The sequence below is a fragment of the Perognathus longimembris genome, chromosome 20 (assembly GCF_023159225.1).
Source record: "Perognathus longimembris pacificus isolate PPM17 chromosome 20, ASM2315922v1, whole genome shotgun sequence".
NCBI lineage: Eukaryota > Metazoa > Chordata > Mammalia > Rodentia > Heteromyidae > Perognathus > Perognathus longimembris.
This window is the reverse complement of record NC_063180.1, coordinates 42,373,571-42,656,406: the sequence shown is the minus strand read 5'-3', so window position 1 is coordinate 42,656,406 and position 282,836 is coordinate 42,373,571. Positions and strand designations below refer to the sequence as shown.

Genomic DNA, 282,836 nt, shown 5'->3' with positions numbered 1-282,836 from the left:
GGCGTGGGGGCCGGATCAGGTAACTGATTTCTAAAGCACCTCTTTAATAGAAGAGACACTATTGCTCTGTGTGTGTGTGTGTGTGTACACGCACACGCGCGCATGCATGTATTAGTGCTGGGGCTTGAACTCAGGACCGTATGCTCTTGCTTAGCTTTTAAAAAATTATTATTATTATATCCCTCGAGCCACACCTCCACTTTTAGCTTTTTGCTATTTAACTGGAGATGAAAGTTTCTTGGATGTCTCTGTCCTGGCTGACTTTGGGCCACGGTCCTCAGATTGCAGCCTTCCCAGTAGCTGGGATTACAGGCATAAGCTACCAGTACCTGGTCATTGTTGCTTTCAGATGGCAGTCACATGGAACTGGTTGTACCTGGAACCGTGACTCCAGAAGGAGCCCAGGGGTGGGGAGAGGTGGCCTGGGGGTCAGTGCTGACCCAGTGGCCTCAGCCAATCCCCTTGCCACTGGATGAGCTCCAGGACCCTCCCCAGAACAGCGGTCTGCAACGCTGTCGTGATCTCTTCTCTCTGAAAGGTGTGTAGAGGAGATGGAATAACCACAGAGCATAGCATTTAGGCAGTGCACAAATTCCGGTCATGATGGCCCGATGGAATCTGAGCGATGACAGGAAGGCGCCCACCTTGCTGGAAATATTGCTGCCGAGGCCCTTGAAGACATTTCATCACCGGACGTGCCTCCCCTGGTATGCCGCAGGCTTTTAGAGCTTTACGACGACGTTCCTCTGGAAACTCCGGGGAGGGCAGGGCGGAGGAGGTGGGGCAGTGTCCTCGTGGGTGGGGCAGACTAGCGTCTCACCTTGACCGCGCCTGCTTTGGACGGGTCCTGGGTAGGACCTGAGGATCTGCATTTTCGACAGTCGGGAGGCGGCAGCATGATTCCAATGATTCCAAGTGGAGGAACCAGGTTTGGAAGAGCAAAGCCCAGCTCTCCCGGGGAAGGCGGCCTTGGCGCAAGCCTCATCCCTCAGCAGCTCACAGTTTGGGAGGAGTTCCAGCAAAAGGTCGTCCTGGGCGGAGAGGATGCCTTGAATTTGGATCTGTAGTTTACCACAGCCCTCCTGACAGCCCTCACAGGCTGGAAGAGAGGACCTGGTGACACCATGGGCTCCCTGCCCCCACCAAACCCTAAGGCCTAAGTCCCCTCCCTTCAGACACCCTACCCTGCCCCATTTCCCCATTTCCCTTCCCCTGCCTATTCACCCCAACTGGGTTCTCCTTGAGTCTCCAGCTCACCAAATGACCCTCTATTTCAAGGTTGATTGTTTATCCATCTATCCATCTATCCATCTATCCATCATTCCTGCATCTATCCACCCATGTATCCATTTATTCATCCATCGATGGCCCATCCATCCACTCATCTATCCATCTATCCATCCATGTTTCCATCCATCCATCCATCCATCCACTCATCTATCCATCCACCCATCCATCCATCCATCCATCCATCCATCTATCCACTCACTCATCTAACTACCCACCCATCCATCCATCCACCCATCCACTCATCTATCCATCCATCTGCCCATCCATCCATTCACTCATCCATCCATCCATCCATCCATCCACTCATCTATCCATCCATCCATCCACTCATCTATCCATCTATCCATCCATCCACCCACCCACCCATCCATCCATCCATCCCATCCATCCAATTCCAGAGGGGTGCTCCAGAGCCCCCGCAAGCTGTCGAGGCTGGGCTGAGAGAGGATGATTGAGGGCCTGGTGCGGCAAGGGTGGAGACAGTGAGGTAGCTGTTCCCCATGGCGCTCATTAAGCTTCCATGGTTGCGTTTCCTGCCTCCCTCGCTAGCCCTCCAAAGTGCCTGTTATTAATTCATAAAAACACTGCAAGCGTGATTGAGTCCGCTGATTACTGGAGCGGGCAGACACAAGAGACGGTAAAATATTCCGTGTCTCTCTATCAGACTCTCAGGGGCTCAGGAGGAGGAGGGGGAAAAATGAAAGGAGAAAGGCAACAATGTAAAGAAAGGAGGAAAAAAAAAAAACACAACACCAAACCCTGTGTTGTGAAATATTAATCAGAATTGTTTGCCCCCGGGGCTCAAAAATAGGAGGTAGCATAATCCAGGCCGGCAGTGCGGCCGGGCGATGTGTCTTTGAGAGGCTGATTATGGCGGTAAACACAGCTAAATATTCTGGATCTTTGGACCGTGTCTCTGCTGCGGCTGGAGGATCCGTTATCGTCTTCCTGCAGGGGTGGCCCTGGGGAGCGTGGGGGGGGCTCTGGCTGCAGGTGGCAGCCTGGGCAGAGCGCCGCTGCTGTCCAAATGCTAGTTCCGGGGTGTGCGAGGAGAGTTGGGGAGGTGCTGGAGTCCCCTCAACAGGGAATGCACATCCCAGGGCCGGCTCTGCGAAGGGGGTATTGGGCCCAGGGGTCTTCTCAAGGGCCTGCTGGGAATCAGGAACCTTCCTAGGTCTTGGAGGAACTGGGGGGGGACCGTAGCCGGGGGTGGGGGTGGGGGGAAGGTGTGCAGTCAGGAGATTCTAGAAGATTCTAGAAGATTCCAGTCTTCCCAAAGAAGCTCTGTGTTCAAGAAGGCGTGGTGACTGGACTGTACAGCGTAAGCCCCCGGCACGCGTGGGTACATCAAGGGACACTCGAGTCTGCCCTGCCTCCCTCAAGTTCAGACTGGGCCGGGAAGCCGGCCTCCCTGAGCCAGTCCAGGGTGGGCCCCGCCTTGCGGGCGGAGAGAGACAGGCTGACTCTTGACAGCACTGAGGGGGGGGCCACAGGGCCTCCTGCCTGGCACTGTCCACCTCCTGCCCCGCCTCCTGGACCTGCCCACCCCTCAGGACCCCATCGGCCCCCATCGACATCCCTTCACCCCCTTCGGTATACCAAAGCCGGTGCTTGTCCTTGACGCTTCCAGAGCCTTGGACGGAGGTCTTCTCTCCCTGAGGGGTGGCTGGGGGGTGGGGCGCTCGGAGGACTAATGGAGAATGGGGATAGGATGGCAGACTGGGGCGGAGCTGGGGAGGGGCTGGCTGCTGGCCCGGGCTCAGGGGGGTCTGCAGATGTGGATGGGGTCACGCTGAGGGCTTTGACCTTCGACTCCAGGAGGAGGACAACCTTGACCAGGCTGCCTCCAACCTTGGGCTCCTCGGGCAAATGGCTGTTCCTGGACTGGTCTTCAAGTAGCCCAGGTCCCTGGCCCTGGAGCACCTAAAGTCCAGCCAGAGACTCAGGACAGCGATCCTCTTGCTCCCACAGGTGGCCTATCTGCGTGGACTCAGCTCTGCAAAAGGACTGGGCAGGAGAAGGGGCTGGGTGGGTGCTAACAAGGCCCTCAGGGGAAGGACGAACCCGTGCCCTTGAACTCGGGATCTCCCCTTCGTGAAGTCTGTTGTAGTAAGGGATCACATGACACCACGTTCCCTCCGTGTTGATCCTGGGAGTCTCAATGCTTGGGGCAGAGTTGCCAAGGATAAAGGATGGTGCTATGGCTCTTTGAACAGGCCCTGGGCCGGCTGCCTGGCGGTGGTGACGCAGGGGTCGCCGCCTGTGAGGAGAGGCTCTGTCCCCACACGTCTGGCTCCCTCCTGGCTTCGTCCTGGCTCTGTCCTGGCATTCAGAACTGCCGCCGGCCCTCACTCTGAGTGCCAAGCACGTTACCTGGTGGAGAGGACACCGCGCCTCGCTTGCGGCCTGACCTGGCACACACACGCACACGCACACGCACACGCACACGTACACGCCCAGCTCATCAGCACCATGTGTATGATGGCGCCTGTTTCTTTGCTGGCTGTGGGTTTTATTTCCCTAGGATGGGCTATCAGGGCAAGAGGAGAAGGGAGGTCTTCTGACCTTCATGTCAGATAGATCCAGCCTAGGATATATATATATATATATATTTTTTTAAATGTAATATCTTATAGATGTACTACACATTTTGTATATTTTATAATTTGTATTCTATTATTCCTGAATGATGACGTATGTCTTATTTATAACCTATCAAGATTTTATAATTCTGCGTATAGATCTAATTACCCTCACAGCTGCTTTGTTGGGGACCCTTCGCATGCCCTGCCCCCCTGCCGCCCCCCCCCCCCAGCATCCACTATCAAAAGGTCCCTTGGGGAGAGGAGGAGGGGGAGGGGGAGGAACAGCAGGTGGAGGCGCCAGGAAAGGGAGGCCAGGAGGAGAAGGAGGCTGGGCAGTCATGGTGGAAGTTCCTCTAGTTTCCGGAGGACCATGGTCCGTTCTAGCGAGGATGTTTCCACTCGCCACGCCACGTCTGGGGTTGGCTCCGCGACCCCCCCCCCCCGCTGTGGAGCAAGTAGTTCAGCAGGCCCCCAAGATACTTGCTTGTCAATGGGAGTGTGTGTGTGCGGGGGGGGGAGGAGGAGACTTGGTGCACTTGCGGTTGGCTTGCGTACGTTATCCACTTCTTGTACATATCGAAGGCGGTCTGTAACATCGAAATGGGCACCCAGCAGCCCCAGCCCCAGAGAGGTTTCTCAAGCCCTTTAGAGAATTAGGGGACAGAACTCTGGGAGCTGGGAATGCCATTTACGAGCTTTCTGGCGGCCAAAACAAAACGAGACAACCCAAAGACAGGACGGTCGGCCGTACAGAGACCTTCGCGAAGCAACACCTGGCGCTTGTTTGGAGGAGGGGCCAGGCCTGATGGCCTCTGGGAAGCCCCTCACTTGGGGGGGGGGAACGGCTCCTCTGACCCCCCCCCCCTCCTCCTTCACCACCGTCACTCCCAGGCTGACTTCAACACCCCGCCCACCCCCCACCACCAGAAGTTACCACAGTGTTCGCTCTCGTTCCAAACCAGCTTCATAAATAAACATAGGGCGTCTAGGAGGAATTCCCCAATGCCGGTTAGGAAATCAGAGTCATGTTTATATTAGGAAGCAGAGCCTGAGAGGGAGCCCGACAGCTGGTTCCGCCGTCGACAGGCGCGGAGAGGGATTTGCGGGTTGTTTATAACGATCGAGGGCGCCCCAGACAGCACGGTCAAGTGCGTTTGGCTTGAGGATGAGGGAGACTTGGGGTGGCCCCCTGAGGACAGGGGCCCGGACTGGACTGGCGTGGATACAGGAATCTCACCAAGGGGAAAGCTCTTCCTGCCTGCAGTCGTGTTCCCACGAAGGACGAGGCTCAGCCGGCACCCACAGGCCTCCTCTCCCTTTGCAGCACCCTTGGGGGCTTTCAAGAGGGCCTGCAGCGGTCACAGATCCAGCTGAGGGGCCCACTCGCCTGCCAAGAGGTAGGGGACGGAGTGGGGGCTCCAACTTCCCCCAGCCTCCACCACCACCTGGCCCGGTTGCCTCCTTTCCCCGCATCCGTCCTCGACCCCAGGTGATCGGCTCTGTGGTTTATAACTGAAAGGCAATCCCAGACCAAGTGTTCCCTCCCGGGCTGCTGGCTGTCCTGGCTGCCTTCTCTGCTTGTGTTCGGTGGTCTCTCCTCAGAGAACACAGCCTCTAGAGCTGCACTTCTTCTGAAAAAACAAAAGTATGAATAATATAATTTCTGAGATATATATATGGAGGCCACGGAGCTTAAGCTCAGGGCCTGGAAGCCGTCCCCGAGTTCTTTCACGCTCAAGGCTAGCACAGTGCCACTTCCGGTTTCCTGGTGGTTCATTGAAGATAAGCGTCTCATGGACTTTGGGGCCCAGGCTGGCTTTGAACCACCATGTTCAGATCTCAGCCTCCTGAGTAGCCAGGATGACAGGCCTGAGTCACGGGCGCCCCGCGGCCCAGATCTGCACCTCTCAGGGGTCACCCGCGCGAGGTCAGGGAAAAAGCCCACCAGCATCCAACGGGTTCCTGGGAAGTTCCTTCTCAGGGGCCCACGAGCCACGCGAGGTCCACAAAATCAGCCGGCACGTGACGGGACAGACGTGTCCGTTTTCCGTACGCTTCTTGTTGTCCGCCCCCGGCCATCTGCCTGGACTGGTCATTTTCTATGACCCGAGAATGATGTTATGCCGTGATGAATTTCCAGCCCACCATCGGGCATTCACGGAACCCCTGCTGAGCGCGAAGGCTGCGGGCCGGGTGGGAAACAGAGGCCCCCAGGCGCTGTGTCCGGCGGAGCAACGGGGCTGAGTCGATACTCGCTTCCCGATCTGGTTTCCGTGTCCGTATGGCTGTGATCGCAAACCGTCTCCCAGATCACACCCATCCTTAGGTTTTGGCCAGGCGTGAGTGCATACACACACACACACGCACACACGCGCACACACACGCACATACACACACACCCGCTTCCAGTCTGAGTTTGACGATCCTGGGTGACAAGAGACCGAGTTCTGCCTTCAAGATCCACCACGTCCTGGGCAAGCTTTGAAATCTGATGCTGGGCCCTGCCTGCCCCCCTCCCCAACTTGTGGGGAACCCTCCCCCACCCCCCCCCCCCAGAGCCACCCTTCCCCCCAGAGAAGCCAGCCAGCTCTGACACACTGGGGCTGGGTTTGATCAAAACCACCCCAAACCCAAGCGGCGGCCACAGCTCTGCGCGTTATTAAAGCGTCAGTCACGGCGGCTTGGCCGCTCCCTCTCGAGGCCCCCCCCCCCCCCCGTTCCTCCTCCACCCACCCCATCTCTGCCTCCTCACGGGGGAGGTGGGGGGGCGATGAGGGGGGCGGATTTGATTTCCCTCCCTGGGTTCTCAGTCATGATAGCCAGGCTGGTAATTTCGATGTTCTGGAAAGTTCCTCAGGGTGTATCTTTTGCCCTCGTCACCCCGTGTGCCGTCCTCGCTGTGGTTGGAAACGCGCGGCTCCGCTGCAGTCACGCTGAAACGTGGCAAACAGTGGCACTTCCTGTGTCCGTGCCAGGTCTCTGTTTGCTTTGTTGTTTTTTTTTGCCAGTCCTGGGCCTTGAACTCAGGGCCTGAGCACTGTCCCTGGCTTCTTTGTGCTCAAGGCTAGCACTCGGCCACTTGAGCTACAGCGCCACTTCTGGCCGTTTTCTATATATGTGGTGCTGGGGAATCGAACCCAGGGCTTCATGCATGAGAGGCGACCACCGTACCACTCAGCCACATTCCCAGCCCATGCCAGGTCTCTGGATGGCCTGAATCCAGAGCTTTCCATCTTCTCTGGCCGGCAGGGTCAGTGAAAACTGCATCATCCTTCTTTCAAGTGACAATATTTGATCATTACTTCTTACTTCTTGGAAGTACGAACCCCAAATTCCATCTCTTCCAAAATGTGGAGGCAGAGCCCCAGACTGGGGCCACGTAGGCCTCCTTGAGCCTCTGCCTGCGGGCGGGTTGCCGGCAGAAGCTCTGCCTGTCCGCAGGTGCGAGGCCGGGGCGGGGGCCGTCCCCGCAGAGCTAGGCCCGGGACCCGTGCTGGGGAGATCGCCTCTCCCAGCCTCGCTTGTACTCCGGGTTCTGCAGGGCAGAACTCTTGTCTCAACGTGTCCGTGTCCTCTGTCTAGACTAGCCGGCAGGCCTCGAGGAAGACACCTGGCCCCAGGTCCCCCAGCAGGCTGCGAAGATGCCCCACCTTCCGTGTGAAATCGAGAGAAGAACGTAGAATGTAAATGCTTGGGATAAAACCGCGTCCTGCCGGTGGGTGGTGGGGGAGAAGCAAGGTTTGGTCGGACGGAGCCCAAGCTGTCTGAGGAAGATTCTTCGTCCCCAGCTGTGTGTGCTGCTTCTAAGGGGGGGGGGGGGGGACCTGGCTTTCAGCCAGGTCTGTCCTCAACAGGAGATGCTGATAGCCCTGTGAATACAATGACACACACACACACACACACACACACACACACACACACACACTGACAGCTCAGATAGGCAGGAAATGGATGGAGGCTGTCTGGAATCCAGGACCAGTCATCGCGGACATGATTGAGCAGCGCTGAGTTCTCAAGCAGAAAGAAACGGCCCGACGTGGTGATGACTAGGCCAATCCAGCTGCCTTCCTGTTTGCCCTCCACAGATTGCACCCACCACAGGACTGTTGACGGAGGGCCAAGAAATCGTGTGTGTGTGTGTGTGTGCGTGCAGGGGCTCGTGCGCATGAGGGCACGTGTCAGTACTGGGGCTTGAACTCAGGGCCTTGCACTTGCTCTGCTTGCTTGCTGGGCTGGCTCTCTCCCACGTGAGCTACGCCACACCTACAGCCAGGCTTTCTGCTGGTTCGGGAATGGAGTCTCAAATCCTTTTCTGCCCGGTGGGCTTCCAACCCCGATCCTCCTTATCTCAGCCTCCTGAAGAACCAGGATGGTAGGCGCGAGCCACGGGCGTGCTCCCCCCCACCCAGCGGGGCCCTGGTGGCTCGGCTTCAGCTCGGGTCTCTCTCCATGGAGGTCTGTCCTCCCCGGCTCCCGGCATTGGATGGATGGACACGCACGGACACCGGGGTGCGGGCGAATTCACAGCGAGAGGCTTGGCCCGACGGGAGAGAAGTGTCCCAGATGGCCCCGGAGGGCAAACAGGAGGCGGACCGGGCGCCAGATCCCGAGTGACGATGGCAGCTTCGGACTGAAAGAAGAAGGGAAGAATGAAGAGTTGAAGAGTGCCCCCCCTCGGGGCACCACAGGAAGGAGAGGGGGCTCCATCTACCATCCAGACCTTCTGCTGCCCCAGCTGCCTCACCCCGGGGGGACTCTGCCAGGGCCCTCGGGTTCCCGAGGTTGCCCTCCTTCCCCGGGGCCTTGGAGAATCTTCGAAGGCGGATCTATGGGGCGGCCAGACCACCCTGGGGCTGGAAGGACGCTCCAGGAGTGCGCTACGGCTCCGGCCATAACCACGGGCCACAGGCCTAGAGGCTTCCGCAGCAGAAAGAAGACACGTTGCTGGCAGTTCCGGAAGCTGGAAGTCCACCATGAAGGCGTGGGTAAGGGGGCGCTGTCTCCCGAGGCCTCTCCTGGCCGTGGAGATGGATGTCTTCCCTGGGTCCCACGCACCGTCATCCGTCAGTTTATCTCGGTGTCCGCTGTCTCTTCTTGTAAGCACGCACTGAAGCCAGGCGCCAGCGGCTCGGGCCTATAGCTCTATCTAGCTCTTCTTCAGGAAGGCTGAGATCTGAGGATCGTGGTTCCATAGCAGCTCTGGGCGGAGAAATCTGTATTTCCAATTGAGCAGCAAAAGGTGGAAGTGGAGCTGTGGCTCAGGTGCTAGAGGGAGAGCCAGCCTTCAACAATAACCAAAGCTCAGGGACAGCCTCTCAGCCCTGAGTTCAAGCCCCGGGACCCCATCATCACCCCCACCCCCACACATCAGTCTTAGTAGAATAGGGCCCGCTTAGTGACTTTGGCTTTCACTGGTTCTAGGAAGACTGCGTCGGAATGCAGTCGCCGTTTGCGGTGGGGGAGGGGAGGGGTCGTGGGTCGTGGGGGGCGTTGGTTAGGGTTTTGACATTGGCGTTTGTTAGTGACACACTTCAACCTGGCCCAGAGGCTCACGGGCTCCGGCGACCCCCCCTACCCCCCCCCCCCCCCCCGCCCACCTCCTGGCTAATTGCTTCTCAGGGAAATCACAGAAGGCCAAGGAAGGCCTGGAACAGGCTTTGAGCCTACCCTGGGCTTATCAGTGCTTTGCCCGTCTCGGGTCAGGATCCGATAATTACAGTGCTAACAGTCCCGGAGTCATTCTGCACGGAGGATCTGTGCTTCTATCCAGGCAACCCAGACGGGAACTCTGCTTTGCTGCTTCTGAAAAAACAAGAAATTCCAGTAAAGGGATTAATGACTTAATTATAAATGCGGCTTGGAAATGTAAAGGTTATTAAGAAGGGGGAAAGATACTCGCTAATAAGAGACACGCTATTAACAACAGAATAAAGAGTCGTTGTTGGCGCCTCTGTAAAGTTTTCCAAGTTCAGTCATAAAAGCCACCCGGCCCGGGGAGGCTGGCAGCCGTGGAGACAGAGCGCGCTCACCGAGCTGCCGTCTGACCGAGCCGTCTGCGCCTCTCATCAGGCTTCTGGTTAAATGGGCCGAGGAGGGGCCCACACCGCCCCAGGGAGCCTTTCATCGTGGCCCACGGTGCCCTCCGTGCCCTCGGAGCTGCCAGGGCCAGCCCGATCCTGTTCCCACAGGAAACTGCCAGCCACATCCTAACCATGTAATTGGGCCCTGGTTTCCCAACCTCTCTCTCTCTCTCTCTCTCTCTGTCTCTGAGCCTTGGCTCCTTCATCGATCAAAAGCAGAGATGATGCACCTGGCTCCAGGCGTAGACACTGGAACTCCCTGGCACCGGGCCCTTCAAAGGCGAGGCTGCCCTCCCCCGTCCTCGGGCAATCCAGCGCTCATCTGTGTCCCCAGCCTCACCAGTGAAAGAACCACAACAAAGAACAAGAAAACTGAGCCTGGTACGGGTAGCTCACACCTGTAAATCCTAGCTACTCAGAAAGCTGAGGTAGGAGGATCGCGGTTCAAAGCCAGCCCGGACAGGAAAGCCCATGAGACTCCGATGAACCAGCAAAAAGCCCAAAGTGGAGCTGTGGCTTAAGTGGTTGATCCCTAGTCTTGAACCAAAACAACCTCAGGGGTAGCACCTAGGCCCTGAGTTCAAGCCCCAGAACCAGCGTGTGTGTGTGTGTGTGTGTGTGTGTGTGTGTGAAGGTTTGGTAGATTCTAATTCTAAGGTAATTCTAATTCTAATCTCAAAATGAGAATAGAACGCCCCACCTCCCTCCAGACCCGATTGAGAACTACAGTTTCCAGCCTACAGACCTGTGACCGTTCAGTGGGTTCAGGTCTTCTCTGATTGGTCAGTTGTGCTACACTTCATTTGCATAGGGGATGACCAATCAGAACACAACCCGGGGTATAAAACCCCCCCTAGACTCCAGAGCCAGAAACACAACGAGATCACAGAGGAACTGGGGGAGAAGACACACAGAAAGGGCAGGAAATGCCTTGAACAGAACGATTTCCCGAACAAAGTTCTTCACCCTCCTCCTCCTCCAGGGTCCCGGATTTCGCTTGCTGAATGCTTGAGACAAAAACCAGAGAAGGCGACAGGGCACCAACACTGGCAGTGGAACCACACACTAGCAGGTGTTGTCTGCTGCTGGGCCACACGAACAAAGCTACTGGTGCAACTCTATAGCCATCTTCACTTGCAGAGCCCGAAGGGCGGTGTGGGCTCTGCCGGAGCCACAGCAGAAGAGAATTCTGTCCCCCTCCTCCTTGCCTCAGTCATCGCTGTGTGTCAGCAGTTCCTCCATCTCTGTTCCTCTCATCCAGACACAGGTCCGGAGGGGAGCGAAAGGAGCTGCTGAAGCAGTCAGGATCTCCGGGCTCCAGCAGCGGGCCCCCCCCCCAACCCCAAATCTCTGAGGCACAGGTCTGGTTTCGCCCTTGCCGTGGTCACGCGCCTGTACTTCCTGCTTCCCGGACGGCTGTCGTTGGGGGACAAGGGTCAGGGAGAGAAGGAGGGAAAGGTGAGAGGCTTCAAACGACATCGGAAGGGGGCCCGTGTGGGGGCTGGAACGGGCTCAGTGGGAGGGGGCGGGGTGGGTCTCGGCTCGGCTCCTGGCTCCTCTGAGCCTCTGCGTTCTCATCTGCAAAGTGGTGATAACTTCCTTTTGTAGGTTGCTATGGTGATCACGTGATCGATGCGTGGCAATGCTACCCAAGCGCTTCTTGTTGCTAGGAAACGTGCACTTTGCTGCCTTTGGTGTCTGAATGAGAGGACCAGGGTTCTGTGTTGCTTTGCTTGCTGCTTAACAAGGATTGTTTTTTTTTTTTTTCTGTGTTTCTTTTTTTTTTTGAAGACATCTTTAGAAACTCAGAAGCCCCACCTTCACCAGACCTCAGATAGGAGCATCGGTCTCCAGAAAGTTCTTTTCCTAGTGAGCTCCTGTGACCACCCCTCCTGGCAGGTCAGCCCTGCCGTCAGGGCCTTTCAGGAAAGAGGGTGGGAGAGAGCTCAGGGGAGGGAGCCACACATCTAAAATGGGAAAACTAATGAAGAAATCTCCATCTAATTAAACAGCCTGCAGTTTTAATCAGAGTTTCCTTGGCAAGACCTGTTGGCATGTTTTCTGTCATTCAGCCAACGTGCTAATTAGGCAAATAATATTAATAATGATATTCATTTCAGGAACGTTAGAGGCGGTGTTGTGGGGGGGGAGGTAGATGTGACAGTTTGGGGTTCGGTAGGTGGGAGGGGGACGGGGAAGGAAAGAGAGCAAGGGGCGAGGAGAGGGGGTGTTCAAGGCCGCCCAGGCCGTGGGAAGGAGAGGAGATAGGGGGTCAGGCCCAGCTCTGGGGGGGGGTTCCCTTCCACCCGCCCTTTTTAGGGACGGGCATCCATCGGGTACAGAGGAGAGGTGGAAGAGGAAGGGAGGGTCCCCAACCTCCTCTTCCCAAGACCCCCACGCGGGGAGCAAGCGGCAGCCGTAGCCGGAGGTCCCCAGCCTCGGGCCGCCCGCCTCTCTGGCCGCCTGAGCTCCAGGGCTCGGTCGGCTTCAGCTTTCTGGCCGGCAGCCCAGGCGACCGGAAGGTTCCCCCCCCCCCAGGCCCCTCGTCCACTCTGGGTTCCCCGGGGGAACCCAGGACCCCTCGAGGTGGACTGTGAGAAGTCCCCTCCCGGAGCCGGGGTGCAGCTCCCCGGGCCGACGCCAGGCAGGGGGAACCGGACTCTTCTGACCCTCGCGGGCCACCGTCCCCCAGGCCCCACACGGGGGAGGGGGGGGGGCGGGGAGCAGAGGGCTGGCTGAACCCATTGGCAGTGGCGCCGCGGGGGTGCTGGCAGCACATCAGTGGATGTTTCCCGCGGCCCCGGGACACCCCCTCGCTCGTGGTGGGGTGGTTTATCCACAGGGAGAGGGCTGCCCAGCCTTTGAACGGCAGCCAGAAGCTGCAGGCCGGGGGGGGGGGGGAGGCGGGGGGGGGTCCTCCTGTGGGGGGGTAAGGTGCTGATGAGCTAACAACCCCGAGTTGCAGAACCCCAAGTGAGGACTAAGCAGGGGTCACCCGTGCCCACTCTTGGCGGGGCGTGGGAGCGGGGACCGGGCTCTGCTTCGCAGTCTCTCTTGCCCCCCCCCCGCCCCAGGGCCTTGCCCCAAGCCCTAGAAGAGCCGAGGGACGGGGTGGAGGGCACCCACCTGCACATGCCGGGTCACACACCTCGCGGCTGGTGGCTTCCTCCTGCCATCCTAGCCACTCGGGAGGCTGAGATCTGAGAGTCACAGTTCAGAGCCAGCCCGGGAAGGAAAGAAAATCGGTGGGACTCTCGTCTCTAGCCAGCAAAAAAGCTGGACGTGGAGATGGGTCTCAAGCCGTAGGGCGCCAGCCTTGAAGGAAAAAGCTCAGGGACAGCCCCCGGGCCCTGAGTTCAAGCCTCAGCACTAGCTCTGAAACAAAACAACCAAGCCAGCATTCTCCATCTCCCTTTCTGAGGTTTACGTGTTCGTTTGTGGGGGGGGGGGGTGCCCTAATGTCTGAGGGGTGCAAAGTCACAATGTTTCCACCTCCTTGGCCTAGGAGGCCAGGAAAAGGGGGGGGGGGCAGTGGGGGAGGGGCTTAGACCGAGCCCCACCCCCGCCCCCGCGGGCGGCAGCATTAACTTGTTATGTAAATACCTTATTCAATTATTCCTCCATGCCAACAGGAGTCAACTAATCACTCATGCCTGGCTGATTCATGAATATTAAACCCGGTTCCCAAGCCATAGCATCTCCATGGTGGGAAACTCTGCAAGAGAGAAGAAAAATTAAGTTTCCAGAAGGCCTGCTTCAGGGAGCCTGGGCCCTCAAGGGGAGGCCCCGGAGGCTGCATTGCCAGCGAGGATGGAGGCGGAGCCTGAGGCTCGGTGCAGACCGCAGCCTCTGGGCCTCAGTTTCCCTGTCTGTCAAGTGGGATCCCGGCATTCGCCTTACATGCGGCCGTACCTCATGAATCCATAAGTAGGAAATGGCTACGTCTGAGGAGGGATACAGTCAGGAGTTCCTGATTGTTTTGCGCCTCTGTGTGTTTGGTGAGTGTGTCTGTGTGTGTGTGCGTGTTCACGGGTGTGTCAACTCCTGAGGCTTGGTCTGGGCGCCTCCGTGCTGTCCGAGAGTTTTTTGCTCAAAGCTGGCGCGCTACCCCTTAAGCCCCACTTCCAGCTTTGAAAGATTGACTAATCAGAATGGAGAGGAGTCTCACCGACTTTCCTCACCGGGCTGGCTTTGAACTGTGATCCTCAGGTGTCGGCCTCCTGAGCAGCTGGGGTGACAGGCGTGAGCCCTGGCGCCTGCGCCGTTCACTCTTCTTGCGTGACACGGAGCCTCGAGGGAGCTCCGGGGCTGGCGGGGCTCGGGGGGGGGGGTGTGGTGACCCCGAAGCCAGGGCAGGAGCCAGGCAGGTAGGCAGGGGGGAACCCGGGGCCTGGGAGGCGTGTGGAGGGCTTCCAGGCAGAGGTGACACTGGTGACGGATGTGTTGGGGTGTGGGGGGGTCCTCTCAGCGTGTGTGCCGCACACAGTCTGCCTGGGGACTGGCGGGGGCGTCCGTCCGCTCCCCCTCCGAGGGAGACCACAGCCCAGGCCGTCCAGACAGCTCTTCGTGGCTCTGAGTCAGCTGTACCGGGGAGGATGGATGCCGTGCAAGTCGGACCCTCAGCCTCGCCCTTCAACCTGTGTCTCTGCCTGGGGCTGGCCCACCGCTGGCTTCCCCCCCCCGCCCTCCCCCCACAGAGCTGGAGGGAGGTGCTGCTTCTGAGGGTCCTCATGACTGGGAATTGATATCACCAGCCCACCCCCTGGTACCCCCCCCCCTCTCTCTGATTCTCCATCCCCGTCTCGGTCCCCCACCCCTTTCTCTGCATTCGGGGCCTGCCTCTCCCCGCCCCACATTTCCAGAAACCCCTTCCACCATCTCTGTGCCCAGCACACACCTTCTTGTTGGCCCGGTGCCCAGCCAAGGCTTTCATTGTTGGCAGGAGTTTAATGACAGCACCAGCTGAGATATCAAACCCAATCGGACTCCTGCGCTGTTCTGGGGGGGGGGGGAGCGGGGGAGGGTGGGGGGGCTAACCCCCTGGCTGGCCTCACCCCCTGGCTGGCCTCAGTTTCCTCGTTTGTAAAATGAGGAGGGTAGTCTTGTGTTCTTCAAGAGCCCTGCCGTGCACATAACTTATCTGCGCAGAACAGCAGGGCTGTGACTGATTCGAAATCCCTGCCTCTCCCTCCCCCCCCCCCCCCGCCCCCAGCCACCGCCCCCCCCCCACCGGGCTCTGCGCTGGCAATCGAGAATTCAATAAATATTTAGCTGATTGATGTAAGCAAAGCATAAAAGTCACTGAAAGAGACGCTAAGCTTCTAAGAAACACTGGAACGGTCCGCGGCATCTCTCTGGTGAGTTCCTTCAGAGGGCAGTGAGCATAAATAAAGCAGGCAGCCGATTTTTTTCCCCCTTTAAAGTCAAAGGCCCATAAATCATGCATGCGCAAATTCATTTCATAATTAACATCACTGGGTTTTCTGCCTGCGAACATTGTGCTTCAGCTGGGTGAGATATTCTGCTAATTAAAGGCTTATTTTGTGATGGGAATCATTTTGCGGAAGAGACCTCGCTCACACTAGTTTGGATTTTTTTTTTTTAATGACCCACAGGCTCACGGCTTATTAGACAGTAACACCAGATGTACGCCAGAATCCCCATTTTTCCAATGCAGCCAGCAGCAAGTGTGCTCAAGTTGCAAAGAGCACCCACCGGCCTAGAGTTGGGAGCAACCAGCAGGTGTGAGGAGAGGTGGAGGGGGTGGCCTGGAGGGGGGGGGGATGAGCCCAGGGACTCTCCTCCCTGCCCCCCCACCACAGGGCCCAGGCTCCCGGGTGGCCCTGGCTGTCGAGGGAGGGGGCTGTGGATTCAAAGCCTGGCTTCTCCTGGAGAGGAAGGGTTACTTAGCGGGTTAGCCCGTTCCCCGTGTAGCTAAGAAGCCCCTGGAAGCAAGAAAATTAGAAGGAGACGGCTAGAATGGAGTCTTCACTATTTTAATAATGCTGGGGACCATGGCTGTTACCAGGAGATTAGCAGGGAAGTGTAACGGGGTGTAATTTTTCCTAAGAATTCCATTAACAAAATCAAACGCGCAGGCAGAGGTATGGGATTGCGGGGTGGGAGGGGGGGGAGTGGAGAGCTTTCTGGAGACTTCTGAGGGAGGAAGTTTGAGGTTTCTAAGCCCCAACCTCATCTAAAGCTCTTGGCTGTGAATTCCAGGCCCCCAGGAAGAACACAGGGGAGACCCGAGTTCAAGTCTCCAGGCTGTGTCTTTCTCACCGTGTGCCGTTCCACAGTGTCGCAGTGTCCCCTTCCCTGGCTTACCCGCGGCTGGCCTGAAAAACAGGCATGACTTACAGGGGGCCAGGGGACCCAGAAGTGGCTCCCATTTGTCCCCGGAGGCTCCCGCACCCAGAAGGAGGCAGAGGCTGGGCTTGCAGAGGCCGGCAGAGCACCATTTGCTTTAGGCCACACACCAAGTGTGAAATTCCAAACCCGTCCTCCCCAGAGGCCTCTGCCCTCCCTCTCTGGTTTCACACATGATTTCCTAATTAATTTTCTGTATTCGATGGTAAACTCCTTGAGGACAGACATAAGTGCATGGGTGTTTTTGTTTTTGTTCCCTCTCTTTACCTTCCATGAACATAGTATACACCATTCCCATAGGAGATGCTCCAAAAAGATGGGTGGAGCCAACTGGCTTTCCAACCACTCTTTCCTTAACACGCTAGGACTGCCCCAAAGCCCCTCACCTGCGAGACTACACACTCATGCATGCACACCCATGCATGCCTGCACACTCTCACACACACACACACAGAGACACATGCATACAGCCTGCAAGCTCCGATAACCATCAGCTTAAAAACATACTAAAAACAGAAAATTTATGTAGCATGACCCAAATTGAATTATCCATTACAGCACTATAATTGATTTTTTAGAAGAGAGATTAAATTTATTTTATGCCTCACTAACTAACAGCTAGATCTACCTAATTGCTCGGAGTTGAGGCGTTCGTATGATTCATTAAACTCCATACATGCTTGGCTACACTGAGCCGTGGGTAAAGCTCTCTGCCCGCGGCAATTAAGGCAGGAGAAATCTGAGGCCACGCCAGTGACGGAGTAGAACAATGCGGCCTCAAGTTTGCTGTGGGTTTGTTTTTTTTGTGTGTGTGTGTTTTTTTTTTTTATTGGAGTGCAGATACCGCCCCTTCGGGTACAACCGAGTCCACAAATCAGGCCACGACTTCCCCTTCTCCCTTGTCTGTCGTAGCTCTGCGGAGATGGGAGAAGCAAAGGAAATAAAAAGTGGGCCGGGGAAGCTTCCACCGGGTGCGATGACATTCGTCGTCACAGCTCCTTCGCAGAGCTCAACAGCATCCGACAGCGGGCAGGCGAAGGCAGGCTGCCTGACAAAGAACCGAGTTTGGGTAGAGTCGGGGAGTGTTCTGTAATTATATACACATTATCCAAAAGGTAGCAATTTGGGAGCATGGAAAAGAAGTATGCTAATTTTTGATAGCAAGGGAAAATTAGAACTCTCTGAACCATTTATTTATTAATTATTATTAATAATAAAGAACATTTCCGAAGCGGCATCCATGCAAATCATGGCTGCGGTTTCCTCGGGGGGGGGGAGGGGGTCCAGATGTGTTTAGGGGTCTGGGCTGCTGTACGCACGTTCTTTCCTGTTCTCCCAGAGTTCCCATCCGCGATGCCACAGTCTCCCGCAGGGCTGGTCACGCAAAGGCTCTGATTCGTCTCCCTTTCAAAGCGGATGGACCTTTCTCCGTCCCTGCTGGCTTCAGGACGGAGCCCAGAGCTCATGAGCTCTCCCTTCTTCTTTTTTTTTTTTTTTTGCCAGTCCTGGGCCTTGGACTCAGGGCCTGAGCACTGTCCCTGGCTTCTTCCCGCTCAAGGCTAGCACTCCGCCACTTGAGCCACAGCGCCGCTTCTGGCCGTTTTCTGTATATGTGGTGCTGGGGAATCGAACCTAGGGCCTCGTGTATCCGAGGCAGGCACTCTTGCCACTAGGCTATATCCCCAGCCCTCTCCCTTCTTTTTATTTGGTGCCAGTCCTGGGGCTTGAACTCAAGGCCTGGGCACTGTTTTTGAGCTTATTTTGCTCAAAACTAGCACTCTACCATTTGAGCCACAATACCACTTCTGGCCTTTTCTGAGTAGTTTATTGGAGATAAGAGTCTCATGGGCTTTCCTGCCCAGGCTGGCTTTGAACTACGAGATCCTCAGATCTCAGCCTCCTTGAGCAGCTGTGATTATAGGCACGAGCCACCAGCACCGGGCTCATGGGTCTCTTCTTCAACACCCTCAGAGTGCTGTGTTCTGATGTAGAATTGACCCGGTGCTTGGTTAGGAGAGTCTCCTTCCAGTGACCGGGGGCAGTTTTCACCTTCCTTGAAAGATGGGGAGGTGGGGGACCCTTCTCCTGGACACGCCCATGTCCTCCAGGCTTGGACTTAGGTCAGGACTTCATCAGTGCTAAGAGGCTCAGTCCCTAGGATACCACAGCCCAGGAGAAGCACCTGAGTCCCCACTCCCAGGGCCCCCCACCCTGCGAGCCAGGGACCCAGCGGAACCTCCATGGAGGTTCTGGAGGCTGCTCGGAGGCGGAAGAGACTTCACCAGCTGTGTGATTGACACCCGCCCCCCCCCCACCCAGTTTCAATGGGAAATCACCGGGACATCAAGGCCTTTGTTCCTGGCACACCTGGAGAGGCGCCCTGATCGGGGAGCTTTTCTATGTGAAATCAAACCTGTTCCCTGTCGCCCGCACAAAGCCCGAATCACTGCTGAATGGGGCGAATGGAAGGCATAAATCTCCGTTTCCTGTGAGCCTTGGGGGGGGGGGTGGGGGGGCCTCGCCGAGGCCCATTTGCTCGCAGACAGAAGAGCGGAGAGGGGAAGGAACAGTTTCAAAGAAGAGTCTGTCAGAAACCCCTCGTTTGGTGCTCGGTATCTCGGCGGAGCTGTGGCAAAAGACAAGTAAATAAATAGAAGTCGAAATTGGCCCTATTTATGTCTTCCCAAAGGCAGGATGGGGAGAGCTTGGGGAGGGTTTTTGTGTGTGTGTGTGCGTGTGTCACATGCCTGGAAATTTGGGGGCGTCTTTTGATGGGGGGGGGATAAGCAGCCGTGTGGGGGAGAAATGAGCAGCCATCAGAAAGGCTTTCCTGAGCTTTGGCTAGCTAACGGAGGAGCATGGGTGTTCACGCCGTTTTGCGATTGTTGAATCAAGGCTGCTGGCTTCTGTGCCTTTTTTTTCTTTGCCAGTCCTGGGCCTTGAACTCAGGGCCTGAGCACCGTCCCTGGCTTCCTTTTGCTCAAGGCTAGCACTGTGCCACTTGAGCCACAGCGCCACTTCTGGCTTTTTCTATGTATGTGTGCTGCTGGGGAATCGAACCCAGGGCTTCATGTGTACGAGGCGAGCGCTCTACCACTAGGCCACATTCCCATTCCCGTTTGTGACTTTTGAGGGGAGGAAAGAGAAGGATCTGGGCGAGCATCAGTTATGCTAACTCTCCCGTTCTGGTTTCCCCACCGTATTCTTTGAGAAAGGCCTGCAATGGGGGTAGAGCTCTTCCACTTTGGTCCCCAATTCTTCCGTCTGCTCTCCCTATAAAAATCCTAAAAATGGAGATTTATTTTTTTTTCGCTTGGCCCCTAAGTGTCTGTCAGCTTCCTGGCCCTGTCCATTCCGCTCCCAGCCCTGGTCCTTACTTGGAGACCTCCCGGGACCCCAGTCACTGACCCCCCCCCCCCCCCCGCCTGGCCCTGCCCGCCCCCTCCGGGTCTGCTGGGTGGAACCCCTCCTGAATCTAGGGTCTGAGGCAGCCGTGCTCCAAGCCAGCTGCCACATCGGCAGGTACGTATCCTGATGCCAAGGTTAGGGCCCCCCCCAATTCCAACAACCAAGTAGCCATCCTGATCACGAGTTCAAGTCTCGCGCACACCACCCGGGACCTGTCTGTCGTGCAGAGGAGGGAGCAGGGGCTTGGAGCATGGAGACTTGGGAGCGGGCCTGGGGCAGATCGGGGTTCTGAGGCCAGGCCTCTTCCACCACGCCCTCCCCCCCCCACCCCCGACTGAGTTCAGACAGAGTTCGCTGCGTCCCGCACTCCTCCCCAGGATTGCTCCAGAGCAACGGGCGCCGTCCGAGGCGGGGCAGCCACGGGCAGGTGCCAGGACCGCGGGCCTGGGCCCCAGCAAGTGTCCAGTCTGCCGTCTGAGTGGAGCAGCTCACCACGGACCCCACGCCTGCGTCTCTCCCGGCCCGCCCCCCACCCAGAGCTGGACCCTCCTGGGGTCTTGCTCTTCACGCAGCAGTAAGCCCTGGGACACGCTTCTCCACGCGTGAGGGGTAGAACCAGCAGCTCCCGGCCGGCCGGCCGACCTCACGGGTGGCCCGGGGCCGTCCATCCGCCCGGGAGGCCATGCTTGTGCGTGCGGACTGAGCGTCGCAGGGCTGCTGGGGTCCCGATGAACCCACAGCATCAGAGCAAAAACCAAAACAACACGCAGCGCAGGAGAACGGGAAGGGTAAACTGAGGCGGCAGCCTCGCTCACAGCTGAAGTTGCTGTTGCGGTGAGCCAGCTGTCATCTACCCAGCCACTCAGTGAACGGTTCCTGGCAGCACCCAGATGTCAGGGCCGGAGGGTCTGGAGACAGACCTGGAGGGGTTCCCTGCCCCCCAGGGAGGAGGGGGGCAAGGAGGAAGTGGGGGTTGGGAAAGGAGAGCCCCCGGAGCAACAAGGGCAGGGCGGTGGAGCCGCGGCTTCTCTTCTACCCGGGCTGGGCCCCGCCACACTCAGTGAATGAGAACCACAGGCCGAGCTGCCCCCTCCCCCCCTCCCCCCCCCCCCCCCCCCCCCCCCCGGGGCCAGACTTGCCCTGAGAAAAGATAACGCCCTCCATTGCTTCTCTGAGACCAAGCAGGAAAGCGGGGCTGCCCCTGGGGCCCCAGGCAGGCCTGGTCCCTGGAGACGGGGACAGGGCCCTGAGGGACAGACAGCGGGAGGGGGCAGAGGAGGCCAGAGCTGAGGGGGAGGGCTGCCTCCCTCCCCCTTGGCTGCCTTGCCCTCCCCCAGCAGGACACAAACTCCACCACAAGATGTACATCGGGACATCTATCAATTAGAGGAGAGGGGTGTGTGTGTGTAAGTGTGTGTGTGTGTGTAAGAGAGAGGGAACAGCCTGGTGCACGTGTGTGTTCTGGCCCAGGTTGTATGTGTGTGTTACATCCTACTTTCGTGTGTGTGACAGCCCGGATCCTGTATCTGTGTGCGTACATGTGGGTGTGGAAATCTGGGTTGTTGTAGCCTGGGTTGCGCGTATTCTTGGGTGTGTTGTGTGAGAAGTCCTGGGCTGTGAATACCTATTTCATTCCCAAATTTAAAAAAAAATGAGACATAAAAGGGGAGGAGAGGGAGAGGCAGAGGAGTCACAAACGAAGAGCGTAGTATTGGACTCAAGAAACCACTTTGGAAGTGGGTAACAAAAAAATAGACGAAATGACCCAGAAAAACAAATCAGCAGCAAGACAGAGGGAAAACTTGGCCAGCTCTCCCGGGGTGCCGTGGAAAAGGCAGAGGGGAGGCATGGAGAGAGGGGGGGGGGGTGAGGTACCCGCCGCAGGTTAACCGGGTCAGGATGGGGCAGGGGACAGCGGGGGAGGGGGAGGAGAGCTGACCAGAGACCCTGCCGCCGAGGGAGAGCTGGGAGCCCCGAAACCCCACCCGGACAGGCTTCATCCTCCCCCCCCTATCTCCCCCTCCTCTCTCCTCCTTCTTCTTCCTCCTCTTCCCTCTCCTCCTCCTCCTCGTCCCTCTTTCCCCTCCCTCCTTCCTCTGTCCCCATCTCCCTCGGATTTCACACTCTGAAATGAATTTTGCAAGGAGCCCAGGGCAAGCCAAATTCCACGACATTTAAATCACGGTTCCGTTTAACTCTGTCAAGAGTCTGCGCAGCGAGAGAGCGCGGAGGCTGGACACCGAGGGTTTCCCCGGGCTCTCTCCTCGTCGAGAAGGAGGATTAATAGGGGAGCGAATGGAGGCCAAGCGGGGGAGCCAGCTGGCTTGGGTTAGGCTGGAATCTGGGCCTCTCCGACTCCTGACCCCAGAAGGCCGGGGTCCTGAGGCGTGTGTGGCCGAGGCCAGGCGTGGGGACCGGGCTTCTCCAAGCCAGGGCCTCGCAGCCAAGGGGAAGACAGCCCGGCTTGATGGGGGGAGGGGGTGAGGGGTGGGGGTACCCCATGCCAGCCACTCAGCACACTTGCAGTTTTATTTTTAAAGAACAGCTAGAAAATATAATGTGTCTAACGAAACGTTGCCATCACCGAATACGGGGATCACGATTCGCTTTCAAAAAAAGAAAACACCTCATTAGGCGGCAGGTGGCTCAGGAGGCTGAGGTCTGAAGATCACGGTTCAAAGCCAGCCTGGGCGGGAAAGTCTGTGAGATGCTTATCTTCAATTAACCGTTAAAAAGCCGGAAGTAGAGCTGTGGCTTGAATGGTAGAGCAACAGCCGTGGGCAAAATTGCTGAAAAGAAACAAAACAAAACAAAACAGTGCCCAGGCCCTGAGTTCAAGTCTCAGTACTAGCACAGAAAAAAAGAAAAGGAAGGAAAGAAGGAAGGGAGGAAGGAAGGAAGGAAGGAAGGAAGGAAGGAAGGAAGGAAGGAAGGAAGAAAGAAAGGAAGGAAGGAAGGAAGGAAGGGAAAGAGGGAGGGAAGGAGGGAGGGAGGAAGGGAGGGAGGAAGGAGGGAAGGAAGGAAGGGAGGGAGGGAAAGGGGAAACCATAGCTGAGACTTGACTGGCCCCTGTGATGGAATCTAAGTCTCCCTTTCACATATAGGGAAACTGAGGTACGGATCCTCAGTGTAGTCCCGGGGAGGAAGGCCACCTTTGGGCCCTCTCAGCCTGTGCCCCCGCATGCCTATCCAGCCCCTCCCTTCCTGGGTTTGTAAAAGTCTCCCATGGTCTCCCCGCAAACCACATTTACAAAATCTCTGAGTTTCCTGCCCGGCATCTCCCTCTAAGACTTCACAGTGGGCCAGAACATTCCAGACCTCTGCTGGGGTCTGGGAAAGGGCTTGCCGGGTGCCAAGCCCTTCCCATGCGCCACTCCCCATGGGCTCGGCCCTCCTCCCCCTGCATCCCTGCTCCAAATAGCACCGCTGACACCCGAGCAAACCCCCACAAGGCCAAATCAGCAGCATGGCAGCAAAAGCTGAGGTCACAGCCACCCTGCCGCCTTCCCTGGCCGGCTATGTCTGTCTGTCAGCTGGACGGCCACCCCCCAGGCCCTCCCTGACCCCTCGGCATGTGCAGCTCAGGGCACGGGATGGGAGTGGATTGTCGTAAACATTGGAGACAGTCAGGGTCTAAGCTGAGCCTGGATAAAAGGGCTTGGGGTGGCCAGCATACTTAATGCGGCCATTATGTCCAGGAATCGGACGGGAGCCCGCCTCCAAGAACTAACAGGAGTGGTATGGATGGAGAGAGGTGGAGGGGACAGTCAGGGTGGCTAGAGGGGTACAAAATGCCCCATCTCTTGGGGGGGCCTTGATGGTTGTGAGCACCGCTTCCTCATGGAGAGACAGGGGCTGCAACTTCATAAGATCAGCGTTATCTTTCTCCCAGCACAGTTTATGCCTAAAAATAGCTGTGGTCAGACGGATGGATGGATGGGTGGATGGGTGGGTGGGTGGATGGATGGATGGATGGATGGATGGGTGGGTGGGTGGGTGGATGGATGGATGGATGGATGGGTGGATGGATGGATGGATAGATGGATGGGTGGGTGGATGGATGGATGGATGGATGGGTGGATGGATGGGTGGGTGGATAGATGGGTGGGTGGAGGGATGGATGGATGGATGGATGGGTGGATGGATAGATGGATGGGTGGATGGATGGATGGATGGATGGGTGGGTGGATGAACAGATGAGTGGATTGATGGATGGATGGATGGATGGATGGGTGGGTGGATGGATGGGTGGGTAGATGAACAGATGAGTGGATTGATGGATGGATGGATGGATGGATGGGTGGATGGATGTGGGGATGCTGGCTGTAGCTTCGAGGGGGGCGGTCCTGACTGACCCTCCCCTCCTCCTGCCCTGGGGCCTCATGGCTGGAAGCCACTCCTACCTCCTTCCGGGTCTGGAACCGGAAGGAGTAGTTCTGGACCAGCCCCGCCTCCCGACTCTGTCTTGGGTCCATGTGTCTGCTTTCAAGATGGTGCCGCTGGGGCCTAGGGGCGGTTCTATTGGGGTATGACGTCAGCCTGTGGGGGAGGTCCTAGGGTGCCACTCTTGTCGAACAGCCCAGTTCAGCCAATCGCTAACTTCCAGCTAGCCGCCCCAAGTCCCTCTCCTTCCTGCTGTCATCACTGTAATAAATTCTACTGCCCTCCCTCTGAATAAACTGAAGCCAGTAGTCCATCAGACGGCTCCCTGAAATCTCCGTGTCCAGTGTCTGCTCTTAAATGTAAGGCGGGCTGGGACCAGTGGTTTTGGCAGCCCTATTCCATCTCAGCTTAGTCTCAACTGGGATACGCCCTGCCCTCCCGCCGGCGGGAGTAGCGCGCAGAGCCGAGTGTCCCCCACAATTAAAGGCTTGGCGTCTCCACTAAGGAGAGATATAAATTTAGCCCGACAGATGGATGGGTGGATGGATGAGTGGGTGGATGACTGGATGGATGGGTGAATGAATGGGTGGTGGGTGGATGGGTGGATGGATGGATGGGTGGATGGATGGATGGGTGGGTGGGTGGGTGGGTGGGTGGATGGATGGATGGATGGGTGGATGGATGGATGGGTGGGTGGATGGATGGGTAGGTGGGTGGGTGGGTGGGTGGGTGGATGGATGGATGGATGGGTGGGTGGGTGGATGGGTGGGTGGGTGGGTGGATGGGTGGGTGGGTGGGTGGATGGATGGGTGGGTAGGTGGGTGGGTGGGTGGATGGATGGGTGGGTGGGTGGGTGGGTGGATGGATGGATGGGTGGGTGGGTGGATGGATGGGTGGATGGACGGATGGATGGTGGATGGATAGGTGGGGGGATGGATGGGTGGATGGATGGTTGAATTAGCAAATGAATTGGCACAGGAAATGAGTGTGTGAAGGACTAAATTGATGCAAGGATGAATTGATAGATGGATAGATGGATGCATGGTTGAATGGATGGATAGATGGAAGAATTAATGAATATAAACATCAACCTAATGAGCTATGTGTGAGAATTGACACCTGATAAAGCATTCAAGGTTCTTCCCTTTGCGAGCCATCTCCTGTAGAGTGGGGGGGGGGGGGCGGTGACAGGTAAGGAAACTGAAGCTTGGGGAGAGGAACAATAGCTTACCTGAATGGTGGGTGTGGTGAAGGCCACTGGTTGCACCACCTGCCTTGGTCCAACCGCCAAGGGTGAGACCAGGGACTCCCCTGGGTTTCTGGGGCTGGGGTGGTGTTGGCTGACTTACCAGGGCAAGTCCCTCCCCCTACCTGGAGCAGCACCTATCAGAGCAGAGTTGACATTTTCACCTCCATCTGAGTGGGCCCTGCAGCTGTCATTCATTTGGTTCTCAGTTAAAGCAGGGGAAGAGCCAGAGTCCTGCTCATTGACTCCCGCCATCCCCAAACAGAGAGGCTGAGCCCCTTGTGTGGGTAATCCAAGCCCACACCCAACGGGGCCTCCAAATCCGCCTCCTCCCTCCCCGGAAGGAGCAATGGCCTTTCAACAGCGGAGGTTTAAAGCCTGTGGGACTTATCAGAACCATCGGCGCTGAAGAGACGAGGCGGGGGAGGGCTTGAGGAGGAGGTGGAAGATGCCCCCCCGTGCCCCCCCCCCCGGCATTTCGGGTCATCCCCGCATCTTCTTCCTCATAGCCCGGCATGGGGCTCCAGTATCACACGGTCCGTGCTTTGGCCACAGCCACGGCTAAGCCCACGTGGGGGCCACCTCCTCCTGAAAGCGGCCCGGGAATACACCCACGATGTCCTCGCGGAGCACTTCACCATCCAGAACGTTCTGCAGATTCCCGATCTCCCTGTGGGAACCCTACTTGGTGTAATGTCGGGGCCCCTGTACTGTGGCAGAGCAGAGAAGATAGGAGCCGGGCTCTGATCGCCTTCCCTTGCCACGATGAGTCTCTTCCTGGCATCACCCGGCCGCCAGGGCCGTGTGCGGGGTCCGGTGGGGCCCGCCACAGTCTGTGGTTGCTGCCATCCACGGCCCGTGACGCTCCCTGCAGGCCTGGGGGCGGCGCCCACACGTGGGGCGTGGGGAAGGACAGCCCCGGCGCCAGGGTCTTGAGCTGCCGCCTGATGTCAGCGATCCTGGTGACATGAAACCCAAGTCAGGGCCTGCTATCGTGGGGAGACAAGGCCAGCCACCGGCCGCCACCGAGGAGGTGACAGGTGTCGAGGGCGAGATGGCTGTCAGCCAGGCACGCACACCTGCTCCAGTTGGAGCCCCCGAGTCTGAGCTGCGCCCTCAGACGCACCAGCTGGGGTCCCGCCAGGGGACCAGCCCGTAGTTGTCACATGACGCCATGAGCAGCTGCTTGAGGTGGAACCCCCAGGCCCTGTCAAGTAGGGAGCTTCCTGCATGGTGGAGCCAAGCCGGATGAACACCGGGTGGGTAGATGGGAAGGGATCTCAGCCTCAGGTTCCACTGGACGGCTTGAGGACTTGTGACAGCTGTGAGCTTTCATTCTGCAGGGTGGGCTTCTCCTCACCAATCTCTGCTCTCCAGGAGCCTAGCACACCTGACCTCCAGCCACTAGAAGTGACCTCTAACCATCAGACCTGACCCCCAACCATCAGAAGCATAGCGAGGAGCCTTTGAGTGTCTGGGGTGGTCGCGGAAGAGCTTGCTATGGGCCAGCACCTGAGCCTACCTTTGGACAGAACACCCCCCCCCCCCGCCAGACTTGGGTGGCCTTGGGGTCAGGACTTGGCCTCATGGCCTTGCTCAGGAGCCTGCCTTCTCCCTGCATCTCTGCAAACACCAGCCTGGGCCCCGGGCGGGACCATGCGGCTGCTTGATCGGCACGGGTGACCCTGAGCACAGGGACCTACCTGCCCCCAGTCCCTAGAGCCATGCCTTTCAGTGAAGGCCACAGAGGCCTTGGTGAAGATGACACCTAGCAGTGGGGAGGAGAGAGGGAGGGAAGGAAGGAAAGAAGATTTGTGAACAGGGAATTGGCCCAGTGAATTTTAGAAGGTTTTTGTGAAAGATCTTGGGGACCAATAAAAACATTCTCGGAACCCAGATGACATGGTATGAGGGGGACAAGACAGACCAAAGCCCAAGCCACAGGTCAGCGTGGTCCCGGGGTATAATAGCCACATGCGTCCCGGGGCAGTGTCGGAGGACGAATCCCAAACACCCGAACCTTCCCAGCACGGCGACACGAGTCTCTACGCTCCCCCAGGAGGGTGTGCTACTGAGAAGAGCTACTTCCCAAACTGAAGGATGGTGCAAACAGAGAACAGAGACATGCTTGCCTCACACACACACACACACACACACACACACACACACATGCATGCACGCACGCACGTGTCTGTACCTGCTGATTCCAGGTAGCCAAGAGTGTGTGACGTGAGCTGGGTCAGGGGGAGGGGAAGAGGTGGACCACGGCCGGTGAGGGGGACCAGGGGTGACTTGGGGGCTAGCAGGGCCCTCCCCGGCTCTGATCCAGCAAACGCTCACACAGTGACAAACGTTTGTTCAGTCTCCTCACAGAGGAGCGGCCAGGGGGCTTGAAAGCTGCCGTTCTGCAGAGAGAGGAACACAGATGCCCGTTCAGGAGAGGAAGAGTCGCCGAGCCTCAGTCAGAATCAAACAAAGGCAAAATAGAACAAGACTCGTTTTATGGGGGGGGGGCACATGGCAGCTGGGCAAAGGCCACAGTGTCCGATCAGATAAGGGGGTGTCAAATTGGGGACTGGCAGGCTCTGTCTTGCCTGCAGGGGTTGTTATGCTATGCTACGTGATGTTATGATATGTTATGTTGTGTTGCTATGCTCTGCTACCTATCAGCCAGACGGCGCCTGCGCGTCGTCCTTCTATGTAGTCACTTGGCATCCAGACATTCGTTCTCCAGCTCTAACTCCGCGTTGCTCCTAGGCAAAAAGCAGGCACGGCACAAGGGTGTTGTGACGATGTTGCTTCGTTTGGCAAAAGATTAGATGCCAAGTTTTCAGTGTGAGTCACATGAACTCAATCACGGCGCTCCTGTCCAAAGCGGGGGGGTAATCTCAGAAATGTATCTATAAGGGACAAAATTCAAGTGAAGAGCAATGTACACCACATGTTCTTTGTGTAAGGAAAAAAGTCTTCACCCCTATCATTTAGGAGTCCCTGGGGAGTGAGACTTGGAGATCTGAGGGGTGGAGTGAGACCCGGTGTTCCTTGTTTAGACATTTTGCATCGTTGAATTATTTGTTTGTGCTCAAGCTCGTGTATCATATTTTTTGTTTCGACGTATGATTACAAACAACAAAATGCTTATTGAATTCCTGGTTGACCCAGAATGCTACAAGAAAGTGGTTTGAAGGTGATCAGGAGAGCTATGGCAGGGACTGGGGTTTGGGGGTCATACCTATCATCCCAGCTTTGGTGGAAGCTCAGTTTGGGAGGATCATGGTTCCAGGCCAGCCTGAGCAAAAAGATTCACAAGATCCTACATCGACAAGAAAAAACTGGGGTGATGGTGGCACATACTGGGAATCCCAGCTACAGAGGAAAGGCTAAATAGGAGGATGGCAGTCCAAGATGGCGGATTCTCAAAACCCATGAGATGTTTCTGGGACGGGGCCTATGTTGGGCCACACATTTTCAGTAGATTCTAAAGGATGGTTAAAATACTGAGCATCTTTGCTGGTCCTGATGAGATGAAGTCAGAAACCAACAGCAGTAGAAAGCAAGAAAACTCATCACTCTGTGGAAGTTAAACAACGTTCTCTTAAAAACCAGTAGATCCCGGGAGGACTCAGAAGCTACAGAGGGATGTGTGTGAAGGCAAAATGCAACATAGTGGGAAATGTTTAGAATGGCAAAAGAAGTGATAAGGAAAAATTGTTGTTATGCTTATATTAAAATTTTTTTCAAGGCTAGTGGTTCATGTTTATAAATCTGCTATACAGGAGGCGAGAACTGAGGATTCAGATCAAAGCCAGCCCTGGTAGACAAATCAGAAAGATTCTTATCTCTAATTAACCAACAAAAGACCAGAAGTAGAGGTGTGGCTCAAATGGCAGAGCTCCTCCTGCCTTGAGGGGAAAAGCTAGGCAAGAGTACAAGGCCCTGAGTTTACACACACACACACACACACACACACACACACACAGCATGAAAGATCACAAACCAACACCCTAGTTTTACACTTAAATCACTAGGAAAGAACAACAGACAAAATCCAAAGTAAGCAAAAGGAAGGAAATCATAGAGATTAGAACAGAGATAAATGAGAGAGAATAGAAAAACTTCAGAGAAAATAAGCAAAACCAACAGCTGATTCTTCAAAAAGATCAACAAAATTGACAAGCTTTTAGACAGATTGAGAAAAAGAGAGTTACTAAAGCCAGAAATGAAAAGGAGGTTTCATTCTACAGAAATAAAAAGGCCATGCCAGAGGGCCATGAAAAATTGTACACAAACAAGTCAGAAAACCCAGACAAAATAGACAAATTCATAGAAACACAAATCTACCCACAGACTGTTGCATTCGGAAATACAAAAGCTGAATCAACTTATAACAAGTAAAGATATTGAATTGGGAATAAAAATTAGTGTACCAAATATTTTCAAAAGAACTACCCATAATCCTTCACAAAGCTTTCCAAAATATTGAAGAGGAGGAAACACTGATTAATTTAGTTTACGAGGCCAAAATCATCTGGTTGTCATAGCTAGACAGAGACACTTAAAAAACAAACAAATATTTAAAAAAGAAAAAAAAACTTAGTCATTGATGCAAAAATCCTCAACAAAATACTAGCAAATCAAATTAAGAAGGGTGTGTGTGTGTGCGTGTGTGTGTGTCTGTGTGTCTGTGTGTGTCTGTGAGTCTGTGTGTGTCTGTGTTGGGCCTACGCGCTGTCCCTGGGCTCTTTGGCTCAAGGTTAGCACTCTACCACTTTGAGTCGTTCTTTAGAGATGAGAGTCTCATGGACTTTCCTGCCAAGGCTGGCTTCGAACCATGATCCTCAGATCTCAGCCTTCTGAGTAGCTAGGATGATAGGCACGAGCCACCGGCGCCCAGCCCAACAATTGCACTCTTCAATGCACCAATTAGAATAACATGCTTACAAATCCATTTAACCTAGAAAGTGAAAGACTTGCATAGTAAAGACGACATAAAACATTACCGAGAAAAATGAGAGAAGACGACATTAAACCGAAGACATCCCATGTTCATGGATGGGGGAAGTTTCAGGGTGATGATACTACCCAAGGAAACTACACAGTCAGTACAATCCCGCCTGCTAGCGTCTTAGTCTCTTACTTGCATCTCTCCCCGGCACCCAATCCGTGTGCCGAAACCTAATTGCCCTCTTGATAGTTGCAGGTGATGAGGTTCTTTAGTTCCCAATGTAATAGCTGTGCGTGGTGGGTTTCTTGCAGACCACGAAAGCGAGTGGAATTGGCGATTGCCTCATCCACCGTGGAGGCGAAGGAGGGCGCGCGTCTCACTGACCCGGTGATATTCATTCACTAGGAAGTAGATCAGCACCGGGAAAGATGGATGGATGGATGGATCTTGGTTTACTGACGATCTGAGCTAGGACAGACCCGGGGGGCTCAGGCCTGGGGGGGGGGTCAGGACTCTCGTCTCCACTGCCAACGCTGCCCCATGCATCACTCAACCTCGTGCTTCTTTCCGCAGAGAGGCTGTGGGGCGGGGCGGCGGCCCCCGGCGTGTGGCTGCCCCTCATCTTCGTGAGTCACGGCCGCTGCCGTCTCTTCCGGGCTCTTCCCGTTTCTGGCCGCGGTCTGACATTTTGCAGAGAACAAGTCAGCAGCCAGCGACTGCCTTTGGGCGAGGAGCGCAGACCGCGCTTTGATTTGGCCACGGACGGATCTGCGGTTGGAGGGGAGAAGGGAGGAAGTCCCGCGCGGAGGGGAGAGCCGAACCCCCAGTTCTCAGCGCCTCTTCTGCTGCTCAGACTCGGCCTGGACTCCGGGAGGAGGAGTGCGTTTGCAATGTGCTGCTTACAATGTCAAGGGAGAAAGTCGGAGGGGGGGGGGTGTCTCTGGGGACCCAAGAACCAAGCCAGGGTGCAACCCAGCCACTGCTCACCCTCCATTTGCCCGTCGGCAAAACGGAGCCTTTTCTTTTCTTTTTGGTTCATTCTGAATATTGAATAAAATCACGAACACACACACACACACACACACACACACACACGCTCATTGAACCACACAATGGCACGCATCCTGGGAGATGAATCATTTTCATTCTCTCTGTGGTCGCCACACACACACACACACACACACACACACACACGCACACCGCCGCTTCCCTCCCACGCATGCGCGGCCTCTTCTGCCCTGACCATGAACCTCCAGCCCCCCCTTCGTGTGCAGTCTGAGCACACAGCCCGTAACCTAGTGACGTTTCCCAGTGGATCAACGGACTCAGAGAAAAACACACCCGGGCAGGGAAAGTGTCACGAGACGGCGGCACACGGAAAGGGAAGAGTCGGTATGAAAATGAGCGGCCTCCTCACGAGGGACCGTAACACCTGGCCCTTCTGGAAGGCTTGGGAAATCTGACCCCACGGAGCTACTGTCACGAAAGCCCCCCAACTTTTTTGCCAGGGGTGTGGGGCCGCCCCACCCCCTGACCTAAGAAGCCTCACCCATCTTCGGGGCCCGCTGGGCCTGTGGTATTCCTTTTGGGAACCCCTGCCCAATTCCATCGTGGTCGAGAGAGGAAGAAGCTGAAAGCCACTTTAAAAGCGATCCAAACGGAAGCCTGAAGGACAGCCCACCTCCCAAACATCCGCGTACCCCCTCCAAAAAGCTGGGCCCGTGGAAACCCTGAGATGTTGAGGCACACCCCCCACCCCGCCCCTAGGAAGAACGCCCCCCTCGCCCCCCCAACCCTGCCAGCCCCCAGCTGGGAGCTCCCGGGCAGGCCAGGGGCCATGTTTTCCCCTTGGAGCTGCCCACCCCCAGAGCTCAGGTGCTCCGGGAGCTTTCTTCAGCCATCTGCACACACACACACACACACACACACACACACACACACACACACACGCCCGCCACCTTCGCCGTGGCCCTGGGTGCAGCGTGCCCACATTGGAGAACCGCCTCTCGCCAGTCTTCAGATCCCGGGAGCCGGGCCTGCAGCTCTTGCCTGTGCATAGCTTGCATTTTCACACGACAGGCTGCCTGGCAGATGGGGTTTAACGGACGGAGTGCCTAAGCCACGGGGAACTAGGTGGCTTTGAGCAGCCCCTGCGACTGCCAACCTTAGAGAACCGTCACGGGGCCGGGGGAGGGCGCGGGGAGCGGAGCTGAGGGGGGGAAAAAAAATAAATCAGCAACAACAACCACCACCGCCACGCACACACGCACACACAAAACCAACACAACCACCATTTTTTCCTTCTCTCCCCAAACCAGATGGCAGATGGTATGGAACCAATAAAACACAGATTCGAACGTTTGTTTATTTAACATGGAGTGTAATATGGCTTTGTGGTCCCTTAGAAGGAAAACACCAACCAAAGAAGCGGCGGCTTGCAGTCCAACCTCAGATGAGTGGGGGCGGAGGCACGCGGACCTGGGCGAAGCCTTTACCTCTCTGGCTGGAACCCCAGCAGGTCTCTCCCCTCGAATGCCGACGGAGGCTCCCCTTCTGACTCTGGACTTTGGTTTGGGTTCCATCCCGGACGCATCTGTGCCGTCTGTGAATCGGCCCCAGAAGCTGTGGCTCTGGAAGGAGGCCCAGGAAGACCACAGGGAAGAGGCCCGAGCGCCTGAGAAAAGGCACTCTGCTTTGGAGCCCGTGGGGGCTCTGCCACGGGAAGTGGTTCTCTTTTTGCTTTGGCTCCCAGGAGGCTCAGAATAAAGTCATACGCCGAGATTTTTTTTTTTAAGCAACTCTCGGGACCGGTTAAGACTCTTCTTGGAGACAATGGCAGACACCCAACCCCAAATTAAGTAAAAAGATCACTTGTCAGATGAAGCAAGATGGCTTCATCTTGGCTTTCCCAGATGACTGGATTCACTGTTGACAGGATACCTCGGTCTAGATCTTTCTTCATAGCATCATCCCCCACGCTGACCCCAGCTCATAACAGTTGAGCAAACTCAGCCCAAAAGGGACTTTTCCATCCTCGCTGTTTGCCAAACCTTTTAGAGCAATCTGATTGGTCCTGCTTGACATATAGGCGCAGACTCCAACCAATCACGGTGACCAGAGGCTTGGGGTCCTCTGATTGGCCATCCCTGGGCCACATGACCCCAGTGGAAAGAAGCAAAGTTAGGAAGTGTTTTCTGTACAGAAGGTGGGAGGGGGAGAGAGGCTACCCCAATGCCTGCCTCAGCCCGAAATTCCCGTATCACTTTCCGTCCTCTCCCGCAAAACCCATGTTTGCCTTGTTTGGAAAAGACATCATATTATTAAATAAATGTGGCTTTCATAGTGAGCGGCCCTCACTGGTTATTAAAAACCAGAGTTGCGTCTCCTCAAAGAATGGATAAAGGAGCGAAGACTGAGTAGAGACTAGAACGTTCTGTTTAGAGCCAGCTGTTCCATAGCAAAACTCCACCACCGCTGACTCTGTCCACCAGTGCCACAGGGAGCCACCAAGGGAGCTCACCTGTTCCCAGCTCCTGGGCCACAGCCGAAGGCAGGGAGCAAGCTCACCTTGGCCAAAGCCTGGCGTCAGACATACTGCCCAAACCGGAACCCAGATCCCAGTGCCAGACCTGGGCTCTTCCACCCATCTCTGCCTGTGGCCTCTTCCTCCCTCCGTCTAGCTCGTCTGCCTGTGGCCTCGCTTTCCCTCCGCCTTCCCAGGCTGGCTGCCATTCCCATTCACCAAGCCCTCCCTCTGGACTTGGCTATGAGTTTCTTGCCAATGGAAGGATGCCTAAGAACCGAACTGGACTTCCCAGAAATAGTTGGGCCTTCTACATCCAAAAGAAGACATCTTTAAGGATGATCCCTCTATTGGGTTGCTCATGGCTGAGTTGACAAGTCACCTTCCAGGGAGTCGCTTGGAACAACATAGGCCTTGGTGATCTTCCAGTGGCCACTGGTCAGAGATCAGACGCCATCCCCCTGGTCCTCTCCAGTCAGGCCCCATGAGCTACCGTCCGGCCCGGCCATTCCTCTGTGGCCGGATGACTGACTGACTGTGCTGGGCAATTTCTGGCGGTGGGCTCAAGGCTATGGCTCAGGTTCTCTTGGCCACAGCTGTGGGCCCCATAGGGTGGCTTACTTTCTTGAAGTCAGCAAAGCAAAATCTTTCTTCGAGACTCCCCCTGGTGTTTTCTATAGAGCAAGTCTAATCGTGAGATGACCCCCCTCCTGCTCCTACCACGTAATGCAGGACAGTCAGAAGGAAGTCAGTTAGAAGTGAGCGCCCACAGTGGGAATTACTAGAGCAACGGCAACCAGCGGGTGTGATTGATCGTAAGGGGTCTTCCGCTACTGTCTCTTATCCCCGTTGGTTCACCGCGAGGGAGCCCTGTTGGCGTAACAGGAAGCCAGGTGGCAAAAGGCTCTTGCGGCGGTGAGCTAAGTACAGGCGATGACCGGCAGGAAGCTAAGTGTTATAGGGGAATCTGATCTCCACGTTTTGAAAGGTGGAATAGGGCGTCTTTATTGCAGAGCCGGCGGCCGCAGGTGGACTCCTATCTCAAAGACCTGCTGGCCCAGAATGCCACTTGCACAAGACTCTGCAAGACCAAAACCACATGTGTGGGGTAGAGACCCAACCCAACAAAAGCAGACCCTATAGGGAACTTTCAAAGGCAAGCTAAGCAAGCTGAATACTCAAGAGGTGAGCAAATCAGGCCCCGTAGGGGAAATCCAGGGCTAGCATCCTCAGTCGCAGAGCTTTCCTGGGGCTAAACAGCATGCCCTCTGCAGTCCCAAGAAAGACCCATCTCGCCTCTAGGCTTTTCAGAGGTGGGTGAAAAGCCCCACCACCCGACAAGGCTGTGAGAACAAGGCGATGTTACTTAGACCCAGAATCCTTCTTTCACAAGGATGGCAGCAAACCTGGGGCTCTTTCGTTTCCTGTCATTTATGGGGCTTGAACTGTGGGCCTGGGCACTGTCGCTGAGCTCAAAGCTAGCGCTCTACCCCTTGAGCCACGGTGCCACTTTCTGGGGCTCTTCTTGATGTCAGAAGGGAAGGGAAGGGAAGGGACGAAGCTGGGAGTGGGTTCCCAGGGGCACCGATGGTGTTGATGGATGGATGGAGGAGTTGATGGGACCAGAAGCCAGCTTTGAAAGGTGACGTCCCTCAGGATCTGCTGGATCCGTATGGAGACCCGGGGGTCCAGGGAGAGAGGGGACTCCAGGGGTCCTGAGCCAGACGGGGATCGTGGGGGGGGGGTTGAGGATGCGTGGCCTGTGGCCTGTGTGCACTGGGAAAGCCGTCAGAGCTTCTACTCACGGTTTCAGACAGCTGGCCCGAGGGCACCGCCCTCCCTCCCTCCCCCCCGCGTCCCCCCCAACTCCCGCCCTGGTCCCCCTCCTCCTAGCAGAAAAGCGCCAAGTGCAAAGTCTGTCATCTATTAATCCAGCAGAACTTGACAAAAGGGACTTTGATGGGGGTTGTTTTTCCCCGTTCTTAAGTTTCCTGGTGACACATAATAGCCCTTTTCAGCCGCAGGCCCGGAAGCACAGACATCATTCTTCCCTCATCTCAACCCCAGCCCCTTCCCGCCTCCCCCCTTCCCTCGCACCCCGATATTAATTGGCCAGTAAGTGGTTACATGTGCTCCTTTTCATGTGCCAGCCGGGGTCTGTTATTTGAACTTCACAGCTATTTGGTAATTCAGAAGGGATGTTGGGGGGGGCGGGGCTGGAGAAGGAGCCGTCCAGGACATCGTGAACAGGCCACAGTTCACCCAGATCTGCCTTCCCGGCCTCCAGGTCTTGGGGGAGGCCCCTCCTGCCCCCCCCCCCGCGGCACCCCACGCCTCCACCGCTGCTCAGCTCCTAGAACTGAGATCACGGGTGTGTGCGTTTGTCTGAGGGCAGCAGAGGACGCAAAGACCCAAACCAAAGCAAACGACTGTGAAATTTCGGAATACCGCAGATAAGGACAAGACATTAAAGACCAGGAAGGAATAAAATAAAGCATCAAATCAAATCAAATCAAATAAACATAAACAAAACCCTATGTAAAAGATCGAGGTGATATCAAATGCTTCCCTCCCTCCCTCCCTCCCTCCCTCCCTTCCTTCTGTGTGTGTGTGTGTCTGTGTGTGTGTATGTCTCTGAGTGTGTATGTCTGTGTGTGTATGTCTGTGTGTGTGTGTCTGTCTGTCTGTCTTACTCTGGCAGTTCTGGAGTTTGAACGGAGAGCTTTATGCTTCTCAGGCAGTGTTCTACCACTTGAACCTTGCCTCTAGCCCTCCCCCTTATTTTCTGCTTCCCCCTCCCCCTTGGGTGGACCTGGACCTCTATCCCCTATTAATGCCCCCTGTGTCGCTGGGACAACAGGTGTATACCACCGCACCAAGCTTCCTCGTGGTAGAGATGAGGGGGTGGGGGAGGGTATCTCGTGAGTTTTCTGCCAGGACGAGCCTTGGATTTTACTCCTCCCGATCTTAGCCTCCTTAGTAGTTGGGATTATCGGTGTGGGCCCCCGTGCCTGGCTAACATTGAATTTCTTAACAGCAGCCCCTCCAGCTGGCTTTAGAATTCTCTACCCAGCCCAACTGCCCACCCGTGAGGGGCCCCTCCCAAGGAGGAGCGAGCCAATCCGTGGGGTCGGGTTTACAGCCTGGTAAGTTAACAACCCGGCAGGGGCCAAGCGAGTTCGGCACCCGTGTGGGAAGAGGGAGGGCACCGGGCTGGTCGCTCCTCTGAAGAGCTTGGGTGTTAAACGTCATGCACCCCATCAATTATTTCTTCCCAGGCCCTTTGTAGAAGAACCTGAAGGATGCGAAGGAGAGGAAGGATTCAGCTCCTCCACAGAGGGGGCCGGGGGGCACACAGCCCCCCAAAGAATCGAGAAATGACGGCATCCTCCCTGGGGCTTGACACACTTCGTCACGATGGATGCTGCCGGCTTGGTCCCGCACTCCGGTAGTAGAGATGGCGACGTCGTATTTCGCCTCTGTCCTTGAGAAAGACACACCCGGTCCTGGCTCTTTCCTCTCGTGGAAATCTCTGCTCACCTCGAAGGGTCACGTGGACCAGGTCTTGGTACGTGGTCTGAGAGAAGGGCGCGCTGGCTCTGATTCCTCGTGAAGCCCTTCCAAGCCCGTGGAGCTAGCGGCTTCCGTCAGTCAGACCTGTCCTCCCGTGTCCCCGGTGTCTCTGTGTGCCTACACAGTGAACTCGTTCTCACCCCACACCTGTGACCCTGACCAAGTACTACGCTCCATCAGCGCCTCCTCCGATCCAACCCGGGAGCTCCCACCCCAGGGAGGCTTCCCTGCCCGCGGAGCCGGCGCTTCCAGGAACGCGGTCGCTGAGCGGCTTTCAGAGATGACACAAAAGCTGGGTGACAACAGTTGTTGACCTTCGGGGTGTGACTGGGAAGCGAACCATCGGAAGTCACAAACGATCACACGTGTCTTCGGGTCTAGATGGGGAAGGGCTTCGTTCGCCCGTCGGAGAGTTTCACGAGAGCGTCCAAGGGCGGGCATAGGTGGTGGGTAGGTCGCGATTGCACGCGCGTGGCTGTGTGTCTATAAAAAAACACCACCCACGTGGGCAGTGGGCTGCGTGGGGCGTGCGAGTAGTGTGCCTGCCCTCTGGGATCAAGGTGAACGTGTGGGGGCCGGGCTCCCGTGGCGGGAAGATGGTTTCCCAGGATTCTGGGAAGATGGCTTCTGACTTTTGGACACGTGGGTCTCCGCCTTGGGGCCCCGGGATTCTTCCCGAGCTTTCCAAACGCTTCCCGGCCCTCGCTGAGCACCCTTCCAGTGCGTTTAGCGTCCTGCCTGCAGAATGGGTGGCACCCCCCCCCCCCCCCCCCCCGCCACCCCAGGTACCAGGCAGGGCCATTCTTCCACTCGGCGCCTCTACTACTTTTGAACCAGGAGGACGGACGGGTTCGCATGGGCTCCCAAGCTCGAACACTCCCGGAATCATTCGGGCGCCCGTTATCAACACAGACCCCTGGCTCCTCCTCCAGCAGCCTAGCCCAAATGTCCCAGTGGCAGAGTCTGGGGTGGCTCTAAGGGAGGAGGCTCAGAACTGGGGCTTTCTGACGGGGACAGTGGGAGGTTGTCAGAGCGTGAGGGCCACTGCTGATCGCCGGGGCAGGGGCCGGGCCGTGGCGCACAGAGCCGGTGGTGGCAATTGTCATGCGGCTGCAGGATGTGGTTGACCTGAACTTCCTGTGGATGGGGCGGCCAGGAAGCTGGCGGAGACACGCTAGCAGCGCCAGCAGCAGCAGCAGGCTCAGCCCACGCGCATGCTCAGTTCTTGCGGCCCTGCCTCAGTGCCCGCCTTTCCTCCGTACCCCTGAGCGCCAGCCAGTGAAACTCCATGCCAGCCACGGGACACACGCGGCCTTGCAGTTGGTTGCTGGGAGGAAAATGAGCTCCGTGGCTGACTGGGTGGATATAACAGTGCCCACGTGACCATCCACCTCTGCATGCGCATGATGGCTGGCCTGCACAAAGTCCAGCTGACCCCCTCCCCCACCCCCACCCCCACCCCCCGGTCAGGTGCCCCCACTCTCCACATCACAGTGATCCATCGAGGAAGAAGGGGCCCCAGGCAGCCCTGGGAAACAGGCCCAGCAAAGCGGCACTGCTGTTCCAGGCCAGGGTCCCCCCTCCTGGAGAACCGCGGTCCTCCCGTCCATCCAGGCGCTGTCAGGGATTCGCTGGTCACGGCTGGGAGGGGCGGGGCTGGCCCAGAACCCAGACCTGCTGGCAGAGCCCTGCGAGGCCGCACGGTGTTGAGGTCCTCAGTCCTCGATCCTGGGGGGGCTGTTCAGGCTGCCACCCAGAACTGGGCCATCATTCGCCACTTCCCGGGGTCCTCGTGGAAAGACTCACCTGTTCGTCCCCCCAGCTCTTCAGCCTCCCCCGGGGGGCGTCCGGCTCCCTCCTTGATCTTGGGCTCCCAGGACATGTAGATCAGGCACTGGAGTCATGGAGCCTCCCTCTGTGGGGTTCCCCCTCCCCCTGCCCCGTCCACACCGCTTTGGGGTCTCCTACCCCCTCAAGGCCATCCTCCTCCTGTGAGCTGTGCCCAGGGCACCCACATTCCTGTTTCTTCTACTCCCAGACACCCACAAAAAAGGCCCCTAGGCCCTCCAGGCTCCAGCAGCACAGACGCCCATTTCCAGCCCCAGGGGCGACCTCTGGGCTTAGCGTGTCTCCTCCTTGTCGGGTCAGGGGTCTGAGCCCCAAGGAGTCAGCTTCGTGGAAGTCCTGAGCGAATCGGATTCCTGGTCCTGTGTCCCACGGGACGAGGGGACCTCCCGAGGACACGAGCCCAGCCTCGCCGGGCTGGCTCCCACCTGGCACCGCTGGCTGATGGGGTGAGGCAGGGGGTCTCCCTGCAGCCTGAGGATGCCCGGGAGAAGGGAGGGACCTCTAATTTTCCTCACCAGGACTCGAACCCAGCTCAGTTACTACCAGACAGCCAATCCTTCGGGCGGGATGCTTGACCTCTCTGGGCCCTGTGTCTTCTACTGCCGGATGCAAGACGTTGCAGCTGCCTCGACACGTCAGAGAATACGTAGAACATTCTAGAGCAGGCCAGGAAGATAGCTCGGAGTTTGGTTACACTGCTCACAGGCTGAAGTTGCTGGTGGGTGCCTTTCAGATCCGCCCCTGCCCCTGTCCCTGCCCCTGCCCGAGGCCCTCCAGGGCTCTGGCTTCACCTTCCAGTTCGGTGTCCTTGCATCTTGTGTCCTCGTGGTCTGAAGATCCGCTGGCCAGCCCCCCTCCCTTCCCAGCGTCCTCCCCTCTCAAGGGAGGGGGCCGCCCCTTCCCTAAGCCCTCTGGATCCTTCCGAGACCAATGTCTCCAGCAGCCTCTCCCTCTCCCTTTTATTGATCCAGGGGATTTATGGCAGTATTGTTTCCTTTTATGAGGCTGTAATGGCTCCGGGTTAAAATGTGTTACATGGAAATAGGGTAATTATGTGTGTCAAATAAGTCACATTCCTCCAGAGTGGCCAGCCCTCCCCGCTGCAGTGTGGGGGGGAGGAAGTGCCCATGCGCAGAGCCTTCCTCCCAGCTTCTTCCCCGGGCTGGGCCCCCGCGTGGTGCCTGGACTGAGCACCTAGGCTGAGTGGCTTCCAACTTCCCAGGCCTCAGGGAGACAGGGGGAGCTCCCGCCTTCATTCCAGGAGAACGGGGGGGGGGGGGGGGGGAGACCATCTTCATGCCCCGGGAAGCCCCCGGAGCTGGACGGGTTCAGGTTCAGGCTTGGCTGGAAAATCCACGTCACCCCTTCTTGCTGCTTCTCACAGAGCAGCGCCTTCCCCTCCCAGCCCTGTGAAGGTGAAAGCCAGCAGGCAGTGTGCGGCTTGGGATTCGGGGTGAGCCGCTGCTCCCGGTGACCTCCGGGGGCCTCCAAACAGACCCTTGGCCAGGGCAGAGTGGTTAGGGGCTCTGGGCTCCGGGCTCCGGGCTCCGGGCTCCAGGTTCTGAGCCCTGGGCTCTGGACTTGGGGATCTGAGATCTGAACTCTGGGCTCCGTGCTCTTCACTCTGGGCTCCCGGCTCTGCCCTCTGCCCTCTGCCCTCTGGCACAGCTGTGCCCTCTCTTCCACACACAATTCACTCTAGTCGGTCTCCTTTCCACGCAGGAGTGTACATTCAGAGGATCTCTGAGAAATCCCCACAGCAAACACAGGAACAGTGCAATCCTTCCCCTCTTCTTCCCCTGGTGACTTGAAGTCGGCCTCAGCGCAAGAGTCCCAGTGGCTGTCAACGCCAATGAATCGCCACAACGCTGGCGGTGGAGCCGTGGCTCGCGTGGAACAGTACCAGCCGGGGCTGCCTTTGAGCCGCGAAACTCACATCTCAGGGTTATAGGCGTGAGCAACGGTGCCCCGCTAGTTGACATCTCCATCGCTGGCTTTGGGTGGTCCGAGGTGCCGCTGGTCACGGCTGGTTCACGGCCAGGCCCTTGCTGTGCGTGGGCATCTCCCATCGACCATCCACCCTGGAAAGGAGCACCGGGCCGGGCTGACATTAACCTACACGATGACACTGGTGACTCAGTTTACTTCCCAGCAAGTGGTGCTTGCCTTCGTGGCCCCGCCAGCTTCTGGCAGGATGGAGAGCACACAGGCTAGATGGTGGATGGCAAGGGAGGGAGGGCTCGTGGGGGTGAGCCCCCACCCCCCGTGCTTCCTTCCACAGCATTCTATGCGTGCCGGGAGCCCCGAGGCCCAGCCCTGATAGACCCAGAACCTTCCGGCCTGCCTCTGTGACTCTGTTTCCTTTTTGTTCCAGTGCCCAGGCTCTGGGGTTCATGGGGTGGAACACACATTCCAGGTGGGGTACATGGACATCCGTGTGTGTGTGTGTGCGTGTGCGTGTGCGTGTGTGTGCACGTGTGCGCGTGCGCATGCGCGCAGCAATTCCCATGGTGCCTTTTAATCAGCTCTCTTCAAACCAAAGTACCCTTCAAAAACCAAAAGGAGAAAAAGAAAGAAATTACCTAGACGCCAGGACAAACGCATGACCTTTCCGGGGACCCCCGATTTCCCCCAGACAAAGTGGGTGCTCTAGGGTCAACAGAGGCCAAATGCGAGTCCTACGTCCTGGGGGAGATCCGCCCTGCAATCCCATGAGCACTCTTGGAGGTTTCTAGGGGGTGAAAAGCAGACAGGTGGACAGATGGGCGGGCAGAGGGACAGACGTTCCGACAGACAGACAGACAGACAGACAGCCATGTTTTGCCGAGAGAAGGGCGATGGGCAGAAGGGTTAAGCCCTGGGGCTGGTTTTCTCTACTCTGCCTGCTCTGGAATCTGGAATCATTCCTGCCATTAATATTTTAAGCAACTAATTTGACATTTTTCCATTTAATTAACTCGCACACATAGGAGAACAGGGTTTTGAGAGCACTCTGACATTTAAACAAAGTCATTTAAGTTTTCCCATTCCTGGTGGCACACTGCTTTTTCCCCTCCCTCTCGCTGCCTTTCCCCGTTCCTTTCTTATGCTCATTTCTGCTTTGCATCCTTGATTCTGAAGCTGGCTTATTAGCGCAAGAGAAATGGCTGCTTTCCCCAAAGCCAACGTCCACCGGTCTGGGACGGTTGGGTTCTTTTCAACTCAGCCTGCTCTGGCCTGTGCCTTCCCGCAAATGCCCTGGCCATCGGCACGTCCCTCAGCCCACGTCACGTCTAATGCTTTCCTGTCTTCCCCCAGCCCCTGCTGGGGGGCGGGGGGGGGGGGGTTGGGGGCGAGCCCCACCATCGCCAGGGAAGAAGAGCGAGCCAGGGATTTCTAGGAGCGGAAACAATAGCTCCGTGACAATTCTCAATTCCAAGCGACAAATAATTGCTGTCGTTGGCGTCGAATGATTAAGAAATAAAAGGAACATAGACCAGTGGAATGTTATCCACGGCGAGATGGGCTGAGGGCCTGGGGAGCAGCTCGCTCGATGCTCCGTAATTGAAAAAAAAAAATCGCACCCTAATTAGCTCACGCCCCAGAGAATTCTCCGGTTCTTAGGGCCACCCGACCCCCGCCTGCCAATCGCGGAACGTGGAGCTGTTTCAGAGCACTCTGTGCGTGCGTGTGTGTGTGTGTGTGTGTGTGCGCGCGCGCACGCGCGTGCATGGCCCCAGATGGGCTTCAGTGAGAACCCGCTCCCCCCCCCCCCGCCCCCCACCAGGCCTCCGACAGGGCTCTGCCTCCCTGGTTCTTCTGCCCTAATGAACCGCAGCATTTCTCTGCGAGTCAACAGCCCCGGGGGGCTCCTCACCCCGGAAGAACAGGGCCCTCGCCGAGTGTCCCGCCCAGCCAGGCTCACCTCTGTAACTGGGGGCAAAATGGAACCCTTGTCTCTACCCCGGAGGACAGAGGAGAGGGTGGGTTCCGCACTGAAAGAAAAGCCGCTCCCCCCCCCCCCCAGGAAAGAGCGCACGTGGGTGCCCCTGGCCCTGTGGAATCGAATCCGGGACCGGTTTGGGGAGATGTCTGCCCTAGCCGTGAGGCAGGTCAGGCAGAGGAGAAGACGAGGAAAGTAAACCTGACTGGCCTTCAGGATAACCTGGCCATCTTGAGCCATACGCCATCCATCCGGAGCTGCCCTAGGCCCCCCCCACCCCCCCACCCCCAGATCCCGCGTGGGGGTGGGGACTCAGCCCCAGTGCCTTGAACTCTCCTGGTGCCCAGAGCCCTGCATCATCCACCGACGCCGGGATCCTAAAATGCCACGGGTGGCAGAACTGCTGTTAGATAATGAAGTAGCCAGGGACCCCGGGAGGGGAGATGCGGTTCCTGTCTCCCCAACTCCCGCCTCTCCCGTACCCCACAGGATCGGCGAGGGCGCCATATGAGAGGCAAATGAAAACACCTGGCCAGTAACCTGGGCGGGAGCTCCCAGGAACCTTGCAGCCCCCCGGGCCAGCTGGGTCAGCTCTGGGGCTACCCACTGAACCCCCCAACACCCTCCACCCCATACCCTCTGCAGGAGCATGGAGGAGAGGGGCTGTAATGACAGAGGAGGCTGAGATCTGTGGGTCCAGGTTCCAAGCTAGCCAGGGTAGGAAAGTCCAGAGACCCTTATCTCCAATGAACCACCAAAAAGCCAGAAGTGGAGCTGTGGTTCAGGTGGTAGAGCGCCAGCCTTGAGTGGAAAAAGCTCAGGGACGGCACCCAGATCCTGAGTCCAAGCCGCAGCACTCTCTCTCTCTCTCTCTCTCTCTCTCTCTCTCTCTCTCTCTCTCTCTCTCTCTCACACACACACACACACACACACACACACGATGGCGGAACTACATTTCCACACGCATTCTGATACGTCTTGTTTGGACCTCCCTCGTGCTCCCTCTCCAAGTTAAGAGTTAGCGAAATGACGCAGAGACCCAGAGTCCATGCGCCTGAGATTGCTCATCCAGAAGCCAGGCTTCCCCGCGGAGCCCTCTCCAGTAGCCAGCCCAGCCAGGGATGGAGGCCGGCCGGGGAGGGTGTGGTCAACCCACGGAAGAGGGCCCATGGCGTGGAAAGGGCAGCCTCGGCTTCGGAGACGTCTCATGAGCTGATCGCAGCCCGGGTTCCGGCCCTGGTTATGGATGTCTCTTCTCCCTTCTCTTCCTGGTGCTGCCCAGGCAGATCCTAATGTGATCAGTTACTCACAGAGATCAATTATGCACGGGGCCTGCCGTCTATTAGGTAATCCGCGAAATGCGGGCTGGAGGAGAAGCCGGCGGAGGAGCCCCGGGGGACCAGTGGTAGAGACATCCCCGTGTGGGCAGAGCCGTGGTTGAACCTGCCCCCCACCGCCCCCGGCCCAGGGACTGGACTTTCAAGCCACCTCTAGATAGCCCTGAGCTATCCAGCCGGGACTACAGCCCGCCTTACCAGACCCTGACGCACCAACTTCCAATGAATGCCCAACTCCAGCTGCAAGGAAGACTCCGACTCCAGGGGTCTGGGGTCTGAGGTCCTGTGTCTCTGAGTAGTTCTCAGAGTGGACCTAGAGGTCAGCTTGGGCCGAGTGGAATGGCTAGCCAGACATGTTTTCTGGTGTTTTGGTGTTTCCCCCTGCCACCCCTTGTGCAGGCCCTTTGCATGTCTTTCACTGTGGAATCTGCTGGCCCAAAGCGCAGTGTTAGGATGTGGCTCATGTTCTGGCTTGGGCAGTGGCTGCCCCCTCCATCTTCGTGGAACCCCTCCCTCTCCCCAGAAGTAGACTAAGGGAAGACGGAACCTGACTGTGTCCTGATTCCAGTACGATGGTACTTCAACCCCCCTGCGAAGGAAGGCATCCGTCTGCCCCGCCATGGCTCAGAAGCCGTGTGTGGCCTTGAAGCGCAGACTTGGCCAACCCCCAGGCCCTCGAGGGACCTGAGAGGCTTCCCAGAGACCTCTGAAAAAAGTTACGAGATCCCCAAAGCAAAGAGCGTCGGCTGTGACGCACGAAAGGAAAACTTCATAATACAACGCGATCCAACGCGATCAAAAACGCGATCAAATGCTAACTGATCCACCCGCGGGGGCAAAACATCACGTCCACCTCCTCGGTGGTTTCACTTGGTCGCCATTAAACGTTTTTCACTGTGTTTGGGAAGCGGTGTGCGGGTTAGGTCTTTCTAGCCCGGCAGGAATTGCTGGGTGCCCCTACGGTCGTGGCTGAGCAGGCCAAGCCGACCACGCTTGGAAGGAAGGACTCGTCGCCTAAGGATTTCCAAAGCAACGATATACAAAGGAAAGTCCCATCGCTGTCCCGGAGACGGGAGGCATAAAAGAAGAAGGCCTTTATATTCCATCTGTGTGGTGTGTGCGAGGTGTGTGAGGTTTGAGCCCCGGCACAGGTGTGTCCGGATGGGAGGAGACTCAGAGCCATCTTGACGTTGGACCCGAGAGAAGCCTACGCTAGCTAGCTAGCATCCTTCCTGTGCAGCGCCTCTGTCCCCAGGATGAGAAGCATCAAAGGTGGGAGGAAAAAGGGAAGGAGAAGGGGCGGGGGGTGGGGAGAGGTGTGTGTGCATCAAATGTGAGCCACAGTTTTCAGGCGGGGCGGCAGCCAAGTCCAGAATGACCCAAACGTCCAAGGCCTCCACCATTCACAGAAACAGGCGACACCGCCCCCTACTGGCTGGAGGAGTCGTCCCATCCCCCATGGGCCCAGCCTCTCCAGCCTCCTTTAATTGATCTGTCATGGAAATTTCTCCAACGCAGGAACATCAAAGCCGGTTGGAACTGCCTCAAAGAGAGAGACGCCCATGGGTTCCCAGACGATCCCGACCCTGCCTCTCCTCCCCGAGGAAAGAGGCCGGGGCGGGGTTTGCACCCCCCCCCCCCCCCCCGCCGGCTCTGTGTCAGACGGCCAGACGCATCCAACCCCATCTTGAACCCATTTCTACCTCGCTCCCGAGCTGCTCCTTGGCTAACGCGTCCCATGTGTTGTTTTCTCTGATGGAAAATGGGCTGTGATTTCATTTCAAAGGGGGCCTCTTTCGAAAGTCTGGGGGACAGGACTTTGTGCTAAGACGAACAATATGGGGGGGAGCTCTTCTAAGGAAGCAATCAGAGACATATATAACGATTTCTATACACGATGTCAACTGCAGCGTTATTTAGAAGAGTGGAAAATTGGAAACAGCCGGAGGGTCGGACAATGAGGGGTTGGGTAAAGAAATAATGATCAGCTACACAATAGAAGTCCCTGCAGCCATCGACATTCAGGTTTGCAGAGATGATTTTTACAGAAACAAGCAACCCCAGGGACCCCCTTTCTTCGCCCAGTGCTGTCAGTTGGTGCTGGGCGGGAGGAAACGCGCTTCCCATTCTCACTAAGATCTCCCAAAGGAAAGGGCTGCTCGCAGTCTCCCCTGATACAGAAGGAAACCGAGGCAGAGGGAAGCCGAGGACTCGCAGCTAGCGGCTTGCATGCGCCTGGCTTCAGGTGGCTGCACAGGAACTGCCCTGTTGGGGGGGCCCTCTCCCCACCTCACTGGAGGGCGGGGCCTTGGGACCCTTCCTGGCCCCTGCGTCCCTGCCAGGCTGCGATGGAGGCGATGGATGTCAGCTGCACAGTGAGGTGTTGGCCATGGCGGTGTTAGAGGAGGGAAGAGGTCAGGTGAGATCCCACAGGGAGCAGCTCGGAGCCCAGACGGCGAGCAGCTCGGATGCCTGGCCTCTGTCCGCCCAAATCCCACCAAGAGCCACCGGACACGGGGCCGGGGCCTTGCCCAGTGGAGCCAAGGCAGAGGAGGCATTCGTGAGAACTCGGGCGTCATAAGCCGGCCCTGCGCTGGACGGATGGCTTTGCGGGGGGGGGGGGGGGCGGCGCTCATTAAACCCCAGCACTGTTACGCCCCGCCCTTGTCTGGAGTCCCGTTACACAGAAGGGAAACTGAGGTGTGGCAACATCTGTCATGGGTGGGAGACGCTGAGGTGTTTGGAGGCCAGAGGTCCTGGGCCTGATCACTGGGCCACCCACGAGTGTGGGGGCCCATATTTACCCTCCCCCTCTGCTCCTTAGGGACCACGGCTGGCCCCCCTCTGCTCCTTAGGGACCACGGCTGGCCCCCCTCTGCTCCTTAGGGACCACGGCTGCCCCCCCCCCCCCCCGCTCCTTAGGGACCCTGTTCAGCATGGGTTCGGCCACAGGGCCTTCTGGGTTTGTGAGGAAGGGAAAGGGCTCCCCACATTTGGAGAAATCGCCAAGCCGCGTTTCCTTCTGCACAAGCCTGGCCAGCGGGCCCTCTTCCCCACAGAACAGTTCGCAAGGTTGAAGACCGCCGTGGACACCAAGGAAGGCGTTTTCTACGTTTAAAAGTCAAGAGGCTAAAAAAACGCATAGCCTACCGTCTCTCACAATAAGCGAAACATTTTTAATGGAGGGGGAAAGGAAAGCAGTCATGGGTTGAAGAATATTAGAAATGAGTAAACACGGTTCCAGATAACCCATGAGCCTCAGAAAATATCAAAAGTGAAACTAGAGACAGACGGCAAGGGGAAGATGTTACATTAATACCCATCCCTTCCCCCCCACCCCCAAATAAAAGGACCCTGATGACAGCGAAAGTCGGGGGACGGGTGTGCGGGAAGGGGGTCTTTACTCTAGAAGGCATAAAAATAAGCAGAGCACCGGTGGCTCACGCCTGTAATCCTAGCTCCTCGGGAGGCTGAGATCTGAGGATCCACACAGTTGGAGCAGAAAAAGAAAGGAAGACGTGGGAATTCATCAACAGCCACTCAAGTTAATAATACCAACAATCAGGAGCAAGGCAAAGGAGGGGCACAGAGGGACCCCGAGAAACTAGAACCGCAGGAGGGGCCTGGAGACCCGGCAGGTGGGGACAGAGATAGGGCCGGGCCTGGGTCCCCACCAGGGCTGTTTCTCCTTGCCAAGCGCAAGGCCTGGGGCTCCGCTGTTCCACCAAGAAAGACTCGTGGGGCTGGAAGCCAGCTCCTCCGTCTGGGCTGATTAAGCACACGAACGGGCTTTTGTCTTTTTCTGGCAATGAAAAGTGCTGTGGTTTTGTTTTCTCCCCCGGGTGCCCGGAGTCACACGGAAGTCCGCGGTTAGACATCACGGGGTAGGGGCCGGCCGAGACGCCGTGACTCACAAGGGTGACAAACGGGAGCGTGGAGAGAGGCCGCCCAGCCTCTCCAGCCTCTCCCCACCCCACCCCCCGGGAATGCGTTCTAGAACGTTCCTCCTCAAGCAGACACCACTGGGCACGCTCGGGGGATGTGTTCTCCGCACACCTCCACAGCTGGGCACGGCTACTTGGAAGGCTGGGATCTGAGGGTCACGCCTGCCGTGCCGGCTACACGGAAGGCTGGGACCTGAGGATCTCGGTGCCAATTCAGCCCGGGCAGGAGAGTCCACCAGTCTCTTACCTCCAATGAACTAGCAAAATGCTGGAAGTGGAGCAATGGCTCAAGGGCTAGAGAGCCAGACTGGAGTGAAAAAGCCCAGGGACCGCACCCAGGCCCCGAGTCCAAGCCCCAGGACTGGCACAAAACAGACGGGCAAACTCCAGAGTCCAGCGTGGGTCCAGGACGCCGGGCGGCGTTCTTGGGGCCTCCGTGGGAGGAGGCCCCCTCCCCCTTCTGATGCTGTTGGAACACAAGGCCCCCCCGCCGAAAGCACAGAGAGGGAGGAGAGAGGGCTACTTGCCCCGATCGGCCCCCCCAGTCTCCTCCCGTGGGTCAGAAAGAGCCTCGCGGTTCTGATGCGGCTGCAAAGGATTCTGGGACACGTCCCAGACATGGAAACCAGAGCCTGCTTTGCCTAGCAGAGGGCCCAGGAAGGAGAAGGAAATGAGCCATGCAGGCCTTGGCTTGCCGGGGTGCGGCCAGGTTTCTCCACCCAGGCCCACCGCCTCTCTCCCCACCCTGCCCCCTTCCCCTTTCCCCCTTCCCCCCCCCCCCCCCCCCCCCGTCTTGAAGAAAGGTCCTGTCGTTTGGGTCATTCTGGTTGCTGGGGGAGGAGGGGGGCGGGCACAGCGCTGGCGTCTGAGGGGAAGGAGAAATCCGTTCCCAAACCCGTCCCCTAGTCCCGAAGCATGCAAGGGAAGAATCTGGGTCCACAGGAACCCGGAAAGAGAACACAAAGAATGAAGTAGAGGAGGAGATGGGGAGACAAGAAGAAGATATGGACGCAACACCTGTCGATCCAATAGAGGTGGGAAGAGAGAGCCGGGGGAAACTGCATACCACACAGGAGGAGAGGGGACGGGAAGGGGATTCCCCCCCCCCCATGGGAGGAGCCGGGAGAGGCCTCCTAGTCGAGGGTCTGAGGCTTGGAAGGAATCTTTGTGACAGGGGGAACCCCCCCCCCCACCCCATGCTCGGGTTCCTGTGATAAAAATTCAGAACTCAATGCGGCTACCCCTCCGTGACGCGCCTTCAGAACAGCAACGAGTGAGGCAGACGTTCCAGAAGGTCTCTTGCTGCCCCGGCAGTGACCAAGGAGGGGACAGCGGATCGCAGCCCGACAGGGAGACCCTTCCAGGGCCTTCCAGAACTTACTTCCAGGACCCAAGCGGAGAGGGAGGTTGCCTCCTCTCTCTGCACCCCCGCCACGCCCCTGGATCGGCACCCCAGCATTGCATCTGCACCCCATTCCCCTAGATCTGTGCGTGCGTGCGTGCACAAACACACACCGGTGACAGTGGCCCTGTGGGCCACCCTCCCCCTGGTGATTCATCTACAACTTCCTGTCCCCTCAAACGCGGCAGCTTTTCACTTGTGCTGTGCCCACCGCCACCCCACATCCTGTCTGCATCTGGTTGGGCCCCCCGAGGTCTCCACGCCCGCACGTCTCGGTTAGTTCTGCAGTGGATTGGGCCCCGTGTTAGTTTCAGGCCCCTTGGGAGGCTGCCTCCCACCCACCCACCTCGCCTCCCACCCCCAGGGACATCAGGGACATCAGCCCACCCGCCATCCCATGACCCTGAGACCTGGGCTGAGTCCCCCTCCCCACATCCCATCAGCCCCTAGAATCCCAGGGGAGGGGGGGGGGAGGTGCAGAGGACCCCTCCCTCCCCCCATGGTCTCCGCACTGAAGGATGGAACAAGTCCCCCCATCCCACTCCACCCAAGCCCTCAGTTCTGGGCTGAGAGAACTCGGCGGGCCCAGAGATGGGAAAGGACTTCTCAAGGTCACCTGGGGGAGGGGTGCACCAGGGCCAAGGCTAGCCTGGGAATCCCAGCCTCGACCAGGAAGGTAGGCGGCCACCTCCCTCGCCTTCCCGGAGACTCCGACACCCCCCAAGCCTAGGCTGGCGTTTCCTTTCCTCAGGGCCTCGTGGAGGTGGGTTCTGGAGCGAGTCCCCATGGGACTCTGAGCTCCACGGACACTCCTGGGTACCAAGAACGAGGCGGGGGCGGGGGGGGGGCCGGAGGCAGGGGAGAGAGGTTCAGATCCCGGTCGCCAGGGAGGAATTGCTATTCTCCAGGTCAACACCAGCCCATTAAGAAGCCTCTGATTAATAAAGCATCCATGCTGAATTATTGACGAGGAAGGAAAGTGCTGCGGCGCTTCAGACGGGAGGAGGGAGATGAGACCCGGGCGGAGGAGACGGGGGAAGGACGTTCACGAACATCCAGGAGAAGGATCTCCCCCGGGGTGGAACGGCGTGGCCGCGTTTTACAGCAACCACGCCGTGGCCCGCGGACCCCCGTGTTACAGAGCAGGAATCTGAGGCACAGAGGGGTTTGCCGAACGCCCAGAAGGAAGCAGCCAGGGCATAGATCCTAACTAGGTCCTCGGCTTGTCCCCTGGTACCCTGCCCCCAGGGGATGGATGGAGAGGCAGACCAGACCAGGAGGGGCCCTGGGCTGGTAGTGGGGGGGGGGGGTGGGGCAGAGCCAGAGCTGCCCCAGGATAGAGATCCAGGAGGCTGAGTGCAGACATGGGGCGGGGAGGGGGGCAGGGCAGCCTTGGCAGCTTGATTCTAGGCACCTGGACACACGTGGGAATTTCTCCCTCTGGAATAGAACCAGCGCCCTTACTATAGAGGCCAGAGAGCTGCCCCAGCCAGCCACCTACCACCAGAAGACCAAGAAGGAGGCCCTGCCGGTCCTTTGAGCTCCCACTTCACAGACTCCAGGACTGTACAGAAAATTACACCATGCAGAAGCTGCCTAGACAACAGTACCCAGACAGTGGTACCCGGTCAGCGGTACCCAGATGGTAGTACTCAGACAATGGTACCCCGATGGTGATACCCAGACAATGGTACCCCAATGGTGATACCCAGATGGTAGTTCCACAGACAATGGAACCCAGAAAATGGTGTCCAGATGGTGATACCCAAACAATAGTGCCCAGACAGTGATACTCGCTCAGACAGTGGTACCCAGTCAGTGGTACCAGATGGTGGCATTTTGTTAAAGCAGCCTGCACAGACTAAGAAGCTCTTCTTGGTTCAGTCTGGTTGTGCCCCTCACTTTGGCTAACGGGATGTTAACGAATGTGCCAGGCAGAACTTGGCAAGTGCCTACCCCAGTGCAGCGGCTTCCATCACTGTCTGCCCTCCCTGTGCAAGCCAGTGAGGATGAGAGACAGGAGGAGAGGGCCCCGGTGGCCTCCGTCAAGGCCAACCAAGGTCAAACCACAGCCAGCCAACCCCCAGGCAGGGGAAGTGCTCAAGGCCTTTTCAATGAAATATGCTGAGATGTGTTAGGTGGTATGACTTTTGGCAGGTGCCCACTGACGCTATCAGAGAACGGCACATAGTCAGAGCTGAAGAGGACTTGGTTTCCCCAGCCTGCTACCTACCACGCCTGTGCCTTTGGGTGCACGCTTCTCCCTCGCAGGCAAAAGCCAAGGTGCCAGTGTGCTTTCTGTTTCCGTTTCATTGTGAACCCCGGATTCAGATTGATCTCAGACGCTGACTGCTCAATTTTGATTAAATACAGAATCATAACTTGCTTACAAAATGCATGCCGGGGGGAGGAGGAAAAAAAAAAAAGCTGACATTTCTGAAGTCCAATAAACTCCTGGTAAGAACAGGAGTGCTAGCTCGGGAGTAGGGGGAAAAAAAATAAAATAAAATCTTCATCCAAACAAACATCGGTTGACAGCAGACAGATGGTCAGAATCCCTTACTTGTAAACTAGGGGGAAAAAAAAAATTAAGATTTGGCAAGGGTTGTCTGGAAATAACAAGCAAGCATGGAAGTTTCCCCCTTTCTGTGCTGGTGTTTTTCTGGGCCTGGCTTCAATGTTTTCACAGGCTACTGCACGGAAAAGGTGTTGTAGGCCTCCGCGTCGCTGGCAAGGGAAGGCTGAGACATAACCAGCAACAATTTAGAGGCGCCCGGTTGCCAACAGCGCCCTGCGATGAGCCAGTGTTGAGCAGCCCGCGACCGCACATTCCCACAAATCCCTGCAAGTGGCGGCCTCCAGCCTCCTCCCTCCCGGGCGGGGGTGTGAGCAGAGGGGAGGTGCCGTTCTCTAGCTCGATTTGCCGCTGCTCCGATCGATCGGCGTTCACAGGAGGCTCTGCGTTCATCTTCTGAGGCCGGTGGGGACCGCGATGGAGTCCAGCCTGACAAATCTCAGGGCCCCGTCTCCCCTCACCTTTGTCAGAGGAAGGAACGGAGCGTGAAGCGGAGAGAGGAGGCCTGTGCGGTCACTCCACTCCGCCATGCCCGGGGTTCATCAAGACCAGACGAGTGACCGTCCTCCAGCATGGCCCCCGTGCGCCCCTCCCCCGGTGGAGGCCTCGCCCCGCTGATTCCTTGCCTGCCGTGTCGGTCACCAGGGAGGGGCTGGGTGGCAAGGGGGGTGGGTGGTAAGAGGGCTTCTGGGGTCCCAGTGGAAGGTCCTGGTCCTCAGAAAGGATTGGCGGGGGAGAGGGGAGCAGGTTTTGCTTTCCCTTCTCTCTCACTCTCTTCCCCTTCACTGAGGTTAAGCAGACGCCCTGCGCGCTGACATCAGCTCTGACTCCCCATGGCTGACATCAGCTCTGACTTCCTGCGTGCTGACATCAGCTCTGACTTCCTGCGTGCTGACATCAGCTCTGACTTCCTGCGTGCTGACATCAGCTCTGACTCCCCATGGCTGACATCAGCTCTGACTTCCTGCGTGCTGACATCAGCTCTGACTCCCTGCGTGCTGACATCAGCTCTGACTTCCTGCGTGCTGACATCAGCTCTGACTTCCTGCGTGCTGACATCAGCTCTGACTTCCTGCGTGCTGACATCAGCTCTGACTTCCTGCGTGCTGACATCAGCTCTGACTTCCTGCGTGCTGACATCAGCTCTGACTCCCCATGGCTGACATCAGCTCTGACTTCCTGCGTGCTGACATCAGCTCTGACTCCCCATGGCTGACATCAGCTCTGACTTCCTGCGTGCTGACATCAGCTCTGACTCCCCATGGCTGACATCAGCTCTGACTTCCCATGGCTGACATCAGCTCTGACTTCCTGCATGCTGACATCAGCTCTGACTTCCTGCGTGCTGACATCAGCTCTGACTTCCTGCGTGCTGACATCAGCTCTGACTCCCCATGGCTGACATCAGCTCTGACTCCCTGCGTGCTGACATCAGCTCTGACTTCCTGCATGCTGACATCAGCTCTGACTCCCTGCGTGCTGACATCAGCTCTGACTTCCTGCGTGCTGACATCAGCTCTGACTCCCCATGGCTGACATCAGCTCTGACTTCCTGCGTGCTGACATCAGCTCTGACTCCCCATGGCTGACATCAGCTCTGACTTCCTGCGTGCTGACATCAGCTCTGACTTCCTGCGTGCTGACATCAGCTCTGACTCCCCACGGCTGACATCAGTTCTGACTTCCTGCGTGCTGACGTCAGCTATGATTTCCCGTGGCTGACACCAGCCCTTCCGCATGCTCAATTGCACTGTGAGTGCTGCTCTCTGCTCCCTCACGGGAGGCCGAGCCAGTGGGGCCACCCACTCTTGGCCTTCGGTTCCCCCCCCCCCCACCTTCTCTCTGTGTGTTTGCTCCTTGGTGTTCGCTGTAGTGACACAAAGCCGACGGACACAGTGTCACATCTCACACGAGCCGGCCGCCCTCACTGACAGAACTTGGGCTGGGTGCTGTCCGGCCATCATTGCCTTCGCTCAGTGGCCTGAGTGAGGTTCTTACCTGCGATGGGCCTGGGTCCCCCTCACCTGTCCTATGGGTGACAGCGAGGGCGTGGCAAGGAAGATGAGAGGTACAGTCCACTTCATGACCTCGGGGAACACAGCCTGCCACCTGGGCCCGCCTGAGCGCGGGGCTGACGCTGTCAGGGAAGACTTCCCCTGATCTCAGAATTAACAGGCAGAAAAGAGCATTCCAGAAAGAGAAGAGCAAGCAAGCCAACCACTGTCACCCTGCGATGGGAACCAGACAGTTGAAGACCCTGGGTCGGCTGTAAGTACTATCTACTGACTTCCACAGGACATATTTTCAACACCGTTTCTCCTTCTCCAGGCCCCATCCATACCAGCTCTTCTCCATACCTGCCATGAGTGACCCCACTCCCAGAGAACAGGGCTAGACACCTTGAAAGACAAGATGTGTCCAAACTTCCCATGCTCCATACCTGTCTTCCAGCTTGCCAGCCTTGGAGTCAATGGCCGCCACTTCTCTGCCTGTCCTGCGCCTTGCCAGGTATAGCGCCGGGCCTGAGACCTGGGGCCGGGGGGCCTGGGTTTGGGTCCCCGTCCTCACTCCGCTTCCCTGAGCTCTGCCCCTCCTGGGGCCTCCCCTATAAAAAGTGCCAACTGGCCACAATCATAGTTAAACACTGACACACTTCAGCTCACCTTCCGAGTTCTTAATTAATCACCTTGTGTACTGCATTCTAAATTAATTGAATTAAAAGTAATTAAATCCAGGAAATTGAAATTAGTCTAATGAGATGAGAGCACATCCAGAGACAGGTGGGGGGGGCGTGTAAATTGGCCAATTTTCGTGTCGGGAGATGGACTTCGATTGTTGACAGGCTGTTCAGGAGGAGAGGGAGGCCCGAGTGGAGGTGGGCACAGCTGGGTCACCCGGGAGAGCACTCGCAGGGTGACAGTGACAAGTGCCACTTCCATCACGGCTTGCCTGAGCCAAGCCCAGCTCCGGGTCCCCATAAAAACCACTGGGCAGGAAGAGCCGCGATGGCTCTGTTGTTGGCTGGGCGAGCGGGGCTGTCGCGCGTGGAGAATTGTGGTAGAAACTCACAGAGTGGGACCCCAGAGGGCCAGCCTCCCCCCCCGTCTCATGCAGGGGTGGGTGACTGCCAGTGCTGGGCAGAGAGCTCTGCTGGGGGCAGCATTTTCACCAGCTCAGTGGAAGTTTTCTCTGTGTCCATCCCTTGATCCACACAGCGCACATTTAGGGGTGACCCAGGCCGGACACACCGTGGAGATTTCATCCCACAGGATTTCAGGGTCCGTCACCCACCGACAGGGCCAGGCCAGCACAGCAGCACTGCCTCCCATCTGTCCCGTAAGGCCTCAGAGCTCACTGGGCAACCAAAGGGTCCGGGTGACCTGCACGCACAGTGGGGAAGGGCATTACAGAAGGAGCCTAGGGGAGGCCAATCCCTTCCCGGAAACACGAGGCCTTGCTCGCCCGTGGCGTGAGGCAGAGGCTTCCCACACAGCATCCTTGAAAAGATCGCCTGGAGCCCTGGCACTTGGCAGCCTCCGCTCACACAGGGGGCCGTGCTGAGGTGACCCCGGGAGAACGGAAGGCCTACCATACCCATCTTTAACCTCCCAGGGTTAAACACAGCCAGGAAGGTAGCCACCAGCAGGTCACTGCTCTCTGTCCTTTAGCTGTGGTCTAGACCCCTGAAGCCACTGGGCATGGATGCTAAAACATGGGGTGACATGCCACTCCTCCCCCCAGCTTCTGCTCATGTTCGCCTTCAGATAGCAGCAACAACAACAACAACAAAAAAAAAGGAAGGTGGCTTTGACCTTCTTTCTGCTTCCAAATCTTAATGAGAAGTGAATTCATTCTCTGCATTCTAGCTGCAAGAGAGTCCGGTAATGGCTGCTGTTTCTGCTGCTGTTTTTAATCTTTTGCAGTTTGTGGAAATGGAAGCCAAGTGAGGCAAAAGGTACAAACTCAAGTCCCAGTTTGGAGGGTTCTGGAAAGCCAGTGAAGAGCTACTCTGGAAACTTGCCCTAATTGCGATGGTAAGGACCTGGTGCCCCTGCTCAGCCTCCTGCTGGGGGCTTGCTGGCCAGCAGGCTCACGGGGGGAGCCTTGGCCATCCCGGATGGGATATAACAGCCAAGCGTCCTCCCTTCCCACTTCTCTCCACGCTCCCTTCCTCCACACCAAGAGTGGCCTGAGGCTACGCCGACACACACCCTGCACACAGAAATGTACACGCGCACGCAAACAATTCAATATTTAGATGTCCTTATTTTAGGTTGGCATCTGGTATAAACTTCCCATTCGATCAGCATATGCACAAAACAGAAACGTGATGTTTTCTCTTTCTTGTTGTTGTTGTTTCCTCTTAAAAATTAATGTCATCTGGGATAGTAGTGACACTTGTGGTGACTCAAAAATGCAACTATTTTATCTTTCCATATGGTTTAGAATTCACGTTCACCAGCAAGAAGGGCCTTTTGGGAGGCAAGTCTCCTTGCCTCCTGTGGTCCCTCCCAGTCGGGCTCTTGACCCCTCCCACCCTGAGAGCACATTAGAGGAGTCCAGTGCCCCCCAGTCCCTCCCGCCAGCATCCAGGGACACCATGTGAGCTGATTTGAAAGAGAAGAGAAGGCCACAGCTGGTGTCCAGTCACCTAAGAGCACCGGCAGGGGCGAAGCTCTGCCAGTAGACGGAATATGCGTGCAGGCTGTCTGAAGAACCAAGCTGCCATGCTGTGGAGATGGATACAAACAGTGGAGAGGACGGTGGGGGGGGACGGGGGGAGGGGGTAGCTGCAAGTGTGACCAGAGTCCCGCTGGGACAGGACCCCTACCCCCACCCTCACGACGGGTCGGCAACATGTCCAAAAGACCCAGAGATCCATTCTGGTTGGCCCAGCCATGTCATGGGACAAAGGCCCCTGAACCAATCAGTGTTCTGATGGGGAAGGCTCGGGTCCCAGGGTGCATTGTGGGAGTTGTGGCTTGAGTCGCAACCAGGAAATGAAAGCAGAGCGTTGCAAGTTTTGGTTTTTTTGGAGGTGGTTGGGGGCGGGGCTGGGATGATAGACACGTCTCTCTGGAAGAAGGGTAGAGATTTTGATTCTGTAATTTTTCTTTCTCTCTCTCTCTCTCTCTCTCTCTTTTTTTTTTTTTTTTTTTTTTTTGCCAGTCTTGGGGCTTGAACTGTGGGCCTGGGCGCTGTCCCTGAGCTTCTTTTTTTTTGCTCAAAGCTAGTGCTGTACCCCTTGAGCCACAGCGCCACTTCCAGCTTTTCCTGAGTAGTTAATTGGAGATAAGAGTCTCGTGGACTTTCCTGCCCATGCTGGCTTAGAACCGCAAACCTCAGATCTCAGCCTCCCGAGTAGCTAAGATTACAGGTACCCGGCTATTTTTGTAATTTCTGAAAAAATAGAATTTCCATTGAAATACCAGCTTTATTAAAAAAATGCATGAATCACAGGCGCATGACAGATTGTTATGAAGCGAGTGAATCCATGAAACTACCACCTAGATGGAGAGAGAAAATGTGACTCTACCGGAGAAGCCTCCAGTGGCTCTTGGTGAGTCCCTGCCACCATTTCCCAAGCAGAACCACGTCCGTCCCGCCATTAGGTAGGGCGTGAACGAATGACTCTTCGTACAAATCCCTACGCAAGACGCCCCTGTGTGCCTGCTTCTTGCCCGTGTGTCAAGTCCTCAAGCTGCACCTCTGTCCTTGCCTGTGTCTGTCATTCGTTCTTCTTGCTGCAAATTAGTATTCCAGGCGAATGTGTGACAGTTCATCGCTTCTGCTGCGGGACGTCTGGACTGTTTCCAATTTGGAGCAACGGCATGTTGGACGGTTGGTCCTGGTTGTCAACTTGGCTGGATTGAGGGAGACAGCTGGGAAATAGGCACCGCGCACTTCCGGTGCATGGGGGGGGGGGGAATGTTTCCAAAAGTGACTGACAGACAGAGGAGCCTGCGAACCGAGGAGACAGAGGCCAGGACGAGCCTGAAGGGCAGTTGGCCCTGTCCGGTAGGTTAGGGATGGACGGAAGAACAAGCAGGAAGAGGCGCTTGCCCGTGTGCATTTGCCGAGATGCCAGGCTCTTCCGCCTTTGCGTGTGGATTTGACCCCAGGCAGAGCACCCAACGGCCCAGCTTCCACCCCCAGTAAGATCCGCGGCACGGGTCCCCTTCCTCCGCAGCTTCCAGGAACAAAGCAGATCTCTGAGCGAGTCCCTGAGGGAGTGTGGAAATGTGGTCCCTCCCTGGTGGCTTCTTTCCGCTGTAACCCAGGAGGCAACATGGAAAAAAGAAACGTGCGTCTCTGATTTATCCAGATGTGACGCTGTGCCCCTTCCCGGACCGGCTTTACCTGTTCTGATGATCCGGGTGAAGGCCGACTCGGCCTGGGCCACTGCGACCTTGGAGCTGACCTTCAACTCCCCCCAGCTGCCTCAGCCCTATGCAAAAGGCCTGGCTGGAGCCAGTCCCGGGGATGCCGCTGTCTGATCTTCTGGAAACCAGCTCTGCACCCGTGAGAGGAGAGGTGGACCCCACGTTTGTCCACAGACGGCTCTGAGCCCACGAATGCCAGTCATCCAGCCAGAGTCCTGGGCGCCGAGGCCACACCGCAGCTACTGTGTTCGCCTTTCTTCGCAGCTGTGTGTCACTGGGGTGCCAGCCCATCCATGTGGGGGTACTGCAGATACCCCTCACTCCCGGAAAGGCCCTGTGGAGGGTAAGGAGGTCTCCCGGCGGAGCAGGCAGCCGGAGGGGCCTCTTCTTGCGACTCCGCTTCCTGTGTTCGTCCCTGGCATCTGGATGGGCCAGCCCCGGGCATCTAGGACATGATCTAGAAGCCCCGCCCAGGAGGCTGAGCTCATCTTCCAGAAAGGATGTCCCTGGCCTTCCCCTTGGTGGGCGGCAGTAGCCACCCTGGAAGTCAGCACCCCTGGAACTCCTTCCACCATGGCCTCTCTGTTTCAACATGCCCCCCCCCCCCCCCAGGAGACTCCTGGATACAACTGAACTGGATCTGGAAAAGGCCGGTCCACTCCTGAGTAGGCAGCCCGGCTGCCCCTCGCTGTCCTGAGGGGTTTGTACTTAGAACCTCCCACAATGCACCTGTGTGGGGAGTGGGAGCCCTGTAACTCCAGCACCCAGCGTCTGGGAGGTGAGTCCCCCCCCCCCACCGCCAGGCAGCCCACAGGGACCCGTGTATCCATAGATCCGTGCCTGTCGCCCCCGCAATGGCGGAGGCACACGCCGGAGAATGAAACCCCGGGCTGGACCGGGCATAATGCAAGACCCTACCTCGGAGTTCACGGCCACGAGGAGGCCCGAGAGGCCTGGCTCGGGCTGTGGAGGCCTCGCCGCCCCGCAACCCAAGGCCTGGAGCACAGCCGTCTCCAGCGCTGCCGATAAATAAACAGGGGGGATAGGGATGTGGCCTAGTGGCAAGAGTGTTTGCCTCGTACCCATGAAGCCCTGGGTTCGATTCCCCAGTACCACATATACAGAAAACGGCCAGAAGTGGCGCTGTGGCTCAAGTGGCAGAGTGCTAGCCTTGAGCAGAAAGAAGCTCGGGGCTTGGGTGCGAGAACCTGTCATCCTAACCGCAGGTGTGCAGCACTCCAGCCTGCAGAGCCTGCCCTTGGTCACACACACACACGCACACGCACGCACACGCACGGAATCATTGCCCATTCGACAGAGGAGAAGACCCTTCAAGAGCGGAGCAAAAGCAACAGGCAGGACCGCAGAGCTCTGCGGCCGCCGCTTCCAAACCTCACGCGCGGGATTCCCCCGTGTGCACATGCGTTCGTCGTATACACGCGCAGAATGAGTGACACCGGCCCGAGCGCGCGTGGGGGCTGCCAGTGAGCCGCGGTCTGTGCGGCGGCGGCGGGCTATTCTGAAACGTGTGCGCCGCAGGCTCTCTGCTCTTCCCGGACGGGGCTCCCCGATCTCCGCAGGGGCCCCGGCGCCTCCCAGACCCCGCTGCACCTGTCAGCTCCATCGTCAGCCAGCGACGCGAGAAGAAGGGCGGGGAGCTAAGGAGGAACAGACGTGCCACGCGGGGTTCACGAGGCCCGGGGCGCCCCTGCCCTGTCACCCGCAGAGGCCTCTGGGTGCTTCCTGGGCCCGAAGGCAAAGCCGCTCAGACCCCCCTAGAGGCCTCTGCCAGGCACGCAAACAGGGCAGAGAGAGCTCTGCAGGGCAGATTGCAGGGGCTCGAGCCAGCGAGGGGGATACCCGCCCCCCCCCGGCGCCCACAGCCCCCCCCCCCAGTGTCCTCCTCTGGATGGCACTAGCTGTCCTCTCCCCTTCTCCACCTCTGCCTCGGCGGGAGGGGAGAACTGAGCAAACGGGAGATGAATTGGGGGCGGCGCGGGGCAGGGGCTGTTGTGTGTGATGTACGACTCACTCGGTGTCACACCGCGTGCCGCGCGTGTCTGCGGGGTGGCAGGAAACCCAAGATCTATGACTTTCGCGTCTCGTCTGTGCTCCGCACGGGGGGGGGGGGGGGAGGAAGGGAGGGAAGGAGGGCAAGGCGGAGGCCGCGTTCATCACCAGCCCAACTGGAGGTGTCACGCCGCCCCGGGGTGCGTTAGGAAAATGATGTCGCGTGCCGGGCTTCCCACACCGTCAATTAGCACACCGACTTCACGCTCTTCAGGTAAAACCAGTCATTTAGCTGAAAAACACACACACACACAGGCGCACAGAGCATGGGGGGGAGGAGGGGGGGCTGGAGGGGAAACAGGGGGGCCGCCTCTCCCCACCCCCTCCCACCCATGAGCAATGAATAGAGAAAATGAGCAAAGCAGGATGAAAATGACACCTCCGGGGCCCACCTCCCCCTCCTCCCCTCCCTCCCTGCGCCCCCCCCCCGCCGCCCGCCCCCCGCCACCCCCCGCCGCCCTGAACCGTAAATTACACGCTGACACCTTTAATTTGCGCAAAGTATGCCTGGCTACGCCTGGCACCGGCAGCCGCCTGTTCTCGTAAGGTCGATCTATATTCATTGTCCTGGAGCTTGATGAGCTGGGGAAGGCGGGGAGGCTGCTCAGGGATGGAGGGGGGCGCGGGGGGGGGGGCCGGTCACTCGCCGTAGCCTGGCATCGAGTATGCGCGGCAGGAGCGGCGCTAGGATTCAGCTGATCACCCTCGGTGCTCATCCCGGCGTGGCCCGGAGACCTGGAGACGGCGGCGGACATCCCGCCGTGGAGGAAGAGAAGCTGTAGGGAGCACCTGGGTCCCGGGCAGAGGGGGGGGGGGCCGAGCGGAGCAGGTGCGGCGTCTCTGAGCTCTGGGTTCGAATCCCGCCTCCGCCTTGCTCCCGGCGGTGAGTGCTTAGGCAAGTCCCCTCCCTCCGTCTGGGCCGCCGTGTCTTCCGTGGCTGGGTAGCCAGCGCCATCCTCGGCAGGGCTGGGGTAAGGATGCAAAAAGGTCATAGACGGGGCGGCCCCCGGCGCGCCTGCGCACGGTAGGTCTGGACGGCGGCGCCGTCACCGAGGCCCCGTGGGGAACGCGGGCCCCGGGCCCTGCAATGCGCCTGAGCTTCTGGAACCTGGAACCCAGAGGCCCGGAGGCAAGGGGGGCAGACATGGCTGGCGGGGGGGGGGCAGGGAGGGGAGGACACCCCTCCAGGGGGCTCGCCCCCCCCAACCCCAGCCCTGCTCCCCGATGTCTGCCCACAGGGGCCCAGCCCGGGGGGGGGGGGGTGGGGAGCCATGGGCGTGGGGCCGAGGGGCCCCACCCGAGAACGGGCAGCACGGGGCGGGGGGGGGGGGCCCGGCCCTCCGGGGAGAGCGTCCACGGCAGCCTGGGTTCTGGAGCTGCCTCCCCCCCCCCCCCACGCCAGGCGGTCCGGCGGGTGGGCATCGCCGTGGACACCGGGATCCAGGCTTGGAAAGGAGCAGTCAGCGTCCTCACCGCTGGCGCCGCTGCCCTGGGACTGGGGGGAGGGGGCCGGCCCGCCCCGCCCACAGCCGGCCTCAGGTGGGGGGGGGGAGGGGGCGGCTCTGCGACCTCCCCCCCACCTCTCCTCCCCAGTGTCACGCGACCCACAGGCCACAGCCACCCGCGCCTGCCACGCGCAGCCGGGGTTCCAGACTCGGCCGCCCGCCCAGCGCACTCATCTCAAGCCCGCAAGACTAGGCCAGACGGCGGGGCAGCGGCCCGCAGGGCCCTCGACGGCCCTCACCTGCCCTCGACGGCCCTCACCAGCCCTCACCAGCCATCAGCGGCCCTCACCAGCCCTCACCAGCCCTCACCAGCCCTCACCAGCCATCAGCGGCCCTCACCAGCCCTCACCAGCCCTCACCAGCCCTCACCAGCCCTCACCAGCCCTCACCAGCCCTTGACGGCCCTCAACGGCCCTCACCAGCCCTCACCAGCCCTCACCAGCCCTCGACGGCCCTCAACGGCCCTCACCAGCCCTCACCAGCCCTCACCAGCCCTCACCAGCCCTCGACAGCCCTCACCAGCCCTCACCAGCCCTCACCAGCCCTCGACAGCCCTCACCAGCCCTCACCAGCCCTCACCAGCCCTCGACAGCCCTCACCAGCCCTCACCAGCCCTCACCAGCCCTCACCAGCCCTTGACGGCCCTCGACAGCCCTCACCAGCCCTCACCAGCCTTCAACGGCCCTCACCAGCCCTCACCCGCCCTCAGCAGCCCTCGACGGCCCTCAGCGGCCCTCACCAGCCCTCACCAGCCCTCACCAGCCCTCACCAGCCCTCACCAGCCCTTGACGGCCCTCAACGGCCCTCACCAGCCCTCACCAGCCCTCACCAGCCCTCACCGGCCCTCACCAGCCCTCACCAGCCCTCACCAGCCCTTGACGGCCCTCAACGGCCCTCACCAGCCCTCACCAGCCCTCACCAGCCCTCACCAGCCCTCGACAGCCCTCACCAGCCCTCACCAGCCCTCACCAGCCCTCACCAGCCCTCACCAGCCCTCACCGGCCCTCACCGGCCCTCACCAGCCCTCACCAGCCCTCACCAGCCCTTGACGGCCCTCAACGGCCCTCACCAGCCCTCACCAGCCCTCACCAGCCCTCACCAGCCCTCGACAGCACTCACCAGCCCTCACCAGCCCTCACCAGCCCTCGACAGCCCTCACCAGCCCTCACTAGCCCTCACCAGCCCTCGACAGCCCTCACCAGCCCTCACCAGCCCTCACCAGCCCTTGACGGCCCTCGACAGCCCTCACCAGCCCTCACCAGCCTTCAACGGCCCTCACCAGCCCTCACCCGCCCTCAGCAGCCCTCGACGGCCCTCAGCGGCCCTCACCAGCCCTCACCAGCCCTCACCAGCCCTCGACGGCCCTCACCAGCCCTCGACGGCCCTCACCAGCCCTCGACGGCCCTCACCAGCCCTCACCGGCCCTCACCAGCCCTCCATAGCCCTCACCAGCCCTCACCAGCCCTCGACAGCCCTCACCAGCCCTCGACGGCCCTCACCAGCCCTCACTAGCCCTCAACGGCCCTCGACGGCCCTCACCAGCCCTCACCAGCCCTCACCAGCCCTCACCAGCCCTCACCAGCCCTTGACGGCCCTCACCAGCCCTCACTAGCCCTTGACGGCCCTCGACGGCCCTCATCAGCCCTCGACGGCCCTCGACGGCCCTCACCAGCCCTCGACGGCCCTCGACGGCCCTCACCAGCCCTCACCGGCCCTCACCAGCCCTCACCAGCCCTCACCAGCCCTCGAAGGCCCTCACCAGCCCTCACCAGCCCTCACCAGCCCTTGACGGCCCTCACCAGCCCTCACTAGCCCTCAACGGCCGAGTGGGTGACTGCGCATGGAGGAGCGTGTGAGGGACGAGCCCTCTTCTAAAGGGCAGCGTCCTCACCCCGGTTCCAGCACACCCCCCCACACACACACCAGGCCGGGCGCACCCGCCCCACTTCACAGAGGGCAGAGAGCTCCCCGCCTTATCCCAGCGGCCGGCGCGCGGCCAATAACGCTGCTCAGACGTCGTCATGGAGACCGGGGAGGCTGGAAGCGGGGATCCAAGCAGGGTGAGTCACCGAGGCCAAGGGGCGGAAGCGAGCCGAGGGGCCCCCGATGGATGGATGGATGACAAACTGGGGCACGGACACGGTGGAATATTACTCAGCCTTCAAAAGGAGAGCAAGGTTGACATCCACCACGGCACTGACAGACCTGAAGGACACTCGGGGGGTGGGGGGGGGGAGATAGAGCCAGTCACAAAAGGCCCTGGCTCCTCAGTCCACTCACGCAGCCCAGCCGGTAGAGACAGGAAGTAGAACCCGACTCTCAGATCTTTCGGGTGACCCTGGAGCCAGTCACGTGGTGAACCCAGGACCCCGGGTTTGCCTGGAAGGGGGAAAAAAAAGACAATTAAGCATCATGGAGGTGGAGGAGACGTGGGAGCCAGTGGAACCTTCCCTAGGAAAAGCCTGGACCTGAACACGGGGACCGCTTTCAAAGTCATCTAGAAGGGGCTGGAGTCTGGGTAGTGGGCACACCTGTCATCCCAGCTACTCAGGAGGCTGAGATGTGAGGATCAGGGTTCAAAGCCAGCCCGGGCAAGAAAAATCGGTGAGCCTCTTACCTCAATAAACTACTCAGAAAAAACCAAAAACCCAGAAGTAGCGCTGTGGCTCAAGTGGCAGAGTGCTAGCCATGAGCAAAAGCAGCTCAGGGACAGCGCCCAGGCCCAGAGTTCAAGTCCCAAGCCTGACCGCCCCCCCCCCCCCAAAAAAAAAGAAGGGGCTGGAGGAAACGCAAGGTTGTGCAGGTTCCTATGCACGAAGGCTGGAACTGGCACCAGGCCCAGCTGCCCGGCCCGGCCCGGCCCCTCGTGGCCCAGACCCCTCCGGCAGGCCGCGGGGAGCCCTAGCAGACCCTCCCCAGTCCTCATCCCTGCAAACCGCAGCCGGACCGGCTGAGCCCAGCCATCATGTGTTTAAAAGGCAATAAGACTAAATGCCTTTCCGTTTCCCCTTCGAGAGCCCGCGCGTGATAAATGATAGGCAATTTCATGGTTGGAGTTTCAATTTCCGAAAATATTAGTGCTATTCCCCGAGCTCCACTTCCAGGATAAATTCTTTTTGGCAGTCTCCCCGTTGTCTCTAATTCCCTGATTCTGAGTACGTGGTGAGGCCTGGTGAGATTCTCACCGGCTTAGCCGTGGGCACGTCCCGTCGGGCCAGCGTTGGAGAGGGCCTTTGAGCCCTTTCGCACTCTTGGTTTCCAGTCCGAGGGCGTTTGTTGGGCTCTTCTGTGTGCCCAGATCTGCGCTCGGGGTGGTTAGGGCTTCCCTACGATCAATCACTCGATCGATACACGTCGATGCAGCATCTCTAACCTTCTCCAGTTTCAAAATAACAATTCCACGGGGCCTCTCAGGTTTGTTACACACGCACACACACGCACGCACGCACACACGCACCCCATTTCATGGTTGGGAAACTGAGGCCCAGAGCGTAAGCCGGTCAGGTCAGGATGGCCCAGAGCAGAGCCCGCCGGCCGTCACGGGCTGGGCGCGGGGCTGCGTGCTTGCCCGTTCTCTGCGTTGGACCTGGACGGTCCCCGTCTTACTGACAGGGAAACTGAGGCTCCGGAACACAAGCGGGTGGCGGGGGAACCCCCTCCTCCCGGGTGGCACACGGTCTCCCCCGCCCGCCTGCCGCCACCGCCGGGAAATCCTGTGTGGAGAGGGCGGGACTTGGGGGGTAGAGGAGCAGCCGGAAGTCTAGAACACGGGGTGCAGCTATCACCCCTAGGGCTGGGGGAAAACGAGCGCTGGCGTTTCCTGGGCGACTTCGCCCAGTGTGCAGTCATTCCCGGGGTCCTCTGGCCAAGGACGGGCTGGTGGCTAGAGTACACAGAATGACGGCTTCCCTCTCTGCATTCCCACACAGCCCACCTCCCCAAGATGGGGGTGGGGGCGGGGCGCCCCTCTGCGCCCCGGCCTTGTTCTCTGGGCCCCCAGGCCTCCTCTCCAACACCTGCACTGTTACAGGTGCAGCCCGAGCCTGGGCGGGGCCTGGGGGAGGGCTCAGAGCACCCCGCCGCCCCCCCCCCGCAACCTCCACCAGGACCCCCGTTCTCAGTGGGGGCGAGATTCCATGTCCCGGGAGACTCCGCGGTCACCGGCCAGCCAGAGACCAGCCGCCCTCCCCCCAGCGGCCGTGGACACACGCGTGTGACTGGAGATCGCCCGGCAGTCTGCGGCCGTAGCCACCCCCGGGCCAAGCCGGGCCCCCCACCCCCCCCGCCCGGGGCCAGCACGAGCCGTCCACGCGTCCCGCAGCCCCTCGGACCGCGGGCCCGTGCTGGTGCACGCTTCCCGGGGGCCGGCCAGTCTGCGGCTCCCACGCAAATCCCCCCGGGGCCGCTCAGGCTCCGGGTCTCGGGCCCCCCCCTCCCCCCTCCCCCCCCCCCCCCCCGCCCAGGCAGCCTCTGCAGCCATGGAGGTAGAAGGGGACTGTCTTGCTGGCACGCAGCCCTTTTGCTCTCTAGGGAAGGAGAACGTTCCACGCCTGCTCCACGCCCTTCCTGCCCCCCCCCCACTCCCTCCACACCCCAGAAACGGTGAAAACGTCTCGAGTGACCTGTGTCCTAGTCCGGAGCTGATGTCCGGGTCCCCTTGCTGGCTGCTCCCTGGGGCCCTCAGCGTGTTTATGTCTTCCCTTGGCCTCTGTTCCTCCTTGTTCTTCTGTGTGTGTGTGTGTGTGTGTGTGTGTGTGTGTGTGTGTGTGTGTGCTGGCCCTCGGGTTCAAACTCAGTAGTTTATTGGAGATGAGAGTCTCACAGACTTTCTTGCCTGGGTGACTTCGAACTGCAATCCTCTTTGGCATGTCCTTCCTTCTTCCCTTCCTTCCTTCCTTCCTTCCTTCCTTCCTTCCTTCCTTCCTTCCTTCTTTCCTTCCTTCCTTCCTTCTTCCCTTCCTTCCTTCCTTCCTTCTTCCCTTTCTTCCTTCCTTCCTTCCTTCTTCCCTTCCTTCCTTCCTTCCTTCTTCCCTTCCTTCTTCCCTCCCTCCCTTCCTTCCTTCCTTCCTTCCTTCCTTCCTCCCTTCCTTCCTTCCTTCTTCCCTTCCTTCCTTCCTTCCTTCTTCCCTTCCTTCCTTCTTTCCTTCCTTCCTTCCTTCCTTCCTTCTTCCCTCCCTTCCTCCCTTCCTTCCTTCTTCCCTTCCTTCTTCCCTCTCTTCCTTCCTTCCTTCCTCCCTTCCTCCTCTTTCTCCTTCTTCTCCTCTTCCTCCATCTTTCCTTCTTCCTTCCTCTCCATCTCTTCCCTCTCCTCTGCTCCCCATCTCTGTCTGCCGTTTCTCTTCCCCTCTCCTCTTCTTCTCTTCGCCTCTCTCCCGACCTCTCTCTTCCAGCCCCCCTCTGTTGCCCCCCTCTCTCTATTTCTCCCCCCCCCCACCTGCTCTCTCTAAGGCACGCACCAAGTCCCGCGCATGAATTTTTAAGAGACCAGGAACTCAGGGCGACTGGCGGAAAGGGCTCTGGCAGGCGGGCGTCGGCCCGCTGGGCCACCGGGCGGGGGTGATGGATTACAGAAATACATTAAGGGGCCGCCCCGCTGATAGCGAGCTGAGGTAATACGTCAAGGTGCCAGGCAGGAGATGATGAACACGGCTCGTAGATCAGAACACCACTGCTCTGATTGCACCCCAGCGCCGGGCGTCGGGGGGGCCGCAGGGCGTGATGGACGGCGGGCCCCGTCACCGGGCTGATGGCTCGCTCCCAAAACAACACTCAGATCCAGGCCGTGATTTAGGGGCAGAGCCAGGCTCTCTCCCCCCCCACCCCCCCCCCCCCCCGCCCCCCAGCCCTCTGCCCCCAACCTGCACACACAGCAAAAGTGGGAAAAGTTTAGGCAGAGAAACTTCCAGAGTTCAGCTCCAAGAAAAGGGTTTGGCCCGGGCTTCTGGGACGCCATGGGGCCCACGCAGCACGAGCGCCGCAGGGCTCCCCTCCTCTGGCGGCCGGAGGAGGTCTCCCTGCCCTGTCCCTCCCCTCCCCAGGACCAGGGCGGGGCCACCCAGCCGCAGCACCTGTTACACAGTCTGGCCACGAACCCGCCACACATGCCACTCCGGAGAGGCCAGGCCCCGCGGGGGCGCTGGGGTTCAGAAGTGAACAGAAAGGATACCCGCCCCCGCTGGGGTCTCCCTTCTTCTATCCATCCATCAGCCCTGCCCGATCCAGGGGGAAAGCTGTGATGTGGGGATTCATGACAGCATCAGCCTTTAAAGGGACCGCCGACTCCGTCACCATCTTCTGTTCCCCCCCCCCCCGCCCCCGTCTTCCTCTTCCTCCTCCTCCTTCTATCTATGGACTGAGATACTATGATTGAGTCGTTCTGCATCTCCTTGACTCCTGGTACCATTGAAGGTTTTTCTCCTAGGCTCTCCTCCCTCTTCTCTTGTGAACGACCGTCGCCAACATTTCTGCGGAGATCACAGTCTTTATCTTTACACGCTCACACGTGCTAGGGAGGTGCTCTACAGCTAAGCCACACCTCCCCCCTTTTTATGCACTGATTATTCTGATAGGATCTTCTTTTGGGGGGGGGCAGTCCTGGGCCTTGGACTCAGAGCCTGAGCACTGTCCCTGGCTTCTTTTTGCTCAAGGCTAGCACTCTGCCACTGGAGCCACAGCGCCCCTTCTGGCCGTTTTCTGTATATGCGGTGCTGAGGAATCGAACCCAGGGCTTCAAGCTTGCTAGGCGAGCGCTCTACCGCTAAGCCACACTCCCAGCCCCAAACCAAGTACCGTAAAGTTTCAGGTGCTAAGTTCGAGCCCCTTTATCAGACTAAAAAGAAAAAGAGTAACCAAGCAGTCAGCCGGGGCCGCTGGCACCCGCCAAGCCCTGCGGTACGAACGCCGTCTTTAAAACACACGCTGTACGATTCGCTAAGGGGAATCCTGTCGTCTTCTTTCAGAAATGTCTTAGCTATTTTTAACTTGTTGTTCTTCCAGTTACATTACGGAGTTGTTTCGTCAAATAACCATTTGTTTCCACTGAGATGTTAATTCGAATTGGTTTTTTTTTTGTTTGTTTGTTTCCCCTCTAGGTGTGTGCATGGAGTCAGGAAAACCTAGCACAGCCCGCCGCCCCTTGTCCCGGGAGAGGGCGTGCCCTCTTCTCCGCATGGGTTCAAATCTTTCCTTTAAGTGTTGTGGGTTTCTGCACACAAGCCCCGCGAAGTTCTCAAGACTCGTGGCGAGCCGTGGTTCACGGTGGCCCCTCACCCCGCTCCTGTGCGAATGGGAGAAAGGTCCATCGTGGTCAGCAAGCCCGTGGCAGACTGGGCAGCCTGCCCAGACCCGCCTGGTGCCCTTGAACTTGCCCTGTGGCCTCGGGAAGCCCAGGGTGGGCTAGCTTGTGTCTATCTGTGAGCACAGGGGCGGAGCAGGACACGGACCAATCAGAGGGCAGTGGGTGGGGCTATGCCTCCCAGGGTGGAAAGAGTGGGTGCCCGTGTAACGCCCCCCCCAGCCCAGCCCTGGGGCTGTCCCACACCCCTGTGGCCCTGTGGGACTTTAGCACCTGCTGAAACACCTTCCTAGAGGCCAGGAGAAACCGGGGGAAACTCCCACCTAATTCACACATGGCAGGACTCAGAGAGTCCCCAAACAGCCTCTGGGGGGAGGGGGGCGAAGGGGAGGGGGGAGGGGGAAGGGGGCTGTCTCCCAGCAGACTTCTTGGTAAACCAAGGCCCAGAAAGAGAAGTTGTGGCCCAAACAGCCTCCCCTCCTAGCCCGGTGAGCGTAAGAGCCGGCCGGGGTCTCCATCCTGCCTTCCACTCTGTCCCCCACCTGCAGTGACCTTCAGCCAGTGACCTTGACAACAGTCCTGGAAGGAAGTGTGGTGTCTCCACCGCGAGAGACTCAAGGTGGCGAGGTCTGGAGGAATCGGGGGGGTGGGGGGGCCGTGGACAAGGCTGAGGGCCCGGGGCCAGTCTGCTCCGCAGGGAAACGAGCGGGAAACCGTTCAAAAGGAAGAGGGAGGAGAGAGAGTCTGGAAGGCGGGAAGGAAGACGCAGCGGGACGGTCCCGCGCGGCCGGTGCCTGGAGGGAAAGGCAAGAGAGACGTGTTCGGTGGTGGCGTAGCCGGAGGATGCCCGAAGAATGGGAACCCCCCGAGAGCCGGTGGCTCACCCCGATAATCCCGGCTACTCAGGAGGCTGAGATCTGAGGGTGGACGTCCGAAGTCTGAAGCTAGACCCCGGGAGGAAGGCCCGATCTCCTAGGAGCCGTCAAGAAGTCAGAAATGGCACTGTGGCTCACGTGGCCAAAAGCATAAAAGCTCAGGGACAGCACCCGGGCCCTGAGTTCAAGCCCCAGGACCGCATACACACACACACACACGTGTGCCCCGCTCACACACGCGTACCCACACATGTACACACACACACCCCTCCCTCCTGATGCCTTCTTGACGGAGTGACATGACAATCTGTTACACAGCACACGCGCGGAGACTCGCCACGGCGTACGTGTACTTGTCAGTTTTCTCCCTGCATAATTCGCGTTTTCTCTATTTTGGGGGGTGGGGGGGAAACTACGTTTCTCATGCAGATTTCGCAGCAGATGCCGCTTGCACAGGGCGTGGAGAGCCGGGCGGCCGGGGTCCTTCCCCTCCCGGAGGCCTGGGTCGCCGTGGGAACGCGGGCCCCGCCCCTCGGGCATGTGGAAAGGCCACGTTTGGGGGCGGGCAGATCAGGAGGACGGAGAGCTCCGCCCGGGCCTCTCCCCCGCCGGGTCTCAGCGCGGGGCCGGCGCCCGTCGCTCGTAGCCGGTTACGCAGGGGGAGGGGGCCGCCAGGACCATCTCGAGTGGGTGGAATATAAATATTTGTCTATCTTTTGTGCCCGTGTCCTGGATGCTGGCAGATCGGCGCTCTGCAAACACGTTAGCCGCCGAGGGGGGGGGGGATGAGAAACCTGACCCCCGTTGGGTTAAACTATTTGTCAACATTTCCATTTCCTCAGTCAGAAGATAAACAGTCAGCAGATGGCAGAACCAACGGGTTGGAGGAAAGACGGCTCGGGGTTCCGTGGCGACGTCTCTGTCTGCGAGCAGCTGGCTCCTCGGGGCTGGACGCACAGGCTGGGCCACCGCTCCGTGGAGAGCGATCGCTCGCTCGCCATGTCCCTTAGGAGAGCCGAGTGCTGGAGTGCACGCCTGTAATCCCAGCTTCCGGGAGGCCGGGGCGTGAAGATCTCAAGCGTGAGCCGAGCTGGGGCTCGTCTCAAAACAAGACAAGAAGCCAAACCCAAACAGAAGTAAGAAGGAGTCTCCTGGAACCGCGTTTCCACAAACGCCTTAACCAAACAGAAGCTGCTGCTTCTCCAGAGCGGCGGGGGGGGGGGGGGGGGGGGGGGGGCGGGGAAGCAGGGTGGGGAAAGGAGATAAAGACGGGTGTGATGGAGACGGGGGGGGGGGTGGGGGGGGGGGGGGAGAGGGAAGGGGGGCAGATGGGGGGAGGGGAGGCCAGGCACAGGCCTGGGGGAGGGAGGCTTGCAGGGAGAACCCAGGAGCGGGGGGAGGTTACGCGTGCACACGCGCACAGATACAGGAGCACACGCACACGTGTGTGCACGCAGGCGAGCACAGACACGTGCATGCGCACACATGCGCGTACACATGCGTGCACACATGCGCGAATGCACGTGCGCGCACGCATGTGCATATACATGCATACACATGCACGTATACATTCATGCATACACATGTGCGTATATACGTGTGCACACACATGCGCGTATACATGCGTGCACACACATGCACGTATATACGTGTGCAGACATGCGCACACACATGCATACACATGCGCGTATACATGCGTGCACACACATGTGCCCAGCAGCCCGCATGGGCACCGCCATGAAGCCCCACGCCATGCAGGGGGGCGGGGAGCCGGGGCCAGGGGGCCAGCAGGGCGGCTGGGAACCGCGAGGGCCGCGTTGAAGGGGCCTTGAGCGCGAGACCGGAGCCCGGGACTCGATCCTCCAGCCTTGGCTGGTTCTTGAGGCAGAGCAGGGCCGACCCACCGCCGGGCGGGGCTGGGAATGCCGCCCGGACACAGGGAGCAGGCTGCGGTTTGACCCTTGGCGAGGGGAGGAAGGGCACCCAGGCCCGCGCCAAACACAACTCACCCGCCCCCCCCCCTCCGCCCCCCACCCCCCCCCCCCCCCCCCGCTTGGCCTGAGCAGCGAGGCAGAGGCAAAGCAACTCTCACACTTCTTCCTGCCAGCCCCAAAAGAGCAGAGAGGCGAGCGCCTGGGCTCCCGCGGAGGCGCGGAAGGGAAAACACATTCTTGGAAGAGCTCCGCTCCCCCCCCACCCTCCCCCCCCCCCCCGCCACCCATCCACCCACCACCCCAGAATAAGGGCTGGCAATCTGCTTCCCCTGGCACCCGATCCAGAACACTCGACACGGATTCTTCTCGCTCCTGTGCGAGAACAGCCCCGCGGGGACCATCTGTCTCAGAACGGGCCCCCGGGGTGGGGGCAGGAGCACCAACCCCCAAAGGAGCACCGTTTCAGAGTCCCAGAAAGAAAAAGAAAAGAAAAGCATCCCCCGGAAGGCCCCCGCCACGCGCGACGAGGCTTCTGTCTCCGGCGTTCCGCTTCGCTCTGTGCTGAAAAGGAATCCAGCGGCGGGGGGTCTCTGCCCACCCCCCCCACCCCACCCACCCCCGCCCCCCCCCCCCCCGGCCGCCCCATAGCTCTTCCCCATGTTCCGCCGGGGACTGCGGGTGAAAGGGCAGGAGCCCCGTCCGCTCCTTGTTTGCTGCGCGGGGTCCACCTGCTGGGAAAACACAGGTAAATCAAATAAGCCTGTTTGTTCTCCTAGCATAGCAAATAAGGAACAGAACTCATCTTCCTCCAAGACCTCCCCACCGACCCGAGAGGCATGATTAAAGTAATGGGAAGACAAATATTTTTCTGGAGAAAATGATAAAAAATAATCTTTTTTTTTTTTTAAACTTGAGGCTGGAAAGTCAAACCGTGCCTGTCAGCAAACAGCTGGCATAGAGATGCCCTAGGAACAGTCGGGGAAGATTCCAGAAGGGAGGAAGCAGGGAGCCTCCGAGCTCCTGGCTTGGAGGGCTGCCGGAGGCCGGGCCAAGGCTCCTGTAGCCAGTCACCGTGCAGGTTGAAGGGCTGAGGGGAGGAAGGGGCCCGTGGGCGCCCCATCCGGGGGTGGGGGGGAGGGGGGAGGGCATTTGAAGGAGAAATGCCTTGGTGGAGAGGCCTAAGGGCACCGGGCTGGGAGTTGACGGGGCGCAAGGACCCGGCATATCAGGCCCAAGGTGGAGGGGAGGGTGTCCATCCTGCTTACCACTGGGAGACGGATCACCTCTGGTGGAGAGAATTCCAGCCAGGGTGGTACAAGACAGGCAGAGTGGGAGCCGAAAGCCAGATGCTGGGGGGCTGGCATTCTGTCATCTGTCCATCCATCCATCCATCCATCCGTCCCTCTATCCATCCATTCATCCATCTATTCCTTCATCCATCCATCCATTCACTGATCTATCCACTCATCCATTGGACCATCTGTCCGTCCATCCATCCGTCCATCCATCCATCCATCCATCCATCTGTCCCATCCATCCATCCATCCATCCCTCTATCCATCCATTCATCCATCCATCCATTCACTGATCTATCCACTCATCCACTGACCCATCTGTCTGTCCATCCATCCTTCTGTCCATCCATTCATCCATCTATTCCTTCATCCATCCGTCCATTCACTGATCTATCCACTCATCCATTGGCCCATCTGTCCATCTATCCATCCATCCGTCCATCCATCCATCCATCCATCTGTCCATCCATCCATCCCTCTATTCATCCATTCATCCATCCATCCATTCACTGATCTATCCACTCATCCATTGACGCATCTGTCCGTCCATCCATCCTTCTGTCCATCCATCATCTATCCACCCATCATCTGCCATTCCTCCATCATCTATCCATTCGCCCGTCTGTCCATCCATCTATTCCTCCACCCACCTACTCATCCATCCATCCATCCACTCATCCACCATTCATAACACAGCCACGTGCTGGAGCCGAGATTCAGACCAAATCTTGTGGCTCCAGAGCAAGTGCTCTTTCTTGGGCTCCACCCTGCTGCCCACCATTGCCACCAGAAGAGGCCACGTGTCAGTTGTGGCCCAAATAGGGTGCTTGGTGCCCAGAGTCAGCTCGCTGCTGGGGGTGCCCAAAAAGGTGGTGCCCAGGCAGGTCTGGGGGGACTCCGGGTAGAACCTTTGTTTCACAGTCAGGCCATCGAAGTCCCCGCAGAACACCTACAGTTTGCCAACCTTTGCGCCGGGCCCTCCGGACACGGCGGGAGAGAAACGGCACGTCCCCGTCCTTCCCCGCCCCCACCCCGGGAATGGGCCGCCCATCTGGACGTGTGAGATGCACACGCGCACGAAGCCATCGGGAGGAGTCCGCACCGCGGTGTCGGCCACAGAAGGCGCACGCTGTGGCGATCACTCGTCGCCCCGGGAGCCTCCATGTGAAAAGGACCCGGCGGTTTTAGGTGACCCCCCCCCCCCAGAACTCCACAGGGCCCCCCTCCCCCCGCCACGGACCACAGCTGCGTCCGGGGCGAACGCGATGCCGGGGCCGGAGCCGCAGGTGTCCTGTTCGGGGCACCGGAGGCGACGGGCTCGGGGCTCAGGCTTCCTTTGGAAAGGCGCCAGGCCTGGGTGCTACATTTCGCCGGGGAGGCAGATGGAGCCTGTCACCCGGAGCTGGGAAGGGGGGGCTCGGGGAGCCGCGGCCCTCAGGAGGCCAAACCCACGTGAGCCCGGCTTGTGTTCAAATGCCTGTCCTGTGTCTGTGGGCTACACCCCCACATCTAAGCGCTGGCTCCCCACCCCACCCCAGCCCAGTGGGGTGACCCCAGCATATGAGGCCCCCAAGCCCGTGTCCCCGAGCCCCAGTGTCCCCCTACTGAAGATGGCAGCCATCACCCACACAAAACCCCCCGCAGGGAGGCGGGGAGTCCAGGAGATGGGTGAGGAAGGGTGGGGGGCCCCAGGAGGATTTCATCTGCTTTCTTCTGAAGGACACCGAGGACCCACACCAAATGTGGGCACATCACTTGCGGGGGGGGGCGGGAGGGGGGCACAGGACTCATGAGCCGACGGCAGAGCCCCAGTGAGCAGCCATGAGGATTCAGGGTCCCCCGACGGAGGCTGGGGAGCCCGGGGTCGGGAGGAAAGATCTAGAACACGGTAACAACGGGGCGGACCCATGGCCTGCACTTCACGCCGTGGCAGACAGAAGCCTCCGGAGGAAGGCCGGTGCGGGGGGTGGGGGGGAGCGAAGAGGCCACGATGAGAACCACAGTGGACTTCCCTGGCGCCGTCAGAGCTGCCTGCCTTTCCGGGTGAGTGGACGGGCGTCGGTCCCACCGGGAGTCTACCCCCCCAGTCCCGAAGACATGTACCCACGCACACGAACGATACGCACACGCCTCCGGCCCCGCATGCACAGCGAAAGACACGCGTACACGGTGCACACGTATGCACAGACAAACCTACGCACACGCACGCGTGCACGCACGCACAGCACAAAGAGGCACCCGATCACTGGAGGCGTGAGCGGGTCTGGGGCGCCTCTCCCGGACCCTCAGACCCCCACCTCCCGTCGGCCCTTCCAGGGCCCCGCTGAGCCTCCTGCACACGAGCACTCATCGCTACACAAATAGCAACTCCTTCTTCCCCGTGTTTGCTCAGCCAATATTGACGCTGCCCAGCCGAGCAGGGCGCTGGAGCCCGGGGTGATGCTCGGTGTTGTTTGAGCAGCATTACGACAGCCCGCGGTAACGCAGCGGGGCAGGAAGCTGCTTGCCCCCCCCCTCCCCGGCCCCTGCGGCCCTCGCCCTCCCCCGGCCCCCCCCCCTCCGCCAGCGCCCCGGTACCCCGGCTGTGGGACGCTCCTGCTAGCACAGACCAACCCGGTGGAAATGAGAGGTCACCCGCGGCCCGGAGCGCTCAGGCCGGGCCTTGCGCCCAGGATCCTCGGGGACCCGAATCCACTTGGGAGGCCTGGTGGTGGGATGGGGGGGGGGGTGGCGGGGGGGCTGGCAGTGCTGTCATTCCCCTGAGGAGCTCCATCCCTGAACCCCCCCAGAACGAAGACCCTAGACACGCACCCTTCCCTCCGGCGAGGGCCTGCTGGGTGAAGGCACACCCCACTCTCCGCCCGCCCGCCCGCCCGCTAGCTGGGCCAGGGTCTCTTCTCACGCACCGCGTGCCGCCACGGGAGGCCCCCCATGACCCCACCGGCTCCCAGGTGCTAAGGATGGAAGTCGGGGGCTCCACATCCCAGAGCTCACAAGCACGCGTGAGAGCCCAGGAGGCCCCAGCCAAGACCCTCCAGCCTCCCCCGCCACCCGCCCCAGCCATGGTGCAGCAAGGCTGGGCAGGCCACAGCGTCTGGGCCGGGCGTCCACCCGCGGTAGCCACTTTGGCTGCCCACAGGAAAGCCTGGCAGGCCTGGCTGTCCAACCGGACCCAGGCCCGCGGTGTCTCTAGGTCAACATTAAAAGGAGTTGCCAGAATCATCAAAGGAGCATTCGGGAAATTAGCCGGAGCCAGCCCTACCGGCCTGGGAGTGCCCAAACGGTCGTTTGCTAAAATTGGGCATTCACATTTCCTAACGGCTCTCTCGCTCAAGACCCCGGGAGTGAAGGGGATCGGCGTGACGCGCCCACCTGGACCCTGGGCCTCACGAGCACGTGGGCCTTAAGAACTGGAGGGAGAGCCGGGCGCCCGGGGCTCGCGCCCGTCATCCTAGCTGCTCAGGAGGCTGAGATCCGAGGGTCCCCGCTCCACGCCAACCGGGGCAGGAGAGACTGCGCGATGCTTCTCTCCAACTAGCCACCAGAAAACCGGAAGTGGGGCTGGGGCTCAACGCGGTAGAGCGCCAGCCTTGAATGGAAAAGCTCAGGGACAGCGCCCAGGCCCTGAGTTCAAGCCCAGGACCGACACACACACACACACACACACACACACACACACACACACACACACAACATGGGAGGCATTATTTTGTTACATGTGGTTAAGCATCTCATCCAACCATGAAGCTGTCCATTTTCCCCGGGGAAAACTCCTCTGAGGACCCCCCCCCTTCTCACCCATGGGAATCAGGTGCTGCTGTCGTTTGGGGTTCAAGTGTCCCCTAAAGGCCCGACACAAAGGCCTGCCCCCCCTAGCAGGGGGTGGGAGGTGGCGGAAGAAGGGGTGTGGGTTTCGCCAACAGTGCGTGGAATCTGACTTCCGTGACAGACACAGGTGAAGATGATCAGCCCCGAATGGCTAGAGAGAGGGTGACCCCCCCCACAGCCCCGAGGGGCCCCCCTGAACACACAGGCCCCAAATCGGGGCTGGTGCTCCGATCACATCTGTACCTTGGGCCAGAGAAGTGAGGGGTGCAAAGAACAAAATTCAAACATTTATATATATATATATATCGGCTCCTTTTCCATCTTGCAGTCCCCTGGCTGCCCGGGAGGGGTGCTGTGCTGGGTGGTCTTTCAGGGTCATCGTCCCCCAGGGAGGAGGAGGAGGATCAGAGACTGCAGGAAGGACCGGCAACCTCCGCCCAGGAGAGGTGTGAATTCAGGTCATGGCAGGCGGTATCTCGGGAGCGGGGGGGGGGGGGGGGGGCGGCCTTGAAGGCCGGGGGGGCTGTGTGGGGTGCGGACCAGAGGGGCAGGGGGCGGGAATCCGGGTGGGAGCAGGCCTGCGGGAGGCTGACCGGGCCGGGAGCTCAGCCCGGCCTCACCTGACCCTGCCGGGGCATCTCGTCTTTCAGGCCTCGCTCTGAGGCCCCATGAAATATTGACAAGACCCCCCGCCGCCGCCCCGTGAGAGAGGGCCACCCCTCCACCGCAGCCCCCCACTGCGGGGCTCGCGGCTGCCACTCGCTGTAAGGGGAGCCCGGGTCGGGCTCAGAAACCCAGCCCTGCCGAAGGGGCTCGGGGTCCCAGCCGCCCACCGCCGGGGCACGGGGACCCGGGCCAGGCCCCTGGAACCCCCCCTTCCCCCCCCCCCGCACCCCGGGCTCTCCCTGCGGGCAGAGGCTCAGGCCGTCCATGACCTCTCCTGCTCGACTCGGGCCCATGGGGGGCTGCAGGCCCCACCTAGGGTTAGGCTCAGCCCGCCCTTCACCGGTGACAGGAGAGGCACCAACTCCGAGCCACACACCAACCTCCAGGAGAAGGGGCGCCCCCGCCCCCCTCAGCCCAGGGGGGCCGCCCCTGCATCCCGCACCCCTTCCACCCTGCCCGCTCCCCCCCCCACACACAGCCCCCCCCAGGAGAGCAGAAATGGGCGGGCAGGAGGGTCCTGATGGAATTGGAGGTGAGCCGCATGGGGAGCCCCCAAAGCCCACGGGGTGCTGGTGCACAGTACTCACCGTGCTCTCTGCCCACTCGGGCTGGGTGCTGGTGCACAGTACCCCCACCTCGCCCTGCCCACTCGGGCTGGGTGCTGGCACGCGGTGTCCCACCATGCCCTAGTCCTGGCTCCTGCCCGCCCCTGCCGACTCACCCCGACGTCAGACCAAGAGAGAGGGACACGCTCCCGTGACACCTGCTCCTCGGAAGCTGTCCCGGGGTCCCCCACGTTCTCCCAGCTATGGGGCGACTCCTCCTCGTGCAACGGCTTGCCGGCACGCGTGGGGACAGGAGGGGACACCCCCTCAGCTCCTTGCTCAGGACCGGGGTCCCCCTCCCCCCTCCGTGGTGCTCCTAGCACCTCCCAGATGCCACCAAGGCCGGGGACCGGGCCGGCCCTGTGGTGCCCTCTGCTGTTTGGCACTCCGGTGGGTGCCATGGCCTGTGGTGGAGGGAGAGGCCCCTCGGAGCCCCTGCCCCACCCCATGCCGGGGTGCTCGGCTTCCAGTGCGCTCCCGTCCCTGCTCCAAACCATCTGGAGGGGCGGAGGGGATGCGAACCTCGGCCTCCCGCTCAGACCCGCCACCCCCAGGGGCCACAGCGCCCATCACAGGCCGCCTGCCAGGGTAAGGAAGCAGCCCGCCCTCCCCTCCCCCCCCCCCGGCCTTGGAAGCCGATTCCCCTGCTGCTCACGGACCTGGGCATCAGGAGTGGCTGGATCCAGCCGGGGGCCAGGCTGTCCTCTGGCGGCGATGAAGCCAGGCAGGGCCGCCACGTCGCGGCCCCGGGGTGACCCGCCAGGCTGAGCCAGCCAGACGCCCCGTCTTTCCAGTCCTGGTGATTTTATCGCCCCTCACGCGCAGCTGAAACTCACTAACTCAGACGTATCCGAGAGGGCGGTCAGGGGCTACCCAAGTCCACATGGAACAAAAATAATTTTGAAATAATGTCCTTTCATTGCTTTAAAATATAGGAGTCCATGATGCGCCCTCGTCAAGCGTGGCTCCGCGGGCCCGTGGGGAGCGGCAGGGCCAGCCCGGGACGCGACGGGGTGCTCTTTCCCCTCTAGACGCCCGTGGGAGGCCGTAGGTTCCCCGAGAGCCCGGGCCTCGAGCTGGGGCCCGGGCAGACCTGGCTGGGCCCCTCTGTGGGCACGCGCACTGGAACTGGGGCTGGAACTCGGGGGGGGGGGGGTGCCCCTCGGAGCTCTACCCCTGCAGTCACACCTCCACGTGCGGCTGTAGGGTGGCCCGTTGACGACAACAGTCTTCAGGCCTTTCCTGCCCGGGGTTGGCTTCACCCCTCAGCCCTTGGATCTCAGCCCCCCCCACCCCTCCCCGAGCAGCTTGGGGTGGTGGGTGGGTGCGAGCCCTGGGCCCATCACGTCTTACGAGTGGCATGAGCGTGGCCGTGCCACCCGCCTTCTCCCGGGGTCCGGGGAGACAGGGTGAGCCCTTCGCGGGCGTGCCAAGGGGTCACACTGGGTGACCCCTGGGATACCAGCGGACGGGGTCAGCCAGGAGTTCGCCAGCGCTGTGCTAGGGACAGGGGAGGGGGGGGGCGGGGGGGGGGGAGTCCTGCTTTCAAATAGTTCCTGTCCCGGGCAGCCTGGCTTCCCCCCTTCTTGGGGTGAGGAAGCTGGGGCTCACTCGGACCCCTGACCGCCGCAGAGAGTCCTGTAAGGATCACACGAGGCCACGCGTGACAAAGGGCTTCGTGGACTGCGCAAACGTCAGCTCGAGCTTTCGATAAACAGCTATTAAGCGTGGACTCGGGGCGAGCCCTGACTCTCAGGCACGACGCCCCCCTTGGCCGAGCTCCCCTCGCTCTTCCTTGGCGATGCCCGCGCCCGGCTTCGGTCACCAGTGTGTAAAGCGACAATCACGCGGTGTAAAGTGAACCATGCTAAAGCGAGCAGCTCCGCGTGGGACCGACGCCTCACCCCGGATAGCCGCGCCCCGTCGCCCTCCGGCTCTCCGTCCCCCTCGCCCGGCTGGGGGCGGTCAGGTGCAGGGCGAGGGGGCGGGGGGGGAGGGGGAGGGGGAGGGGGGAGGAGACGGAGTTTAGGCAAATATTAGATTGGCCACACTTGCCGTCCCTATCAGGAACCCAATTGGCGTTATTGATTGACAGACTCGGGGACCAACTGTTTAGAAAGCTGAGCCCCCTCGGTTCGGGCGAGGTGTTTGGGCAAACAGGCCTAATGCTGGGCAAACAGGCCTGTTGGAAGAAGTGGCCAGGCTGTTAGCAGAGCAAACCCAGCGCTGAGCAAACAGCTTAGAAGAATGTGGCCACCTCCCCGTAACCTCAGCCGAGGGATCGATCCCACGGAGGCCGGCCCGGGCCCGGCTGGGAAACAGAGACGCAGACCCCGGCAGAATGTAAATGTTATTTTTAAGCTGCTGCTGTCAGGGCGCTAATGGGCATCTGTTTGGAATTTGTCTTCTTGCAAATCTTTAAATCCAGGTCAGGACCAGGCGCAGAATTTTAATAACATCTTTTCAGAGAGATGGGGTGGCGGGGGGAGTGGGGGGGGCTGGGGGACTGATTTCATTCTTCATAAATCCAACTGGGGCCTTCGGTTGGGGGGTTGACTTATCTTTTCTCCGAGGCAGCTGCGGTTACACAGGTAGTTTGTGGGTGCAGGTCCCACGCTGGGAAGAGAGAGGCTGCCCCACGGTACAGGGCAAGGCGTCTTGTCTGATCCCCAGCTATCCACGGACAAAGGCTGGCAGAGTAAAAGAATCCCAGAGTCAGAGCCAAGAGCCCCGGGCTTCATTCAGCCGGAAGCTCTGCTTTACCTGCTTTACCTCCTGGGCCTCCTCTCTTGGGGGCTCCCCTCCTTGGGCCCTCCTCTCTTGGGGCCTCCCCTCCTTGGGCCTCATCTCTGTTAGGAACATGGAGGAGAACGGAACAGGAATAGGTTGGATTCGATCGTCAACAGGCGAGGGACTGTTCTTTGGGAGCAGGCTGATACGGGGTCTGAGCAAGGAGGCAGAGGTGAGGGAAGGCGCCACTAGGTCTAGGCTGACCTCACGCATTCGCTCTGGCCGGTTGCAAGGAGGGAGGGTTTTCCGACTTCGTTTTTGGGTGCTGGTGGTTTCCACGTCTCAGGCATTGCCCAGGACCCTGGCAATCGCCGCGTGGGCCAGAGGCAGCTCCACAGAGCCCCGCGGGTGACCAGCAGTCGCTTCCCATTCGGCAGAGACACGTCCGTTTAAAGTCTGATGCAGGCTGAAGAGAGGTTAGAGCAGTGGAGTCAAGTGCGGATTGCAGAACGCGAACCTTTACTGTTTTCAAACACAGAGCCAGGCGCCAGGGGCTCATGCCTGTAATCCTATCTACACTGGAGGCCCAAATCTGAGGATTTGGGTTCAAAACCAGCCCCAGGAAAGGAAGTCCAAGAGACTCTCCGTTCCAATTAACCACCAAAAAAAGAAAAAGAAAACGGAAGTGGAGCTGTGGCTCTAGTGGTAAAGTGCTAGCCTTGAGCACAATAGTTCAGAGACCGCAACCAGGCCCTGCATTCAAGCCTCAGGATTGGCACAAAACAAAAATAAACAAACAAAAAAACCCCAGCAGGTTTCCAAGAACTGGGTTAACAAGGTGTTATCTAACAAGGCCTTAGGGGTCTGCTCTCTAGGTTAGGACAAGATTGTTGTGTAATTAGCTTCTCAACTCTGCATATGTAAATGACTGCTTTTAAAGTCCTTGAAACCAGCTCTAGCTCTTAGCTAATTTAACTGTTTTCCCCTGGATACCTCTCATTCTCTTAGGCCTGGGCAGTTCCTTCTCTAATTAAGCCTTTATATAGAAGTCCATCTTCCATACAAGACTGTGCCCCAGGGACTGGAGTACAAATAAGAACCAATCAGATCGACGTATGAAGAAGAGTCCATCAAACGGAAGGGTGAAAACCAATCAAAGTGAAGCACGAAGAGCCAATCAAACCCAAGTGTGACTGGGAGCCAATCCAGTTGCAATGTGGAGTAGAGCCAATCAGACTGAAGTCGGAAGAGGGGGGGGCCAATCAGATCGAAGTGTGAAGAAGAGCCAGTCGTGTGGAGGAATGAACACCAGCCAATCCCAGCCCTCGACACCAGCATCTTCTCATGGGGAGTCCACAAGCTTTTCCCGCGTGGGGCCAGGGCGTAAATACCTTCCGCAACAAACCGTGTCTGTCGCAATAACCCAACTCTGACCTTGTAAGCGCGAGAGCAGCCAGACACAATGGATAGAACACAAGTGTAGCAAGGGTCAATTATGTGTCACTGCCTTGTGACCGCTGCAGAGGCACCAGTGCCTGCTTCCTGGGCCCCCCGCCCCCCCAGTTCCCCATTCCACGGTCTCCTCCTGACAGTGCTCGGCCCCCAAGCTGAGGCCAGGGGAGGGAGGGGCTGGCCACAGATAGAGGAGTAACACCAAAGAAGAAAAGCAGGAAGGGGTTTGAACTCAGGGCCTCCGACGGGCTAGGCAGGTGGCTCTGCCGCTTGAGCCCCGACTCTCCAGCCTTTTTCCCGTTTCAGCTATTTTCCTAATGGGGTCTCACGCCGAGGCCCGGGTCGGTCCGGACCCCGGTCCTCCTCCTGATGTCGCTCGCTCGGGGCGCTGGGATTACAGGTGCATGCCGCCGCGCCCAGCACTTTATTGTCCAGGCTGACTTTGGACAAGGATCAGCTGGGATTCCGGGTGTGCACCCCCGTCCCAGTCCTGCACTCCTGGAGTGTGTCTTCCAAGAGCGCGTTTGGGAGAAGAAAGACCTTCCCCACGTGGGGCGTGAGCCGCACCTGCGTCTGGGAATGTGGCTCAGCACCGGGGTAGAGCGCTTGCCTAGCATCCACGAAGCCCTGGGTTCGATTCCTCGGCCCCACAAGCTGGAGGGGGTGGCGCTGTGGCTCAGGTGAAAGAGTGTCATCCGTGAGCAAAGAGGGTAAGGGACAGAGCCCAAGCCCTGAGTTCGAGTCTGCGGACTGGCACGCACACGCACGCACCGCTGTCACCCCAGGGAGCCACGCAGACACTGGACACGCGATGCCGCAGCGTGGAACCCACGGCCCGCCGCGTCACGGAGACGCTGGGCTTCAGAACGGCGGCCAATCCGATCTCCCGGCGCGCTGGCTCGTCCCGTTCCGAAATAGCCAGAGCGACCTCAAAAAAAAGAACTCCGGGCGCTGCCTTCCGTTTCCTCCCGAGCCTGTAAATGTCAAGTTCCAGACCACTGGCTGGCGGGCGCGGACGCCCAGCGCGGAGCCGGCGGCGTGAGCGGCAGTGAGCGGCGTGTCTGGCGTGGCCGGAGGAGGCTCCGACTGCGTGCATTGCTAATGCGCGTCTATTTTTACAGCCACGGGACGCGGCGCCTCTCCCCGCCGCTCAATCAACATCACACGGGACGTGACACGGGGCCATCTGTCCTCAGACGTGGGGAGGGGGGGTGGAGGGAGGGATAGAGAGAGGGGGGAGCTCTGTGCTCTGTGCTAAGTCTGGGGTGGGATGTGGGAGAAGATGGCTGGCGGGCTTGATCGGGTGGCAGAGGCCTCCGGACGGCCCCCCCACCCCCCCCACCCCCCCCCTCACCGTGGTCACTGTCGCGCGCTGGGGTCCACCCAGCTCCCAGTCACTCACGCCAGCCCGAACCACAGCTGTGTCACCGTGCCCGACTCCTGCCAACGGCCAGGCCGCCACGAGAGGGGCCACACCGGAAACAGGGAGACCGGGCCTTTCTGGGCTACTCCAAGACAACCAGGGTTGGGTGACCCAACCTACCGGGGTTCGGGTCTTGCGGAAGCTCCCATTGGGTAGCTGACTTTGTTGTTTTTCTTCTTGCTGGCTTGGGTGGGTGGGTGGGTGGGTGGTGGGGTTGGCTGACTGGGTTGGTTAATGGAACGGTTGATGGGTGGGTGGGGGGGGGTTGGGGGTTTGGTTTGTCAGTGCTCAGGGCCTGAGCACTGTCTGTGAGCTTTCTTTTCCCCTCAAGGCTAGCTCTCTAGCCCTTGGAGCCACAGCCCCACTTCTGGTTTTCTAGTGGGTGGTAGGAGATAAGAGTCTCATGGACTTTCCTGCCTGGGCTGGCTTTGAACTGTGGTCCTCAGGTCTCAGCCTCCGAGTAGCCAGCATTCCAGGTGGGAGCCATCCGTGCCTGCTCTTTTTCTCAGTATTCATCACATTCTTATGAACAAAAGATAAAAATACAAAACAGACACCAGTGTCCGACTCTCTGTGGAACCATCATCAGACGGGAACGGGAACACATCCCTTTCTTCTTTCCTGAGAAGTTAGATTTGTTATCTCCCACAAAACGGACGTCCGCCGGAGGCTTCGCCGCGTCTGGGGCCCCGCAGCCGCTGTGATGGCTCCGTGGTTGGGTTTTGATGGGTTCATTGGGTTGGGGGGCAGATTTTTTTTTTTTTTTTTTGGCCAGTCCTGGGCCTTGAACTCAGGGCCTGAGCACTGTCCCTGCTTCTTCCCGCTCAAGGCTAGCACTCTGCCACTTGAGCCACAGCGCCGCTTCTGGCCGTTTTCTGTATATGTGGTGCTGGGGAATCGGACCCAGGGCCTCGTGTATCCGAGGCAGGCACTCTTGCCACTAGGCTATATCCCCAGCCCCGAGGGGGGCAGATTTTGATTGGCTGACTTGGTTGAAGGTTTGGCTGGCTGATTGGGTTGATGGGTAGGTGGGTGGGTTCTGATTGGTTGATTGGGTTGGTCAATCGGGTGGGTGGGTGTTGATTGATTTTTATGCTGCACCCACGGAATTCATTACCTTGCTTCCAAATCTGCCCTTCTCCGGTGGGCTGTCCCCCGAGGAGGCTCTCGTGCATCTGACCAGAAACCACACTGGCGTCCATCCCGTGGCCTCTCCTCGCTCTGCCTCCGGCCCTCCAGGCCCTGAAGACACCTGCTCAGGTTGCCTTCACACGCGCCTTGCAGAGGGAGCCTTCTCGTCTGCCCAGTGGAAACCTGACCGAGACACTCAGTTGCAAACAAGGAACACCCAAAACAACTCACACTCGTTAAAGAAAACAGAACACCTGTCCCACCCCCCACCCCCATCCCCCCTGACCTCTTACCTCCAGGCTCAGCTCTGCCCCAACTCTTTTTTTTTTTTTTTTTTTTGGCCAGTCCTGGGGCTTGAACTCAGGGCCTGAGCACTGTCCCTGGCTTCTTCCTGCTCAAGGCTAGCACTCTGCCACCTGAGCCACAGCACCGCTTCTGGCCGTTTTCTGTATATGTGGTGCTGGGGAATCGAACCTAGGGCCTCGTGTATCCGAGGCAGGCACTCTTGCCACTAGGCCATATCCCCAGCCCTCTGCCCCAACTCTTAACACAGGCCATCCTCCGGCCGGAAGCAGGGGCTCCTGGCGTTCGGCCCCTCAGGTGCCTCGGGAGGAGCCAGATCTCATTCCCAGGCATCACTGGCTGGCCCGAGGTCACGTGACCCTCCCTGAATCTGCCACCAGGCCAGGGAAAATCTCTGATTGGCTAAGCCTGAGTCCCTCCCGCCCCACAGCCCCACACGGGGCATGATTGAGTCACCTGCTAGAACAAGGAATGAGAGAGGGGTGCAATGGGGTCCCCCTCACCAGGGCAGTGGGAACACGGTGACCAGAAGGGCACGTGGAACCTAGACAGCTCCGTGGTGGACCCTATAGTGTGTGGCAATTCACATTCCCACTCCATGTCGCTTTCCTCAGCACCCCCAGAGAGCAGCAGCACCCCCACCCTCCCAGCAACACTGAGAGCTCCTTCCTTCCTCACGTCCCCCCTCCTTCCTTCCCGGTGACCTCAGGACTTCCGCCCTGCTGGGCCAGCTCCCTCAATGACACCCTCCCAGCTCTCTTTTTCCTCTATTTCTTCAAGTAGGAGCTCCAACGTTTGCCTGGGCCAGCATCAAACTTCAGTCCCCCTATTTCGACTTCCCTTGCAGCTGAGATCATGGCCACCTCACCTGGCTTCTTTGTCGGGGTGGAGGGAGACTCTCCATAACTTCCTTCCCAAGCTAGCCTTGAACCACAAACCTCCCCATCTCTGCCTCCCAAGTAGCTGGGATTACAGGCACGAACCCCCAAACCCCGCCATGCGCAAGGCTGTTTCGTCTGTCTTTGTGACAGCTCTACATTGGTCTGGATGGATGCAGCCCCCAACTTGCAAAGATTTCTGCCCCCCCCACTTCCCCTGTTGGCAGCCTTTTTGACCTAACAAACTACCCCCCAAGCCAGCAGGGGGACCCCCAGACAGAGGGAGGAACCCACGATGTGCCTTTTTCCTCCATTTCCTTTTGTTTCTCATTTTCCGCCTTTGGAATTCTCCCCACGCGTTTCCCCCCCCCCCCGCCCCCCCACTTCTCCTTTCACAGCCCACGTTGCTAAACTGCCGTCGCCGGCAGCTCCAGCGATTTAGCCCCAAGTGTTACATCCCCGCAAGTAACAGACTTAGGAGGGCCTGGCGAGGCACACGAAAATTACACTTCCATTTCGGGTCCCATGTTTTTAAGCTGTTATTTTAGCATCTCCGACTAGTTCACAGTTGACACCTACTGACGGAAAATGCAGTGAAACTTGGCCAAGAACAGCCTTTGCTCTCCTCCCGAGCTGGGAGACGCCGGTCCAGAGCGCAGGCCCAGCCAGAGGCCCCGGCCCAGGGTGAGTGACCTGGGCACCGAACCTGCGTCCTCCCCGTGGGCCCCAGGGGAGGCTGGCCCGCCGGACAGGGCCACTGGCCAGAGGGCCACGTGAGGACCCTGGCCACGTGTGACCACAAGGGGACACGCGTGCGTTGTTCTAGGTCTTCCTTGGTTTAGCCAGGGCTGTCTTTGATCAGATGGCCCAGCATGGAGTCTTCTTCCATCTTGCTTCCCTCGCCAGCGCCTGGACAGAGGAAGGACTGAAGGTTGGCATTTTCCCAGTGCTCCTGCCTCCCCTGGGGCTAAAACCACCCAGGGGCCGAGGATCCATCTTATCTATGGTTGGGAGAAGGCTGGGACAGGCTGGGGGGGAGGGAAGGAGGACCAAAGAAGCCCTGGAGGAACGGGCGCTGGTGCTCATACCTGTGATCCCAGCTAGTCAGGAGGCTGAGATGTGAGGACTGAGGTTGGAAGCCAGCCAGGACAGACAGACAAATCTATGAGACTTTTCATCTCTAATTAACCACCCCAAAAAGCCGGAAGTGGAGCCCAAGTGGTAGAGTGCTTGCTGTGAGCAAGAAAGCTCAAAACAGTGCCCGGGGCCCTGAGTTCAAGCCCCAGCACTTTCACCAAACCTAAAGAAGCCAATTTGGGCAGGGCTGGCAGGGAGGGAGAGACGCCCGCTCTTCCTCCCTCCCGACCCCCTTCACACCCCATGCTTTGCTGGGGGTCTGGAAATCACGGGGAGCATCCCTCAGCCATGGGTTCACCCCCTGATCACCCGCGTGACCCCTGCCTCAGCGGTAAACTGAGCTCCACCTCTTCACCCCACTCCTGAGCAGGGCCACACCGTCTCCCCCCACGCCCCAGCTGGGGGTCGCAGGGCGCCCGGGGGCTCGGGCTCTGCCAGCCTGCAGAGCTGGGCCCTCGTCGGAATATTAACAGCCGGGATGCATTTGTGTAGCTCCCGTGATTGCGACCAGGGTTCCAAAAAAGATTATGCGGCATCCATATTTATGAGCGCAGCCCAGACAAAGACCGCCACGTTTTTTAAAAGATGCAATTATCTCTAAAAAGTTCGGCTTTATTTTCATGCTAATGAATACAATATTTTTAAGCAAACTTAATTGGTTTGCCTGGGCTCCCGTAAAAGCTCTCAGCTCATTAGAGCACCGAGGGTCCCCCTTCCGAGGGGGCTCAGAGGGGTGGGGGGGGGCGCCAGGGGGCGGGGCCCGCGAGGGGCGGGGCCCTGCCAGGGGTGGGGCCCTCAGTGGGGCGGGGCCTGTGAGGGGCAGGGACCTGCCAGGGGTGGGGCCGGCAACGGTGGGGCCCGGCGGGGGGGGGGGGGGGAGGGGGTGGGCCCGCAGTGGGGCAGGGCCTGTGAGGGGCGGGGACCTGCCAGGGCTGGGGTCCTAAGTGGGCGTGACCTGTGAGGGGCGTGGCCCGCCAGGGGTGGGGTCCGCAGTGGGACGGGGCCTGTGAGGGGTGGGGCCCTCCAGGGGTGTGGCCCGCAGTGGGGCGTGGCCTGTGAGGGGCGTGGCCCGCCAGGGATGGGGTCCGCAGTTAGTGGGGCGGGGCCTTGAGGGGCGGGGCCCACCAGGGGTAGGGCCCGCAGTGGGGCGGGGCCTGCGAGGAGGCAGGGCCCGCCAGGAGTGTGGCCCGCAGTGGGGCGGGGCCTGAGGGGTGGGGACCTGCCAGGGCTGGGGGTGCGCAGTGGGGTGGGGCTTGCGAGGGGGCGTGGCCCGCGAAGGGCAGGGACCTGCCAGGGCTGGGGTCCTCATTGGGCGTGGCCTGTGAGGGGCGGGGCCCTCCGGGGGTGGGGCCCGCGGTGGGGCGGGGCCTGCGAGGATGCGGGGGCGGCCCAGCGGAGCCTGGCCGGACGCAGCCAGTGCTCTCCAGCCTGAGGACAGCAGGCCTCTGGGAGTCGGGGGAAACTGAGGCGAGAGGCAGTAGTCTTCTCCACGGAGGAAGCAGGAGCCCAGTCGAGGCCCTGGCTCCCCAGTGGGTGCTAACCATCCCACCCAGAAACGCGGACGGGGCCACCCAGCCAGGCAGAGCAGAGGGGCAGGGCCGGGAGCCCCCAGCCCTCCCCCTCCCCCCCAGCCTGTGCTCTGACGTCCGCTCCCGTGCTGGGGCGTGGGGACCCCAGGCCACAGAGCCGGCGCCCCCGCCAGGCGGATGAGAGGCGCCAGGCCAGGGCAGCCAGGAGGGGCCCCCGGCAGCCCTGTGCCTCAGTTTCCCTCCCTGCGGAGGACGTGGGGAGCCCTGGCCAGGCCTCAGTGGGGCTTGTGGCTCCTCAGGGAGGGAGCACACTGCTTCCTGGTTCCCAGGGGAGGAACTGGAAGTCTAGAGAGGTAATAGGTGTCTGGATGCCCAGCATGCACTGGGGCTGGCCCCTCAACCTCCTGATCCCCCCCGCCCCCCACAATATGGTTCTCATCTTCGCCCAGTTACCATAGGCCAGACGCACAGGATCTTGGAACAGTAAGATGAAGCTTTGAGCCGGGGCACAGGTGGGATACGCCTGTCATCCAGTGACTCGGGTGGCAGAGGTCAGGAGGATCGGGGTTCAAGGGCAACCGGGCAAAAAGTTAGTGAGACCCCCAACTCAACAAACAAGCTGGGCCTGGCTGTCACCCCGGCTATGCGAGAGGGTGTCAGTAGGAAGATGATGGTCCAAGGCTGGATGGCCCTGGGGCAGAAAGCATGGAGACCACAGCGGAACAGGAACTAGAAGAATAAAGAAGGCTGCGGGCGGAGAAGGAGGAAGTGGGGGGAAGAGGAGGAAGAGGAGGAGGAGGAGGGGGGATGAGGAGTGGGAGGAGGAGGGGGAGGAGGAGGAGGAGGGGGGGAGGAGGAGGGGGGAGGAGGAGGAGGAGGAGGAGGAGGGGGGAGGAGGAGGGGGAGGAGGAGGGGGGAAGAGGAGGAGGAGGAGGAGGGGGAGGAGGAGGGGGGGAGGAGGAGGGGGAGGAGGAGGAGGAGGAGGAGGGGGGGAGGGGAGGGGAGGAGGAGGGGGAGGAGGGGGAGGAGGAGGAGGAGGAGGAGGAGGAGGAGGCGGGCTAGACAATGGTGAGGCCCTGGGCCGCTTGGTGACCCGGTGGCTTTGGGAACACTGAACTCCCGACCCGGGCCCCGCGGCAGAGGCGCCCACAGAACTCCACGCCAAACCCCTCACCCGCCTTTAATTGGTTTGGATTTATCAAAGTCATTTTTTTTTAAAGGGGAATTTTACATGAAGGTAATTATTCTCAGCCGAACTAATTTTATTAAAGAATGCTGCTTCGCGACAAACAAATCTGTGATTAATTTGTCACCGGGGCAGCTACTTCATTCCGTTTGCAGAGGGGGTAATGAGCCTGGGGCCGCGGCCCCCAGGGCGCCTCGGGGGAGGGCGGCGGTCCGGAGGGTGGGCGGGCAGGCCCGGGCTGGGCCCCGGCTGGACACTGCCCACCTGCCTGCCCTCCTCCCTCGAGCCCACCCTCCCTGCAAGATGAAGGCTGGGTCTCCGAGCACCAGGCGGGGGCGGGGGGGGTCAACCTGTCGGTGGTTCTCCATGCTACTAGAAACCTCATGTTGTCCATGCAGAAACTGCCCAGAGGAAGCATCACCATGGGTTCAGCTACTCCTGAGATTCTGCTCCTTCTGTCTGTGATTGGTCTAGAGGAAAGCATGTGATTCCGTGCTGGCCAATGGTACGTAAGGGAAAGATCGCTGGGGCCTTCTGGGAGAATCTTCCTTCTGGGATGGAGGGCGGGCAGGAGGGCGCTTTCCTCTCCTGGGTGCTACCTGTGGCATTATTAGTGTTATTTGAGGTGGGATTCTCTCATCGCCCAGGCTGGCCTGGAACTTGGAATCCTCCCACCCTCAACCTCCTGAGGGTTGTGGTGGTTAAAAAACATGATGCCTGCCATGCTGGGTGCTGGTGGGTTGAGCCTGCCATGCTGGGTGCTGGTGGTTGACGAGATCTGAAGATCGCAGTGCAAAGCCAGCCGGGGCAGACAAATCTGAGAATCTCTTGACTCCAGCTAGTGGGTCAAATTAAAGTACAAACCGGTCATCTAATCCCAGCTCCTCAGGAAGCCGAGGCAAGAGGATCCGGGGTTCAAGGCCAGCCAGGGGAAAGATAGAAAAATAAAATAAATGTAGTTTTGTAAAGACTAGATGTGGCTCGATTGTTAGAGCTCTTGCCTAGCTAGTTTTAGTCCTTAGGTTCAATCCCCACTACTGAAGGAAACAAAAGTTTTCTGCTAATGGAATGACTGGGAGAGCGAGCCCCTGGGAGACACAGGAAGCCCATTGCTTTATTAACTGCTTTCCACGCTGCCAGTCACCAATGAGTCCTCCCCAGATCAGCTGCTCTGGGCCGGAGGCTCCTCCCCCAGCAGGGTTTCAGCCTCACAGGACCCGCTTGGGGTCTCTGCTCCACCAAATACGCCTGAGCAGCCCCCACCGAGGCCGTCCCCTCTCTGGGCCTCAGTTTCCAGAGCTACTCCAGCAGAGTGGTGACACTCTCTCCCCAGTGCTCCCAGGATCACCAACCCCATTAGGACCAGGAGAGGAGGGGTGCTTGTCCACTTGCATGCTGGGAATAGGGGGGAAGGGGCAGGTGCTTGTCCACTTGCATGCTGGGAACTGAGAAGGGGCAGGTGGTTGTCCAATTGCATACTGGGAACGGGGGGAGGGGCAGGTGCTTGTCCACTTGCATGCTGGGAACTGAGGGGGGGCAGGTGCTTGTCCACTTGCATGCTGGGAACTGAGGGGGGGCAGGTGCTTGTCCACTTGCATGCTGGGAACTGAGGGGGGGGCAGGTGCTTGTCCACTTGCATGCTGGGAACTGAGAAGGGGCAGGTGGTTGTCCAATTGCATACTGGGAACAGGGGGGGAGGGGCAGGTGCTTGTCCACTTGCATGCTGGGAACTGAGAAGGGGCAGGTGCTTGTCCACTTGCATGCTGGGAACTGAGGGGGGGGGCAGGTGCTTGCCCACTTGCATGCTGGGAAGGAGGGCGCAGACGCCAGCACTTCACACTTTCCCTTTCTTCCACACATGGTATCGCAAAGAGCTGAGCTCTGCGGCCAAATCCCCAGCCTGGAACCAGCTCCCTGTGGTCAGCATGTAGGCGGGACACCCCAGCACCCACTGCCAGCATGGGGGGCACCCCAGCCCCATTGTCGATTCAGGGGGACGCCCCAGTCCCCGTTGGTCAGAATGGAGGGCACCGCAGCGCCCACTGTCAGCACAGGGGACCCCCCCCAGCCCCCCTGTCAGCATGGTGGGAGGGAACAGCTCAGCCCCCCACTGTCAGCACCCCACGCGATGACACCCCAGCCCCCGTCGGCACCCCAGGAGGTGGCGCCCAGCCCTGCTTAGCACGGCCCACGCCTGACTTCCTGCGCGCAGTGATCTCATTGCCGCCACGGCCAGCTTGAGGCAGTGGAGTTCTAATAATGGCGAGCTGCAAATAATGCCGTGAGGAGAGGAGGAGGAGGGGGAGGGAGGGAGAGGAGAGGGAGGGGAGAGGGAGAGGAGAGGAGAGGAGGAGAGGAGAGGAGAGAGAGAGGAGAGCTCCCATCACAGTAACTCCCAATTACACCACGAAGAGGAGAGACGCGGAGGGAGGTGGGGGGGGGGGGAGCTGGGGCCCAGGGGAGGAGGGGAGCAGGGGAGCAAGGGAGGCAGGGGGGAGGGGAGCAGGGGAGCAGGGGGGGAGGGGAGGAGGGGAAGGGGAGGGGGGGAGCGGGGGAGGAGGGGGAGGGGAGGAGGGGGAGGGGAGCAGGGGAGGAGGGGGAGGGGAGCAGGGGAGCAAGGGAGGAGGGGAGCAGGGGAGGAGGGGAGCAGGGGAGCAGGGAGTAGGGGAGCAGGGGAGGAGGGGGAAGGGGAGGAGGGGGAGGGGAGGAGGGGGAGGGGAGGAGGGGAACAGGGGGAGGGGGAAGGGGGACGGGGGAGGGGGAGCGGAGGAGGGGGAGGGGGATCAGGGGGGAGGTTCCTCTTCATCCCCCTGTTGTGTGGCCCTCCCCCGCCCCCCCCCCCCGCTCCCAGGGCTGGGCAGGCACTGGCTCCTTGCAAAGCCCTCAGGGCAGTGAGCCAGCCCCATGGCGGTGGTCAGGGCTGAAATGTGGGCCCCCCCGCACCCCCACAGGCTCCCCGCGCCCACAGAACCGGCAGGCCTGCAGTGCTCCGCTCCCTTCTTGCCCTCGCTGGCCCACAGCACCCCCCAGTCCACCCCACCAGCACCCGGAGAAAAGCACTGTGGGCGCCTCTGGTTTGGAGATGGGCTCCTTCTCAGCCCCTGCTCCCGCGGGCCGCCATGGAGGGCGCCAAGGAAGACGGAGGCCGCGCAGGAAGCCAGAGCCGGGTGATGGCGGCGCCCCGTGGCGGGGTTAGGGTTCCGCGGCCTCCAGTGCCGGCTGCGGAATCGTGAGGTCGTTAGCCAAGTGTGGGTGCCAGCGGCTCCCGCCCTGTCATCTGAGATCTGAGGACCAAGGTTCGAAGCCAGCCTGGGCAGGAACGTCTGTGAGACTCTTCTCTGCAATTACCCAGCCCAAACCTGCAAGTGGAGCCGCGGATCAAGGGGTAGAGCGCCAGCCTGGAGCACAAAGAGCTCAGGGTCAGCGCTCGGGCCCTGAGTTCAAACCCCAGGACCAGCGTACCCCACATCACACACACACACACACACACACACACACACACACACACACACACACACGGGTGAAAGAAGCCAGACGCTTCTAGAAATGCAGAAATCACAAATCCCCAGAGGCAGAGCGCTGGCTGGCCAGGGCGGGGAGGTTTTCACACTGGAGAGCGATGCCGGCTTCGCAGAGTGTGAACGCCCTGCACACCGCAGTGTGAACGCCTTGCACACCGCGGATCGGCGTGTTGATGATGGCTGACCCCGCGGGCGTCCGCTCAACCTCCCAACAGCGAGACGCGAGCGCGAAATCGCCGGCGCCGTGGACAGGAACGGGAGCGAGGGGCCCACGGGCCGGAGAAACCGCAGCTCGTCACAAGAGATGGATCTATGCTGCTCGCTCAGCGGGTTGCCAGGCAAATTGAACACGGATCTGTGTGGGGAGAAAGCGGCTCCTTCTACACGGTGAAGATGTAATCATGCCGGGGCCCAGCAATTGCACACAAGTAATTACAAGCAGTCTTTTGTTTATGACTTAAAAAATGATAGCGACCCGGCTGACCGGAGCGGCGATGAAAACGTCACCTTCTGACATGTGGGGTTAAGGATGCTCCCCCCCTCCCCCCCTCCCTCCCCTCCTCCTCCCCCCTCCCTGGCGTCCTGCACCAGTTCTTTTTTTTTTTTTTTTTTTTTTTTATTTTTATTTTTTTTTTATTATCAATTGAACATAAATTTTTTTTTTTTTACAAGGTGCTGTGCAAAGAGGGTGCAGTTACATAGTAGGGCATTGTGTACATTTCTTGTGATATCTTACAACCTGTTTTCCCATCCCTTGTCTAGGTCAGGTAGACCCATATGCAGTATACAATGTATCAAGCACATATACAGTGTTCACAGACTTGGTCTCTACTGTCTCTCCATCTCCCTTTGTTAACAGTCATATATCAGGGAGATCATGCCCCTTTGTTTTCTGTGTTCTAGGCTTGTCTCACTCAACATTATTTGTTCGAGTTCTGACCATTTCCCTGCAAATAACAATATTTCACCATTCCTAATCGCTATGTAGTATTCCATTGTGTATAAGTACCATATTTTTTGGATCCATTCATCTGTGGAGGGGCATCTGGGTTGTTTCCAAATTTTGGCTATTGTGAATTGTGCTGCGATAAACATGGAAGTACAAATGTCCTTTTGATATCTTGGGTTTTGCTGTTTAGGATAGATGCCTAGGAGTGGTATGGCTGGGTCATAGGGTAGGTCTATATTGAGCTTTTTGAGAAACCTCCATACTGTTCTCCAAAGTGGCTGTACTAATTTGCACTCCCACCAACAATGGAGAAGGGTTCCTCTTTCCCCACAGCCCCTCCAGCATTTGTTGTTTCCTGAGTTCAGAGTATAGGCCATTCTAACTGGGGTGAGGTGGTATCTCAGGGTTGTTTTTATTTGCATTTCCTTTACTAGCAGGGATGTTGAGCATTTCCTCATGTGTTTCTTTGCCATTTTTATATCTTCTCTTGTGAAGTCTCTCTTTAGCTCTTTTGCCCATTTCCTAATAGGTTTATTGGGCTTGGAGGGGCTTAGTTTTTTGAGTTCTCTGTAGATGACAGATATCAGGCCTTTGTCTGTTGCTGTGCTGGTAAATATCCTTTCCCATATCGTTGGCTGTCTTTCTATTTTGGTGGCTATGACCTTAGCTGTGCAGAAACTTTTTAATTTGTAGTAGTCCCATTTGTTGAGTCTTTCCCCTATTTGTTGTGCGCCTGGACTCTATTCAGGAAGTTCCTTCCTGTGCCTATAAGTTCTAGTGTCTTTCCTACTCTGTCCTTCAGTAGTTTCAAGGATTCAGGTCTGATGTTGAGGTCCTTGATCCATTTTGAGTTGATCTTGGTGCATGGTGATAGGCTTGGGTCTACTTTGAGTTTTCTGCATATGGCTGCCCAGTTCTCCCAGCACCAGTAGTTGAAGAGGCTATGTTTATTCCATTGTATGTCTTTAGCTCCTTTGTCGAATATCAGTTGGCTGTAAGAGTGCGGTTTTATTTCTGGGTCTTCAATTCTAATCCACTGGTCTTCCGATCTGTTTTTATACCAATACCATGCTGTTTTTGTTATGATGGCCTTGTAGTCTGCACCAGTTCTTGGTCACTGATAAGAGGAAGTGACTCTGGCTGTTGGTCAGCCTGGGAAAACCGCTTGGTTTTCGGGCGTGTTCCTCTCTCCAGCTGACTTTTGGCAGAACGCTGCTCCCGCTCCGACTCCCTGCCAGTGCTCCCTCCCTTCCTTTAAACCAGCATGGGAGCCAGCCCCCTGCCTGTCATCCCATGCTGTGAGCTTCGGGCATGGCTCCATGGTAGGGTGTCCGCCTAGCGTGTGTGGAGCCTGGCTGCTACCCCAAAGCCCACGAGTGCCACCCCCAAAAGGGAAACACGTCCATTCGCGCAGGTGAAAATCTTCTCTGATTAACACAGAGGTTGGGGTGGGAATTGCTCTGGGCTGAGGGGCTGAGGTGAGAGGTCAGAAGTCAGAGGTGAGCTTGGGGCTTCCCACGTCCTGGCTCTGAAGGTTCTAAACCCAGCTGTGGGTGGAGACTCGGCGGCTTACTATTATGATGATTCCTGATGCATTTGTGCTGAGTGCACTCGCGCGCGTGCGTGTGTGATTTATTTCACAATTAGAAGTAATAGGGCATAAATTAATTACACAGAAGACAAGGAAACCAAAGGGAGAATTCTTAGTGTTCTCTAAAAACACCAATAACCAGTGCTCTGACAAGTGTGACCAGGAAAGAACGGGAGTAGGCAACACATAGGTTTAAATAGAGAGAGGTTGTGAGCCGCCGGCGACTCCCGCCTGTCATCCTAGCTACTCAAGAGGCGGAGATCTGAGGCTCGTGGTTCAAAGCCAGCCCAGGCAGGAAAGGCTGTGAGACACTTATCGCCAATGAACCACCAGAAAACCGGAAGTGGCGCTGTGGCTCCAAGTGGTGGAGCGCTAGCCTTGAGCAGAAAAGCTCAGGGACAGCGCCCAGGCCCCGAGTTCAAGTCCCATGGTTGACAAAAAAAAAAAGAGCTTGTGGGTGAGAATGTTCTGTAGCGTGTGTGTGTGTGTGTGCGCGTGCGTGTGTGTACATGAGAGAGAGAGAACACTCAGGACCTACAATGGAACCTTAGCTTTTTCACTCAAGACAGGTGCTCTGCCACTTGAACCACAGCTCCATTTCTGGTTTTTTTGCTGGTTATTTAGGGGAAACGTGTCATGGACTTTCCTGCCCAGGCTGGCTTTGAACCGTGGTCCTCAGATCTCCGCCTCCTGAGTAGCCAGGATGGCAGGCGTGAGCCCCCAGCACCCGGCTGCTTTTGTTTATAATGAAGCCTCTCTTTTCCCCCCGGGGTAGCTGGGACAGACATCTCCCCCGGCTATTGGGTGCCATGGAGCCTGAAACGTGGGTCCCCGGCCTCTCAGCCTCCTGAGTAGCTGGGATTACAGGTGGGAGGCACTGGGCCCGGCCCTGAGGCAGATCTCAAGTGTGGTCACTAATGTAAATCTAGTAACACAGAGGAAGCCATGAACCTTGAAGCCCTCTGGAGGGCCAGAAGCAGGGGAGTGCTCATGGCTAAGTCACACGGAAGTGCCCTCGCCTCAGACCCAGGAGAGCCCCGCACGCAGGCGGCCATGCGGGGGGCGCGGGGCAGGGAAGCAACCGTCTCACGATGCCCTCGGCTTCGCCAGCACCCAGCACAGATCCACATTCTTGACCCTGCGTCCTGGCGGGGTTCCCGGAGCACCGCAGCTGCTGGGAGCCAGGCCCCCCCACCCCCGCAGCCCCCCCCCCCACCCCCAGCCCCAGGTTCCTGGGAGTCGCAAGAGGAGACAGCGAGGCCTTGTTCTGCAGGCGACCAGCCCCAAGCAAACACATTCCTGAACCTCTGCCACCCACATTCGCGGCCAGACTAGCCAAGTGATCAATGGCTTTTCTTCTCCCTGCAGATAAGAGAACCACAGAATGTCAGGCCTGCTAGAGACCCCCTCCTGGGGTGTCTCTCTGACCAGACACCCCGCCAAAGCCCATCCCGACTCCCTGACAAGGCAGCTTTCAAGCTCGGCGGGCAGATGACAAGTGTGTGTGTCTGCACTGGCCGGGTCCACACACGGGGACCTTTGGAAGTCTTTTTTTTTTCCCACTTCCCTCATCAGACAAAAGCATTCATCATTAAGTGAATTGCATTGGGTGTTTTGCACAACATCAAGTCTATCCAACCCATCAAGAATCTATTTCTCCGCCAGGTGCTGGGGGCTCATGTCCGTCATGCGTTACACGGGCCCTCGGGAGGACTGCAGTTCAAGGCTGACCCAGGCCATCAAGAGCCTTTTCTCTTTCATGGCAATGAATCCTGCAACCTGTCCAAAGCTCACCCTGTGGGGTCTAGCACCCCACTTCTGTTGAACCACAAACATGGCCATGTTGAACGGACCATCCATGGGCGAACGTGGGCCTTTCTCTCTCTCTCTCTCTCTCTCTCTCCAGTCTCACGAGACCTGATCTCCTGAGACAGAGCTCCGAGGGTCCTGGCCCTCATTCACCCCAGAGACCCCCCTCTCAAACTGTGGGCTTTTCCCAGGGCAAAAATCAAGACCTTATCTCAGTGGTAACTACAGAAAACAAAGGGCTGGAGGCACCGGCCAGCAGTAGAGCACTTGCCTAAGAAGTTCAAGGTCCTGAGTTCAAATGCAGCACTGTCCTCTCCCCGACCCCCTTGGGCTGGCGGGGGGGGGGGGTCCCTCCCTGAGCCTGGCACACCCCACGGCAGCAGGAGGGAGCGGATGGGGACAGCCCCAGCTTTGCCCAGAATGATCCCGTTTCCCCCCCGGACACTCTTTCCAGCGTGGCCTGCCAGGGGAGATTAGGACTGCAAATAGCAACCCGATGCCTCTGGAGGAGGAGATTAGTGGGTTCCGGGGTGCCTGTCTCCCCGAGCAGAGCGGTTTGTTTCAGATCTGTCTCCAAACGCCCAGAAGGGCACCGTGCCAGGCCCCCTGGCGCTGACGGAGGAGACAGAGGCCCCGGCAGGCGGGGGAGGCAGAGGCCTCTGGGAAAGTGCCGCCGGGTCAGAGCGTCCCGAATGCCAGGGCCCCCCTCTGCTTCTGCCCGAGGTCCTGCCCCGTGCCAGTGGCGGTGTCAGGCCTGGTCCCCTCCCTGGGGGGAGAATCCGGGGGACACATTCTCCAAGGTTCGTCAGGCTCCGATCAGACCACAGGATCGTGCTGCCTCCCACGCCCAGAGAACCGCCCCGCCCATGGGGAGCCCAGAGCAGCACCCGGTGACCCCGGGGCCCCCTTCACCTAACAGCCGCACGCCTCCCCAGCCCCGGTGCCAGGGGCCTCCCCACAGCCCGGGCACGGGGCTCCGAGCCACGAAGCAACTGACCCAGGGGACACAAGGCAAGGACAGCTGAGCAGGTGCTCCTGACGACCTAGCAGGCGCAAGCACGTGCCTTGGGGGATTTGATCTCCTCCTCTGCGGATGGTTGTGAGATGCTTACTCAGGACAGGCTCTGGCCTCCGCTCCGCTTGCCCCCCTCCATCACCCACAGCGCGATGTGAGGTGCAGCGGGAGCCAGGTGAAGTCACACCACAGTCATGCAGCGGGCACAATGCAGAAGAGGCTCCGGCCTGGGCAGCCTGATGCCTGCAGCAGCCAATGACCTCGACGCCAGGGCCCGTGCTACCCACGTGCGTGCGCGGAGGAGGAGGCCATTTCAGCAGCGAGTGACTTCGCGTCCATTCAAAGCAGTGAGGCCAGGGCGAGAAAGCGCCGAGTGCAGCCTGGCGGGCTTCCTGGAGGAGGTGGGAGCCAGGCACCCCCCCCCCAGCCAGCGGCAGGCGGGGCTCGCGGGCAAGGTGCCTGAGCGGGCCGGGTGGCTGTCCCCAGTGTCACAGCTCTGGTGGGGCCGACCTCAGTCCCGGGGCGGGGCCTAGGCAGATGCCATCAGAGCCGGAGCTGCAGCTGCGGGGACGCCATCTGCACGGAGCCTCCCGGCTCCCTTCCCGGAGAGGCACAGCCTCGAGTCCCCAGCCCCGAGCCGCCAGGTGCGGAAGCCACGCGGCTCCAACGCGCGGTTATCTGCCGCCCCCTGCCGGCCCAGCGGGGAAGTTCCCGGGAGCCCGCGGGCTCGCCCAGCGCCCGCCGCAGAGCTGGGGGTCGCGGGCCGCGGCCCAGGCTGTCCGTCATCGTTAATGGTGTCTGTGGTGGGGGGGTGTGATGCGTGAAAAATGCACGCCGTATGCAGTGAGTCCAGCCAATCACGGGTTCATCACACCAGGGACATGAAGCGTGAACCTGAGCTGTTCCCCCCCCACACCCCAACCTTCCGTCTCCCACCCCGCACCTCCCCGGTGCTGAGAGGCCCTTCCCAGAGCCAGCCGTCTGATCCTCTGGAAAGATCTGCAGTGCCCTGGGTGCGGGAGCCAGGCCTGGGGGGAACCAGAGAAGGCTCTGGGAAGGGTGGGCAGTGAGGATGCTGGGGGAGAGGGTGCTGGAGGGGCCCCTGCAGGGAGGAGTCCCCGGCCCCGCTCCTGTCTGAAGCAGGCTCAGGTCCAGTAGAGAAGGCAAACGCCTGCGGGCCAGCACTTCCTACCCCGGGCCAAGGCAAGGGAGAAGTGACCGGAGGCCGCGGCTGTCAAGTTTCCAGGCAACAAGGACAAGCCAAACACACAAGCCAGCCCTGGCTGAAGCCATGCTTCCTGCCCGGCACCCGGGGCTGGGGAGGGAGGGGCCGGGCCTGGCGGGTACCGCCGCTGGGTCCGCGGTTGTCCAAGTCGGCACAAGATGTCAGAGCGCGGCCGGGAGGTCAGGCTCACCGATACAAATGCCTTCAAAGAGAAAGGCAGTGGTGAGGTGTGAGCTCAGGGCCTTCCTGGCACTCGGCTGGCTGGCTCCACCATGCGGTGCCCATCGCCATTCTGGAGAAAGAGCCTTGCAAAGCCTTCTGTCCAGAACCTTCCAGGCCTCGGCCTCCCGAGTAGCTGGGATGACAGGTGTGAGCCCAACTCCACACATGCTTCCCGGGTTCAGGTCTGAGGCTCAGGCCAGCTGGGGAGAGGAGGACATTAACTACCCCCCCCCCCCCACCTCCCCACCAGCTGTTCGAGACCACACAGACACATCAGGCCCAGCTGTACTAGAACCCAGAGCCCCCAGGCCCTGCGTGTGGAAGGCAGCTTGTGGCGTGGCTGGCACCCACGTGGTCAGGTCTGGAATCAACAGAGACTCTCAAGTCCTGTAGCGGCCTCGAGACGATTGGGATTTCTCCTGGTGCACGTGACCGTTTTTACCAGGGGATGGTAACCCAAGCCCTAAGAATAGCGCCGTCCAGCCGGCCCCGCGCCAGGCCCGCGCTCCGGCTGGCTCCGTGTCTGTGCTAACATCTCTCGGCGAATGTCAACACGGGGCTCCGTCACTGCCACAGCTTGTTAGCAGAGTAAACCATGTGCTTAGCCCGTCTTAGAAGAATCTTTGCTGAGTAAACACAAGGAGGCTTTGCTTGAGAGTAAACAGCTGAGGCTGCTTTGGCAGCGGGGCGGGAAGGTGACTCCACCACCCAGGCTACAGAGGGAGGCCAGGTCTGGGCTGGCGCCATCTTGGGAGCCCCGAATACAAGGGCATTCAGGAAGGTGGGGTGAGAGAGGGCCAGGGCCGTTCTGATGCCGTACAGGGCGTCTAGCAGAGCCAAGATCCTCTCCCCAGATGGAGTTCCCTGTCCACCCACCCCTTCCCGTCAGGGGAGACTCTGCAAGGTACAGAGGACCCAGCGGGAATCTGTTTCTTAAAGGCTACCAGAGCTGGAGATCCCAATTCTAGGCCAGCCAGATCAAAAAAAAAGTTCATCACCCCCATCTCAACCAATAAAAACGATGGCCACACACCTGTCATCCCACCTCTGCAGAAAACCTAAGGAGAATCAGTCCAAGCCAACCTGGGCAGACACAACACCCTTGGATTTATCTAACCCTACGACCACCCGCAACAGGAAACAGGCTGCAAGAAAAACGAAGGCCTAGGATGGCAGGTCGAGTGACAGCAATCTCCGGCTGATCCGATGCCAGCCTAGCAAGCACAGTTCAAACCCCTAGTTCCACAAAAACAATCTGAGCGACCATGTCACAGGGCTTCCGTTAGTAGGAGGGGGCGGCGCTCCTGTCTCAGTGTAGACTTACAACACCTCCAGGAATTGACTCAAGTGGGAAGTACTTTTGTTTCCTTTGGCATCCAGTGTGCAAAGGTCAGGGGGCAACACACAGTAGTGAGTTTAGGGAGGAAGGCCAAGTGGGCGAGGTGTGTCAGAGGAAGACGGGCATGTCATGGAACACTTGACAGTGGGTGCTTCTCTTCCCCAAGGGATGAGGCCAGCTGGGAAGAGGCAACTGTTTCCCTGACTGGCCACAGGCGAGGCACCACTTAAGGTCAGCCCTCTCCCCTGACCACCTGCTCCTCTGAAAACCGCAAGATTTTCCTGCTTGGCCTGGCTTTGAACTGGGATCCTTGTATCTCAGCCTGAGTAACTAGAATTAAAGGCGTGAGCTTGTTTCCTCCTCCAGTCTTGTCTCTGCAAACATCCAGATGAGGCTCCCTACCGCCCCCCAAGCCCCAGCAGGGGCCATCATCCCAAACTGCCCTTTGAGGACTACTGCTACACTCCCTGGGATACTGAGACCATTTTCAGCTATTCTGACCAAGACTGCTCAACTATATGCCTTCTTTCATTTTGGTGCTTTCTAGAGCTTTTTTTCTTTTATCACTTTAATTTGTAACACCACTTCCAACTTTTTTGGTGGTTGTGCAGAGTCTCAGCAACTTTCCAGCCCAGGCTAGCTTTGAGCTGAGAACCCAAATCTCAGCGGCTGACTAGAAGGCTGGGCCCTGGGCTGCTGAGCCCTGTGCCAATTACAGGTTAAGTCTGCGCAGGCCACACTCCCGGGTCACTGGTTTCCGTGCAGGGCGGTGTCTAGCTTTCTCACTGTGGCTGGAGGCCAACGACTTTAGCTATTTGCTTTAAAAGCTAGGCCAGGGGCTGGGAATGTGGCTTAGCGGTAGCATTTGCTTATTAGCATGCATGAAGCCCTGGGTTCAATTCCTCAGCAGCACATAAACAGAAAAAGCCGTAAATGGCGCTGTGGCTCAATTGGTAGAGTGCTAGCCTTGAGCAAAAAGGAAACCAGGGACAGTGCTCAGGCCGAGCTCAAGGCACAGGATTGTCAAAATACTAGGCCAGGATTGGAATTCTGATAAAGTGAACGTTCTAGTTGACCATACTGCCCGATCAACTATTTACAGTAGCCCCAGCTTACCATGAGTTCCCCTAGGAGCTCCTACCCACTCTCAATGTCACCAAACATTATGCTCATGTTTTTTTTTTTTTTTTTGGCCAGTCCTGGGCCTTGGACTCAGGGCCTGAGCACTGTCCCTGGCTTCTTCCCGCTCAAGGCTAGCACTCTGCCACTTGAGCCACAGCGCTGCTTCTGGCCGTTTTCTGTATATGTGGTGCTGGGGAATCGAACCTAGGGCCTCGTGTATCCGAGGCAGGCACTCTTGCCACTAGGCTATATCCCCAGCCCTATGCTCATGTTTTAATAACCTCTCTGGGAGAGACTTCGGCACTCTAAACCTGTTAACTTCCCAAACCCAGGTTTGAGTTTCAGCTGCACCACTCTGTAGCTGGTAGACCCAGCCTGCTACAGCAAGCTTTCTAAAGCTGAGGCCTGGGGCTGGGAATATGGCCTAGTGGCAAGAGTGCTTGCTTTGCATACATGAAGCCCTGAGTTCGATTCCTCAGCACCACATATATAGAAAACGGCCAGAAGTGGTGCTGTGGGTCAAGTGGCAGAGTGCTAGCCTTGAGCAAAAAGAAGCCAGGGACAGTGCTCAGGCCCTGAGTCCAAGGCCCAGGACTGGCAAAAAAAAAAAACAACTAAAGCTGAGGCCTACACTCTATCTGTACAGATAAACTCTAACCATCAAGGCAGACAGCAGACACACACCAAGCATCTTCTCTGACCCCCAACTTGTGATACACACAAGGAACTTACTAAGTCAGACTTGAGGACTTTTACCCTGGTGAGCTTCAGGTAAACACAGCACATGCTCTGACCAACAGTATAAGCACTGGATGACGTCAGCTTTGCAAAACACACTCCCAAACTACGTGCCAGAACAGTAGCAGAGTCCAGCTTTTATTGAGTTAAGTTGCAGAGGTTTAGTCAAAAAGACCAAAGCCCATGTCGTCGTCAGACTCCTCTGATTCTTCCTTCTTTGCCTCCACTTTCTTCTCCTCAGCTGGGGCAGCAGCAGCGGCTGGAGCAGGACCTCCTGCTGGAGCAGCGCCGGCGGCGGGGGCGGGACCCCCAGCCCCTACATTGCAGATGAGGCTTCCGATGTTGACAGTGGCCAGAGCCTGCAACACAGGGTCCATGGGTGAAGACGCAGCCCACCTGGGTGCTGTTCTTGCACAGAACCTCCCCCAAACACACCAAGTGCCTCTTCCTCTCAAACACGGGGACCAAACCTAATTCTTCAGTGCTGGAGGTGCCTCGCAGGACGGCTTTCATTCTGTGCTGATGGCCAGGCTTAACCAATCAGAACAGCTATGCAGCACCTTCCCTTTACAAATGAGAAAAACAGCCCAGGCTAGCTTGTTGGGAGAAAATACAGGGTTCTCGGAAGACACAGAGCAGACCCAACACGAAGTTGGATGTTACTAATTTCACTTGTCAAAGTCAAAATAACTCATCCAAGGCAGGATAGCCAGTGTGAACTCTTGGGCAGAAACTTGCCTTTATTAGCTTTTCACTTGGACAGTAAACACCCAATAAAGGGCCGCTAGATTCAGTCCACAAAGTCCATTACTGCCACAATGAGGAGTTAACACTGACCAAGGTGTATACATAGCGTGGCATGATTCGAATCCTGTTAAATTAAAAGGAGAGCACTCATGCAAAGAACAATCCCCAGAACATACAACACCAAATAAGACAGCAACCAGTGACACTTCTAACCATGACACGAGGAGGCCCGGGGGGACAGTGTCGCCCCCAACACCTTACCTTTGCGAACAGGCCCGGCCAGAAAGGCTCCACATTCACCCCGGCTGCTTTGATGAGGGCGTTGATCTTATCCTCCTGCGGCAAACCCAGCAGAGAGCACGGTTAGCTCAACACAAGGCCTCCCCAAAAGCCTCAGGGTGACGTGAACGCGGGCTGAGTCTGACCTAGGACGCGGACACGGGACGGGGCCCGGCCGGCCAGCTCCGGCACCTGTGTCTATCTTAGATTGGGGGGGGGGAAGGGCGGGGGCCCAGGGCTTGAACTGGGGCCGGCGCGCCGCCTCCCCCACGTCCCAGGCCCGCACGTGCCCTCCTCCCCCCGGCCCAGCCTCCCCGCCTCGGCCCGGCCTCCCCGCCCGCACTCACCGTTACGGTGACCTCGTCGTCGTGCAGGATGAGGGCTGAGTAGATACAGGCGAGTTCGGAGACGGAAGCCATGGCGCGGACTGCCGGGCGCGGTGCTAGTCGCCGGAGGAAGTGAGGGCCTCACCCCAACGCGGCCTTAGCTTCCTCGGAAGAACCGAGCACCTTGGCGGCAGCTGAGGAAAGGGAGCTCCGCGCCTGCGCGCAGCCTCTTATACTAACACGCGGACCAATCAGAGCCCTCATCTGGCGGAAGAGGCGGAACCAGGAGCGAGTGGAGGCGCCTGCGCACTGGCGCGCCTCGCCATGCGCGCGGCTTCCCAGCGGCTAAATGGTTGGAGGGCGGGACGCCCGGATGTTAACGTATTTCCGGGAAGAGGTTTCGCGGTTCGGCGGAGATGCCGGGGGGGAGGGGGGGGCCTTGGGACAGACGCCGGGTGGTCACCGGGTCAGGCCCCGGTGTCGGCCTGACCCCCTAAAGCGAGAGGCCCCCGAGGTCTCCCAGGTAAACGTGGGAGTCTGGAGGCCAGTGACATCAGACCCCGGAACTGCATGCACACGTCCGGCGCCGTCCACCGGAAGGAGTTGCTGGAGGACTCCGACGCCGGAAGGAGTAGTTGGGGGACCCGGAAGCGGTCCTGGAAATGCTGCCCCTGACACCGGGTGCCCTGCGCGCTGACCAACCTACCGTGGGGAAATGGTGACGCGCGGGCGTCGGGGTGGGGGACCAGCCGGGGGGGGGGGCGCGCACTCGCGGGCCGCCGTGTGGAATTGAAACCCCTTCGTCTTAAAAACACCCTAGAGTAAGGTCCACCCCCGGGGGGGGGAGTGCTCCAGGCCGATGCCCCGCCTGTTTAAAAGCTGTCCAGTTACCTAGGTAACCGGCACACCTGGGGGCTGTTACCTGCCCCCCCCTCCCGTCATACCCTAATCCACCTGGACACACCTCCCACCCCCTGCCCTAGGTGAGGGGGAGACTCTGGGGCCTGCAACTCGTGCCTTGAATTTAGCAGCAGGCCAGCACCACACACAGGAAAAGCCAGAAGAGGAGGGGGGCGGGAGAGGTGACTTTCCCCCCAGATGTGCCGGTTACCTAGGTAACTGGAGTGAGATTTAAGCAGGCTTGGGCATCTGCTTGGAGCCCTGGGGGGGGGGGGGGCGGGTTGGACCTTAGACCTAGCTACTCTGGAGTCCTGCTGGAAGCTGGCGCTCTACCGCTTGAGCCACAGCTCCAGTTTTTGGTGGTTCATCGCATTCCGCAGGTCTCAGCCTCCTGAGTAGCTAGGATTACAGGCGTGAACCATGCATGCCAGCAGATTTTTATCTTTCCTTAACCTCCGAATCGACTTTATGCCAGAACTAATACTACAAAAGAAAAAAAAAAGGTTAAACTATCATTTTTGGTTCACACCAAAAGTATTGTCAGGTGTGATGCCCGCCCACAGGTGTAATCACTCTGGAGGCTGGCAGCAGAGAGGTCGTGGTCCCCCTAGGCTGGGCTACATACTTCATTTAAATAAAATAAAAGCATGCATTATCCACTTAATGTGGCACTGCTTCCCATTTCTCTTTTCATTAATACCTTACACAGTGACTGCATATAGGAGTGAGGGACCACCACACAAACTGTCTTAGTGATTTTTATTCTGTTTTGGCATAGCTACGTGTCTGAATATACACATACAAAAGTCTAAACACTTCCTAAAACATTTCATCATTGGTCACTGACCTCTTTATTTCAAAAGTTTGCATTGTGAAAATAATGTCTAAAGTGCATTCTTACAGCTAATCAATAGCTGCATTTAATGTTTTGTTTATAAAACCAGAGCTGGAAAAGTCACGATAAAAAAAATTTTTTTGTGAGCTAGATATATTCTTCCTTAATTACCAAGACAAACACTCGGTCAAGTTAGTTTATAAGTATACAAGAAATATACAAAAAAAGTCAGCTTTATAAAAAAAACAATTCCGACAGCAAGAAAGGAGGAGTGACTTCCTCTGGGATAATATTAAATATGGCAAGGCATATAATACACAAAGGTTGAGTCCTTGATATCTTTGGAGTCGTGGGGGAAGCTTTGTTCTAGGCCAGTGTGTGACTCGGCTGAGGTCTGTCATGTTGCACAGGGTGGGTGCTGTACAAGACGACACTTGGGGCTTTGCAGCAATCTCCAACGCCAACAAAACTGCTCTGTTGCCACAGGGGCAGTCGGGTCATGGCTTCTTGCGCCTAAAATATAAAAGCAGCATGTAAAATTGAGTTTTGCAGCCAGTCAGTGACCCAGCCGTAATGCACGTGTCTTCAGAGAAAGCAAAGAACTGTTACAGAACATAAGGACCTTGTCCTGTCCTAATGCAACCATTTTTCCAAATTGCCTAAGGAATCCAAGCCGGGGGGGGGGTTACTGAAATGTAGGGAGGGAACAGATCAGATTCGAGTATGGGTTTAGTAGAAGAGGAAGAGGTGTGACTCCATTCTGGCATCCACTTTACTTGCATTGAGGTTATGTAGCGTGTTCTAGTCTCCTTCAGCCTGCCATTTATAGTATCAGTTTCGTTTTGGTGCCAGTCCTGGGGCTGTCTTTTAACTATTTCCACCCAAGCCTGATGCTCTACCACTTGAGCCACAGCTGCATTTCCCTCCTTGAGAATGCTTACTTCTATACCACCAAGATCCAAAATAAGAATGAGCCACACAAAGCTGCTGGGGACAGCTAGCACCCTCAGCCTTCCCTGCCAGGGGCCCTCAGCTTGGCCTCAAAGCTCCACAAAGCTGAGGCATGCTGCGGAAGGCGGGCGGGGAGGGCGGGGGGGCAACACATGGGTGCACACAGCCGCTGCGGCAGTACTCACTTGGGCTGTGCGTGGTGCTGGTATCCGGGCCCCAGCTGCGACCCTGCTCTCATCTCCACAGCCACAGAGCACTAGAAGAAAGTGAGAGAGAATGGCCAGCTCTCCAGCAGTCCACAGACCCTTCAGACAGGCTCCACCAAACTAAAAGCCAGCATTGCTCGCTAGTCCAGCAAAAACACCAGTCAGACACTCAGTTTATTTCTGCTCAAGGTCACAGCACTGGGAGCGGAGGGTCGCCCGGGGAACTTCCCTTTTAGGTTAAGGGGAGTTTTTTGAGAAACTCCTGACCTGCACCCCTTCTTCTTTCCCTAGTCTCTCAGGGACAATTAGGTAGGAGACATCAACTGCGGAGAGCTGCCCCGAGATTCCCATCCACTTGCATTCTTGTCATGCCCCAACAGGGAGAATAAGGGCTCTAAACTGAGCACTGTGCTCAGACCAGATGAACACAGGCCTCCAGGCCGCCCTGGCCATAAGAGTCCTGCCTCAGCACCTTCAGCTGCAGCATTTAAAGCATGACACGCCTAATTTCCAGCAAGCAAGTATTTATTTAATTTAACCCATACCCTTGTTTCTACATCGGTCCATTCTGACTCTGTACCATCTGGTTGAGCAGGTGTTACCGTGGCCGATCTTCGTTTTCGACTACTGCAAAAGGGGGAAACACGATGCAAGGATTACTTTTGCATCAAAGAACAGCGAAAATGTTAGAGTAGGGAAACCATGTACACCCTCTGGCAAAGAAGACGGACTTCACGGCACATTCTGTTCCTCAAGCAAGCGGCTGGAAAAAGCAACATTCCTGCAGATGTTTGAGAGGGTTACTCACCCATTCGGCAATTCTTGTTTTAAAGTCTCAATATCAGTAAACTGCACTGATTGTCCACCACCTCTTGTTTTAAAAACATCACCCTAAAGCCAAGAGAAAGAGTCACCGTTACATGCTGACACATCCAAGTAATAAACACATTTTAATTCATCTCAAGATTGGCCTCGTTCATGCAACCTTCCACCCCCAAACCAAACAGTGCTTGGATTGCTAAGTCTGTATGAAGTCAACACACTTCGGAAATATGAGCACATCCCTGCCTCTCACTAAACAAAACAAGCCAAATACAACTGAATGAGTAACTTCGCTAATGGAGATGTGGTCCTTCTTGGGTCTACCTGCAATGTAAATACTAAACTGTTCTGTGGATTGAGAACAGAACAAAAACCACTAGAAATTTTTACATATGCTTTCACAAAGGGAGGGTTTGGCTCTGAAGCTGAGGCTGGCCTTAAATTGGTGATCCTCCTGCCTCGGCCTTCCAAGCACTAGGATGGCAAGCATAAGCCACCATGCCCAGGAGTTTCCTGGTTTCCTTCCTTTTGTAAGGAGGAGGCCAAACAATTAGGAGACAGATGGGTAGAGTTGCCTTTGGTTTTTGAAATGGTCTTAACAACCGGTGTGACTGAAGCTGGCCTTGAACGATCCAGCCTCTTAATCTTGGCCCTCCTACGCCAGCCTCCCCAGTGCTGGGATTACACGCCCTGTGCCAGAAGACCCAAAGTGGAAGCTGAATACACTATCGTTACAGTCCACTATGGATCATGAGCTTTAAAGGAATCTAAGCCTATTAAGATTTAGTCCCAACTCATCAGATTCATAAAGAAGGTACATCAAGGCTAGCCATGGAGGTATACGCCTATAATCACAGCTACTTGGAAAGCAGAGATCTGGATCATGGCTTGAAGGCCAGGCAAACAAAGTGCGTGAGACCCCCATCTCAAAGGAAAATAAAGCTGGACATGATGGTAGGCACCTGTCATCCCAGGTGCTCAAGATGCACAAGGAAGGTGGAGCTTCAGGCAGGCTTAGGCAAAAAAATGCAAGACCTTACATGAAAAAACTGGTTCTTTTGAGGGTTGTTTTTTTTTGCCAGTCCTAGGGCTTGAACTCAGGGCCTAGGTGCTATCCCTGAGCCTCTGTGCTCAAGGATAACACTCTACCACTTGAGCCACAACACCACTTCCTGCTTTTTTCTGAGTAATTTATTAGACGTAAGAGTCTCACAGACTTTTCTGCCCAGGCTGGTTTTGAACCATGATCCTCAGATCTCAGCCTTCTGAGTATCTAAGGATTATAGGCATAAGCCACAGACGCCCAGCATGATTTTTTTTTTTTTAATGTTCTAGGTCAGTGGTTTCTTGTCAGGTTGATTTCTAGCATACTTCTTTGTCCTGTGCAAATGTGCTTTTACCTTAATTAGCTTAGTCTCAATCTCCCCATCGGAGGCTAGTTCCTGGTGGGTGAGCATGTACTTCTCACACTTAGCCAGCGCCTTTTCATTGGCAACAGACACTGTGATGGCGTGAGGGACATGTGGCTGCATGACTGTCTCAGTCTGCACGTTAGAGGCAGGCTTATGATCTACCCATCTGTCCCCTGCGGAGCGGGATCGTCTGTGTCGGACACGGATTGGTGGTGCGGTCTGATCAGGTTGGAGAAGGAATTGAGAAACAAGCCAGAATTAATGCAAGAATGATTAGAAGTGCAGCAGGTTTGGCTAAGGTAGCACTTGACAAATACCAAGACAACGCTAAAGGCTACTGAAGTCACATAAGTGTTCTCTTCTTAATGAGCAGGCACAGACATCTTTGAACACCAGCTCACAGGTCATAAACCCTGCCTGGGAACTTCCTCTCAACAAAGGCAGGAAGCAAAGTTTCTAGCCCTGCTGCCAGTTCTCCCTCTTTAAGGGTAGCAGCTCAGGACCAATCATTCATCTTCTATTCTTAACCAAAAATCAACAATAAATCCTGCTTTTGTGAGGTAATCCATAGATCACAACTCTGCTAGAGAACTAAACATGCCTCGGGCATCCAACACACATCCAAAAAAACACTTCTTATTCAAAGACAGACAATTAATAAATCATAACCACTGTTAAAACAATACAGTACAAAAATACTAAAGAACATCCATGTATAGCATGATTAAAACAATGTAAAGCCCTTCTGAGCACTTTTTAAAATTTTAAGATTTTAAAATTTCAAAACAATTGTATGAAAACAAATGATGATAAATGGCTAAAATATGACAACTATTTTTCCCATATATTTTTTAAAGGTCCCAAGAATCAAATAAAGAATACAGTGCCAAACCAGTACCTATTATACAATAAAAACAAACTGGTTATTCTCAGACAAATGCCATATAAAATTAAATTTTGAACACTCAGCCTAAGACATAGCATATTTGTGAAGAAGCTTGAATCATTGATAAAACTGAGCAAAAATGAAAAAGTTTGCCACAGGTCAAGCATAAAGATCCCAGGACAACATCTGAAGAGCTAAATCACTCTCCCTCTAAAGTTACAAGGGACAAATGAAGCACTAGTGATAGCTCAGATCTTTAAAAACGGTCTTGATATAATTTGGCATTAAAGATTCCACATTCCACGGCAGGCAGAAAACTTCCCGTCCTGGTCCCTCTGATGTGGTACAAGGCTGGCTCTTAGCATCCAGCTTTGGAAAGCTGACCACCTGCTATCTGACCAGGACTACTAGCATTCATGACATAATACTTAAAATGTTTTTTCATCACTGAAGTTCTAAAATTTAGTCCATCTATTTCTGTAGGATAGACAGGAATGCAAATACTGACCTTAGGGTAACTTTTCTGCTGCACTTCTAAAGAGACTTTGATTTCAAGGGAGCAGATAAAGCACCTCTAGTAAATCCTCTTAAATATCTCAAGGCCAACTTGGGTATGTCACTACTACTAGCCAGGGATAAACAGACCTTGAACTGTTTTTAGTCTAAATCTTCACCGAATAAGGGGATTGACTAGAGTTGATAGAAAGACTGTTCACCATGATTTGCTCCCTAAAAGGCTTAAAGCAAATCTGCAAAGTAAGAAGGTAAGCCTTAGCATCGTCATCCACTTCAACACTCAGGGATTCATCACTATCCCTCAGTAATCAGGGATGAAGGCAGGCCACCTAAACGAACACTGCACCGTGTCCTCAACCGGAGAAGAGAGTCTTCAGCAAACATTTACCATAAGATTCATCTGCTTACAATAATAATTCTAAAAGAGCTACATTAAGATTTTACAAGGTTACAATTTTGGGATGTTACTTGGTGACTTATTCAATGGAAAGCTTTATCTTCAAGGAGAAAAAAAATCTGGAAGCGAATTTAAGTGTCCTTGGATGAAGCAAAGCCCTTGTAGCTTCAGATAAAGGTCTCAAGACTAAAAGCAATTTAATAGACACGGATACCATCAGTAGTTTTAAACAAGGGGCCTAGACTCTTCAGAACAGTCAATGTCAGTAAAAGAAATCGAGGCATAATGACCACATGTAACACACTGTCCTTGATAGTATCACAGATGGAAAAAGGAGGAAAGCCATGGGTGGGATGGCTGGGGAACTCAGAGGCTCTTTGCTCAGTTAACACTGTCTTTGAATGTGACCAACTGTGGTCCTGTGGGACAATATCCTTACTTGTAGGGGGCAAAGGTCACAAAATCTGACTTTAAAAGACTCAGGGAAAATTCCAATTGGTGTGTGTGTGTGTGTGTGTGTGTGTGTGTTTTCTCCTGGGGCTTGAGCCCTGTCAGTGCTCTTTTGCTCAAGGCTAGCAATCTGCCATTTGAGCCACTGTACCACTTCTGGCTTATTCTATATATGTGGTGCTGAGGAATCAAACCCAGGGCTTCATGTATACGAGGCCCTAGAGGGACGTTATTATACCATTTTTTTCAGCTTTGCTTTGGGGTTGAAACTTTCCAAAAATGAAAGTCTGAGAAAAGCTTTTTAAAAATATTTTTCTTCAAAAGTAGTAAGCAAAAAGATTTAAAACTAAATCTGGGGAAGGGAAACAAACAAACAAAAAAGGACATTCCTACATGGGTTTGGGTGTAGTCGCGTGGCAGAGCATATGTAAGGCCCGATGTTCTCTTTCTACCACCAAGGGAGAAAAAGCCAGGCACCTCCACACGGATCGGCCCCACTCAAGATCACGACTGCAGCTGCCAGGCAGACTGCTCAGGGACGCATTCCTTCTGCTACTAGGTAAGGTTATAGTTTCCAATGGAGAACTGGGCCTCAGTTCCAGGGTGACTCAATCTTTCTCATCACCAGGAAAATGAAGACCGTGTTCATATATGTGGGAACCCACCCATCTTTCCATTGAATTTTTGGAACCAAGTTACAGAAGGCAGAGTAGATACAAATCTATGACTACAGTGCACCGACCCTGAAGCAGTGGTCCTCTTCTACGTCTAGCTCATCTCTGAGGGTAGGAACCACCTCCCTGCCTTCAGTCCAGCACATCCCTCGCCTTCTGTCTGACACGATACAACTTTTACTTTGTCCTGGCTCCTGCTGCCTACGCCTTGCAATAGATGTCACATGGCCAGGTGTGTTGTATGAAGGAACTTTCTGCTCCCATTCCGAAATGCAGGAAGCTACGGAAATGCTGCTGCAAGAGTTAGAGCGCCTATGTAGCTGTGGCTGGCTCATGAGCTGCTGGCCGTTGGGAATCTGAGCAATATAGTTACTAGAAAGCTAGAAAAATTGGAGAAAAATTCATAATGAGTAAGACTGGAAAACTGAGAACAATTCATTACTTTTCTACAATTCTAGCACATGAAGATTTTACATTAAAATTATTTGTACTAAGTTACCAAGGTTTTGTACTAAAGTTTTTGTTTATGCTGGTTTAAAAAAAATTTTAACATACGTTTAAAAAATATAATAAATATATATCTTTTAAAGATTCTCATAGAAATGATCATCTAAATGGTTGGAGAACTAGCTTAGGTGGTAGAATGCTTGCCTAGAAAGTGCAAGGCCCTGAGTTCTAACCCATTTCCACCCAAGAAAACAAACATTCACCTAATCTGCACTGAGAATTCTCCCTAGCACTAAGCTACTACCAATAACTTACCGGCACAGGTGCCGGAGACACCGATCTTTGGGTAACTTTTTCTCGGTCCCGCTCCCGGGAGGGTCTCTCTGGCTTCTCCGTTTTGGGTTCAGTCACGATCGCTTTCAGCTGTTTCAGTTTCTCATCTTTGACCCAGAGTTTATTCTGCATCTCCAGCTGGGTGGCTGCCACCCGACGCTCCTGCAGGGTAAAAAAAGTCGCCCAAACTCACCTTCGTTTCCTCAAAGCAACGCTCTTCCACACCACAGATTCAGAACTCAGCCCACGGAGGCTGGTCGCAGCTCGGAGGGGGACAGGGCAGACGAGATACTCACACACTCCTTCTGCCACTTCATGGACGTTTCTGTCACCATGCCTTGAAAGCGGGCTTCCAATCTGCGCTTGTCCGAGAACTGCCGCTGGAGTTTCTGGTTCTGGGTTTCCAGTTCCTGTTGTAGAGTGCGCTTGTCTTCCTCGTAGATTGTGGTTGTTTTCTCCAAAATCTCAATCTGCAATGGGAGAGCACCATGCTCAGTAACTGGTACGGGGGAGGGAGGGCAGACAAATGGAGAGGGGATGGGCAGGCAAACGCACTCATAACATCCAAGGTACGGCAAGTGAAAATGGAACCAGGCAACTTAAGGGATGGGTGGGGCCAGGAGGGGGGGGAGGGAGAGAATGATGAAAGGGATGACGGATCAAGGTGCACTGTACTCATAAACTAACACTGGTGAACTGAAACCCCTTTGTATGATTAGATGTTTTTTTCTATTCTAAAAGTAATGAATAACCAGCATTTAATCACATCCCATAGCGGTAAAGAAACCTTAAATTTACTCATGAAAGCACATTTGTGGAAAGACAAGTGAAAGCACTTTTCCTCCAAGATTTCTTCTAAGCTCCGGTTCCCTTCCCCCAAATGAGAATTTATTAAAAAGCTCTTCTCTAAAATACAAAAACACGGGCTGGGGATATAGCCTAGTGGCAAGAGTGCCTGCCTCGGATACACGAGGCCCTAGGTTCGATTCCCCAGCACCACATATACAGAAAACGGCCAGAAGCGGCGCTGTGGCTCAAGTGGCAGAGTGCTAGCCTTGAGCGGGAAGAAGCCAGGGACAGTGCTTAGGCCCTGAGTCCAAGGCCCAGGACTGGCCAAAAAAAAAACAAACAAACAAACAATAAAATACAAAAACACAAATGATTTTATGTGAAAACACCTTTCCCTTAGAGCTGAAAACTTAAAACTAATTTTTCAGGCTCTTCTCAGAAAGGAGAACTGTACGGGTTGGGGCCAGCTTCTCTCTAGTGACTGCCCCTCCCTGCCCCCACAGCCTCTGACAGCCTAGAAATGAGACAACAGTGCTGTAGTGCTCCCCCAAAACACAGCACTTCATCCACCCACAAGGGGAGGAGTTACCAGAGAGTAGCCTTGCTTTGAGTTCTGGCTTTTGGCTGGCTAATTGGAGGTGACAGTCTCACAGACTTTCATACCCAGGCTGGCTTCAAACCTTTATCCTCAGATCTCAGCCTCTTGAGTAGCTAGGATTGCAAGTGTGAACCATCTGCCCTCAGCTATGATGTCTATAGTCTTATAGCATGATTTATAAGCCCCGAGTGGATCTAATTAGCATTGACTTAATACCAATTACATTCAAGGCACCAGGCCTTACCACCAAAGCTACACTCAAAAGTCTTCTAGAAAGCCCACTTCATAACTTGAGGCTGGCTGCACAATCTTTTTAATACCCCCATTCAGGAGGATGAAGCAGGAGGATCTTAAATTCAAGGCCAGTCGGAGATCCTGTCTCCAAACAGAAGTAGCGGGGGGGTGGGGGGAGGGGGGGGCATAGTGGATGCAACCCCACTTGTTTGGGCCAGAGAACACTGTCTTCAACTGTTAAGCTCTAACTCATAAAAGGAAAGACTACTGTCCCCTTTTCTCTAGTTGCTTTTCACTGACACTCCTTGGTGGGGTAAAAACTAACCAGGTGATAAGTGCAAGGAGCAGACATCTGAGACAAGTGGGAAATGGCTAACATACCACAGAAAACGCCAAAACAAACCTTATATTCTAAAGTTTTGTTTTTCTTTTCCAGCCGTTCTATTTCAAGTTTCTGTCCTGAGATCAACTTTTCTTTTTCATTTAGTTTTCCTTGAATGTAGTTTTCTTTATTTGAAACAGCATTGTCAAAGTCTTGTAACAAAGCTTTAAAAGCATTAGCTGAAAACAAAAGCATACAGGCAGGCCATATTACTACATTGCAAAAAAAAAAAAAGGTGAAAACAACTTTCATGCAGAGACACTGAGAAAAGCTACTCAGCAAGTCTCTGTAGACAAGGAAAAAGCAAGTTTAGAAAGAAATCAGGAGTTTTAGACTGAGGATTTAGCTCAGCTCAGTGGTAGAGTACTTGCCTAGCAAGTACAAGGCCTTGAATTTGGTCCCTAGGACAACACAAAAAGAAAAAAAAAAAAAGAGAGACTGGGCAGAGAATGTGTGAGACTCTCTAATTAACCTGTGGGGGGAAAAAAGCTGGAAGTGGAGCTGTGGCTCAAGTGGTAAAGCACCAGCCTTGAGCAAAAAAAGCTCAAGGATAGTAAACAGTTTCTTAGTTCAAGCCCCAGGACTGACAACAAAGAGAAAGAAAAGAAAATCAGGAGTTTGATTCTCAAATCTACGAGGAACAGTCATGAAGTTTAGTAATGGAAAAAAAAAAACCCACAAACAAAAACAATGCTTAGTCTTCCAGTATTAAAAATCTGCAAGGACAGAAAGCACCAGATCTTTGGCCAACTAGAGAGGATCTGAAACCGCCGGAACAGCAGAGCCAGGCATGAGCTGCTACCAGGCTGTCTGTTCCTGGGAGCCCCAAACATCACCTCACCAACTCTCAGCTACCACACCCTATTCTGCAAACAGAAACAAGAACAGTTCCACTGCGTCCATCACTGTTAAAAAACAAAAAAAAACAAACACACGGAGACCCACTGACGTTCCTAGAATTTAAACAACAACAACAAAAAAAAAAACCTGAGGGAAAAGACAATTTTCTTTAACTCAACAATGCCTAAGTACTACAAAACACAGTGACATCTTCCTAGAAATCCACTACAAATTCTTTCATGAAGTTGAAAAGAGGCAAAGTTTTGCCCTTACCTTGCTTGTTAAACTCATCGGTCATCATCTGGCGGAGGTCGTGCCGCTTTTCCAAGGCTTCAATCAGCCGTGGGAGGGTCTGCTCATCATTGATATCCAAGATCTCACATGATGGCAAAGGTGGGAAGCTCTGTAACACCACGTCGGCAACCAGCAGCTCTGTGTGGAATTACAGAAAATCCAAGTGACACAAGAGACAAACAGATTAAACAAGTTTTGATCCTCTGATGAGAGCAAATGTTCAACCATGGAATTTCTGCTGTCATAACCCTCCTTCCTTTAACGCTAGAGGTACTATCTGCAACTAAAGACATCTCACTGATGTTGTCTTAAAATACAATTCCAAGTGCAAAATCGAGATTTTGCATTTGATGCTCGAGGAAAGGCGATGTGGATCGTTTCTCTTCTACGAAAGGATGTGTTTAGAGACGGAGCAAGAAGTGGGCAGCGAGGCAGAGCCAGTCCTACCGTCTCCAGTCGGGCCTCCTCGAGCCTGGTTTCGGTATCGCCTCCCAGGCGTTAAACCACAGATCACCTTCTCTACTGGCCTCGACACTTCAACTTCTTGGGTTACTTCTGCAAATCTCATAACTTGCTAAAATACAAATAGTTATATTATTCTTATTTTTTGTTCTTTTTTCTATGGTTTTATTAAATTTTATTATTTATTTTGCCAAAAATAACTTCAAGAAAGGACTTTGGATAGTTAATAAGCAATGTTCACTTCTATATCCAACCCAACAGCTCTGTATCAATTCATATGATGTTCACCATTTCGTTATTTATATCCAAATAACAAATAGCTTTTTGATTTTTGTGCTGATACTGGGGCTTGAACTCAGGGCTAGGTGCTTTCTCCCAGCTCTTTTGGACACAGCTGACATTGTACTACTGGAGCCATGCCTCCATTGCTGGCTTGTTTTTTTGCTGGTTAGTTGGAGATGGAATCCTACAGATTTTTCGGTCCAAGCTGGCTTCAAATCTCAATCGTCAGACCTCAGCTTCCTAAGTAGCTAGGAATTACAGACATGAGCCACTGGCACCTGACTCTAGCCATTTTCCCTAGAGAAATTCAACTTTAGAGGACAAATAAATTAAAATTACCAAACTTTCTTCATAATCTTCAGCCTTTGGGTTCACACACACAATCATTCGCACTTTTCCTTCCCCATCGAAGTAGTTCTTGAACAGATGGGTTAACTTTGAATCTCGATACGGAACCATCTAAAACACATTCAAGATCTAAGCACACAGGGCAGAAACACAAACGCAACTGTACACATGTAGCAATGGTGGCTGCCTACCTTGTTAGTCCCATACATCTGGTTCTCCCTCAGGACTTCTATACATGTTCTTAGCGTCATCAGTGACTGGTTTATGTTACCTGACAAGAAGCACACAGAGGCATTTAAAGACAATGAGGTAGCAGCGAGGTATACTCTATGAGCTCCACTTTAAAACCTCTCATAACCTGGATATCACACACAGGTTTTCCTGGCTTGCTGTGAAGCTCTGACCCAGGCAGGCATCTTTTCCATAGTCTTCCCTCTACGTGGCTTCAGTAGCCAGCCCCCAGGAACTCCAGTAGGAATTCGCCACCATCCAACACTACACTTGATGACCCCAAAAGGGTCTCCCAAATCCTATTTAAAAAGTTTATTAGGGCTGGGGATACAGCCTAGTGGCAAGAGAGCTTGCCTCGTATACATGAGGCCCTGGGTTCGATTCCCCAGCACCACATATACAGAAAACGGCCAGAAGTGGCGCTGTGGCTCAAGTGGCAGAGTGCTAGCCTTGAGCAAAAGGAAGCCAGGGACAGCGCTCAGGCCCTGAGTTCAAGGCCCAGGACTGGCCCAAAAAAAAAAAAAAAAAGTTTATTAGAGGATAAACCTAGAACACATCATGTTAAGTGTGATAAGCCAAGCTTAGAGAAACAAATGTCACATGTTCTCTCTCATATGCAGAAGCTAGAGCTAAAATACACTGGGGACATAATCAATTGTACAGGTCTCTAGGCATTCACGCACAGTGAGACCACAGGATGCTTTTAGGAGAGGAGCACATACAATGCCTATGTGCATCTGATCACACAAAATAATATTTCCCAAAATGAACTCCAGGAAATGGAACCAAGAGGTTTTTTTTTTTCTTTTTCACTATTTTGGCTTTCTTTTCTTTTTGTCCTATTTGTTCATTTATATGTCTTTGGGAAGCGCAGAAATGGAGGGACAAAGGGTAAACAAGTGCAGCAATGGTACTCACTGGACACTATGTTGAAAATGAACTATAGAACCTGTGCTGGATTGATATTCATCTAAACTAACTAAAGACAAGTAGGCTTAAATCACTAAATTACAGGCATACAACTAACTGATAGCAATAAATGAATACTTACCTGCTTCTCGTAACCTGTTCCCTTCTGCTTTGGTCCGGTTAGTTCTTTCGCTTCCAGCAAGATCTACCAGGGATAACTGGCTTATAATGATTTGTTCTTTCTCCTGAAAGGGACAAAGCCAATAACCTAAAATAAATTATAACTAGCTTACCACATTCTTAAGTAAAATTATATTAACAGCTGAGCATGATGGTGCGTGTCTGTAATCCCAGCCCTTACTTAGAAGGCTGAGGGCAACCTGGGCTACACAGTGAAAATGTTTAAAAAAAAACAGAAACACACCAAAAAGTCATTGACAAGTGATTACATCCTCATAAATATAATAACTGCACAATATAAAATGCACAGGAGGGGCAGAGGGTATTTGTTTAAGAGCTTGCTTTAAAGTATATGATAAATAGGACTGCAAGTTCAAGTCTCAGAAAATAAAAACATATGGATGTGTGTTTGTGTATATACACATACATGTTTTACACATGTATGTAATACACATATATTCTTCCTTAGACCAGACATTAGACTGTGCATTCCCTGAGAAGCAAGACTTCTTTACTTACACTTTGTCTCCCACACCCTACAGTGCTAAGCATTCAGTAGGAACTCAATAAATGTGCTAAATATAAAGAGCCTAGAGTAGGGCTCTAGATTGGGGCTGAGAATGTAACTCAGTAGTACTGTACTTGCTTGGCATGTACTAAGGCTCTGGGTTCATCTCAAAACCACAAACACAACATGGAAGAATGGAAAAGAAAGGAGGGAGGGAAAGAGACCTAATAATTTCAGAGCACTCTAATTATTACAAACATGAAAGTCAAAATGCCTAAATGGTATCAAAATACTAAAAGCAAATTCAAGCCAGGTGCACCAGTGGCTCATGCCTATAATCCTAGCTACTCAGAAGTCTGAGAACTGAGGATAACAGTTCAAAACGAGCCCAGGTAGGAAAGTCTGTGATCTCTAATTAATCTGTATCTCTAATTAATTGTAAAAAAAAAAAAATCAGAAGTAGAGCTGTAACTCAAGTGGTAGAGCACTAGCATTGAGCACAAAAGCTCAGGGAAGTCATTCAGACCCCAGAGTTCAAGCTCCAGGACCAGAACAACAACAACAAAAAAAGTCAAGTCAAACCCTTAGTACCAAAAAGTAAATAGATAAAGGAAAAAAAGATGTGATTAGAGAATCAAGTGTATATGAAAAGCTAACCTCTAGCTACCTATCTCCGACTAGCATTTATCAAGAGTGGAGCAGCCTCCTTTCATTCTTACAACCTCATGAGGAGTTGGAATTTGAATCCTGCCAGTCTCAGGTGCCCTTCAGGTGCCCTTCTTGCCACCCACAAACCTGCCCAATGCCACTTTCACTCTACACTTGGAACACATTATAGACTAATGGCTACGGCTGAAAAACTATGTACCCTTGGGCTACAATGCTGTTGATAGTTGACGTATGATACCCCCACAGCAGGGCAGGACCAGCACTGAGCACTGATTAGCTTGTGGGCTCCTGTGGCCCCTCTGACAAGAGATGACCAGTTTCCAACACTGGCACCATCTGAACTGTGTCCACCCTGGAAAGTGCACCGTTGACATTTCAAACCCATTCATCAAATTCCACGTATAAAATAAGTCAGCACAGATGAAACAATGAATCACACTCTTATTTTAAAATATATATGTATATTTTTTAATTTCAGGATCACAGATTCAATAGGCAGCTGCTCCAAACTACACTTTCTAATAAAAAATTTTAAACTGTTGATTTCATCAGGTATACCTGTATTCATTCTAGAGCTGTCGTTATTGTAACAACTGTTCCCTCATTTAGCTCTGAAAATTAAGGCGTGAGTTAGAAATAAAGAAGCTCCCCACACTACCATTTACCTGTAAGACATTGTCTCCATCTGCATCCAAGGGGGCCTGGACAAGTTTGATGTTGAACACGCTGTGGGAACGGCTAGACTCCCGGTTCAAGTGGGTGTTAGCGATACGTCTCTTTTTCTGCCCTACAATGACAGGAAAACCACTGATAATCATCACACGTGCTTTCTAATAATACATCGAATTACAGCAGCTACTCTGCATTTTTCTAGTCAAACCCTTCATTGTATGGTTCAATTCCAGTTCTGTGTCTGACCTCTCCAGAAAACTTCAAAAGCCTCCTCCGTGGACTTCACTTCTACTTCTGTACATCCTGCAACGTACATGTTATGGTTCTTGTCTTCTCGAAGCATTTTAGATTGTGGAAGTCTGTGGCAAAGAAAACAGATGAGTTCCCTAAATCATGAGATCCCTCAGAGGAGGACTGAAGTGCCAGGCACCCATTTTTTAATGGAGAATTAGATTCCGTAAGGATGCAAAGGACTGTCTACATGTGCAAGCTTGCAGGGATACATACAGTCAAGATTAGGCGCAAAGCTTAACGGTTTCAAAAGCTTTGTTCTTATCTGCCATAATTATGGAAGCACATGAAATACACCAAACAAACAATTACAGACCAAAGTAGTAGTATTAGCAGTGTCACACATACAGATTCACCACCACAATCTAGCAGTTTCCTCATGCTGTAAGGTCTGCCCACAGAACGGTTCTGAGCATCACAGCAGCAGCACAAAACATTTCAGAAGGAGCTTTCGTCTTCAAGGGGGGTGAGTGCCGCCAGGTGAGGGAGCTGCCTGCCCAGACACATTCTTGTGACTGGTGAGGGTAGAGATTTCGCAGCCACCATCATCACTGACAGTCAGTGATCGATTTTTCCAGAAGCTTAGGGGTAGCTATGTGCAACATGCTACAGATGCTACCCGCTTTCCCAACAAAAAGCCAACAGTACCCGTACACAAAGTCTGTGTTCTTCGCGGGGGTGCTGCAACTGTTCCACCTGGCAAAGGAGTAAGGGGACATTACTGCTCACAGCCACCACCTCATACCAACACCAAGGGACAAGGAGTCAGGGCTAGAAACAGCTCTCCTTGTAAAACGTCTCCATTGCATCCATGCATCCAACCATGTGTTGGGCCAAAGTCAGGGCTTCATGTTCTTCCTTCGCTTCTTGCTCTAGGCTGGTGCTCTACCACTTCAACCACATTAATCAGCAGTTTGCTGATTAACTGGAGACAAGAGTCTCTCAGAGTTATCTGCCTGGGCTGGCTTTGAACCTTAATCAGCGTTCATCCTCCTGAGTAGCTAGGATACAGGCAGGAGCCCCCAGCACCCTGGTTCATTGCATTTAAAACCAATACAAGGCTGGGAATGTGGCTTAGTGGTAGAGTGCTTGCCTGGCATGCATGAAGCCCTGGGTTCATTCCTCAGTACCACATACACAGAAAAAGCTATAAGTGGTGCTGTTCTCAAGTGGTAGAGCACTAGCCTTGAGCAAAAGAAGCTTAGGGACAATGCCCAGACGCTGAGTTCAAGCCCCAGAACTGGCAAAAAATAAAATAAAGTAAAAGAGGAAAAAATGAAAACCACTACAAGTTAGCAGTTCAAGAAAGTAGGCCTAGGAAGTGGCGCTGTGGCTCAAGTAGTAGTACACTTGCCTTGAGCTGAAGTGCTCAGGGACAGCGCCTGTGCCCAGAGTTCAAGCCCCATGACTAGAAAGAAAGAAAGAAAGAGAGAGAGAAAGAGAGAGAGAGAAAGAAAGGAAGGAAGGAAGGAAGGAAGGAAGGAAGGAAGGAAGGAAGGAAGGAAGGAAGAAAGCAAGCAAGCAGGCCTATCCCACCTAACAAATTAAATCTGAATTCAGGGCCAAACAAATACCCTTGTACGTTGAGGCAAGGTAGTACCCAGAAGGGTTATAGAGCCCACTGAGCATTTGTGTTGGTCTCCTTTCACAACTAAGTTAAACTACGACAGGATCCTTTGAAAGGAATCTTATTTTCAAATCAAACACTTGGAACTTAGGCAAACATCAAAGTAACTGGCAGCAATGAATGACCTCACAGAAGTTTAGGAAACGGGGTACCCATGGAATTGTGACTCAGTACACTTCTGAGAGTACTTCTGAGAGTTCAGAAGAAGAAAAGTTAGTAAAATGGGATATAAGAAGCCACTGCCTCATGTACCCCACAATAACACTACCCAAGATCTCTTTTTAATACCAACATCTCAAGTTTTCATTTGAAGCTGAGGATAGTGGCACATGCCTATAATCTCAACACCCAGAGGACAAAGGCAGGAGATCAAGAGTTCAAGGCCAGCCTGGGCTACACAGTAAAACCCTGTCTCAAAAACCTCAGTTCCCATTTCAAAAATGGTTAAGCAGAGCAAAAGCAAAAATGAACAGTCTTCCTTTACATAAGCGTCTAGAATTAATACTTTCACACTTATAGCTTGCTTGGCGACTCTGTGATTATTTTATCAATCCTTGGCAAATTCGAGGACTCTGAGTGAAGACCCATAGAGAACCACAGAAATACTTTTATCAAGTCCAGCCTTACTAGTCCATGTACTTTTCATACATACAGGTAAATACATATACCAACCTCAATCTTCATCTAACCATTCCAAATCCAGCTGTTTCTCCAACATCTACACAAGAGTTCACTTTATAAAACACATCTTAAAAGGCCCTAATGAAGATAGCAAGAAAGTCTCAAGAACAACATATTAAACATCAGACATAAGATCCCAGAATCAGCTCTAGTACAAAAGCAGGCTGATGGATTTGCGATGCTTGGCGGTAATCGGTCTCCAGTCTTGGTGTGCAACCCAAAGAAACATAAGGAGTGCAAACTCTGGCAGAATGGCAACACAATGTCACTTCCAGAGTCAGCGGTGAGGGGCTGGGAATGTGGCCTAGTGGCAAGAGTGCTTGCCTCATATACACGAAGCCCTGGGTTTGATTCCTCAGCACCACATACATAGAAAAAAGCCGGTAGTGGCGCTGTGGCTCAAGAGGAAGCTAGCCTTGAGCAAAAAGAAGCCAGGGACGGTGCTCAGGCCCAGAGTCCACGCCCCAGGACTGGCAACAAAAACAAAACAAATAAACAGAGTCAGTGGTGAGTGATCCAAGTACTACTTATATTACTAACAGCTTTAGCAACCACTCAGACACCGAAAAGAGGCTGCAAATCTCTCAGCACCATCAGTTTCTAAAAAGGCAGCACAGGATGGACCACATCAACAGGGACAATTTCTTATACAATTAAATTCAAGTTCTTCTCAAAGCACAGCTCAGGGCCAAGAACTTTCAAACATAATCTCCCAGCCAGGCACCCTGGGAAGATCCAGAGCTCAAGGGCAACTTGGGCTACATAAGCATATATATATATATATATATATATATATATATATATATATATCTCACACATACACACACATATATAATTTTCTCTATAAGATGAATATTGAAACTACTCATCTTATTTATAAGCATTAAGCTGCTGGTTCCCCAGTCAAGTTATAATCTAGTTAATAATAAAAGCTCTCACTGAACACTAATTACACGATCTACAAGTAGCCTCATGGCATTCTGAAAGCAAATCGCCACCATGGCTAAAGAATCAAAGGCTCTTGGGAGCAGATCCTCCAGGGCTAACAGATAACAAGAGGCTCTTCTCTACTTACTTGGGCTTTATGGGATCAAATGGCACCTCTTCCAATAGATCATATATGTAATTATTGTATATCTCAAAGTAAGAGACAAAGGCACCATAGACGCTGTCTTCATCAACTTCTTCGGCTTTACAGAATTCTTGTACATTAATCATATCTGCAAACTCTGGATCCACCTGTCGTCTAAAAAACAAAACCAAAAAAAGAAGTCTGACTTTATTTATTGTGAGTCACTATGAAAAGTTCTCCCAAGGAAACTGAAACGTCTGACACAGACAACCTGCCCTTAAGCAGAGATGCACAAAGCAACGGATGCAGACTCACCAGGGCAGCTGGCCCCCAATGCCCTTGATCCTCCTAGCTGGACAGCACAGGCCTCGCGCCCTCCCTACCCACAGAGGCACTTCCCAACCCAGAAGAAGATCTGAGCATGTCACCCACTAGAGTTCTCAGCCTTGACCCCACCATTCACCTTCAGGCTAGCTTCTCTACTGCAGGCCTCTACCCTCCAGGCCCGGGGAAACCACTGCTGGTCTTTGGCCCCAGGGCCAGCGCCATGCACTTACTTGCTAGAGGGGGTCTTCGGAATAGGCGTGGCTTCCCTCTTCTGTCGCTCCAGCAAGGCATCCACCTCACACTGTATGTCCATACTGTTCCTGTCATTAGACTTGAAAACCTGAGGGGGCAAGGTCACACCAAGGGTTGTATTTTAGAATATAGCTTAGCAATAAACATACCTGAATATCTTTTAAAAAGAAAAACTTTTTAAAACATTTAGGCATTTTCTTTTCTTTTGAGACAGAGTCTCATGTGTAGCCTTGACTGGCTAGAACTTGAAGTCTCCCCGCCTCCCAAACACTGGGATTACAGGTATGCACCCCCATGCCCAGCACGTTTAAACACAGATAAGCTCTGGGATGCGTCCACTGCACTGGCTCTTCCCTGATCCCCCAGCATCTGCAGGGGGACACAAGTACAATGTAATGAGTCGTACTTACGTATCGCTTAGCTTGGAATGACCCTATGCTGTTGAAGATCATGTTCAAACAGCGAGGAAGCAGCCCTCCTTCCCCCGGAGAGCCAATCATGGTGTGAGTTTTTCCACTTCCCGTCACACCATAGGTGAAAAGCAGACCTACAGCAAGCAGCAATGAGTTAACAGCTCAGTCCCGCACTGGCAATGCTCCCCCCCACAGTGAGTCTGTGACAACCCCAAGAGGCACATTCTGCCGTAAGAGCACAAATGCACATCTTTACACATTCTCAAGGCACGGAAAAAATAAGAGGTCTCACTTCCTCTAAAGAATTAAGTCTGAATTTAATGCCAAACACAAACCAGGCATATAAATATCAAGAAAATTTTATAGGAGAGTAAAACATAAAATCAAAAGGAAGCCAAGTCAACTCCCAAGAATCCTACCGTTCTTGCCATGAATGAGGTCATCTACCAAGGGACTCGCTACGACATCGAAAAGCTCCTTCTGGGTGGTATGAGTGCCAAATACCTGCTTAAATGAGTACTGAGTCTGGGGAGAGGAGGCAAGGGGACAAGGAGAAGGGGGAGAAGGAGTGGGAGGGAGAAAGAAAGAGAGAGAGGACTTGCTTAAATGAGTACTGTACTGAACTTGTGGACTTTTTGTGTCTAGACAAGAAGCACTATTATGGCTACAATGTTTCTGCAGGAACATTTCATGTGATCACACACAATGAAGGAAGGAGGCCATGGTCAGGTGGTGATGTGGATATGGAGGACTGTTCCTTTCATTGGTGAGAAATCAGATTCCCTCTGTAGACGTTTCCAGTGTACTCCACAAGCACACAAATCACCTCAGGAGGGCGCCAAGCACAGATGGCTTTACAGTCCTCAAGTTAGAGAGCTTTCAACTCAGCCTAAGCTAAGCCCCTAAGTGGCAAAGCCATTCCCAGTGCAATGCTCTTTCGATTATAAACGTTACCTTCTGTCAAGAGGCAGTGACAATTTTTCATTCCCACCACACTTCTTATACATACTTATTTGCACATACTTAAAACCTTTTATAATGTGTTAAGTCAGCAAGTCTAGCTGGGTACTGGTGGCTTGCCTGGCTCTGGTAGCTCATGTCTATAATCCTAGCTACTCAGAAGGCTGACATCTGAGGACTGCAGTTTGAAGTCAGCCTAGGTAGGAAAGTCCATGAGACTTATCTCCAATTAATCAGAAAAAAACACAAAACAAAACACAGGTGGAGCTGTGGCACAAGTGCTACAATACAGTCCTTGGGCGAAAAGGCTAAGGGACAGCACCTAGGCCCCAAGTTCACTCACACACACACACACACACACACACACACACACACACACACACGCAAACAACAAAAAAGGAACAATTCTACATCCTCAAAGACCCACTGCTCCATAAAGCCTTGCTAGACCATGCCTTCATGTTCAATACAAATTTACTGTCTGACAAACAGGATACTGAAAAGTATAGCTGGAGTACCTCAAACAACTTTTCAATGACATGTCATATATACCACACACCAACACAACAGTGAACCCCGAAGATGCCTGTCAGCTAGTGAAGTCACTAGGAGATGCCATGCACTCAGGTGTCTGATGACTTTAGTGTAAAGGAATCTTTCTAGATACACGTGATATAGCCACTGACCATTGTGCTCCAACCACCTACAGTATTCAGTACAGTAGCACAAGGCTATAACTCTACAACAACCAGCACATAGAAGTTTGCCTAAGTATGTTCTGTGATGTTCACATGGGACAAAAAAGTGCCCAGTGATGCATTTCCCATATAACTGTAAAGAAATCAATGGCTTATCTCTACAAATGAGGTGGGCTAGCACATGGAGTAGGAGACTACCCAGGTGGGGTAGGATGGACCCAAGGGTGAGGAGCTGGCCATGCTAAGATCCAAGGGAAAGTTTTAGTCCTGCTACTGTGCCAGAGTTCTGGCGTATCCATGAATCTCAAAAGATTGGATGAGGGGCTGGGGATATAGCCTACCAGCAAGAGTGCTTGCCTCGTATACATGAGGCCCTGGGTTCAATTCCCCAGCACCACATATACAGAAAAAAATGGCCACAAGTGGCGCTGTGGCTCAAGTGGCAGAGTGCTAGCCTTGAGCAAGAAGAAGCCAGGGACAGTGCTCAGGCCCTGAGTCCAAGACCCAGGACTGGCCAAAAAAAAAAAGATTGGATGAGGGGCTGGGAATATGGCCTAGTGGCAAGAGTGCTTGCCTCGTATACAGGAAGCCCTGGGTTTGATTCCCCAGCACTACATATATAGAAAATGGCCAGAAGTGGTGCTGTGGTTCAAGTGGCAGAGTGCTAGCCTTGAGCAAAAAGAAGCCAGGGACAGTGCTCAGGCCCTGAGTTCAAGCCCCAGGACTGGCAAAAAATAAAAATAAAAAAGGTTGGATGACAGCTGGATGCTGATGGCTCCTGCCTATAACCCTAGCTAACAAAAGGCTGAGATCTGAGGATCATAGTTCGAAGCCCATCCAGGCAGTAAAGTCATGAAACATCCCCAATTAACCAACAACAACAACAAAAATCCCAGAACTGGAGGCCTGGCTCAAGTAGTACAGTGCCAGTGAGTAAAAAAAAAAACAACAACACAAGGATTTGAGTTCAAGCCCCAGTACCGGAACAACAACAACAACAACATAAATTGGAACAGTACTAAAAGATGAGGGTGGGGACAAACCGAAGACAGGCTGAACAGGAGTTTGCCCATTTAAAGACTTCTGCCTTGAAAAGTTTGGGACAAGGAAAGGATAAGATCTCAGTGATACTCCTGCAAGATTATTCTGGCAGCTATGTAGAAATGATCAAAGACTGGGTACAGCAGTGCAAGCAGGCTCAGGCAGTGTTGCTGATGGCACTGCCAGAGATCTGGTAGTTTACCATTCCTCTTGGGCATTCAGAAGCACTGCTGCCACAGCCCGGCCTGTGTTAGCAGACTCGTCTCACTGATCAGATCATAAAGCCATTCTGTTATCTAATGTCTCTGTTGGCTCCATCCAGCACAGGCTGCACAGTATCCATGGCGGAGCACCAAAAATAAAACACCGACTCCTTCCCCACAGATAGTGAAGAAGCACTGGTCTCAGTGATTAATTACTGGGCTCCAGTAAGCTAGTGGCAGTAAAGACATAGGAAAGGAATGCTTCCAGATAAACTTTGGAGTTGACCTGATAGTATCTACTAAGGACCTGGATATGAGAAGAGCCGGTGGAAAACAGATTCCAGGTCTGGCCAGAGCAATTGGATAATGATGCTACCATCAGCTGAAAAGGTAAAAGGATGTCATTTGGAGGGGGAAAACTGTCAAAAATGGAGGGACAAAGGGTAAACAAATGCAGCAGTGGTACTCCCTAGACTCTAGGTTAAAAATGAACTCTACAAGTTGTAGGTGGGAATGGGAAGGAAAAACTAGCAGAGAGAGAGGGAAGGGGTAACACTGTCCAAAAAGAAATGTACTCATTACCTGACTTATGACACTATAATCCCTCTTTACATCACCTTTGTAATAAAACAATATTTTAATTTCTTTTAATCAAAGGGAAAAAATAGTCAAGATCTCCCTTTCAGGCAGGTAGAACTTGAGATGCCTATGTGACTCCCAAAAGATATTATCAAGTAAGTGGTTGGATGTCCACATTTAGGGCTGGAGGAAGAGTTTGCCCTGAAGATACAAACTCCAGGGCTTTTTCCAGATAATCAACCCTTGAAGCCATGGGAAGCAGATATAGAAGGGAGTCTCAGCCACAGCCTGGCTCGGTATTTACAGGTTGGATGGGAGAACAAGCCAGTTGTGGAGCAGTGAAAGAAGAGGGAGGTTGTAGGGGCAGGCAGGCAGGAGAGCTAAAGAGGTATCATTAAAGCATCAGAAGGGCCACAGGCTGTCTTCTGAAAGGACACTGTCACTGCAGCAGTACTAGTGGTTCACGCCCATAACCCAAGAGACTAAGGAGGCTGAGATCCAGAAGATCGTCGTCCCAGAGCTATCTCCAAAAGAGCCGGCAAAAAGCCAGGGTAGAAGCAAAGCTCAAGTGGTAGAACACCAGCTCAGCAAGCCCAAGACTCTTGAGTTCAAACCCAAGTACTAGCAAAACAGAAAAGGTAGGAAAGATAAATCGCAACCTCAATCAGTCTTCTTCCCACCCCACTCCCATGGTCTCATTCTCTTTAGCACACCTGACCTTCACCTTACTAGGTATGAGGTCTACTTGTCCCAGTGAAGATGCAAGGTCCATTAAGGCACTGTCTTAAGGAATCATTGTTTAAACTCTCCTCCGACCGTTAGCCACTATGTGTTAAACTGCATTGAGTGAATTCACTATATACACTCACACACATTTCTGTTGTTACTGTTTTGAGTCAGAGCCTCAATATGTATCCAGGCTGGCCTTGAACTCACAATATCCTTGACTTAGCCTCTCAAGTGCGGAGATTACAGATGTGGGCCACTGTGCCCATTTGGAACTCAACTGTTTATTAGGTTGGCTCAATATTTTGCTAAATACAAAAATACATTCTGGGTGCAGTGACAAAAGCCTAGAATCCCGGCACATGGGAGGTTGAGGCAAAGAGATTCCAGTTTTGAGACCAACCTGAACTACATAGTGAGTTTTAGGCCAGCTTGGGATAGAAATATTAGACAGATGGATGGACGGACAGACAGACAGACACACACACAGCAGAAGCCGGTCTCAAAAAAAGAAAACAAAAACACTCCCTACATTAATACACAATGCCTCCTATCAAATGTATTTCAATCTCCACACGTATGAAACCACACGGGACAATCACATTATTCCACATCAAACAGCTTCTAACATTGGCTCTGATAAAGACCTAGTGTAAGAACTGTACAGAAAGCAACCTCCAACTCCAGCACACCAGAGGAGCATCTGCACATGGCAGAACCCAACACCGGCCTAAAATATGGTGGCTAGCCTGCATAATGACAGCTGTGAAGCTCCACATGGAAAGCCACAGAGGACCCCTCGGGCCAAGTAGACATAAGTTGGTTCCAGTGGGGATGAATTACCTCCTTGTAGTCTCCGTTTCTGATGAGTCTGTAGCCCTCAGGGGGATGAAGCTGCACGGTGGTATTGTTGATGACTTCTATGCAGCACTCATGATCCGGAAAGCTCAGTGGGCGCACCCTACAGTACACCTGCAAAAACCACAAAGGCATTTGGGAAGGGCTGGCATTTGCCTGACTACACTTACGATGACCATCACTCACTCACTCATTCATTCATTCATTCATTCATTCAAGAAACATTTGGTTTTCCACCTAAGAGAGCTATAGAAACAAGTGACCAGCAGAAAAATGCCACTCGAAAATTATCAAAGACATTAAGGATGCGGAAAAGACTAAATAAACATAAAATCAATTTCCATAATCCAAGTATCAAATGGCAAAGCTTCTCTTCACCATTTTATTGCGCACAAATAATAAAGTCATCCTTTAAAAATAAAACAAAACAAAACAAAACCAGGGGCTGGGAATGTGGCTTACTGGTAGAGTGCTTGCCTAGCATGCTCATGGAGCCCTGGGTTCAATTCCTCAGCACCACATACACAGAAAAAGCCAGAAGTGGCGCTGTGGCTCAAGTGGTAGAGTGCTAGCCTTGAGCAAAAAGAAGCTCAGGGACAGTGAGTGCTCAGGCCCTGAGCCCAAGCCCCAGGAATGGCAAAAAAATAAAATAAAACCTGTCAGAATTCTTTGGTATTGGATGCTGACTGCAACACTGCTGACTGAATCTACCACTTACTATAAAAGAAGTCAATGAAAGGAGTGAAGATTTGAGAAAACCCTCCTGGCTGTGCACAGCACCTGACTCCACTCACTCGGCACCTGGTGACCCCACTCTGCCGCACAGCAGAAGCAGCCCTCAGACGCAGTAGGGGCAGTGAGGCATTTACAATGCCTCCTTCCAAACCAACCAACCCTCTCCTATTTGCCATTTCATGGAGCGCAGGGTACCTCAGGTGTGCTCAAGACACACTGGCCTGCAGAGGGAAGTGGATCAGCTCAGCTGTCTTTCAACTTGAAAGCAAGTTCCCAAGTCTGAAATTAGTGGAGGACTCGCAATTACGAGGAGGCATCAACCAAACTGCACTCTTATAGATCAGGCTTCACGAAAGCTGGAATGGGGGCTGTCCTGGAAAAACATCCTCGAGCTCCACACGCAGGTGGGAGAGAACCCAGCAGTCTCCTGGGTCCAGAGACATAAGCCCAGCTGAAGATTTTGGCCTATCTACTCGCTCAAATTATAACTGGTTACAGGTTTAGTCAACAACCAAAAGCTTTTTACAACAAAATTAGCTTTTACAGGCCTAATCTACAGTGAAACCAAATTTCCCAGCTAGTACCAGTCTTTCATAACTCACTGAGGAAATTTAACCAGCTAACTGTACTTAGACTCCAATCTCTTCCAATCTCTTCTTCCTTCCCTTACAAGCAGGTAGGGCTGGAGGCGTGGTTAGGTGAGAGCACCCACCTAGCAAAGGGTGAGAGGCTGGGCTCAAACCCCAGCACCAACATGCATGCATACATACATAAACAAAGCACATACTTTAGACAGAAAAGAACTTAGGAAAGAGAAACCCCCAGGGAGACCTTACCCCAACTGGGTCTTTCAGGTTCGTTTGGGATCCTTTTTTCACTAGAGGTTTCCGAGGTGTTTTAGCTCTCCTGGTCATAAATAAAAAATACTCCAGTTCAACACCTAAGATGCAAAACCTCATAATTTATACAGTCAACCTTCTTAGGACTTAAAAAAAAAATCTCCTTAGCAGGTCCAAAACACTACACATGAATAATAATAAATTGAGTGAGAAGAACATGGCATCCAAAAGTAATTAAAATTTGGTTTAGAATATACTTGTGGTATTAAATGTACCCAGTGATTTTATTAGTTCTAGGTTATAAATAGCTTATTCATGTTTTTTGTTTTGTTTTCCTACTGGCGCTTAAACTCAAGAGCCCTCAGGACTCTTGTGTGGCTTTTTCACTTGAGGCTGGAGCTCTAGAAATGGAGCCGCACCACCACTACCAGCTTTTTGGTAGTTAGGCTGAGGTAAGAGTTCTCACAGGCATTCCTGCCGGGGCTGGCTTTGAACTGAAGTCCTCAGATAGCAGCCTCCAGAGTAGCTAGGACTACAGGCATAAGCCACAGGTGCCCACCTAGCTCGTACATTTTCTTGAGCAACCATTTTACAGTCAGTACAAATGTGATCTATCTACAAATAACTACACAGGCACACACACTGCGTCTGTCAGTCTTTACCAAGGCAGACTGACTATCCATCTCAATAAATTACAGCTGTGCGCACATACATACACGCAGGTGACATCTTCCATCAAGATTTGTCTAAGGGCTGGATGTTCACTTCCACAGCACTTGCCCAGCAGACACGAGGCCTGGGTCCCATCCCCAGGGCTACATAACTAAATTAAATCAGTGGCGTTGTGTGTGCGACATGAGTTCATCCAATGCCCAAAACTTACGATATCCTTCACCCCAAAGGAAATGTGGGCCCAAACTGTCAATGTCTTCTTGTAAACAGAGACAACAGAAAGACACTGACTTATTTCATCATTTTCCCCTCCTATTTATCTATAGGTTGGGTGAACATGTGACACAAAAATGGGGTACAGTTATTGGCTCAGACGGTACATTATTCAAATACTCCCAATATAGTCCTAGGAGAAACAAGCCAGGGAGCTTAGGTGCAAGATACTGGGGTGGCTTTGGGTAAATTATTCACCCTTTCTTTCTTTAGGTAAAGCTAAAGGGGTTCTGACGTTGGCCTCGTTTGCCAGTGGCATCGCCGGCGGAACGAAGTCGATCCTGGACAGGGGCGGAGAGCGGGGAACGAGTCTAGGCCCGGGCCAGGGCCGTGGGCGTGGGCCGCGGCGCCCAGGGCGGTGACCGACCGAGGAGGGGCCGCCCCGAGCCGGCGGGAGGCGACGACCCCGGGCGGGGTGCGAGCCGGAGACCGGACCCCGACCCGCAGCCCCGAGCCCCGGGAGAAGGCGGCGGGAAGGCGGCTGGTGGGACCGGGGCCGCCGCGGGGACCCCCCGCCCCCCCGACTTCAGGCCACGTTTCCCGACCCGCCAGGCCGGGGGCGGGCGGCGGGGACGACACGGCCGGAGCTCGAACCCGCGCCGAGGTTCCGACTGAGGAGCTGCGGGGAGGGCACCGACCCCCGCGACCCCCGGCCCCCGCCAGCCTGGGGCCGCCCGCGTCCCCCGAGGGCCCCTGCAACCCCAGGGCCCCCCCCCCCGGACCCCTAGGGCCTCCTGAGCCTCCCGCCGGCCTGGGGTCCCGTGTGACCTCTGACCCTCTCCCCCACCCCCCACCCGCCGCGACCCCTGAGTCCCCTTGAGCCCCCTGCCGGCCTGGGCCCTCCCGCGACCCCTGACCCCAGCCAGCCCGGGACCCCGCCCCCCCCGCGGGCCCCCCGCCGGCCGGCCGCCGGGTACTCACGCTGGCTTCATGGCAGCAGGCTCAAGGCGGGCCCCACGCGCGCGCGGGACGCCGGGCTGGTCCGGCGGGCTGACGAGAGGCCGCTACACCGCGGGACCCGGGACTGCGGCTGAGGTGCGGAGCTCCGGAAAAGCCCGGCGGCGCCGCTGCGAGCCCAGGTGAGCGCCCGCCCGGCGCATTTCAAACGGACCAATCAGTGCCCGCCCGCGGGGATGGGCGGGGCCTTGGCGGAGGTGCGGGCGGGGCCGGAAGGGGCGCTGGTCTCCTAGGCGACCGAGGGGCGGGGCTAACGGGAGACGTCAGTCATCCGAGTGACCGGAGTGACGGGAGGTAGCGGAGCGGGAGTCCTGAATCCCAGCCCCGGACTTGTCCCGGCGGGGACACCCAGGGCTCCGTGCGTCCTTGGACGCTCCCTGGAAGCGGGGTTCTGGCTCTCGCCTCCCTGAGGACCCCCGGCCTTCCCTCCGCCTTCCTGAGGGTGACTTTTTGTTGTGGATCGGTCGTGGGACTTGAACTCAGGGCCTGGGCCATGTCCCTGAGCTCTTTTGCCCTAAGCGCCACACCCAGCGTTTCTGAGTAGTTTATTGGGGATGAGAGTCTCCCGGATTTTCCCGCCCAGGCTGGCTTCGAACAGGGATCCTCAGATCCCAGCCTCCTGAGTAAGTTAGGATCACCTACACCAGCACCCGGCAGAACGGTTGTTCTCTATGGCAAGATGCAAATGATTTGCAGCTCCCTGCAGAATTAGGGTCCGGAGGGGAGAGGAGACACTCGCAAGTAGAACAACTTGGGAAAGGTTTGGCCTTTTTTTCCTACTTTCTTAGTGTTTCATTGAGATGATCCATAGCTCCCTTCCCCCTCCCCCAAAACGGCCTGGTATTTTAAATTTTTGACTCAAATCGGCAATAAAAAACATATTTCCATAGGAAAATAAGAGGAAAGGGGATATAGAGGGAGGGAGGAAAGGAAGTCTGATAGAGTTGTATGTCTTGCATTTTGACCCAGCGCATGGAACAATTTGGAAGAATATTCATAGGCACCAGAGGTCCCTAGATTCCATTTGCGGGACTACTCATCTGTTGATTTCAGGGCCCCTCTTTTATTATGGAATTATTTATGGGACACAGAAAGCAATTACTGAAGAATTCTACCTAGGGCCCTTCATAATGAACGTTAAACCTCACCCAGTGAGAAAAAGAAAAGAAAAAAACCTATTCCATATTCCAAGAAGGACACACACACAATTTCATATATTCTTGTCAATACATATATATGTATCTATATGCTCATTTTTATTGTGCCCTTTCTCATTGAGAACTGAATTGAGAACCGAAAGGATGTTTGGGGTCTTGTGGACATGGGGCTTGAGTTCAGGGCCTGGGCACTGTCCCTGAGCTTTTTTGCTGCATAGCATTCCACCCTGAGGCTGGGGATCATGAGTTTGGGGCTAGCCTAGGCTACGTGTGGAGCTCTGGTCTTAGAAAAATAAAAATCCACATGGCCTGTAATAAAAATTCAAACTCTAGTACTCCCCCGACCCCCGCCTTTGGACGTGAAGCACCACACCAAGTGGGAGCCTCCGTATGTGAGCGCATTTTACGCTGAAAATGATCTTTGAGATCCTTTTGCTCTGTGCTTGGAAAGAAGCGAAAGTAAACTTGCAGAGACCTGCTACTATGAGACCACAGACTGACCACTGTCTGTCCAGAAACACACATGCCTGAGTTAAAGCTTCCCACACAGTTACAAAGGGACCCAGGGCAGCCCTTCTGCAATCACTCAGGAAGGGATTTCAGGGAAATTGCAAAATTCCTCGGCAGTTGAATCATCCCCATATCTTCTAGGAGCAAGTGGCCGGATTCCTAATCTTCCAGTGGAACCAGCACCTGCTGGCCCCAGGGCCTTGTTGCTGTTAACTTCTTCCTACACCTAGCCAGCCTGGCTCCTCCCCGCCAGCCCCACGGCCCATCCACATAGCCCTTCTGACTGTGGCTGAATTTACTTGCCATGCCTGACCGTCTGTCCAGCCAGAGGATGTCTGTCTTCTGCGTACCAAGCGCTACAATGCTTGGGCCAGTGTCCCCCACCCCTGTGCCCAAGGCGGTTTCCCCACCAGTGAAGGAAGGCACTGGCTTTGTGACGGGTGAAACAAGACAACCACAGGATAATAAATAATCGTTGCTGTTGTTTCTCTCAGTGGAGGAAAACTGGACATCAGTGGGCACCAGAGGAACACGTCAGGCCTGGGGCAGTGGTGGGTGCCCCAGGGGATTATGGGTGAGGAAATCGGGCTGACACTGGACGAGCTGCGGTGGAAGATGTTAAACTGTGGTAGCAGCCCTGTCCTTCTTTTGTTCCTTTCTCCTTCCTTCCTCCTTTTTTCTTCCTCCCTCCCTCCCTCCCTCCTCCCCTTCCTCGCTTCCTTCCCTTTCCATCCTTTTGGTGAGATTGGAACTTGAATTCTGGGCTTCACACTCTTGGGTGGCTTTTTCACTCATTGCTGACACTCTACCACTTGAACTACGGCTCCACTTCCAGCTTTTTGGCGGTCAATTGGAGGTGAAAGTGTCATGGACTTCCCTGCCTTGGTTGGCTTTGAACTGCGATCCTTAGATCTCAGCCACCTGAGTAGCTAGGACTGGAATGAGCCAAGTACGTATCTATGTATGTATGTACGTATGTATGTATCCATCCATTGACTACAAACTCAAAGTCCGTACTGACAGGGGAAGGACACTTTGAAGACACAGTGGCCTGCGAGTGGAGGCGTTATCCCTTCCCTAGGCAGGGGGCCCCCATCATTCCGGAATGTGTGCCCCGCACCTCCCCCCCCCCCCCCCCCGCCCCGGCTCCTTGAGCCTGTGTGTTCTCAGGTCCTCCTGCTTATCACCCTGAAGCAGAGTGCAGTGCAGCTCCTATGAAAACTCTTGGGGGAAGCTCGGCCACATGAAATCCATTTCTACTTTTAAAAAGTGATCTACAAGCCCCAAGGGTACCATCCTTAAACCATTTCCGATCAATTTAACCCGTATTGAAAGAGCAATCATCTGTCTGTCCAGGACAGCCTGAGCCCAGGTTCCCCCTTAAAATCGCCATGTACAGAATCAGCGCACACCTAGAGCAACCTCTCCCCCTAAATACCTGCTTGGCACGAACTCACTCAGAACTACCAAGGCATCAATCACGAGGACCACATGGAGCCATGGTAAGGCACGGTTTTTGGTGGCTGGGGGCTACCACTTAACACTGGCACATGCCACAGACAGCATCTGGCTGAATCATGTTTCTTTTGTATGTAATTCTGGCTCGGGATTCCGATACAGAGCAGCTGAGAAATAAATTATGTTGCTGAGGCAGAAGACGATGCACAGAAGCAGAGCTCCGGCTATCTGCGGGAAGGAGAGGGGCCTGGAGGAGGCCAGCAGCCACTCCTTCCGCAGGGTCTTGTCCAGCAGGATGGCTTCCATCTGCATGTGTGTGGCCAGGATCGCACACACGTGAAACAGCTGGTGACTGTGGCCTGCACCAAAGACAGAGAAGACCTTGAGGTCACCAACCACAGGAAGCCAACTGGGCACACGCCTGCAATCCCAGCTACTCAGGATCCTGAGATCTAAGCATCACGATTCAACACTAGCCCGGGCAGACAAACCCATGAGACTCCTCTCCAAGTAACCAGAAAAATAAATCAGTACAAAAGAGCTGCATGGGCTGGGAATGTGGCTCAGTGGTAGAGTGCTAGCCTAGCATGCATGAAGCTCTGGGTTCGATTCCTCAGTACCACATACACAGAAAAATCCCGAAGTGGCGCTGTGGCTCAAGTGATATAGCACTAGCCTTGAGCAAAAAGAAGTTCAGTGCTTAGTTAGGCCCCGAGTTCGAGGCCCAGGACTGGCAAAAAAAAAAAAAAAGAGCTAGAAGCAGAGGTGTGACTCAAATGGTAGAGTTCCAGCCTTGAGAAAAAGCAAAAAAACTAAGCAAAGAACATGAGTTCAAGCCCCAGTATCAGCTCAAATAACATAAAGGAAATGTTCAGAACAGGCCAAAGCCGTAGAGGGAAGAGACTCATTTAACCAACTGCCAATTTCCTTAAAATTGCAAGCACTGAAGTGTATCTAGTTACCAAACATGTACATTACACTTAACACTTGAATATTAAACAACTCCTGACTTTTTCTGGCCTTGCTGACATGTTCAACTGTCACGTGACACCCCTCGTCCACAGAGGGGTTGGGAGGACACAGGGACATGAGGGGTGTGTGGTTGGGAGAAAAGCCCCAGGGCCCCGGCACCATATTGGGTGATGACTAGATGTAGCATAAAGAGGCCACACACATTATGGACCAAACTATATCCCTGCAAAATTCCTATCTTTTTTTCCTTTGTAATACTGGGGTTTGAACTCAGGGCCTGTGCGTGCGGAACTGGTACTCTACCCCAGAGCTCTAGTGCTGCTTCTTCCGCTGGCTCTTTGGACAGAGGGTCTCACTCCCTGGCCAGGTGAGCACCTTAGCGGTGACCCCCTCCCCTTGCTTTAGGCTTCCGGTGGGTGCCGAGATCCCAGGCCCGGGGCCGGAGTCTAGGGTGAGAGGGATTCTCTCAGAACGTGACCAAGAAGATCCTCCAGCCCAGTGGCTCCCCTCTGGCTCTCCCTCCTCCCCATGCTCCTGCCTCCTCCCTTCCCTAGGTGCACGAGGAGCACCTCGTAGCCTCTGCCAACATACCCTGTTCTCGCCTGCCAGGAGAGAAACGCTCAGGAGAGCCTCTGCCTGCCACTCCCGACCGCCCTGCCACCCCCAGGAGCCCCCCCCACCCCCGCAGCCCCTTCTCTCCAGAATCCCTCCCCCTGCAATAGAACCCCTCCTCTGCCAGGAGCCCTGCCCCCATCAGGATCCCACTCTCCACCCCCCCCCAGGAACCCCCCCCCCCCACTACACCCTCTCCCACTGCCTCACCGATGTAGTCAAAGCGGCCTGGGGCCAGGCGCTCGGGGAGGTGTGCGGAATAGAAGAACGAGGCCAGGAGGGTCATGAGCACGTGCTTCTGGTGGTACAGGACAGCTTCGTTCTGGGCACTCTCCCCCGGGAACAGAAAGAGCTGCGGGGGTGCGGGGGGGTGAGATGCAGAAACAGAGGCCTTGAGAGGGGGCAGGCTTCACGAAGCCCCTCCTGCCGCGCCACGCGCCGCCACCAGCTCAGCGCATGGGCACAAACTGCCTGCTGGGCCTAACCCTCAGGTGCCCGCACCGTCCTGAGCCCCATCCTGTCCTGTCCTTACCCGGTAGAGAATGGGGAGGGAGTCCCAGGTGTAGGGAAACGCAAAGGCCAGGATTCGAAGCAGCTTGCAGAGCCGAGGCTTCTGGATCTCAAGGAACCTGAAAGTGGGAGAAACGAAAGTGAAGAGAATTGCAGGAAGTTACCTGTGCATGCACGCACACACACACACACACACACATCCCCCCCCAACACACACATGCTGAGAACAACAGAGGACAAGCACTCTCCCATACCCTCCCCGCCAGCCTCTTCCACTCCCAGCCGCTGTGGAAATGGCCAGGCTTGCTGCCGAGAGATGCCTGGAGAACCAGACCAAGTCAGGGAGACGCTGGGACCCCAGGAAGCATGCGCCCAGGTCACCTAATCACCGTTGCCCACAGAGCTGCCAGCTAAGGGAGCAAGGACACCTGGGGACCTCACTTCCCCGTCCACCCCCCACCCAGGGGCACAGGCAGCCAGCACTGCAAAGCCTGGTTGCTTGGCACAGAGAGAGGCAGGGGCTTCTGCCCAGGCCACTGTGGTACCTGCTGGGGGCTGGGGAGGGGAGGTAGCAGCTGAGGGGGGGAGCCGGGCAGCACAGACGGCAAACTGAAACACCAGAAGGGCACAGATGGACAAGGAGGTGCCCCACAAAGCCACAGTTCTGATGGAGGCCCAGGCTCGTGGAACTGCCAGATGCCACCCCATGTGACAGGGACAGCACCAGCTTCAGTGCTGCCATATGCAGGGCTGGCTTCCTCCTCCGCACCCCACAGGCCCAGCTCAAGGCAAGCTCTACTTTCCTTCCTTCTTTCCTTTTTCCTTCTTGACAGGTCTCACTACGTAGCCCATGCCCGCCTCGACTTCAAGATCTCCCTGCCGCTATTTCCTGAGTGCTGGGATTACCGCTGTGTGCCCCCACGTCTGGCCTGAACCAGCCCTCTCTCCTGCAAACCCCATCTTCTGCTCCAGCTCGGGGTCTCTTGCCCCGGCCAGGTTGTTCAAGTTGCTTATGAGCCTGGACAGGCACTTAACTGTGTACCTGCCTTGGTCTGCAGCCCTCAGCAAAGGAGCTGGCTCACATCTGGACAGACAGAGAACCTTCCTGAAGGGCAGAAGGGCAGCCAAACGCAGCCCAGATGCATGTCTGAGGACGAGTGTCCAAACTAGAGTGGTCTGCCCAGTAACCAGGCAAAACCAGACTGTGGGAGAACCCAGTTCAGGGAAGGGGAGGGGAGGGGAGGGGAGGCTGCTGCTTCTGCTTCCCTCTCCACCCATCAATCAGGACAAATGGATGGGGCCTGGGTACAGGCGGAGCAAGGCTCAAGGGAGGCAGTACAGGTCCTCCACCCATCCCTCCCACACAAGAACCGCGGCCTCAATTTAACCATACATCCAGACGCTGGCAGGCAATGCGGTTCAGATTTTACAGGGAGGAAAATGTGGGCTCAGATCCGCCTCTGCCCTCCCCCGCCCCACACCCCCCCACACACCCTGGGGATTGGCAGGTCACTGTGGCTCTGAAGCCCAGTGGCAGTCCTTCCTTGCCAGGCAGTGGCTTTGATGACACAAGGCCCAGGAGTATGGCACTGGGTATAGCCAGGTAGTAAAGGCAGCCCTGCCTCCACTGTCCCAGTCGAGCTGACCGACACCACCGCCTGCAGCAGCCCCCATGCACGGACGCCACCGGCCATTTCCAGGGACAGAAGCTCACTCCAATGTGCTGTCCTGGCGGCCATTTGCACGCGAAGAGACCTGGTGGCCGGCGAGGGCCATCTTCCAAAGCACAGGCTTTCTGCAATGCAGACAACATGTCGCCCAGCCTGACAAAGTGCTTCCCCAGGGGAAAGGAGACCAGCCTTCTCAGCCGCGAAGCCGAGTCTACATGGGGGAGGAAAGAAGGAGAGAAAAGCAGAACAGGAAAGAGCCAGCAACAGAGGCAAAACAGCCCACAGAGGCAAAAAGGCAGAAGAGCCATTAACAGGAAGGCCACCCCGAGGTGCACTTCAGCATCCAGCCACAAGGTGTCACCACAGCCAAGAGGAGCCAGGGGCCAGGGCGGTGCACCAGGCTGGGCAGTGTGCAAAGGCTCAGCCAAGTGACAGGGAGCTAGGAGCCCTCTGCCAGAGCCAGGGTGAGGAGACGGCAGACTTGGAGAGAGAAGCCCCCTTAACAGCAACTTCATCTGGTAAATCTGTAACAAGCTGGAATGATGAGAAAGGGGGTTCCACAGAAAACTATAGGCAATTTGGAAAAGACACTCTTATTAGAGGTGAACAGGTATGCCTGTGTGTGTGTGTGTGTGTGTGTGTGTGTGTGTGTGTGTGTTTGTGGCGACTGGCCACACCCATAGCTGCCTAAGTGCTCACCTCCCTAAGCCTCAATTCCAGACACCAGGGCATCATGGTCCTTAGGAACCAAACAGGGTGGTGGCTGGCCCTCATGGGCCGAGGGACGAAGCTTCACAAACCCCAGTGGCATTGTGCCACATAGGCCTAGATTCCACCGTCACGGAACCCTCTCCTCTCCTCGGTATCCCCTGGGTGAATCCCCTGGCTGGTCGGGGCCAGCCAGCATTTCCAGAGCTGCTGAAGGTTCACTCTCCTCCCCAGAACCAGTTTGTCAGGTTTATGCATCTTTCCAACTGCTCCCCAATCCCACAAAACCTGTCACCGCGTTTTCCTGAGTGAAAAGGATGAACAGCGACAAGTTGAGGCAGTGACTCAACTCATTGGCCCTGGGGTGGAGGCAGACTTCTGCGTAGGCCCAGCCCATCCGAGACCACCCAGCTCTGAGAGAGGCACGGCCCAGTTACCGGTAACATCCCTGCCCACACGTCACAACCCTGCCACGCATGCGCCAGTTCCATCTTCTCAGAGGTGGAGGTGAAGCCTCAAGTTCAAGTTCCAGGAGGGTGTGGGGCTGAGCTAGATGTCAGGCCAGTGAGTTGACTTGCCCAGGCCGGGATAAAATCAAAGTTCAGGACATTCTTACTCAAAAGGTTTTAAGGCTGGGCACCAAGGGCCTACACCTGTGATCCTAGCTACATGGAAGGCTGAGAACAGGAGGATTGTGGTTCAAGGTCAGCTCAGGCAGAAAAGTCCTCAAGACTCTTTCTTCACCCGTAGCTGGGCACAGTGGCATTCATTCTGCCATCCCAAGTTGTAGAAGAGGCCAAGGTTGGGAAGATTCTGGTGCCAGATCAGCCTGGGCAGAAAGATCTCTGAGTCTCTGACTCCACGGAGGGAGGCTGGAAGTGGTTATATTGTGAGCCTATGGTCCCAGGGAAGCCTAAAATAGGCGGATCCTAGTCTCGGTACAATAACCAGTGAAGAAATAACAGGGACAGATGCACAACTCCGTGGTAGAGTGCCAGTAAGGGCCTGAGTTCAAACCCCATTGCCACTGAGAAAGAAGAATTTCAGAGCATTTGACCACATGTTGGGATTTTTCCAAGCAGAGGGTGGTGCGTGGTGGTTACACAGATGACACCCTTGAGGTCATCAGCAGGGGAAACTGAGTCTTGGGCTCCCTGGAAGCTCTCCACCGAGCTTGCCTCTTCTGCAGACCTCACACACACAGGGGGCCCGTGCCTGGCCCTCCTCCCTCCCATCCCACCCACGATCAGCAGCCCAGTACCTGGAGTAGCAAGAGAGGCCGGTGCTCAGGACGGTGTTCAGCACCGCCAAGGCCACGTAGTACTCGTGGAAGGTGGTGCGGACCAGCCCATCCGGGAACGTGTAGGCGGAGTAGGCAATGGCGCAGCCTGGAACAGGAAGACGGGCTTTGGGAACGGAGCTGGGCCCAGGCTGCACTGAGACTCCAGGAAAGACTGTCCCCAGCTGGTGCCTCAGCCCTCATCCCACCCACCCTCGAGCGGTGCGGTCTGTGAACCCCCCCCCACCCGTTCTACCAGATGGGACAGGCCAGCCCCAAATGCGAGGTCATCCCGTCCTGGCCTGTGAGAGTTTCAGAGTTCTCCTGAGTCCCCCGTGAAATGCAGCCATCGTTGAAAGTGAACCCGCCATGACCTCGTGATGAAGCAGATGACAGGACCTCCGTGGAGTTACTACACCATGGTGACCCCTGCCCACCCTGCACCTTGCTGGGAACTGAAGCGTGGCCCAGAGGAGCGTTTATGCCATAGACACTGGCAGACAGTGTCCACAGCCCAGGCCTGCTGGCTCTCTGCCTGCCCATGGTAGACAAGTTCCTCACGGGGGCCCTCAGGAAGCTGGAGCAGGCCCTGGTATCAAGGAGGACCAGGGGTCCTCATGACTGTTCTACAAACCCAGCCAAGCCTCTGGTGCACGGACTCGGGGCCAGTGGCCGGGACTCCGGGCTGGGCCGGGGGAGCTGGGCTCCCAGGTTGGGGCTGGGGGAGCTGGGCTCTGGGTTGGGGCCGGGGAGCTGGGCTCAGGCTAGGGCAAGGCACTGCCCGGGATCCACCCACCCAGGCTGAAGAGGTTGACAGCGCCGTAGTCTAGGAAGTAGCAGATGTGCCGGGCGTTCTTGGACATGGAGCTGAAGGTGTGGGCGCAGCTGGACGCCAGCGGGTACACGCAGCTCGTGCACATGTACACGAGCATGGGCCACGAGTAGCTGTCATTCTGGATGTCCGTCATCCAAAGCGTGGTCACAAACCTCCACATGAAGAACCTGGAACACAGTGTGGGCCTCAGCCTTCCCCACTCACCCCCCCACCTGCCAGGTCCCAGCCCTAGGCCTCATTTTGGTGAAGATGGCACAGGAGCCTGCAAGTGGGCAGGCAGCGTGGGGAAGAGCCTTTCGGTGGATCTAATCCCGTCCCCTCCCTGCCCACCCCGCACCTTCCCAGCTCCCCCCAGCCTCCGCTAGCTTCCCTCCGCAGACGGAGACCCTCCCCAGCAGTCGGGTGCCAGAGTGGGCAGAGCGTCTGCAATTCTGCCTCAGATCTTCCAACCTATGACCCCTCCCTGGGGTCCGATCCTCACTGTCCCTCACGTCTACACACTGCTCCCTTTCCCACCGCAGCTTCTCCCCAGGGGGCTGGAGGAAGTCATTGAACCTCATGGCTCAAGCTATTTGTACACGGTGTGGTCATCTGTCCAGGCTGTCCTTCAACTCACAGTTCTCCCGCCTCAGCTTCCCCAGTGCTAGCATTACAGGTGTGTACCACTACACTGGGCTAGCAAGGAGACTTTTATGGGGGGGGGTGTCAGTCCTGGAGCTTGAACTCAGGGCTCTGTCCCTGAGCCTCTCTGTGCTCATGGCTAGTGCTCTACCACTTTAGCCACAGCACCACTTCCTGCTTTTTCTGGGTATGTGGTACTGAGGAATCGAACCCAGGGCTTCCTGCATGCTAGGCGAGCACTCTACCCCTAAGTTACAGTCCCAGCCCCTCAATTTTTATGTGAACAAAACTTAACATGGCCTTGAGCAGAACCTTGATGCCAACCTGTCCAGGCAATAGCCCCCAAGGCGGTTGAGCTTCCCTAAAATTGGATCACCCCGCTCCACCCCAAGATGAAGTTTTTCTCTCTTCCACTGGGTGGGTGATGGAGGCAGAGAGCTGGAGTGATCTGGGAGCATGGTCCCCAGGACCTCTGAAGGGGAAGGAGGGTTGTCAACCCAGAGGGAGCCTTGCAAATCCAGAGACCTTTGGTGACCCTACCAACAAGCATCCACGCAGGGACCCCTCCCCCAAACATACCCCCAATCCCTGCATAGAGTTTCAGCACCCCTCCCAGCCCTCATCTGGGGTGGGATGTGGGGTGGGACTGGCCGGTGAGGGGGGGGGGGGAGGCAGGAGGTTACCAGAAGGGCAGCAAGTGTGTCCAGATGTTGAGCGTCTCATTGTTCATTTGGAAAAGGCTGAGGATGCAGGCAGTGGCAGAACTCTGTGGGTGCCGATAGCCGAAGAGAATGCCCTGCTCATGAAACACCTGCAAGGAGACGCCCGGGGTTCTCCCCCCCGGGGATGAGCTGCAGGTGGCCCGAGGTCTTGGCAGGGTGTGGGTCTCGATCGAGCCTCCCCTCCCATCTCACCTCTCTCCTTCCCTTCGAGGAGCTTTTGTAGCCTGCTGTCCTCCGGGCAGGCTGTCTCCAGCCAGACAGAGGAGGGCCCCCAGCCTGCTTTGGCATTCCCAGCTTACTTGCTCCTGGCATGAATGTTACCCCTCTGCCCGGGGCCCACAGCCCCCGTGTTCAGATGCCTTTGCGGTTGTCAAACATAGATGCTGTCTGTGTGAGCCAGCGAGCCCCAGGTGTCGGGGGCCGTGGGAGAGGGGGTGAGCTCTGCGGAAGGCGGCCCGGCGGCCAGGTATATGCACAGATGCTTCACAAAGGCCTTTGATGACACGGGCCTGTGATGCCACCAGCCTGCACTGAGGCTGGGCACCGTCGGGGTGCTGACCTCTGACCTCGCCACCCCGGCAGCTCGTCCTGCCGGTCCACCCCCAAGACACCCCTGGCGAGAAAACTGGATTGGTCAGGTAAGGTACGGGATGGAGAAAAATGGGGTGGAAATTGTGCTCCCACCACGGCTGCGCCGCGCTCGGGGCCTTCGGGGCCGCACTGGTCTGCGCTGTGTGGAAGCAGCCGGGGTGCCCCTCCCTGGTGTGCCTTTTGGCACCTCACACTGCCCGTGTGGACAAAAGGAGCCAAGCACCTATGCCCACACCTGTCATCCCAGCTACTCAGGAGGCTGAGATCTGAGGATCGGGGTTCAAAGCCAGCCCAGGCAGGAAAACTCGTGAGACTCTTGTCTCCAACTAATCACCCAAAACCAACCCCCCCCCCCAAAAAAAAAAACCACCTGGAAGTGGAGCTGCAGTTCAGGTGGTAGAGCCTTGAACACAAAAGCTGAGCGACATCACCCAGGACTGGCACATACACACACACACACACACACACACACACACACACACACACACAGAGCACATAAACCTTCCTTTCCTCCAACATAAACCTTCATTTTCCAAAACCTCTGTTTATGAGACTGAATTGCCCCTGCTTAGATCCATTCTGCACTGTCCAACAAGCTCTGAGCAGGGCAAAAGGAGACGAGGTCTCTCCCCGCTACCACACCACCCCAGCCCCGTGCGCGGCACAGAGCACCTGGCGTGAACAGGCGCCACAAGCATCGAAATCACCAAGGAAACACGTGAAAACAAGGTTGTATTCCAAACCCAGCTCTACCCCCAAAGGCAAATGCCAACCACTGCCTGAGCACTGGGAAACCAGAATTCAGCTCTAGGAGCCTCCATGCTAGCAGATACCTGCTTATTTGCACAGTGGGATGGATTTAGAGACCCCACTTTGCATCCCTAGTAGCAGGCCAGGCAGTTAAGAGAGGAAACCAAATCCCAGGCAGCCTATCATGAAGCAGCGAGGCACTCAGGGAGGAAGGGTCCATCCGCAAGGCTCGGTCCTTTGTGCCCACCACAGGCTCAGCCCGTGGCAGGCTCCCTGGCAGAGCAAGGCTCCTGCCCACCTGCTGGCTAGTGGCTGGAATTCCACTGCAGCACCTGAAACCCCTTGGTTTCTCTAGCTATTACACGAAAAGCCATCCGGGGAAAACAATAGAGCATTTCTGCCTGGTGGTAAACAGTAGATTTTGACAGCCGATGCAGGGGAAGGTAAGAGGGGGATGGGGAGACAGCAGGTGCTATGAGTGTCCAAATCCCATCGAATCCTCAACGCCACCCTGTAAGAAGAGGCATCCATTATTCACCCTTTGCAAAGAAGGGATCTGAGCCACTTATCCAAGCCGCAAGCAGCACAAGTGAAGGCGGAAGCCGAGCGCGGACCCAGGATGCGGCTGCTCACACGTCACTGCGCCTCGCCGCCAAGCAAGCTCCCGTCCCAGGCGCGCGTGGCTCCTGCGCCTCTCCACGCCTCAGCTTCACACACGGAAGCCCTGAGCCCACGGACCCTCAAACGCAGCCTCACGTGGATTTAGGTCTCCCAAGAGGCAACTGAGTGAAAGGGAGAGCACAAGAGGGCAGGTCCCCCTCCAATCCAATGGTGTCTGTCTCAGGTGGAGGCACAGAGAGGCACCAGGGGCGCATGCGGGGGGGGGGGGGGGACGGGCACAGGCCTGGGGGAGCCAGCGAGAGGGCCCTCGGACGAAGCCAACCCTGGGAGACCTGCATGAAACCCTGGCTGACGGGAATGGAGCATTTCTAACGGGCGCCCAGGACAGGCGGTGCTGCAGCCGCCTCTGGCTTCCGAGCCGCCCCGTGGCGCTGTCACCCCCTGGCCAGGCTGCACTTCCTCCTGGAAGGGGAGGCGGGGGAGGGCAGGGCAGAGACACTGTGGTGCGGAGGATGAGATGGAAGAAGCGCACTGGAGCCACACAGAGCAGTGTCTAGAATCAGAGGCAGGCAAGGGACAGGATCTCCTTACCCCCCTCACCAGCACTGTAATTTTAGCCCAGTGAGCCCCAAGTGAGACTAATTCAGAATAATTATCTTTTTTTTTTTAAATCAAGGATGAGCATAAGATAGCATGTATTCTAGGTGAGTGATGTACCACAGAGCTATGCCACTGTCCTCTTGTTTTTCCTTTAAGCCACCAAGGATTTGATCCTTTGTTAGGCAAACAACAGAAAGCGAATTCAAGGGCAGAATTCAACCACAATTCCAAAAAAAAACCTCCATGAAAACACTTAGAAGATATGAAGGGCCTCTTAGACACTATCAGAAGGTCGAACCTAACAATTATGGATGTAAAAGGAGAAGAAATATCAGGTAAAGGTTTAGGAAACCTGCTTGATAAAATAACAGCAGAAAAATTCCACAACCTTGAGAGTTATCGGTGTGGAGCGCGCTAACAGAACTCCAAATACCCCAGACGCATTACAGCTAAGACATTAATTACACAGAATAAAGCAACGATACTGAAATCGGCAAAAGAGAAGACATAACTTACAATGGCAGATCCATTAGAGCAACAGCAGAGTTCTCCGCACTAACACTAAATGCAAGGAGGGCATGGAAGGACATAATTCAAGTCCTGGAAGACAATGACCGACCTAGATCACTGTACCAACTGATGCTACCCTTCCATAATTGAGGAAGAAATAAAAGCATCCCCTAATGCAAATCAAAAACAACTCTGAGATTCCATCTCATGCCAGTTAGATTGGACAACATTTTGAATTCAAATAACAGTAACTGCTGGCAAGGTGGTGGGGAAAAAGGAACCATACTGCCCTGCTGATGGCAGCCACTCTGGAGAGAAGTCTGGAGGTTCCTCAAAAAAACGAAACCTAGACCTCCCTCATGACCCAGCCAAAACCACTCCTGGGCACCTACCCTGAGTATCAAGAGCCAGGATATGATAAGGACACCTGCACATCCATGCTCATTGCCACACGATTAAACTAGCCAAGATACAGAAACAACCCCGGTGCCTCACAATAGATGAGTGGATCCAAAAAATGTGGTACCGCTATACAATGGAATTTCACACAGTCATTAGAAAGAAGAAAACAATGTCATTTGCAGGGAAATGGATAGAACTAGAACACATCACGTTAAGTGAGGAAAGCCAAGAAGCAGAGAGACAAATGGTACTTGTTCTCTCTGATATGCGGAAGTTAGATCTAAAACCCACTGGGATATGACAAATAGCACAGGATTCTCGATACTCGCACACAGTGGGACCTAAAGACAATAGTCAGGAGAGAACCACAAAGGTGCAATGCCTAAGCGCCTCTTCATATTTATTTAAAATAATGTACATTCTGAAATGAACTCCTAAGATATGAAAACAAAAGCCTTTTTAAAATTTGTTTTTTCTGATAATTCTGTATTCTTTACCTTACATACGGTGTATTCATGTGTATATCTTTGGGAGGGTGGGGGAGGGCACAGACTTGAGGGAAAAAGGGGGGAAAGTGCAGCAGTGGAGCTCACTGGACATGGATGAAAGTGAACTGTACAACTTGTGGGTGGAGATGGGGAAGGGGCTGGGCGAGAACGAGGGAACAGATGACACTGCGCAAAAGGACATGTACTTACCACGTGACTCGTGCAAATGTAACCCCCCTGCACATCACCTCACAATAACAATACAGTTCATTTCTTAAAGAAGCATTCAGTGAGAAACCAAAGCTAAAGAATTCATGACTACTAAACCAGCACTTTGAAAGATGTACTTAAGTGCATCCTACTCCCTGAAAAAGAAAATGAATAAAACAGGAAGAGAGAGAGGAAGGAATAAACTCCAGTAGATGAAAAGATTAGCAAGACAGGAAACGGAGAGACGCAAATGTCATAAAAACAACATTCCAAACACAATCCTACTGCTCAGGGTGGCAGCGTGAGGTGTGGGTGGCCGACTAGAATTGACGACTTTCTTTCAAATACTTCTAACGTGTGCGTCCCACTCTTCAACTCTTCCCTATGAGGAGACATCTTGCAAAAATGCCCATTTCACTTGACCTCAGAGGACTCTTGTCACCCAGTGGGAGTGCCGAAGGAGAGCGGCTGAGCATTTGGATCCAGTTCAGACAAGATTCACAGGGGCTAGACCAAACCAGTGAAGGGGAAAATCCTCAGCTACAGCTCAGTGCCGATGAAGAGCAGGCCGTGCTGATTTGATTGCTAGATGATATTGGCAGTCGGAAGCTGGCGGCTCAGGCCTGTAATCCTGACTACTCCAACAGCTGAGAGCTGAGGATCTCGGTTCCAAGCCGGCTGGGGCAGAAAAGTCCCCATGAGATTCTTATCTCCAATTCATCACTCAGAAACCAGAAGTGGAGCTGTGGCTCAAAGTGGTAGAGCGCTAGCCTTGAGCGAAAGAGCTCAGGGACAGCGCCCAGAGCCGGAATTCAAGCCCCACGACTAACAACAACAACAAAAAAGATGATGTGGGCAAAAATCCTGCAAATGAAATCTAGGTTTGGCTATATCATTTTCAAGGGGATTAAAAAGATGCATTCATTATGGTACACCTGAATTTGATTTTTCTTTTTTTTTTTTGGCCAGTCCTGGGCCTTGGACTCAGGGCCTGAGCACTGTCCCTGGCTTCTTCCCGCTCAAGGCTAGCACTCCGCCACTTGAGCCACAGCGCCGCTTCTGGCCGTTTTCTGTATATGTGGTGTTGGGGAATCGAACCTAGGGCCTCGTGTATCCGAGGCAGGCACTCTTGCCACTAGGCTATATCCCCAGCCCCTGAATTTGATTTTTCTAAACGAAAGGAGCAACATATGTAATAGGCAATGAAAATGACATGCCAATAAAATGAAATCCAGGATAATGAGGGGAAGGAGAACACTTGTGGATTAAGGAACAGAGATTTATGTAGGAATGATCCTGACATCAATATTTCTGCAGAGATTTTTTTTCATGAGGTTTATTGTAGATTGAACTATAATTTTTATTATTCAAACAGCAAAACTCCTGCTATTTTCAGATTTCACACATATATACACACACACATATATATATTGTGCAAGGGAGGTGGTGCTGGAGGTTTGAACTCAAGGACTCACAGTTGCTAGGCAAGTGCTCCTATGCTTTGGCTAAGCCTCAACCCTTTGATGTGAGGTTATTTTTCAGATGTGGGCTTGCTTTTTGCCAAGGGATAGATTGGCTCCATTCTCCTATGTTTCTTGAGTCGATAGGAGGACAGGAGTACCCTGCCGCACCTGGCTTAGTGCTTGAGATGGCATCTTGCTAACTTTTCTGCCCAGGTTGGCCTCATATCTCAATCCTCTCAATCTCTGTCTTCCAAATCTCAAAGACTACAGGTATGTGACACTTCGCATGGACCCCATGTTTTCCTAAGCAAAATAATCAGATAACTACTACAGTGACTCATATATCACCCTGAGAAAGTACAGCCAACCACATGAAATGGGGGCCCAGGAAATAAAAATATTTCACTTTGTTTCTTTGCTTTTGCCTTATATAATTATCCTTGCTTGTTGTAACATTTGAACTTGGCTGGTAACGTGTGTTACATCTATTTATTCACTTCTGATTCTAAGTGTGGACTTAATGATGCTTTCAGTGATTCTTACTCTTCTGCTTCAACAGGAGTGACCCCAAACTTAGCCAGAGTGTCCTCTAATTGAATTTATTTCTTAATTCCCCTATCTAAGAACTTGAGTGACTCAACAGCAATGGTCTAACTTGGTTGGCATCAGTGACAACAAAATATAAATTACACAATAATGTTGATTACAACATGGAGACTCTAACGTTGCGGAAATGAAAGCCATAAAAATGAACGTTATGAAGTAACTGTAATAACCTATGCGTTACATATATTTTTGCTCTTTGACTCTTTTGAGTATCTCTTATCTATCCACATAACACTTAGGTAGTAATTAAATTCACGTGTCTCTGGTGTTTTGCTGGGGGTAGCTATGTACAATAGAGAGCTGTGCTTGTCTGTGTTTCCTGGTCCCCTCTCTCATTCAGGGCAGCTCAGAAAGGCCGACCACTATCCAGCCTCCCTTGCCCTCCCACACCGCCATTCACCCCACCTGTTCCCTCCCCACAGGCTCCGTATCTGAAAATGTGCCTGGGTTAACTTTCTGCATGCAAATATCCAGAGCTGAGTCTGTTTCCGGGAACCCCAAACCAACACAGCCATTCCTCTTCCCATTCTGTGGCAGCCGTGGTGGCTAGAAGATGGCAGGACTTCCACCCTCCCAGCTTCCACTTCCCGCCACCCCCGCTGGCCACTACATAACATGAAGTGAAATATTTAAGCTAGCAGAGTCACCGAGGGACCAGGAGTAAATGCATCAGCCTTATCTTAGGGTACAGCTGTTTATGTCACGATAGCTGAAATAACCTCTAAGCTGACAGAGATAACACACATCTCTCAGTAATTATGAAACAAATACAAGGGGAAAATCGAGTGTGAAAAAGAGGGACAAAGAAAGAAAAGAAGAACGCAAAGCTCAACACAAAGCAATCAAGCAAGGAAAGTACAAGCAAGAACTCAGGACAAATGGTTCCACAGATGCAGAGAATCTTTTCTTTGGGGGGGAGGGGGGGTGCGGCACTCGTGGCGCTGGAACTCTAGGCCTGGGCGCTGTCCCTGAGCCCTTTGGCTCAAGGCTAGCGCTCTGCCACTTTGAGCCACAGACAGCGTCAGCGTCACTTCCGGTTTTCTGGTGGTTCTTTGGAGATAAGAGCCTCACAGACTTCCCTGCCTGGGCTGGCTTTGTGCCGCGATCCTCGGACCTCAGCCTCCCCAGTAGCTAGGATGACAGGTGGGAGCCACCACCGGCACCTGGCTTGCGAAGAGAATCTGGTCTGAGTTCAGTCCACAAACCAAGGGTCAGCGCTCACGGAGCTCAGGACAGAAAGCATCACAGCCGCATGCTCAAGACCACCGGTAAATCGAGCGTTTTACCCTTTCTCGGATTCCATCTGGGTCATTCAAAAATGCCTCTCCCCTCCCCCACCCATCAGGTGAAACTCCCCTCCGGGCCAGCAGAGGCGCTGTTTCCCCTCTGTGGCTTCCAAGAAAAGTCAGAGAACCAAGGGTAGAGGCAGGTGCCATGAGGCCTCTCTACCTCCAGCGAGTGGCCCGATACCAAGAAGGACACTGCTGTCCCATCATTTTATGAGCACAGGCAGAGAAGACCGGCCAAAGGCAGCCCACAGCCGGTGGTGCAGGCACTGCAGGTCCCAATCCTGAGAATCCCATCAACTGGGCACCCCTGGTCGCCCTGAGCAGCTATTGAAGCATGTGTCTCTCTCTCCTGCACTGCATCCCAGCAGTGAGCTCAGATCCCAGCCTGACCAACATGGGGGGGGGGTGTGTGGAGGGGGAGAGACAGCCTCCTTCCTCCTCCCATCCCTGCAATGGACTCTGAGTGGTGGCCCTTGTCTCGCAGGCCACCCTCTGCAAGCCCCTCGCTGCAGGCTGAGGCTAGGGCTTGGCAGATGTTTCTTCTTCAACTGCCATTCCTTTCATGCATGTGTCTGTCACTACTGGGGCTCAAACGCATGAACTCAGGGCCAGGGTACTTACTGTACCTTAGCTTCCCCCCCACCACTCAAGGCTGTTGCTCTACCATTTGAGCCACACCATCTTCACTTCTGGCTTTTTGGTAGCTAATTGTAGGATTTGTCTCATGGACTTTCCTGCCTGACTTTGAACTATGATCCTCAGATCTCAGCCTCCTGAGCAGCTAACATGACGGGCGTGTGGCACGAGCACCTGGCTCTGACTTTCATTCCTGATGTAGAGTCTGGTGAACTGTTTTTGTCATGGGGAATCGCAAGCGATGGGCAGTGAACTGAGGAGGGGGGAGCTCGGGTCCTGTCCTGTGGTTGCCTCCCCCGGTAACCCTCACCACGAGAACACGACGCTGCCTCAGCCCAAAGGAAGGACGCAAACAGGAAGCCAGCAGGCACAGTGATCTGTTCTACACACACAAAACAAATGGGTGTCCAGCTTGTCACAGCACACGCCCGGGATGTCTTCTTGGGCTGAGGGAGGCAGACTGTGGGCCCCACGGACCCCAGGATGGCTTCCTAGGCCTGGCACTAAGGCGCTAAGGCGCTAAGGGACCTAGGCCGCCCTTCCTGTCACCCGAGCCTGGACGGAAGGCCTCACAGGAGGCCTCCAGCAAAGCCACACTGAGGTGACTCAATGGGGCCTACTGTCCACATTCCACAGGAGGCCCTACAAACCCCTCCGCCCGGCCGGCTGCCGTCAGCCTCTGGACTCTGTCAGCCTCCAGTCTGAATCTGTGGCCCAGCTATGGATTCTGCCTTGGGAAAGAAGACAGGTGCCACGGGGAAGGGTGACTTCAAGAGAGCCAGGGTTGCTTCCTTTCCCAGGCTTTGTGAAGCAGGAAACAACAGGAGGCACCAGGTTCCACAAGAGGGTCAGGGAGAGGGGTCATGGGGAGAAAAGACCCGTGCAGAATAGACGGGCTGCCCACCCACCCCCATGGCACAGGCCAAGCCCCAGAACACCTTAGAAGTCCCCGGAAAGAGCCGAGCACCTACCTGGGGCACCTGCTCAATGCTAAACAGCCTGGGGAGCTTCAGGCTCAGCATCTTGACGCTGGGCGGGCCAGGCCAGTCGAGGACGGCCCCTGCCTCTCACTAGGCCTCCTCAGGGCTTGGGCATGCTGGGTTCCCTGGAAGAGGTCAACATGAAGACATCAGGTCAGCCTCTGCCAACGCCAGCTGCATCCGGCAGGTCCTCATTCATCAGTCTCAGACATGGGCCTGCTGAAGATGGCAGATCAGGGGCTTCTTTTCAACCCACCATAGAAAGTTCTAGATGGTAGACCTTCACCCCAAGAGTACTGGCAGAAGCTAGTCCCCCTGGTATGGTGACTGCTTTGATTGCAATATTTTCTCCTTCAAAATCCCTAAGGAGGGTCGGGCGCTGGATTACATGCCTGTAATCCTAGCTACTCAGGAGGCTGAGATCTAAGGATCTCGGTTCAAAGCCAGACTGGGCAGGAACATCTGTGAGACTCTTATCTCCAATGAACCACCAACAAACTGGAAGTGGCACTGTAGCTCAAGTGGTAAAGCACTAGCATTGAGCTAAGAGCCAAGGTCCAGAGTTCAAGCCCCACGACCAACAACAAAAAAATCCCTAAGGATTTGGCTGGAACCTACATGACATGAAGGACTGGGACTAGAACCCTTGTAAAAGAGGACTGCAGCCAGACACTGGTGGCTGACTTCTGTCATCCCAGCTACTCAGAAGCCTGAGATCTGAGAATCACAACTTAAAAGCCAACTCAGACTTTTCTGCCCAGGCTGGCTTTGAACCACAATCTATCTTTAGATCTCAGCCTTAAGAGTAGCTAGGACGACAGGTGTGAACCACCAGTGTCCAGTGGCTCTTTTAATACAAAACTTTCATTTTCTTTGAACTTTCCATTAAAAAAAATTGTAACATCTACGAAAACCTTCCTATACTGAATGGCATAGAGTTCCTCCCTCCCTTCCTTCTGTCTTGTAAATGAATGTTCCAGATAGAAAAGGACTTGTACAAGGTCACTCAGCCGGGGCCTGGCAAAGTCAACATTAAACAAGGTTGCTAAGCAACCACGGGACACCACCCTGCCATAGAACCAGAAAGACCAGCAGCCCCACTCTGCCAGACTGAGGCCTGAGCCCACTGGAAGGAGATAAAGACAGGCGGTGAGCTGGAGGAGTTCACACCTTGGCCAAATGGTTGGCGGTCTGGCTGCCGCCGCCGGGGTCAGAAGCCCGCCTCGGCACAACGCCAAACATCTTCAGGCAGCGCTGGCACTGTGACCAGGGCTCGTCTCCCGGTTGTCTAAGCTGCAGCTCACAATCTGTCTCACCAGCACAAAGCTAATTCACTGAGCCATGACTAGTGTTTAAAAATAGAATTGCATGGGGGGGGGCAGTGGACAGAACACAATGTAACCAGAATGGGGCATGGCATAAAGATGAGCATCACTTTGGGATATCTATGTCAATCTTGTTATGTGACTACACTAAGATCAAAGGCTTACTGCTTACTGGCCACAGTGGAAACCAAGTATGAAAACATGCGCCAGGCCCAGTCCTAGTGACTCACCCCTGTGACCCTAGCTATTCAGGAGGCTGAGTCCTAGTCTTGGTAGAAGCCAGCCCAGGCAGGAGAGTCTATGACTCTTCCATTTGCAACCGAAAAGCCAGAAGTGGAGCTGTGGCTCAAGGGGTAGAGCGCCAGCCTTCAATGAAAAAGCCAAGTGAGGGCTTGAGGCTCTGAGTTCAAGCCCCAGTACCAACACACACACACACACACACACACACACACACACACACACACACCAACAACAACAACAAAACTGTGGCAGGTCACCTGGACTGGCTTTGGCACCATATGGCTAAGGGACCAATGCTGTCAGCTGTCCCAAAGTCCCTTCTGATCCATTTTTACCCTAACCTGGATAGGCTGACTTTGGAGAAGGCTCTGCAGAGGTGTAGCAAGAGGGAGGTCCACAGGACTGGGACTTAGGGCAGTTTGCAGCTTGGTGGGGTGAACTTGACTTGACCTGGCCAAGTAAGTCTACCTGTTTATCATCTTCAGCATGAATGCCTGCCTGGCCAGGGCTGGGGCAGTTCCGTGACAGGCCCCATTGAACAGTCAGTATTGACTCCTAAATGCTACTACACAAATGCCTCGAGGTAATAGCAGGACAGATGCCGGCGCGGCGCTTGGACCACACAGAATCCACTTAGGGGAGGGACTGGGGGCTGCGGTAGTTCCCAGGAGGATGGTCCCCTAACCTGAGGTCCACGGAGATGCAAGCATGAGCCTCAGGGGTATTGGGGGGGGGGGTGCGCACACAGATGTCACTGAAGACGGGCCACAGCTGGCATCAAATAGTACTGTGTACAACAGTACCACCAGCCAGAATAGAGCCTGGGCCCCCTGAGCAATCCCTGGCAGGGTGAAGCATAGGTGGCGGCAGGCTCCCTAGTCAGGTGTGCCCATCCACACATGCAGGGCGTTCTCCTCTGCATCAGCCCCTTCTTGCTGCTGGCCTTGGAACCCGGCAGAGCAGGCTGGGCAGGGCCGGGTCTCTGCAGATGGAGAAGCCGGCTCAGCAGGCTGCCGGTGGCCTGGCCCTTCCCTCAGGAATCTCCTCCACCAGCAATCACTGTGGGCCACCCAGGAGGAGCACGGCCGGCCACCACCTCTCCCTGGTGTCGGTGTCACATCACCCTGGCCAGGCCTTGGGCCTAACCCCAAGCCGCAGGCCCTCCTCCCATCCAGTCTCAGCTGCCTTTCAGGCCCGAGGCTCTCTGCCTCCTCCGGGATGGACACTCACCGCTTGCTCTCTCTGCAGGGCCCCCTGGCGCTGTACAGGCTTACAGATCAGTGCTCTGGGACCTGCTCGTCCACACTCGCTGGGCCCTGCTCTCTGCCCTGCCTCAGAAGCACTATGTGAGTCACGCACCCTTGCTCGCTGCCTGGAACACAGCCCACAGCCAGCCACTCGGTGGATACGAATGGTCACGCTAGCTTGACCTCACTTCGTTCTCTGCACCTTTCAGGGTTCAGGGGTGGCCATTTTGATAGCTACAGTTTAGATTCCTGTGAAGCAACACCTTACATAAGAGACTTGAATCGCGCACCAGTGGCGCACGCCTGTCATCCTAGCTACTAAGGAGACTGAGATCTGAGGATCCTGGTTCAAAGCCAGGATAAGACTTATCTCTAATCACCAAAAGGCCAAAAATAAGCCCGACGCAGAAGTACGGTTCAAGTGGCAGAGCACCAGCCTTGAGTAAGAAAGCTAAGGGACAGCTCCCAGGCCCTGAGTTCAAGCCCCAGGATCAACACCAAACAACCACGCTCATTCTCAAATTTTAACAAGATGGGACACCAATCCCCAAACAGTGACCTCAGAGGAAGCTGGAAACAGTGTGCCAAGGGAGGGCTCTGAGCTCGCTGTACTTGTGCAAAAATTTTCTGTAAACCTACAACTGCTCTAAATAAACACCATCTACTAAGAAACAAGTACAGCAAATAAACAACCCTGGCCTATGCTAAGCAATCTGGAGCTTCACACAGAAACCCACACTTCCAGTTCTTTCTCCTGATGAATCAATCGGAAGCTACAAAGCCAAGTCCACCCCACACCATGTCACTTCTGCTGGATACACCCCCCCACACACACCAACTCTTGCTGGACCCTCTAGTCCTGATATTTGCCTGACTGATCACAGGAGGGAGGATGGGGTAGATTTAGCCAGAGACTCAGAGCACACTGGGTCCTGACCACTTATTCCACCAGCTGGGAAATGGCTCTAGTGCTGGACATCAGGAAACCAAGGCAGTTTCCAGACAAGTTTGCAATTTAAAAATAGACTGTAGCTAGCCTTGTATCCTGGCTACTCAGGAAGCTGAGATCTGAGGATTGAGGTTTGACATCAGCCTAGGCAGGAAAGTCGGTGAGACTCTTATCTCCAATTAACTGCCAGAAAACTGGAAGTGGGGCTGTGGCTCAAGTGGTAGAGCGCTAGTCTTGAGCACAAAGAGGCTCAAGGACAGTGCCCAGGCCCTGAGTTCAAGCCCCACAACTGACAAAAAAAAAAGCACACACACACACACACACACACACGAAATGCATGACATGTCTCAGGGGAAAGTTGGGGCTTCAGATGACCATGGGGGCCAGAAGGAGGTGATGTTCAGAGTCCAAAGAGACCCTGAGTTCCCCTGAGAGATAAAAACACATGACAGAGGACCCCAGGATGAGGGACGAATGGGGCAAAACAAAACTGGGGTGGGGTGGGGACTTGGAATTCACCTAGAGCCTCAGTTTCCTGGGTTTGGCAGGGAAGGAATTATAGTGTGTGGGGGGGGGGACTCCATCTTTGAAGATGGAAGTTGGGTTCAGAAGGTTGCGAGTAGAGATTGGGAGCAGCCAGATGAAAGATGGGGCAGTACAGGGGGCAGAGCAAGCAAAAGAACCCTGAGTTCCCATCTCAGTATTGCTTCCTCACTCCTCACCTACCCCCAAACAAAACCTGCCTAGAAAAGGATCAATTCCCCCAGCTCTAAACCCTTTCAGGATCAGCCCCTGGCTGGTACCTGCTTGTTATGGTGTTAGGGCTCAGTGAGGAATTAAAGCTTTTTTGGGGGGTGGGGAGGAGATCAATCATTAGACTGTTGTAAATATTTACAGCTACACAAGCACTACACATCTGGACCGAGCACATGACAGAGAAAAGCGGGAAAGGACCCAAGCCAGCTGGGGGAGTAACTTTCCTCCCTGCAACCTTGCACAGTGTGTGGCTGGAAGAAAGGTCACAGACCTGCAGTAACCAGGGCAGAACCATGTGGGGACGGGTATCAGTCAAAGAAAGCAGGTTGCAGGACCGGGCAAATCTTGCCCGGACATATCAGACTGTTATATTTCACGGCTGGTATTTATGGACAGATAGAGCTATCTCCTGCCCCACAAGCGTTGGCCAAAGTTCTTTTCAGTCAGTAGCCAGTGGCAGGCTACTGCCAACTCTAGGTTGGCTCTCCCCGCTTCTGTCTCCTTCGACACCAGAGGTGGCCCACAATGAGCATGTGGCGGCAGTAGCCGTCCACAGTCATGTTCCAAAGCAGTAATGGGAGCAGACGGGCGCAGGGAGGGTCCTCTGACCCTTGGGGGCCTCCCCCGTGCCTGTGAACCCAGGAAGAACAAACATGGGGCTTCCTTGAAACCCCATCTGAGAAGGGAGTACATGTTTGCACCTTCCTGCGCATACCCCACCCCGCCTGCCGGTCCCCCATTCAGAGTAGCCAGGCCTACAGGCTACGGCCTATCCCACATCTGGAAAAGCTACCATATTGCCCAGAGCTGGAGGCCTAAGGGCTTGCTCTAGTCACTGCCCTGGGTGGGTGAGGCTGGAGGAGGGTGGAGGATTGAGGATTTTTACTACATGCCCCCCCCCTTGCTGGAAAATTCTACCTTGCCCTCCCCTCCCCTCCTCTGGCTCTGTGCTGGCCCCCCCATCCCCTCTTGGTGGCAGGGCCGGGGCTTCACTCATTCCCAGACACAGGGGGAGGGGGAGGAAAAGACCTCCCCAGCGCCTGCCTAGCAAGCACAAGGTCCCGAGTTCAAAACCCCAGTGCTGCCCAGCCTGCCCCCTCCCTCAAAGACCTACCCAGTGCCTCTGAGGAGTCCAGAATGGGGCGGCCAGGGCAGGGGAAGGGGCGGAGGGCGTCGAGCTTGAAGCAGATTATAAGAGGGTGAGGGCTGCTCTTGGCAGAGCAGGCGCAGTGTCTCCTGGGGGTGCTGGGGCTCAGCGCTGGGAGCCCACAGGCAGGCAGAGTGGCAGGCAGGCAGGGTGGCTGGCGGGCACTGCGTCCAGACAGACAGGAGAGGAGGGGGGGAAGGGGTCCAATGGGTGTGAGTGCACAGGAAGCAGTACCCCCAGATGTATTTTGGGTTGGGAGGGGTTCCAGAGTGAGGGTCTAGGGAAATGGCCTCCCCTGCCCTCCTCTGACTATTAGCACCTGAGAGTTCCCCTTGGCGATCATTAACGCTTCATCCACCGGGCCTGAGGGCGACTGCGGCTCAGTGATGTCAACCAATAAACTAGTGGGTTAGTCATTTCAAGTAATCATTACCCAAAGATCACACCTCATAGGCCCCGGAGGATGTGGCGGGTAGAAGCTGGGAGCAGAACTGGCAGCAGGAAGAGAAGGGCATTTGGGGTAAGGCCTAGTGGGGGAAGAGGGGGGGATAACTTGCAGATGGCTCCACAGCCAATGAGGGCCTGGTGGGCAGGGCCATAGGGGCCACAGGGGGCGGGGGCTGGTGGACAAGGACCCTAAGCCCCACCCCGCCCCCAGCCTGGAAGACTTACACTTCTCCCACCCTGCGCTCCGGCAGTCAGCTCCCTCTGGATCCTGGAACTTTCTGAGCCTCACTTTCCTCCTCTGCCAAATTCAGGTGGCACTGCCTTCAAATCCTGTTTCATTCCCCAGCTCTCCTCTGAGGTCCCTGCTCGCGCAGCTGCCCCTTTGCTGTGTCTGCATACACTGCCGTGTGAGCACCGCGAGGGAATGCTTGGTGCACGGGAGGCTTCCATAAGCAGCCAGGAGCTGTGCGACCAAGGGCAGCTGCTGGACCCCCGTCTTCTCCTGCCTGCCCCTCCTCCCCCCTGCTGGTGAGGATAGACTGACCTTATCACCCTGCTGCCTGGTGCCACATTTCACCATGTTTGAATGCAGACAAGGCTTATAAAGCCCGGTGACTAACATGGCACGAGGCCATGCTTCCAGCACCCAACCCTGGGTGTCTCCTAAGGGCTGAAGCAAAATGCATCCTTCAAAAAAAAAAAAAAAATCACAAGGGGCGGAAATCCCTCTAAATCAGCCCCCTACAAAACACACCATAAACAGCCTGGAGTGGAACCAGGAACTCGGTCTCCCTGAGGCTCCAGGAGCCCCAGGCTGGCCCTGGGGTGCCCTTGAGGTCCACCTGGAAGAGGAAGCTTTGTGGAGCCAGGAGGTGGCAAAGGGGCTTCTCATCCCCATTGCCGCTAGCCCCCACCCCTTCCGGCCCCCAAAGCCCAACTGCCGAGGTGGAAAAGGGCTAAGGGGAGGGAGGAAGCTGTGAAAAATGGATGAAGAAACTGGCTACATAACCAGGACCAGGAGTTGGGCTGCAGGACCTGGGCGGCGGCTCTTCCCGCTTTCTGCCACCCTTTTGCATTGAGGAAGCAGCCACAGTCCCTCACAGGAATGTAAGACTCTGAGTCGCTGCCTGCTCCCCAATCTCCCCCCTCCCCAAGTTAAGGTCCCCAGGCGGCCTCTCTGACAGAGCCAGCAAGTCCAGTTCCCTGGGCGCAAGTCTGCAGGGAGGCTGCGTCTGCCCCTCCCTTTCAGCAGCTAGCTGTCACCCCAAGGTGACAGCCAAGGCCTCGCCAGGCTCTGGAGACTCTGTGGGTCACATGCCCCAGTCCCCCCTCCCCCCGGGGCCTGGGGTGGACTTCCCTTTCTTCCTTCCCCACCGTCTCTCCACACTTTCCTGTCTGCTGAGTTCTGCCCCTTCCCTGTCCGTTCTGCCAACCACATCCCATCTGGTGGCATGGGGACACCTCCCTGAGTGGGGCCCAGAGACCTGGTACCTCACCCCCGTCCCTTTGCTTCCCAGCCACCAGGAGATGGGCAGCTCGTCCCAGCCATGCTCCATGTGCTGCCTCAACACAGGCTCAGGGCGAGGGGGCCCAGGGCCCAGGCCCAGAACCTGTGGGACTGCCAGCCGGACGGGAGATGTCCCAGTGACCTGCCAGTTGTCTCAGGCGTCGTCAGATGTGACTTCCCGCTCAGGGACCGGAAGCTACTCAGCATCTCGACACCCACTTCCCTCAGTTGCTTCCCATCTGTCTTCTAGAGTTCGGATGGGGGCCATTTCCTTCATGAAGCTGCGATCCCCGCAGCAATGGATCTCCATGAGGAGTAGTTCAATGTCTGGTGACATTTTTAACTGTCACCCTAGGGGAGGAGGTGTGAGTGTAGCTAATGGCTTCTAAGTGTATAAAGCCAGGAATGCCAGTAAACCCTTTCAAGTGAGGAACTGGCCTACAACAGGATTGTCTGCTCCAAGATGTCAGTCACAGCAAGGTAGAAATGCCAACCCTGGGCCACTATGCCCTGTGACACACATCCACACTTCCCTGCCACACCCTGTCGCCATTCAAACTTTAACTGTACAGACACTGGCTAAGTTCCATGTGCTCAAGGTTTAGGATGTGAGTAAATGAATGCAAGTCTATGCTCATGACTGATAGAGACTATGACAGGGCACCTGAGTTCAGGGACGAGTCAAGCTCAGAGATGGAGTCAAGTTCAGAGACACAGTCAAGCTCAGAGATGGAATCAAGTCAGGCTCAGAGATGGAGTCAAGGTCAGAGACAGAATCAAATTCAGAGACAGTCAAGCCCTGAGATGGAGTTAAGCTCAGAGAGGAGTCAAGATCAGAGATGGAATCAAGTCAAAGTCAGAGATGGAGTCAAGGTTAGAGACTGAGCACAGTGCTGGTTAGCAGGGCTGCCTGGATGATGGCTGGGGAGCTAGTGTTTGCAGTTCCAGGCTCAGCGTGGGGAAACCGCGGGCAACGCATGGCAGTACCTGCCGAAGCATGCTTCACGACAGTGAGTCTCACTTTGAAAAGCTGTTTGAAGGCTACATTTTAGGTTTTATGCATTTTACCACCACAACAAAATGACCAGCAAAGCAAAGCAAAATACCACAATGCACTCGCCTCTCCTACATGCAGCTGCTGGGTGTCACCCGCACCCTACAGCACAAGCCAGGCCCAGGGGACAGCACAATACCCTTCACTAGAACCAAGAACCAATTCCCCCAACCGATCCTTCTGGAATATTCTAACCTAGACTCTAAAATTCTTCAGCAACCTCACATCTTGCCAGGAAGCAAGAGGCCAGAACAGCATTGGTGGATGAGGAGTTAATAAGAATAAACAGAGCAAGCAGCGTGCCATGTCTCTAAGCTGATTCACTTCCTGTGTCCCCCACTCCCAGGACAGGGAGCAAGACGAATATAGGGGGGAAGCCGCCTGCTGGTCAGGGACACCGGATTCCTTACCACACTGCCCTGCCCTGGAAGGCGCTGGCCCCAGTGGGAGCCCAGACCACAGGCCTGTCCCCCACCCCCACCTTCTTATGTAACCCCGGGCCTAGAGGACCCAGGACTTGGCTGTGGCCCTCGGCAAGGTCCAGCAGGCCTTGTGCCTTCCTTCTTCCATGTCTGTGGCTTTTCCTTACCGCACGGTCCACGGCCGGCACCTCCCAGAGCCCGCTGCCCCAAGCCGGTGTCATCACACCTACTCAGGAGGCTGAGCTCTGAGGATCACGGTTCAAAGCTGGCCAGGACAGGAAAGTCCATGAGGCTCTTATCTCCACTACACACACACACACACACACACACACATCTTAAGGGGAGACGATAGTCCAGGCAAATGGCCCCCTCCCCTCCACCCTCCCAGGCTCGGGTCCACACCATTAGGAGCACTGAGATGGTTCTGGTCTTTGCATCAAGGTCTGGAGACAGAAAAGTCCCTGATAAAACCTGGCTTCGAGGAGAAGCTGAGAGGGGAGGGAGCTAAACTTGGGGTCCCGCCTTGGGGGACACTCCCGCATCTGTGATTTTATCTCTGCAGGTGCCTCCCTGCCACACTGCATTTCCTCATCAATGAGAGCCGCGGCCACCCAGGGCCCAGGGCCCCAGCTGCCGGTGTCACCCGGCACTCAGGAGCACTGATTCACATGGGTACTTTTCCACCGCTGGGGCCCAGCCACCCAGCTGAGCCCTGGCGATGGCAGTGGCGATAAGAAGGGCAGGCGCAGGAATGTACTGACCCTAGCCATGGCTCAGGTCGCGGCCTCCCTCGTTCTGGGAGTGCACCCACATGGGGCGGGGGTGGGGTGTGGGGGGGTGCAGCAGGAAGCACTACAATGATCTCAGACACATAGGAGGAAGCACCACCACCAGGTCAATTTTTCAGGTAGAAGCAATATCAGATACAAGAAAGGCTATGGAAGATGAAGTTGAGAGCACAGCTCCCCACAAAGCTTATTCTAGCCTGAGAGCCCCTCTCTGAGCCTCAGGCTCCCACGCTTTGGGGATCCCCACTGGGTCCATGGGCAGCTGGAAGCTAGCAAGGGTCCACCGGCTGAGTTTGAAGATTTCCTCCCGAGCAGGGCAGGCAGTCCCCGGGCAGGGCTGCAGAGCCGTCAGCGTTCCTGCCGTGTCTCCCTTCTACCCAGCCTCAGGTGACACCTCCCCACACCACAGGGTGACCTCCTCCTCACACAGAACTGAGGGGTGCGCGAAAGCCCTGTTTTCATGAAGACATGATTCGTGTATGCTGGTATGGGGGCTTACACCAGAGCCTGGGCACTGGGCCCAAGCTTTTTCTTTCAAGGCTGGCGCTCTACCACTTGAGCCACAGCTCCACTACCAGCTCTTTGCTGGTTAATTGGAGATAGGAATCTCACAGACTTTACTGCCTGGCTGGCTTTGAATCTCAATCCTCAGATTTCAGCCTCTTGAATAGCTGGGATGACAGTTGTGAACCACTGTGCCTAGCTAGAGATGGTTTTTGATCCATAAATGCTTTTTGGTGACTACTGTGTGCTCAGGATGGGGTCTACTCTCTGAGGATTACCAAGGTGTGCAATCATTGCTAGAAGGGTCACAACCCAACCTAGAAAACAGGTGTTCTCTCTGCCTATATCTGCCTGTCTCTCTCTTGCTCTCTGTCTCTGGCTTTCTCTGGCTCTCTGTCTCTCTATCACACACACACACACACACACACACACACACACACACACACACACACTGTCATCTCAGGAGTGTCTTTCAGAACACAGAGTCCTTTGGATCTCCCATAGAACCCTAAAGAGCCACATGATAGAGGTCCACACGGTAATCCCAGCTACTCAGGAGGCTGAGATCGGTGGACGGCAGTTCGAAGACAGCCTGGGCAAGGAAGTCCCACCCAAAAGCTAAAAGTGCAGCTGTGACTCAAGTGGTAGAGCCCTCTCCAGCCTGGGCGGGGGTGGGGGATGGGGTGATGCCCTTTCTGCGCCCCTCAGAGCAGAGCAAACTGAGGGGTCCCACAAGTCTCCCCTCCTCTCCCAGGGCATCCATCACCGATCACTGGGAGGGAGCCCAGCCCTGAGGGCGGTGGGGAAGGTGGGGGCTGGGGAGGTGGAGGCCCGGGATGGTAAGTAAGGGGGGAGGTGGAGGCTGGGGGCAAGGACGCCCTCTGCCCCCACTCCACCACGTCTCCCTTCCGGGTGGGTTTGGCAAGAGGCAGGAGACGCAAACTTCCCTTAAACCCTCCAGCCATGCTGTCCCCACACAAGCATTTGTTTTAAAGGGTTGCGGGGAGGGGGGGGGATCTGACCTGCGCCCTGAAGTGATGGGAGCCGAGGCGTGTGCCGCCGCGCGTGCGTCAGGCGCGAACTTCCCAGGACAGGGCGCGGGGATGGGGTGCGGGGACGGGGCGTGGGGAACGGGGCACTCGGAACGGGGCGCGGGGAACGGGGCACTCGGAACGGGGCGAGGGGAACGGGCGCGGGGACGGGGCGCGGGGCACGTGGACGGGGATCGAGGATGAGGAGTGGGCACGGGGACGGGGACGGAGCCGGGGCGCGGGGACGGAGACGGGGCGCGGGGATGGGGCGCCGGGACGGGGGGGGGGGGGGGGGCCCGTAGGCGAACTTCCCAGGACGGGGCTCGGGGCCGGGGCTCGGGGCCGGGGCCGGGGCGCGGGGCCGGGGCTCGAGGACGAGGAGTGGGCGCGGGGACGGGGTATGGGAATGGGGTGCGGGGACAGGGGCCCGGGTGGGGTGGGGTCCGCCCCCGGTCACCTTGTCGGGGTCTCGCGCGTCCTGGGGCGGTGGGTCGGGCGCTGCTCGGAGGCGGCCTGGGCCCGAGCACCTGGCCGGCGGCCGCGCCTCCCTCCGGGTCCCGCCCAGGTCCCGCCCGGGTCCGCCCTGCGTTGGGGAGCCGGGCAGGGCGCGGGCGCAGCCCCGGGGAGGAGCCGAGCCAGGGGGGCGGTGGGGGCCCTGCACCCCAGTTGCATCTCCTCCTGTCTCCTGCAGCGAGGCCGCTTGCCCGCACCCTGGCCTGTCTCCTGCTACCCTGCACCTCCACCCCCGAAGCCCTCACCTGGCCCCCCTCCCACCGTCCCGCACCCCTGCAGCCCACCCCCCCCAACCCCCCAGGAGCCCACTTGGCCTGCAGGAACTCAGCACCTGCCCTTCAGAAAAATGCCTGGGTGGAGCCAGGCAGGGCAGAAAAACAACCGGTATGAAAGTCCAACAGCACCCCAAGTCCTCCCCGCTGGGGGGAGAGATCCCCATCATTTTACCTCCCGTCCTCCCCCCGCCCCATCAGCCCTGTGTCCCAGCACAAGCTCCTGGACAGCATGGTTCTGGGCCTGGTCCTCAGCCTCCTGGTGGGCCCAGCAAGAAGGGCCAAACCCACCCGGAAGGGCTATGCCAGGAGCAGAAGGCCCAGGGCCTCCTCTTGTCCCCTCCACAGGAGCTGGAGAGCCCCCCCCCCCCCAAGACAAAGGCCCCCTGTCTCCTGAGCTGCAGCTGCTTGCCCTGTTTGGGGGGTTCATAGACGGCAGGAACAGCACAGAGCTGGGCACGCAGACCCCTGGCCAAGTCCCTGCAGGTGAGATCTTGGGCTCGGCTCTGCCCCTGGCACCTTCGCCGTTGGAGTGGACGACCTAAGGCCCTCTTCAGGATCCTGAGTGTGGCTTTGGCACCTTACTTTTCTGAGGCTGTAGTGTGTGCATGCACATGTTTGTGAGCACGTGTGTATCTGTGTGCGTCGGTGTGTGCAGTGTATGCATGCACTTCTGAGTACACGTGTCTGCACATATGTATGCGTGCATGCATGTTATGTCTGTGCGTACACACACACGTGTGTATCTGTACTCCTTCTTACAGAGGAAGTGATGGCCATTGATGTATGCAGAGATACATGCAGGCAGACTGGCAGGCCGCTGTCCCCTGCAGAGCAGAGCTGCACTGAGTTCTGAATTCCGCCTGGCCTTGGGGACCCCCTCATCCTTCTCCAAATGGAGGTGCAGCCCTGCCTTCCATCCCAGGGTATTTGGGGGTCCTCACAAGATACATACATAGGGGCATGGGCTTTCTGACACCCGATGCCAGGGCCATGATGGGCTTTGGAGGCAGAAGAGACCGTGTGCCTGTGCTGGGGTGTGCTGGGGGGTTCTGGGGGTGCTGGGATATTCTGGGATGTTATGGGGTATTCTAGGGTGTTCTGGGGTGTTCTGGGGGTGCTGGGATATTCTGGGATGTTATGGGGTATTCTAGGGTGTTCTGGGGTGTTCTGGGGGTGCTGGGATATTCTGGGATGTTACGGGGTATTCTAGGGTGTGCTGGGGGGTTCTCTGTGCAGTAAGGCCCAGGGCTGGTCTCAGATGCACACCTGCGGCCACGCATGCCACCCTGCACCCCCCCCCCCATCAGAGGTGTGCACTTTGATGCAAAGACTAAAGATGCCCTCGGAGCAGCCAGGATGCCGAGAGAGCCAGGCAGGGTCCTGATAGCAGCAGGTTCTGAGGACAGCCAGAAGCAGGCACTGGGCTGGGGTTAGAGAGCCACGCTCACCAGAGCACGGATGGACGGGGAGGTTGTGTCCACTTACCAAGACCTTTACCACCTCCCCCCCACACACACCTGGAGCACAGTGATACACCCTGGCTTCTGTTCTCCCTCTCTAGCCTCAGATTGCCCCGTCCCTTAATCAAAGACACTCTGCACACTTTTCATTGCTGTAACAAAAGAACCAAGGCAGGCAAGTTTGTGAGAGGAGGTTTGCTGGCCCACAGTGGCTCACACCTAAAACCCCAGCTACTCCAAAGGAAGAGACCTGGGTGAGGCTTGAGGCCAGCCCTGGCCAAGGGGCAAAAACTCACCACCTTCTCTGAACAACAGCTAAAGCAAAACAGGGCTGGAGGCATGGTTCAGGTGGTAGAGCACCTGTCACGCAAGCATGAGGCCTTGAGTTCAAACCCCAGCAGCACCACAGGCTTGGAGGCGGGAGGACTGGGCTGTCCCGCTGATTTGGCCCCTGGTGGGGGCCTCCTGGCCGTTGAGGTCACAGTGGCCAGAGCACCGCTAGAGGCTGTCATGGTGAGGCAGGAAAGCGGGGAGCCATTCAGAGGTCAGAATCACCATCTTCTAACAACCACTCTCAGAAACTAACCAGTACCCCAGGAGACTACATTAGCCCCTCCCAGTGCAGAGTTGGTGAATCCGGAGAGCAGGGATTATAGGAGTATGCGGCCACTCCAGGCCAGCTCCTCTGTGGACCCTGATGTACAGGGAGTCCAGCTGCCTTGGTCTGTTTGATCGTTAGGGCACCTGGACAGCCAAGGCCTTGTCTGCTTCCTCCTCCCCCTCCACAATACCCTGGGTTGGGTCTGGGTCCAGCATTTGCTGGAATACATACACAAATAACGCAGTCAAACCCCATGGCTCCTTCTAATGCATAGTAATGGCAGGCGGATTTTCCCAACAGCTACCACAACTGCACTCACGGAATTACAGTCATTGCGAATGCTGCCAGCCGCTTTCTGGGTGTCTCTTTCTCCCCCACCTGGGCAAGCTAAATGGACAGGAGGCCATTCTCCTGGGACAACCTCTTCTTCAGGCCTGGCCTGGCCCAGGGAGCCCAGAGGCCTCCCTTTGCCTCCAGTCCCCAAGTAGCAGCGGTTCATCAGCCCTGGATACAATCCATGCTCAGCTCTGCTTTAAGAGGTGCAGAAATACCCATCACCTCTCACCTAGCACCCTTCACTGGGGACCAAGGAAATGGCTCCCACTAAAGGACACATGCTTTGAGCAAAACTCTAGCCTGGTAGGGAACAGCAGACACGGAAGCTAAGAGGCCAGCTCTGGAGCTGGCGAGAAGCAGCACCTACTGAAAGCGAATGGGAGGCCGCTGCAGCCTGGGATCGCAGCTGGGTTCTGGGTGGAATTCCACAGACAGGATCCCAGCTGTGGAGAAGTATCTGCGCATGCACATGCACAGGAGCTGTGGGGAAAAAGAAAACACCTGCTAGAATAGGTGTCAGGCATGATGGGTGGTACTTCGACAGTTTCTTAATAGTGTTTGAGCAATACATATTTGATGCAACATAATAATAACTCATATTATCAGTCCTGGGTTCAGGGAAGGCCCTGGGATACACCTGCTCACATAAGCATAGCTTTGAAAGCCAAGTGTTGGTGGTCACGCCTGCAATCCTAGCTACTCAGGAGGCTGAGATCTGAGGATCCAGGTTTGAAGCCAGCCCAGATAGGACTCTTATCTCCAATGAACCACCAAAAAGCGAGAAGTAGAACTGTGGCTCATGTAGTAAAAAGCACTGTCCTGGAGCACAAAAGCTCAGGGACAGTGCTCAGGCCCTGAGTTCAAGTCTCAGTACTGGTACACATTCAAAAAAAAATCCCTCTGGATGCCAAGACTCCAATTGGGGCTTCCACAATGTCTCTGGTGTCCCCCTGTGCGTCCATGACATGCCCTGGCCACCGAGGGCCAAATCCATGCACAACGCTTAGGACAGATGATAAATTCCTACACACGGATGCAGAACCAAGACCTGAAGAGCAGAAGCCAGGTCTCCCTTGCCCCACCCCCAGGCCCTTGACCCAGCACCTTCTCCCTCTCATGAACTCAGTTCCTTGGTGATCACCAGTGAGTAAAGTCAGCACCTCACACACCTAGAAGTCAAACTCACGCCCAGGCTAGGGCTGTGGACCCGGGAGCAGTGGCTGATGGGAGGGCAGCCCGAGTGAGTGAAAGTCAGTGTGGGCCCCGCCCAGTCTCCACCTTCCCCTTCCCTGCCCGGCCTGCTCCTCAGTCCTCCAGCAGGAGCCCCCTCGCTCCTCACCTGGGCCAGTGCATTCAGGCCTGTCCAGGCTAGGTAGCCACCCCAAGTTCACACACTGGGCAAGCCAGGACTTCTGTGGACAGCCCTGTTTCCTGGGTGACTGAGACATCATGCTTCCCATCAAGCAGTGGGTGGCCTGCTCCGGGTGTCTGCTGAAGGCTTGAGGGCCGTCCCTTAGCTTAAGGCTAGCATTCTACCTCTTGAGCCACAGCTTCACTTCTGGCTCTTTGTTGATTTATTGAAGGGTCTCATGGACTTTCCTGCTTGGGCTGGCTTTGAACTGAGATCCTCATATCCCTGAGTAGCTGGGGTCATAGTCATGAGCCACTGGTACCCAGCTACTTCTGTTCATGTTTAAAGGATGGATGATATACCTCTGGCCAATGCGCTGCCATTTATTTGGCCGACCCCTTACTTCTGAGTAGTCGAGGCTGGCCAGCACCGGGGGTTCTCATCCATGCTGTTCCTAGACATCCACGGGGAGTAGTTGCTTGTGTGTTCCTGCAATCCTGCTTCTCCTTTACAGGAATATCTGTTCAAATGTTTTTCTTATTAAAAATGGGTTCTTTTATTCCTGAGTTCTTTATATATTCTGAACATATGTCCTTTGTCAAATATGCGATTTTTCAGTATTTCCTTGTAGCCTCTATACTGGGTTTCATTTGTAGGAAACTCTTTGGGTTTTGGGGGGTTTTTGGTAAAGTTTAAGATACTGATTTTTTTTTCTTTTATACATATGCTTTTGGTATCTAAAAACCTCCTTTCCTAACCCACAGCCACAAATGTCTTAAGAATCTTCTAGAAGCCTGGTACAGGTTTTCATTTTATTTATTTACTTTTATTTTTTGCCAATCGGGGGAACTCAGGGTCTGAGCACTGTCCCTTGCATCTTCTTGCTCAAGGCTAGCACTCTGCCACTTGAGCCACAGCGCCACTTCTGGCCTTTTCTGTATATGTGGTGCTGAGGAATCGAACCCAGGGCTTCACGTATATGAGGCAAGCACTCTTGCCACTAGGCCATATTCCCAGCCCCAAGTTTTCATTTTAGACCTGGGGCTGAGATCCACTTTGAGCTAAGTTTTGTGAAAAGTGTGAGGTTGAAACTAGACGTCGAGTGGATCTGTCACCTCCACACGGGCAAAGGGGACCAGGCTGAGGTCCAGTCAACACGTCCCCGCTTACCAGGAGGAAGGCAGGCCTGGGATCTGCAGGTGTCTGCTGAATCCAGTGCTCTGGGTGGAACACCTCATCACCCCTTGGTCTCCCCATCTGAAATACAGCAATAAGGATGTAGGCCTGGCTGGCTTACCTCGAGGGCTGTGGTTAGTTGGTGATTTGGCTGGAGTCAAGGCTGGGTGTGGTGTACAACATGGACCCATGGATGGATGGGTGTGTACATGCATGGCTGCGTGGGTGGATGATGGCTATAGGAAGTCCTTATGCACTGCTTCCAGGAGCTATGCCCCCGCAGAGCCCCAGGAGGAAGCTGCAGGTTGTGCCTGGAGCAGGGGTCTCTCTTCCAGCGGTGGACAGAGCTTCCACTGCAGTTGGAGGATCAAGAAACGAGCTCCGTAGGGTGCTGGGAACAAGTAGGAAGGCAGCCAGAGGTTTCCTGGCCGCTGAGCCCAGCCTCACGGCCATGCGTGCTCTGCCCAGCAGATGGCGCCTGCAAGTCCCGCTTGGAACTCTCAGAGCCCAACCCTGGGATGACAGGAGACCCTGGCACTGGGCCCAAGGCGGCAGGAGCCTGGGGCTGCCACTTCCCTGCCTGGAGGAGCCCAAGTGGCAGCTGGGGAGCCTGAGAACACATCGTCTCATGTTCTGCAGAAGTGCAAGGGGCCAGGACCCGAGCCCCGTGCATGGTGCTCCTGGTCCTTGCTTTTAGCTGTGTATACTTTGTGAAACTCCTTCCATCCCAGCTTCAGGCTCCTGGGGCTGAGGCCGGTGGGACACCCGAGAGACGGTTCCCAGGTCCTAATCCACAGTGGCCAAGGTACCATTCGGACAGGAAACTGCAAAATGGAACCAGAGACAGCCCGGGACCCCCTCTGGGCAAGTCCAGCTGAAGATGGGATAGGATGGGACGGCCTCCATAGACATCGCAGCTGTCGGTCCTGTACCCCATCACCAGGGCAGGTGCCCAGAAAGCAAGTGGTAACCACGGGGAAGGGGGACACAAAGCCAGGGGATTCACCATTTCCCTTGACTTCTGTACCCTCCCCAACCGTTCTGAAGATGCACCCTCAAATACACGGTACATAAAGTCAAGACAGAAGAACCAAAAGCTTAAAAAAAAAAAGGAAAAAAGAGGTCTCTTGTTCCCATATCTTGGAGTTCATTTCAGTATGTATATTATTTTATACAAATATTGAGACATTTAGGCATTGGGCCTTTGTGATTCTCTCCTAAGAATATCCTTTGGTTTCAGTGTATGTATATGTAGAATCATGTAGAATGTCATATCCCAGTGTGTTCTAGATCTAATTTCCACACAGAGAACATGTGCGATTTGTCTGATCTTGACTTACCTCAACATAATTTGTTCTAGTTCCATCCATTTTCCTGCAGATGACTTTATTTTATTCTTTCTAATGGCTGTGTAAAATCCCATTGTGTACAGGTACCACGTTTTTTAGATCCACTCATCTATCATGGGACATTTAGGCCATTTCCATATCTTGGCTAGTGTGAATAGTGCAGCAATGAACACAGATGTGCAGGTGTCTCTATCATATCCTGGCTTGGGATGTTCAGGGTAGATGCCCAGGAGTGGTTATGGCTAGGTCATAGGGAAGACCTATGTTTACCTTGAGGAACCTCCAGGCTGCTCTCCAGTGGCTGTACTCCTTTATATTCCCACCAATAGTGCAGTACGGTTCCTTTTCCCCATCCCTATCAACATTTGTTATTGTTTGAATTCACAACGTTGGCCAATCTTACTGTGGGGGTAGGCTGAAATCTCAGTTGTTTTACATTTGATTTGCATTTCCTTTATGGTCAGGGATGATGAGCATTTCCTCATGTGTTGTTTTTTGGCATTCTTATTTCTTTGTTTTTGGCCAGTCCTGGGGCTTGAACTCAGGGCCTGAGCACTGTCCCTGGCTTCTTTTTGCTTAAGGCCAACACTCTACCACTTGAGCCACAGCACCACTTCAGGCTTTTTCTATATATGTGGTGCTGGGGAATCAAACCCAGAGCTTCATGTATACGAGGCGAGCACTTTACCACTAGGCCATATTCCCAGCCCAATGCCATTCTTATTGCTTCTGAGAAGTCACTCCTGGCCCATGTAGTGATTGGTACTAAGATTTGGGAGGGGTTCCCTGAACTCCTTGGATATACTGGACATTAGGCTTTTGTCTGATATATTGCTGGGGCACATCTTTTCCCGGTTGGCTGTCTTTATAGCTTAGTAACTATGTCCTTAGTGGTGCAGAAACACCGTATTTTGATGTAGTCCCACTTGTCAAGTCTCCATTATGTTGTGCCCCTGGGACACCTGTACCTTTAAGTCCTCATGTCTCTCCTACTCTCTCTTGCAGTAGTTTGTTTCGGCCCTGACTTTTGAGGACTTTGATCCACTTTGAACTGATATTGGTACATGGTGACAAACAGGGATCCACTTTTAGTTTTCTGCATAGTTTTAGTTTTCTTCAACCAGTTGTTGAAGAAGCTAATTTTTCCCCACTGTATATCTCTGGCTCCCTTATCAGATAAGTGGAGGGCTTTATTTCTGGATCTTCCAATCCCATTGATCTTTGGATCTATTTTTGTGCCAATACCAAGCTGCTTTTATTATCGCTCAGTAGTAGGGTTTGAGGTCTGGCATTGTGATACACCCACATTGGCTTTTTTTTTTTTTTTGGCTTAGAATTGCTGCAGCTATTCTAGGTCTTTTGTTGTTCCATATGATTTTTTAAATTGTTTTCCCCATCTTGGCAAAGAATGTCAGTGGGCTTTTGATGGGGCTTGCATTGGATTTGTGTATCATCTTTGGCAGTAAGGCCATTTTCATGATATTGATTCTATTTATTCCTGAACATGGAAGGTCTTTGCATTTCCTGGTGTTCTCTTTGATTTCTTTCTTCAGATTTTTTTTTTTTATAGTTTTTGCTATAAAGATCTTTTATGTTTCTGGTTGGGTTGATTCCTAGGTATTTTACTTTTTTGAGGCTATTGCAAATAGAGTTGCTTTCATGATTTCTCTATCTGCTTGTACACTGTTGGCATACAAAAGGCAACTGATTTCTGTGGGTTAATTTTGTATCCTGCTACTTTGCCAAAGTGATCAAAGATCTCGGAGACAGAATTTTTTGGGTCCTTTAGGTATATCATGTCATCTACAAATAGGGATTTTATTTCTTCTTTCCCTATGTGAATCCTTTTTTTTTTTTTTTTTTGCCAGTCCTGGGGCTTGGGACTCAGGGCCTGATCCCTGTCCCTGTCAAGGCTAACACTCTACCACTTGAACCACTGCACCCCTTCTGGTTTTTTCTATATTTGTGGTGCTGAGGAATCAAACCCAGGGCTTCATGCATGCAAGGCAAACACTCTACCAAGCAGCCATATTCCCAGCCCCTGTAAATCTCTTTTGTGTTCTTTTCTTGCCTTACTGCTCAGTCTAGGAATTCCAGAACTCTGGTGGAGAGAGTGGACATCCTTAGTAGATGACTTTTATGACTTTAGTAACCTTACATCATGTAGTTCATTGGTCCCTTGCAGAACAACACCCCTGAGAACTTGTGTTTTTTCCCCCTACTGGGGCTTGATCTCAGGACCCTCTGCTTGTGAGGCAGGCACTCTACCACTTGAGCAGCAGCCCTGGCCCCCGAGTGTCACATGCTCTGTGCCCCACTCTGCCTGACACGAACAGGTTTGCTGTCACAAATGGCCAGAAACCTGCTTGCTGACTCAGATAAGCTTAGAATTAGAGAAGGAAAAAATACTCAGGTGCGTTCACTTTTAAGGTAAAAACTTTATTTTACAATTTTATAAAGCAGCTTTACATTAAGCACAATTCATTTACTTTGTATAGAAACAAAATACCTTTCCATCTGCAAAAAAATCAAGTTTTGCTGCATATAAAACTAACATGTGCACATTGTGCTTCAACCGCAAAGTCTGTACAGCGTTACACAGGACTGCCCTTCGGGAAGGGTGTCATGTAAACATTTATTGCATATTTCACACATGGTGTACAGCCCACATGTACAGTGGAGGAGAAAGACAATGAGAGGATGCTGGGACCGCAGCTCCCATGAAAGTGCACACTGCCAAGAAGACGCCCGCCGCCGGGGGCTGTGGCCACCTCTGCACCCTGGCAGACCCTGATGCTTCTTGGCTGAAGCCTTACGTACAGGAACTCCAAAAGGGTCAAACTCGACCTTGGTCTGGAAAGTTTTGGCTGGTTGAGCATCTAAAGTGGCAACCAATTTAACAGCAAAGGTAAGTGAACAAAACCAACACCGATAGTCTTAAAGAAAACTTGGAAGAAACAAAGCTTTAGAAGTCCCCTCCCCAGTCTTCCTAAACTCAGAATAAGTAAACATTTCCCATGATTTCAAACCCCAGACAGCTCCACAGTTGTCAAGGTGAAAATGCAGATGATCCCAGGTGGCAACCCTCCTTGGAGGCCCGGCTCACCTACAGGTGACCACCCCGCACAGGCCGACTTGGGGACATCTGCAGGATCTCCACGATTCGGAACGTCCTCAAGTACCCACAATGCCCCTGGGGGACGGAAGACAAGCCAGGCTGCCACTGCAGTGTGGAGGGCAGTGTTAGAGCGGCAGCAGCGCTTCCTCTTCAGCTCAGGACTGTGGGATTAAGGCACTGGTGTGTCCCAGAGCAGGACCACAGTGTTCTCGCCAGCTCTCCTCCTCTGAAGACCAGCATGCAAACACAAACAAGCCCGGACCCCGCTACGTAACAGCAAACACGGAGAAGGAGGGCGTTCATCCGAAACGTCGGCATTAAAAAGTGGGGGAGGTCCTCGTCTTTATTACTGAGACAAAACATATTTGACGTTTCAATTCTTAAATGAGACATCGAATGTATGAGAACTACAGAGGTATAACACCCACCAGTGTCTGTTGTAGGCAAAATCAAGAGTTGGGGTTAGAGAAACTGGGAACCAAAGCTTCTTTTTATTCTGCCAGCTTAAAATCGTCTCCAGTGTGGGATGAATTTTCGTGTTTCTGCCCCCTTTGAGGCACATACATTTTGTGCCTATCACAGATATGTATGTTCCACTGCACAACAGCAGGGAGGGCGCCGGTTCTTGTGAGGTCACAGGTGAACGGCACTGTGTCTGCCAGGCCTTTTAGCGTGTGTTTCCATGTGTTACTATGGGGCTCGAGTTTCCGGGCTGTATGATACTGGGTGCTTGAAACCCTGTGGGAAATCTGTCTGGGGTTCAGCAAAGACCTTACCAGACCCAGACGACAGCAGCAGCACCTCTTCTAAACAGCTGGAATAATTCAAAACTAAGTTTGCAAGGAACAACAGTGACAGAGCCCCAATGGCTTAGATAGGGAGAATGACCCTGGAAGGGGGGGGGGATCCCAGTGGGATTTATGTATGTCACATTTAACCCAGGCCTTTTTTCAGTGGGGGGGGGTGGGGGTATCAAAATAGAAGAGGTGGGTAGTCCTAAAATTGCTAGATCCTTCCCAAATTTAGGTTTGTAGTCAATATTCTACATCATGTCTCCGGAATAGACAAAACTCTCAAGTGAAGTCAAAAGGAAATACAAAGAAACCATCACGCAGGGGTGGCGGGAGGGACAGGTTGATTATCACACTTCTACTGATTGTAGATCAAGTTTCATAAACAGATAGCATTTCTGTAACTTCTTGTGCGGTCAGTAAGTTTCATTCTAGTTGTGCTTTACATACTGTGAAGCCTGAAGACTGGGTGTGTTTGATTTACACGTCAAGAAAACCATAATGCAAAAGAGTCTCCATATGTATCAAATTGAACAACCACAACCACCATTCACCTCCCAGAAATGAGTCTAGAGAAAAGAAATAGCTTTTAAAAAGTTGAGCACAGTCCACTATCCAGGGTACAAGTACACACTGTATTACAGCACATAATTTTTTAAACGTCTGCTTCCAATATAAATATAAATAATCACATCTGAAAGGCGCTCCGCACGGGGTGAGGGCGTGCCGGCAGCTGGCGGGGCCCTTCACCACTGCTTATCGTCTGTAGCCTGCCATGAGCAAGGCACGCTAGACATTCCTGCTCTACACGCCACGTGCCCGTGGATGCGGCCTGGAGCAGGGCTCCCCACGCCGGGTGCACGGCCTGTGGCTTCTGGCTCGGAGGCTGCTGTGGTTTGGTTGTGGGTGCTAGTTGTGCTTGGCCCTGCCACCTTTGAGGTAGCTCTTCCACCTCCGGGCAAACTCCCTGAAGACGGGGGCGTCGTCGACGGTACTGAGCAGCTGCAGCTGGTTGATGTGGGTGGTGTGGTAGTCCCAGCGGGCCAGGTTGGGGGCGACGCCCAGCATGAAGTGCCGCAGGTCGTAGATGGTCCCTGAGCCCGTGTCGTACAGGGGCAGCATGGCCTTCAGAGACTCCATCCCACGCTCATACAAGGACGCCGCTTCTTTCCCGAGCGTGTCCCCTGCAGTCTCCTTCAGGTCATACAGCCCAATTAAGGAGTACATAAAGCCGTTTAAGACGAAGGAGCTGGGCGTGGTTGGGTATTCCTCATACCAGTCGTGTTTGTTCATGAACACGGCTTTGACGCCACGCTGCTCTGATGGGAACTTGTAAGGGGCCGTAGCCCGTAAAGCTGAACTGAGGAATACCTGGTCTTTTGTTAACAGATAGGCCCTGACGAGTGTAGAAATGGCTTGCCCCTGTGCCATCGCAGAGTACCACCCTGGCTCTAAAGACTTAAACCCTTCTCCTAGCTTGCGGGTCACCATGATGGGCCATCCACCCTTCTCATCCTGGTTCCTTACTAGCCAGTCACTGGCGGCGAAGAAGGCAGCCATGTGGGCCGTGGTGGAGATGGTGATGTTGTCCAGAAAGCCCTTCCCCTTTGCAATCAACCGCACCACCTTTCTGGGCATTATTTTGGTTGGCTTGACAGCTTTTGTGTTGGAGAGCCCCACTCCTTTCCTGAGGTCGGTGACTAGGTCTCTGGTGACTGTGCTCCACGAAGTTCTGGGCCCGATGCCGTAGTATATGTCCCTTTCTTTAAAAGCAATGAGCTGGGTGTTTGAGACGTAATGGACAGTGAAAAGCTGGCCCTTCTCGGTGGTCTCTAGAACCACAGACACACTCCCGTTTGTCAGGAACTTGAGGTCAAATGAAATTATAAAGTCCTTTGTGTTTCCCAGCTGTAAGGACACACCATCACTGGCTTCTAAAGAAGAGAACATACCAACAGGACTGATAAGGGGAAAGTACTTCCAGACTTTAGTTGCAGCGTGTCCTTGACAATCATGGACCATGAAAAATTAACTCTTGAGAATTCTGTGTATCAGATTCGTGTGCATTTTTATGTTCTAAGTTAACCATAGTAAAGTTCTGACACATAGTAAAGGATTCAGAGGAAATGTGTAAAACACAGCTGATCAAATTTTCTTTTCTAAGCTAGGTGATGAAGGCTCATGCTTGAAATTCTAGCTACTAAAGGGATCTTTTAAGAGAAAGATCCTTGATCCTCAGGAAGTCTGAGGATTATGGTTCAAAGCCAGCCTAGGCAGGAAAGTCCATGAGATTCTTATCTCCGAATAACCACCCCAAAGCCAGAAGTGGTATGGCTTAAGTAGTAGAGCACCAGCCTTGAGTGAAAAGTCTAAGGGACCACACCCAGGCTGAGCTCAAGCCCCAGTACTGGCACATGCACACGCACTTTTCTAGAGCTTATACAAACCAACCAATCGCCAATGACCCTGTTGCCTTCCTACAAGAAGAAAAGCAGACAAAGGCTGGCCTAGTTCATAGCACTGGAGACCAGAGAAGTTCCAGAAAGAAGGAATTTCCAATTTCTAGTTAATGGCTAACGTTACTCCATTCCAATTGCTCTCTATCTCACTTAATACTTCAATTCCAAGAAGTGTGTTTATGAGGCTGGGGATATGGCCTAGTGGCAAGAGTGCTTGCCTCGTATACATGAGGCCCTGGGTTCGATTCCTCAGCATCACATATACAGAAAATGGCCAGAAGTGGCGCTGTGGCTCAAGTGGCAGAGTGCTAGCCTTGAGCGGGAAGAAGCCAGGGACAGTGCTCAGGCCCTGAGTTCACGGCCTAGGACTGGCCAAAAAAAAAAAAAAAAAAAAAAGTGTGTTTGTGCACACCAAGGCCGGGGTAAGGAGCCTGGCTCTGCAGTACCTGTACTTATGGAAAGTTTACTGTGAATGAAATTACTGGAAGTTATATGGTGGGCTCATGTACAAGAAGAAAAGGTGATGGGGAAAGCATAGGGCTTGAAGTTTAAAACTTTAGACTGAATGAACACCATTAGCTATGGAAAGGCAAAACAGATGGCGAGTCTCAGTCTCTTAACATGTTAAGCAGAGATAGATTACTTTGCAGGGTAATTGTGAGGATTCTTTAAAAAGACAATGGCTTGGAACATAGTAATAAATGATAATGCTTCATAGCACTAATTAATTAGCACATGCTAAAAAAGTAGCAAAAGCTATTTTATCCTCAAATTAAAAATAGGAATTTCTCTTGGACAGTTACAGCACGGTGACGGCAGAAGACTCCGAGCCCGGATTGTTTCATCTACCAAGGGAAGAAACACACACATTAAAACCAAATGCAGCTGGACACAGTGATACATGTCTCTAATGCCAGCTACTCAAGAGGGAGAGGTAGGAGGGCTGTGGTCCAAAGCCATCCTTGAGCAAAAGCATGAGACCCTACCTAAAAACTAAAGCAAAAAGGGTTGGAGCATGGCTCAGAATGCTTGTGTAACAAGTGTGAGGGAGGACATGAGTTCAAAGCCAGGGCCCCAAAGCAGCAACAAGAATAAAGAATAGGGAGCACAAATTTTGAAATATTACATGGAAATATGAGTATCTTGGTCTTTTATTTCCAAAACACATCACATAGACTGATTATCTCATTCGACCCCTACAATTATCTAGGACAGCAAAGTAGGAATTACGATGTCCTATAGGAGAGATCAAAGCACACAGGCTTTCCCAAGGCCAAGAGCTAACTGGTGGCAGAGTACACTCCAGGTCTCCAGGACCCAGGTTCAAAGACTGTGGGACAGAAAAGTGCTATGAGAAACAACACCCTCATAGCAAGGGCTACTGCTCTAAGTCCCAGAAGGTCAGAACACGGCCAGGGTTCTCCTGAAGAACCCTTTGGTGTGTCCCCAAGAACGCAGGTTAGAAGCGGGAACTTGGCAGGCCATTCTCAGTGTGGCGTGTGAGCACACTGGGCTATCATGTAACCCTCACAGCGGAGTCCAGCACTGCCGATTCTGCAGCACATGCTCTCGGTTGCTTCATGTGGTGGAACAGCCACCGTGGAAGCTATATCAGGGCCATGAGCAGCGATGGCCTTGCCTTTTTTTTTTGCCAGTCCTGGGCCTTGGACTCAGAGCCTGAGCACTGTCCCTGGCTTCTTTTTGCTCAAGGCTAGCACTCTGCCACTTGAGCCACAGCGCCACTTCTGGCCATTTTCCCAGCCCGACCTTGCCTGTTCTATCATGCTTTGAGAGGCCTTTATTCTCACTTAACTAGTACTTTCTGTTTCTGCAGTGAATGGGATTTGAAGCTCAGTACTGTAACCCTGAAACATAGAACGATTCTGAACTGATTTAAGGAATTGCTCAAGTTGACATGACCCTCAGCAAATCAGACTACCCTGAGTGCTGTTTACTTTTCATTCTCATGGAAAGGATCCTTCATAATGAACAACGACCCATCTTAGTAAGTCCAAATGACAGGAAAGTTGAAGAAATCACTTGCTCCAAGAATTTTGTCCTAAATGACACAATTTAAAGAAGCACTTGTTATGTCCAAATAATTCACTGAATGAAGTGTCAAAATGGAGCATTTCCACCAGCAGAGGGGTTCCTGAGTCACAGAGCGTGACAATCTACCATTACTCTTCACTTCCGTCATTCTTCACTTCATCACCAGCTTCACTAGGCCAACAGGGAGGAGGCGGTGCTCCAGACCTTGATAAGGCAGGGGGTTGGGGGTCACAGCCCTGAGGAGGAAGGGCCAGAGGCAGGGGGCACTGCCATGCCCTGTCACAGAAGTGACAGACGGCCCTTTGTACTTTAAAGTATGACATGCATATACTTCCAGTTCACTCAGTTTTAAAATTGGAAAATACCCAGCAAATAAAGCAATAAAAATATGCTGCAGGCTCATAAAAATACACCCTCAGTTTGTTTTGTTTTGGGTTTTTTTGAGACAGGATCTCACTACGTACTTGATGTTCTGGAACTCTTTCCTGCCACCACCTCCCAAGGGCTGGGATTACAGGGGGATACATCTGGCTTATACTTTATCTTTATTTTTTCTTTTCTTTCTTTCTTTCTTTTTTTTTTTACTCTAGACGATTTTATTCTCTTTCAGGAAAAAAAAAAATTCAAGGCCAAGAGAAAAAAGTGAAAGGTCAAAAGCCTCCAGCCCGAGCCTGCAATGCTGGGTACTGAAATGCCTCCATGAAGTCTGTCTTCTAAACAGCCTCATGTGTCCTACACCTGTGTCCAATGAGACAGCTTCCCATTCTCATCTTCCCCCTCTCCTCTCCTCCGTCTTCCTTTTCCCCTCTCTCCTGCTCTGAGTAACAAATATGGACACCTCTAGAATGCCCAAACACCTACCTACACCTCCCTAGCCAGCGCCCAGGAACGGGATGTCAACACTGAGCCAGTTTCCCATGGCAGTGTGGTTATGACCAACAGAGTTTTCTCCCACTGACTTACGCCACCGCCACTGTAGGAAGGCATTTTACCTCCAGCTATGGGCCATGGAACAGAGGCCCAAGGGAAGCCCGAAGGTAGGATGTGGAAGTACACAATGAAAGCACTTGCTTCAACTAGGGCCATTTACATGACAGCTCTAAATAACCTCCCACGCAATCCAGGAGCTCAGGATGAAGCAGCTGTTTTCTATCCTCACTTACACAGCTCCTAGGGGGTACCCAAAGCCAAATGTTCTTTGGCTTCATATTATAATTTCCTGCTGCAATAGCTTCTTAAATATCACAGTCTCCCTGTGCCTTGTACACTAAGAAAAGATTCTCTATGTCTTGGACTCTCACAGAATGTCATGGAGGAAAGTTCTACCTCCCAGAATGAAAAGCCAGGGTTATCCTGCACCATCCATGACTTAAGGCCACCTAGAAAGAGGTTTGTGCTGTGGCTTTAAGGTATGTGAATTCCCTAGTCATCAATAAAGGATGAGAGGAGAACACAGAAGAGGGCTTATAATCTTTCCACTCATTTGTATTTACCAACTCCAAGGATGGTGGAAGGGGAATAGGTTCTGATCTTGACAATATCTCTGTAGTGAATTAATCCTGATGTGCTAACTAGGATGATTTCATTGTCTCTTTAAATAATGGACTCATTATTCTTGCAGATATTGATCAGTGAAGAAAAATACATTATATCCTAATTAATGAGAGTGTCAGTAAAAGGGGAGATGATGCATAAGGTTAAGTTGATTTTTAAATGATTTTATTAACGAAAATGATTTTATATGAAGTTTGAGAGAATTTAGTACATTAACAAAATTCAAATATGGAAGTAGGCCTCATTGGTAATGCTACTTTTGTTGAAAAAATAAAAAGCTATTGGCAAAAAAAACATAAAGGAAAGGGTGGCTCTTTCTATAAAAGTTCCTTCTATATTACTGCAGAATAACTACGCCAAATGCACGTGACTCAAGCCTGTAATCCTAGCTACTCAGGAGGCTGAGATCTGAGGGTCATGGTTCAAAGCCAGACAGGGCAGGAAAGTCCATGAGACTCTTATCTCCAATTAACCACTAGAAAACCAGAAGTGGCACTGTGGCTCAAATGGTAGAGTGCTAGCCTTGAGCTCTTTTTTTGTTTTGTTTTGTTTTGGCCAGTCCTGGGCTTGGACTCAGGGCCTGAGCACTGTCCCTGACTTCTTTTTGCTCAAGGCTAGCACTCTACCACTTGAGCCACAGCGCCACATCTGGCCGTTTTCTATATATGTGGTGCTGGGGAATCGAACCCAGGGCTTCAGGTATACGAGGCAAGCACTGTTGCCACTAGGCCATATTCCCAGCCCAGCCTTGAGCTCTTTTAAGACCTCAGGGACAGCACCCAGGCCCAGAGTTCAAACCCCACAACTAACAAAAACAAACAAACAAAACATTAAACTACACTACATTACAATAAACTAAGGGGGCTTGGGTATGTAGCTCAGTGGTGGAGTGTTTGCCTAGCATGCCCAAAGCCCAGCATTTGAGTCTCAGCATCACAAAGCAAAGGAAAACCCAAACAAAGGAAAAGACCAGGGACTCCATTTCTGTGGGCTGCAGAACCGGGGAGCTCCCTGGAGGAGTGCAGACCTCAGCTCTTCACACTACATAGAACTTCTCATTATAATCTTGTTGCTTTTCCTCTAGCCGTTCCATCTGTAGGGGTTTCACTTGGATGACACCACAGTCTGCCAACATGTTTTTAAGAATGATTTGAAAATTTTAAGAGAATGTCAACAGAACAGTAGCAGCACGGACAGCACACAGCTTACCTGGGGCAATAAACTGTTTCACATTGGTGAATCTAGATTTGTCAGCCACGCTGGCCATAAAGCAGCCCTTGGGCACTGCCCAGGCACTGGGTTTGCCATTTCTGTCCTCCTCTTCAGCTGTCTCGTACACCTCTATGTGAGGCGGCTTCTCTGTCAGGTTCTTGCTGTAATGGCTCAGCCCATACTGAGCGATCTGGATGGGGTAAAAGTAGCCTTGGGGTCCCCACTGAGTGGACAAGGGCACACCTGTAAAAGAGGAAGGGCACACAATCACTGGCAGACATTTCTCACCATGGGCCCGCACGCCTCAAGGATACGGCCATGTACCTGCCTGGCTCGGGACTAGGGCACCTGGCAGCTTTCTTATTGTGCTGCTCTCCTAACGGCTGCGAGTTATTGCCAAGTTCAGCAGATACGAGTATATTCGCTCTCATCATGTGACAGACAGCTACACAGCATTCTAAACCTTTTCAGGACTGTTTGTGTCCCTCACTTTCACTCACAGCTGCAGGAGTTACCTTGCTCACACAGTCACACTTTGCACAAGTTAGAAGCACAGATCTCACCTCACCAGTTGTATTCTAAGTAATAATCCTGTAATTTTCTTTAATGCTTAATGCTTTACTAACTACTTACTCATCTCTCCCTCCAGTGTCAAGGTCTAGTGAGGAAGTATTCTGTGTGATGGCTAAAGTATTTGTTTCATGAGAAAACTTAAAAGTATAGACACAGCTTAGAATTATTTTCATACCTCTCTGGAGAAAATGTAATTCTTAAGAACAAGGACTGCCTTTTAAAAACTGACTTTGTTATACACTTGACCATATTCAATTCTTTCTCTTTTGTCTCCCAGGCTGGTCTGGAACTCATCATCTTCTTGTCTCAGCCTTTCAAGTGCAGGGATTAGAGACATGTACCACCAAACCTAGATTTTTAAAATAATCCAGCAATGGATGTCTTGTAAAATTCTAGGGAAACTTCTAAAAGTTTGTTATTGGTGTTTAGCTAGCAACTTTTCAAATGGGAACTACAATACATTATTGCCAGGAACATTCCATGGCTCAATTGTGTTTACATGTTGGGAGAGAAACTCTGTAGTTCTGAAATGAAAAGCAGGCATCTGACCAGCACAGCAGACACTGGAATCTAGAGCAGACTAGTCTACTACTCTAATGTGGTTTCAAAATAATCCCTGAGGACAAGGGCTGGTGTGGCTTCAACAACGTCTGAGTGTGCTCCCAAGGACTCATGTTGGAGGCCAGGTCCCCAATGTGGTGATATGCACAATTGTGAAGAGGCAGGGCCTCGTGGGGGGTGACGAGGTTTGGGGAGAACTGCCCTAGGAAGGCACAGATGCAGTTCTCATGCCAGAGTTGTTATAAAAGACAAGACCTGGCATGAGCGGCTCAAGCCTGCAATCCTAGCTACTCAGGAAGCAGAGGTCTGGAAGATAAGGGTTCAAAGTCTGCCTGGGAAGAAAAGTCCTTGAGATTGTCTCCAAAACAACCAGCCAAAAGCTGGGCTGGAAGCATGGCTCAATCAGTAGAACACCAGAGCAAATGCTGAGCAAGCATGTAGCACTGAGTTCAAACCTTGGTACCAGCAAACAAATCCAAAACAGCAAGACTGAAAGACTGGGCCTTCCCCATGTTCCAGTTTCCTGCCTTGCCACATGATCTCACATTCTCACACGTGTTCCATGATGCCATCCATGTGACATGGCCAAGGGGCCTCCACCAAAACAAGCCCCATGCTGCCTGCACTGTCAGCCCCCAGTGAGTTAAATAAACGTCTTTCCTTTATAAAGTATGTGGCTCAGGCACTGCCATAGCAACAAGAACAGACGAATACAGGTACTCTACAACTTCAGAGGCCAGGTCATACGTATTTTCACAGTGGTAACTTTTCTCTGGGAATGCCCCCAAAGTTAATAGAAATATCACTTCGTAAAAGGCACATACACTAACAATGGTACAAGAATTGGGACTGGCCAATGGGACGGAACAACAGGCTAGCAGTTTGCTCAAGTATTCATGGAAATTTGATAAAAATGAATCATAGAGATCATGTTCATGAATCAGGAAGGAAAAGAAGAGCCTATTTAATATGTATTGGGAGGGATTTAAAACTAGACTCTGGGGCTGGGGATATAGCCTAGTGGCAAGAGTGCCTGCCTCGGATACACGAGGCCCTAGGTTCGATTCCCCAGCACCACATATACAGAAAACGGCCAGAAGCGGCGCTGTGGCTCAAGTGGCAGAGTGCTAGCCTTGAGCCGGAAGAAGCCAGGGACAGTGCTCAGGCCCTGAGTTCAAGGCCCAGGACTGGCCAAAAAAAAAAAAAAAACTAGACTCTGACCGTGGATACCATTTGACAAGAAATAAACCCATTTAACTGCATTAAAAGTTAAAAGTAAGCTGGGTGCTAATGGCTCATGCCTGTAATCCCAGCTACTCAAGAGGCTGAGATCTAAGGATTGTGATTCAAAGCCAGGCTGGGCAGGAAAGTCCATGAGACTCTTATCTCCAATAAACTACTCAGAAAAGGCCAGAAGTGACATTGTGGCTCAAATGGTAAAGTGCTAGTTTTGAGCAAAATAACTTCAAAAACAGTGCCCAGAGTTCAAGCACCAGAACTAGAAAAAAAAAAAAATTGAAAGTAGGGCTTGCGAGGTAACTTGTGAGTGTCCTCTAGCCATGAGCACAGCTGGTTTGATCCCCTGCACTAGGGAAAAGGCCAACCAGGGCACGGAAAACCCTTTTCTCAATACAAAATGAACAAGTTACATCCAAAGATTTCTTTCCTTTTTTTTTTTCAAGTGCCAGCCCTGGGGCTTGAACTCAGGCTTGTCCTCAGGATTACAGGCATGAGCTACCTGTGCCTGGCTTAAAGAAATCTATTATTAATAAGTAGAACATTCCTAGAAGAAATCGTAAATAAAATTAAAGACAATCAAATCAAAGAAAATAGCTTTAACACATACTACCCTTACTATGTAGTTTATACAAATACATTTAAGCAATACCAACTGCATTAGAAAAAAAGGGGAGGAACATGAAACAGTCCTAGGTACATATGAAAGAGGTACCTGACTAGTAAATTATGAAAGCTGGGTGTGGTGCTACACATCTGTAATCCTGGCCTGTGTCTAACTGCAAAGACTTCCGGTGAAGACACAAATATAGTAGTCATTATCTTGAGGTAGTGAGGATATAATACAGATGCGTTTGTCCCTTGCCCTTTTAAACACTGGATATAACATTACTCAAGTAAGTGTGTGTGTGTGTGTGTGTGCGCGTGTGTGTGTGTGTGTCAAACAACAGAGGTAAGGGAAACCCTGCATGAGGAGGATATGCAGACTCCAACTCCAGTCTGATGTCTCAACATCACTGACTTCCCAGAATGAGCCCAGGCCTGAGTCCCCAGGAGAGCACAAACGTACATTAACGTGAAAAGTTGTTTCCATACTTGTCTTGTTTTGGTGGTACTGAGGTTGGAACTCAGGGCCTTGCACTTGCCATGCAGATACCCACTTGAGCTACACCTTCAGCTCTCCATATATATTCTTTTAGATATAATATTAAAATCGAGTTTATATTAAAATTAGTATTAAGATAAGATATTAAACGCACTCTACAATATAATGAAGTTGGAATACAATAAAACTTAAGCCAAGCAATCTCAAGTCACATTACGTTCCTTCTCATGTAAATGATGCACTTCAGAGTAAAATTCCATCTGTCTTCCTAGTCACTGCTACATTGGAAAAGCAAAGTCCATAACAGACCAATTATTCCCATCAGGCACTCCAGGGGCCCACGATTTTAAAGGCAACGAAAGGCAGTGTGTGTGCATAAGAGGCAATTGAGTACATTCAGAAAACAGGGAATGGGGCCTAGGAACTGTCCTTGGGACTTGAACCTTCCTTCCAGTGATGGCATCTGTCTAACCCGGTAACAGACAGTATGGGGGTGGGGGTGGGGGTAGGAGGCTGGTCTAGTGGTTGCATTCTTTCTCCCAATCCTCTCATTGAATAAAACCTATTTATATAAATATACATAAATTTTGTTTTCTCTCACATACTAGGGAGTAAACCCAGGGCCTTGATTATGCTGAGCAAGTGCTGGCAAATGTTTATCAACTGAGCCAGATTCTTGGCCCCAGAACTGCATATATGAAAGCAAAATTTCTGTAGGTACTCTGCCTTGACCTAAAACCAGCGAGACTGTGAAAGAGGTTAATGGAAGAATGCTGCGAGTTCAGGTGTACTCTTCTTGCAGCCCTTAAAATCACATAGCTAGAAATCTCCTCTAAGCTTAGACCTAACTGGTTCCTTTTTGCCAAGACAGAGCAGTGGAAGGGCTTCAACCCATAGCTGTATACTCAATAACCAGGCAGATACCCACCTTCAACTCCACTGATACACTTGACTCTGTCTCGGACTTCCACGTTGTAGCCTTCAAAGGACATGAACACGCCGTCCGGGTGGTAGGGGGCTCTCTGCGTATAGACTTTGGAATAGCTGTGAGAGAATTCAAATCGGTCATAGCCATCGTGCTGAACCATCTTTCCATAAACGTCAAAGTACTTCTCCACCCAAGTGAATGGAAGAAAGACTTCATTCCCCTCTCGTCTCCCTTTAATCGTGTGCTCATCATTGATGAGACAGTCAATTTCTTCATATTTGAGCCCTAACACCTTGCTGCCCACACTGCCATGGAAGCCCCCGGCCACAGGGGGCGCTTTCTGCTGCTCCTGCAGGAGCGCCTCCTCCGACTGCTGTCGGCCCCCGCGGTTCACACGCTGGTCGCTTTCAGACTCCACGGCTCTCCTTTCTAGTCCATCCACCCTGAAGCCATTACTCGAGTGCCGTGGAAATGAAGTTGCATAGTCACTGGAACACCTGTTCCACAGAAGTACTGTGACCAACGTGAAGAGTGCACAGATGATAATCAACGTCTTGTAGTTGACCCGAGCTGCCAAGCAACGCATATTCACACCATACCTATGGGGGCAAGAAGAAAGATTCATGCACAGGCGTGTCGTTGACACTTCTGACATTGGGTAAAGTTCTCTTCAGTTTTGAAATATCCAAACACCACATTAGGGCAATTTTATCAAAGGCGAGAAATCTGACTCAAATTTTTCAGTATGGGAAAAAAAAAAAAAAAAGGTAAAAGGATTCCTTCCGCCCTTCATCTGCATCATCCTCTCAAGTGGAGATGCCCAAATTCTCTTACTGAATCTTGGCGATGTTCTGCAAGGCTCCCTAAGCCAAAAAGCCCTTACAGTTCTGTTTTTAAATAACTTAAGACTCAACGATTTACGCATTTCTGTCCTAACTGCTTAGTTGCTGTCTGAACAAAACATACTGGACCCTTTCCTGCAATGCATCACCTCCCGGGCTGCTCAAGCCTACGGTGAACCTACACTGCTCATCCCATCTGGTGGCTCAGAACATGAAGTGGGCATGACCTTGCCTCCTGACACCACCGTTCCATCTCCAGGGCATTCTCTCTTGATCCTCCTTCAGTACTATGCTGCCTTCTCTTCCTTCCTTACTCTGTAGAGACCTCCTTCTTATCTCCTGATTCTTGAGGTCTGCAGTGTCTTAGGGTCCCAAACCTCAGATTTCTTTGCCTATTCTTCCCTAAGTGACTGCACTTGGATCTTGTGTCTTTAAATAAAATTTACATGCCAACTACCTCCAAATTCTATTTCCATATCAGACCTTTCTCTTTGCAGATACATAGGCATAACTGTCAATCTAAGTGATGAGTATCTTTGGGGGACACAGAGTGCTAATCCTGGGGCTTGAACTCAGGGCCTACGTACTGTCCCTGAGCTTTTTGGCTCTGGGTTAGTGCTCTACCACTTAAGCCATAGTTCCCCTTCTGGATTTTTGCTGGTTAATTGAAGATAAGTCTCATGGACTTTTGTGCCTAGGCTGGCTTTGAGCTGTGATCCTCATATTTCAGCTTCCTGAGTAGCTAGGATTACAGGCATAAACCACTAGTGCCTAGCAAAATTGATATATTTTCTTAGAGATCAAATAGATTTCTGAAATGCAACAACTAAAATGTATCTCCCAATCCACCTGTTCCTCCTTCCTACAGCTCACACTAAAACTCTCATTCTCTTTCACACATCCCATATCCAGTCAGTCAGAATGCCTTCACGGTATACTCAGCATGTGACCTCCTACTTGGGTGTGCCAGCACGTGACCTCCTTCACGCTGCCCCCCACATGTGATCTTTTCCCACCAACACCACCTGTACCACCAGGCCACTTTTTGTCTGAAATACTACAGTAATAGCCAATCTGGTCTCTGCTTCTATCCTTGCCCTACTACTTCACCTCCAAAGTTGATTCTCACATAGCTTTAAATTTAAGCTGATGATGTCATTCCAGTGCTGATCGGAGAATTTGCTACTATTGAGCACAACACAGGAGAAATTGTGTGCAATGTATGGGATGCTTCAGCTTACAGAGAGTAAGAGGAACGGTCTAGTTAACACTGGCCACAGCCACTCTGTAGCTTATGCATGGAGTGACTCCATCAACTGCTTATTGTTTTTAACCCCTTCTCATTTTCCCCACAAAAAACTTTTTGGCAGGAATGAGATTAAAAAGAACACCCCCCCCCCCAACGCACACAATGAAAATGTTCAGTGAAAAATTAAATGAATTTCTGTTTCCTAAGAAAGTCAATGGCAAATGTATAATTCATTCTTTTAATGCTAAGAGAAGGTAAGCTCTGGGACTTAAAGCACTGTCATTCTGCTCTTACAATTAGTAGTTTGGCAGGGGATTGGGTTACTGAGGTTTGATTTGTCACTGTATATAGGAATGTTGGGGTTCACTGCTCACCCATGAGCCCTTTCAATTTAAAACTTGTGTCCTCTGTCCTTGGTTAGTAGCTGTGGTTCTTCTTGGATCTCGGTATATGAGTTCTTTTCAAAATACACTTCCCTCTGGAAACTTCTGCATTTTCCACTGGTATTCTTCTGGCTATTTAGTTTCCTCTTGTCATTACTTTTCCTCACATGCCTGGTGATCTTTGGTTATTCATTCACATTGAAGACAGAATGACTCAAGCCAACACAGAGCTACCTGAGGATGGCCTGGGTTTTTAGTTTGATGCTCTCATGGGAAGGATGGAAGGGAGAGCAGTATTTGGGTAGGCAGTATTTGGGTAGCAGTATTTGGGTGGACAATGACAAAAGGGTTCCTCCAGGGGGAGCAGAGCTCTAGCAGACCTTGGAAATGCTGAATGGGGACCTAAGAGCTTTTAGTCTTTCCCAGTTCCTCTTGTCCATAGCCACTATAGGAGGCAGGGATCTTAATGAAACATTAGAGGTCTGTATCTAGCCAGTGTGCATAACAGGTCACTTCTCTCCCGTCCATGGAGTGAACTGAGTCACCAGCAATGCAGTTCAGTCTTCCCACAATGCAAAGTGTATGCTAAACCCCAGCAGCGGTGCCCCAGGGATGATCAGTGGTCTGTGCGAGCTCACGGGCTTCCCTTGTCTATCATCACACCTTCACAGAACATTTAAGTTTTTAAAAATTTCATTTGAGCTGGGTACCAGTTGATCACATCTATATTCCTAGCAACTCAGGAGGCTGCGATTTGAAGCCAGCTAGAGCAGAAAAGTCCATAAGAGTCTTATCTCTAATTAACCAGCAAAAGTCACAAGTGGAGGTATGGCTCAAGTGGCCAGCAAAAGCTAAGGGACAGTGCCCAGGCCCTGAGCTCAAGCCCTAGTACCGGCTGGCACGTACACAAACACACAAACACACACACAATCATTTGAACGAAGGAGGCTGTGTTTTGTTTTGTTTTTCTTAAGGGGGAGGGGTCACAGAAAAAGGGAAATAATTTCATAGTACTTTTACTATGTGCCAAGTGCCAGACATGTTTCCTACTGACATCTAGCCCCAAGATGTTCTTATTCTTATCAGTGGAGAAGAAACTGTGTCATTTTTATAAACCACTAATGGAAAGTTGGGAAACACACAGCAGTATTAAACTTACCTTTATTGGCTTTAGTGTTAAGTAAGCCCTTTGCATCAGCTATCAGGAAACATCGCATTACCTGGTTCCAGGTCATTCTGTGTCACCTCAGCAACTAGGTACCAGTAGAATGACTTGCCGGTGGTTTGTGTAGACAAACCAGTGGCATTTGCATCAGCTTCTGAAACTAAAATCCGCTTCTGAAAAGAACTTCTAAATGTATTCAGCTTAATTTCCTCCAGCAGCAATAATATAAAGAACTGAGACAGAAATGTTTCTTAAAGAGCAAAGAGTTGCTTTGTATTCAGAAAAGCTTAACAATTACAGTGTAGCTAAATCGTTCTTTGAAGTATTGTAGAGTACTTAAGGAAAAAAGCTCTCTGCTTGTTTCTAAAGCAATGTGTCAAACTAAGCATATGCTATGTAAATAAATCAGTTCAGAAAGGAGTGCTAGCTTCAACAGCTGTGTGGTATTTCTCCATTCATTAGGAAAGCCAAGCAAAAGAACCTAATGATGCATTTGTTTTGCATGGGTTACTTTTCATGCCTAGGAAGCCTTGCAGTACAAATGGTTAGAACTACCTTGGAAGTTCTATGAATAGGAGATAGTCCATGAAATATCTCCCACAAGATAGCAATTAAACAAAAGTAAAAGGTGGCTTGTAAGTATAAGCTTGCTTATATCAACTTTCAAAGTCAAAAGACATATACAAGAAATCAGGGCCCAAACTGATTTTAAATGTAATTATTGGGGTAGCCATTTTCACAGAAAAGATTGTGGTTTCAAACTTATTTTAGCCCACAGTTCTGGAGGTTTCTCAAGGGCGGCCCCATCGGTTTGGGACTTTGATGAGACAGGCACATCATGGCAGGAACAGGAGGTGGACCGGAAGTAGAGAGGCAGAGGAAATGACCTCGGACCACCTAAGGTGATGCTGCCCGTCACCAGTGCCACCTCGAAACAAGTCTTCACACTAAGGCCTTTTTTGCTGCAAACAGCAGCCCCAACCTGCTGACCTTTATCATCTTTTACAACTTAGGAAACCATGCAATTTTACAAATGTTAACATTGTAAATGTCTCTTAATAACCAAGAAATAGACAACGGAATAGCGGAACCTGTCCAAATCAAGAAACTATACCAAGTGCATATTTCCATACAGGGAAACTGACATCAAGTCAACCAAATCATCAGGTGCTGCTCATCCTCTCTGACCTAGCTCACACTGAGTTAGTTCACATTGAGTTAGTCCACACTGACTTAGTTCACAGTGAGTTAGTTCATATTGAGTTAGTCCACACTGAGTTAATTCACATTGAGTTATTTAGTTCACACTAAATTAGTTAGTTCACACTGAGTTGTTTCCTCCACAGTAAACTGGGGCTAGTCCTACCTACCTCGCTGGCACCTCAGAAGTGTCCAGAGGACTAAATGAAATCGAGTACTTACCATAGGAATGTGGAAAAGTATGAGTTTCATTTTTCTCTTAGGGAGCTTACTAATTTGTCCCAAGTCTATAAAAAATACACACGGAAATCGAAAACAAATTCCAGACCTACAGTCTAATAAATACTTAGCCCAGTGTTTGCCTGTCTACTATATTTTCACCAAACTTCATTTTCCTACCATTTATCTACTACTAGAGCATGGTCAGTTTTTAAAAAGTGTGTCCCATGGCAGCTGCTGGGGGATCCCACCTGTAACCCAGCTCCAGGGGGCTGAGATCTGAGGAACACAGTTCAAAGCCAGCCTGGGAGGGCAAGTCCATGAGACTCTAACCTCCAATTACCACCAAAAAGCCAGAAGCAGAGCTGTGGATCAAGTGGTAGGGTGTTAACCTTGGGAGAAAAAAAATCTCAGGGACAGTGGCCAGGCCCTCAGCTTAAGCCCCAGGAAACACACACAAAGAGTATGACCCAAAAGTCACATGTGCGCCCCTCCGAAATTTGAAAACATTCAATAAATTCTTCATCCTCAAATTTTAGCAGAAAGCTCAGAGGCTTCGATGGCACATTTCAGATTATCTAACACCAATGAATCTATGAGGCAGTTATTCAAGAGAATGTTATATGAGCCCAGAAATTCTCAAACCACAGACATTCATGCATAAACCCTAAATGAGAAAGAACCCAAAAGTCCAACAACTGGTATTAGATAAATAAACTGGTCCATCGCCAGTGAAATGAACTCAGTAATAGCCTAATACCTGCAACCACATGGGGGGAAGAGTTTGCTAAGTAGCCAGACACAACGACTGCCTACTGCGTTCTTTTATGTGGCATTCTGGAAAAGCAAACAAACTGGGGTAAAATTAACTGGCCATGGCTGGGAGTGACTCTAAAGGAGCATGAGGGACTTTCATGAGTGATGGGAATGTCCTCGAGGTGGACACTGTGGCGCTAAATGACTGTCTATAGCTGTCAACGTTCATCAAACTGTTTGCTTTGAAAGAAGTGTTTCTCTGAAGAGAAAACCTTTCTCTAGCCTCTGTAACTTTTACTACCTCATAAAAGTTGATAAGAGTAGTAGTCAAGAAAAAAAATGATCTGCCTTTCCAGATAATGATATATTGGTCAGGCACGTAAATCTTATCAGCTATAAATGTGAATTAAGTACAACTTAAGCTAAGATTTCCCAGATGTACATTTTTCTAAACAAATAGGAAGGTTACTAAACTGAATTACCTCCATCACTACCAGCCTCCCACTTGCCTTCTGCTTCAGACCTTTCTACATACCGAGAAAAGCACAGACAGTTTCTGCTGGCTATAAAATGTGAGTTGTACATCAGGTTGATAATAAAAATTTGAGGAAAAAAAATGTGAGTTGTATACAAACTGCAACCAACACAGACATTTTGTTTGCTTAATAAGGTAGCTGAGGAAGATATGAAATTGTGTCCAAAATATTATTTCTTAAGATATAGAAACACATTTTCTATACATACAATTTCTTGTTTTTGTTTTTTTTCCAGTCCTGGTCTTGAACTCAGGGCTTGAGCACTGTCCTTGGCTTCTTTTTGCTCAAGGCTAGCACTCTGCCACTTGAGTCACAGCGCCACTTCTGGCCATTTTCTATATATGTGGTGCTGGGGAATTGAACCCAGGGCTTCCTGTATATGAGGCAAGCACTCTTGCCACTAGGCCATATTCCCAGCCCAAGGATGATTTTCTTGTATGCCTCTGCTATTGTACCAGAAAATAAACTCTGCGAGGGGAGAAACCATGTGTGAATTTCCCTACTCCTGAAATACCTTGGATAATTCTGGTTTTGCCGTCTTTCTGTTATCACAGTTTAACTGTTCCCTGCATACATTTGAAAGAATTCTATAAATATGAGCCCCCCTCCCCTCAGATTCTACTTTGATCTCCTAAACATTGCTGTTCTTCCCCTGAAATGTTAAGAAAGCATACACTAAAATCTAAGTTTGAAAATGTACAGTAAGGGTATGTTACATTTTACTGCATAATCTTACCTTAATCAAATGAAAGAATCTAAATTCTAGTACATTTCCAGCTTCAATTCAGAGTATATTTGAATCAAGCTTCAGTTTCTTGTCAGTTTCCTAGGGAAACAAAATTAAAAAGCTTTAAGGGCTGGGAATATGGCCTAGTGATAGAGTGCTTGCCTCGTATACATGAAGCCCTGGGTTTGATTCCTCAGCACCACATATATATATATAGAAAAAAACAGAAGTGGCGCTGTGGCTCAAGTGGTAGAGTGCTAGCCTTGAGCAAAAAGAAGCCAGGGACAGTGCTCAGGCCCCGAGTTCAAGCCCCAGGACTGGCAAAAAAACAAAACAAAATTAAAAAGCTTTAAGTCAGGATGCAGTTACAGATAAAATGGGGTAACCAGTCCAATCTGTCTTTCCAAGTAACCCACAGCAGACAAACCATAAGGGGGCCAGAATCTGAAGTACACGAAGCACTGAAGGGCCCTTACTCTGCTTCCTTCTGTACCATCCAGTAGGGAGGGACATCACAGAGCCTAGGTGAAAGCTTCATGTCCTAGCTGTTATGAGAGAAGGGGAAAAGGGACCTCCTGAAAGTGTGAAGTCTTCATTGCTCGTCTTCTCTCTCCATTCCATCAGCCACATCTGGCTTTGGCAATGAAAACCATCAGGAGTCTAAAACTCAGAGGTAGAAGAACTGTCTTCTTTGGTCCCAGAGTACGTGGTAAATCCATTTGCTCGCTTTGTTCTCCTGCTGCCTGGCCCTGGAAATGGGCAAATGGGCATAGCAGCAGAGGATGCACCTTACCGAATGATAAATAAAAATGTACCATCTATCTGGTCAGATAATGGAAAAAGTAGAGCTCTAAAGAGTCAGACATCACTAGGAATCACATGTCAGGAGGACAACTACTTAAAACTAGCTTCACCTTCAGTGCTGAACCTAGTATGGATCTGTCTCAACAGAAGCATACAGACTATAGAATGGAGCTGTGGAACAGACCACCTCCCAAGTTCCAGACTGGCAATGAATGGGTGGTACAGAACCAACTAGCAAAGCAAAAACTTTCAAACAGAACTGATATTCAAACACAACCCACAGGAGCTAGGGTGAACCTCACCAGGTCACTACTAAAACAAATCATCAGCATCCTGAATTAGATTAAGCAGAACCCGAAAAGTCTGTCACATGTCCAGAATTACTATGTGTATAAAAAGCTGGGAAAGGGCTGGGAATATGGCCCAGTGGCAAGAGTGCTTACCTCGTATACGTGAAGCCCTGGGTTCAATTCCCCAGCACCACATATATAGAAAATGGCCAGACGTGGCCCTGTGGCTCAAGTGGCAGAGTGCTAGCCTTGAGCAAAAAGAAGCCAGGGACAGTGCTCAGGCCCTGAGTTCAAGCCCAGGACTCGCAAAAAAAAAAAAGGGCTGGGAAAAAAATCAATTTACATGGGGAAAATGCCAATAGTAAGAAAAGCTCTGATACTAAGAATCCTACCTGCTGAAGACATTAAACACAAGACATTATTATTACAGAAGGCTTCAACAAGTAATAGCAAATAGTATTGACACAAATGGAAAGACAGGAAACTTGGAGAAGAAACAGAGATATGCCCATTAAATGAGTTCAACAATAGTACAAAGGGGGCTGGGAATATGGCCTAGTGGCAAGAGTGCTTGCCTCATATACATGAAGCCCTGGGTTCGATTCCTCAGCACCACACATATAGAAAACGGCCAGAAGTGGTGCTGTGGCTCAAGTGGCAGAGTGCTAGCCTTGAGCAAAAAGAAGTCAGGGACAGTGCTCAGGCCATGAGTCCAAGGCCCAGGACTGGCAAAAACAAACAAACAAACAACAATAGTACAAAGAAGGAAAACTCAGTGAATTTACCACAAATGTATAGAAATTATCCAGCCTGGGAGGAAAAGAGTTTTTAACCAAGAAGCATTGCTCTTGTAGCTTGACTTACGGGATTATAACTCCTTTGTTCAACTATTTAATAATAATTAAACTTTTCCCACTCAATGCCAGCAAGACAAAAAGCATTGAGTATAAGTACTTTAAGAAAATATTCTCCACACTTATTGAAAGACATAAACTTGTATATATATTCTGAAAAGCTTAGCAACACACAGGAAGTGGATAATTACAAAGAATTCCTTTCCCAGATACATTGTAATTAAACATTATGCAAAAGACAAAGAAAAATGTCTTGAAAATATCCAGAAAATTTTAACATCACTTTTAGGGGAAAATATCCAAATGACTATGGATTTATCATCTTCAGAAATCATGGCAGCCAGAAGGAAGTAGATCATTTTTTAAATGTTAAAGAAAAAAAAATGGTAGAAGGGCTGGGAATATGGCCTAGTGGTAGAGTGCTCACCTCGTATACATGAAGGCCTGGGTTTGATTCCCCAGCACCACATATATAGAAAACGGCCAGGAGTGGCGCTGTGGCTCAAGTGGCAGAGTGCTAGCCTTGAGCAAAAAGAAGAAGCCAGGGACAGTGCTCAGACCCTGAGTCCAAGCCCAACTGGCAAAAAAAAAAAAAAAAAAAAAAGGTAAAGAACGCTGAAAGAGATGCCATTGTACTCATAAACTGAGATTCATTGTACTGACATGCTGAACTAAACTAAAACCTCTTTGTGCAGCTAAAGATAATTAAAATAGGTAAACAATTTTTTAATGTTAAAATTAAAAAACCTGTCAAACCAGGTTTCTATACCAGCAAAAACACGGTTCAGATAAAAGTGAAATAAAGACACTCTTAGGTAAAGGATAATCAAGACAATGTGTTGAGGGCTGAACTGCTTTGAAAGAAATGCTGAAGGAAGCTCTTTCAGCAGGTGGGAAATGATGCCAGAAGGGAAACTGAAGCATCAACCCTGTAGGAAGAGCCATCCAGGTGTACATAGTAGCTAAAGGTTGAAGTAGGAGAACTGGGAGTTCAAGGCCACACTGACTACATAGTAAGACCACATCTCTCAAAAATAAAAAGGTATATAGAATTTAACAACTTATGCTTCCACCATAAGAAAATAGAGAAAAAAGGGCCATTTTAACACAAAGCAAGTAGAAGGAAATAATAAATAGAAAACAAACTAAAAGAGTAAAATTACAGAAAAATCCATGAAACAAAAGACCAACAAACAAAATGGAAGCAGCCACAAATTCTAAATATTGGCATGAGATTTTGTCACAGACCCCCCCCCAACACACACATTTTAAAGATATGTGGTGAACAAGTCTATACATGTAAACTCAACAAACTAGATTAAATGGACTAATTTCCTGAAATCACAAACTACCAATATGCATTCATGATAGGAGCTGCATAGTTCCATAACTACCAAATAAATGTCTTTGTACATAAAAACTTTCAGGAAAAAAAATACGCATTGGTAAGAAAAGACATGAAAGTACACACTGATAAAAAAGATTGGTAAGAAAATGATATTCATTGGCAAGAAAGAAAACTGGCTACTGCTACTTGAAATGACAAGATTATACAAAAAAATTTATATTAAAAAAACCTCCTGCAACTAGTGAGTTTATTAAGGTCAAGAAATATAATACCAATACAAATCATATTTCTTCTATACAGTAGAATTTACAATCTCCCAAATTTCAAATCAAACAATTCACATTATCTCCTTAAAATATATTTAGGAGTTGGGGATATGGACTAGTGGTAAGAGTGCTTGCCTTGTATATGAGGCCCTGGGTTCAATTCCCCAGCACCACATATACAGAAAAATGGCCAGAAGTGGCGCTGTGACTCAAGTGGCAGAGTTCTAGCCTTGAGCAAAAAGAAGCCAGGGACAGTGCTCAGGCCCTGAGTCCAAGTCTCAGGACTGGCCAAAAAAAAAAAAAATATATATATATATATGTGTATATATATATATACATACATATATATATTTAGATATAAATCTAATAAAACATATATAGGATTTATATGCTATAAAATACAAAACTTTGATAAAATTTTAAGTCAAAGAAAACCTATATATGTGGGGGGACAGTCTGTGTTCACAGACTGGGAAACATGGTAAACGATGTTAGTTCTCCCCAAACTGGTCTGCAGGTATAATACAACTCCAATCAAAACTGCAGAATTGTTTTTGAGTTATATGTAAGGTGTATCTAAAACCAACGTAGAAGGGCAAAAGAACTACAGTGGCCAAAACTGTTTAGAAAGTCAAGTGGGAGGGACTGCATTAGCTAATTTTATGGGGTAGGCTACTTTATCAACACAATGTGGTATTGGTCAGATCAGTGTGGCCACAGATTCACAACTGGACTTTGTTCAGGGCGTAAGGCAATACAAGGAATGAACAGTCTTTCTTTCAGAAATGCTGCTGGAACACTCAAAGCTCAACTGTAAGAAAACAATCACTTTAAATGTGAGCAAAAATACCGATTAGGAAGGCTAAAAAATTTTAAAACACAAGAAAACAAAACTCTTGCAGTAGCCAAACACCAGGAATTCTCATTGCTAATGAGAATGAAAAATGGAACATCCATGTTCAAAGACAGTTGACAGTCTCCGGTAAAGTTAAATACATACTTACTCTAGGATGCCATAACTGAACTCTTAGCTCTTTACTCAATAACTTATCTTTGAAGTAGCTTAAAACTGTGTCAAATTATGATGAACTTATTTTCAAAAACAAGCCTTTGTCTTAGAACCTGGTACCACTTCTTTGCCTCTGTATATTTATACATTTGCTCTAAAATATTAAAAACCTCATAAATGATCTAACACTAATTAGAATTTTATCTAGTTAAAGTAACAGCAGAGCATGCCACAACATGGATGGCAGAAGACCTTCTCCTAACCTGATCAGTGTCCAAACTGTTCTACTATTTCGTGACTAACCCTACCGAGCTACTGAGGAGGCTGAGATCTGAGGATCACAGTTCAAAGCCAGCCCAGGCAGGAAAGTCCATGAGACTCTTACCTCCAATCAGCCAGAAAACCAGAAGTGGCACTGTGGCTCAAGTGGTAGAGTGTTAGCCTTGAGCTGAAGAGCTCAGGGACAGCCCTGAGGCCCAGAGCTCTAACCCCATGACCAACAAAAAAGAAAAAAGAAAAAAAAAGGCAGTTCGTCATCAGCCAGAAGGTAGGTCAGAAGCCGGTGGTTCACACCTATAATCCTAGCTACTCAAGAGGCTGAGATTTGAGGAACTCGTTAAAAACCAACTCAGGCAGGAAAGTGTATGAACAGACTCTTTAATCATACACCAAAAAAAGCTCAATGTAGAGCTGTGGCTCAAATGGTAGAGTGCCAGCCTTGAGCAAGCTCAGGAAGGGGGGGAAGAGGGGGAGGGAGGGAGAGGGACAGGGAGGGAGAGAGAGGAGAGAAAAGGGTGGAAGGGAGAGAGAGAAGAAAGAGAAAAGGACAGACGCATTGCACTCATAAACTGTTATGTGAATTGGAACCCCTTTGTATAACTAAAAACTCTAAACCAACAACAAAAAAAGAAAATAGCACAAAATTGAAGTCAAAATATCTGAGGAATATTTAAGAAGTAGCTATTTGAATACACTAATTAGAGCTAAACATTCAATTCAGTTATCTCATATAACTGTTTTTGTTTATTATGCATCCGATATAAAAAACAGTAATTCACATCCTATCTTTCACTAAGATACCATAGATACTCAGAATCTAGGCTCGATTATTTAGTTTTTGGAATCAACACTTCCCAGGTTATTTCGACTTCCTCCTTTCAACTGTCTGTCCCTTAGTGTAATAAGGCAATTTAAAATTGTGTGCCATTCTGTACTTTCCAATTTTGTTCACATCAGCTTACCTAATTGCAATGAAGACAAGGTGGTAAGAGGCAGGCAGTTCTCTCCAGCATACAGAGAAAAAGGCAGAAGGACTGAGAGATTTGTCTATGGCTCACACATGACTGGGAAGCAGAGAAGCTAGGATTAATTGGAGCCTTAATCATAACCCGGCTGGCATTTTATTTTACCACTATGCTTCAGGCATCTTTTGACAGGGAGAAAAGGAGACAGAAATCAAATCACTAAAGCTCTATCTAAATGGTAGCTAAGTCAATTATCTGAAGGTGAAAGAGGTTGAGAATTATTGGTTACAAGAAGTTACAAATTCAAATTTGCCTTCTATCTCCAATCTTTTACTCTTTTTTTTTTTCTTTTCCAGAAAGGGATGTTTAGTGTTAGGTTACTTTACATAATCGAAAGCTGTGGTCATGAAAATCCAATAAAGAATGAATAAGTGTATTTTAACTCATGAAAACACTAAGAGGAAAATAATGAATTGAGAACTTTAGAACACTGGGATACAACCAAGGCAGACACAGTGGTAGGTACAGATTGTTATCTCTGGTATCCATTTCAGAACTCCACCAACAACTTGTAGAAGAGTTGCCTGTTTTCAGTTGTCAAGATGTTGATTATATAAATTATACTTTTTAATAAAATAATTTTTAAAGTACCTATTCAATTCATTGCCTGAAATTCAAAAGTGAGAAGTACTGTCAAGGAGACAGGGGATTTACTGGTAGTTTAGGGTTGTTTGTCTACCCAGATAGGAGGAAATTGAACTTCTTCATTTGTATAGAACATCCAGTTCCTTCGGGTTCCCTATCAACAGAGAGAATATAATATACCTTGTTATGAAGCCAGCACCCGCCCAGCAGAGTGGAGCAAAGGGGAGATCTCTGCCTCTTCATTAAGTCTTGAATGACTAATTTGGATGCCAACTTTTCCTCTCTACTTCTAGTATGTTAGGAGGATAAATTTCCTTTTTGTGTAAGGCTGTTTGAATTAAGCTTTCTAATATATAAAGCTGAAGCAGTCTAAACTGAAATAGATAACACATCCAGCTGATAGACTAAATAGAGACCCTATGCAGCAAGATGCCTCTTAGATGTTCAAAATTTTTTTTAAACATCTTCAAGTAGATGCAAAAGGGGCATAGTGTGTGCCTGTGTGTGTATGCACACATATCCGTGTACTCCAGTCCTGGGCTTGAAATCAGAGCCCAGGCACTGTCTCTGAGCTCTGCTTCAAGGACAGCACTTTAGGGGCTGGGGAATATGGCCTAGTGGCAAGAGTGCTTGCCTCGTATACATGAGGCCCTGGGTTCGATTCCTCAGCACCACATATACAGAAAATGGCCAGAAGTGGCGCTGTGGCTCAAGTGGCAGAGTGCTAGCCTTGAGCAAAAAAGAAGCCAGGGACAGTGCTCAGTCCCTGAGTTCACGGCCTAGGACTGGCCCAAAAAAAAAGGACAGCACTTTACCACTTGAGCCACAGCTCCACTGCCAGCTTTTTAATGGTTAACTGGAGTTGAGAGTCTCATCGAGGCTGGGAGTGTGGCTTAGTGGTAGAGTGCTCGCCTTGCATGCATTAAGCCCTGGGTTCGATTCCTCAGCACCACATATACAGAAACAGCCAGAAGTGGCGCTGTGGCTCCAGTGGCAGAGTGCTAGTCTTGAGCAAAAAGAAGCCAGGCACAGTGCTCAGGCCCCGAGTTCAAGCCCCAGGACTAGTTAAAAAAAAAATAAGACTCTCAGGGACATTCCTGCTGCAGTTGGCTTTGCACTGTGATCCTTAGATTGGCTCTCAGGGTAAAAATAATAATAATAATAATAATAATAATAACAATAACAGTTAATTGTTTACTAAATAATTTAAATATAAACTGGTGAAACAAATTATAGAACAAACTTCAGAAATGGAATGACCCTATGCTTATATTTTTTTACAATGATAATTTTTACATGCCCAGTGGTATGGCTGAACTGAGAAAGTAACAAAAAATCATTATTAATGTTTCAGCATCAGCCCTGGGAAGTAGTAAGCTAGGCTTGGCCGTAGGGATGACACTCATTTTTTAGGAAAATGTCTGCATGATAAAATACAGGAAATACTTATAAACTTGAAGTGACAATAGAAGGGCTAAGGCTTCAAAGACTTCAGATGGGGAGGGAAAACCCTGAATTCCAGATTGTACCATTGTTTGCTGTTCTCCACATAAACTACAGCCTTTTCAGCCTCTATATTCAGCATGACTCCCTTGCATCCCTGTCCCCAAAAGCAGCCTCCTGATTTAGGTGTTCTCTCTCTCCATCCTCACACTGCGTGGTCTGCAGGTAGAGTGGTATCCCTTGTTTTTCCTTGCCTGCTCCAAACCATTTTCCTCGCTTTCTTACAAACATCCAGCCTAGAATCGGTCATCATCAGACTGCAGCCACTCACTACCCCTCCTTGTGGTTGTGATCTATCAAACTTTCCACTTTATTGCTTGCTCAAAACACCACCTCCAATAATAGTCACGATCCTAACACTTGGAAACCTCAGTATCCATACAGAAGACCCTCTCCCAATCTTCATCAGTTCCTCGATATGTTCTCTTCCAGTAATCCTAGCCTTAACTTTCATGCCCATGACCAAACCAGGAATATTCTGAATTTTAATACATGTAACCCCTTCTAAAATACTGTTTTTAAGCACTCTAACTGCAAGTTTGCCTCCTCTAATATTCTAATCCCAAAAACCTCTCAACCTAATGTATCTACAATACACTAATTTTTAAAAATTTACTTGTTAATTTTAGATTTTTGAGACAAGGTCTTGCTATGTAACCTAGGTAGGTGAACCCTCTACCCTGTGGCTCAGCTTCCTGAACATCTTCTACAAGGTACTACCTTATTTTCCACCCTCCAGCAAAATTTCTCTGAAGAATGATGCTTTCTACTTACCTCATTTTGCTCTTTTCTTTCCTCTGAATCCAAGTACAGCTTTTGCTCTAGCACACCATCAAACCTACTCTAGTAATAACTAACATCGCATTGCTAACTACAATAGCCAATGACCAGTCTTCCTCTTATTTGAACACTCGACATTTGACAGCACACTATACTCCCTCCACTGTGAAACTTTCTTCACTGGGCTTCCAAAACACCTCTTGTCTCAACTGCTTTCTCCCTTTAAGTCTATCATTTTAACATATGAAGTCAACTTGTCCTCTAGAGAAATTGCACAAATGTATATTCCTGCCTACAGTCCAGAGGGCAATGGATGCTACACAGGCCTGCCATTACCAAGCCTTACTCAACTTCAGTCTTTGTCAATCTGCCAACTGAAAAATGCTCTTGCTTCAACATGCTTTTTGATGATGATAATAATATTCATAGAGTACTTACTGTGTGTCCAATAATGTCATCAGAACTTCCCATTTTAAGCTCATCTAATTCTTCTAATATCCTTTACAGCAGGTTTTATTATTATACCAGTTTTACTGGTGAGAAAATTGAAGCACAAAGCACTTACATGACTTGATATTTAATAATACTTTGTTTGTGAGAAAATGCAAACCCAAGCACCGAGATCTAGAAGTCTAAGTATTAAACAATATGTTACGTTTTTTTTTATGAATCCTTTCTTAAACTAAAGGTAATGTTTGCATTTCTTTTGATTTGAGCAGCAGGTTTCTTTTTTCTTTTTTTCATTTTACTTTCATTAATTTGTAAGCTCTCTCTGTGTATTAGGAAATTTGGCCATCTACAGCAAGTATTATATCCCTCAAAAGTTACAAGACACATTTACCATGTGAGCCAGACATTCTAATGCTAAGCATTTAAGAGAAATGAAAATGTATGTATACAGCCAGATATGTATTCATAACAACTTTATTTGTAAATAATCCCAATGTTTATCAACAGATGGGTAATAAACAAAATTTGGTATATCCTTAAGTGGAGCATTACTACTCAGCAAATAAAAAGGGAATGAACTGCTAGGCATGGTAGTACACGCCTGTAATCCCAGCACTCAGCAGGCTGAGGCAGTCAACTCTGACAGTACAAGGTTGGCCTGGCCTACATGTTAAGAGCCTGTCTCTTGGATTAGCAATACAACAACAGAGAAGAATTCCAAAATAACTGCTGAGTGAAGAAGCCAAATCCTTTTATGGCATATCATGTAAGTCTATTCATATGAAAGCTGGAATAAAGTAAAACAATCTAGTAACAAAAGGCAGGCAATGTTTACTCTGAAGGAGGGGCCCTCTATGGGAGGGGGCACAAGGGAGAGCCAAGAAGAAACTCAGGAGGGCTTCCCACTTGCTAAGCAAGCACTCTACCACCTGAACCACGCCCCCTGCCCATTATTATTAAATTTTTGCCTGGAAGCCAGTCTTGGACAACAATCCTCCTCTTACCGAGGCCTCCATAATCCTCTACCCATACATCTGGTGTAGCTGGTATCATGGGCACACGTACCATACCCAGCTTGTTGGCTGAGATGGAGTCTTGCTAACTTTCTGTCTGAAATGGTCTCAAACCTCAATCCTCCCGATTTGTACAAATCTTAAGTGAACTAATAACTGGAGAATAGCCATTTATACTGCAAAGAACCCAGAAGCAGAAGCAGTGAAAGCCTGTTATTACAGTACTTAGCTTCACTGGAGACAAAAAGATCACTGACACTGGCTTGTGCCCCTAACCTTGAGTGAAAGCCGTCAAAGCACAAGATGACAATGCTGGCTCGACTTTAACACACTAAGTGCCGACCACCCACTGTGTATGACGAGGATTTTATACGGAGAATAGACAAAGTAAACTAATTCCATTTATGGCTCAATTAGACAGGTTCAAAGACACAGTTTTCAAATATTTTAAAATATATTCAATGTTTTTACTAATATGACATTAAGGTACATGATCAGTGAAATACATTTACTGGAACTGATCTCCCTATTTTTCTTTATTTCCTATAAGAAATTTCATTTTAAATAAGCACGTTTTTAAGTTACTTGTCACCTTTTACCTATACACAATGGAATAATACATAGCGATTAGAAATGGTGAAATATTGGGGCTGGGGATATAGCCTAGTGGCAAGGATGCCTGCCTTGGATACACAAGGCCCTAGGTTCAATTCCCCAGCACCACATATACAGAAAACGGCCAGAAGCGGCGCTGTGGCTCAAGTGGCAGAGTGCTAGCCTTGAGCGGGAAGAAGCCAGGGACGGTGCTGGGGCCCTGAGTCCAAGGCCCAGGACTGGCCAAAAAAACAAACAACAAAAAAAAAAAGAAATGGTGAAATATTGGTATTCGCAGGGAAATGGTCAGAACTCAAACAAATAATGTTGAGCAAGACAAGCCTAGAACACAGAAAACAAAGGGGCATGATCTCCTTGATATATGACTGTTAAAGTGGGGGGGAGGGGGAGACAGTAGAGACCAGGTCTTCGAAACCAAAAACTTCTTGTCAAATGGTATATCCCACAGGTTTGGGTCAGTGACCCTACATTATGTAACTAAAACCAAACAACTACTCAACATATAAAGGTCAAAAATAGACCTCTCAGTGGATCACAATGGCTCAAAAGCTATGTATGTGTGTTCATATATGACTATTATTGACATATTGTCTACTGTCGACATTACATTTAAAGCCCTAGGCGAATTTTCTTTGGCGTAGGCCACGTGGCTACTGTATATGTTCTTGGTACACTGTGTATTGTATATATGTCTAGCTGACCTAGGGAAGGGAAAGAAAAACAGGGTATAAGATATCACAAGAAATATACACACTGCCCTACTATGTAACTGTACCCTTTGTGCATAACACCTTGTTAAAAATTTTTGTTTAATCAATCAATAAATTTTTTAAAGTTACTTGCCACCTTTAAGGGATAATGAGGAAGAAACTGTGAGAGAAACACTCAAAAGCAAGGTCTAAATTTGGGGAGAGCAGTATTAAGAATAAAATGGCATGTAACTGTTCTTAATGATGAAAAATAAAGATACACTGGAGGTAAAGGTAGAAATTAAACCCATAGAAGTTCTACACAGGCATTTTTTAAATGCTACTAAGTATTCTGATACTAACTAAAAATTAACTATAGTACCTCTGTTTGGGGGGAGGGGGTGCCCTATATCCCCTAACCTGGACATTTTAGTTTCATGAAAAGGCTTGCAAGCCCCAGCAAAGGTGTCCTCAGGGGTTTGTAACCCTGTTGATTGAGAAAAATCCCTCTTCACACATAAAAATAATAATTAAACAATTCACAAGAGTGTGCAACACTGTAAAATCCCAACCTCCTAGCAAAAGATGAAAAAGGCCTGTTCTGGACAGATAACCTGAGATGACCTAAGACAGCTTCTGGGAGAAGTTCTGAAGCTTGACTTTAGACACGTTCAATGAAAGCCACTATTCTTAGAAGCAAAAGTATGAAGGTCACAAAGGCCAAAACAACTCTGGTTTGTCCAAGGACAGTGAATAAAAGAGCTTACTGTTCCATTCTGGACTCAAACAACTGAGTCACTGAGAAGTTAATAACCTTTGGTTTCAGTTTTTGGCATTAACATTATTTTGTAGAAATGATGAAGACAAACATGTAAGCATTTGAATTTAATGACAGTTAGGCCATCACATTTAAAAGTGATTTATGTTTTGTCAGTTGTGGGGCTTTAAAAATCTGTGCCTGGGCACTGTCTCTGAGCTCTTCAGCTTAAGTCTAGTGCTCTACCACTTGAGCCATAGTGCCACTTCCAGTTTTCTGGTGGTGAATTGGAGATAAGAGTCTGATTGACTTTCCTGCCCAAGCTGGCTTTGAATCATGATCCTCATATCTCGGCCTCCTGAGTAGCTAGGATTAAAGGCATGAGCCACCAGTGCCTGGCTAAAAGTAATTAATTTTGGCATTTCAAAAAGATGCTAAAACCTTGTTTCCTCTGAAACTATAAACTTTAAAAAAAATCATCCAAATTGTGTCATATTCTAATTTCAGAGGTTGATAGTCAAGAAAGTACAGTTTTCCCTGCTAACATCTATATTATATAAAACCATAAGTTGTTAAGAATGACAATAGCATCCAAGAAAAAGTGTTGCCAATTGGAATTTTAACTAATGAAGAAATTTAAAAGTTGGATTTGGAAAAGTCCTTAAAAGGATAGTTTGATTAAACCTCACTGGGTAATTTACTGCGGCAAGAAGACTCCATATCCATCTTCATTCAAGTTAATGAGACATTCCTAGGGGACCAGTATCCCCTCCAACCTTCATCATGTGGAAATGCAAGACATGTTTAGTACTTCATGTGTTTCCTCACAGAACCACAGACTTGAATCAGAATGCACACTGAAGTTCGTCTAAGAACCAGACATGGTTCCCAAGCCTCGGAGGCAGAGATGGACAGATCATGGTTCAAGAACAACCCATGCAAAAATGTTCAAAAGATTCCATCTCAACCAATGGCTAGACGCAGTGGAATACACCTGCCATTCCTAGGTACACAGGAAGCAAAATTAAGAGGAATCTCAGCGCAGGTTGGTCCCAGAGCTGAAACAAGACCCTGATTCAAAAATAAGCAATGAAAAAAGGGACTGCAGGCTTAGTTCAAGTGGTAGAGCACTTGCCTAGCAAGAGTAAACTCAATCCCAAGTACTGCCAGAGGGGGAGGGAGGAAGACAGAGGGAAAGAGAAGGGGAGAGGGGGAGGACTAGAGGAAAGGAGGGGAGGGGGCTCCTCCAAGTACTCAATCCATAAAGCATTACCATTCCCCCACTCTCTTCTTTCTCCTGGGCCAAACAATTTGACATGTTTCAGTTACTCTGAAGGTGTCTGTTTGAAGACACCACTTCATTCTGACCACTCTCCTCTGATCACTTTGTCAATGTTCTCCTTCAAACAGAATTAAAGTCACTATGCTTATGCAGAGCAGAAACTGACAACCAACCTTTAGGGCAACATGCTTCAAAATAACAGAGCTAAAGTAAGTGTTATCTTTGGGAATAGTTAAACCCCCCACACACACCAAATCAGACAAATACAGAGCCACAAGCAGATAAACACACATCTCTGCTTTACAAACAACATACCCTGCTGTAACACTCCAAGTCGCATGCTATATCTGATTCATATTGCTCAAGACCCAGTTATTTAGCAATCACATCCACGTCAAGCTCAAGAAGATCCTTGATGTATGACACAAATTACTACTATGCTATTAGCATGAAAATCTTTTTACCTATATACTTTAAAATACGTTTATACTGAGGCTGATTAGTTTTTAAATTTTGCTAGTAAGAGTTGAGGAAATGGATGTTATTTACGCTTTTTTAGGCTCAAACTTTAATTGCTCAGCAACAGTCATGAGAATTCTGCTACAACTAAACTGCCAAGCAAAGAAACACTGAAATGCCTTGGAATTCCTATCCCTAAATGTTATACTGCATACCTCCAGATAGCTCTTGTTCTTTAAAGTTTCTTTTAGGTATCAACTGTCTACTTTTCAAAAACTTGGCTTCCCCTTTTACAACAGCACTACAGAAAAACAAGTGCTATTGTCAAAGCATCGATCCAATAATAAAGAGCTGAGGCCACTTGTCTTACAGAAAACTACTGCCAAGGCTGCCAGGCCCTGCCTTTCCTCCTTCTGGGCCAGTAGCCAGATACCAATCATTTTAGACTCTTTTGAATTTTTAGTACACAATTAGGTGCACAATAGCACATCTATACCAGTCAATATTTTAATGAATGCTCTCCATAATTGATCTAAAAATCTGGCACTTAGATGAAGACCTTACATACAAACGGCCATGCACAAGTGTGCATATACACACATTGGCTCTCCATTTCTATCGTTCCATATCTGTGGATTCAACCAAGAACTGCAAATATTTGGGGGGGAAATTGCATTTGCACCAAACATGTGCAGATTTGTTTCTGATCATTATTCACTAAATATTAGAATAGAAACACTATACAGTGTTTTACATTCTGTTAAGTATCTAGAGATGACTTATACAGAAGGATGTCTGTGTTATATACACAAATACTTCCCATTTTATAGAAAGGACAAGGGCAGCCATAGATTTTTGTCTCTTGTGGGTACCGAGAGCTACCCAGAAACACAAACTCAGCGTTTTCTACTACACATAAGAAATGGGTAAGAGTGGCTACATCTGAGACAATTATTTGAGTCTTTGAATTTTAAACTTTTTTCCACAACCATTCAGATTATTTAAAAGGCAAAACTACAATAACATAATAATATTAACTCTAATTAAAATACTCTTTGCCTTACAAGACAATGAGTAGGCATTCTTTTAAATATCTTTCTCATAAACATTTCGACACCTAACAAAACAATTCACAATGCTCCGTTTCCTTTATTAGCAAAGAAATACAAATTAAAATAAACTCTTCTGCTTATCAAACTAGAAAAGGCCTCTAAAACAAATACTACTGGCAGCATATTAACTGGCATCTTTCCAGAAAGCTCCAGAGGGGAGCCAGTCTTCTCCCTAACCCATTCTAAGTCAAGTCGAGGAGCTGAGAAGGAGGCTGCAGACATCGGCCTGAGAAAGGGGCCTCGTCTAGACAGATGACTATCTGGACACCAAAGGAGGAGACCCTGTGGATGGCCCTCCGTGGGGACCAGTTCACTATTTCAGTGCTGACAGCCGGGTGTCAGCTGTCCATAGGCAGCTCCTGCAGCCTGTTTGTGTGTGCAGGTGTGTATATGATATATAATATATACATACAGTGAAACTCCTAGTTAATAGCCAAGAAAAGCTTTTTTTTTTTCTTTTTGCCAGTCCTGGGGCTTTAAATCTTCTTCCCTTAGCTTCTTTTGCTCAAGTTAAGTGCTCTACCACTTAAGCCACAGTGCCACTTTTGGCTTTTTTGAGTAGTTTTTTTTTTTTTTTTTTGCCAGTCCTGGGCCTTGGACTCAGGGCCTGAGCACTGTCCCTGGCTTCTTCCCGCTCAAGGCTAGCACTCTGCCACTTGAGCCACAGCGCCGCTTCTGGCCGGTTTCTGTATACGTGGTGCTGGGGAATCGAACCTAGGGCCTCGTGTATCCGAGGCAGGCACTCTTGCCACTAGGCCATATCCCCAGCCCTTTTTTGAGTAGTTTATTGGAGATAAAAGCCTCACAGTTTCCTGCCCAGGTTGGCTTCGAACAGTGATCCTAAGATCTCAGCCTCCTGAGTGAGCCACTGGCACCCAGCTAAGAAATGATTCTTGTGCCCACCAAAACACATGTACAAAACTGTTCGTGGTAGCTTTCATTCTAAAAGCTAAAAATTGAAAATAGCCCAAATGCCTATGAGTAGACCAGACAGGTATATGCTCATACAATAGGATAATTAACATAATGAACAAAACCAAGCAACTGCTAACTTAAATACCAACCAACCCACAGACAACTCTTAAGAGACACCATGTTGAACCACGGAAACCAGACCTAAGACAACCAGATTCTGTTCATGTGCAGTCAGGAAGAAGCATAACTAGCCTCGGGCAACGGAGGTCAGGAAAACCATTTATTTACCTTTGGAGCACTGACAGGAGAGAGTATGCAGGAGTTTCTGGAGGTCCTAGACATGCTCTCTCGGTGTTTCTTCATTGTTGGCAGAACTGGGATTTGAACCTCACCATGTGAGCCATGCCCCCAATCCTTTTGTTGCCTTTTTAGTTATCTTTCATATAGGGTCTCATGCTCTTACCTAGGACTGGACCAGACAGAGAGATCCTCCTACCTTTGTCTCCCAAGTAGCTGGGATTGTAAGTATATATCACTATGCTAGACTTGCTCGTTGAACTAAGATCTTGCTAACTTTTCCTCCCCAGGCTGGCCTCAAACTTTAAGCCTCCTATCTCAACTACCAACAGTTGGAATTATAGGCATGTGCCTCCATATTCAGACAAAATGTCCTATATCTTGATCTGGTTAGTAGTAACATGTTTATATGTGTATAAATTCATTAAGAATTTCCTTTTGAGGGGCTGGGGATATAGCCTAGTGGCAAGAGTGCCTGCCTCGGATACACGAGGCCCTAGGTTCGATTCCCCAGCACCACATATACAGAAAACGGCCAGAAGCGGCACTGTGGCTCAAGTGGCAGAGTGCTAGCCTTGAGCGGGAAGAAGCCAGGGACAGTGCTCAGGCCCTGAGTCCAAGGCCCAGGACTGGCCAAAAAATAAAAAATAAAAAAATAAAAAAAAAGAATTTCCTTTTGAGCCAGGCACTGGTGGCTCACAAATAATCCTAGCAACTCAGGAGGCTGAGATCTGAGGATTGTCATTCAAAGCCAGCACAGGCAGAAAAGTCCCTGTGGTAGAGCACTAGCCTTGAGCATAAAGAGGCTCAAGGACAGTGCCCAAGCCCTGAGTTCAAGCCCTACAACTGACAAAAAAAAAAAAAATTCTCTTTCGGGCTAACTAGAGGTTAACATCATTCAAAAATACACATACATACCAAACTCTTCAAGGAAGTTCTATTAATTGGTATATCATTAATACCTAAATAGTTATTGCTAAGGCTAATGATTCAATAGGCATAAGACCAATAAACTGCCGTTTATTTTTAAAAAGAAAGAAATGAGGAAACTGTAGGCAAACACACTGATGTATTCCATGTGTCATGCTCTGAATTCAGGATTTCTTTAGCCATGTCCTTAAGACTAAGATCCTTAACAACACTTTTCTTTTTAAAAGCCACTCTAAGCTTCCTCCAGTGAGGGTAGAGGGGGAACAGTGGGAAATCTAGTATGCTTTTCATATAATGGTTTTAGGTTAACTGGTTTTGTTTTTTTGAGACAGTTTCATGTGTAGCTCATGTTGCTGGCTGTGGTCATTTGAAACTTGTGAACACATATACAGAAAAGAAAAAAAATACAAGTTCTATTATCAGTTTGTTGTCATAGTACAAGACACTAAGATGATTAGATACCCAAAAGTGTCAAGAAAATAAGACAAGACTGAGATTTGAGTTTAATTTATTTTGAACATTAATAAAGACAGTAAGTTTGACCCTAAGAGTTCAAACTATGTGTAAACATGTTAGAGGGATTCACAAAGTAATAAGGCAAATAAATATAAGCTGCCTTTGAATCCAGGAAGGTAATTACTTCAGAGAATGAATGAACAAGACACAATGAATGGATAACCCAATGAGATGGGGGAGCACAGGACCCAGGAGACCTAAGACGCTTAGTGTGAAGTTCCATTATGGAAAAGTATCAGCAGCCTTCATAGCAAGACAAGGGAAGAAAAAGTGCCTAAGCCAAGCTGTGGGGAGAGCCTAACTAAAGGCTCTGAGTCAGGGCACAGTTCGCTCCCTCAGTGACCGCTGAATTAGTTCAAGGAGAGCTCTCGATTTACAGTGAGGAAAATACAGATGAGCCAGATGATTAACGTTAGACCCTGCAGGTAAGGGAGAAGTACTGGCTTGGGTAAGAAGCAATTTAACAGACTTGCATTTCAGAAAAATTACCTTGGCAGTATGAAAGAATGGACTAAAGGGAGTCCTGTCTGAAGGCAACCACAGAGATCTCGTGCCACAATCAGTTAAATATGGACATAACATTACTACATAGATATTTCGCAACAACAGGGTCAGAAATCAGTTGGTTCTCCCCCCTCCCCCTCCCCCAAGCTGTCTGCTCCACTCATGCCTGGTTACAGGCTATTCAGGAGGCTGAGATCTGAAGTCCACAGTTCAAAGCCGGCCCAGGCAAAAAAGTCTGTGACACTCTAATCACCAATTAACCACCTAAAAGTTGGAAGTACAGCACAAGCTGTGAGCAAAAAAAGCTCAGGCTAAAAAAGCTCAAAAAAGTTCAAGCCCCTGAGTTCAACCCCTAGGACCAGCACCTCCCACAAAAAATAAATAAATAAATAAATCAGTTGGAGGCTAAGAAAAAAATTCTTTCCACAAAATTAAATAATCCAAAGGAAATTTCTTTCACGAGTGCATAGAGTGGTATTAAACATTCATATACCTTTAAAAAGAAGAGGCTTCTAGCCTGGTGCTAGTGGCTCACACCTGTAATCCTAGATACTCATAAGGCTGAGGATACAGGTTCAAAGACCACCCGGGGAAGGAAAGACCATGAGACAATTTTTCAAATTAAGTACCAAAAAAGCTGGAAGTGGAACTGTGGGTCAAGTGACAGAGATTTAATTTAGCCTTGGGCAAAAAAAAAGCTCAAGGACAGCATCCAGGCCCTGAGTTCAAGACCCAGGACCTGCACCCAAAAAAAGAAAAAAATAAAAAGCTTCAGGTACAATCAATCAACTTATAAACATTACATGGAGTGAGCTAGCTGCACCCAGAAAACTAGTCACTGTACCTGTTATCTAATAAGTTGCACATACAATACTGCAGGCAGCAACACTAAAAAGCTGCAGTATGACCTCTGCAACTGGAGCTTACAATGGTTACTGACAGGGGCTTCTTCCATTTACATATGGAAACTGAGGGCCCCAAGAAACTAGTGAGTCACCCAAGGTCACACAGTTAATAGTTCAGGGAAGACTGGAAGTCCTGTCTAATGACTTCCTTTCTAGAAACTGATCTAATACATCACATTGATGATCCTAGAATTCTGCATGGTTATTTAAGAGCCATGCTGGCACTTCATTTTCTGCCAAGTAATAATGAAACTAAAAACTATCTTTGTGGTGCAGAAGCCTCACAGGAAAAACATACCTATGAGATGTGCATGTCTGACCAGAAAGAACTTTAGTCCTGTGCACCTTACGAAGATGAGTACCTACCCCTACACCACAGAAGTCCCTTCCACTCTAACAGTACATACTTTTCACCATAAAGGCACATATTCCTCTTCTCTGGGGTTCTAAAACCTTTCTTCCTCAAACTCAGGAAGCAATTCCATTTGAAAGATGCTCAGATGAGCTATCTTCATTGAACTATATACCCAGCAACTTCAGTATGTTTTAGGATGTTGTGCTTCCCACACCTTTTCCCCCAAATTTTTATGTACTCGAAATACCTTTTCCCTCTATCAGTACAAACAAGGCAGAGTTGGCAACAGTGACACTGTTTTAGTGTGTGGACTCTCTAGTTTGCCCTTAAGTGACGTCTGCTCACTGAACCAGGTTCAAGTAAGAAGTAGAAAAGTTCTTAAAGAGCATTCTACCAGGCCAGAGCAACGCTCTCCTGAAGAAGCCTCCAAATGTGGGCAGGTTTGAGGAGGATCCTTGCAGACTTTTTGTGTTTCCTATCCTTACAGAGTGAATACACCGTCCATACTCAAAACTCTACTCATTATAACCATCTTTCATTAGTAACACAGAAGGCAGAGCCCAATCTTGCAGCTTCTAGTTATCACACAGATGTCAATTTTATCATTGCTCGGGTCAGGAAAAAAATAAGAGCTGACTCCCTCCTTGCCTACACATTTCTTCTTGGGCAAATCAGATTTTGTTCATGTGTTGTCTTACTTTCCCTCCCCATGCCGCTGGAATCCCAGTACTCTATCAATGTCATCCTACCTAGCAGGAAATCAATTACTTGTTGACTGGCCAGTCCATGCTTAGAAACTATGGAAACACTTAAAAAAAAAAAAAGCTTCTGAAATCTGCTTACTCTATCATCTGTCTTATTCCACATGCCCTCTCCCCCCCCCCCCCAAATAAAAGGGATAAAAGAGATCTCCTTAGAAAAGTTTTGGGGAACTGTAGTTTCAACCAAATCCCTGGTCAATTATCTTTATTGATGGCTGTGAAAGCCAATCGTGTGTTTGGTTTGAACAATTAAAAAAAATTAATCTCAATCCCTGCCCCAAAGGTATATATTCCTATATTGTATTTCTTTGCTTAATAAATTACAAAATTGGAAAATTCAGTACATTATCTGTACTCTTTCTGGTTCAGATATCAAAAGACATGTTTCTCCCTCCTCCTTTTTTTAAACTGTCAATACGAAAAACACAGAAGTAGGTGAAATCCTTTGCTTTGGTCTCCTCAAATCTGTCTGCCCAGGGTCACAAATTTACAGAACAATTCTGAACACAGGCCCCGCAGCCTGCCACGGCCTAACCAAAACTGTCAGGCAAATGCACAGCCTTTCGGACACGTTTTGTAAAGCCACCTACCCACACTTAAGAGGTCATTTTATTTCAATTCCACCTAAGACTGCACTGGTCACCACATGCTCCTTAGGATCCCAGACTCACAAACACCCTCGGCAAAGGGTTTCAGCAGCCATCCTTAACAGGTTGCAGGTGATGCTTTTCTCAGAGACACAGCTTTAGCTGGTTTTCTGTTTTAAGCTAAACTTGAAGCTATTTCTCCACCGTGGCCCCTTAAAGCGCAGAGATGCCAGAACATACTTCTCAGCACTACAGGACTCTACCCCTGGAGCGAGACTTGAGAACCCCCGGCGAAGAGCTCAGGTCAGCCACACTGGCCACCTAGGAAAGAGATCCAAAACCCCGGGGCGGCCCCCGCCCCGCCCCAACCCTGGCCGGCCCGCAGACCCCCACGAGCCCTAGGAGCCCTGCCCACCCACGCGCGGCCGCTCCAGCCCGGGGGACTCCGGCGACACCAGCGCGCCCTCACCGGGACCGGGGCGGAGGAGAGAAAACCGTGGAACCGACGCACGGATCCCACGAGGCTCCGACCCCGATCCTCCCGGCCACGCTCGATCCCACCCGGCGGCGAGGAGAGACCCCGACCCCAAGCCGCGGCAGGGCGCCGAGCCACCCGGGGGCGGGAGGGGGGGGCGGTCCTGCGCCCCTCGCTCAGGGCGCCTCGAAAGCCAGGTCCTGCCTCCGGGAGCCCCGAGAGCCCCGGCGCCCGCGGGGCCGCGCCCACCGCGAGACCCGCCCGGGGACCCGCGAGCGAGCTTGGCCGCCCCGAAAAAGCCAGCGGACGGGCGCTGAGTGACCGCCGCCCCCGGGCAGAGCCCACCGGACACGGCGCAGAGTTATCGCCGCCCCACGCTCGGGCAGAGCCCAACCCGGTGCCCGGGCGGCCCCCGGAACCGACCCCGGCCCCGAGCCCCCCCCCCCCCACCACCGGGGACCCCACCCCGGGCCCTCGGGGCGCCGCCCACCCCGCCCCCAGCCCGGGGAGCGCCCAGACCCCCGCCGCACGCGGCCCGCCGAGCCCCGCGCCCGCAGCCCGGCGCCCACCGGAGCCGCCCCCGGCGGGAGCCCCCGGCGGCTCCGCGTCGCCGCCGCCCCTCAGCCGGGACGCCGCCCGACTGCCCACCTGAGCGCCTCGGGAGAGTGAGACCAGCGCCGCCCGGAGCCGGAGACGCGGGCGGCCAACGAGCCGGGCCTGCGGCGCCGCAGCTCCGGCGGGCGGCGGGGAGGCGCCGGTGTGAGAAGAGCCGCCCGCTCGCTCCGCGCGCAGCCGGGAGACAGCCAGCCGCTGCCGCGCGCGCCGCTCTTCCCGCGAGATCGCCGCCGCGGGGGGGGCGGGGCCTCGGCCCTTGACGGACAAGCCCTCACTGCCGGGCGGCGGCGGCGGCGTGGGAGGCGGGATTTAGGAGCCACGGTGACCAATCGTCAGAGAGGAAAAGCGATCGGCCCCGCCCTTCAGGACTAAATTTGCGAGCCCAAGTAGCCGAGGCCACAAGTGCGGTCGGCGCGGGCCGGGGAGAGGCGGCCGGGGTTCCCCACCTGGGCCAGGTGGCTGGGGGGGGGGGGGAAAAGGGGGACGTGGCTCGGCTAGTGTTAGCTTGCAGGTTGGTGGGGAGGGGAGGGCAGGGAGGGGGCGCCCTCCTCGGGTTACCCGCGTGCAAACCTCTACCTGCGGTGGACGTGGAGCGTGGGCGTGGAGCTCCAGGCTTGCAGGCCGGGTTCTCCGCGCGCAAACCTTCATCGAAAGCAGATCCCCTCCTCCTCCTCCTCCCCCTCCTCCCCCTCCCCCTCCTCATTTCAGCCTCTCCTCCCTCTCCATTTCTTCTAATCAGGGCGACATTGCTAGGATGCCCGTGGTTTCCAAACCCCAGCCTGGGACATCTGGTCTGACAGAGGACTCTTAGGTTCATTGGTGCCTTTGTTTCTCCTTAAAGCCTTCCCTCAGAGCAAAAAGTAAACCCCGAAATGGCGTGAGAAGTCGTACCTTTGTGGGGCCCCCTCCCCGCTCCCCACAGTGACTGGCCGTGTTTGGCACAGTCAGGGCACTGGGCAGGGTGAAGAAGGGAATGGGTGAGGACTGCGATGTTTAAGTGTATGAAATCGGATGCAACACCAGAAAGCCCCCCTTTTCCTTTCCTTTCTAATCTTTATCCTGCCTATCCAGTAGATTGCTTTCATCCTGCGGGGAGTGACCTTTCTTCTCAACAAGGTGAGTCCTTGCACCTGTGCACTGGATAGCCGCCATGCCCCGATTTTGTTTAATCAGCTTTCTCCGTTATCAGTTTCCTTCCCTAACTCCTTTCTCCCATAGATAAGCTGCCTGCCCCATCCTTTCAACAGGGCAAAGCCAGACTAGCGCTCCCACCCACGCAAAGGCCGCCCTGTTGCCTTCCTCCTGCAACCACAGTGCTTTGTTGATGGAGTTTCTTCTATTTTTCTAAGACCCATACTTCTTGAGAAACATTCAAGTTCACTATGTCCACTTTCTTTTCTCCCCCCTCTCTCTCTGTCTCTGTCTCTCTCTCTCTCGTTGCTTTTTCGCCACACACACAAATTACTGTTCTCAGAATGGTTATATAAGGCTTCTTCTCTCATGGACAAAGGGTGTACCTTGACACATTTTCCCACTGACTTCTCTGCATCTATTGACAATGTCAATGGCCTTCACCTTTTCCACCTGCCTAGCTATCGTCTTCACATTCTCTGGCTACTCTTTCCACCCCACCCCCATTTCATTTTTTTTTTTTTTTTTTTTTTTTTTTTGGCCAGTCCTGGGCCTTGGACTCAGGGCCTGAGCACTGTCCCTGGCTTCTTTTTGCTCAAGGCTAGCACTCTGCCACTTGAGCCACAGCGCCACTTCTCGCCATTTTCTGTATATGTGGTGCTGGGGAATTGAACCTAGGGCCTCATGTATACGAGGCAAGCACTCTTGCCACTAGGCCATATCCCCAGCCCCCCCCCCCCCCAGTTCATTTTACTGGTTTGAAAATGGTTGCAGATGGGTGTCTCCTTGTCTTACAGCCACACCTTGTGCACAATTGAAGGGGAAAGAAAAAAACTGTCAGCAAAGGAAGGGATGATGTCCAAAAAGAAATATATTCATTACCTAACTTGTGAAATGGTATCCAGCCTGTAAAGCACCTTAACTGTGACAAAAAAAAACAATGTTTAAAAAAGAAAACTATCCATAGTTGCACACTTTCAGTACCACCAATCAGCTCAGAGAAATGCTGTCAGAAGAGTCCAGAAGGAGGAGAATGTCTGTGAGGCTTGAGCCCCTATAAACAAATGCAAGGCAGAAGTATAACTCTTGGAGAGAAGAGGAACAGGAAACACATGGGGGCTGAGCCTGGCTTCAAGTTTATTGATCTGGTAGATAGATTCCTGCCCAAGAGTAGGAGAAGTTAACATCAGAAAGGAACTAAGTTGGGGCTGGGAATATGGCCTAGTGGTAAAGTGCTCGCCTTGTATACATGAAACCCTGGCTTCAATTCCTCAGCACCACAGATAGAGAAAAAGCCAGAAGTGGCGCTGTGGCTCAAATGGCAGAGTGCTAGCCTTGAGCAAAAAGAAGCCAGGGACAGTGCCCAGGCCCTGAGTTCAAGCCCCAGGACTGGCAAAAAGAAAAAAACAGAAAGGAACTAAGTTGTAGCAGGCCTTAAATGTCCAGCCCCACTGATTTCACTTCATTAGGATCAACCCCAGTGTTCCTGGGGAGCCAGCAAGAAGGCTGCACATAGACCCCCATTTCAAATGTCTACATGTGTGGAAATCATAAAACAAGCTGTCAAAGCTTGAAGTTTTCAAAAATGATATACTGTGGGGTTTGTTGTTGGGTGTTTTTTGCTTTGACAAATAGGTTTTAATAACAACTTGGGAGTCTAAGAAAGGACTTCCCGGAATTTCCGGCTAGAGTAAGGTAGGTCAGACAGAGATAGATGGTCCCCACACAGAGAAGCCTGTTCTTCCTTTTCTTCCCACAGCCAGTCAGCCCACCTTGTAAGGTTATCTCCATCCCGTGGACGCTCCAGCCCAGGCGTCCCATCTCCAGGCCCACCTTCTCCTCTCTGAAGTAGCCATTTGATGGCTGCTTCACCCGTCCACTCAAGCTCTAGGGAGAAGCCTGCCCGGGCCCAGGAAAGGACTCCCTACCCTGTGGGAAGAGAAGCTTGGCTCCTGGGGGCCTGGAGCCAGGTTTGCAGTACTGTCAGCAGAAGTCAGCCTCTGGGGTACTCATTCCTTTCATAATCAGCTTAGAAGGGCAGGGAGCAGCTGGAGAAGGGCCAGAGCAAAGACTGGGGAATAACATAGCCAGGCACTTTCCTCCTGATGACAAGCATAGTGCATCTATATCTCACTGAGGGTAAATCTCTGTGTTCTCTGTGCTTCCTCCCTCGCAGGTCTTGTTTTGTTGTCTTAAAGACAGAAAAATACTGGAAGAAAAACTTTTTTTTTTTTTTTTGGTGCCAGTACTGGGACCTGAATGCAAAACCTAAGTGTTGTCCCTTAGCTTTTTCACTCAAAGCTAGCACTCTACCACTTGAGCCACATTTCCATTTCTGGCGTTTGGCTGGTTCATTGAAGATAAGAGTCTCGCAAGCTTTCCTGCCCAGGCTGGCTTCCAATCCTCATCCTCAGCTGTCAGCCTCTTGAATAGCTGGGATTACTGGTGTGAGCCATTCTGGCACCCAGCTGAAAAACTCTATTCTTGACTCTATACCCTTTGTGTGGCATCTTCTTTCCAAAGCTCATGTTCACACGCTGTGTCCTCCCCCCATTCCCTTACTAATTAAGAGTTCCAGAAATCCACAAGCCTTGAAATGTGAGCACCACAGAACAGCTCTGAAGAGCTCTCAGCCTGGACCAAAGCTCAGAACCCTTCCATTGGGCTTCTCGCTGAGAATGCTCTAGAAGCAGAGGCCCTTGGAGAGGACTGGTGTGAAGGGCGCCCAGGCAGCTCCAGCAGTAAAAGGCAGGAAGCCACCACCACAGACGGGGCACCCCCTCTCGCCATCTGTCCCATGGCATGACGTATCCATCTGTGGCCTGACAGTCACGCTCGGTTCCCACAACCTCTCCATCTGGTCCCAATGTTCTCTCCCTCTTGTTGTGAACCGCTGTGAGCCAGCCACACAGGGCCAAAGCAACGTCCATCTCCATGTGTGGAGATGCGCTGATGGACCCTGCACATTTCTCAGTGGTGCGAGGAGGATTGCAGAGCGCAGCTTTGGTGTTTGCCTGATCCCGCACCCTGGTCTGTCCAGTGTCTCACGGCTACCATCTGCGACCGTGCCTCGCCAACTCGCAACTGAACAGAGCCAGCCTGCTTCCTGCCCGGGTCGAGCCATCTGCTGCCTATATTCTGACCTAGCTGCCTAAGTGAATACAGCCACACAGCTCTGCCTGCACCGGGAAGGTTTACCTGTGTCCCACTCTCCTCCCCCACCCCGGGGACAGCTACTGCCTGGCCACTGAAAATTCACCAGGACCACTGGCGGCCACTGTAAATTCACCAGGGCTACGATTTCTCGTTCTGAGCACGCCCTGGGCATAAGCTGTCTCCTGACCATTACAAATTTGCCAGGGCCAAAGAAGGCAGCACTCTTTGAAGAGCTGGAAGAAGAAATCTGGCTTCCACTTCCTCCTCTTAGACACAAGGAAAGACCTCGTTGGTTGGGTTGGAAGGGTCAGCTCCTGGGTGGCTGGAGCCAAGGTTGAGGGAGTGGTATTTGCCTGCCATTTACTGATTTCTCACTCAGTTCTTCACTTTGGCCGAAGGGGAGGGGCCAGGGGAAATCATTAGAACTGTGAGGGCCAGGCTGCGGTGGCCCACACCCCGAATCCTAGCAACTCAGGAGGCTGAGGCCTGAAGAGCACGGTTGAGGCCGGCCCAGGCAGGAAAGCCTGTGAAACGTGTTAGCTCCACTTCGCCACCAAAAATCCGGAAGAGGGGCTGGGGATATAGCTTAGTGGCAAGAGTGCCTGCCTCGGATACACGAGGCCCTAGGTTCGATTCCCCAGCACCACATATACAGAAAACGGCCAGAAGCGGCGCTGTGGCTCAAGTGGCAGAGTGCTAGCCTTGAGCGGGAAGAAGCCAGGGACAGTGCTCAGGCCCTGAGTCCAAGGCCCAGGACTGGCCAAAAAAAAAAAAAAAAAAAATCCGGAAGAGGAGCTACGGCTCAAGTGGTAGAGCTCCAGCTTTGAGCAAGAAAGGGCTCAAGGGCAGCACTGAGGCCCTGAGTTCAAGCCCCAGGATTGGTACCAGGAAAACAAAAAAGAGCCACTGCTCTTTTTTTTTTAGACATTTGTTTATTAGCGCCTCTCAGGTTTGGTTTAAGTAGCTATGTTGAATCATTATTATTGATGGAGAGGCGTCAGCACCTGGACACTTTATCTTTTTCTTTCTTTCTTTTTTTTTTTTCATATGGTAGGTCAGAAAAGAAAGAAAACTTGTTTGTGTGTCATGAAGAATGGTTTCTCTTTCTCCTTTCATGCCTCTCTCCTCTGCACATTGCAACTAAGCATAGATCTTTGCCGTCTTCCTAGGAGCCTCTGCTATGGGAATGAAAATATTTCTGGAATAACTCAGTACATTTGCTCTGTTAATGGTAACTTGACCTTTCACTGATTTCAAATTAACCAACAGGGAAACAGTAAGTTGCCTTAATTAAAGCATTATCTTCATGAACGATCATCAGCTAGGTACAAGATGAGTTCTCTGAAAATCAGACCATGCTTTGGGATCCTGACAACCCAGCCTTTAAGAACATAGCCCACTTCCAGGGTCTCAAATGGAATTTGGTGATTGGGTAACTCTGCAAACGATGAGCCGTGTTCGAGATGATTCCTTCCCCCTGGTGTGCTCTCAAGACTGTTTCCATGGTGATCTGCATTGTTTTGTCTAAACTCTTCCTCGTGCCATTTTCTTTCTCTCCTCCTTCTAGATACTTGCAAAGTGCCTATCGCTTTAGGGAATCTCATCTCTGAACAAGTCCCCAGAAGGGAACCAGAATATTTCTTAGAAGAAATAAATGAAAGGCTGGCGCTTATCAAAAAGATTCCAATTTGCAAGCTGATGGAGGCCTAATGGCTCTCCCTGGAGGGCCTTTCCCTGTGATCCGCCCTCTGCTCAGGTTCTGGGAAGACAGGAGCCGAGTCTGTATCTTCTGTCACTTTGAAAATGTCTCCTCAGCCTAGGAACTAGGCTGGGCCAGGAGACAGGAGCCCTCAGAAAACAGACACCTCCATTGGGTAGCAGAAACCATGTTAGGTACTCCAGGCCATTTCCTCCGAGGACTCCTTTTGGTGAGGCCAGATATAGTTCTAGCCAGAGAGGAGGGCAAGAACACTTTGGGGACGGCCCCTGTCTCATCTACCATTGCCTTCTCCATCTCCTGGCTGGCAGAGACAGAGGGACCCGTTGTATAATCCAAGATCCTGGAAGATGGAGAGAGTTCCCTGGGTGGGAGGGGCAGGTTCCTGAGTCACCTTGCAGTAGACCATTGGACTTGCGGGCCGGTGTCCATGAGAAAGAAACCTGTTGCTCCATGAAGCTACTGAGATTTGGGGTTGTCACGGGAGTTGGTCCACACTGGCATTCATAGGTGAAGATGTGGCAGGATTGCGGGGGGGGGGGGGTGCAATATCAAGAACAAGAAGCCTGTGGATGGAGACAAGTATGATGATCAGAGAGAAGATAGACAGGTTGGGGGGTCAGAGCCCAAACTAGAAGTCAAGGTGATCGAGGTGATATTAGCAGCCAATGGGTAATACTGGCTCAGCAAGACAAGAGGACATCTCAACACCCAGGGCTGCGAAGGCCAAGCGAGGGAAGACAGGGGACAACAGGAATCTTTTGAAGAGATTCCAGGGTAGGGGCTAACACAGCCTGTGACTTGGTACAGGCACAGTTGGAGGCCTGGACACAGAGGACTGGAATGGAAAACTCTCCCCTGACCCAGCCCTGGTCAGAGGAACGGAAGTGGCAGTCACAGCATGTGTTTCACACCAACCCTAAGGCCCGGCATCAAGGAGGGTCTGGGTGGACATCTCCATCAAAGAGGGGGCAAAGGGGTTGTCGGCAGAGGACGGCAGGGTTATGGGGCAAAGCCAAGTGGCTCCGTGGAGGTCAGAAAACCAGACCCCAAGCAGTAAGGCAAGAAGCAGCAGGCCATACGGGCCCCACAGTGAGGGGTCCTGGGAACTGAAGGTTAGGGGAGTCACCAAGTTGAGTGACCGGGCAAGAGGAAGATGGAAAAGAGGGCTCTGATGAGTCCAGGAGTCAGGCAGCATCCAACACCAGCCAATAAGGAAAAGAAACACAAAGCCCACTACAGAGGGAAGGTCCCCTCCCTCCCTTGCAGCCCCGAGATCCTCCGGCTCCGCTTTCCCTGGATGTCCCCAAGCTGTGCGAGCTCACGCAACATCCAGGCTCATCGTGCACAGCCAGCATGACACGGGCTGATGGCTCCCACTGCACGCACGGGCCGGTCGCTGGTGACTCGGCACCCATAAAAGAGTTTTTACAGGCCGTGAGCTATGAGGCCGTTGACATTTACATTTCTGCCCCCGTGCCTGGGAGTTTGGCTTGCTTGTATGTGGATACGAGTTCTTTGGGTTGATTGTGATGGCATGTACTATATTTTATTGGGAGAAGTGGTTAGGGGCTCTTCGGATTACCTAAGCGATCATCCGGAGACTGAGGCATGTGGAGTCGGACAAATAGGTAAGTCCAGGATTCTGCCTCTGGTGCTTGGTGGGCTCTCTCTCTCTCTCTCTCTCTCTCTCTCTCTCTCTCTCTCTCTCTCTCTCTCTGCTAAGATTTCATCAGCAGTCAGAATCTCCACAATATAAGAAAGACAAAAGCTTTCATTTTGCAAGTTGAAATAAAATTTCTGATTAGAAAAAACAGAACGCACTAGCTGGTCAATAGACAATCTATCTCCCTTAATGCAAATGATGGAGTAGTGAAGCTATCCACTTCCCCAGCACTCTCCATGGCCACTGCCACGACATTCTGCCAGCTTGGCCACGAGGCCTTCAATGGAACAGAGCGGCCGTCCCTCCTTTACATTCTGTGTAGAACACAGGACCATACATTGGCACTTCCTGGGTAGAAGGCTTGGGTTGATGTTTTCCACAGCTTTCCCCAAAGCCCAACTCTTTTTTTTCAGAGTCCACTGTGAGACCTTGGACCTCTTTGGATTTCTCTGGACCGCCCACATCTTTCAGCTCAATTGTTGATAAATGGGGAATAGATACACTTAGATCAAAGGAAGCTCCAAGTAGGACACATCAAAGCAACTTTGAACAATTGTTTATATATGTTTATATTATAGCCTTGACTCTGGAAATTTTAAAATCAGATAACAAACAAAACTCCCACAAAACAAGCATAAAACCAAACCAAAAAAAAAAAAACCCTTCTTGTTTGCTGAGTGAAAATTACGTTCTTACTGCAGGGCTGGAGGCCTAAGGAGGCTAAAGGGACAACCTTCCTTTTATCTCAGCCTCATGAGTGCTGGGGTTGTAGGCATGAGTCACCACGCTCCACCGCTTGACCGTAAATTCTGAAAGAAATCAGAAGGCGATGTTCTCTCAGGTTGGTCCTGACCGCCATCTTTGAATCAATCTATTTGCCAAGTCAGTGAATTAACTCAGAAAGACAGAACGAAGAGCCCAAGGCAGCATGGGGAATAAAGGGCTCCAGTGTGAAGGAATTGGTTCCAGCCTCCACTCTGCCCTTTGTAGATGGGTACTAATTACCTTCAATGGTTTTCCTCATTGCTCAGATGCAGACAGCTTGGCAGCTTGTACTTTCCCAAGCTGACCTGGCACCATCTCCCTTCCTACCTGGGTCCTCTTAGGCAGTGGCATTGATTCTTCTCCCTCCTTGTCCCCTCCCTTGGTCCTCAGAGAGACTTTGGGATGCCTTGTGCCATAGGGAACGGCAGAAGTACCACTGTGTGCCTTCTGAGGTTCTGCTGTGCTATTCTGCCTCAGTCCTGGGACACCAGCTCTAGAATCCAGCTGCCATTGTGGGCGGAAAGCCATGCTCACCTGGCTGGTAAGACCACATTCCCAGGCCATGAATAAGGATCTAATCAGCCTGAGTGAGATCCAGGCAGAAAGGAGAGAGAAGAGTCTAGCCCCCAGCGACTGAGTCACCCAGACTTTTGAATCTTCCCAGCGAAGGTTCCAGACATCATGGAGCAGAGAAAAAAAAGAAAGAAGGAGCACTTACTCTTGTGCTCAAATCTTGTCCCAAAGAATCCATCAACGCTAGTAAAATGCTCATCAAGTTTGGGGTGGCTTGTTACGCAGCAACAGTAAATGGAATTCATGGTGACATCAGTCCCAACAGCCTTGTGGGGATCCAATGAGACTCACGGGGAATCTACAAGAATCAAGAAGTTCCCCGAGAGCCCTGTCAGGCATTCATCTGCCAAATGCCTCCCTGCCCCCGCCGGAAGCTGCATGTCCCTGCAAAAGGTCTCGGGGCTGAACAGCTCCAGGAGTCCCATTTGTGACTTGTGGTTCTCATCCTAACCTTTCCTTCAGTGGATGAGAAAACATAGGCCCAGGGAATAGTTGTCCAAAGTCACCCAGCACCACGTGCTTGCACCGTGTTCTCCTGGCTCCGCCCAAAGAGAATGCACGGTACAGAGCAGGACGGTCCTCCCCTGGAAGCCCGAGCAGGTGCGTGCGCAGGGAGCTGCAAGAACATGCTGCAATATTTCTCTTCTCATCTCGGGCAGACACTTTGAGCACACTGGAGACAAGCCCGTTTCATTTCCTCCTGGTCTCTCCCGGCTCCTCTCCCATTCAGCCCTAGCAACATAGATCATTTCTCTGGGTAAAACAGAAAGCCTGAGCTGCGCTCAACCTCCAGCTCTGCCGGTTGTCAGCTCGGTGATGAATGGACGGCTGAGCTAATCCGGAGGTCGGCATGGCCTGGGAGAAGTGTGCTCAGCCCGCCTGGGTGAGCACTAGCCATCAGCATTTGGGAGGTTCCTCGCTGTCACCTGGAGCGGGGGGAGGGCTGCCTTGCGGTGCAGTAGGGGGGCCTCTCTCAGGTACTCATCTTTTATGTCACTCCTCTTGTGGTGGTTAAAAAGCAGGCTGGGGATCTGATCAAGTTATATTTAATGCACTTCAGCTGTATCCGTGGAAGAAAAAAAATAAACCCCTAAATCCAACCCAGCAGGAAGGATAATGGTCAAATCCACCAAGGCCAGTGCAGTTATGTGTTCCCACCAGATGTTGTGACCACCCCCCCCCCCAGGGAGACTCTGGGGAGGTGGGTGACAGTCCACTGACATTCTGAGAGCCACGGATCCGTACATCATGGAGTCCAAAAGAGGCTTCCCGTGTCTGTCCCCTTGAAATGAGTGCCTTTCCTTTAGGATTTATGGCTCTGAAGAAGACAATGTATCTAAACAGCTACAGAGAACACCAACGGGAGACCTCAGTGCTTCCAGTGTAGTGAACCCCCTGGGGCAGGAGGCTTCACAGGTCAGTCCAGGAGGACCCCAAAATCTCCGTGGATGCGCTAACTACTGAACTGCCTCATGGTGAGCTGTGTGTGTGTGTGTGTGTGTGTGTGTGTGTGTGCGCGCGCGCGCACGCGCTCTGGAGGCAGAGATTGTGAATTGTCTTTCAAAACAGAGCAAAGGGCTTGTAATAAGATTTCATGACAGAGCGCGGAGGTTTTTGAAAAGATTAAAAAATGAGCATTTTTACTACTATGAAAATAGTAGATGCTCACTGAACAAAACTTGGTAAATATTGAAAAGTCTAAACAAACAAACAAAAAGACCCATATTTTTATCTTGTGCTGGTAACCGTAGCCTAGGATCATTCCTTTGGGTCGCTTTTTATTTCCTGTACATGTGTATACACACATACAATTTCATGTAATACATATAATTTAAAACGAAGAGCTTCCAAACTACAGTTTTGTATTCTGCTTCCTTACTTGGACTTATCTACTACCATGGCCCATGGTTTGTTTTGTGTTGTTTTGGTGATACTGGGGCTGGAACTCGTACCTGCAGTGCTGCAACCTGAGCCTCGCCTCCTTTGTTCCTCATTACGCATCCTTCAAGAATATGTTCTGTACGGGCGAACCGATGCAACAGTGACACTCACTACACACTGGGTGGAAAATGAACTGGATATCTTGTGGGTGGGGATGGGAAGGAAAAACTGGGAGAGAGTGACAGAAGGAGAGACATGGTTCAAAAAGAATTGTACTCATTACTCATTGCCTGATTCATGTAACTCTAACCCTTCTATACCAACTCTACAACAGCAATTAAAAACAAAGAATATGTTCTGTAAAAGCTGGGGTCACAATGCATTCCCCCATTTTTCCCTATTATTAGACATGTCCTTGCTCTTCAGTGCCCTCTGGGACTTTCTTGGGTTAAACCATAGAAGCAAGACGCAGACACCTCCATGATTGCTTTCAGAGTTTCTTGGTCATTTTCTTCCAGCCCTTTTTGGGCAGCAGGTCTTGGGAGTGAGGCCCGGAACATCTATGGACATTTCTTCCCTTCTCTGAGCACAACCACTGAGTGAATCCTGTTCTTCCTCTTTTCCACATCAGCCCAGCCCTTGAACCCCCCCCCCACCCCCCTTTCCCTGGGGATCCAGTTAAACTCCCCCCACCCCCACCCCCAGCTTTCCTCCCACTCTTCCTCCCAGCTTCTCTCCTTCTGAACTTCTCCATTATTTATGTTCTCCACACCACTCCTCTGACAATTAATCACCACTTACCAGCTGTCTGACCTTCAGTAATCCCAGAAACTCGTCGACTCCGTCGTGAGAATTTAATGAGATCAAGCCTATAAAATAAATACCTGTCACCGCGTGGGGCAGCTCCGGAGTGGAGCCACAGATGACAGCCGTGATTATTAAGATGCCCAGTGTGCCCTGTGGCATTTCCTCTGTTTAATGTCACACACATACACACATGCACGCCCTTCCTCCACCACGATGTCGCTGTGTGTGACCAGAGTCCAGGTCCCAGGGGCAGCTGCTCATGGCATCTAGAATGGTGCCCTCCTAGAGAACCAGTCCCCGGGGCCGGGAGACATGGTTGCTGGAGACCAGGCCTCTCTCCTTCGCTTCTTCACCTGGTTCTACATCTTAGATGACCCTAGAAGCTAGAACTCCCACTCCCCTGCCTCTTCCTGCCAAGGTAGGCAGCAAGATGACCCCGGAAGCCGTGGCTCAGGGAAAGCATCCGGCTTTCATCCCATGCTTGGCTGCTCATGAGGATTTCTGAGGTGGAACTTCGAGGTCGCTTTCCCCCTGGGGCCCATTTCTCAGGTACCAGGAGCCGTCTTTGTGCTCTGCTTGCCTTGGCTGCTGGAAGGCTCTTGTGTTTGAAGTGCTGTGTCCTGAGCAAAGCCACTCCTTCTGCTTTGCCATTTCCTCCATGGAGCACCTCTGTGCTGGGCCCCACCATGCCCCATCCTTCCCTACCTCACAAGCGGGCGTCGCCAGGGCCCTGTTCTCACGGAGTTTGTGCAGTGTGGCCGGTAACACAGACGCTAATGGAAAATGACAAACCCAAGTACAAGTGGAACCTGCTAGGTGATTCACCAGCATCCGCTCCTCGCCGCCGCTACAGTCAGTGTATTTAATAGAAGGTGGGGGAGAGGGGAAGGGCATGAACGTGAAGCTCTCAGCTTTGGTTGCAGCTCACTGTGGTGCTAGGATCCAGTTCTGGACAGTGGAAGGTGACCTAATGCTGGTCATTGTTCTCCTAAGGGGGAATGTCTCGTGGGCTATGGCTGGAACATGGAAGAGAGTGACCTTAGAACATGGGGAGCAAAGGCATCATGTTGTGTGTGAGCCACCAGAGATTGGGAATCGGGGTCCCTGCCTGGTGCTGTGCGGGTACAACTCGACCACTACTCCTGCACTGTTGGAGTACACGTGTATTTCTTGATGTCCACCAAAGTGATAGATTGTTTGGGGTTTCCCCGGCACCCTCTAACGCACATCCCGAATGTGCCACGTGCCAGAAGGGAGCCAATGGACACAGAGGTCCCAGCATTCCCACGAGCCAGGGGGCCCAAGGTCTCCCAGAGGTCATTGCGTGTAGGCTGGGGGAAAGGATAATGGATGGGAGAAAACTCACCTAAGCCAAGTCAACAAAACTGAGCAAAGTCACCCACATGGGAATATAGAAGGAGACGTGGAAAGAGACCAAAGAGAAAACTTGCCCACAGTGCTGCTTCCAACCTCGCCCAGGCTTCGACACCCCCACCCCAGGGTCAGCAGGATTCCACTTCTAACCAACACTCGGCTGGAGCTGGACACCATCTAAAGGCCCTGTTCCTGTTTGTTTGGTTGGTTGGTTTTTTCAAATAACAATCTGGGAAGAGGAATTCTAAGAGAAAGCTCACCTAGTAGCCCAGAAATACCACACCCAGATCCTCATTTGAGCTCTGCCTTTGCCAACAACTGTCACCCAGAACAGAAGACTCGATTTCTTTATGGGGAAAAAGTAGGAACAATCAGGTTGCGGTGGAGATGAGACAGGAAAATGTATGCACAACTCGGCAGCTCAGTGTAAACACCCAGTCACACCACTGAAATGTCAGTCTCCCAGCAGACGTGGTGCTGCTGTATACATGTCAAGATGATTCTGGAAGGTCTGAGGACAGGTGGGTGGCAAGACCTGTGCTCGAGAGACCAAGATTGCACCCCTCCTCAGCCACCCTCTCATCTGAGACCCGGGGAGCCTGGCACTTTGCTAGAAGTGGATCATGCCATCATCCCTGTGATTATTTAGTGCCCTGTGGTTACTATTGGAGACCAGCCAGAGGCAGGGTCAGCCTCTGTGGGCCTGAAGAGCTCTCGTGGGGTCCCCTCCAGCCCAGCCTTCAGCCTTGATTTCCATTAGTTCAGGATGGAGGAGAAAGGGCACATTCTAGATGTTCCCAGGGCTCTGCATTGTGACTTAGAGAAAATAAAACGGGTTTAATTACTTTGGGCTAAAGTACATGAGCATTTGACATTTTGAAAAATGGTTTTATGACATTTCTTTGATAGGTCTGGGCCAAAGGCAGCTGCTTGTACTGTAGAGAGGTGATGGAAATGGAGAAGGAGAGACAGCAAGAGACAAACATCCATCTTGTAATAACTCCTTTCTAGTTTCAAAGTGCTTTGTACTTTTCAAAGTAGCTTCACCTTCATTATAAATGATTGGATTTTTATAGCAACTCAGCAAGGAAGGTACCGAGCAAAAGAAACTCTGACACTTCCTAGCTGCAGCATCCTCGGCAAATTAATGTAGCTGACATCAGTTTTCACGTCTTTGAAATAGGGATGTTGGCGGCCCTGGGGGCTGTGGTGACAAGTATACAACAGGCTTGTGGAAAGGAAGCCCCTGGGACATCGGCTCGCACGCAACACGGGCTCATTAGTGGCCAAGCTCCTCTCCCCTCCCCCCCCACTGCCTGATCTGAGGATCATGGTTCAAAGCCAGCCCGGGCAGGAAAGTCCATGAGATTCTCATCTCCAGTTAGGCACCCAAAAAGTTAGAAGGGGAACTGTAGCTCAAGTGGTAGAACACTAGCGTTGGGCACAAAAGCTCAAGGACACCACCCGGGCCCTGAGCTCAAGCCCCAAGAGTCTGAAAGAAGAGCAGGAGAAGAGAGACTTGTGTGCAAAAGGCAACAGCAAGGCAGTGAGTGAGGAGAGGTAGGAAGCCAGGGTGTGTCTGCTGGCCGGCCATGTGTGGTGCCTGCCAGACTTGCAGAGCTGGGACTGGCTGGGCACAGAACCAGGAGCCTCCCGAGCTGGAGGAAGTTCAGGGAACGAATCTGACGCCGGGCCAGGAAGACCTGACACGGCATGCCTAGCAAAGTCAGGCTGGACGTGATCTCAACTGACTGCAGGAGAGAGGATGCTGGGAAGAGTGACACGTGGGCTCGCACACCGGGCTCGAGACCGCAAAAGGCTGAAGGAGAAAAACTGACCTGAGAATAGAAAACGCGCTTCTTCACCTCTTCTCTAAAATAGCCACCAGTCCATCAATGAGGAACCTGCCTGAGGTGGACCCCGAGTTAGGAGACCCTGCTCCACACAAGCCATGAACCTTGCTGCAATCCCCGGCCCTCTCTGAGCCCCAATTTCCTCTGCTATCAAATGGTTGGGTTGCAGTGGTAAGCAACCCTTGTGGCTTAACTTGAACATAGAGCTCTCTTATTTTATTCACGTCAAGAAGACCTTATAGGGTTTTTGTTTGTGGTTAGTTTTTTTTTGTTTCGTGATGCTGGGGACCTCATGTAGGCTAGACAACTACTATATCACTCTAGTCTCAGGCTGGAGTCGGTAGCTTCAATCGCCTCTCAGTTCAACAAGATCCAAGGGTACAGAAACAATAGTTAAAGCCAACAAGGGGATGGCAAGTTGGAACACGATAGTCACTTAATGCTAGACAGTATCCCAGCTGACCGAAATTTCTGGGCAGCCCTCTCCGTAAAAGGGGAACAGGACATACTTCAAAGAGTCTGCAGGGAACCCAGAATCTGTTTAAGGAAACTCCTGAGGGTTGTGAGAGGTCACATTCAAATGCGGGGAAGTTGAGAACTTAGAAATACGTATCATGAAGAAGAAAACCCTGGAAAGGACGGTGATAGCTATATTTCTAGTATCTGGAAAGGCTGCAGCTCAAAAGATGTCAGGATTATCCTGAGCTCTGAATTCTTTGGTGTGGCAAAGTAGGTCAACTTGAGCGTCTGTCTATCTGGCAGAGTCAGAGGCTCCTGGAGCAGGCAGAGCAGGCTATGGCTGGAGACACCTGAAGTAAGAAGATCAGGCTGCAGAGCCACTGAACAAACGAGGGGCGAGGGAAAGGGAGCCCAGCAGCGAGGAGAGAGCGCCTGGCCCCCTCTACTAATGCCATATTCATTCCTCGGCCACTGTAGGCAGTAGGTTGGAGCAATTAGTGAAGTGCAAAGGGCAGGATAACACGGAAACTGAGAATGGGTGGATCGAAACAACCGGAATGTGGGGAAAGGGCGGAGCCAGGGGTCAGCAGGGCGCCGAGATGGCGGCTCTGTCTACTTTTGTGTTTTAGTTTCTTGGGCCCTGGAGGGTAGCGATCTGGCTGAGATCTCTCTGCTTCCCCATCAATTGGCTTCTGGCACCACATCAGACACCAATGGTGCTAAATAAACATCTTGTCAAGTGACTGCATGAATGGACAAAGGAACAACTGGAGCTCAATAAACAGTTATTGACTCAATTAATTAATGGAAAGTTGACCCGGTCTTTTATTCCAATCTCAAAGAGTAAAGCCATGAGAAAAAGGAAGTTCACGATGTAGAAAAAAAGTGAGGGCTGATGGGAACAAAGAAAGCAAGAAACGTGTTGAATGAGAGGGGAAAAGAGAGGGATTGGGAGGGAGGGAATGCAGATTTCTGCCAGTACTGGCTTCCAGGGATGGTACTTCATCTATTCATCGACTCTCCATCCATCCATTGTCTGTTCAACCATCTATCCATCCCTCCATCTACTCATCTGCCATCCTTCCACCCACTCACCTATCTACCTACCCATCCACCCATTTGTCCCCTTAGTCATTCCTTTAACCAAACTTTTCTGAGGTTAGTCATGACCAACACAAAGCAGAATGCTTCTGCTTTCCCCGGACATGAGGGAAAATACCCTCACACACCAAGCAATGTATTTGGCAGCAGATTCCAGCCTGTAGTGCAACTCAGTTCTGACATTATCTACCCGTTGCAGGCCCCCTAGGTTCAGGATTCTATTCCACAATGCACCCCACATCTCAGGGGCCAGCTGCAAGTACAGATTGTGGAGTGAGAAAGAAGCAGAGAGAGAGAGACAGAGAGACAGAGACAGAGGCAGAGAGAGAAAGGTAGAGAACGAGAGAGAATCACTATCTTCTTATTTCTTACAACAACCCTGAGGAAGAGGACTTTTCTTTGTTAATTGTGGGGCTTGAACTCAGGGCCTGGGCACTGTCCCTGAGCCTCTTTGTGCTCAAGGCTAGCACTCTACCACTTGAGCCCCAGTGCCACTTCTGGTTTTTTGAATGGTTAATTGGAGAGAAGAGTCTCACAGGGACTTTTTGGCCAGCTTCCAAGCACAATCCTCAGAGCTCAGCCTCTTGAGTAGCTAGGATTACAGGCACGAGCCACTGATGCCTGGTGAGAAAGGCGAATTATGAACAATTGCTTCTGTTTTTGTAGATGAAGCTTGGGACTCGGTGAAGGTAGACAATTTGCTTAAGGCCAGGAAGCTCCAAGACGGCAGTCAGGAGAGCAGTGTTAAGGCTCACCTTAGGGAGATCTCTTACCCTGGCAATGATGAAGGCTGGTAATGATGATAAGTCCTGTGGGAATGTTGCCCAAGCATCCCTCCTTGAAAGGGATGGACTTCACAGCTGCAGGGAGCTGCTCAGTTCCTCCCAAAGGCATCTTTATATATGATAGACCTCCAAATGACTCCTGTCCATTTCAAAGCTCACATACTCATCAGTGTTATCCAGGCCTCTGTTATCCAGTGTTATCCAGAAGTGCTCAGCGGAGACTCCCTGAATGCTTTTCCTAAATGTTTTCCCGTGCTCCTTGCTGCTGCACAGGGCTGGCCGCCTTTGTCTGCCAGTTGCTCTTGGCCATTGAGATACCTATGCACATTCCTGGGGCATTCTCCTAGTCTTCCAAAGGATAGCGTGCATGCTGTAATTCTGTGTCTACACACTTACACATTCTCCAACAAAGGAGTGTCAGGGTTTTACAGGAGACAAGGTGGGTGCCAGGAACACCCATGTACCGCTTTCTTCTGTCAACACCCACATACCAGGCACCAGCCTGCGGGAAAGACAAGAATAAATAGAATTCACAGAGAAGAGGTCACTGCCGAGTAAGGGCATCAGGTAGCAGGTGACTAGGTGCTGCATTTCAAGGCAAAAAATAAATAATTTTTAAAAATTGAGAAATTCGGATGAAGATGTAGACTCTTCGTTCTTGGCGAAACCTCATGCAAGTTGTCAGGGGTGGAAGGGGTTAAATGTGGACCTTCCAAGGGGCTAGGAGAGGAATCCCTAGGCCAAGCTGGCTTTGACCTGCTCATCACCACCTGGGGTGCCTCTGTCTCTGCTTGCCAATCCATCCTGGGGCCTCTGAAGACGGGGGTCGCTCATGGTCACCCAAAGTGACTTTTGTAAGCCCTTTGAGGAGACACGCGACATAACGAGAACACAGTTGATGACAGAAGCAGGCCTGAGTGGCTGGGAACCTATCTGTGGGTTCATTTATTCTATATAGCAGGAACCGTTCTCTTTCACCATCAAGCAATGATCACAGCGCTTGATTCTGGCACAGGGTCCCTGACTCCTCCAGAGGCCACGGGCAACATACCACATACGTGGTGTACACAAACGCAAGTGGGGATGGCGTGAGCTCTGAGAGAGGCCGACCGTAAGGGAGCCATGGCATTGCACAGCCTCAGCTAACAGGAGCAGCGGGCACTTGGTGCTCCTATAGCTATGGCCGAGTCGAGCGGGCCCTGCCCCGCTGTCTCTGTGAGGAACTACTTGAGGCTGTGACCACTGCACAGTCTGTGTCGTCACTATTCAGGCCCGTCGCACAAAAGCAGCTGTCGCCGATGGGCCTGGCTGCGCTCTGATAAAACTTTGTTTATATTTACAAAACAAAACCGACAACAACAACAACTCAGGGAGCTGGTGAGGTTTTGTTCCTCCCACCTCCATTTCACAAGCTGATCACAGAGAGGGCAGGGAAGAGCAGCGCAGGTCCCCGAGTCCCCAGCGTCGGGGTGTCGCCTCATTGTCCAGATCTCCCCCTCCCTGGAGCCTGATTCCACCCTGGCAGACAACCCTTCTGCCCCAGGCGACCGGGGCGGATGGCCAGAGAGCTTCTGTTGTCCCAGACGCTATGTCAGATAGTGTTGGGAACAGAGGAGGAGGCTCTGAACTTCCTCATCCAACAAAATGCAAACACCAACTCAAAACTCAGCAGTGACGAGGAGCTGGAAATGGAACCCCAGTGCCCCTGTTCTCGGAGGCCATCTGGCTGGCTAGCGAGGCTGCAGGAGGGTACTGCCAACAGAGGAAAGTCATGGCCAGCAGGCGGGTGGCAGGTGTACAGCCAGGGGGGAGGGACAGATCTGTGAACTATCTGCCACCAGACCAGGGAGGAGCTGGCCTCTTGGCTGATCTCCACCCTCTTCCCCAAGTTCCTGCCAGGAAGCAGGAACCCATGGCGGATGCTCACTGAAGGCCCCTGGGGCAGCCCGGGAAAGCCGTGAGCCTAGGCTTCTAGGCCTTGAGTAGGGAGATCTGGAAGCCAAATGAGGCGTCAAGGCCCAGTGTCCTGATTCCCAGCCAGCCCAGGCCCCTTTCCACCAACACCTGAGGCCTCTGACCTAAAAGGCTTTTGGCCATAGAGGGTCTGTGTCACTGTACAAGATGGCTGTAATGAGAGCACCGTCTCCCTCACGGGGTGTGGAGGGGGTTCAGTGGATTGCTACACAGTTTTCCCAGAAGTGGGATTCATTTCTTTGTTTGTTAGACCTTAGACCGTCCTGCTGCTGCTACTGCTCTTCTCTGTTGGTGCAGACTGACTAATTGATTTTCTTGTGGATGAAAAGCAGGCTCTGACCGCTCATTGATCGGCTTGCCGTAAAGACTTCTGCCTTTGTATTCGCCAGGAGACAGCAGATGATGGGCCTCTGACTCTATAATGTATAACCTTGTCCTGGAGATGGGCTTGGAAACAAAACAAATGTCCTCTCCTCCCCACGGGACAGCGGGCAGCCGGCAAGTCCTGGTGGATGCTGCCAGCTCCGAGCAACAAGTCCCAGGTGGTCTGCTTTGTGCCTCCGGTCCCTCTGCAGATGGAGAGGCCCAGATGCATCTGGGGCCGGGCCACCCACGTTCACCGTGGGCATCTATCTGAGAGCCAAGCTACACAGCTCACACTGCAGATCTCTGCTGACCTTGGGCCATTTGGGTTGAATTTGGCTTCTGCCCACAGGTTCTGCGCTCCTAATGAGGCCAGTTACTTCAGAGGTCCACACCCTGCTCTTTCTTCTTTCTGGTCCTGTTGAAAACCAGTGATCAACCATTTCAGGTGACTCTTCCTAAACAGTGCACTGGCAATTTTCTCCCTTGCAGATAGATGTCCAGAGAGCAGAGGTCAAGCACCTCATAGGAAGTGCCAAGCAAAGAGATCTGGAGTCAATTGACTGACTTCCCAGCCTTCCCTTCCTTCCTTCCTTTCTTCCTTTCCTTCCTTCCTTCCTTCCTTCCTTCTATCTTTCCCTTCCTTCCTCCCATCCTTCCCTTCCATTCTTCCTTTCCATCCTTTCCTCCATTCCTCCTTTCCCTTCCCTTCCCTTTCACTCCCCTCTCTCCCTCACTCCCTCCCTCCCTCCCTTCCTTCCCCTCTCTCTCTTTCAGAGAATGGGTTTTGCCACAAGCTCCCTTTAAGATAGGTGTCTCTCTTTGAGGTCATATTTTTAGACATGTTTTGTGCCCCAGGGATTCATTTTCCCAGAATAAATGTTCTTAAGATTCCCTTGCTAAGTAGTCCCAGAGCATGCTAATCAGCTGGACAAACAGACAAGGTCAGAGGGAGAGAACTGAGGCTCTTTTTACCTCCCCCCCCCCCACACCTTTCCACTAACTGTTGCAGCTTATGTGGGAATGTAAGGCTCAAAACAAAGAAAATAGCGCTTGTGTGCTTTTCCTCAAGTGGCTCAATACGGTGTTGGTTCTGAATTCCTGGCTGCTCTTTCCCGGGGCCTTGTGTTCCCCCAGCTACTCTGCCTCTGCTGCCGGCACCAGAAAGCACGCCCCAAGTTGCTTTCCGGTGCATGCTCGGCCGTGGTGCTGGGCAAGTCAGTGGACAGAGTCGCTCTACCCAGGGCAGCTCCTGCGAAGGGGGGCCTGGGGCACGGCGGGGGGGGGGGGCCTGGGACGGGGAACCCCCAGCTGACTCATGGCCGAGACACCCCTCCGCCATCCAACGGCCTCCCCGGTTTTCACCTCACATCCCCAAACCAACCCACAAAGGAAACAGGCAGCAAAACCACACAGGGAGACTCACCACCAATAGGTTTAAACAACAACAACAATCAACCCACACACAACCGCAAGGTCTCAGCTCTGGAGAGGGAGGAACCCCCGCGGGCTGTGAGGGAGGAGAGGGAGGCGTGATGGCTGGATCTGGACAGAGGAAAGGAAGCGGGGTGGTGGGGGGGGGTGGTCAGCTCTGTGATGCCTGAGGATGGTGAACGGTTGTATCTCTCTGGCTCCCAGGAACGAAGGCCCCGAGCGTAAAGGGTCCGATCACCAAGCACCCAGCAGCCAGGGGTGGTGAGGCCCAGACGGGCTGGAGCTCCCGCTGGCTCCGTGCACATCCGGGTCTGCAGAGTGCAGGGGCTCGAGGGCCGGGCAGGAACGAGGCAGATCTGGCCTCGGAGCACGCTTCCACCTCCGGTCTGGAAGCCAGGCCAGCCGTCGGCAGGGAGCCCCTCTGAACGGCACCGAGGCCCGCCGTGAGATTTCTTCAGAAGCCACGGCCACTGGGACACCGGTGGCGAAGGAAGGGCAGCCAGGGTGTGTAGCCCTGGAGGGAGTGAAGGATTTCAGCCTGGAAATCTGCCTGACGGCTTTGATCCGAGGAGCTTAGAGAAAAGCAGCCACTCATCGGCTAGCTTACCCGAGAGCTCCGGGCCGCGTGTTCCTCTCCAGGGAGCCCCGAGTCCACGGGTAAATACCCGCGGAAATCACCAGCCATGCCAGGCACAGAGGCAGCGGGCATTCCCCGCCGGGCAGTCCTGCGGGGCAGAATGGAAGGGAATGAGATTGCTCACAGGTGCGTCTCCCAACATGGCGGCGGCATCAAGCCGGTTGGCTGGTGGTGACTATGAATGGAAGCCTGAGCAGGTATGAGGGTCAGCTGAGGTCACGGGCAGGGAGGGGCCTGGGGGGGGTCACGCTGCTCTACTCGCAGGTCTCACTCATCGACAAAGAAGAAGGGGCTCCACCATGTTCGAGGTCCCTTTTACCATAACAAAATAATGAACATTTTATAATTCCACAGACATGAAGTCAAGTATCTTGACTGGATCCATTTGTCTCTGTTCATCATCATCATCATCATCATCATCATCATTTTCTTCCTTTTCCTTCTGATGTTAAAAGAAAGCAAAATGCAAGCGTCTCCTGGGCCCCTCACCTCGTGTGACTCCCCAGCACAGAGCCTGCCATGCTCCGAGGACACCGAGCCCTGCCCTGCCCTGTCCTGCTGCCCGCCTGAGCCCTTCATGTACAGGGTTTCAAAGCCATGCCACAAATGTGGAGGGAGGCTATGTTATTAGGAGGGGGGGAGGGGGGAAGAGCTAGCTGATTAATAATGTAAAATGCTTGCCAGCCTCAGGCCCCTCACGCTGAGGAAAAATACAAAGCCGCCATTGATCTGGGAGGCAGCCCGGAAGTTAGAGTTCAGGTGTCTCCCTTCCCCCAGGGTAGGGGAGGTTAGGGTGCTTCGTTGCTCCAAGTCTGGCTCCCTGCCTTGGTCCTCGGCTCCCAGCCCACCCTGATGGAACCAGCCTCCAGTTCCCTTTGGTTCCCATCCATGTGTCTGGGGCTCCCACTCTGAGAGCCTTTGCTCATGAAGATCAAGACGGGAGGTGTGTGGTGTCTGGAGACTGCATGGAAGTGAGGCGTTCAAGAGCCCAGGTAACAGTTGCTGCGATTCTGTGGCGTCTGATCAATTGCCAGAGTCACAGCCTGTCTGGGCCTTCAGGGAGGGAGGGGTCTCCAAAGCAGAGATGTCAAGCGTGGGGTGAACATATATAAGGGGGAGGAGGGGCCTCTGCCCACACGGAAGCAGACATTTCCACGTCTTTGTGGGCACCTTCGGCCGTAACACAATATTCTGCTTGATGATTGCATTGGTAGGAAGACAACTGAACGGACCTCAGAACCCTTCACTACCTGGTTGGCGCTCTGTTCCTGGGGCTCCTCACGGGCCACCCAAGTTCGAAGCTGAGAACCCCAAGCCCTCCCTGGCCCCAATTGCCTGCCTCAGTCTTTAGTCACCCCCTCCTTATGAAACTTTAAAGAAAAGTACTCACAAAAAAAAGTCCAAATAGCACTGCACATTGTAGCCCTTGAAATAATGTGTGTGTGTGTGTGCGCGTAACATTGTTCTTATTTTACAGACACTCAAAAAGTTTAAATATTTCACCCAGAACAACTGACGAATGACTAACGACCGACAAATGGTCGGGCTGGAATTTGAATCTACCCTGACTGACTAACTCAGGCCGAGAGCATAGCTTGATGGAAATACAAAATTATTATGTCCTTGAATTAATAATAAGAAAGCCCTGACTGTGAAATGGCTGGTGATAGTTCCTGTGCTGTTCCTGGGCTGGTCGGGAGCTGTTTAATGTGCTGTCCACGCGGCTGTCCACGTGCACCAGAATCAATTCCAAATGGATCAGGGACCTGGAGGGAGGGATGTCTCTTATTCTTGCTTCCGCTATGTCTCCTCCGTCTCTCAGCCTCCCTCCTTCCCTCCTACCTGCTTCTGCCCCTTGTTCTCCTGGTCCAGGGGTCTGAATGCACAAATCCCGCCCCCCCCTCCACTCCTTGCAGATCAGCCCCAGGCCTCCTGGCCCAGAGGAAGGAGGCAGGAAGAGCCGCTGCTGCCTGGTGAAGCGAGGGCTCTGAGCTGAATCCTCAACACAGCCTCTGTGGTCTCAGCCCCTGGGAGTTGCTTATAGACCAAGGGAAAGCTGAGGAGATGAAGCCGTCTGGGTGGACCCCAGGGCTGTCTGCACACAACTAGACTTTCCCTCCCCGTCCTGTCTCTCTGCCCTCCTAACCCTTCTCACAGCCCATCGGGCTGAGGAACGGAGTGAGAGCGGTTTCACTGAGGGGATCCCCCCTGGGGCGCCTTAGACACAGAAGCTCCTTCCCCAGGTTCTCACATAAGGTGGGGCTCCAAGACAACCGTGTTGTTGTATTGATTGTGTTCCTTGTATGGGGCTGGGGATGGAACCTAGGGCCTGGCCCCGGCTAGACACGCACTCTACCACTGAGCTAAATCTCCACCCCCAACACCCCCCAAGAATCTGGGTTTCTAGAAAGGAGGAATAGGGGCTGCTCGTTGAACTCTACAGCGTTGAATCATTGGCTCGGAGGATGGAATCTCAAATTTAGAGCAGAAAAATATCTGAGGCTGAAGCGATTTTTCTTTTCCCAGAGTCTCAAAAATGGCGCCAAGCAGGCCGCTGCTTTGTCTTGAGTCTGCGATGCTTTGCAAGGTGAGCTGGAGAATGTGTTCTGTGCCTGCACCTCAGAAGGCGTGCCCGCAGTGCCCCACCCAGCCCCGCCCACAGTGACCCTCCCAGCCCCGCCCACAGTGCCCCGCCCAGCCCCGCCCACAGTGCCCCGTCCAGCCCCGCCCACAGTGCCCCATCCAGCCCTGCCCACAGTGCCCCCGCCCAGCCCCGCCCACAGTGCCCACGCCCCGCCCCGCCCACAGTGCCCCCGCCCCGTCCACAGTGCCCCACCCAGCCCAGCCCACAGTGCCCCGTCCAGCCCCGCCCACAGTGCCCCATCCAGCCCTGCCCACAGTGCCCCCGCCCAGCCCCGCCCACAGTGCCCCGCCCAGCCCCGCCCACAGTGCCCCCGCCCAGCCCCGCCCACAGTGCCCCCGCCCAGCCCCACCCACAGTGCCCCGCCCAGCCCTGCCCACAGTGCCCCCGCCCAGCCCCGCCCACAGTGCCCCCGCCCAGCCCCGCCCACAGTGCCCCCGCCCAGCCCCGCCCACAGTGCCCCATCCAGCCCTGCCCACAGTGCCCCCGCCCAGCCCCGCCCACAGTGTCCCCTCCCAGCCCCGCCCACAGTGCCCCCTCCCAGCCCCACCCACAGTGCCCCGCCCAGCCCCTCCCGCAGTGTCCCCTCCCAGCCCCGCCCACAGTGCCCCGTCCAGCCCCGCCCACAGTGCCCCATCCAGCCCTGCCCACAGTGCCCCCGCCCAGCCCCGCCCACAGTGTCCCCTCCCAGCCCCGCCCACAGTGCCCCCTCCCAGCCCCGCCCACAGTGTCCCCACCCAGCCCCGCCCACAGTGCCCTGCCCAGCCCCGCCCACAGTGCCCCCTCCCAGCCCCGCCCACAGTGTCCCCTCCCAGCCCCACCCACAGTGCCCTGCCCAGCCCGGCCCACAGTGGCTCCCCCCGCCCCCCCACCGTCCAGCCCTGAGGGCCAGAGCAGCCAGGGGCGGTGGCAGCTGCTAAGGAGCTCCAGGGCTGCTCCGAGCTTTTCATTAGCCAGAGCCCTGCTTTCCCCCAGGGTCGCCTGTGACATGGAGCTGACAGGCCACGGCAGATGTGGCCCTGGCTAGCAGCTGCTCCCACCTGCTCAGTAATGTATACAAACAGTTGGGGGGCTAAGGAGCAGTGCTCACCCCCGTCTCTGGAAGGGAAGCTGGCGCCCTGTCTGACACACAGGCCCAGGCCCAGCACTGAGGCTCACCCAGCCTGCGCCAGGGGTTTGCTCCTGAGAAGCAGAGGGCCAAGGGCAAGCACGAGAGGAGCTGGGAAGGGAAAGCAGCATTTGAAGGCCCACGGGGGGCCAGCCCAGCAGCCCCCGCCATGCTAATAGCAAATGCTGATGGCGTTCTGGCTCCAGCTAGCCCCTAAGCAGGGACGCGCATCTCAGAGATGGCAGGACATTTCGGGGGAGGGAGGGTCAGTCTTGAGCTCTTCCTGTGGGCAATGCCAGAGAGACACCATCCCTTAGGTCCTCCCACTAAACTCGGGGGAGTTATTTTTGTGGCCATTTCAAAGACGAGGAAACAGAGGCTCAGAGCAGTCACCCCTCTGATAGCGAGCAAAACGGTGATGTGAACTTCTCTTCTGCAGCTCTTCCCCACCCGGACGCTTCCCTCCCAGGCCCAAGCTTTCCAGCCAGCACCACATCCGCGCTGTCCACCTGCGGACCACCGTGACCACTGGGAACACAGGACAGCCGAGAAATGAACGTCGCCCCTTCTCAGAGAAGGCATTGAAATGGCTCTGCCTGTTAAGCCAGACCAGGGAGACAGGCTTCAGGAACCACAAGGCAGGCCCTGACTTTCAAAGGCTCTACTTTCGGCTGAGCGCCCCCGCACAGAGGAAAATCACAAGCCATGTTATTAAGGATCAAAAGGAATGTCCCGGACAATCAGCTCTGGAGCCGTTTGAAGTTGACAGATCGCTGGAGCCTGGGGGGCCCGCCCTCCCCCGCCCTCCCCCGCCGCCGACGCAAGCGCTGAGCTGGGCATGGGGAGAGAAGATCCTCTTCACAGAGAGAAATGGGAAAGGCTTGCTCTTCCTAGCCAGAGGCTGGCATGAGCAAAGAGGCCAGGGCTGGCAAGTTCAAGGTGTGTTTGGAGGCAGGGAGGAGCCACCTAGGCAGGGAAGAGGGGAGAAGGTGTGGGAAGGGGAGGGGGAGAGGGGGGGCTGCTGGTGATCTGAAGCCTTGGGCTGGGGTTGCCTGGTGTGTGGGAGTGGCTTGTGGGTGGTGACAGCATCGGGTGGCATGAGTTACAGGGAGGGGCAAGTCTATAGTGCCTGACCTGGGGGGAGGGGGGACTCTTGTATGTTAGGCAAGAGCCTCTATTCCTTGAGCTGTGTTATAACCCCAGCCCAGCAAGTCTTAACTATTCAAGATAGAGCATTGAGTGAGGACTAGAACAGGCAGAAGGCCAGAACGGCAGGGTTCAACTGTGACTGCAGGGTGACAGGGCCCCTAGGAGACCCAGAGAAGACTCAGGGCAGGCGAGGCCTCCAGGCAGACAGCCAAGCCCTGGTGGCTCACGCCTGTCACCCTAGCTGCTCGGGAGGCTGAGAGCTGAGGATTGGGGTTTGAAGCCAGCCCAGGCAGGACAGTCTCTAAGACTCATCTCCCGCTGACCACGAGAAACGGAGACGTGAAGCTGTGACTCAACGTGGTAGATAGGGCACTAGCTTTGAGCAGAAAAGCTCAGGGACAGAAGCCCAGGCCCTGAGTTCAAGCCTCATCACCAGACAAACATAAAAGGGTGTCAGGCAATCGTGGGGCCCTGGAGAATGCAAAGCTCCATGTGCGGATGGGAGCTGAGGGTCTTCGTGGGAATGACCCCGAGGGCTCCTCTCTGTCCCCTCCTGACCGTCTCTGGGCAACCTGTTCCCACCCCTCTTCCCTCTGCCCCCGCCCTGGAGGGGAGGCCCAGAAACCGCCCAACTGCCCTCCGCTGGCTCTTTAGCTAATTATTTCACTCCCAACAACAGGAGCCATGGCATAATGATATTATTGTAGCCAACAGCAATTGAGCAGTAAGAAGGTTAATTGCATTTTTTTTATTATTTATTTAAAAAGACCGGCACTGAAAGAAGACGTTCAAACAGTCAGGCAGGCTAATTGGAAGCTAATGCTATCACCCAATTGAATTTCAAATGAACTTTCTGTCCATCCTTTAGTGGCTAATTTCACTCTCGGCATCCTGTTATTTGTTGTGGAGAGCGGTCATTTCAGTGAGTGGTATCTGTGTGTTCCCATTGTCAGTGACAAGGCCATCGTGTTGGTGAGTATTATTTGCTTATATTTCACCATCTACTTAGCCTGTAGGAAGTGTTGGGTCAACAGAAGTAGCCCCAGGATTGAGAGGCTTGGAGGACGGTGCCTCCCTCCCCCCCCCACCCCCACCCCACGGCCAGCAGAGGCCTTTCCAGCAAACCCTCCGAGTCAGGACCAGCTGGTAAAAGGCAGATTCATTTTGTTCAGTCCGCAGAATGGGGCAAAAAAATCCAGAAATTGCAAAGAAAGAAAACGAGCTGATAAAACCCAGAAGTTTCTGAATAAAACCCCAGGTTTCCAGCAGCTTCTAGGAAGTTCAGACAGTCTGGCATGGTCCTTTGGTTGTCGTGCCCAGTGAGATCTGAGAAGCGCCTGCTCCCTTTAGATCAAGTCTCGCCTTTGATCACTGCGTTTGCTGAGAAAACCTGGGCTGTGTCCGCGTCTGTGTGGGAAGTGAGGAGGAGAAGGAGAAGAGCCTGCGATCTCCGATCTCCAACCCCCCCGCCCCCTCCCCCCCTTCCTTATCTATTTACCCCGCTAGCCGGGGTGTCCGGAAGTTTGAGAGCGCAGATGCAGAGGGAAAGGGCTGAGTGTAGAGAGCTCTGAGGGAGGAGCGACAGAGCAGCCATAGAACACATTCAGCCTAGAGAAGGAAAGGCCCAGACGGAGCCATTCACTGAGCAGAAGGACTGGCCTCCGTGTTGCTGTTGCTTCCGTGACGAGGGTTCCAGAAGAGAGTTTCGAGCGATCAAGCTTTCGGAATGGGAGCGAGTTGTCTAGAGACCTGGAGACCTGGTGGGTTATGTCAGGAGGCCTGGGGGCTGGTGGCTCACGCCTGTAATCCCAGCGACTCAGGACACTGAGATCTAAGGATAACCATCGGAAGCCAGCCCGGGCAGAAAAGTCCATGAAACTCTTCATCTCCAATTAACCAGCAAAAAGCTGGACGTGGAAGCGTGGCTCAAGTGGCAGAGCAACAGCCGTAAGTGCAAAAGCCAAGTGAGAGCATAAGGCCCTTGTTCAATACCAGCACACACACACACACACACACACACACACACACACACACACACAGAAGGTTAGACACTTAGCCAGGAATTCTAGTGCTCCCCTTTATGGGCTGTGGCCTTGGATAAGCTACTTAGCTTGATGCTGTAAAATGGACATTAAAATGTTGCCACCTCTCAGTGATTCTGTGAAGATAAAAATTAAGAGTGCATACAAATAATCCCTCATAGTGTTTGGCAAGAGGTAAACAAAGTGTTCATTGTTATTATTTGCAATTGGGTGTAAGGTTGGATAATTCATCTCTAAGAGCATTGCCAAGTCTTCCTTCTGTGATTTCACGTCTCATTCATCTTCATTTCTTCCCTCCAAGAAGTTACTGAAAAGGGAGGAAATGGTGAATTTCAATCTCATTTTCTTTGATTGCTTCTCTCAAGCTCTCGCCAAGGCACTGGAAACTCACGAGACAGCGCAGATGACTGTGTGAATGACAGACTTTATGTTTAGGCCCCTCTGTGGCCTCGGTACCAAACACCCTGGATGTTTGCTAAGGTTTGCAGAATACACACTCAACTTGAAAGCTCTCACTCTCTCCAAGGTCTTAAAGGCCTTCAAGCTGATGGCTCTGGGACCATCGCGATGGACTGAATCAAGATCAAGATCAATCAGCTTCTTAGGAAATGAGCCTGGAGGAAGCAGACAGCATGAAATGCCAGCCAAGCTATTCAACGGAGATGGAAACCTCTTCCTTCAAATGTGACCAGAGCTAGTCAGGCACCGGTGGCTTGCGCCTGTCATCCCAACTACTCAGGAGGTTGAGATTTGAGGATAGCAGTTCAAAGCCAGCCTGGGCAGGAAAATCTGTGAGACTCTTAATCTCCAATTAACCAGCAAAAAAAAAAAAAAAGGCAGAAGTGGCTCAAGTTGTAGAGCACCAGCTAAGTGAGAGTGTGAGAGACCCGAGTTCAAGTCCCAGCACACACACACACACACACACACACACACACACACACACACACGGGCGGAGAAAGGCGGCTTGTTGTGAGACTGCTGTGGAAGATAGCACCTCAGGCATCTTTGGGGTACAACGTGAGCCTTGAATGGCGATCCGCCAGGTCTCGGCCTATGGAGCAGGTGGTAGGGCTTCCATGGGGGCCTCCTGGTATGGGGGCCTGGGGTCTGAAAGGCTGGTTTGAAGACCTGGATGTGCAGGGCGGGTATTGGTTTACACAGAGGACAGCACCGTGGACGCCCCCGCCCCCTGCTTCTAAATGGTAGCTTCTTTTCCCCTGTATTGGTTTGGTTTTTCTCTTCCTCCCCCGTCTTGCTTCTCCTCTTTCTCCTCTCCCTTCAACCTCCCAGCCAAAGAAGAAGGAGGCCCAGAAAGCACCTCGGTAACTCCTTCCTGGGAGGACGGACGTCCACGCTCAGGAGTTCAGGATTCCAATCTGAGCCTTTTCCACTCAGGCCTGCAGGCTGGCTTTGAGGCTCAGTGTTTTTTTGTTTTGTTTCGTAGGGAAATTCCATCTTAGAATCCACATTCCAAGCTCCCTTTGAAAACATTCAAGGGAAACCACCCAGGGCCTACGCTCCCCCCCCCCAATACACCCCCCCCCCCCCACAATGGCCATAACTGGCAAGAGCGGAGCGGAGGCCTCCCCCTCTTGGGGGAACCAGGGCTCTTCAGATCAGCACAGCCCCCACCCCATTCCATATTGTCTTGTTGAGATAGGAAACAGGGGTTCTAATGGCAGCTGCCCTGTCCATGTGCCCCCACTCACCTCTGCTACCTGCGTGGCTTGTGCAGGTTTTCAAGCCGACTCCCGCTTCTAGCTCCCTCTGACTTCTCTCCCTCGCACCACAAAGCTCGCTATTGTCATCCTCTACGCTGCACAATCCCGGCTTTGTGTTTTATCTAAAGCCCTCCCTGGCTTGATGCCAACTCAGCAAACAATGTGTTGCTCTTTGTTTAAGCTGTATCTAAAATCCTGCATGCTTCTAGCATCCTCGCTTGGCCTAACATGGAGAGACGTAGTGGGGGCACCTGCACCGAGCTGGGTCGACACCCCAAGACCTGGACCTCTGAGATACTTCCAGTGACCAATGCCACTGCGCCTGGATTGCAGAAGGCAGCTTGGACACAGAGGGAGTCCTCTCGTAAAGCAGTGCTCTACCATGTGTGGGCTGCGACTCAGCATGGAGTCCTTGGGGCAGCTCAGAGACAGTGGTTCTCTAGGTGTGGTCCTTCGTCTTGCAAGGCCAGTGCAAAGGCGATGGCTGCCCCGCAACCACCCCCGGCCTGAGGATCTGGGTTGCGGGCACAGCTATCTGCATTCCCTTGGCGGTCCTGGGAGTTCCAACGCAGGCTTGCATCTGAGAGGGGCTGGTGTAGAGCCAGCCTCCCCTTTCCCCAGACCACCCGGTGCTGTTCCTGGTGTCTTTTCGCTATATTTCCCAGAGTCCCTTGCATCTGTAGGTCAGGGATTCCCAAAGTGGCTGCACGCCAGTCCTATCTGAAGATGGCACCTAGCTCCCCCCTCCACCCAACACACACCTGAGGGTAGCACCTAGCTACTTCCCTCCCCTGGGATGGAGCCCGATGCACCTGTCACGGGCTCCACTGGCAACGCCCAGGGCTCCCTTCTTCCCAGCCCCCACTGAGCACAGCTTGGGCATTGGGTCACGTGAGCTCCTTCCAGCCTGCTGACTCTGCCTCTGCTGCTGGGAGCAGGGGCTCCTGAGAGGCACGGACGCGGGGTGGGGTCCATGGAGCCACACACCTGTCTGCTCCCCGTGTCTGCAGGCAGAGTGCACCCCCTGCACCCCCGGCTTCTGCGGCCCATGACCCAACTCCTTCCTGCTTGGCCCGCGCTCTGGGGCTTCCTCTGAGGCGCTTGACCCAGAACCTGGCTTTCCTCCTGGCCGCAGGGGTTTGTTTGCAGACCTTCAGGAGGGCTAATAAATAAATGATGGGCTTCCTTCTGGCCACAGGAAACCAGCTCAAGGTCAATGATGCTAACGGAGCAGGGCTTTACAGGGCTTTCGAAGATTAAAAAATCATCAGCTTCCCTAACCACATCCCCTCTCTTCCGAAACTTTGGATCTTTACTGCTGAAAAAAAAAATTTAAAAAAAGGAACACAATTAAAGCCTCGATAAAATTTTAATAGCAGGAATTATGCACTCGGCAAGCAGCCTACAATTAGCCGTTGCTATGCTACAGGCAGAATCTAATCACGATAATGAGGCAAACAAAGGGAGGGAATTAATCAGGGCTGTGAGGTTACAGCACCGAGGTTCTGTCTCAGAACACACAGCAGTGTCTGACACACAGCAGTGGGGCCCCTGGGAAATCTCAGGTCTGTGCAAGGTTAGATTAGTTTAGCTGGTGTGTATATGTGTGTGTGTGTGTGTGTGTGTGTGTGTGTGAGAGAGAGAGAGAGAGAGAGAGAGAGAGACCCTAGAGGGAGGCTATGTTCCATCCATTCCTACCAACACCCCTTGTAAAAAAAGCAGTAATGCTTTGGCTGTGTAGAATGAGGTGAAAATTCTGCCCTGTCAGACTTTGCTGGAACCCTAAGTAGCACCTGGAGGCTCATCAGAGATGCACCTCAGACCCACCCCAAACTTCCTGGACTGGCCCCCAATGTTCACCTCATCATCAAGTCGTCTATCTGCACAACACACCCGACACACTCTTGAAGATCAGCCTAGTCAACGTGTTGTAAAATTGTTTTTTATTGTTTTTATTAGAACCACTATTTCCATCCGTCAGGTCCTGGGAGAGGCTTGTAAACACGCCAGCCAGGTCGCTTGGTCTTTATCAAGCTGTAGGAGACGCCGTCTGTGGACCAGAACAAGTGGGAGTTCAGGGTTGTGAAGACATTTGCTGAGGCCACTCGGCTGGTAAGAGGAGGACCTGGAACTTCGGGGTGTCTTTGCTTCTCTGCTAGTCTGGAATGGCTCCTAAGACTCACAGGTCTGGCCATACAAGTAAGTTGTTATTAAAATCTGTTTTGTTTTTCTTGGTGCTCCTGGGTTTGGTCTCGGTCTCTTGCTCTGAGGTGCTCTCTGCTCAGGCCCCCCCCCCCACACACACACAGCCCTTTGTGCTTTCCTTTATATCTGGGCTGGCCTAGAACAGAAATTCTCCTCCGTTGCCCTCCTGGCTCACCTCGCTGGGGCGGCACTCGGGTGAGATAGGTTCTCGTGTTCTTTTTGCCCAGGTTGGCTTTGAACAGGGGGTCCTCTCTATCTCCTCCTCCTGAATAGCTAGGTTACAGCTGTGAGGCACTGTGCCTGGCACAATCGGGTTTTTATAAACAGGATACGCTCAGGAGATGACAGGGAGGGACCACGCCCACCCTCCCACCCAGGATGCGTGCACTGGCGTGGGTGGAGATCTCCATGGGTCCCGGTGGAGCCTGTCAGAGTCCCCGAGCAGAGACCCCAGGGACCTATCTAGTTATGAGGTCCTCACTTCGGCAGAGGGGGAGTCTCCAGGGGAGGGAGGGCCCTAGAACGGGCTCCTCAGAGTCCTCTCCACGGATGGAGCAATGGAAGAAGTGACACTGGGCCCCCTGGTTCCCTTCTCAAATGAACTCCTGGCTCCGAAGCCCTGCTTCCAGCAGTCCACTGGCCGCGTGTGGCCCGGCCCTTCCGTTCCAGCCTCATCCATCACCTGTCACTTAGGCACACAGCCCAGCTGGGTCACCATGGCTCTCTCCATCACCCACTGGCAGGGGGGCAGGCTGGGAAGAGGAGAGGCGGCCTTTGTGGTCCCCGGAGAGTGACGTCTGTCCAGCCCGCCTGTGGGCCCCACAGGCTGACATCATCCAGCTTGCCTGGGACACCTGGCTTAACCCCGTGGTGGCCCGAAGGTGTCCCCAGCCCCCCCGGGGCCTCTGGGCCCTCGTCACCTAGGCTCAGCCTCGCCGTGCCCGCAGCTGAGGCCTTGCTCCCTGATTCCAGGCATTCTCCACCTGGCAGGCAGAGCGATCGCTTGAAATGCACGTGGGATCCAGCCTGAATGTTAAAAGCCCTTGGATTCTTTCCCAGTGTATCCAGAATGCAATTCACATCTGTGGCCGCATCTAGAAGCCACGGGTTACGGGGTCCCTGAACCCTCTCCATCCTCAGCCTTTGCTAGCTAAGCTCCAGACCTACCGGGCTGCTCACTCCGGTTTCCCACACACGCAAGCACTTTCTAGCCTCAGGGCCTTTGTACCTGCTCTGGCCTCCACCTTCCTCATCCTCAGTCTCTTCTCACCCTTCAGGGACTCCCGCCACGATGCTCTGCCTTAGCGATGGAGCCACAGGACCACGGGCTGAAGTTTCTGCAACCACAGGCCTTTCCTCCTTTCTGTGTGTTTTGTTTTGTTTTTACTAGGGTTTGAACTCAGGACCTTGCTAAGCAGGTGCTCTACCACGCAAGCCACTCCAATAGCTCCTTTTTGCATTGATGATGTTCAAGATAGGATCTTCCTTTATGCCCATGATGGTCTGGACTTTGACTCATGCCCAACTCTTGGCTAAGATAGAGTCCTGCAAACTTTTATGCCTAGCCTGGCCTCAAAACTTGATCCGCTGATCCCTGAGAGTCTACTTGGGAAGTAGATTTCCAAGTACCTAGGATTACAGGCCTGAGCCACCTTGCCTGACTCTTTCCTTTTAGTTTTCTCAGGTATTTTGTTTCAGCAACACAGAGCTGATGAGCACCACCAGTTCTTTTTCTTTTTAACCAACCAAAGCTGTCTCTCTGGTCCTAGGAATTCTACCCTGGGGAGGAGAGAGAGAAAGATGGAAGGCCTGTCAACCTGGCAGATAGCACTAAGACACCGGTGTATCTGGAGCCCATGAAAATGAAGGTTGTCAGTGCCCAGCTTGCTTCTTCCTCTGTGTCCACCTTCCAGCCCCAGCAGCCTCCAGAGTGGATCTTGGTTTTTTGGGTCTCTCTCTCTCTCTCTCTCTCTGGCTCTTCCCTTCTCCTTCCTAGCTATCCACAGAAACTTCTGAGCTGAAACCCATCATGACATCTGTTCCCTTTGCTTCTGGAAACAGCACCCCAGTTTATCCTCGAGGACGTATCCTATCCCCATGGACGTAGGTTTGGAGGACTATGGGTCTCTTCCCACCCACAGAGGCCCTGAGCCCAGGATTGCTTCTCCAAGGCCCCAATCCTGACACAGAGAGGGGACTAAGGGCGGGGACAGAGGCACTCTGGTGGCCCAGGACCCTGCCCTTTCCTGTTGTGCAGTTCCCACCGTCCCTGCTGATAGGCACTCTGCAATTTCCATCCGTTCTTTCATTTCTGGTGGTGGTAACTGGTTTCAGCCACTTGCAACCAAGATCCCTATCTAACTGCCAGTGCTGGCCAGCAGCCCAGTTCTCTTGTGTATTCGCTGGGTAGACCTGACAGAATGCCTTGGAGTCTCCATTTCCTTGTTGGTAAAAATCCAGCCCAGGCTCCCCCGTTGTCCCCCAGGGCTGTGAGGATTTACAGACTTTGAACTGTGCGTTGGTGAGGGCCTAGAAGCCCCCCCTCCCCTCCATTTCTCAGCAAGTCCAGGAAAGGAGATGTGGCAAAGCAGGTCCCACGGGGGTTGCTATGGCAACCCCATCCACATGTGCACCATCCCCGGGAAGCTCAGCAGCTGCTGGGGCCTGGCTGCCCTGACTCCGCCTCTCGGGGCTGAAAGCTGTCAGCTGCTCCAGCCCCCCAGACCCCCACTCAGCCAGGCTCCAGGCTCCAAATGGAGGGCGGTGAAGCTTCAGAGACCAGAGAAGGAACTGCTCTTTGAGGCACTCAGCTTCCTGCCTTGTCTCCCGGGAGCAGGGAGGGAGGAGGAGGATGCTCAGAGGGGAATGAAGCCTTACGACGCCATTTAGCCGATCGATCCCACTGCTACCGTTCAGGGAGCCAGTTCTGGGAGCCGGGCCCCGAACCGGAAGGCAGTGAGGGAGAAGGAGAACCAGAAACGCTGAGGGGCAGGCCTTCGGCGAAAATAAAGATATAAATTAAACACAGCTACTGCATAGCCATAAAGGAAATGCAGGTCAAAACGACACCGAGGCTCCTTCTCACCCCGGGCGGAATGGCAGCCATCGAGAAAACAAACAAGGGCGGGCGAGCTCTCAGTGGGAAGGGATGCACCCCAATTTGCCTGAAATTGAGGTGCTCCCAGCCTCCATGTGTGCCAGAACAGCTGAAAGGGGGTCCGGCACGGAGAGGAAACCCCCAGTGGCCCAGCCCAGCGGTCTGTGTGGGCTTAAAGGAGCTGGAGCTGTATGGGGTGACAAGGGGGACACTCGGAGGCACACTTCAGAGACGGAGCCCGCCAACTCTTCTTGCCCGTGGCAATAATGAAGGACCAGGCTGCTCCTGGCAGGACCACTGGGCACCTGCAACGCGGGTAGGAACAGGAATGCGACCATTAGCATACGGGTCACCTGCAAGTGTGTAGCGTCATTCGGGTCACCTGTATGAGTGCACGCTCACGTCTGGTGTTCACCGCCATCCGGGTCACCTGTGTGCACGCTCACGTCTGGTGTGCACCACCATCTGGGTCACCTGTATACACACTCACATCTGGTGAGCACCACCATCCGTGTGATCTGTATGCACACTCACGTCTGGTGTGCCTCGTCATCTGTGTCACTTGTATGAACGCACGCTCACGTCTGGTGTGCCTCATCATCTGTGTTGCCTGTATGCACGCTCACATCTGGTGTGCACCACCATCTGGGTCACCTGTATGCACGCTCACATCTGGTGTGCACCACCATCTGGGCCACCTGTATGCACGCTTATGTCTGGTGTGCACCGGCATCTGTGTCACCCATGTACACACGTCTGGTGTGCACCACCATCTGTGTCACCTGTATGCACGCTCATGTCGGGTGTGCACCACCATCGGTGTCACCTGTATGCACGCTCACGTCTGGTGTGCACCGCCATCTGGGTCACCTGTATGCACGCTCACGTCTGGTGTGCACCACCATCGGTGTCACCTGTATGCATGCTCATGTCTGGTGTGCACCACCATCCGGGTCACCTGTATGCACGCTCACGTCGGGTGTGCTTCCCGAGCTTCCTGTCTCTGGAGTTCGGGGTCCAGGTTCAGCTTCGCCTCAGGCTCCGTGCATTCAGCCCGAGCTGCACCGAGAGCAGCTGCAAGTTGAATCGCCCCATTTCTTGTTGTAGTGATCAGAAAACTGCCCGTCCCCGCGAGGCCTTGGGGACAAAGTGTGGCTCGTGTCCCTGCCAGTCCCGGCTGTCCCAGCACAGCTGCTCTGTCACGGCAGGTGGACAAGTGCACTCAGGATGTCTGCAATCCTGCGGTGGCAGTGACAGCGACAGTAAGAAGAAGGGGGAATCTGCCTGCCTAATGTGAGCTTCTAGGAGCCCAGAGACTTTAGGAAGCCTCTGTGGTTTGGTAGAGAGCAATCTAGAAACAAATACCCAAATGTGGAAAGAGATAAGTGGCCCGGAGGCTTAGGCTTTGGGGATTTTTTGTTTTGGTTTGTCGTGTCTTCTTTTGTGTATGTGCGCCCATCCTGGGGCTTGAACTCAGGGCCTAGGTGCTGTCCCTGAGCCTCTCTGTACCCAAGGCTAGCACTCTATCATTTGAGCCACAACGCCACTTTTTCTGAATAGTTTACAGGAGATAAGAGTCTCCCAGGGCTGGGAATATGGCCTACTGGCAAGAGTGATTGCCTCGTATACATGAAGACCTGGGTTCGATTCCCCAGCACCACATATACAGAAAACGGCCAGAAGTGGCGCTGTGGCTCAAGTGGCAGAGTGCTAGCCTTGAGCAAAAAGAAGCCAGGGACAGTGCTCAGCCCCTGAGTCCAAGCCCAGGACTGGCCAAAAAAAAAAAAAGAGTCTCCCAGACCTTCCTTCCCCCCGAGGGCTGGCTTTGAATCACAACCCTCAGGTCTCCCTCTCCCGAGTAGCTAGGATGACAGGCCTGAGCCACTGGCACTGAGCAGGTTCAAATCCTTGCTCTAACCTCTCTCCTGGATGAACAGAACCCCCTTCATCCTCGATGGGCTTAGAAGTCAGCAGAGGGAAAGAGAAGAAAACTTGGTCCTGCTGTGGTCCGGCGCGGCCAGTCCCGGTGCTGGGCATCTGGCCAATAGTCGTAACCCTGAACCAAGTGATCTCACCCTGAGGAGACGCGCCGGAGACGCCCCCGCTTGCCCAAGGTGGTCCCGCTGTTGAGCAGCTCCACGTGGACCTGGAAGCAAATCTGTCCTCCTCAAAGCCCTGAAGCGGAGTGGGGGGGTTGTGGGTGGGGGTGTTGAGGCCCCAAGATCCCAGTGAGTGTTGGAGTTCCAGGCCCCGGGGGGGCTGCTACACTTCTGAGCACTTCAGACACTGCACGTGGAATTGTGCCAGTGTCACACCCATTGGGGCATTCTGATGGCTGCCACAGGCACCCCGGTTCAGTCAGACATTGGGGGGGAAGGGTCAGTGGATTTTTAGGGAGTCAGTACAGCGAGGCAGATGCAAGCCCATTTTCGTCTGGAGAGAACCCTCTGGCCTCAGGTGACCCTGGGAAGGATGAAGCCCCGGAGAGGCCCCCAGGGGCCACACCCTCTCCCTCTGACTGCTGATTGGCCACTTCCCAACGTTGACATTCTGGGGACGGGACTGTGCGCGCGCAGCGGCCCACGCCAGCCCAGGCCGCTCTGCAGACCGAGCCCCTGTGTAAGGAGCCCCGGGAAAGCACGGTGACCCTGTCAGCAACCTAGATGCCAGGTGGGGACAGAAGGAAGGGCAGGGGAGGGCGGTGCGGGAGCAGCCTGGCTCTGCCGCTTGCTCGGCAAAGGCAGCTGTCCCCATGAAGGAAAACTGGGAAGGGTGGACAGCAGCCAGCACCCCCAGTTTCCTGCCTGTGCCTGCTAGTCCCTCCCCAGTGACCCCCTGCTTCTACTCCCTGGAACCAGCTTCCCTATCAGACCTTCCGGAAGTTTCCTGTGTAGAAGTATTGTGATTAGAGCTGGGCTGGGAAGCTGAACGGTGGAACAAGCGGGTGCCTCTGGTCTCCCGGTGCCCTTGGCCTCACAAGGAGGGCATACCGTGCCAAACAGAACCACAGCGACGTCCAGAAAGTCTGTGCGCATGGCCGAGGGGGCTTGGAACCCATGGAGGGCACCTTGCGCTGCTACGGAAGTCATTGGAAGGAAGTGTCCTGTGTCTCTCCTCTTCCTCCTCTCCCAGCTTCCGCTTCTTTTCTCTCCTCTGCTCTCTTCTCCTCTGCCCGCCCCCCCAACCCTTGGCTCCTTTTCTCCTGTCTCCACGCCCCCCCCACCCATCCTTTTCTTGCTCAAATGGCCATCTAAGTCCCCAGGGGCTCGATGGGCCCGCCTTCCCCTCGGCAGGTGTGTGTTCTGTGTAGTCACATTAAAAATAAATCACTTGGCCACACGCAGCCAGGGCTCCAATCTGTTCCTTTCCTGTGCTTTCCAGGAACAGACTGCTCAAAAAAACCATCAGCCGTTGGTCGAGTGAAAGGCAGGCTGGGCGGGGGTGGGTGCAGCCCCCGGAACGCCCCCTCGGGTTTCATTCAGCCCAAAAGGGGACGGGTCGTGCCCAAGGTCATACCAATGTCACCAAGTCAGGCTGTGTCCAGGATCATGCCAATGTCACGGGGTCAGGTTTCGAGAGGGGAAGCTGGCTTGGGGAGGGAGAGGAGAGGCTCATGACTGGGAACACTGGCCCAGAACCCGGTCCAGGCCTCCTGTCGCTTCTTTCTTCTTAGAGGATCTCAGGGTCCTGGTGGAGGGGTCCTGTCTGTAAATCAACATAACGGATCACTTTCTTTTCTTTTTTTGCCAGTCCTGGGGCTTGAACTCAGGGCCTGAGCACTGTCCCTGGCTTCTTTGTGCTCAAGGCTAGCACTCTGCCACTTGAGCCACAGCGCCACTTCCGGCTTTTTCTATATATGTGGTGCTGAGGAATCGAACCCAGGGCTTCATGTATACGAGGCAAGTGCTTTTACCACTAGGCCATATTCCCAGCCCATGTCTTTGGTTCTTGACTCGATAATTCACGGGCTGTCACGGAAGAGGCTGAGAATGGAACTTAGTCTGGCTGTGAAGACTACGTGGCCTGGACGACGGGTCTAGACGTGACTAGCTCACATGCGTGTGTGTGTGTGATGATGACAGGGTCCCTGGGGCTGGGGAGAAGTTGGGGTACACTTGCCAAAAGAGAAGAGTCTCCCTTCTTCTGGGTTTTGGAGGACAGGACAATCCCCACCCAATGCCAAGGGCGAGGACCCTGACGGCCACCCAGCAGGAAGGAGCCGCACACGCCAGACGTGAGCTACGTATAAAAGCCATGGAGGGGCTTGCTCAATGGCTCCCAGCCCTGCAGCAAGGGCTTCTGGGACGCTGGTGGTTTCAGGGTGTTTTCTCTTTCTTCTTCCATCTGGTAAAAACAACTTGCGAACAGCAGCACAATTGCTTTGCCATTGCCCACGGCGGTGATGGCGCTGTCTTTCCAGCCCTTGGCGGAGCTGGGGGTGATGAGCAGGGCCCCCCTCCTTTGTCTGCCCACTCCCCAAAGCACAGCTCTCCAGAGGGGGTCGGGAGAGGGAGGATCAAGGCTCCTCTGAGGCTGCCGGGAGCTGACATGAAAGCCGTGGAAGCAGCAGCCAAAATCAGAGCTAATTGGTTGGTAATTAGCAGGTTAATGGCTCACATCTGGGATAAGGCAAGACCATGGCCATGTGGCAGGGAATTGACTTTCCAGTGCTCTGCTTCTGTCCTTGGTGTGGGGAAGCCTGGGAGTCCGGGTGAAGGGCGGCTCCAAGAACCTCAAGACGCAGACGGAAGGGAGCCACGCTGCCCCGAACCGCTGGGCCCCATCTGTCTTCCATCTTAGGGCGGCATCGCGATCTGTGCCTCTACCCAGCCTCCTCCATTTCAAAAGCCTACCAAACCCCGGTCGTGTTTCTCCTCTCCTGCCTTTGCTTTGGAAGTTCTCGGTGGCTTCTCCTTACGGCGGGTTCAAGGCCCACCAGCTCACCGACGTTGCTCTGCCTGTGATCTCCCCATGGGACCGACCTCCGCTGCCCCGTGATAGACAGAACCCACGCCACACGCTCGCTGTCCACATCAGGGCCACGGGCACACCCCCCCCCTGGAGACGTCACGCTCTTCTCCAAGACCATGATGGGGGTCACTGGGGATCATCGGGGTCACAGACCCCGCCCTGACCTTGCTTCCTGCTCCCTCTGCTGGGTGGGGGGCAGGCTGGCGTGGTGGTATTGACCCCTGGGCCTGTGTGTTTCTCTCCATGGGCCTGAACCGGGCTGGGCTTCTGCGTGGTACCGTGGGGTCCCGCGCATGGGGTGGGTGAGTGGGTGGGAGAGCTTCCCCCCAGGGGGCTGTGGGGGCAGAGAAGTGGAGGGGGGGGCTTTCCTCCCTGGAAGAGGAGCCCCCGCTCACGGTGGACCGGGGCCGCCCCGTGCTTTCCGAGGTCTCTCTCCTTCCTGCTCCCATCCGGCTCCCCTCACCCCCGGAGCGGAAATCCCTCGGGGAGACTAGAGTCCCAATTTAATGAGAAGGGGTAAAGGATACACAAAGTCACGGTCAAGGACGGGCTCAGAGTTTTACCAAAGTGCACGGGGAAGCCAACGTGTGCGGTCACAACTCCGCCATGCGTTCACCAGCGACAGGATCCACACCTGATGACCCAGAAGGCAGCCAGGGGACACGCTCGACCGCCATCCTTCCATCATCCATTCACGCGCTCGGGGTGCGGTCACAGGACAGAGGCCTGACCATCCACCACCGTCCCCCCAGGGCGAGCAGTCTGGCCTCATCTCTCCTCCCTGCGTTGGGCCTGCCCACAGTGGGGTTCCTGGGGCTCTGGACTGGAGGAGGGAACGAAGTGGGCCAAGCCTCCCGCCTGCCTAGGGCTGGCTTCCCCTTCCAGCTGCGGCTGGGGGCGGGGCCTCAGGCTCAGGCCTGGCCACGCCCTCGCTCCTCCCCACTGCCCAGAGCCACCACCCAGAGCCACCGCCCAGAACACCGCTGCTTGATGGATGGAGCTGCCCCAGCCCGCAGCCCCGAGAGCCCCTCTGAATAAGAACTTGGCAAAATGACTCTCTCCTCCCGCTTTCCTTATTTCTGAATCATTTGCTCTTTCTAAGTCATCCATCTCTTTAGAGTTAGAAGAAGAAAGGAGAGGGAAGAGGAGGAAGAAGGGAAAGAGGAAGGGGAAGAAGGGGAGGAGGAAGAAGAGAAGGAAGAGGAGGAGGAGGAGGAGAAGGCAGGGGAGGAGGGAGAGGAGACACTGGGATTAGGGAACACAACCCCCACCTCCTCGTTTTTCAGAGAGGGGGCTGAAGGCCCCCCCGGGTCCACTACAGGGGCGCCTCTGCCTGTCAGGCTGCAAGCGGAACCCCACTTCTGGCCGACGGAGGCAGGACAACCTCTAGGGCCCAAAGTTGTCTGGTGAAAGGAGGTGCCTGCCTCTCTTCCCCCCCTCCCCGCCCTGCCCCGTCATGCTGACAGGGAGGGTGGGACTCCGCACCCCCAGAGGAGGGGCAAGAAGGAGAGGGGACCCCATGGGCAGTCACCACGCCTATGGGTCTTTGGGGGACCTAGCCCCCGGAGTTCACAGACAAGGGGGCCAGAATACAGCGCCGTGTGTGTGTGTGTGTGTGTGTGTGTGTGTGTGTGTGTTGGGAGAAACAGGCGCGTACAGCACAGCCCTGGATGGGCTGTGGAGTGGACAGGGACGGACAGACGGACGATGGTGAAGCCCTGACAGCTGACTGGTGGGGGCGTGGCCCGATGATTGGGGGGCTCCCAATGCCAGGCTTGAGGGAAAAAGAGGGACCCAAGGGCGGCCTTCAGAGCATGGGAAGCAAGATGAACCGCGGCGGGTCAGGATGGTTGTCGCACGAATCGATCGCAATCCGTGCTTGTGGGGGGCAGGAGTCACCCAACAGGAAGGCAGCTAGTGTAGGGGGGTCAGAGCTAGGCGAGGCTGCCCACCAGAGCCGGGCCACATAGTCCTCGCGAAAGGCAAGGCCGTCGGGAAGGGGCGGGTATTTGAGATGGCGGAGCTTGGAGATCGGCTGAGGGAGAAGGAGGAGGGAGAGGGAGGAGGAGGAGGAGGAGGAGGGAGAGGGAGGTGTTAGGGCCCGCTCCTCTGGTGCCACCCATGAAAATGGGGGTCCCAGCGTTCATTTCCCCCGACTGCCTTCTGGGGTTATCATGTGTCGATCACGTGTCTCGTCAAAGCTGGGTGATTCTGGGGATTTTTTTTTTTTTAACACTTTGTCTTCTCTGTGCTCTGCGTAGCAGCCTGCATGGCTCCCGGGTCGGGCAGCAGCCGGTGGACATGGGAGGCTGGAACTCCCCAGAGGATCCGGCCTCTGTCCAGTCATTTCTGCCACCTGCTTGAGTGTTTCCTCTCCCAGGGAAGGATTTTCTCATAAAATAAATGTCTTGTCTGAATGAATGAATCTTAATTTTAAAAGGAGAGAGTCATCATAAAGACAGATCATAAAAATAAAGCTCCTCCCACCTGTCGGAAGCCTGGCTGATTGTTTGTCTAGCACAGTGTCTGGACCGGAGTCCAGGCTGGTCTAGGCCCCTGGCTTCTTGCCCTTTCTGGACCAGCCTCAGGTCTTCGTGGAAAGTTTTCTTTTAATACTTAGACATTTGTGGCTGGAATTGAATAAGCATCAGCCAAAAGACCCCGGCTGGACCCACCCCGTGAAACCTGAAGTGATTTTCCTGGTGAGCTAGTCAGTACTAGGAATCTTAGACAACACCACAGGCAATCACTGCCTTTTGTTTTATTCTTCTAAAAAAAAAATCACACAAAGCATGTATAAGTACATAAAGAAGTGAAATTTCCCACAAGTGCACTGAGTATCTGGTGTTAACGTTATACCCTGTTTTAGCCACAACAGTGACTCACACCTGTCAGTCTAGCTATTCAAGAAGCTGAGATCTAAGGGCCAAAGTTCAAAGCCAGCCTGAGCAGGAAAGGTCATGAGACTCTTTTTTCTTTTCTTTTCTTTTCTTTTTTTTTTTTTTTTTTTGCCAGTCCTGGGCCTTGGACTCAGGGCCTAAGCACTGTCCCTGGCCTCTTTTTGCTCAAGGCTAGCACTCTACCACGTGAGCCACAGCGCCACTTCTGGCCTTTTCTATATACGTGGTGCTAGGGAATCGAACCCAGGGCTTCATGTACACGAGGCAAGCACTCTTGGCACTAGGCCATAGTCCCAGCCCCATAAGACTCTTATCTCAAATTAACCACTGAAAAATCCAGAAGCAGAGCTATGGTTCAAGTGGTGGAGCTCCAACCTCGAGTGAAAAACCTAAGAAGCAGAGCCCAGACCCTGAGGTCAAGCCCCAACACACACACACACACACACACACACACACACACACGCACTATAAAGTTATGCCCTCTGAAACACCACCACAGGCCATGGAGGTAAGGAAAGGTAAGATGCCATGATCAACTCCACTACAAAACTCTTCCCCTACCCATGTATCTGTCTATTGCTTCTCATGACAGATGCACATCATTTTATTTTACTGCCAGTCCTGGGGCTTGAACTCAGGGCCTGAGCACTGTCCCTGGCTTCCTTTTGCTCAAGGCTAGCACTCTACCACTTGAGCCACAGCACCACTTCTGGCTTTTTCTGTTTGTGTAGTGCTGAGGAATTGAACCCAGGGCTTCATGCATGCTAGGCAAGCGCTCTACCACTAAGCCACGTTCTCAGCCCCAAGCACATCATTTTATTTGGTCATATGAGCTCAATCACATCAGACACTTGGTACTTGCTCCTTTTTCATTTACGTAAGATTCTACTTTTGATTTCTTAAAAAAAAAATAACAGTACAGAAATATATGTTTATCATTAAACCCTTACGCTTTATATAGGGGTAAGAAGTAAAACAAAACAACAATAACAAAACCCCAAAGCCCAAATCTTTTCTTTCTTGTCCGTCTATTTCCTCCCCTTGAGATATCAAATAAGATCACTATATTTCCGTGTTCGCCTTTTAGAAATGGTTATGCATCTATAACCATTGAAACACCAGTGTCCCCAATCCACCCATTTTGCAGACGATTAAGTGCGAGCTCACAGAGGTCAAACAGCTTACCCAAGGCCACACAGTGGACCAGGGCAGAGGCGATGAAGAACCCAGCACCCCGACTTCCAGAGAAAAGAGCAAAGGTTTATTCCCAGGTTCCTGTAAGGTGCTGGTTCAGAGCAGTCTCCACTGACTGTCAACCCACCCCCACCCGAATCCTGCCCACGAGGCTGGTGACGCTGCTCAGCATGGCTGACGTTGCCTTCCCGCCTCCTCCCTGCGCAAGAATAGATGGCGTGTGTGCTGCCAGCCGGACTTAGCCCAGCCCCGCCCGGCCCCGTGGCTTGGCTCACTCCAGCCTGGGCCGGCTGACGCACCAGCAAGACCCCTCAGCCCCTGTCTGTCCCCCAAATCACTAAGAACGCTGAGATGCAGAGTCCTTTCCGGATAATTCCATCTCCGTCCTCCTTGCCCTAGAGGACGCCAACATCCAATGGTCCGGTGTGCGTCCATTCGTCTTCCCCCCCATCCCTGAGCCAGATCCCACAGGCCACACAGGCCTGCCCGTGGGCTGGGGTTCTCTCTCAGCCTGCCTCAGCCTTCCCCGCCCAGATGTGCCCGAACATGGCCAACATCTGGGAGAGAGAAGAGAATTAAGCCCGCGGTGAGGATGCCTTGGCACCTCTCGTCCGGGCACACCCGAGGGCCGGACACGGCACGCCGCTGACCCTGCCGTGAGAACGCGCACCGCGAGGCTGGGCCTAGGAGCCCCCCCCCCCCCCAAGCCAGGCCTGTCCCCCCACAGATCCACCTGCTGTTGGGCAGAGTCAAGGGGGAGACGCTGAGCCCTGCGGCAGTGCAGGAAGGGCGGTGAAAGCTGGGCGCGGCGCTGTGCTGCCGGAGGCTGGGCTGGGCGGGGCGCTTCGGGATGGGGTGGGGTGCGGTGGGGTGTGGTGGGGACTGCCAGGGTCACTAACGGGGTATAGTGGGGCCCTTTCTCCTGTCATCCGGTCGCCTGCTGTCAAGAGCCTCCCGGGCTCTCCGGCTGCGCAGCGCCCTCTGGTGGACGGCTGAGGCCATCAGGAGACCCAAGCCCGATTTCGGGGTTTGGTCCCAGGTTGGGTGTGGCACTGGTGGGATGTGGGGGCTGCTCTTGGGTTGTAGAGTCCAGTGCGTCCACCTGCCGCCCCCCCCCACCCCCCCCCCGTGCCTCTCAATCAGAAAACTCGGCACCTCCCTCTGGCTGCTTCACACACACACACACACACACACACACACACACACACACGAGGCAGAGGAACTGGGAACTGGGCTGGGAGCAGGGAAGTCTGCAGGACTCTCATCTCCCATGACACCCAAAAAGCCAGAAGTGGAGCTGTGGCTCAGGTGGTAAAGCACCAACATTAAGTGCAGCAGCTCAGGGACCGTGCCCAGGCCATGAGTTCAAGCCCCAGTACTAACACGTGTACACACACGTGCATACACACACGTACACACCACCATAAAGAACTCTTCCATTCAAACCTGGACACATAATTAAACACCAGAGCCACGAAATTCCGATGGCGTTAATGAGAAACTGGAAGACGTTTGATGTAATAAAGTTGTTGACTCAAGCGGCTTCGAGGGTGCAGGGCTGGAGTTGAGCTGTTACCGTTTGTTTACATGGATTAGGGAAGAGGCAAAGTACAAATATTTACATGCCAGCAACTAGAAATTTTAAAATTAAATCCAAACTTCTCTGCCTAGCTTGTCATTATGACATTGAGTTCCTGATGAATTAATGTATGTAGACGCATTTAGGAGAAAGTCGGTGCTTGGTAAATATTTGCTGTGATTGTTACTTTTCGTCTCCCAAGGCCATTGGCTTGAACTTTAAGGCTTTCAATGCATGTTATTATAAGCTACCTCGGTCTGAACTTTTCTAGTAGAAAACCGTGCTTATGCAAACTTTTTTGCACAAGTATTTTAATATACTTTTATTAAGGTGTTGTACAGAGGAGTTATAGTTTCAAAAGTGGGGTAATTGGTACATTATTTTTTTGGACAATGTCACTCCTTGTTTTATTTTCCTCCAGTTCCCCTCCTGTCCCTGCCACAACTCACATAATTCATTTTCCACACACTATGACTGCATTTGTTTACCCTTCCTTCCTCCATTTCTGTGCGCCCCCCTGCCCCCCAAAAGAGACAAAACAACAGCAAAAACAAACCACAACACTGACCTTCTAAATAAACCGTATTTACCAGAGGGATTTGAACAGGATTTGAATTCACTTGTGATCATTAAAACCCACGTAAGATCTGATTCCAATGAACTGCCTTGTGTAGAAATCACACCAATTCTCCTCTCTCTCTCTCTCTCTCCCCTTTAAGTGCAAGATTGGAACTTGAACTCGGTACCTAATGCTTCGGCTCATCGGCTAGTGCTCTACCCACCGAGCCATACCTCCAACCCCAGCCAATTCTCTTGAAGTTAGAGATATCCCTGAGGGCATTCGTTTTTTTATGTTCAGATCAAATGAAATTTCCCACCAGGACGGCCTCCATAGATTCACCCTAGATCACACTGCAAAGATCTCAGGGGTCCCCCACAAGTCGTGCAGATGCGAAGGCGAAACCCAGAGGCGATGGCGTAGCCAGCAGTGTAGTACAGACCACGGCGCCCAGCCCACTGCCCGCTGCCCGTCACTGGGGTGAGGAGGCCGAGGCAGGTAGAACCTTCCAGATGCTTCACTGGAAAGGGGAATTGCCGGAAGAAGGGAAGGATTTTGGAAGGAATGATGCGGGGAAGAGGAGTCAAGGAGAGAGGGAGGAAGGAACCCCCCAACTCTGTGTGTTCCCCCACAGAAGAGAGGGAGCTTCGGGTAAACAGGGCATCGGAAGTGTCTCCCCCGAGTACTAAGGGGCCACGTGAACCCCTACAACTGCTGCGCTGGACCGCTTTGAGCCACTGCGCCACCTCCAGTTTCCTGGGGGTTCATTGGAGGTGAGAGTCTCACAGACCTCCCTGCCCCGGCTGGTTTTGAACCATGGTCTTCAGCCTCCTGTGTATTTAAAAGCTATTTTGGATACAAATAACAAGTACTCTAAATACTCTTGTTTTCTACACACATTTTGGAACTGGATAGTCAATACCTATTTTTTTTTTAACCTGTTTGGTTTTTATCCGGCTGGCGATAGTAGAGATGATAGTGCAGGAGAAAGGAAGGTAGTACTCGTGCACAATCCTATAAACCCCTCCAAAACGTAACTTCAAGTAACACCCAGCTGCAACTTGTTTAAACCATGTACCACCTTGTTTGTACCTGGCCCCTCCAGCCTGCTGCGCCTTCAAACCTTGAAGCTGAGTCTCAGCAGATCCGCTCGTGTCCACCCCACTGGCAAACTAAGGCGGGAGAACTGGAATTCCCTGGCTGCCCCTGCCAGCCCTCCTGCAAGCCTGCTTTCTCTGGATCTCCCTCCCCTCCCCTGCCCTCCCCCCAACCCCCTCAGCCTCAAGAACTGTCTCTATTTTTTTCCTTTTCTGTTTTCTAACCCAGATTTATCTTCCAATATGGCTTCCTGGTCTTGACTTCAGCAAAAACCACTTTCTGCACTCATCCAAGGGGTGAGTTTCTGGGTTTCTACTTCTTGGCATCTTCCGGTTTTCCAGGCCTAACTTGACTTCCCTGACTATGTTTACCCCGGTGCTCTGGAGCTCTAATCAAGTGGAACTTTCTTCGGACTTCGTTTCAGGCCTTCTCTGTGTGGTCTATGCAGAATCGCTTTACTTTCAAGCTTCGGTTTCTATTTCTGTCGATGACTCCCAACCCTGTGTTTACAGCTAGCTTTCTCACACGCTCCAGACAAATATATCTAACAGGGATATGGATCGTGGGCATTTAAAATTCCATGTATCAAAAATAACCATTTCGCTTTTGTTCTTTTTTTATGTATACATATAATAGGGTGTAGGACTTGAACTTGGGGCCTGGGTGCTGTCCCTGAGCATTTTTGCTCAAGGCTAGGGCTCTACCACTTTGAGCCACAGCTTCACTTCTGGTTTGGGGGGGAATTCATTGAAGATAAGAGTCTCATGGACTTTCCTGCCTGGCTGGCTTCAAATCATGACCTCAGATCTCAGCATCCTGAGTAACTAGGATGACAGGCTTGAGCCACCAGCACCTGGCTCAAATTATCAAATTATAATTATCTATAATTATCTTCCCTGTCATCTTTTCGTTTTTCTTCCCAATTCTGGGGCTTGAACTCTGGGCCTGGGTGCTGTCCCTGAGCATCTTTGGGCTCAAGGATAGCGCTCTACCTTAAGCTACAATGCCCCTGCTTTTTCTGAGAGGTTTATTGGAGAGAAGAGTCTCATGGGCTTTTCTGCCTGGCTGGCTGAGAACTGTGATCCTCAGATCTCAGCCTCCTGAGTAGCTGGGATGACAGGCGTGAGCCTCTGGTGCCCTGTTTTCTCCACAATCTTGCTCTTCCTTGTACACAGACTGTAAGGCCCTGATGTGTATTGAGCATATAATTACAGGCCGGACATCTAGGTGCTAGGACCATGGCAGTGAGCACAGTTCTTAGACTTCTTCTTTACTGACTACATTAACTCTGACATCCTATTCGTGATAAGCGCCCCAGGAAAGGCTGGACACGCGAGCCACCGCCCACCCGGCAGGTACGTCCTCCACTCCTGACTCCTTGCTTTATCTTGATTCTTTATGCCTAGATACCTCCAATTTGACCATCTCTTTCTTCCTCCTCTATTCCCACCGCAGTCTGGGGTGTTTTGCCCACTGTTATTAATTCCTGACCACCGTCTCCCAGATGACTGGTGAGGCCATCGTTGTAGCTCCCACAGCGGGCCTCCACTGAGGCCAGCTAGAACAGCTTCAGGAGATGCTCATCTTCAGAATGAAGGACGACCTCTCAGACACCATAAGAACTCCTACATCTCGCATCCAAAGCGAATCCAAGGGGCTGGGAGTATGGCCTAGTGGCAAGAGTGCTTGCCTCCTATACATGAAGCTCTTGGTTCGATTCCCCAGCACCACATATACAGAAAACGGCCAGAGGTGGCGCTGTGGCTCAGGTGGCAGAGTGCTAGCCTTGAGCCGGAAGAAGCCAGGGACAGTGCTCAGGCCCTGAGTCCAAGGCCCAGGACTGGCCAAAAAAAAAAACCCAAAGCGAATCCAAGGAGACTTTGGGAACAGGTGTAAGACACAAGAATGAGGCTTACCAGTCTGCTCAGAATACAAAGAGAGAGACAGCCAGATGGGATAGCAGAGCACCATCCTGTAGGAAAGGTGGGGCAAAGGGAGGGAGGAAAGCAGGAAGGGAGCTAGGAAGAGAAGGAGGGAGAAAGGAAACAGAGAACCAGGGAGGGAGGGAAGGAGAGGAGGGAGGGCCCAAGTGTCTCTTTTTTTTCTTTTTCTTTTTTTTTTTTGCCAGTCCTGGGGCTTGAACTCAGGGCCTGAGCACTGTCCCTGGCTTCTTTTTGCCCAAGGCTAGCACTCTACCACGTGAACCACAGCACCACTTGCGGCTTTTTCTATATATGTGGTGCTGAGGAATCGAACCCAGGGCTTCATGCATGCTAGGCAAGCACTCTACCACTAGGCCACATTCCCAGTCCCCAGGTGTGTCTTCTTACAGCACTCACCTTTCAAAGAAGGGTCACATCTATCCAGAAAAATACAGTAAGGAATGGATACAAGCCCCAAGTATGCCACTCAGACAAAAGGGAGTAATAAAGGCCACAGGCCTGAAAACTTTACATTCATGTTGGAAGTATTTCCAACTGGCTACATATAGACAGTACAATCAGCGCACAAAGCACGTGAATGGCCGATCCGACCAAGTAAAATCAAAGCTAGCCAGGGGCTGGGGGGTCACACTGTCATCCTAGCTACTCAGGAAGCTGAGATCTGAGGGTCACAGTTCAAAGCCAGCCAGGGCAGACAAAGCTGAGGAGAGACTTACCTCCAATTAACCAGCAAAAAGCCAGAAATAGAGGTGGAGCTTAAGTGGTAGAGCACCAGCTTTGAGTGACACACTAAAGGATAGCGCCAGGGTTCTGAGTCCAAGCCCCAATACAAGCACACACACACACACACACACACACACACACACACACACAATCAATGCTTAAGATTCACTCTCTGTCATACACGCATACCCTTATACACACACACAAAGACAATCAAGGCTTAAAATTCAGCCTCACATTCATACACACACACACACACACACACACACACCACACACACACACACACACACCAGGACAAGTGTTAAGATTCAATCTCACATACTCACATACATACAAAGACAATCATGGCTTAAGATTCAATCTTACAGGGGCTGGGGATATGGCCTAGTGGCAAGAGTGCCTGCCTCATATACATGAGGCCCTGGGTTCGATTCCCCAGCACCACATATACAGAAAATGGCCAGAAGTGGCGCTGCGGCTCAAGTGGCAGAGTGCTAGCCTTGAGCAAAAAGAAGCCAGGGACAGTGCTCAGGCCCTGAGTCCAAGGCCCAGGACTGGCCAAAAAAAAAAAAAAAAAAAAAAAAAGATTCAATCTTACACACATATATACACATATACACCAACAGACAAGGCTTAAGAGTCGATCTTTACAACATTAAAAACTAATGAGGGGAAAAACAAAACCACGACAAACTCCTGAAGCAAAATTTTTTTTTTATTTCAAACTATTATGTTTTTCGGTACGTATGAAAAATTTCACCACACTCGACGTACAGAGATGTTAGCCCATTGCATTATCCCAGAACGTACCCTTTGAGTAATCACTAATATGCTTATTTTTCTTTTTTTTTCCCCACCACCCCCCCGCATGAATCCGGTTCGCTTCCCATCAGTTTTGTCTTGGAATATTAAGTAGGTTTAGAATTTTTATATTATTGCTTAATAGTTTCCTAATAAGGGTTTGGCTGTCGGCTTGGCCCGCACACAGTATGCTCTTGAGCGTGCTCACCACGGCGGTGGCCTTCCACCGCACCTCGGGGGCCAGGGATTTCACGTCCAAGTACTCCCACAGCCGAGGCCTGGCGTTGTACAGCGTGTTGATGACCGCGTCCGCGTCGGACACCCCGCCGCCGCCGGCCCGGCCCCCCGTGAAGATGGGGGACTGGTACATCTTCTCCAGCCGGCGCTCGGCCGCGGCGGCCAGCGCCAGGCTGCGCTTCAGGTACTCCCTGGACGCCCTGATGTACGCCCTGCTCTCGGGGCTGCTGCTCACCCCGGGGGGCAGGTGCTGCACCAGGAAGTGGACGTCCGTGATCTTCCTCAGAATCTCGTCCTTGTCCATCATCTGCCTCTCCGCGCTGTAATCGCCCGACAGCTGGGGGACGTCCTCCGATTCCGGGGTCACCTCGAAGTCCGGGCGCCCGGGCGTCGTGGTGAAGTGGGTGGTAGTCCAGGTCCTCATGGTGAACATGGTGGTGGTCAGCGGGGATCGGCTTTGCCTGCCCGTGGGCTGGGGCTCGGGTGTGGGCCTGGGCTCTGGGCTTAGCTGGAAGGGGGACTCTGGCTCGGGCGGTGGCTCTGCCGGTGCCTTGGTCTTTGGCTGCTTCCCTTGCTCCGGCTCCTGCTCCTCCTTTTCGATAAAAGGTTCATTGGTGCGTAAGACCACAGAAATATTGTTCGGCTTGATGGACCAGAAGGCCGTGGTCGTCTCCGTCGTTTTCTTCTTCTGGGTGGGCTGTGAGAAATCCCCCGTGGCCACAGGTGCCGTGTCCCGGCTCACGGAGCTGATGGCCGTGTTCAGCTCCGTGGGAGGCTTGCCCGTGCCCTCCTTCGCCTGCCACGGTGACTTCGACCCTGTGGAGTAAACATTTGTTGGAGACGTTGAGTGGAGCTCAGTGTCTGTCTCCTTGGTCGGGACACTGAGCAGCAGGTCCTGTAAGACTTGCACGTAGTGATGCAAGTTTTGCTCTTCATCGGGGGACACAGTGGGTCCTGAAAGGGGGAGGGGGAGGGGAGAAAAACCAAGTGAAGAACAAGTGATCGTTATCCCCGCGGCGCTGTCACCGGCTCCGCCGACCTAAACGCATCCCCTGCTCATCAGGCGGAAGTTGAAATAAAGAGCCGAGGAGCGAAGCTTCTTTAACGCGGGGCTCGCGCTTGTGTTTAAACAGCAATGACAAAGTTACAGGGCACGGGTGGCTCACACCTGTCATCCAGCTACTCAGGAGGACCCGATCTGAGCATCGTGGTTTGAAGCCAGCCTGAGCAGGAGAGTCCAAGCCTCTTATGGCCAATTACACACACACACACACACACACACACACACACACACACACACACACACACTTTGCTATGTATCCTTGTATTTACAAAGCTCACTGCCCTGAATCTAGTGTTCCTGAAGGAAAACAGAGAGAAAAATGAACAGGTAGCCTTAGCATAGCAGGACCAGAATCTCAATTATTTCCTGATAAAATGACACCATGTCAAGAATTTGCTTCTAAATAACGCAAGCCCTAGAAATGGGGGTGGAAGGGAGATAAGGAGAAACGGGGTGTGGGTGGAAGCAGAGAGAGACACGGGATGGTTTGAGAGTTGATTGCAGTTGGAGCTGGTTACAGATAGATGGGAGGTGTATGCCATTTTCTACTTGAGTTTGTATCTACATTTGTCTGTAACAAGATGCTTGAAAAATCGGTTTTGGGAAAGCCGTAAGCAAGTCCAAAATGTACAATCAACACGTGAGAAAATGCTGAGCCACCTGATTTTTTCATGTCATCGGTCTTGTGTCTTCTCAAGAGTAGTAAACAGGGCACCCAGGTTCCCTACTAGTTAAGTTTGGGTGTCACCCGGCAGAAAAAGGAGCTGCTTATAGATAGCTGCTTTCTTTTATCTCCTTTAGGATCCCCCCTTCCGTTACCCAGCAACACCAGGAAGGTCTGTCCCTGGTAGCCTAGAAACAGGGCGAGCCGCGCCTCTCCTCTTTTCCCAAGGTCCTCCTGGCTGCCATCTTGTTCTGCTCTCAAGTCCATCCTTGTGCTTCGGCCTCCTGCCTTTATCCCCCGGAAGCTCTGCGCACTTCTTAGCCATCTCAGTGAGGCTAAGCAGATCTACTCCTTAGAAATCTTTGTTTAAAAAAAAAAATAGATGCAGGGCTGGGGATATGGCCTAGTGGCAAGAGTGCCTGCCTCGGATACACGAGGCCCTAGGTTCGATTCCCCAGCACCACATATACAGAAAACGGCCAGAAGCGGCGCTGTGGCTCAAGTGGCAGAGTGCAAGCCTTGAGGAAAAAGAAGCCAGGGACAGTGCTCAGGCCCTGAGTCCAAAGCCCAGGACTGGCCAAAAAAAAAAAAAAAAAAAAATAGATGCAGACAAGGTAGCTAAGACAGACGGCCTTACACATCGGTACCCTTGGCCCTAGCCACTGTGAACGCTTTCCCTCCATACTTCGGCAGTTGCTAGAAAGCTGGACACAATTCAGAGGCGTACACAGACCACGCTGCTAGCAGCCGGGTTCCTCTGCCTGCATTTACATTTAGGCTACACTGATCTAAGAATTGCCCAAAGGGCGAAGCCCCAGAATCACCTCAGAGAAAGACCCAGCCAGCCGGGGACATCAGCAGGGCTCAGCCCTCGTTCAGCCCCTGCGGCAGGGTAGCGGTGAGCCCACTTCATGGGGGGCTCGAGATTTTACTGGCATCAGACTTGGCGGCTATACACGAGGGGTTGTTTTGTTTTGCTTAGACTCAGGGCCTGAGCACTGTCCCTGGCTTCTTTTTGCTCAAGGCTAGCACTCTACTGCTTGAGCCACAGTACCACGTCTGGCTTTTTCTGTGTATGTGGTGCTGGGGAATCGAACCCAGGGCTTCGTACATGCAAGGCTAGCACTCTACCGCTAAGCCACATTCCCAGCCCTATTCATGAGTTCTGAGTTGCCTAAACGCATCTTCTGGAAGCAGGACAAGGAGACCCAATCCCATGACAGAAATGATAGGTAAGAGTAGGGGTTTGTGTTTTCTGTTTTGTTTTGTGACAATCCTGGGGCTTGAACTTAGGGCCTAGGTGCTGTCCTTAGCTTTTTTTTTTTTCCACTCAAGGTCCCCTGTCACTTGAGCCACAACTCCACTTCTAGATTTTTGTGACTAAGTGGAGATAAGAATCTCATGGATTGGGGCTGGGGATATGGCCTAGTGGTAAAGAGTGCTTGCCTTGTATACATGAAGCCCTGGGTTCAATTCCCCAGCACCACATATACAGAAAATGGCCAGAAGTGGTGCTGTGGCTCAAGTGGCAGAGTGCTAGCCTTGAGCAAAAAGAAGCCAGGGACAGTGCTCAGGCCCTGAGTCCAAGCCCCAGGACTGGCAGAAAAAAAGAATACAACTGTTGGTCAGTGGCTCCTTGCTACTCAGGAGGCTGAGATCTGAGGATCATTGTTCTAAGACAACTCCGGGGCAGTCTATGAGATCCTTGTTTCCAATTAGTCACCAAAAAGCCAGAAGTGGAGCTAGTGGAGCTTTGGCTTAAGTGGTAGAGCACAGCCTTGAGCAAAAACAAACCAAACAAAAACTCAGAAACAGCATCCAGGCCATGAGTTCTAGCCCCAGGATTACACACACATACACACACACACACACACACACACACACACACACTACAACAAGTTAAAGTGGAAAGTTAAAAATCAAGAAGTAATCCAATGTGTAGTAACCCTCAAATATGATTGGAATGAAAATAAGTTACTGACTTGCTGTCTTCTAGAGTGCACCCGAACTTTACACAGGCTACACAGGAAAACCTTCAGCCAACGTCGTACTCAACAGGAAAAAAACAAAATCATTTTTCCTAAAAAGTCAGACATAGACAAGGATGCCCACTCTTACTCAGTTTGGTACTGGAGTTCCTAGCCAGAGCACTAAAGCAAGAGAAAGAAAGAAACCATTCTTATCCAAATAGGACTTTATGAAAGTCCTATTGTCTCTATTCGCAGATGACATGACCCCATCTATACTTTACGGACTTTACCAAGGAATCTAGACCCGATGAACAGCTTGGGCAACATAGCAGGGTATAAAATCAGCACTCAAAAGCAGGAGCTCTTCTATATATCAACAATGAACAGGCCAAGTTTGATGCTGGTGGCTCGCACCTGTCATCCTAGCTACTCGGGAGGCTGAGATCAGAGGATCCAAGTCCAAAGCCAGCCCAAGAAGAAAAGTCCTCCTAAGACTCCTATCTCCGATAAACCACTACAAAACCGGAAGTGGCGCTGTGGCTCCAGTGGTAGGGCCCTATAGCCTTGAGCACAAAGAGGCTCAGCAGCAGTGCGCACGCAGGCCCTGAGTTCAAGTCCCACCACTCACACACACAGAAAACAATTCCATTCACAATAGCCTCAAAAAATACCCAAGCTTTAACTTAACCAAGAAAGGGAGAGACCTTGACAATGAAAACTACAAAACTACCAACACCTTGGAGAGAGACTTGACGAAGACCTCGGGTGATAGAAAAACCTCCCGTGCTCCTGGACTGGCAGCAGTTAACATCATGGAGGTGTCCACGGTGCCCTAAGGCGGTCGGCAGATTCAGCGCAGTACCCATCAACGTTCTGGTGGTGTTCTTCGCAAAAATAGAACGGAAAAAAAAAATGTACAGAGAAACATAAAAGACATGGGCTAGCAAAAGCAATCCCGGGGAAAAAAGAGCAAGGCTGGAAGTAAATCGATCCCAGACTTCAAATTATACTACAGAGCCAGGGTAACAAAAACAGCACGGTCCTGGCACAACGCAGACTCAAAAGCCAACGGCACAGAAGATCCAGGAGGAAAACCACAGAGCCACAAGGCCGCTGCTTTCCAACAAAGAAGCCACAGCCTCCCCTGGGGAAAAGACAGCCTCCTCAACCAACGGTGCGGGAAAACCATCCTGTCCACCTGCGGGAAGTCTGAAGCCAGCCGGGGCGCACGGAGCTCAAGAGACTCTTTCTCTCCGAGTAAACAGCAAAAAAAATCCAGCGGTGGAGGTGTGTGGTTCAAGTGGTAGAGCACCAGCCATGAGCACCAGGGTGAAGCACTCTGAGTTTAAGGCCCAGGAGTGGCACGAACACATAAATAAATACATGAATAAATGAAAATAAATAAGCTAAAAAAAAATCACTAAACCTAAGACTAAACGTGGTCATGTGGGACACACCATACAGAAGTACTTTAACTTTTCCCCACTAATTTTCATGATCATTGGGGTTAGGTTGCATTTTCTTTCCTTTTAAAATAAAAATAAAAATAAAAATCCTAGCAGTTCTGAAACTGGGCTCCTTGCAATTACAATGCCTGCAGTGTTACTTTTTCCTCTCCTCAATCTCCAACATCCTTCATCTCCATTATCACCCTACTGCCATGAACTACAGTCGGACTGGAGGGCCAGCCTCTTGGGGAAGCCTGCTCAGGCCCCAGGATGCTGTCCCATCCGACCGAGTCAACCTTCACCCCAACGGGGTGGGCAACTGTCTTCTGTCAGGTCAAGCCCACCCTTGTTCCCGCCCTGACCCATGAGAGCCGGGTGGGGGGATAAGAGGAAGGACTGCCCCACCCTGGCTGCGCTTGGATCAGCACCCTGGACAGGGAGCCCGGACAGGGTCCGGGGGGCGGGGGGGGGGGGGGGGAGGGCGAAGGGCTGGGACCTGGGGCGCCCCGGGACCACGGCCCCGGGCCGGACACTCACTTGAATGGGCGGGAAGGGGCGCAGGGCACAGCAACAGCGCGACGAGGAGGGCGGCGGGCGTCATGGGAGGCGTGCGCAGCGCTGGGCCATGCGGCGGCGGAGACGTCCTGGGGCCCCCAGGCCGGGGCCGGGCACCGCGGGGCCGGAAGCGGGTGTCCGCGGCCGACAGTCCCACCTCAGGGGCCCGGGCGCCCCGCAACGGTTGTCCCCCCACCCCCTCCTCCCCGCGCGCGGGAGCTGCGTGGGCGCGGGCTCCGTGGAGGGGGGGGGGGTGGCGCGCTGGGGGCGCGCTGGGGTTGGAGGGGGGCGCGGTGGATGGGGTGGGGGGGTTGGGGGTGCCCGATGGGGCTCTCCACGTGCGGTGGAGGAGGGGATCCAGGGGCCCAGTGCCAGAACTTCTGTGGAAAAAAGCTAAGCCAGGGGCTGGGAGTGTGGCTTAGCGGTAGAGCGCGTGCCTGGCATGCATGAGGCCCTGGGTTCGATTCCCCAGCACCACATATACAGAAAACGGCCAGAAGTGGCGCTGTGGCTCAAGTGGTAGAGTGCTAGCCTTGAGCAAAAAAGAAGCCAGGGACAGTGCTCAGGCCCTGAGTTCAAGCCTCAGGACTGGCAAAAAAAAAAAAAAAAAAAAAAAAGCTAAGCAAGGGCACCAGGCTCTGAGTTCAAGCCTCAGGACACACGCACACACACACACACACACACACACACACACACACACACACACACAGAGGGTGTCGTGTTTTCAGCCTTTCCTCTTTGTTCTTAGTGGGGACAGAGGGTTATACTCCCACCCCCCTCCCTGTCTCGAGTCTGGATTTTTCCACGTGTACCTTCTAGTATGTATCTAAAACCCACATCCACTGTCCCCCCCATCTCCTGCTACCCCAGCCGAGCTCCGGAAACAGACCGCGGGGAGTCAGCAGTACATTTCTCCCCTTCCCCCCCCCCCCCCCACCCAAAGAAAGAGGCTTATTCCGCAGTCCTCCATACCTGCCGGCGGCTCTCACGGTGGCCTTGGCCTGCTTGACCTCAGATCTCAGACGTCACTTCCGAACAGCGCTCTGCCAAGTGCCTGGAGAAGCCATTGAAACTCAGTGTGGATTTAAATGACTGAGTGTCTGCACCCCGTGGGCGCTGTCGGACCAGGGCCTCGGCCGCGAGGGGGCAGCAGAGGCTCGCCGATGGCTGGGATGGAGTTGGCGAAGCTATTGTGTGTTCGTTTCACTGGCGTGCTTGACCACACACACACACACACACACACCAGATGGCCTGTGCTAATGTGTAAAATAGCTTCAGAGGAACAGTCACTGTGCTCCCAAAGATTTTCTCCCATGCAGGTTGACTGGAATCTTTCCCCAGCCCTTCATGCCCATCCCTCCCCTATGCTGCAGATGGTTCTGGAAGAGGTCAGTTTGCACATCTCAAAGGCCTGCTGTCTCACAGGGTGCCTTCTTCGGGAAAGTTCTGCCCCACTGTAGGTAGGAAAGTGTTTGTTTTTGTTTGTTTGTTTGTGTTCCACTACAAAGGTTTGAACCCAGGGCCTCTTGCCCTTGCTTGGTTTTTTCACTCAAGGCTGGCGCTCTGCCACGTCTGGCTTTTTGCTTAGTAACTGGAAATAAGAGTCTCATGGACTTTCCTGCCCTGGCTGGCTTCAAAACCTTAGACCTCAGCATCTTGAATAGCACCCCACTAAAGTATCGTTTCTTAAGGTGACATGAATCATACCTGAAAACACTCTGGAAAGAGAAAACTCTAATGAAAGGGTTAAGAACAAAACCAAAGTTTCTCCTCACTCCCAATTCCCCTCCCTCCACGCCCCGGTCTCTCCCCCAGGTCGGTGGCCAGCTGGGTGTGGGTTCCTGGGCTCCAGGCCCCCCGTGTCTCCCCCCGAGGTCGGTGGCCAGGTGAGCTGGGCTTCCGGCTCATTAAGGACACGCTGACTTCCACCAGTTCGCTGGGGGAATCAGAGTCGCGTTTCAACCTTCCTGTCCACACATTGAGCATAACGCTCTCTCTAAACCTCCCGTCCTAATCCCAAACACCTGCCCTCCACCTCACCCCCCCCCCAACGGAAAATAAATAAATCAATACATCCAGAACCCCTACCAGCTAGCCAGTTGCCATCTCAGATGCCATCAGTGCTGTTTCAGGACAGAGACTGTGGCTGACCAGCAGGGGGCGCAAAAACACCGGGGCTGCGGTTCCTGTCTTCAGTGCCAATTCATGTTTGGAAGAACACACACACACTTTAGTGCCTGGAACAGTAATAACATCAAAGATCATGATGGTTATATAAATAATGATTCAAAAATAATGAAAATGCCAGTCCCTGGTGCCAGGTGTCTGTCATCCAGCTACTCGGGAGGCTGAGATCTGAGGATCACGGTTCGAAGCTTGCCTGGACAGGAAGGTTTGTGAGACTCTTAGCACCCACAAAAGACTCAGAAAAAGCCCAATAAAATGCTCAGAGAAAGCGGGAAGTGGCATTGTGGCTCAACACTAGGCTTGGAGTGCAAAGAGGCTCAGAGACAGTGTCCAAGGCCCTGAGTCCAAGCCCAAGGACCAGCAAGAAAATAATAATAATAAATATAGATAATAATAATAAAGCTTAGAGGGGCTGGGAATGTGGCTCAGTGGTAGAGTGCTTGCCTAGCGCGCATGAAGCCCTGGGTTCCATTCCTCAGCACCACATACACAGAAAAAGCCAGAAGTGGCGCTGTGGCTCCAGTGGTAGAGTGCTAGCCTTGAGCAAAACAAAGTTAGGGACAGTGCTCAGGCCCTGAATTGAAGCCCTAGTTCCAGCACCAGTAATAATAATAAGTTAATTGTTCAATTTTGTGAAGTTACAAGTATGAAAACAATTTAAAATATTAATCATTCTCTTATTCTCCTTATTAACCCAACAACTTTTTAATAATAATTTATAAGGTGCTTAGATTACTTTTGGGTCTGTTTACAAATTTAATTAAATGCCATAATTCACATCAAATTTTGAAATTCAATGTAGTCAGTGTTTTTTTAAAGGTATTTCAATCACCCATTAACAAAGAAACCCTTTCCAAGTATTACTTAATGCTAATCTAATAAGTTAACTATAAATATGTTTAAATGTATTTAATTATTCCACTATCGTTTATAAAATGAGCAAGATTTAAACAAAAAAAAATAACAAGCTTAAACCAATTACTCACTGACATAGTGTAAGGTAGAATTGCAAATCAGGCACCATGAAGTACATTAAGCCTTACAAATATCTAATGTACTGAACACGAATTCATTCACACACAAATATTAATATTGCTTGCTCAACTTCTAATCAGTGTATTTAATTCTCACATGTGCGGTGGAGACTCGGGACTTGAACTCAGAGCCTGGACACTGTCATTGTTTTGTTTTAGCTCAAGGCTGGAGTTCTACCATTTGGGTCATAGCTCCGCTTTCAGCTTTTGGTGCTAAGAGTCTCATGGACTTTCCTGCCAAGGACGGCTTTGAACTGCAATCCTCAGATCTCAGCCTCCTGAGTAGCTGGGATGACAGACACCTGGTACCGTTTGGGGGGTTCTTTTTTTTTTTTCAATTTCTTTTCTTTTCTTTTCTTTCCACTGGAGGCAGGGATTCGAACTCACTGATGCTTTCCATGCGTCGATAAGCATTCTACCACCTGAGCCACACCTCCAACCCCTGCATTTTTCCCCCAAAGGTCACACGGAGTTTGCACAAAAGCGTTTCAACCAGTTCAGCAAGGGCTGGGGAGAAGGAGGGTGGGGGGCCCCACGTCGCCCCCGTGTAGCGAGTTGCTGGCCCCAGGCGGGTTGGTAGGTCCATTCCGTGCTCAGTTTCTGACGGGGGTGGGAACGGCCATCTCCGCTCTCCTATCCCACGTGCAACATTGTTCGCTGCTTGGCAAGTAGAGTTCTCCATCGTCTTCCAACACCCATGGACAGAGCCTCGAAAGAAGATAGAAAATACTCCTGTAATCATTTTATGCAGATTATTTACCCAAATGGTAATATTTTGACATATGGATGACATTCTTTGATATTTTGAGATATACTGTGTAACCAAAACTAATTGTACTTGTTTCCTTTTTTTTTTTTTTTTTTTGATCAGTACTGGTGCTGGGATTTGAACTCACGACATCATACTAGGCAGATGTTCTACCGTTTGAGCCATGTCTCTAGCCCTTTTGTGCTTTGGTTATTTTTAAATAGTATCTCTTGGTTTTGCCTAAAGCCATCCTCTAACCATGATTCTCCTACCTGTTTCTCCTTCATAGCTGGGATTACAGGCAGGAACCATCATACGCAGCTTTCTGTTGTTGAGGGAGACGGGGGGGGGGGGGGGTGGAGAGTGTCTCTAACTTTTTGCCTTGGTTGTACTGGAACTGTGCTTCTTCCTAACTCCACCTCCTGATTAAATGGAATCACAGTCACGGGCCGCCAGTATGACTCCAGCCTTCCATGTGTAACATTATGTACAAGCTCACATTTTTGGCTCACACCGTTCCGTTGGACAGGGCCGTTTAAACACTTTGCATTGAGTCCAGACACCTTGTATTCTGCCTATAGCCCGGCTCGTGGTGTTAACCAGCGGGAAGGTTTGGCATGCCCGGTGAAATGAAAACAGGGCTTCGTACATATCTTCTTCCTCGGCCCAGTCTGTGATTCAGATATACATCACACCAGCGTACTGAAGCCTGAAGAGTGTGTCACCGCCACTGGGCCTTCAAAGATAGCCACAGAACTGTGAGTTCTCCTCCCACGGGGGGACACGAAGGAGAGCTGCAAAACAACTTCCTTTCACTGCCTGTGACAGTGGCTCACACCTGTCATCCTAGATACCCGGGTGGCTGAGATCTGAGGCTCACCCTTCAAAGCCACCCTGGGCAGGAACGGCCATGAGACTCACGTCCAATGAACCACCAGAAAATCGGAAGTGGAGCTGTGGCTCAAAATGGTAGAGTACTGGGCCTGGAGCAAACAAAGCTCAGGGCAGCCGCCCCTAGACCTTGAGTTCAAGCCCCGTGACTGACAAATAAAAAACCAAAAAACAATTCTATTCAGGACCAAGGTTTGATAGTAAATGTTTCAGAGAATCATGAAGGCATTCACGTGCCTGCCTCATCTCAGCCTTAGCTTATAAGTTCCAGGGGCCTTGAGCAGGAGTCCCTGCTGGTCAATTGTGTTTCACTACTTCTGTGGATTATTGTGTATGTCTGGTATGGTTTCCATCAAGTAAACATCCCATCCTGTAATGAATTACTCCCACAACATGGGCATTTGGGTTGTTTCCATTATTTTGATTATTCCGAATAATCTTGAAAAGAATGACTTTTTGTTGTTGTTGTTGTTGTTGTTTCCTTTTGACAGATTGCAAGGCTTGGTATTCCTAGTTAACAATATAGCCGGGCGCCAGTGGCTCACCCCTGTAATCCAAGCTGAGATCTGAGGCTCGTGGTTCCAACCCAGCCTGGGCAGAAAAGTCCATGAGACTCATCTCCAATCAACTACTCAGAGAAAGCCGGAAGTGCCACTGTGGCTCGGGTGGTAGAGCACTAGCCTTGTGCACAAAGGTCAGGGACAGAGCGCAAGCCCAGAGTTCAAGCCCCAGGACCTGCACATTTTAATTAATTAATTAGAAATAAAAAAATAGAGACGCATAGAGGCATGCCACTACATGAGTAGTGGATCCATCCACTCGTGCTGAGTTCGCACCGAGTGGTCTACTAGGCTGAAGTCCAGGAGGAAGAGGAGGGGAGGAAAAGGGGAGGAAGTGGGGGGGGGAGGAAGAAGAGAGGGAGGGGGAGGAGAACTTGGACATCAGAACAATGGGACTGGCTCCAGTGTTAAAGATCCCTGGGTCTTATGGATGCTTGTCTCTGTGGAAGAGAAATCCATGGATGAATTTGAGGGCTGGCTGGAGGCACCGACCGGAGGCCCAGCTGTGAAGGCACCGTGTGTCCCTGGTCTTCCCGGTCCCTTTCTGCTTTCTGGCTGCCGCGAGGTATTTTGTCACAGTCACAAAAAAGCACCTAACACATGCGGCGAATCTGCTTCCAAAAGTACAGCGCGCACACCCCACATGTACTCAACGGGGGCTCATTCTGCCACTCTGTGGGCCGTCAGCAGGGTTGCTGCTTTGATAGGGAAGTGGTGTGGAAAAATCCAGGCTTGCTGTTTACTTGCCTGCTGATTAGTTATCTTGTCTCTCCTCTCCCCTCCCCTCCCCTTCCCTCCCTTCCCCTCTTCTCCTTGTCCTTCCTTCCTTTTAACCTTCCTTCCTTTCCCTTTCGTTCTTCCCTGCGACAATTCACATCCTGACCTTACAAACCTATTGCACTGGTTTTGTAAGTTCTAACTTCCTGTTGGATTTCATTCTGTGGACATGTTATTATACACATTCCTTGCATGGCAAAACCCTATGGATGTATCACCCCCAACCTTGCTACAACCTCTGAAAGTTGCTTTGTCATTCAGAAATGGGATAAATATTAATTTCTATTTGATATTACTTGTGACTTGATTTTAAATTTATGAAGTGATTTTATACATTAACTCTGACGTACCTGAACATTTTTGAGTATACCAACAATACTGTCCGAAAAGCATCTTTTCTGTCAAAGGGGTTTGCTTCCTTTCTGTTGAATCTTGAGAGAATAGTTTTTCTGAAGGGTTTGTTTCTGCTTTGGCCAAGTGGCTTGGCCCTTGTTAATTACATTTTAGTTATATACATCTTCCCCCCCATCACTTTAATTAAGACATCCTGTGAGAAATTCCTTGAATTTTAGTTATATCCTATTAATGAAGCCATATCCTTTTTCAGATTGTGAACCTGAGCTCAGCCAATGGGAGCAGAGCGCGAACCTGAGCTTAGCCAATGGGAACAGAGTGCGAACCTAAGCTCAGCCAATGGGAGCAGAGTGTGAACCTGAGCTCAGCCAATGGGAGCAGAGGGGTGGGCCCCTGCTGGGTTAGGGATAAAAAATGTAGCAGCCTGCCTGTTCTGTGTGCTTGCTTGCCAGATTTTTTTGGCTGTTGGCAGATCCTTCTTCTGCAGAGGTAAACTTTACCTTGTCAAGGACTCTGGACAAATCCTTTATTCATGTAATTACACTTTTAGATCTTTAGTTCTTTTTTCATTACTAAGATAAGCTGGGTTTAAAAAAAAAATCTTGAGTGGGGTTGCCGGTGGCTCATGCCTATAATCCTAGCAATAC

At 53.1% G+C, this 282,836-nt stretch overlaps 5 protein-coding genes, 1 long non-coding RNA gene and 1 other non-coding gene across 17 annotated transcripts; 2 read left to right on the top strand and 5 right to left on the bottom strand.

Moving 5' to 3' along the window:
• Positions 1-104,309: 104,309 nt before the first annotated feature.
• Rplp1 (ribosomal protein lateral stalk subunit P1) lies at positions 104,310-105,751 on the bottom strand. The gene is made up of 3 exons (XM_048329651.1): positions 105,559-105,751; positions 105,194-105,268; positions 104,310-104,544 (listed from the first exon to the last, which is right to left on the bottom strand). The coding sequence occupies exons 1-3, from the start codon at positions 105,628-105,630 to the stop codon at positions 104,347-104,349; spliced, it is 345 nt and encodes a 114-aa protein (XP_048185608.1). The 5' UTR covers positions 105,631-105,751; the 3' UTR covers positions 104,310-104,346.
• Positions 105,752-107,179: 1,428 nt separating this feature from the next.
• Kif23 (kinesin family member 23) lies at positions 107,180-135,079 on the bottom strand. Of its 5 annotated transcripts, XM_048330135.1 has the most exons (24): positions 134,933-135,079; positions 133,064-133,133; positions 131,478-131,606; positions 126,847-126,952; positions 126,425-126,561; positions 125,993-126,102; positions 125,439-125,609; positions 122,710-122,751; positions 122,011-122,123; positions 121,758-121,879; positions 119,878-119,980; positions 118,787-118,866; positions 118,587-118,706; positions 117,951-118,077; positions 117,483-117,641; positions 116,391-116,548; positions 114,663-114,836; positions 114,349-114,528; positions 113,655-113,966; positions 110,652-110,882; positions 109,238-109,320; positions 108,975-109,056; positions 108,409-108,479; positions 107,180-107,785 (listed from the first exon to the last, which is right to left on the bottom strand). In XM_048330135.1, the coding sequence occupies exons 1-24, from the start codon at positions 134,941-134,943 to the stop codon at positions 107,770-107,772; spliced, it is 2,907 nt and encodes a 968-aa protein (XP_048186092.1). In that variant the 5' UTR covers positions 134,944-135,079; the 3' UTR covers positions 107,180-107,769. The 5 variants fall into 5 exon arrangements, with proteins under 5 accessions (XP_048186092.1, XP_048186094.1, XP_048186093.1 ...); XM_048330137.1 differs by lacking the exon at positions 113,655-113,966; XM_048330136.1 differs by lacking the exon at positions 122,710-122,751.
• Positions 135,080-136,223: 1,144 nt separating this feature from the next.
• LOC125339055 lies at positions 136,224-144,431 on the top strand. Its single transcript, XR_007208387.1, has 3 exons — positions 136,224-136,782; positions 137,677-137,681; positions 144,422-144,431. It is a non-coding gene; the product is annotated as an uncharacterized LOC125339055 (long non-coding RNA).
• On the bottom strand, positions 137,818-167,157 carry Paqr5 (progestin and adipoQ receptor family member 5). 7 transcript variants are annotated; one of them, XM_048330142.1, is made up of 10 exons: positions 167,043-167,110; positions 148,423-148,425; positions 146,215-146,552; positions 145,984-146,111; positions 144,641-144,846; positions 143,827-143,953; positions 141,902-141,982; positions 140,210-140,306; positions 139,888-140,029; positions 137,818-138,452 (listed from the first exon to the last, which is right to left on the bottom strand). In XM_048330142.1, the coding sequence occupies exons 3-10, from the start codon at positions 146,332-146,334 to the stop codon at positions 138,211-138,213; spliced, it is 1,143 nt and encodes a 380-aa protein (XP_048186099.1). In that variant the 5' UTR covers positions 146,335-146,552; positions 148,423-148,425; positions 167,043-167,110; the 3' UTR covers positions 137,818-138,210. The 7 variants fall into 7 exon arrangements, with proteins under 7 accessions (XP_048186099.1, XP_048186098.1, XP_048186102.1 ...); XM_048330141.1 differs by lacking the exon at positions 167,043-167,110 and adding an exon at positions 155,160-155,288; XM_048330145.1 differs by lacking the exons at positions 146,215-146,552; positions 148,423-148,425 and adding an exon at positions 155,160-155,293 and having other exon boundaries at positions 167,043-167,157.
• Positions 167,158-176,068: 8,911 nt separating this feature from the next.
• Glce (glucuronic acid epimerase) lies at positions 176,069-218,480 on the bottom strand. The gene is made up of 5 exons (XM_048330140.1): positions 218,326-218,480; positions 196,322-196,411; positions 189,236-189,834; positions 184,830-185,075; positions 176,069-179,489 (listed from the first exon to the last, which is right to left on the bottom strand). The coding sequence occupies exons 3-5, from the start codon at positions 189,819-189,821 to the stop codon at positions 178,465-178,467; spliced, it is 1,857 nt and encodes a 618-aa protein (XP_048186097.1). The 5' UTR covers positions 189,822-189,834; positions 196,322-196,411; positions 218,326-218,480; the 3' UTR covers positions 176,069-178,464.
• Positions 218,481-269,789: 51,309 nt separating this feature from the next.
• On the bottom strand, positions 269,790-275,684 carry Spesp1 (sperm equatorial segment protein 1). The gene is made up of 3 exons (XM_048369062.1): positions 275,621-275,684; positions 270,526-270,892; positions 269,790-270,429 (listed from the first exon to the last, which is right to left on the bottom strand). Exons 1-3 carry the CDS (start codon positions 275,682-275,684, stop codon positions 269,790-269,792), a joined length of 1,071 nt encoding a protein of 356 aa, XP_048225019.1.
• Positions 275,685-276,044: 360 nt separating this feature from the next.
• Positions 276,045-276,118, top strand: Trnaa-ggc. Its single transcript has one exon. It is a non-coding gene; the product is annotated as a tRNA-Ala (tRNA).
• The last annotated feature ends 6,718 nt before the right edge of the window (positions 276,119-282,836 follow it).

What these genes read in the sequence shown, in the direction of transcription:
- Kif23 (XM_048330135.1), bottom strand. An exon ending in TTTGATCCCATAAAGCCCAA is followed by an intron (nt 122,752 to 125,438) that starts GTAAGTAGAGAA and finishes CTCCTTTGCCAG; the next exon opens with GTGGAACAGTTGCAGCACCC. An exon ending in TGAAGTGGCAGAAGGAGTGT is followed by an intron (nt 114,529 to 114,662) that starts GTGAGTATCTCG and finishes TTTACCCTGCAG; the next exon opens with GAGCGTCGGGTGGCAGCCAC.
- Paqr5 (XM_048330142.1), bottom strand. Translation starts at nt 146,334, where the DNA reads ATGCCAGGAGCAAGTAAGCTGGGAATGCCAAAGCAGGCTGGGGGCCCT. An exon ending in ACACACTTGCTGCCCTTCTG is followed by an intron (nt 144,847 to 145,983) that starts GTAACCTCCTGC and finishes ACTGTGTTCCAG; the next exon opens with GTTCTTCATGTGGAGGTTTG. An exon ending in AGGCCGCTTTGACTACATCG is followed by an intron (nt 138,453 to 139,887) that starts GTGAGGCAGTGG and finishes TCTTTGGTGCAG; the next exon opens with GCCACAGTCACCAGCTGTTT.
- Spesp1 (XM_048369062.1), bottom strand. Translation starts at nt 275,684, where the DNA reads ATGACGCCCGCCGCCCTCCTCGTCGCGCTGTTGCTGTGCCCTGCGCCC. An exon ending in GCCCCTTCCCGCCCATTCAA is followed by an intron (nt 270,893 to 275,620) that starts GTGAGTGTCCGG and finishes TCCCCCTTTCAG; the next exon opens with GACCCACTGTGTCCCCCGAT. An exon ending in CCTTTTATCGAAAAGGAGGA is followed by an intron (nt 270,430 to 270,525) that starts GCAGGAGCCGGA and finishes CCCAGAGCCCAG; the next exon opens with GCCCACACCCGAGCCCCAGC.
- Glce (XM_048330140.1), bottom strand. Translation starts at nt 189,821, where the DNA reads ATGCGTTGCTTGGCAGCTCGGGTCAACTACAAGACGTTGATTATCATC. An exon ending in GTGTATCAGTGGAGTTGAAG is followed by an intron (nt 185,076 to 189,235) that starts GTGGGTATCTGC and finishes CCTCTTTTACAG; the next exon opens with GTGTGCCCTTGTCCACTCAG. An exon ending in GAAACAGTTTATTGCCCCAG is followed by an intron (nt 179,490 to 184,829) that starts GTAAGCTGTGTG and finishes TCTCTTCTTTAG; the next exon opens with AAGCCAGTGATGGTGTGTCC.
- Rplp1 (XM_048329651.1), bottom strand. Translation starts at nt 105,630, where the DNA reads ATGGCTTCCGTCTCCGAACTCGCCTGTATCTACTCAGCCCTCATCCTG. An exon ending in ACGACGAGGTCACCGTAACG is followed by an intron (nt 105,269 to 105,558) that starts GTGAGTGCGGGC and finishes GGTTTGCCGCAG; the next exon opens with GAGGATAAGATCAACGCCCT. An exon ending in GGCCGGGCCTGTTCGCAAAG is followed by an intron (nt 104,545 to 105,193) that starts GTAAGGTGTTGG and finishes CCTGTGTTGCAG; the next exon opens with GCTCTGGCCACTGTCAACAT.